Source organism: Dipteris shenzhenensis, chromosome 26, assembly GCF_047967505.1.
Source record: "Dipteris shenzhenensis isolate YYH24624 ecotype China chromosome 26, Dip_SZ_1.0, whole genome shotgun sequence".
NCBI lineage: Eukaryota > Viridiplantae > Streptophyta > Polypodiopsida > Gleicheniales > Dipteridaceae > Dipteris > Dipteris shenzhenensis.
The window spans coordinates 52,363,242-52,651,599 of NC_141621.1; the positions used below are offsets into that span (position 1 = coordinate 52,363,242).

General features: G+C 41.6%; 2 protein-coding genes and 1 pseudogene across 8 annotated transcripts; all 3 read left to right on the forward strand.

Annotated features, from left to right (window-relative positions):
• Positions 1-42,975: 42,975 nt before the first annotated feature.
• On the forward strand, positions 42,976-45,563 carry LOC147885261 (G-type lectin S-receptor-like serine/threonine-protein kinase SD2-5; annotated as a pseudogene).
• Positions 45,564-73,995: 28,432 nt separating this feature from the next.
• On the forward strand, positions 73,996-197,797 carry LOC147885262 (uncharacterized). Of its 5 annotated transcripts, none has more exons than XM_087397654.1 (13): positions 73,996-74,194; positions 78,498-78,571; positions 80,123-80,248; positions 100,287-100,412; positions 115,989-116,060; positions 116,739-116,803; positions 116,959-117,040; positions 117,249-117,296; positions 153,279-153,364; positions 169,088-169,160; positions 172,283-172,390; positions 184,226-184,318; positions 197,282-197,797. In XM_087397654.1, exons 1-13 carry the CDS (start codon positions 74,035-74,037, stop codon positions 197,480-197,482), a joined length of 1,314 nt encoding a protein of 437 aa, XP_087253780.1. In that variant the 5' UTR covers positions 73,996-74,034; the 3' UTR covers positions 197,483-197,797. The 5 variants fall into 5 exon arrangements, with proteins under 5 accessions (XP_087253780.1, XP_087253781.1, XP_087253783.1 ...); XM_087397657.1 differs by having other exon boundaries at positions 74,092-74,224; XM_087397658.1 differs by having other exon boundaries at positions 74,181-74,228.
• A 57,272-nt stretch (positions 197,798-255,069) lies between these two features.
• LOC147885263 (uncharacterized) lies at positions 255,070-261,028 on the forward strand. 3 transcript variants are annotated; one of them, XM_087397333.1, is made up of 5 exons: positions 255,070-255,451; positions 255,636-256,430; positions 256,846-257,040; positions 257,141-257,311; positions 260,355-261,028. In XM_087397333.1, exons 2-5 carry the CDS (start codon positions 255,654-255,656, stop codon positions 260,436-260,438), a joined length of 1,227 nt encoding a protein of 408 aa, XP_087253459.1. In that variant the 5' UTR covers positions 255,070-255,451; positions 255,636-255,653; the 3' UTR covers positions 260,439-261,028. The 3 variants fall into 3 exon arrangements, with proteins under 3 accessions (XP_087253459.1, XP_087253461.1, XP_087253462.1); XM_087397335.1 differs by having other exon boundaries at positions 255,070-255,433; XM_087397336.1 differs by having other exon boundaries at positions 255,070-255,236.
• Positions 261,029-288,358: the final 27,330 nt, after the last annotated feature.

A 288,358-nucleotide genomic window follows, 5' to 3' on the forward strand; every position in this document is an offset into this window, starting at 1 on the left:
GCAAGACTTGCGTATTTGTCTAGCAAGTTTCTTATAGGCCTCCACATCCGAGCCATCATATCTTTTTTCTCATTCTTCTTTGCCTTGTCTTTAATCAATGATGGAGCCTCATATGTGACATCTCCCTTCTCACATGCAAGACACACTTCTTATATCTGATGAAAAACTTCATCACTACGGAAAAGTATGCTTGTGTAGTCTTGATACCTATCCCTTACTATCTTAAAGCTTGTCATCACCTCTGTTCTTTCCTACTTTCCCCTTGGTACAATGGTACTCATGCATGTGTAGAAGTCAACAAGATTATCTGCTTCCACTTTAGTTACAGTTCTTTTAAGAGTGGTCATACGAGAATTAAAAGTTCTCCATATGGTCCTAGCTTTGAGCAACATCTCTGAAGTGGAGGTGATCTTTCGTAGTGTATGAATGTCATGATTAAGTCTTTCCGACTCAATCAAATATTTTTTCTCATTCTTAAACATACAAATGCATGTAGAATAGTAGTGGAATTGAGGCACACTCGTGAAGGTTTCATAAGTAAATTCTCCTTTGTTGTATGCCTCTCTAAAAAGCTCATTACAAGCATAGGCATAGTGTTGACCATCTATTGCCTCAAATGTGCAATGAGCTAATAAATTTATCTTGGCATCCTTTATATGTCGTTCTGGATCATTCACTGAAATCTATCCTTCCTGAAGTGAGGGAACTTGTTTTTCGAGGAACTTAGTGAATTGCATCTCAAAATCTATAAGCTGAAAGAAATGGATGGATTTGACTAGAATCTCCTTTGACTGGCCAAAATGAACTTGGACGAATTACCAAATCAGAAACAACAAGTTTTTTCCCATCAATCAAAGCCTAAAAAATCTTTTCAACATAGACTATATCTAAGGCCCTATTGTTGATGAAGATGCTTGCTTTGACCACCATTGAAGCATGTACAACTTGAGTCTTTTGGCCCCATATATATCCTGGATCCTCATTTGTCACTGCCTCATTCAAGTGAAGATTTAGGTTCTTCATGGATAACATTTTTGCTTTTGAATCGGACTCCATTTCAAGACCCTCTGCATCCTCTTCATGTTCTTCCTCTTCTCTTCTTTGCCCTTTCTTTGTAGATGAACGGCCTCTTTTTCGAGTCATAGAACTTGGAATTGTAGCTGGTGAAGTATTGCCTTTTGCATTTGATGTCGGGGTTTATTTTTTAGGGGCTCTATGTGAACTGCTTTAGATCGTCCTACTTCTTCTTCTATTGCCTCCACTTCAAGTATACTCAAGGGCCGCACTTGTTCTATTATTCCATCAACTTCATGAGTTACACCATCTAAGTGATTAATACCATGAATGAGAGATGCATGTGCATGTTCTATCTCACTTGATGCACATCGTGTCTCAGCCAATTCAATTCCTATCTCATATGTAGATCCCTTGTAAGCATCCATGTGTACAAGATCCTCATCCAATGCTACAATGTGTTCTATCTCATCCACTCTAGTTCCTCTCTCATTTGTATTACTCTAAACCAAGTCTACATGGCATGTCTCATCACTTCCTTTCTCATGTGTGGATTCTTGCACCTTAGGTCCCTTCAATGAAGTTGAACCTTGCTCAATGATACCCTGAAAGTATTCAAGGATTATCTTTGACTGCATTTTTCTTACTTCCTCAATGGGAAATTCCTCCCACACATGTTGGAGGATCTCCAATGCAGGAACCAATTCAAGAAATCTAGGTGCTTTTGGAGGCAGCATCACAAAGTGCATTGCATCTTTCTTTGAAAGATGAAACAATCTATTGCTCATTCTTGAATTTCTGTAAATCATTATTGTATTGGTATCTTTTTCAATTTTTATTCCTAGTAAGGTGCCCCCTTGAATCAAATTGCTCTTTGAGAAAGACACATCTGATGCCTGCTCATCTTTCTCCAACTCTCTCTTTGTCATCACTAGAATTAGATTTCCTTTGCTCAGTACCAAGAACCATGCTTTCTTTGTGGTGTCAACAATGGTCCAGTTTGTGAAGTCCTTTGGGGCATAAATTCTTTCATTGTATTTCGATGTCATACCATTGACAAATGCTGTAGCCTCAAGATCCATCCTATATTAAAGTATAACAAAAATTTTAGGTACATATAATACAATACTTTTGCATGAAAACCATAATTACTTTGATAAATCAAAAGTACAATGAGTCCCATTGATACACCTCAAGTTTTCATTCTCCCCAATGGTATAAGTGTCAATTTCATGCTTTGGGAATAGCCTAAAAGGATTTACAAGGCTTATATACATGCATAAATGTGAAAAAATAAGGATTTACAATGAACTCGTGGATAGTGTAAAATGAAATAAAGTACAATCGAATACAAATCTGAAGTTTGTCTGATACAAGTGCAATATGCTCTGTTAACTCCCATAGCTGGTATAAATATAATCTGCTCTATCCACTCCCACAACTGATACAACTATAATATGTCATGTCCAACCTTAATCATTGCTTAAATGGTAGGGTTGTTGTGAGTGTGAAACCACATGTGAACAAATTGAATGATTCCGATTAGGAACTAGTTGGGAAATTTTGAGCATGGCTTTGATTGGTTTTTTTGGAGTTCTCTCTAAGGATAAACTAATCTATGCTAATCAAGACTACACCAACCATTGAAGCGAATAAAAGCAAGAAATAATTTTTGTTCCATTGTTCTTTTTAATATGCTTAGGTTGCGGTTTAAAAGTAAGAAATAATTTCTTTTCCATTGTCCTTTTTAATATACTTAGGTTGCAAGTTTAAAAAAGATAATTACTATTGAGACAAACAATTTATTTAATGATACAATATTTTTATTTCCAAAAACTAATTTACTTACAACTCATAAGAATTTAATATTCACATTAATGAGAAGTTAAAATCTCAATAAATTTAAATTTGACTTTATGAAAAATATTAAAATTAAAAATTGAAATTGACTCAAAATCCTAAATTATAACCCCAAACCCTAAACCCTACTCTTGGCCTTCTAAACCCAAACCATACAAACCCCCAAACCCTAAACCCTAAACCCAAACTCTCAAACCCTAAACCCTAACCCCTAAACCCTAAACCCAAACCCTCAAACCCTTAAACTTAACCCCCAAACCCTAAACCCTAACCCCCAAACCCTAAATCCTAAATCCTAAACCCAAACCCTTAAATCCTAAACCCTAATCCCTAAACCCTAAACCAAAACCCCCAAAACCTTAAAGCCTAAACCCTAACCCCTAAACCCTAAACCCTAAATCTTAACCCCAAAACCTAATCCCTAACCCCTTAAACCCTGATCCCAAACCCTAACCCTAACCCCCTAAATCTTAAACCCTAAACCCTAAATCCTAATCCCTAACCCCTTAAACACTAACCCCAAACCCTAACCCTAACCCCTTAAACCCTAACCCCAAACCCTAAACCCCTAACCCCAAACCCTAAACCCTAACTCCTAAACCCTAAACCCTAAACCCCCAATCCCCAAACCTTAAACCCAAATCCCCAAACCCTTTTTTAATTCAAATTAATTTCACTTAAAACTAATAAGAATTTAAAATTCACATTAGTAATAAGTTTAAATTTTGACAAAGTAAATTCTTATTAGTTTGAATCACAATATTTAAAATATAAATAAATTAAATTTAACTTTATGAAAAAATATAAAAATTTAAACGTAGAATTGAGAAAATGAGACTTAATATAAAAATTTCCATATTTACATAGAACAAAATATTAATTCTCCCTAAAAGGAAATAAATTAAACTAATATATTAATGGAAGCTAAACTACTTTTAAAATTTTCAAAAAGGTGAAAAATTTAAAAATTATACTTTTTATATTCCAACACAAAATGGATTTTTTTTAACTATATTCCATAAGTTTTTTTAAAGAAATTAAACTAGTAAATTGAAAATGTAAGTGAAACCCATTTTAAATTTCAAAAAAGATGGAAATTTTGAAATTCAAGTTTCCACAAGTTTGTCTTTTCACACACTTTTCAAGTTTCCACACGTTTGTCTTTTCACACACTTTTCAAGTTTCCACACATTTGTCTTTTCAAACACCAAGGTTCATAGTTTTAAAAAAAGCACGAAATTTGAAATTCAAGTTTTCACATGTTTGTCTTTTCAGACACTTTTCAAGTTTTCACACGTTTGTCTTTTCAAACACCAAGGTTCATAGTTTTGTTTGTTTAAGTTTCGACTAAATCCCACACCAAGGTACATAGTTTTGTTTGCAAGTTTCCACACGTTTACATTCTTCTTCACTATCTCTCCTCTAATATTCCTCATTGATCGTAGGTCCCACATCCCTCCATCAAAACATCTCTCCTCTATCCCTCCTTGATCGTTGCGCACTCCTTTCTCCTCCTCATTGGTAAGATTTTCTATCTCTTTTATTCTTACTCTCTCTCTCTCTCTCATACTCTCTCTCACTCCCTCCCTCTCTAGATTTTCATCTCTCTCTCTCTCTCTCTCTCTCTCTCTCTCTCTCTCTCTCTCTCGCTCTCTCGCTCTCTCTCTCTCCTCTCCTCTTCATTTCCTCTCCCCTCTCCTCTCCATTTCCTCTCGTCTTCATTTACTCTCTCTCTTTCTCTCTCTCTCTCTCTCTCTCTCTCTCTCTCTCTCGCGTTGTCCGGCAACGGCACTCTCTCCCTACACCTCTCTCCCCCCCTCTCTCTCTCTCTCTCGTTGCAATAGCGGCACTCTCTCCCTACCTCTTTCTCTCTCCCTACCTCTCTCTCTCTCTGCTGCAACAACAACACTCTCTCTCTCTACACCTCTCTCTCCCCTCCCTCTCCTTTGCACTCTCTCTCTACACCTCTCTCTCCCCTCCCTCTCCTTTGCACACTCTCTCTCTCTCTCTCTCTCTCTCTCTCTCTCTCTCTCTCTCTCTCTCTCTCTCTCGCACGCACGTGCACTTCCGCGGCAATGGCACTTTTTCCCTTCCTCTCTCTCTCTCTCTCTCTCTCTCTCTCTCTCTCTCTCTCTCGCGGCAGCCACACTCTCTCCCTACACCTCTTTCTCTCCTCTACCTCTCCTTTGCGCTCTCTCTCTCCCTAGTCCTCTCTCTCTCTTGTGCACGCTGCTGCGTGCGCAAGTGGCACTCCCTCCCTACACCTCTCTCTCTCCCCCCTCCCTCTCCTTTGCTCTCTCTCTCTCTCTCTCTCTCTCTCTCTCTCTCTCTCTCTCGTCTCTCCCTTCACCTCTCTCTCTCTCTCTCTCTCTCTCTCTCTCCCTTCACCTCTCTCTCTCTCTCTCTCTCTCTCTCTCTCTCTCTCTCTCTCTCTCTCTCTCTCTCTCTCCCTTCACCTCTCTCTCTCTCTCTCTCTCTCTCTCTCTCTCTCTCTCTCTCTCTCTCTCTCTCCTTCACCTCTCTATCTCTCTCTCTCTCTCTCTATGCCGCAGGAGCGGCACTCTCTCCCTTCCTCTCTCTCTCTCTCTCTCGCACGCACGCTGCCGCTTCTCTCCCTTTACCTCTCTCTCTCTCGCTCTCTCACTGTCAGGCCTTTCCCTTCCCCTTCCCTCTTCCTCCCTCGCTCGCTCTCTCATAATCCGGAGGCTGCTTGAGTGACACTTGCAGACGGCTTGTGCTATGCATTACCCCACAAGGAGTAGCCGGGAGTGGAAGCTCCGTTGGCATATCTTCAACTACCCCATGACACATGAGTCACCGCTGAGACACACTACAAGTTACACCTAACTTTTTTCCAACACTTGAGAACCCATCCCTTGGGGATTATCAAGTTGCTAAATTAATTCGCCCTGCTCTCCCTCCACTTTCCACCAAAATCCCTACTTCTACCTTCTCAAATTCTCTACTTGCTTTGACCTCAAGCTTTTCCCATGTAACCTCTTCCTCTCCCTCAAGACCACATGTTCCTCCAATCTCCCTTGAGTTTTCAATGGAAGACACCATTAATGATTCCAGTAATGAGCTTCAAGAATTGGATAATCCAATTTGCACACCCATAAGGAAGTTGCAACAAGATACAGATAGGATTCCCATGCTCTTTATCCCACTCCCACCCTCCCACCTCCCACTCCCATTCCCACATTCCTACTATCAATTCCACTCCCACTTATCAATCCTAATGAAAACTATTACTTAAATGAACGATATTACTTAAATCAATCGTAGGGTTTAAGGTTTAGGACTTGGGGGTTTGGGTTTATGGTTTGAGGGTTTGGTTTATGGTTTAGGGTTTAGAGGTTAGGGTTTAGGGTTTAGGGTTTAGGAGTTAGGGTTTAGGGGTTAGGGGTTAGTTTTTATGTGTTAGGATTTAGGGTTTAGAGGGTCAAGATTAACGTTTACGGCTTAGGGATTAGGGGTTATGGTTTAGGAGCTAGGGTTTAGGGTTTAAAGGTCCAAGACTAGGGTTTAAGATTTAGGGATTAGGGATTAGGATTTAGGGGTTAGGGGTTAGGGTTTATGGGTTATGGTTCGGGAGTCAGGGTTTGGGGGTTTGGGTTTAGGGTTTAGGGGTTAGGATTTAGGGTTTAAGGTTTAGAGGGCCAAGATTAGGGGTTAGAGTTTAGGGGTTAGGGGTCAGGGGGCCAAGATTAGGGTTTAAGATTTAGGAGTTAGGGTTTAGGATTTAGGGTTAAGAGGTCTAGGATTAGGATTCAAGATTTAGGAATTAGGGGTTAGAGTTTAGGGGTTTAGGTTTAGGGTTTTAGGATTAGGGATTAGGGGTTAGGGTTTACAGATTAGGATTTAGGGGTTTAGGATTTAGGTTCAAGGATTAGGGTTTAGGGTTTAGGGTTTAGGGTTTAAGGGTTAGGATTTAGGAATTAGGGGTTAGGATATAGAATTTGGGGTTTTTAGGGCTAGGATTAGGATTTAGGGTTTAGGGATTAGGGGTTAGGGTTTAATATTTAGGGTTTAGGGATTGAGGATTAAGGGTTAAGGGGTTAGGATTTAGGGTTTATGGTTTAGAGGGCCAGAATTAGAGTTTAGGGATTAGGGGTTCTAGGTTAGGGTTTAGGATTTAGGGTTTAGGGATTAGGTGTTAAGTTTTAAGGGGTTAGGGTTTAGGATTTAGGGTTTATGGTTTATGGTTTTTAGGGCCAAATTTAGGGTTTAGGGTTTGGAAATTAGGGTTAAGGGTTTAGGGTTTAGGATTTAAAGAGCAAAGATTAGGGTTTAGGGTTTAAAGAGCAAGGATTAGGGTTTAGAGTGTTTGGGTTAAGGATTTAGGATTTAGGGTTTATTTTAAGGGGTAGGGTTTAGAGGATTTGGGTTTAGCAAATTGCTAATTGCTAAATCTTAAATCCTTTATTAAAAACACAAATTTCTAAATAAGACCTCCCATATTTTTTAAACAAGATCTAGATTTCTAAATAACTAATAAAGTAGATTATTGAGAAGAGACTAATGTTCATTATAATGGTTGTTACAGCTTGTTTACAAAGGAAACTCACAAAGGAGATGGCTAAAAATTTTATTCTAGGGATGGAGGTGATTTTATGTTGCAAAAGAGAAGTAGTTCCATTTGCTACAATCCATGAAAGTGATCCAAATTCTATTTGTCACTTTAGAAGACTTGGCGAAGATAAGGTGGCAGTTATTGTATCAAAGATTCTTAGTGCAAATGTTGAGCTAAAGCATAAGTGTGGGGATATGGAAATCCTTGGAGATGTTATGCCCTATAATACTTCCAACAAAGCATTTATTGCATGGGACAGAGATGAGACTTATCCAACACATGTCATCAAGAATAGAAAGTACATATCTTTGGATTTTAAAGTGGGAGATATTTTACAAATGTTATCATTTGCAAATAAGAACGTAGCAGAAGGTCAAGTCTTGGGATTTGAATAATGGAACACTGGACATTTGTGCAAATGAGAATTCAAAAAGTTAATGATGATAGTATGGATGATAACTCAATCTCATTGGATGGTCCCTACTATGAGGTAGGTAAGGATTTGAGATGGAGCATGCAATTTTTAAAGATTGGAAAGACTCGACATGTGGTTTTTAATGATAAACATAATGTATACTACAACATCAAAGAATTGAAAGAATATGCAAATGTACCAAGCTCTATTCCTTCAGAGACGGATGATTCCAATGCACTCAACTATAGCATTAACATCTTATCAGGAGTTGATGAGTTCATTGGTACCGAGAAAGAAAAATATTTCACTAGTGATACCTTATGAGAACTTGGACAAAGATGTCAAAAGTGATATCTTATCAAGTATGGTGGGCTTCATGGATACTGACAAAGTTCTTGGAGTCAAACCAAGTAACTATGGAATTATGGAAATCATGCACGATGATATAATGAGTGATGTTCTCTCAGGAGCAGAGGAGTTTCAAGACTATGGAGTTATGAAATCCATAGAAAGTGCATCAATGAGTGATGTTCTCTCAGGAATAGATGAGTTTGAAGATCATTTTGGACACTCTATCACCACTATGACAAGTGGTTCTACGATTGTAGTGATGAGATCAACAAAGGACTATTTACAAATGTATCAAAAGCCAGGATGAGATCAACAAAGGACTATTCAGTTTTTGACTGTCAGAGTGATAAGATCAAGGATGCAACATCCCATGAAAACAAAGTGACAAATAAATCTTACAAGGAGAACTGCACAAATCCAAATAAGGAGTATAGAAAGTCCCAAAATGAACATACAGATGCATGAAATGAGAGCGAGTCCAAGCAGATCCAGAAAAGCAACCAAAGAGAATAAGAGTAATAAATGAAGAAGTTATGCTAAAAGCAATGTGATCTACATGTTGTAAGCGTAGATGTATGCGATCCATTAACTTACATGACATCAAGGGCTATAGAGAACAGGTCTGGCAAAGGAAAGGGAGCTAAAGAAATGAATACCTATTCACGAGATTATCTTGCTTTCTTGTAAATGATAAGAGAAGGTGAAGTTCAAGACAACAGATAAGGCCTCTTTTAAATGGAAAAAGTATTTGCAATAATGCACATCACATTATAACAGGATTATCATATGGCACATATTGGAATTTGGCTAAAGCAAAGTATGGAGTAAATGTTAACATTCATGGAAACACAGGAGGCCCAAAACAAGAGCCTCAATGGTTGCGGCGATAACAACTTTGAAAGACTACATTCATGAAAATGCTTTACCGCGACCCCGTCTATCAAAAATGCATCTTCTGATAGGTTTGACAAAAAAAGAAGTATTTAACTCTATTGGAGAAACATAGAGCCAAAGAGGGCATGCACCGACATCTTTTCATACTTTGTATACTCTTTGGAAAAAAAGCTTTGGACATGTTAAAATCCCAAAGAGGAAAAAAATGTCAAAGTGCAATGACTGTGATGATCTAAAGCGAGCACTTGAGAGTGCAACATCTCCAGAACAAAAAAAAGATAATTTCATCATGGACTTGTTTGACATTCTAGAATAAAATATGCATTTTGGAAGGAGCAAGCTATTTCTCATCCAAATGAGTACATGTGCATTATTGTAGATGGTATGGATCAAAATACAACATTACCTTGATTTGTTAACACTCCACCTAAGCTACAAGGAAAATACTTTTTAAAGACACATCTATGTGGAGTGTTAGTGCATGGATTTAAGTTTTTGCAGACATATGGATTGATTCCTTGCATCTACATGATAGCAATCAAGTTTTAGCATCCGTTATGAAGGCAATTCATAATGTAAATGTAGAAAAAGGTCACCTACCATCAACTTTGAGAGTACAGGCAGACAATTGCGGACGAGAGAATAAGAATGTAATCTTCTTTGCATTTTGCTCAGTGCTAATCGCTCATAGAATCTTTAATGAGATTGAAGTTGGGTTTTTGTTGGTTGGGTACACACATGAGGATATCGATCAGGTATTTAGCACGGTTTCAAGAGAACTAAAACACAAGGTCATGGAGACGATGGATGACTTGATAAGAAAATGTGGGAGGCAAGTTGGTGGCCACAAGGAAGGAACAGTATGCTCAATGGTTGAAAGGATGTATGATTGGAAGAGCTTTATTCTACCTTTCATATAAAAAGGTGGTAATGCCCTAATAGGTCATAGCCTTCCACACTATTTTTGCATTTTCTTAAAGGATTAAAAACCAAAGATGCAATGGCAACACTATTCTCTTGATACAAAATAGAAACCTGAAGAACCTTGCTCTCTCTTAACTTTAATTCCGAGCAAAGAAATGCATCCAACGTGGGCTCCTATAAAAGAATTCAGCGAGAAATCCAAAGGTGAAATAGAAGGCTTAAAAGCTTTTATTACATACAAAGAGGAAATGCTCCGAAGATTTCCTGATTGGAAGCCCTCTTGGAAGGAACACACTACAGTTGTAATTAGGATGACCTACCAAAATTGATAAAGGACCTTACAAAAATGCGAGAAGATGATATTAAGGCAGAACGGCCTTTATTTTGGCCAAATGTTGGTAACGACTTACGCCCAACATGTGGTCTCTTTGAAAATGAGATTGAATCGTTGCTCCCACATCCATATGTGGACCCAAGAAGAGAGAGTTTATGCCACAAATAGACATAGACATTTTTTCTTGTAGTTAGACCATCGAATGATGAACATGAGAACGTGAAGTTTTGGGTTGCAAAAGTAGTGGACGTGAGCATGGATGACCGGGGAAGAGCTACAACATTTATAGTGGTATGGTATGAGCCAAGGGGTAGGAAGGAGAACTAGGATAACGATGCATTGTATAGTAGTTGTCTGAAAAAGGATGGGTCCCAAACCATGATGAAATTTCAAAATTTTCCACAAAGACAGTCATAGTATCTTGGAAATCAAGGACGAAGAAAACAAAGAAGCACATGGGGTATAATGTAGAAGACAAAATAAAATTACCACAGCCAATTATTTCACACATTACAAAGTTCATAAAGATGCTCGCTAAGGAGGAAGTAGAAGGAGATAGCGAAAATGAAGAATGCCCATGATAACACCATTCAAATATCGAGAAAGAGTCAAGGTGGTGGTGGTGGTCAAATGAGAGTGAATGAAGATGGCACCCAAGCGACAAGTGATGACAGAAAGGAAATTCAAACAAGCAAATGTTTGGATCGCTCATTTCTGTGATGACAGAAAAGGACATTCAAACAAGCAAATGTTTGGATCACCCATTTCTACTTAAGTCACAGGAATAATTAAATTATTGAAAAGGCCACGGCAAATCCTTTCATGTTTGGATCCCCCATTTGTACTTGACTCACTGTAAAGGCATAAATATTATTGAAAATGCCACAGTAGATCCTTTGTATAAAGACTCATCAAGAGCAATATTTCGTGTAAACTTATGATAATGTAAAATTGCAAGCATAGCTATTGCTATTTTTTAGAGTACAAAAGAGGCTTCCATCATGTCTCATGTCTATATAGAGCTTTTGATTTCTTGAATATTCAAAAGTGTTATAGTTTTCTGTATTGAAAGTAAAAAGAGTCTTGCAGGTCTCTTGTGTATACCTTTTTTAAATTTTGTGAATCTTCAATAGCGTGGTTTTTCATGGATTTAAACTAATAACTCAAGGGATTTTTTAATTTAAGAATACGATTCTTAAAAACAAGAAATACAGAATTAGGATTTAATAGTAGTTTTTGCATTATTAGTGCAACATTGTAGAGAGATATTTTGAAATGTATTATGTGGAAATGACAGTGCTAGAAAGTAAACTTTTGATTCTTGAATGACATTTTCATAATGTAAACTTTTCATTTGGGAAGGATTTTAAGGAATAGTCCAAAAGTAGACATATGAGTCCAAAATTAATGAAATAAGTGTTGTGTATGCAAGCTTTAGATTATTAAACTATTGAGTTGCTTTTGGATGCCCTGGCAATTGGTCATTAAGCACGCAGAGTTGGAGTATCTCTTGTTCTTGAGAATCCACTTCTGCTTTGGCATTTACACGTGTCTCCCTTGATGCTATGCATTCCTTCTCTAGTGCTTGAATTTAATGTTTACCTTCTTTGAGCCTGTTCTGTGACTCATTGTTTGTATCTATTGTGGCATGGAGCTGATCCTCTTTAAGTAGCAGGCTTGTGTTTAAGTGCACCATTTTGGTTTTTAGATCATTACAAGTGACTTGCATTTGGGAGAGGGATATCGACCTCTTCCTTTTTGTTCAAGGCATTAGATAGCTATAGGTGTTTTTCTTGGAGAAAAATCATGGCTTGTAAGGCATCCTTTCTACTTTCTGCTAGAGCATTTTGTGCAAGGAGCTGTTGCTGCATTTTCTCTACCATGCTTTCCTTGAGCTTATGAATTTCAGCCTCAGCACTTTGCAACTTGGTTTGGAATGATGGGAGTGTCTGGCTTTCCATTTCTGTTTCCTGCTCATCTAATGCCATAGTAGCAAATAAATGTGACCATTGTTGCAACTGTTGCCTGTGATGCTGTATTAGCATTATTTCCTTGCTTCTATTGGAAATACAATTGACTCCTATGCACCCATGTGAATTTTGATCTATTTCTTGAATAGCAGTCTATTGTATGGTGCCACTAGAGACATTTGGGGGTTGTGACTCTAGAGTAGTGGAATCGTCAACATTGGTGACTTGTGATTCTTGAAGAGGCATGCTATTTGGCTCACTTGTAAAGTCATTGTGTGGCATGGTCTCCTCTTGGTTTTCCACTCTCGCATCCTTCTGTTGTGGTAGCAATACTAAACTGAGTTGCAAGATTCTTTGCCAGAGTTCCACATTGTCATTCTTTGGAACCTATTCGGATTGCTATCCATTCATGTTATCCACATTGAGAGTAGGTCAAGGCTCTAATTCCCATTCCAGCGATAATATCAAATTTTCAAAATCTTCGCGTGTAGAGTTTTCCTCTTGTTGTATTGAGAACCCAATTATAATGGCCAATAGATGGGCAATGTAGGTTTTTCCATTATGTGTAGTGGATACATAATTGGTTAGCAACAAGGATATGTATTGAGCCCAGTCTTGTAGTTTTTCCCTACCAAGGAGTGTAAGAGTTTTACTGACATGTAATTTTCTCTCTCTTATATGATTGAAAATGTCAACCAGACACTTGGTTGCCTCTTTGCATATGGGATCCAGAATCTTATCATGGTGTATCCCCCCGCTTTGTGACTTTGTGTTAGGTGGGAATAAATCCTAAATCTTAGAGAATCTTGCATCCAAATGTTTCTTTGGATATTCTTGTGCCTCTGGGAATGAGAAAGCTTCCTGCATAGTGGATCTACTGAGGTAGAGCTGTGAGGGCTTTTCATTATATGTGACTGTGCCGTACTTGTCCTTCTCTAACTCTCTGCTTCTATATGATCTTATGAATTGACAAATGTATTCTATCATAGTAGGTGTTGGTAGAAGTATTGTAGCTTCTCAAAAAGATTTCCTAGATCCTTTGATTGCAAGAAGTTGTATGCATCGGCTGACATGGCAAACATTGACATGCATGGCCATACAAGATGTATTGTTTCATCTATTGCTAGGTCTTTGTTGGTTTGGGCATTAAGCTATTCTACATACCCCAAAAAACGTCATTGGTGGTTCACAATAAAAAATTATCTTTGACAGGCCTGCCTTGACCATGTCAGGCCTCCTTATTTTCCTCCCACGGCAAACTATCCCCTAGCTAGAACTATGCTAACGTTTTCCATTTGGTTCAACCATTTGGCCCAAACTTTAACTTCCTAACCAGCTCTCCCCCTATTCTCTCTCTTCCAAAATGTTTCAAACATTCATTCCCGCCACTTTCTAGCAGCTGGTTTCAAAGTATCTTCTTTCCACTCTTGCTTAGTCGTTCTCTCTCCTCTTTGCTCATGTTTTTCTTCCACATTCAAAAATCTCTCATAGAAACTTCTGTCCAAGCTCTGTTCATCCCTCTTCTCCTCCATTCATTCTCTACTTATTTCATTCTCTCTTAGAAGCCAAAGTTGTGACCTAACTCTGCTTGGAAGGAGTGAGAAAAACAGGTGTTCTCTCATTTTTTGTTCTTTCCTCAACTTTTTGGAGTATAGAGAGTCACCTCCTGAAGTTGCGACCTAAATCTACTTGCAAGGAGTGAGAAAAGCGGGTGTTCTATCATTTTTTGCTCTTTCTCTACCTTTTTAGAGTATATAGAGTCAACTCTAAAAGAAGGAACACATACTTTCCAGGTAATGAAGTGATTTCACCTTGAAAGTTTTATTTGTATTAAGTAGATACGTTTTTGTATCACACTTTGTCTATATGTTTGTTACAAGAGACAGGGAAGAGGGAGAGATTGAGGCAGATGATATATAAAACTACAACACAATTTTTGACATTTTTTCCTTCACTGGTATAGGAGGGATAGATAGAGGAAGGGAAAAAGAGAGAGAGAGAGAGAGAGAGAGATTATTTCAAACTACTATGTTGTTTTCTATTTGAGGGGATGAGTGAGGGGGAGAGAGACATAAAATAGTCATTTTTTTCTTCATTTGTATAGGAGGGATAGATATAGGAAGGGAAAGAGAGAGAGATAGAGAGAGAGAGAGAGAGAGAGATTATATTTGAAACTACTATGTTTTTTTATCTGTTTGAGGGGATGAGTGAGGGAGAGAGATAGAAAATAGTCATTTTTTTATTTGCTAGTATAGGAGGGGTAGATAGAGGAAGGGAAAAGAGACACAGAGATTATATTTTAAACTGCTATGTTTTCTTCTATTGAGGGGATGATTAAGGGAGAGAGATAGAGATTGTATTTTAAACTGCTAGGTTTTAGAAGTATTTGAGAAAGAAGGAAGAAAAAGAGATCCTAATCAAAGAGTTTTGGGAGGGAGAGAGAGAGTGATATGATATTGCTAATGTTTTCTTTGTTTATGGAGAAACAAAGCAGGAAGAGAGCACATCATAACTAAGTATTTCAAAAAATTTTGATGTTTGTTTGTGTGAGGGGTACCTTGGAAGATAGATTGAGAGAGAGAAGTATTCTATGTTTTTTGTAATAATATTTTGTTTGTTTTTGTGAGAGGTTTAGTTAAAGGAGAGAGGGAAGGAGGGAGGAGAGAGAGAGAGAGAGAGAGAGAGAGAGAGAGAGAGAGAGAGAGAGAGAGAGAGAGAGAGAAAGACTTGCAAAGAAAGAGAAAGAGAGGGATAGAGAAAGAGAGAATAGAAGACAAAAATTTGGACGGTCTTTGGAAGTAGAAAGAGCTAATTTTAATCATATGATACAGGGGCAAAAACCATGGAAAATGATAGATACAGAAGTAGCTTACAGTCTGTTGTATTGAAGAATGTTAAGGATGAGCATATGTTAAGGATGAGCATGGGGAATGGATTCCTCATCTGTACAGGAAATATTTTTGGATTAAATGCAACCACTAATCGTGGGTGCTACAAAGTGGGTCAAAAGGATGCAATGGACATCTCCAAACATTGGAGGGGAAGGATCTTAGATTTTGAAATTTCTCTTAGTAGCAACATAGTGACACAGGTATATATTCAGCATGTCTTTACCCATGCAAACATATATGTGCATTTGAATGCAAGACTTCCATATCGTAGGCCCAATAGTAAGTTTTTCAAAGTGTACTAGTACTTCATTTGCTTTTTAGAGTATTTGCATCTATTTAGGGATGTTGACACTATTGTCTTATGCGTTGTATTTGTTTTACAGAGTTATATCCATCTACTTACAAAGAGTGGGAGCCTGCAGTATGTGTAACTGGGGTGTTACATGTCTCCATGTTGAGAACGAGAGTCTTTAGTATGAAGGTCGCACACTATCAAAATTAAAAAAGGACGGGACCTTCTTCTATGGCTCAATGTTCATTGTGCCAGATGAAGAAGGATAGTATGGTAAATTAGAATCTCTTCCCTTGCCCTCTTTTGATAGTCTAGAATGGCTGCTTCCAAGCATGGAGATAAGTGAATCATATAGAAATAGAATGTTTAATGATGTGAGAAATGCTATGAAGCCAACTATTGGTGGAAGAAATGCTAGGTTGAGCGGTTTCTTCCATTTGCATGCTTTGTTGATTTCTTTGCAAGTTGTAGGCAAGTAAGGAAAACAAAGATTACTTACACTTGCAAGAGCTTAGAAATGGATTGGCTATCTGAGCTATTTGACAATGGATGGACAACAAGAACATGTCATGCCAAAGATTTAGTACAATGTCGATTGAACACTTCAGATGTGACATTTTGGTGAGCAAATCTTACAATTCTTGTTTGTATAAAAAATGATTGGGATACTATGTATTAATAGATCCCAAGTTTTGCAGGTATTTCATTGGAAGGCAAAATGTCTACATGACTTTCACATATAGAAGGTTTAGATGGAAGAACCTTCAATGGGAAGCAATGGATGATGATCTGCGCTATGGGACTCATAGTCCTATTGTCGAGGTATCAATTTATCAGCAAGGACATCCTGATCTAATGTTGCAATTGTAAGAGGAGTGGACCATGCAATTTATCAAGGAAGAATTGTAGTTGGCAATAGCAAGGCCACTCTAGAGATAGTAGAGATATGATGGTAGGCATTTCATATGATATCCAATTTCTTGGATCCTTAGTGCTTCAACAATGCACTTGGCAATGAGGCATTATTACATGTATGAATAGAAATCATATATAATACAAAGTGTTGTTTCATTTGTTGTTAAGATTTTTTAAATTAAGTCTACACCTCTAGATTGATGGCTTTCTATGGTCTATGAATTATAAAGCGATAAATATGTAGCAATTAGAGCATGCAAGAGAGAGAGAGAGAGAGAGAGAGAGAGAGAGAATATTTGAGAGTACAATAAGTAACACAAATAATGCACCTAGCCATGAGACAGAGTTAGATGTATGAATAGAGAGAGAGAAAGAGAGAGAGAGCAGTCAAGGACACAAAGGGAGGGAAAGAGACAAAGGGAGGGGGAGGGACACAAAGGGAGATAGAGAGGTGTTAAGATTGCATTTATTCATTTGCACCTCTAAGTTGAGAAAGAGAAAAATAGAAAGTTAATTAAGGTCTTTGAGAGACAATGAGATTGAAAAAAAACCAGATACAACTGATCCAAAGGGTGGATCCGCTAACAAAATACAAAAAGTGTATATGTAAAATCAATCCCCATGATAATGGAGATGGGGACAGAAAGAGGGAGATGGAGAGTGGGAGAGAGAGAGAGAGAGAGAGAGAGAGAGAGAGAGAGAGAGAGAGAGAGTTTTAAGATTGCATTTATTCATTTGCACCTCTAAGTTGAGAAAGAGAAAACTAAGAAAGTTAATTAAGGTCTTTGAGAGACAATGAGATTGGAAAAAAACCCAGATACAACTGATCCAAAGGGTGGAGCCACTAACAAAATACAAAAAGTGTATATGTAAAATCAATGTCCATGACATAGATAGCTAAGGGAAACATGGCAACAAGATGTGGCATCAGGTGTCAGAGAAAGACACACACAGAGAGAGAGAGAGAGAGCAAATAGGGACACAAAGGGAGGGAAAGAGATAGAGAGAAAAAGAGAGAGCAAGGGAGAGGAGGGGAGAGAGAGAGAGAGAGAGAGAGAGAGAGAGAGAGAGAGAGAGAGAGAGCAATGAGGGACACAAAGGAAGGGAAAGAAAGGAAGATATATTAACATCGTCAGAAGACCTTGTGGGTCTATGAGAGAGAGAGAGAGAGAGAGAGAGAGAGAGAGAGGGAGATAGCTAAGGGCAACGAGAGAGAGAGAGAGAGAGAGACAAAGAGAGACAGAGAGAAAGAGAGAGAGACTTTCCAAAGAAAAAACAATACATATAAAAATATTGTAATCAAGAGCATTTTTAAGGGCAATGCCCATTTATAAAGTACACTTCTAAGGTCATTTTCACATTTTCAGTTTCCCACTCTTGAGTAACCTTGCATTCCACAGCCTCCTCTTTCGTCTTCTCGAGCATCCTCCTACACTCATGGCTTCCCCTAGAGAGGCTTTTGACCAGTGGATTTCATCCACTGATTCCCATGCCTCTGCAAATCAGGTTTATCCTATCTTCTGCAAGGCATTCCATCTTGAGTCACACTTGAGAGCTCTCCTTCCTACTGATAATCCCTCTCTTCAATTTTTTGATAGACTTATCCATGGGCAATCTGTCACGATTGCTAACTCTCCTCACCAATGGGTTTCATTGGACATTTTGAGCTCTTTTGACCAGAGTGCTAACTTCAAGAAGACACTAGGTAGGGCCATGGATAATGTCCCTATCTCTCTCCATGAGTATGCTATTCCCATCAGGGATGATTCATCTTCCCCAATTCATTTGATCGAGAGAGATGCAGCCCTTACCGTTCTCCTTGCGACAAGCAAGTTTGATGAGGATGTTGGCGAGCAACCCAAGGGTCCTACATCCACAAGTGGTGGAGCAGGTCCATCAACAAGTGGTGGAGGAGATGACCTAAACCTAGACCTAGAGCCTGAGGAGCATACTATTAGCCTAGCTGAGGAGCAAGTTGAAAGTGAGGTCATCTTATCTTCATATCTGACTCATGCATATCCATCCTCTACCTATAATCTAGATGAGGCAGCAACCAAGCCACACCTTGCTTTGGTTGATCCAATCAGGATTGAGGGTGAGGTATACCTTATCCTATTGGAAGTGATGGAAGAAACCGGTCTCCGAGAGGATGAGGTGCTATGTCAGCTCTCGAATGACACTTTTGATGATGTCATTGACTTTGATGCTTGAGTCAATCTAGCACTCTATGAGATTGCACGCTTTGATGACTCAAGCCTCACCAGATCTAGAGGCAATCCAACTAACACAAAAGGTAATCGAGGATGCCGCACTAGAGTACGACATGTCTGATGAGCAATTCATGAATTTGCAGAGGGAATTGTTCGGGGAGAGAGATGAAGAAGCTGTCACCTCAAGCCAACATGAAGTTCAAGACCAAAAGGGAGTCTAGTTGGACATTGTAGCTGACGCACTCTACGATAAGGCAGAAAAGGTATGTAGCCTTGCCAACTTCATCATGTGATTCAAAATCATCAGTATAATTCTAAGTTCCATTTTAGGAACAAAAATCATTGCTTTTTCTCCAATTGGTAGGGAATAAAAAATAGGGTTTAGGGTTAAGAGTAGAAAACCCAACAAAATTTTATGATTTTAAACCCAAGACATCCTGCCACTGCCACTTGCCCCTAAATTTTTGGAAACAATTAGGGTTATGGTTTTGTAATTTAGGGGAAAAAAATAGTTCTAATCAAATTTGGGAGGCCATTAACACCCTAGCAACCATGTGCATCATTTTCAAGCCAAAAACCCCCTTGAAAACCCTAAATGAAACAGGGCTCTGGTCGCATGATGTCAAATTCAGGGTTTTCAGGGGGGGTTTATTATCGCCAGATGGAAAGATGAACATCATGAAGTTTAGGGTCCTCAGTCAAATGGTGAAGATGAGGCCCATCCGTCCTACTGTCGATCGTGTTGTTCTAATTAGGTGTAGTGTAGCTTTATTTTTGTTCTCGGACACATGATCCGGTCCACTACATAGTATTATAGCTATTGCAGGGCTAGTTGGCATTACAGATTCCCAGGCTATAGAGAATGAAATTGTGCAGTTCTCTCTACTTCAGCAAGCAAAAAAGGGATCTGAGCCAAGCAGGAAGAAGCATAGATGAGAGTAGCTTAGGCATTCAAGCTTTGATGATCTTTGTGATACTACTCAATGTAAATAAAGAATACCATTTTCAAATTATTTTCTCTTCCCGTTTACATAACATTGTTTCCTTTTCTATGTTAAGTAAAATTGAGTATTATTTCCTTTTGCATGTTCTATTAAGATTTGATGTTTATTATTTCATTTTGCTTTTGTATGCGTCATCAAAAAGTTTTTTGTAAGTAAATTGAGAGTGCATGTAAGTAAATTAATAGATTGCAAATACACTGAAAATAAATTTGAGATTATGATGGCTATAAATCAAGTCAACGCGATAAGAAATCTTCAAAGAAGGGAATCGCTTCCCACAAAGATCGCACCACCGAGGACAAAGTGGAAGCCATGGCCCTAAGAGTAAAAGATGAAATGATGCAAGCCATCGAGCAAAAGCTACGTGTCTCTTAGCCACCACAGTACCCATGGAGAGAAAATGTTTTATGCCCACACTGTATGGCCAACCATATAGCCAATGAATGCCCAATCTTGAGGAACAGACTAAACCCACCAGAAGTGGCTCAGTCCCCATGGTTATGGTGTCCCATTTGCAATGTTACAGGGCATAATGTAAATACTTGAATCTACAATATGAGGGTAGCACAACCCCGGCCCCAACAATACCAACAGTCGCCAATCCCATTGTATAGACAACTGGCACTGGCACCTAATGCACAAGTCCCACATCTCAACCCACTCCCGGTGAGAATAAAAGTGCATCAACTAATTAGGAATCTTGATCCTTTGCAATACCCATGGTCTCCCAATCTTGCTCCAATAGTTTCGGTGCAACAACTCCAACCTGAAGAGTTGGAACCTCACTATGAGTATGAAATAGAATACCCTATGTACTACATGGATGGTGCTAAAGGACTCATCCTGATGTATGCTAATCAAGTAAGACCCACCACATATCGAACACCCATCAAGTGTTTTGGTTGTGGAGAAAACCACCGCATAGTAGAATGCCCACACAAGGGTAACCCCATTACATTCCAACCTGTGTGCAGGGAATGCGGAGTTGGGCATGCTTGCATGGATTGCCCACTAAGAACAAAGCCTCAACCAACCACGGAAGTAAAACCTGATTTACCCCTGGGAATGATAAGTGTGGCAACAAAAAGTGTGGCATCACAGCCAGCCTGGATCATAACAAGACAACAGAAAGAAGCAGCACAGCAAAAACTCCTTTCTACTCAAAAAACAAAGAGACATTTGGCAAAACAAGCCATGCCAATCCCACAACACAATGAGACCATGCCTAGCACATCCATGGAAAGTGCCATCCAAGGAGCCAAGGAAGCATACCCCAATGCTGAAACTGAAAAGATGCATTACCAAGCCTTGAAGCAATGGGTACAACAAGAATAAGAGAAAATTGAGGTAGACAGGATGGCAGCAGCAGAGGTCAGAGCACCATCAGCACCCAACATTACAGTGATTGATCCCAACAACTTCCAACGGGTAATAGAGCAACATGCAAAACATCCCCAATTGGATGGCACCACACTAGCAAGCTTGATAAGCTACCTAGTCACAATGCCAATTGGGACCTTACTAAGAAATTGCCCTACAATGTGGGAAAGTTTCAAGGGATGGATTGAATCTTCTCAATACTTCCCCCCACCTGAAGAAGAGGAGAAGGAAATTTCAGTAAAATTTTGTGCTAGGGATGATATAAAAAATGTAACCATCCCGTTGGAGCATAAAGCCTTTGGCTAATACCCAGCAATAGTAGACGGTGGAGCCGGAGTAAACATTCTAGTAAGAGAGCTATATGAAAAATGAGGCCTACCTCCAATGCAGAAGGCCACATTCAACATCTGCCTAGCTGACCACACAAAAATGAAACCATTGGGTATCATTGACAATGTGTCAACAAAAATTGTTGGAGTAAGATTCACACTCCAATTTACTATCTTAGATCTTCTCAAGGGCACCACAACATACCAAATATTGTTGGGAAGACCGTGGCTTTGGGAAGCATCGGTACTCCATGATTGGGGCCGATAGGATCACTATCCAAAATAGAGAAACTATTGTCAAGATAAATCTGGGAATAGGGGAAATCAAACCCACTATTCCTAGAAATGTTGAAGACACTATAGCCACTAGTCATGCATCCCCTATACCTACCAATGCACTAAAGCCCATAGAGGGGGATACACAAAGTGACATCAATAATTGGATACAAACATTGGCTACAGTAAATAATTGTAAAACAACACATCTAATGTTGCTAGATGTGGATGCCCAAATGATACAACTAGAAGCACCAATCTAGGATGATGGATCAAAAGTAGTGGAAATGCCAGTCTTCATGATAGGCGTTGAATGGGATAGTGACCCTGAAGAGTCCATAATAGAAGGCTATGGTGCTGACATAGAGTGGGATATGGAAACAGAAGCTAATAATGCAACCTTGGAAGGCCAAGTATTTAACAATGACGGCAATCCTATAAGCACTCATGGCCATTGAATACCCCAAGATCGACCCTCTAGCACAATCCAATAGCAATCAGTCCAGGAAAAAAAAGGAGGGTGTACAGTGCCAAAACGCCAAGATAGAGCACTTCAACCAATTCAAAATAATGCAGAACAGAGTGGTTGAATTGTACTTAACTAAGCCCACAAAAGTACCTGAGTCCCCAAATTTTAAATGGGATCCTAAAGGGCTTGAAGGTGTTTGTATGGCCGAAGAACCACTCCTTGGGAGTGCGACTCCTATTGAAAATCCATCACTAGTCTCACAAAGCAAAAAGCTTAGAAAGTTCAAACCCAATGTGAGAATGAAGAGTGAAATGGTGAATAGTAACCAAAAAGAAGAACAAGGGAACACAGGTGAATTGGACCAAATATCTTCCAGTGGAGCTAGCAGCCAAGCAAGCACCTCAAAGTGCCATGAAAGACTAAGGGAAGTTCCCGATTACTTCAAAAACTACACTAGAGGAGAGGCAACAATAGCAATGCCTAGGCCAGTCAAGGAATCAGAGCTCAAAGATACAGAGAATATCGAGGATACCCCAATTTATGAAGGACCAGCCAAGACAAGGAAACTGAATCTTGCCTTGGATGGAGAAGAAGAAAAGCCTATATACATCAATGAATAGCTCACTCTAGAAGAAGAAGAAGAATTGAAAGCATTGCTAATGGAATATACAGATTGCATGGCTTGGTCCTACAAAGAAGTGAAAGGGATTTCCCCAAAAGTTGCAGTACATACCATACCAATAAGGGAAGGATCCAAACCAAAGGTATGTGGACCTTACTGGACAAATCCCAAGTATGGCACCCATGTCTGAAGAACTAGAAAAATTATTGGATGCTAGTTTCATTCATGAGACCAGCATACTGATTGGGTGTCACCAATTGTGATTGTTGCTAAGAAAAACAATAAGCTCAGAATATGTGTGAATCTCAAGAACGTCAATGCAGCAACAATCAGAGATCATCATCCCCTACCATTGACTAAAACAGTTTTCGAAAGAGTAGTGGGAGCTGAAGTGTATAGCTTCTTGGATGGGTTCAGCAGGTACAACCAAGTACAAATTGCACCTCAAGATTAGGCAAAGACAATGTTTGCCACAGAATGGGGCATTCTTGCATACAAAGTCATTTGATTCAGCTTATGCAATGCCCCATCTACTTTTCAAAGGGTAATGTACACCGCCTTCAAGGAATTTTCAACAAGTTCCTACAAGTCTTCCTCGATGACTTGTGCGTACACTCAAGAAAAAAGGATCACTTGAAATTCCTTGAAGCACTCCTTAAAAAATGCAAGGAGTATGGAATCTCTTTGAATCCTCTAAAATGCCAATTCTTGGTCACACATGGAGTATACTATTTTGGGACACAAAGTCTCTTGACATGGGATTGCAACTAACATGGACAAAATAAAGATCATTATGGAACTTCCCCCCCCACTAAATGCCAAGGGAATCCAAGTCTTCATGGGACATGCTGGATACTATAGAAAATTCATACTAAGGTATGCCATGATTGCAAGGCCCCTATATAAGCTCCTAATCAACTTCATCTGGATAGACGAATGCGAAGAAGCATTCGAAACCCTCAAGTGGAGATTCATCACAACCCCTGTTCTTATGGCACCAAATTGGGACTTAGAATTTCATGTACATACTGACGATTCATTCCAATTATGCAGTAGGGAGTGTGTTATGTCAACCCAGCAAACACAACAAAGACTACCCAGTATACTTTGCAAGCAGACATCTAAATGATGTGGAGGTAAATTACACCACAACATAAAGAGAAGCCTTCGCAATGATCTACAGTTGTGAAGAAATTTCAACACTATCTATTGGCTACTGACTTTATCTTCTACACAGATCATCAACCCCTATTATATCTTGTGTACCACAGGTCGGATCACTCAATGGCTTCTACTGCTAGAAGAATTCAATTTCAAAATCGTCTTGAGAAAAGGAGCTCAACACTTCATTGCTGATCACATGTCACGATTGAGGACAGGAGAAGAGCTGGAAGGAATAGTAGATGACCTACCAGATGCCGCATTGTTTCAAATAGATGTTGTGCCTGATTGGTGTGCAGACATCACTGGGTACTTAATGCCAAGAAGACCACCTCCTGAAATGAAAGCAGTGGATGCTAGGAAACTAATTCTAAAAGTTGCACCCTATCAACTCATTGTAGGACAACTATACAAGATGGGCAAGGACCAGGTTTTAAGGAGATGTGTGATGCCACATGAGATCATGCCAATCCTCAGTGAAGCACATGAAGGCATTGCAAGTGGACATTTTCAAGGGGAAGCAACAATAGGAAAAGTTCTTCTCGTAGGATACTGGTGGCCAACACTTTGGTCAGATGCCTATGAATATGTCAAAAGCTGTGATGTATGCCAACGAACTACTAAACCACAACACAAAGACTTCAATCCCCTAACAACAGTCATTGTACCAAAACCCTTTGAAAAATGGGAGATTTATTTTGTGGATCCCATCCATCCAGCAACAAAAGGAACACAGGTATGCTACATCATTGTGGCCACCACTGATTACTTTACCAAATGGACTGAAGCTAAAGCCGTCAGATAGGCAGATGCCAAAAGCACAACAAGGTTCTTGTATGAGAATGTGATCACCCAATTTGGATGTCCCATTGAAATTGTGTCAGATAGAGGCACACACTTTGTCAATGAGGTCATCCAATAAGTCTTGTCTGGCTTTATGGTGATCCATAGAAAGAGCACACCTTACTACTCCCGAGGGAATGGACAAGCCAAATCCCCCAACAAAATTTTATGTATTTTCCTCACCAAGGTAGTAGAACCGAAGCGTTCTGATTGGGTAGAGAAACTAAATGCAACCTTATGGGCATATCGAACCATACTCAAGGTCAAAGGAAATACACCTTTTCAATTGGTGTATAGCCTTGAAGCTATGGTCCCATTGGAATTTGTAATACCTAGTCCATGCATAGCAATACAAGAACGTATGGAAGATCATGCATTGCTGAAAGAAATACTCTACTAATTAGAGAAGCATACAGAGACTAGATTAGTTGCCTACCATGCCATACAATAGAAAAACGGACAAGGAAAGCATGGTTTGATAGAAACCTCAAAGACAAAGACATCGAGGAAGGTGACCTAGTTTTGTTGTACAATACCAATGTCCATAAGGGCAAGTTCAAATTTCTTGGTCAAGGACCTTATAGAGTCAAAAAAATGAATCCCATCAGAGCTGTGCTGCCAGAAACACTGGATGGAGTCCAGTTCACAACAACAATAAGCAGGAGCCGACTGAAGTGCTACTACATGCAAGCCATCCCCAACAATAATCAAGATTTGGGGACCCTAAGTCTACCATAGTTAGGACTAGATTGTATCATGAGCACTCACTAGCATATGTATGCCTTTGCACATATAGGTAGTTTTAATCAATTTCAACCTAGGGCTCAGAGGTGATGACTGAGTCCCTTAGCAAATTAAGCATATAGGAGGAATGCCTACCTCACTAGTCATGCATAGCACACCCACATGTTTCGAGCACCACAAATAAATTGCACAAACAAAAGCCCTAAGAGATACTTGTTTTGTCCACACACATGGCACCCTCATCACAAAAAGAGTAAAATGCATTAGCCACAAAAAAACCAGGCACTCTTAGCACATGGCACTATATTGGCAACTATTAAACTGAAACTTGATTCATGTGTGCAATGCCAAGGTGAAGACAGTCCCAAAAGATGGGAAAAAGTCCTACAACGCCATCGACAAAGCGACACCATGCCAAACAGCCCAAGCCTCAACCTCAATAGCCCTCCTCAAATCACCAACCTAAAGAAGGACATGATCTTGAATCACTGACCCAGAGGTCAGCACCAAAACAACCACGGCTATTGGTTTTGGATAGTGATACTGATGAGCAAATAAATGCAACACACCAAGAGGATATGCCACGGAACCAAAGGATCCTAGAGGCAGGAGAAATGGAGGTAGAGCAATTGACTATGTAGGATGTAGGTGCAGAACACCTTGATGACCAAACCAACAAAGAGCTAACAATAGATGGAACAATACAACTTGTATGGCCATGAGTCTCAACGTTTGCCATGTCTCCCAATGCTTACAACTTCTTGTAGTCAAAGGGACTAGGTAGTATTTTTGAGAAGCTAAAATCCTTCTTACCAACACCTGCTGTAACAAAATACATTTGTCAATTCATAACATCATATAAAAGCAGAGAGTTGGAGAAAGATAAGTATGGCACAGTAACATATAAAGAAAAGCCCTTACAGATCTACCTCAGTAGATCCTCTATATAGGAGGCTTTTTCATTTCCAGAGGCTCAAGAAGAATATCCAAAGAAACATTTGGATGCAAGATTCTCTAAAATTCAAGATTTATTCCCACCTAGCACAAAGTCACAAAGCGGGGGAATATGCCATGATATGATTCTGGATCCCATATGCAAAGAGGCAGCTAAGTTTTTGGCTGACATTTTCAATCATACAAGAGTGAGGAAAAACTATATGTCAGAAAAACTCTTACACTCCTTGGTAGAGCAAAACTACAAGACTGGGCTTAACACATATCCTTGCTACTAACCAATTATGTATCCACACATAATGGCAAAAGCTACGTTGCCCATCTATTGGCCACAATAATTGGGTTTGCAATAGAGCAAGAGGATGACTCTACACCCCTCTCAACACAAGATATAGAAGAGTTTGAAACATTGATATTATCGCCAAGATGGGAATTAGCCCCTCCACCTACTCTTAATGCAGATAGCATGGATGGGCAACAATAATCCAAACAGATTCCAGAGAATGACAATGTGGAGCTCTACAAAAGAATACTGCAACTCAATTCAGTCTTGCTCCTGTAACAGAGAAGGACTCAAGCGTAGAGGATACCATGACACATAATGACTTTTCAAGAGAGCCAAATAGCATGCCTCTCCAAGAATCACAAGTCACCAATGTTGACAACTCCATGACTCTAGAGTCACAACCCCTAGCTGTCTCTAGTGGCACCATACAATAGACTACTGTTCAAGAAATAGATCAAAATTCCACATGGGCACATGGGAGTCAACTGTAAGTCCAATACAAGCAAGGCCATAGCACATTCCAGATCATACAACATCACAACCAACAGTTACAACAATGGTCTCAATTATTTGCTACCATGGCATCAGATGAGTAGGAAAGAGAAATGGAAAAACAAATGCTCCCATCACTCCAATCCAAGTTGCAAAGTGCTAATACTGAAATTATGAAGCTCAAGGAAAGCATGGCAAAACAAATGCATCAACAACTCCTTGCACAAAATGCTCTAGCAAAAATTAGAAAGGATGCCCTACAAGCCACGGTTTCTCTCCAAGAAATACACCTATAGCTATCTGATGCCTTGGCCCTTGAACCAAAAGGAAAAGGTCAAGTTATCCCTCTCCCATATGCAAGCCACTTGTGATGATATCAAGAAGGAATTGGTGCACTTAAATGAAATATTACTACTTAAAGACGATCAGCTCCATGCCGCATTAAACACAAACAATGGGTTACAGAACAGCCTCAAAGATGGTAAACGTCAAATTCAAGAACTAGAGGAGGAATGCATGGCATCAAGTGAGATACTTGTGCACACCAAAGCAAAACTGAACGCTCAAGAGCAAGAGATACTCCAACTCCGTGTGCTTAATGATTAATTTCCAGGGCATCCAAAAGCAGCTCAACAATTCAATAGTCTAAAGCTTGCATACACCTCCACATTGGGTAAGCATAAAGACAAGTGCATGGAATGGCAAAATCAAAATGCAATAATTTCCAAGTTGGAAATTCAACTACTAGATCAAGCCGATGATGACGCGGAGGGGTCACTAGAAGATCTTCTACTACAAGGCATCACTACATTATACCAAGAGCTTGTTACAATCCTCCAGCAAGAGGATCACCTTGAAGGAAGAATACGCATACTCTAGAAACACTTGCAAATCAAAATGTTACATGTTTCTAGTCTTGATTGGACTAGACCAGTAAGCAGCAAGACTCTTCGAGATCTATGCCAACATATGGATGAAGACGAGAAGAATGTGTTCTGTCTCTTAGTGCATGCAAATCTCATATGGATAAAGGCCGATGCAATACTACTATATAAATTCTTGATGGGAATCCCCCCTCTTTGGGTAGTAGCCAGACTCCTACCTTTATTGCATTAATCACCAGCAACTTTCATGGGATATAACTCCTAAAAAAATCCAAAATTAAAGTTGTCAATGCCTACCAAAAGCGACAAGGCTCTGCCAGAGGAATATGTGGTCTACCTTCAATCTAATCTCCCCTATCTTGCCACTCTCTATTCTGATCTACTCACATCCCTCCCTAAGTCTTGTACTATCCTACATACCTTTCCAAAAATCCATGCTAATCCATATTCCTTGCCATGCCTCTTTGCCCATGCCTCTCAACACTATCTCCTAATCCAAGAATCTAACTCCTATCATCCAGTTACACCTAACTTTTTTCCAACACTTGACAATCCATCCCTTGAGGATTATCAAGTTGCTAAATCAATTTCCCCTGCTCTCCCTCCACTTTCCACCAGCATCCCTACTTCTACCTTCTCAAATTCACTACTTGCTTCGACCTCAATCTTTTCCCCTATAACTCTTTCTCTCCCCCAAGCCCACATGTTCAATCTCCCTTGAGTTTTCAATGGAAGACACGATTAATGATTCCATCAATGAGCTTCAAGAATTGGATAATCCAATTCACACACCCACAAGGGAGTTGCAGCAAGATACAGATAGGATTCCCATGCCTGGTAATCCCATTGGTGATTTTTGGAGGCAATACCCAAACATGCAGTCAAGAGGAGGATGGGACCTCTTCGAAATTTCAAAGAGTATTCACCAAGCACAAATCACTCCAGAGATCAGTATGAAATGGGAGCCACAACCTGCTTGGCATGGACCAAAGCTGCTCAATGAAAAGTACCGCCTTGAATACATATAGGATCCATCTTCCTTTCACACTCATCCCACATCTGATGCGGTTTCCCACCATCGCTACCGGTGGGATGCCAATCATCATGATCCAAATAATGCAAATACTCCTCGCAAATGGCCATTGATCAATAGAAACTCTAAAATCAAATGGACAAGCCAAGAAACACTCATCAGAGCCTTGGACAAACATCCATCAATTATGCAAGGCAGTTATGACAAAACACTCACGGAAAGTGCAAAATACAGTTCAGCCTTAGTAGTCATCCTGGAGGTGGCCCTCACCATTAATGACCATTTGCCCAACCTCAGCCTCAATCCAAATCAACAAATAGATGCTCAAACAACAAGTCGCCTCTTTCAGAGAGCCATATCTCTTCAAGGTCGTTATGTGTGTTTGTTTGAAGAAATGTTTGACACTGGCTTCTTAAAAACTGAGCAAGCAATCTACGGTGTTTGTGGATTAAAACGAAAAGATCGATGACAAGCTCGCTCCATCTATCACCACCACCATCTTTACCATACTCATTGGGTAAAGACAACCGCAGCACAACATCGTCCGCAGACTCAACCATAACCCGAGGATGGGTAATCAAATCGATCCGGGGGAGTTGTTAACCCTATGGCAATAAGGGCCAGAAGTGCAATCTAGGACAACAACTATGAAGAGTATTGTGTGTGTAGAGTAGCGGCAAAGCTCTGCTTGTAATATCTTGAGCTTGAAGGATGGTATGATAAATCTGAAAGCATGAGGATAGCCAAAATCCTCTCTAGAAAAGATCCAATCATACTTGCAAAATCAAGATCTAGAGAGAGAAAGTCCTCTCTTTTCCTCTTTTCCCCTCTCTTTTCTTTCTCTCTTTCATTTTCTCTTTTCCTCTCTTTTCCTCTCTTTTTCTCCTCTCATGAAGCTTCAACAGCCTAACATTGAGCAAACAAATGCAACCTTTTTGTGCCCCTCTCCAAATCATTCTTTGAATTCTTGAGAGTCTCTCTTTCCCCTAATGCATTTTGGAGGCTAAGATTCGAGACCTAAGAATTCAAAGAATGATCAGAGTCTGTAAATGCTTGCTAAATCCTAAGCTGCACCAATGCTTGGAACGTATCTTTTTCTCTCTCTTTCCAAACTTTATCCCTTATCTTTTCTCTCTTTTAAAAAACAAACGGCATAACGAATAACAAAGAGAGGGATACAACATAATCTCATCATATATCATAACAAATATCCAAGAGGGTTACAACAAATATCCAAGAGAGGGCTCCCACTCATACACCAGAAACTATAGCTTACATTCTCCAAATCGGAGTACTTATAAACTGTAAAGACATTCTTCATTGTTTCTTCAATGAAGTGCTACACTCCCCTTTGTCATCTCTCTTCTTTGTCTTATCCTCCACGTCTTTTTTCTTTTTCTCCTTAGCCCAAGGAGCTTTCTGGGGCATATGGCCTTCCTCCTCAATAAAATTCTCCAGGATCTCCCAATCGGTCTTATACATGTCCTCGTCAGGCAACTCCTACATCTCCTCAATAGAATCCTCCAATATCTTTCGATTGGTCTTATACATGTCCTTGTCGGGTAGCTCCTTGCCCTTGGCATGTGCATTTGGACACAGATGCGCACCAAGGAGTGATGGTACATCTACCTCCCCATCCTTTATATTGTAATATTGTCTGTACAGATCCTCCAAGTATGCTACCATAGCTTTTTCACTAGGGGCCATGGGGAGTAGCTGAGAGAGAGAACAAAGAGACGGGAGTGACTAGAAGTGAGCAACGAGAAGGAAGCGACGAGAGAGCAACTAGGAGTAGTAGAGAGGAAGGAGTGGTGTGAGAAGGGATATAGCAGGGGAGTGGTGTGAGACAAAGAAGAGAGGAGGGGAGACTTTAAAGATTGAGGGAGGATGAAGCGAAGAAGCCGGGAAAGGTAAAGAATCAAACATACAAAAGCTGAGGAGGATAAAGTGGATAGGGTGATAGGGGATGTGATTGGCGTAGAGTGTGGAATAAAGGAGAGTGCATGCAATAAAGTTTCCTAGAATTATCTTTTCGGAATATATTGTCTTGTGCAATATATATATTTTGTTGAATTGAAGTGAATGTGAATGTAGCTTGTTTGTACCATGAATTCTTTTGCATATCTTGAATGAGTGCCTTGATATGATTTGTAATATGTTTTATATGCCCCCCTCTTTTCTTTTTCTTCAAACAAATTAAAAATGGAACACCCTCCTCCATGATAGTCTTCCGAAAACCCCAACCTGATTCCCCATGTGGCTGTTATTCGGGACATCCAAACTCTGCTATTGTATGTAGCAAAAAAGATTGCGCATGATACAGATTGGGTGAAGTATTACGTCGAAGTGCGTGCACATGGGTGGGGTCTTGACCGATCGCGCATGGAGAAGGGAATTCAAAGGGATGCACAAAACAACCTACGAGATCTCCATAAGCTTAAGAGAGACCACTACGATAGGCAATATAGCAAGGATGATACTATAAAAGACATAATGGGTTGTATAGATGTCTTCTTGGACTGCGAGTACATAGTCCGAGAAGAGTATATTATATATTAGAAGAAGTGGAAGATGAGGTACCAAGTGACCCATCTAGAGGAGAGGAGGAAAGTACATCAGAAAGTAATGCAGAGGAGTGGACCTCCTCCTTTCTTTTGGAATTTTTGGAGAATGTCTCTTCTGGAGACAAGTTTTGTTTAACAAAACTATCTTTGTGAGATTTTTTGTATATGAAAATTCTTTTGGATATAAATTGTCTTAAGTAAATAATTGTCTTTTCATAATTGTCTTAAGTAAATAATTGTCGTTTCATAGTTTTAGTAAATTGAATTTGAGTTTCAAGTAATAAATTGTCTTTTAAGTAAATTGTAAGTATTGTCTTTTAAGCTAATTATCTTTTTGCGTCTTACCCGCTCTTGTGTTTGTTTTTGTTTTCGCATTTGTGTCTGTGTTTGTCCAATCCCCCCAAATTAGACATGTTAGCATGTCGCAACATCCAGAGAGTATGGAACCCATCATAGGAGGAGACATCATGATTTGTACTCTCCAGAGGACTTCGATTCCACTCAACCGACTCCTCAGTGGCCTACCCTTGCGACTACCCCTGGGTAGACTCCCCATGGGCTAGCACTATGATTACCCCTCGAGGAACTCCTTTGCTAGTAGCCCATGGCTTCGTCAGGAGTCATGATGAGTTTGTTGCATCCATGAGCGACACAGAGGCAGCGAGATTCTTCTCTCTATTGTCCCAAAGAACCTCAACTATTCCCTATCCTACACCCCTTAGGGGTAGATCAGGGCCATCAATGGCTTTTCCTACTCGACAGAGTCATCCCCTGTAGCCCCTTCGACCAAGGGGTTAACACCTGGGTGTACCCATCGTAGGTCCAGGAAGAGTAGTAAGGGTCAAGGCTACTGTGGTGACTCGAGGGATGTAGATGAGTCTACACACTCACATCCCTACAAGTCTCCACTTCGTCATGAGATGCAATACCAGTCACGTCCCTTGCCCTCTCCACTCACAGGCAATGGCACCCTAGAGCCCACTCCCTCTGCTGCTCCTCGCACCACCCCTCCCTCTAGCTTTGCTACTCCATCCACTGTGAATCCTTCAGACTTTGTTTTGTCCGAGGATCTTTTCTAAATAGTGAACAGCGTTGGGGAGGTTATACAGGACGAGGATGGGAAGGCGATCACCAAATACATGAGGAGGTTGGTGAGCACCCACTTCCTAAATGATATATTCAAACCCTAGAAACAACCAAGGATGCCTGCATAGAAGCCCTCAGGAGACATTTTCCAAATCCTCCAAAGTTTGAGTTTGAGAAAAATGCCATGCTTGCTTCCATGGGGCATCTCCTTGGGTCTTGTAGATACGAATTAAGGGATGTTGTAGTCAAAGAAAAGCACAAGCGAGGGTGGGCAGACTCGAAGAATTGGAAGATAGCGAAGAGTTTTATAGGGACAATCCAAATGCGTATGAGCCTCAGCAGGTGGGCAGTGAGGATACGCATGGAGACCATAGGTCCTTCGCACCTCCGAAGTGGTGGCAGACTTGGCAACGAGGCATGGGTGGTAAGTATATATTTATCTTCTACTAAATTTCTAATATGTTCAATCATTCAAATGTCTTGTCATTCATATCTAATTAATTGAATTTGGATCCACATGAATCTGTGATTGGAAGGCCTCCAGACAACGAGTACAGAAGGGCCTTTAGGATTGGAGCCAAGGCATGGTCTAAGGAGAAGGAGAGAGAAGGATTCCACATCGATTGGGAAAGGGTGGTGGCGCATCATATGAGTATACCCTATTCCTCTTCATTATCGTTTGACTATCACCATTGCCTTACAATCAATGCTCTTAGTTTTTCTAACTTGTTTCATTCTTAGGGAGGCACGTTCGACCCATCCGGAGATCCGGACAAAGAGATGGGATTTGAGGAAGAAGCGGCTCGAGACACAACAGAGGAGGGCGAGGGATCGGGCACACACAAAGAGGCCACATGTAGACTAGAGACCGAGGGTGAGGAGAGCAAGGAGGACAATGAGTAGGATAGGACAATATTTAGTGGTTCAATATTTTGGCACTTCTGCCATTTTGTAGTAGTTTGCACACCTCGACGGATTTGCCATTTTGGAGTTCGGCACTCTTGCCATTTTGTAGCGCATTAGCGCATTACTTCGGCAAATTTGCCATTTTGTAGCATATTGACATCACTTTGTAGACTTTCATTGCAAAATCATAATGTACACCTCTACATTTGTATCACATTTAATCGTGATTTTAATGGAAAAAAAACTATGTGGAGCAAGATGGGATTGAAACAAGCCCCATCTTGCCCACATAATTTTTTTAAAGCTTCTGTAGTAAAAACATCGATATATATTGATGCTGACACGTGACAGGTATAGTTTACTGATGGTGACACCGACACCCATACCAATGCTTTCTTTGCAATGTCCATACCGATAGTTTCTGACGATTTCCACTCGTTTGAAAAAAAAGTATTCGTAATTAGCATCAATATCAATGTAAGAAAGAGGACCGTGCCTTGTAGCATTATGCCTCCTATTCGGCGTACGAAACACAAAGCGAAAGCTTAAGTACCAAGGAATAGGTCCTTACAAAGTTATTGAGATTACACCACAGAGCATGGTCCGTATCAAGACCCTTGAGGGTGTTGAGATGGCCAATTACATTAACGGTAGTAAACTCAAACGGTACTACGGCCACTCATCGAAGAAACCCTACGGGCCATACACCATAAAAAAGAGCTTGAACATGAGTTAAACTCATGAAGCAAGAGGTTATATGCAAGGCAAATGCCCGCATAGTGAAAGCTTACAAGCGCAAAGGCCGAATCATGGCCAACCTCATCGAGCTAGAAGGCAAAGAGGACATCTTTCCCCATGCATGAGTGATGATGGGACTCCAGGTAAAGGGACAAACAATGTAGGCACCCGCACTAATAGACTTTAGAGACCTCCCTTACAATCGAAGCCCCAGGCAATTTGTATGGAGGATTTCTATAATCTGCCCCCTAGAAATAAGGAGTCTAAAGCTTTAACATGGAAATACCTCGTAAGGTAGAAACCTTAGCATAATTCCGAGTAGGGAGAGGCAGTGAGAGATGTTAATGGATTTTATTTTAGAGAGCGAGTAGGATGTAATAGTAAGAGGCCATTCTTGCGATGGTGAAATGGACGATGTGAGTTTTGCTTGACTACTTTCCATGCTTTTCGTCAGCTTTCTAGGGGCTCCCGTTAACGTCGGCAAAATCGAAGAGATAAAGCTTGATTTTTGGTTGCCCCAAGTTCTCGTTAGGCTCCAGCCAAACAAAACACTCGGCTGTCACCTCAAATGTAGGTGCTCTTGACAGGAAATTAGTAGGGAAAAAACGTTTTTCTCATTCTCAGGCGAGAGCGTGGGAATGTCCTCTAAGGGTGTTTACACGCCCACCAAATTGCGCTGACACAGTGGGCGGGCAGTGAGAATATTGCTTGGGCGCCACATCAACGCTGCTTTACACACGAGCCCTCGCACAGGGCAAGATTTTGTTTGCAGCCCGCCCAGCCCTCTTCTTGCTCGCCCTCCTCTGTCCTTGCAATTCGCCTTCCCTCTTTCTCAAGGAAACTAAAAGCGATCTCCTTGAATTCAACCTTATTAGATACAAAGGGGAATCCAAGACGTCTGAGTTCGCTTTCCCTCTTTCGGCCTTGAAGCTTGTCTTGCGTTATGGGCAATTGATTCTAACACAACTCTACATTCGCTATTCTAGGTTCATCCGTGTGCTCTCAATCAAAACATTCGTTGATGTCTTTTGTAACGCTATTTGAACGCTGGCCAAAAGAAGTGGACGCTGCTACGGAATCGTTGGTGATCAAGATTTGAAAGCCAGCCATCGCATAGTGTATTCGAAACCAAGTGAAGGTTGGTTTGCATATGTTCCACCTCCACTGTCGAAGACAAACAGCAACTCCCAAGACGTTGGGTGCAAACAGAACTTTAACGCTCGATCTTCAGTAGCGTCAAACTGGAGCTAGCGATGTTTGGAGGGGAATAGGTGGTCAAGCAGCAGAGCATTTGTGACATTTCGTTAATCATCCCTTATTGGAAAGCTTCACATACATGCCAACGCTTCTGGAACCACACTCAGAAGCAAAAAACTGTTTAGAAGCAATTTGCATTAGACAGTTTTGTTGCAAATATTTCCAGAAACCAAGAAACCAATTAGGTGTTCAAGAACCCAACGTACAACATTCAGAAACCAAGAGATTTTCAGGACCTTGCCGTGGTCCAACCAGGACAGCTTTAAAGAAACAGTGTGCACTTGTATAATACATGAAACGTGCTGCCCAAAGCTACAGAACATGCTTCCCATGTGTCTTAACCTGCAATTTCTACAGCAATTGTCAGGACAGCTTCAAAAAAACCACAATATAGCAGTATAATAGATAAAACGTGTTGCTAAAAGCCACATAACATGCTTCCCATGTGTCTTAACCTGTAATTTCTTCAACAATTGACAGGACAGCTTCATAAAAACCACAGTATAGCAGCTTGCCAAAGCTACATACATGTAGATAAACTGAGATGTATGCAAATCATACAATGCAAATCTAATCAGGACTCTGCCAAAAGTAGTACATCAACTGAGACATCGCTGTCACTGAAAATAAATGCTGCTATAGATGGACACTTTGCTTGTATAGAGTGCTTAGAAACTAAGCACATTGTCCATTTCACAAATTTCATACAAGCTGTCCCAATTTCAATGATGTAGTTGCTTGAAGACTGCTCATATCACCTGAGAAGAAAACACTTGGACCATTTCTACATACCACTACTCAGATACATCATCAGCTCTAACACTATCATCAACAAACAAAGCTCGAACATTCCTCTTCCTTTGCTGATCATATAACATTCGAGCCAAAGTATCCCTTTTAGCAGATCCTGCTCCACTATTCGTCTCTGTTTCAGACATCGCCCCAACTTGTGCCCGTTCTACCACTTCCCTTGTATTTAGTGGTAACATTGCTTGCAACTCCACCATGGTGTTCGCAGCAACGCTGGGGTCAGCATTTGTGTTCTCACATGCACTTCTGCGTAAATTTGATTGAAGCTCTTGGTGTGCCTCAATGACTCAATCCTGTTCAAATGCATCGCGGTGGACCACACACATGTTGTGCAAAACCATGCATGCTGCAACCATATTGGGCACATTGCTGAGATGCATGTCACACCGCTTCAAAAGAATACGAAAGAGAGCTTTCAACATACCAAAAGCCCTTTCAATAGGCATTCGTGAGCTAGATTGAATGAAATTCCAATGATACTGTACTCTTGTTAAGCCTTCCTTGCACCCTCTGTATGGAGATAACATCCATGTTCGTGGAGGATATGCACAGTCTCCCAAGAGGCAATACACTCCTAGATCTCCTGCTTCACATCTTTGACCCAGTGTACTTCTTTGAAAGAGTGTCCAGTCATGCATGGACCCTGCCCACCCAACATCATAGTCCCATACCAAGCAATTTGTTGCCACTACCATTTGAAGAAGAATGGAATAGAAACCTTTTCGATTAAAGTAATCAGCATGGAATACCCTTGGAGCTATCACCGGAATGTGCTGCCATCCACTGCTCCTATGACGAAGGGTATGCCACGCAGTTCCTCAAATGCATCGGCCATCTTTTTCATCTTATCCATGGATGGCCACTTGATATATGCATCATGCAACCCAGATGTACTTCTTTGAAAGAGTGTCCAGTACGTCATAGTCCCATACCAAGCAATTTGTTGCCACTACCATTTGAAGAAGAATGGAATAGAAACCTTTTCGATTAAAGTAATCAGCATGGAATACCCTTGGAGCTATCACCGGAATGTGCTGCCATCCACTGCTCCTATGACGAAGGGTATGCCACGCAGTTCCTCAAATGCATCGGCCATCTTTTTCATCTTATCCATGGATGGCCACTTGATATATGCATCATGCAACCCAGATGATTTCAAAGCACGACAGAACTCAATAGTGATAGACTGGGCCGATGCAGTGGAAATGCCATCAAGATCAGCAACTACTTGTAGATTGGCTCCTGAAGCCAACCTATGGAGTGCAATGCAAACACGCTTCTCCAAACTAATGGCTTTTCGGAGGCATGTGTCTCGTCTACTCGTGTGGACTCGGCTGTGCACAAATGAACTCAAATGTCTGCCTACTTACACATACCCTGGCTTTGAACATGCGGCTTGAGTAAGAGCTCATTAAAAACTGCTCAACAAAACCTTGTGGCCACGGAAATGCCCAGCATGCTCTATTATTGTGCCTTCTTCTAGCACGATGAAGTTTATGTGCAAGCGATGTCTGCACTATACACCTGCTGTTACAAGCATGCACATGCGCTGCCTCATGCAATTTGGAATGTGTGTCACATACCAGTTGGGACATCAGTGCAAAAAAAAGGTCGCAGAAATTTGCATGAAAGAAAGTATGATGACCTGGATTTCATCCATTGCCATCCAAGATAGCTCACAAGTTATATCTGCATTGATTGAGAAGAAAAAGCATCAATAACAAACTCAAGCTCCCAAAAAAAAACTCCCAAACAAAGTGATTTCAATACTAGAGATACAATTGAAACACTTGATTACAACCAAACAAATAAGATCGTAGTGACTACAAAAATGATTCATATGAAATAAAGGTAGCGAAATTGTAGCAATGGGCTTATGGAAAGCCATTACAAACATTCAAAGTACCATAAACCATACTACGATTGACAGCAAGTGATAATCTACCAAGTACCATAAACCACTGCACATAACAATAGATGATAAACTACTTCACAATGGATTGCTGAACATCCATAAATCCAACCATTGTAGATTGGCCATTGCAGACTCTCGTCGAGTTTCAGATTCCTTCATGAATTCCAACAATGCTTTGCCAGACTCTGCCATGTCTTTTACTGCATCCTCAACGACAGCATCTTTCTTTTGGCGAGAAGTAGAAGACATTGATGTTCCATTGCGCTCCTTGGATGGCATCTCAATTGTTGCCTGTGAAGTGCCATGTGTGTTTGGTGATGTCTCTTCTTTGTCCAGCTCTATTAGCTCCCCTGTTGCTGATGCATGGCGGTATAGAGAAACGATAGGGTTTGCAGTGGAGCGATCAAAAATAGACGATACTCAGACACAACTGAAGAACGGAACTCAGAAAACATAGTGCCTGTTGGTAATATGAAAAACTGAATACAAGAACCTCAAGCCGTCGTGTCTCAAGGACCGTGGTTGAGGTGAATCAAAAAGATGATTCCATGTAGAGAAACTGTAGAAAAGATAGCAGCAGAGGGAGCGAAACGCAGTCCTCCATGTAGCTCGATGATGATGAAGATGATGAAGGACTAGAGCTGCCCTAGGTGGTGAGGAGCAGATCTGGGGCAGCAGCTGGAAGTCCAGGGCTAGATCTAGAGAAGAGGAATAGAGGGACAGAGGATGGAGCAGGCAGAATTGGAGCTGAGGAGCAAATCTGGAGCAGGAGGGGCTGCAGCAAAGGATGGTAGAGGTGAAGAGCAGCTGCAGGTCCTGTCTCAGAGAATGAGGGGGAGAGGTAGTCTTTTATAGGCCTGACCCAGGTAGTCGGCCAGCTGGTCGGTGGGCTGGCCAGCTGGTCGGCCAGCTGGTCGGTGGGCTGGTCGGCCAGTTCTGGGTCGGCTAGACCAGCTGGTCGACCTGATTCTGGCCGACAACATGGCCCTGCTGGCTGCTGGTTTGTTTACCCCTAAATTGGGGATTGTAGTTGCTTAACACCCCCTCTCAATTGGCAATTTGGAGGAGCAGACATTGTATGCTTGGAGCTTCGTGTAGAGATGTCGACGGTGGCTATCCCTGCGAAATGCCCAAGAGATGCAATGCAAAAATGCAGAGAAGGTCACAAGAGGAGTGCCCTTGCAAGGGAATTGTTCACTTCCTCAAGTGCCTTAGTTACACGTATGATCAGCAGAAATAAGAACATTGTGAAGCTCGAGAGAATAAGCCACCCCCTCTCACCGCCGAAAGGTGGAGGGAAAAGCAAAGGTAAAGAACAAATATGTCGTAGCAGCACTGATAGTCCAGAGATGGTGGGATTCCGCCAAAGGAAGAGGTCATAGCTGAACAGTGAGCCAGTGTGTGCCCGATCTTGGACCTCGGGAGAGAAGAGTCTACCCCACCTCCATGCTGGACAAGATTTGAAACAACAGTCATCAAGACACATCTGAACAGAAAGGGTCCCGCCTAGGAAGAACTTGTAGATCCTGAAAGTCGATGCCGATGGTGGTAGAGGTGAAGGATCATGATCTCCTTGTTCGAAGGAATGGGGAAGGTCAAGCCTAAAACCGAAAAGGGAGGGAGGGATGGGAGTAGAAGATGGAGTTTAGAAAGGGAGGGATGGGAGTAGAAGATGGAGTTTAGAAAGGGAGGGAGGGATGGGAGTAGATGATGGAGTTCTCTCCTGTAGTGCGCAGCGGAATGAAGAGGAAACTGATATGTTCATAGGAGTGATGCTCCCCGTACCTATGGCCTCCATGAAGAAGCAGGATCTTTAGATCACCAGAGATCTGGGGTCTTTAGATCACCATGGCTCTGATACCATATAGAGAAACGATAGGGTTTGCAGTGGAGCGATCAAAAATAGACGATACTCAGACACAACTGAAGAACGGAACTCAAAAAACATAGTGCCTGTTGGTAATATGAAAAACTGAATACAAGAACCTCAAGCCGTCGTGTCTCAAGGACCGTGGCTGAGGTGAATCAGAAAGATGATTCCATGTAGAGAAACTATAGAAAAGATAGCAGCAGAGGGAGCGAAACGCAGTCCTCCGTGTAGCTCGATGATGATGAAGATGATGAAGGACTGGAACTGCCCTAGGTGGTGAGGAGCAGATCTGGAGCAGCAGCTGGAGGTCCAGGGCTAGATCTGGAGAAGAGGAATAGAGGGGCAGAGGATGGAGCAGGCAGAACTGGAGCAGAGGAGCAGATCTGGAGCAGGAGGGGCTGCAGCAAAGGATGGTAGAGGTGAAGAGCAGCTGCAGGTCCTGTCTCAGAGAATGAGGGGGAGAGGTAGTCTTTTATAGGCCTGACCCAGGCAGTCAGCCAGCTGGTCGGTGGGCTGGCCAGCTGGTCGGTGGGCTGGTCGGCCAGTTCTGGGTCGGCCAGACCAGCTGGTCGGCCCGATTCTGGCCGACAGCATGGCCCTGCTGGCTGCTGGTTTGTTTGCCCCTAAATTGGGGATTGTAGTTGCTTAACAGCTGTAGCACTTTACATGTGCTCTACTATGCATGTACTCATCAACACGTGATTTGGCGGTCATTCCCAAACAAAGTTTGGAATGTGTGTAGCTGTAGTAGATCCTAACGGATAACCTGGTTGATCTCGTCTGATAAGAGGGGAGAGAAAGGAGCATCCATAATGTACTGGAAAGGAAGTAGTCTGTCCATGTGGAGCCCTAGTTCTACAAACCATCTCTCTGTGCGTGCATACCAACACCTCTGATCTCCCCCTACTGCAAGTGCCATAGAAGAGGACAGTGCTAGCCATGGTATCCTGCTACACCCGGATGTGTAATGCCCATACTCCCTAACTCAGTACAGATATGTAATAACCTGAAATGCAGCATCTAGCTGTAATGGGGGTGACCCAAACTCTGCCCGAATGATCTCGTGAGGAACAGATGGCTTACCACAGATCATCTGTGATAACATGGGAAGTGAGCTACCTCAAAATAAAAGGATCAAGAGGAAAAGAAGAGCCACTAAATCAAATCCTAGCGAGGACATGGATGACACAAAGGAGAAGAAGCGTGATCTATGGAAGGAATCATGGGTAGTGAGCCTAGTGCATCTGCGTGGCTCCATGAATGATGAATTCATGAAACCACCAAAGCAAGGAGTTGACTTATGGACAAAGGTTGCCACACACATGGCTGGCATGTACCGCGATTTTGATAAAGATTCTAAGGGTTGCAGGAAGAAATGGCAAAGTGTACAAGGATTATTGAACTGACAAAGCACATAATGCTGGGTTGGGCCCGATTGATCTTACAATGAAGCTGGGCTTCTACAGAGATCACTTTCTACATATCTAAGGATCTCCCTTGGGCAGTTCCTGGTCTCTTCACACAGACTTCGTACCGAGGGTCGAGCAGAGCGGTTGCCAAGGGAGAGGTGCATATGCACACTATGTGACATGCAGGTTGAGACAGAGAAGCATTTCATCTTCAAGTATCCTGTTTACTATGAGATCCGAGGGCGTTTCTACTGCCTCTTCAAAGATAGATATGGGATGTTGACCCGTGTCCTCTCCTACCCAGACCAGCGATGCTTGGCTGGCTCCATTCATGAGATGCCCAAACACCGCGATAGGATACCCAAGCACGGAGACAGGAGCAGACTTCTCTCTCGACTGATACCTCTCAGAGCTCTATCACAGAGTTCTTTCGGCCAGATCACATAGACTCCCACGAGGCGAGACCTCAACATGACCTTGACCCGGAGCCTGTGACCCAACAACTCAAATAGAGGGTTGACTAACAGATCACACTTGGGGACATCCCCTCCTTGTTTACGATCGGAGCCTGACCGCCGAGGGTCACAGTGGCCTTGGTTAGACGTAGAGCTACGACCAAGAGACCTACTAGGACTGCACCCTTGAGGGGGTGACAGCGTTCTATTACTGACCTCATGCCTCCCCTTCCACAACCTCATCCATCCTGATGTCCTGTTGCTGACAATGATAATGATGATGGTTATGATGATGCCGATGATGATGCTGAGATTGATATATATAGTCAGGATATGACTATGTTGTACTTAGGACTTAGTACTGCCATTTTGCATTGTGCATTGGTGTGGATGCTCGTTTAGTAGCTCCACTACCACAGCTCATTGTATTAGGATTTTCACAGTCTCATAGACCCATCGGTCTTCCAAAGACTTTAATAAACTTTCTTTCTTTCTTTTCACCACCATCCAAGGATTCTTTGCTCCTCAATGTATCCAATTGCCTCCTTTTGGTGGTGGTCGTGGGAAGAGGCTCCTTCGGACCCACCACTGAAGGAGGGATGGAGACATTTGTAGGGGTAAAGACATGATTTCCAGGTGTGGTTGGAAATGGAAGGTAATGTTCGGATAGAGGGAAGGGTGCATAGAAGTGGGTATGGGAGGACGAACAGCAAATGGTGAACCAAGTGGGGTACAAGCAGGTGCTGTAGCTGGATATAATCTATTTGGTTTGGGCCTTGCTACTGGGGAGGGGCTTGCAGAGATATCAGGGTTCATTGGATAAGTAGAGGCAGCCCATGGCTGTTATGACGGTTGAGAATCCATCACATTGGCTTGTTGGGACTGAAGGAGATGGAATTCCTCAAAGCCTTGAGATGGTATGTAAGAGTCCATGAGTGCTAGGTTCCTGAGAATAGAGAACCAGCGAGAGCATTAGAGAAGAGCGTATGTTGAATCCCACCAAGAAGCTTGACAAAAGATTCTCGTCAGCAGGCGGGAGGAGGCCTGATTGGCGAGGCGCCTTGTGCCCATCCTTTGGGCAGGCATGAGTGCCTGGAAAAAGAAAGCTCCACTATGGACTCCAGTCAGCATCCAGGTAAGCATTTTCAAGTTTGGGCTTCCATCCAGTCTCTAAAGAATTCAAGGATGGGCGTCTTCACCCTCCATTCTCATTGGAAGTTTGGAAAACACACTTGGGCTTCCACCCTAGTATGTAAACACCCTAAGGATCGGGGAAAACTGATGCATACAGCTTTGCACACACGGATTCAAATTCTCACAAAGAAAAGGTCGCGATCGGACGGTAGAGATCTCCTTCCATCCGACCGCCGCCAATATCCACTCCCTGGTCAATCCTGATGCTTCCCTCTCCATGAACTCTTCAGGCACATTGTTGCTCATCGATGGCAATGGTACCACCGTGTGGAGCGCTAGAACGGGCGCGATTGGTATGGAACTGTCAGACAAAGGTAACCTGTGGCTCTACGACTCTTCCAATTCCTCCGTTAGGCAGAGCTTCCTGTATCCCACCGATACCCTTCTGCCTGACCAGCAATTCATCCCTGGTATGCATTTGAAGAGCAATAATTCGGTGTACTCTGCAACCATGAACGAAAGTGGAATGGTATTCTCACTACCCATGGACCCGCACCCAATTCCATACCGAGTTATCACATTCAACTCTTCATCCAGCAGGAATTATTCAGAAGCTTTTCTTCCGCCTTGTTCTCTTGTTCATGGCAGTACCGATGCAGTTCTTTCCTCTCAGCACAGCGAATTCCGAATGGTGGCTCCTTGTGTCGAACTCGGTATTCCAGCACTCACCACACCATGATATTAAATAACGATGGAAGCTTTCGTGCTTATGCAGAATATGATTTATTCGGACGGCATCGAGTATGACGCGTATCTGCAGCTCGATGCGGGTAGCTCTGCACAAGAGCCATGGATACAATGTGTGGATCCTGAAGCGTGTGGTAAATATAGCGTCTGCTCTCCCACTGCGAACAGACAAAACTGGTCTGCCCAGACGGCAATAGATTCCAATCTTCGGATTCTAAAGACGCAACGAATTACGGCTGCGAGCTGGCAATTCCACTGTCTCCTCAATGCAACAACTACGCATTCCAGAACCAGCACGTTATAGAGTTAGCAAACATTACCTTCGTTCCGATGCTTATCTATGCTTATCGGTGGATGAAACAGAAACGCTCAAACTCTTGAGGACTGCAAGCAACTCTGCAGATCAAACTGCTCTTGTGCTGCTACCTTCTACGATCATAATACCTCTCTGTGTTTCCCTCATAACTCTACGATCAAACTGCTTTTGTCAAGGTAGCAGGTTCCTCCTCGTCCCCACCCGGCGTAATTCCTGCTCCCCCTAGTTCTAACCGTGGGAATGTTCCAGCTTCCCCCAGTGGGAGAACTTTGAGCCTTGGGCGCTTGATTCCTTCCATTGTCCTTCCAACAGTCTTCATACTCTTATCTTTGTAGCTTGGTATATCTTGCTGACAAGGTCTCGTTATGATGATCAAGAATCAAACCTTGAAGATGAAGAGATCTTTACGATCACAACAAAATTACCGCACACGTTTTCTTACAGAGGGCTGGAACAGAGGCTTTCGTCGGAGGCTTGGTGCTGGAAGGTTCGGTTCCGTGTACGAGGGAGACTTAGCTGATGGCAGGAAAGTAGCCGTCAAGAAGCTAGAGATTTTAAGCCATGGTCGGAAACAGTTTCTGGGCGAAGTAGTTGCGATGGGCAGGATAGACCATCTCAACATCGTTCGTTTGCTTGGATTTTGTTCAGAACGCTCCCGGAGATTGCTCGTGTGCGAATCTAATGGTTCTTTGGAGAAGTGGCTCTTTGGTGAACCGGGCAGCAACTTCCTCGGCTGGGATCAACGTTGCAGTGTTGCTCTCGGTACAGCTCGTGGTCTTGCCTATGTCTGTGCATTCATCATATAAATAGGCAAGACCATGATCTGTACCGAGAGCAACACTGAAACGTTCGAGGGCCCACGCAAGGTTGATGGAAAGTGACGGGAGGACGAACGTCTCGCTGCCACCTCAGAAATCTTGTATTCCGTGCCCTGTTCTTGGACTTGATGGCGACGCGTGAGGTAGGGAAAAGTGATGGAGACAGCTCACGCACTTCTGTAAAATAAATGTGTTTGATCGGACGGCTGAAATGATCTGCCGTCCGACAACGGACCTTGACGTCGAGGCAAACGGATAGAGGGGCTTCACTTGTGGTAACGAACTGCCGGCTACATTGCTCAGAGTGGCTGTTGCATTCAACCGTGACAGCTTTGGATTAGAAATAGTAGGGGGCAGGAAGAACATTCGCTTGTCGCGGTTGGAAGCGGAGGACGATTGGCACTTTCCATCGTCTTAGCTTTTCCCAAAGATTTGTTTCGTCCCATTGTTTCGCCTTGAAGAAAGGGGACTAAGCTAACATCAGGAATATGAGAGAAATAAACGTGCACATAGCAATCCAAGATTTTAGACGTGAAAAAATAAAATTTCTTACTTGAGTAGGCCCCACGATGAGATTTAATGGGGCATTAGTATTAGTATTCTAGCGACAAGGTTAGATGTATAAATAGAGAGAGAGAGAAGTGAGGCACAAAGGGAGGGAAAGAGACACAGGAAGGGGGAGGGCAAGATGAAGATAGAGACTGGGAAAGAAAGAGGGAGATGGAGAGTGGGAGAGAGAGAGAGAGAGGGGTGGGGGGGGGCGGGAGGAGAAATAGTTAAGATTGCATTTATTCATTGGCACCTCTAAGTTGAGAAATAGAAAAATAAAAAAGGTAATGAAGGTCTTCAAGAGACTATGAGGCTGAAAAAAACCCAAATACAACTGATCCAAAGGGTAGAGCTGCTAACCAAATACAAAAAATGTATATGTAAAATCCCGTGTCCAATGTCCATGCCATAGATAGCTAAGGGAAACAAGGCAACAAGATGATCATCGGGTGAGAGAGAGAGAGAGAGAGAGAGAGCAAATAGGGACACAAGGGGAGGGAAAGAGAGAGAGAGAGAGAGAGAGAGAGAGAGGGAGAGAGCAATGAGGGACACAAAGGGAGGGAAAGAAAGAAAGATATATTAACATAATCTAAAGACCTTGCGGGTCTATAAGAGAGAGAGAGAGGGAGAGAGAGAGAGAGAGAGAGAGAGGGAGAGGGAGATAGCTAAGGGCAAAGAGAGATAGAGAGAGAGAGAGAGAGAGAGAGAGAGAAACACTTTACAAAGTAAAAACAATAAATATAAAAATATTTTTTAGGGCAATGCCCATTTTATAAAGTACACTTCTAAGGTCATTTTCACATTTTTAGTTTCTCACTCTTGAGTAACCTTGCATTCCACAGCCTTCTCTTTTGTATTCCCAAGCATCCTCCTGCACTCATGGCTTCCCCTAAAGAGGATTTTGACCAATGGATTTCATTCATTGATTCCCATGCCTCTGCAAATCAGGTTTATCCTATCTTCTACAAGGCATTCCATCTTGAGTCTCACTTGAGAGCTCTCCTTCCTGCTGATAATCCCTCTCTTTAGTTTTTTGATAGCCTTATCCCTGGGCAATCTGTCGCAATTGCTAAATCCCCTTACCAATGGGTTTTATTGAATATTTTGAGCTCTTTTGACTAGAGTGCCAACTTCAAGAAGACACTAATCCACAAGTGGTGGAGCAAGTCCATCAACAAGTGATGGGGGAGATGACATAAACCTAGACAAATGACCATCTATAGAGGGCTAGGTCAATAAGTACACATGGACAGTCACATGAGCCATGAAACCCCATGCTATCTACCTCTAAATTCATGAATTTCTGCAACAAATTGCTCTAGATAGCCATCAAAAATTAGGTCCATACATGGCTAGTCACATACCATGAGTGCAAACATTCACAATCTATGTTGCTAATGCACTATTTATCAAGTGTACAACAACCCATTATTGCCTACATCACAAAGTGTAGTTCCGTACATAGGTCAAAAGCTACTCAAATACCGTGTTAGCATGCCATGTGGTGCACTTGGGAGACCTCACCCACAAGTTATGCTATGCCTCCTCACACCCCAAAAATAGATAATTGGGATGAGACCAGGATATTCGCTCAAGGACCCATACTACACAACATTGTATATGGTATTAAATCCTCAGTAAGATGACTATTTAGTACTGCTAAAATAACTATAGAGATGGCTATTTAGAAGTGACACTAAGAAGCTATTTAGTACTACCAAAGATGAAATTGTTGGAACTACAATCTAATGTCTAGTAGACTAGGAATTTGCATGGCACCATTCTTGCCTGGATTCCTGCTTCAATGTTTCATTTGACTCCATCTATATCAATAGCATACTTGCAAGAAAGTTTATAGGAATCACGGTAATGATATAGGAGAAGATTGGGACACAATCTACCAAGATGGAGAGTCATAAGTAAATTCGCAAGCTATTGTGAATTAGTTTTGCCTGCATGAGAGCTGATTGATAATACTTGTCTTTAAATAAAGAAGCAGCAACTATTTAGCTCGTGTGTAGGGTCATTGGTCAAGTCATGTTCTTCCATGTAAACTGCAACAAGGCCCATAGACATGAGCGGGTTGTCTACTATTTGTCTTAGTCGAAAGTTGTCCCTTCAAAGCTTGAATACAAGTCAATTTTGAGTCCAAATCTTGATTACAAGTTGATTTTGAGTCGTATCCTTCCAGTTCTCTATGGTAAAAATTGCACCTGTGATATTTTATGTGAATGCCATATCTATGCTCCATTTCTCTAGAGAAAGCATGAACATAGAAAGGAGTAGAGCAGCAACAAACACTTAAGAAGAGGGAGTAACCATTGTGAGGCAATGAAGATGAAACTACACTTGAGAAGGTGCAGGGCTTGGCATTTTATGAGTAAGTTTTTGTGAGTTTTGCCAGTCTTTATTGAATTTTTTCTATAGCTCATGGCATGCCATTAAAGATCGTATGGTGTAGAACTCTTACAACAACCACCTTAATCTCTAGCTACAAGGATTGATTTGACTCAACCATAATCATTTTTTTTAATGGGAAAATTTAAGCAAAACTATGCATTTAGCAACACAACTTGTATTCTTACATGCAGAGGATCTAATACAAACAAACACGTCTTCCACAAAACTAGAAATTATAGATGTTCAAATATTTAACCTTTGGATGACCATCGTTACTCTACTCCTTTGGTACAAATTCCTTGGAACAAAACAAAATTAAAACTATGTTGCCAAAGGGGTATAAATTCCTTGAAAGAAACAAAAATTTTGATACATACACAATTTGACCTCTTTGACACCAGAAATGAGCTCAGAAGTCCCAAAAAACTTGAAAACAACTACAAACATGGGTACCTTTAGATGAAACCCCAAAATGCCATCTGGAAAAAAAGCTTTTGGCACCCTGTCTTTATAGCTCGCTGCCGAGCTATTGTTTCAGTTATTTATGCTTGGCTCAACCACAAGTGCAATGATGCTGCTTGCTTGCCTTTATAGCTTAACGGTGATCTATTGATCCAAGGTATTTATGATGAGAACTTGTCCTCTAATAGAACTAGCTCCATGGTTTCCATTGAGTGTTTCCTATGTTTATGAAATATATTGCCTGGTTTTATTATTATTTATACTTGCATGGTGATATGCAAGAATTATAACTAGCCACTAGCTATAAAATTCACACATAAAAATAATTGAAAAACTCACAAACTCGCAAAAAAAATTACTCTCAAAATGTCAAAATCCAAAAGGTGCCAAGTTGTGAACGTGCCAAGGAGTTGAGGGTAGCAAAATGAAACGTAAGGAAAGAGAAACCATTCACATTAGTATTTAGCTCTTAAGTAGAGAAACTTAGAACGTGCAAGGCCATGTAACATCCAAATAGGTAATCTTGAATCTAGCGGTGAAGATGGTAGGTTGGGGTACTTATACTTATTAGGGGTTATGGGTTGGTTGGATTAAGTGTTACTCTCATAAAGGAGGTAATTAGTAAGATATTTGAACTTATGGTAAGCAAGAAAATTAGGGGGATTCAATAAATCCCATAAATTACAAGATTATACAGTTATAAAAAATAGGAATAAATTGACCATATATGTGAGACAATGGACCATACAATCGATTCAGTCATAGAATAACTTAAAAATATTAACTAGAAATCATTTAGATATGGAGCATAAATACTTAAAGAACTCGAATTACGTTTAATTTCAAATGTATTATTACAACCAAAACCCCGGTGGAGTTACAAAAATAAGTATATCAGTGTTGAATCTGTGAGGTAGTTCAAACTCGAAGGTGAGGATCTACTTACCTACCACCGTCCAAATACACCATATGTTAGAATAATATAGCTTAATTTGGGAAGACAGGTTGTTATCACTTTACCTAGGAACAAAGACCTTTCTATAGATTCTAAAGAATTCAAAAAAAGAAACAATTCATAACGGGGGTAATCCACAACCAAAGGTGAACATTACAGAATGAATATGTTAAATCAAGAAGGGGGTAATCCACATCCCTAAATGGTAAATACGGATGAAACAAATTAGATGAATTACATATTAAAGATTAAAGATGAAAGATAGGGGGTAATCCACACCTATGAAAGGCATTTATAACTTGAGTCTTGATGTAAGTATTGGCCTAGTATTTTGGTCTTATGGTGACATTATATGTAAAATTTAAAAGAAAAAACCAAATTACCCAACTATCCAAATATATGTATATAATTGTACTAATACAATTCTAATGCTTTTTTCGAAAAAAGGAAAGGAAATTTAAAACAATTAGGGATAAAAGTTATATAAAATTCTACATAGCTTATAGGGGATAAGGGATAGAAGGAAGTAGTGAAATATAAGTATATAAACAAAAAAATGGGTTGCTAAGGGGTGGTTTAAGAAGAAAGGGGGTTAGAAATGAGTATATTAAAATATGGAGCTAGTTAAAACAAAGCCATGCAATTAATGTGTTACATTAGTGGCCAAAGTGGGAGGGAGAAAAAGGTAGGAGATAGATAAGTTAGCATGAACACATAAAAATTTTAAAAAGAATTTAAAAAAAGGGGAAATTTTTAATTATGAAAGAAATTAATATGAAAATCGAGAAAATCTAAGAAGGGAACAAAATTGTTTTGGAAAATTAAAATAAGAGAAATTTTTACAACAAATTATAAAAAATCTAAAGCTAAGCAACTAAATAGGAGTCATAAAGTAATTGGAAATGTATACTCCTATATATATTTGTTTGTTTGTTTACTTATTTATTTATTTATATAAACATTTCCTACTACTTTAGGCACTCTATTTCTTTTCCATTTTCTAATGCTAGCCTCGATTACATCATTTTTAGGCCTTATATATATAGTTATAATATATATATATATATATATAGTTATATATAGTTATATATGTATGTATGTATGTATGTATGTATGTATATGTATATCTTCTCTTAATGGGAGGAGTAAGGGACCTTGGAGCGGCAGCTGTAGTGGCGAGATCAAGAGGTAAAGGACGAGAGCCCCAAAAAAGCCAAGGGAGTGGGCGTATATGTATATATATATATATATATATAAGGCTTAAAAAATGATGTAATCGAGACTAGCATTAGAAAATGGAAAAGAAATAGAGCACCTAGAGTAGTAGGAAATGTTTATATAATATAAATATATATGTAAATATTTAACATATATATAAGGCTAACAAAATGAATTAATTGATAAGCATAAAAGAGTATAAACTAAATTTTAAAATATTAATCTTGCACATTACATACTATGGAAACAACTTGAAGCATATATTTATAATAGATTTATAATTGTATATTTATATATTTGTAAATAAAAGCATGCAGTGACTATGTTAGCCACATAAAGAAAAAGCACATGGAGCACCGACATGCAAAAAACTAGGAGAAAGACCAAAGAGCAAAGTGCAAGCTCACAAGAAGAAGGGAAAAGAGAGGTGAAAGGACGACAAGGTGGAAGCATAAACCAAGTGAAGTAGAGGCATCAGGTCATTTGAGTTTGCTTCAAGATCTCGAGCTATAGCATGATAGCACAGTGAGAACACCAAGAAGGAGTGCTACGGTAAGTATTTGCACTACCAAGTACTAGGAAAGCTCAACAACACAAGAGCACTCTGTAGTATTCCAAGTACTTGAAAGGCATCAAAAGTGGTAGCAAGTAGTAGATAAGGCAATATAATAGTGAACCCTATAGTAGTACTTGAAAGTGATCAAAATTTCCAAAAATTGATGTTACAATTAAAACTATGCAATAGTAATTTGTAGATAGCACTAGCACATAATCACTTTTTAGCACTCCAAGTACTTCAAAGAGATTCCCAAAATTAATATCACAATTAAAATTGTGCAATAGTAATTTGTAGATAGCACTAGCACATAATCACTTTTTAGCACTCCAAGTACTTCAAAGAGATAAAAAGTGATATACATACTATGTATTCATTTATTAACAGTACTATAAATAGTACAAAGTACTAACAATACTTGCTTGGTGCTAATCCCACTACTTGCTTTACTTATTCTATTGTGGAAGGTCTCAAGATACTACTCTCAACACAAATGTACTCTAGAAATGATTTCAAACAGACAAAAGTGATGATCAAGTGGTAACCAAAATATTCCTAATTAGTCTAAAAGGAAAATGCAAATAAACATCATACGCTAGTCAGTATTTTGGGTACTCATTGGCTTGAATGGGTGTTGCTTGTTAGAGGTTATCAAAACCCACTATCAAAACCCACTGTAAAAATCCAAGTCAATGGTACTTCATAATGACAACTGTGCTGATGGCAAGTAGTCTTCAACCAAAAAACCAATGATGCACAAAAGAGGTGTTATACATGAAAGCAAGGTGTAATAATAACATCCAACATAGGTAGGTGAAAGCCCACAACCCACAATATGCACACCTATGACAATGTAAAGAGAATAAATCCAACATAGGTAGGTGAAAGTCCAACCCATAGTATGCACACCTATGACAATGCAAAGAGAATAAATCCCAATGTAATCTTCCCAAGCATTTTAATATTAAAAAACGACAAAGACAACTAACACTTCTTATTGTTTCACTTTCAACTCAATCTCTTGTATTGTGGTTGGGCCAGTGTGGTGACGGTATGGATACTAGATTGCACTATGTCATCTCTAGAGTTAGATAGATTCTTAAGGCATCTCGATTTCAATTCTACCTCAGCTTCCAAGTCCATGCATAGGAGTGTGCATTCACCAAGGTGCTTCTATGCTACCACAATGGCATTACAAATGGCTTGAACATCTTCTTCCATGTCAACATTATGGTCGTTTAACAATTGGGGTTAGCCACCAGATAATAATCACCTTGAATAATTGTTGCATTGATCTTTTTAATCTTTCTCTCAAGATTACCTCTAGTTCCCTTGTGGTCATGTAGAATAAGCTCAACCTACTGCTCCCTAGCCGTAGCTTGTTGTAGCTTACTGGAGTGTGCCCAAGAATCTGTTCATGATGCTGGGTCACCCAACTAAGGACTATGGCCATCTCTTCTTCATTAAAAGCATGTGAGCCTCACAGATAGTTTGGAAACCTATGACTTCACATCTATTTGTGGCTAAGTTCACATCTATGGGAGAGTCACAAGATGGAAATTCAGGATGATATACATGTGCCCTCTTATTCTTGTTCCTTTAAAAATCCTCCCAATATACCATCTACTATGCTTGTATGCAGCAATATCATGGGAAAGAGTTTCTTTTACCTCATTGTTGATGATGGTGTCTTGCTTGTAGACGTCCCTACATACTTCTTTGAACTCTCTTTTCCACTCTTGTTTCAATGTCAAAAAGAGGTACCCTCTTTGATTGGTACTCTCTTCTAATCCCCATGTCTCACAATTAACCAACCTTGCATCTTGGACACTATCTCAAACTTTAACTTGAAGTAAGACACTAATTTCTTCTTGCCCTAGAACTCTTTGGAGGTGGGGATCTTGCATTGTTTAGGAGCTACCTAGCTACATCCACAGAACATAGAGGATCCACATTACTTATGAGACTAATAAAAAACCCACATTTCCTACAAATGTAGCCAGTGGCTCACAAATGCATACATGTTGTATACTTAAAAAAGAATTTAAAATCCAATGATAAAAATATTATCAACATATCTAAGGATCCCAGCATGTAGCATTCGGCCAATCATTCAAGAAAAGATGATAGATAAAAGTGCTTTGGTAAGTCCTAGATTTCAAACATGCACATCTGTTCTGCATGTGAATTTACTCATAGATTTGGAATGTGCTCATAATTTCAAAAGTGATTTGATATGAGAACCTACTCTTCCTTCTTGAATAAAGCAAGGAGTGGTTAATGCATGGTATATTGGTTAGACTTCCATTGCACGTCAAAATCCTTGTATCAATAGTATTCCTCTTGGGTAATAGTACACATCCCCTATCATGATTAGACCCGGATATATCATATCCTTTTCAAAGATAACTACATGATTTGGTGTTTCCATGACATGATACAAGATATCCTATCATCTTATACAATTCACCTCATGTCATCCATGAAATACGTGGGACACTAATAAGAAGGGCCATGCTATCCCTTCTCGCATCCCAAAAAGAGTTTGTTGGTATGAGAGGAGGGTCTTCATTCAAGGTACTATATTCAAGGACCCCTAATATACAACATTGTATATGGGGCTAAATGTCCCCCAAGTCCATGTGTAAGGTATTTCTTTTATAAGGCACCTCCAATTTCACCATATGATACCATGCCATGAGGGGAAAGGGCCAATGTGCCTATGATCCTTCCCATTGGCCAAACATAATCAAGCACACCAATTAGATGTGACCACCCAAATAGGGCTAGGCTCCCAATCGAATTCGACCACCCACATGGGGCCAAGCCACCAATTAAAAATAACCATCTATAGAGGGCTAGGTTAATAAGTACACATGGACAGTCACATGAGCCATGAAACCCCATGCTATCTACCTCTAAATTCATGAATTTTTGCAGCAAATTCCTCTAAATAGCCATCAAAAATCAGGTCCATACATGGCTAGTCAAATACCATGAGTCCAAACATTCACAATCTATGTTGCTAATGCACTATTTATCAAGTGTACAACCCATTATTGCCTACATCACAAAGTATAGGTCAAAAGCTACTCAAATACTGTGTTAGCATGCCATGTGGTGCACTTGGGAGACCTCACCCACAAGTTGTGCTATGCCTCCTCACACCCCAAAAATAGATAGTTGGGATGAGACAAGGATATTCATTCAAAAACCCATACTACACAACATTGTATATGGTAATAAATCCTCAGTAAGATGACTATTTAGTACTGCTAAAATAACTATAGAGATGGCTATTTAGAAGTGACACTAAGAAGCTATTTAGTACTACCAAAGATGAAATTGTTGGAACTACAATCTAATGTTTGGTAGACTAGGAATTTGCATGGCACCATTCTTGCCTGGATTCCTACTTCAATGTTTCATTTGGCTCTATCTATATCAATAGCATACTTGCAAGAAAGTTTATAGGAATCACGGCAATGATATAGGAGAAGATTGGGACACAATCTACTAAGATGGAGAGTCATAAGTAAATTCGCAGGCTATTGTGAATTAGTTTTGCCTGCATGAGAGCTGATTGATAATACTTGTCTTTAAATAAAGGAGCAGCAACTATTTAGCTCGTGTGTAGGGTCATTGGTCAAGTCATGTTCTTCCATGTAAACTGCAACAAGGCCCATAGACATGAGCAGGTTGTCTACTATTTGTCTTAGTCGAAAGTTGTCCCTTCAAAGCTTGAATACAAGTCACTTTTGAGTCCAAATCTTGAATACAAGTTGATTTTGAGTCATATCCTTCCAGTTCTCTATGGTAAAAATTGCACCTGTGATATTTTATGTGCATGCAATATCTATGCTCCATTTCTCTAGAGAAAGCACGAACATAGAAAGAAGTAGAGTAGCAACAAACACTTAAGAAGAGGGAGTAACCATTGTGAGGCAATGAAGATGAAACTACACCTGAGAAGGTGCGGGGCTTGGCATTTTATGAGTAAGTTTTTGTGAGTTTTGCCAGTCTTTATTGAATTTTTTCTATAGCTCATGGCATGCCATTAAAGATCGTATGGTGTAGAACTCTTACAACAACCACCTTGATCTCTAGCTACAAGGATTGATTTGACTCAACCATAATCATTTTTTTAAATGGGAAAATTTAAGCAAAACTATGCATTTAGCAACACAACTTGTATTCTTACATGCAGAGGATCTAATACAAACAAACACGCCTTCCACAAAACTAGAAATTATAAATGTTCAAATATTTAACCTTTAGATGACCATCGTTACTCTACTCCTTTGGTACAAATTCCTTGGGACAAAACAAAACTTAAACTATGTTGCCAAAGGGGTATAAATTCCTTGAAAGAAACAAAAATTTTGATACGTACACAATTTGACCTCTTTGACACCAGAAATGAGCTCAGAAGTCCCAAAAAACTTGAAAACAACTACAAACATGGGTACCTTTAGATGAAACCCCAAAATGCCATCTGGAAAAAAAGCTTTTGGCACCCTGTCTTTATAGCTCGCTGTCGAGCTATTGTTTCAGTTATTTATGCTTGGCTCAACCACAAGTGCAATGATGCTGCTTGCTTGCCTTTATAGCTTAACGGTGATCTATTGATCCAAGGTATTTATGATGAGAACTTGTCCTCTAATAGAACTAGCTCCATGGTTTCCATTGAGTGTTTCCTATGTTTATGAAATATATTGCCTGGTTTTATTATTATTTATACTTGCATGGTGATATGCAAGAATTATAACTAGCCACTAGCTATAAAATTCACACATAAAAATAATTGAAAAACTCACAAACTCGCAAAAAAAATTACTCTCAAAATGTCAAAATCCAAAAGGTGCCAAGTTGTGAACGTGCCAGGGAGTTGAGGGTAGCAAAATGAAACGTAAGGAAAGAGCAACCATTCACATTAGTATTTAGCTCTTAAGTAGAGAAAGTTAGAACGTGCAAGGCCATGTAACATCCAAATAGGTAATCTTGAATCTAGCGGTGAAGATGGTAGGTTAGGGTACTAATACTTGTTAGGGGTTATGGGTTGGTTGGATTAAGTGTTACTCTCATAAAGGGGTCATTTATGGGGGAGCTGGTAATTAGTAAGATATTTGAACTTATGGTAAGCAAGAAAATTAGGGGGATTCAATAAATCCCATAAATTACAAGATTATACAGTTATAAAAAATAGGAATAAATTGACCATATATGTGAGACAATGGACCATACAATCGATTCAGTCATAGAATAGCTTAAAAATATTAACTAGAAATCATTTAGATATGGAGCATAGATACTTGAAGAACTCGAATTAAGTTTAATTTCAAATGTATTATTACAACCAAAACCCTGGTGGAGTTACAAAAATAAGTATATCAGTGTTGAATCTAGGAGGTAGTTCAAGCTCGAAGGTGAGGGTCTACTTACCTACCACCATCCAAATACACCATATGTTAGAATAATATAGCTTAATTTGGGAAGACAGGTTGTTATCACTTTACCTAGGAACAAAGACCTTTCTATAGATTCTAAAGAATTCAAAAAAAGAAACAATTCATAAAGGGGGTAAACCACAACCAAAGGTGAACATTACAGAATGAATATGTTAAATCAAGAAGGGGGGTAATCCACATCCCTAAATGGTAAATACAGATGAAACAAATTAGATGAATTACATATTAAAGATTAAAGATGAAAGATAGGGGATAATCCACACTTATGAAAGGCATTTATAAATTGAGGCTTGATGTAGGTATTGGTCTAGTATTTTGGTCTTGTGGTGACATTATATGTAAAATTTAAAAGAAAAAACCAAATTACCCAACTATCTAAATATATGTATATAATTGTACTAATACAATTCTAATGCTTTTTTTGAAAAAAGGAAAGGAAATTTAAAACAATTAGGGATAAAAGTTATATAAAATTCTACATAGCTTATAGGGGGATAAGGGATAAGAAGGAAGTAGTGAAATATAAGTATATAAACAAAAAAATGTGTTGCTAAGGGGTGGTTTAAGAAGAAAGGGGGTTAGAAATGAGTATATTAAAATATGGAGCTAGTTAAAACAAAGCCATGCAATTAATGTGTTACATTAGTGGCCAAAGTAGGAGGGAGAAAAAGGTAGGAGATAATAAGTTAGCATGAACACATAGAAATTTTAAAAAGAATTTAAAAAAAGGGGAAATTTTTAATTATGAAATAAATTAATATGAAAATCGAGAAAATCTAAGAAGGGAACAAAATTTTTTTGGAAAATTAAAATAAGAGAAATTTTTACAACAAATTATAAAAAATCTAAAGCTAAGCAACTAAATAGGAGTCATAAAGTAATTGGAAATGTATACTCCTATATATATTTGTTTGTTTGTTTACTTATTTATTTATTTATATAAACATTTCCTACTACTTTAGGCGCTCTATTTCTTTTCCATTTTCTAATGCTAGCCTCGATTACATCATTTTTAGGCCTTATATATATAGTTATAATATATATATATATATAGTTATATATGTATGTATGTATATGTATATCTTCTCTTAATGGGAGGAGTAAGGGACCTTGGAGCAGTAGCTATAGTGGGGAGATCAAGAGGTAAAGGACAGGGCCCAAAAAAGCCGAGGGAGTGGGCGTATATGTATATATATATATAAGGCTTAAAAAATGATGTAATCAAGACTAGCATTAGAAAATGGAAAAGAAATAGAGCACCTAGAGTAGTAGGAAATGTTTACATAATATAAATATATATGTAAATATTTAACATATATATAAGGCTAACAAAATGAATTAATTGATAAGCATAAAAGAGTATAAACTAAATTTTAAAATATTAATCTTGCACTGTACATATATGGAAACAACTTGAAGCATATATTTATAATAGATTTATAATCGTATATTTATATATTTGTAAATAAAAGCATGCAGTGACTATATTAGCCACATAAAGAAAAAGCACATGGAGCACCGACATGCAAAAAACTAGGAGAAAGACCAAAGAACAAAGCACAAGCTCACAAGAAGAAGTGAAAAGAGAGGTGAAAGGGCAACAAGGTGGAAGGATAAACCAAGTGAAGTAGAGGCATCAGGTCATTTGAGTTTGCTTCAAGATCTCGAGTTAAAGCATGATAGCACAGTGAGAACACCAAGAAGGAGAGGAACAAATAAACCAAGGGAGGGAAGTAGACGCCATGCATCTGAGGGAGCTACTGCCAAAGGATGAGAATGAGAGGGCTTTCGGCTCAGTGAATAGCCAAACCACCGCAGGTCAAAAGTGGAGATCAGGAGAGAGGGAGTAGCTAGAGAGCAAACCACACATGACTCACTGTACACTAGATTTAGTTGAAAATGTAGAACATATATAAACCCCTTTATACTCTTAGAGATTACCCTAACCCTCTCGCAACCATGGCTGTTTTTTTTTATTTATTTTTTCAAAATAAGAAAACTAGTGTGATGTACAATATTGAACACATGATGTTGAGATGGTTTCTCAACACACGAGACATTGAAGTCGATGTATCCACGTAAGGACTCGGGGTCATTGCAGTGCATGTACAAGCCATAGAGGGGAAATCACCCTAGACACTTTAGTACAGAGTAAAGGCTAGGCACGGATAGTGAAGAGGGGTGCACGGGCACTAAGCAACCAATGAGGAGGGGTACACAGGCAACCCAATGGGGAGATGAACTTGAGGCAAAAGAGTTTGAGGTGGGAAGAACTAGTTGGAGGCAAGGCTTTTTTATAGGCAAGGGAGATAAGTAGTCGGGGAAGGGAGAGTCGGGAAGGTGGGAAGTTGAGAAGAGGATTAGGTAGGACAAAGGAATGATAAGGAAGGGAGGGAGTCAGAGAGGCCGTGCAACACAAAGCATGGGTGCACCAGAAGGCGAGGCTACATAAATTGCAATGTGGGGCACGAGGGGGGGTTGGCTGGTTTTAATAAATAATTAACAAAGGTTTAATAATGAATAATATATGCAAAAGTAAAATTTAAAACTTAAAATAGTGAGATTTAGGAGAAACAAACATAGGAAGAAATAGGAAAATAAGAGAGTAATTAGACATTAGGGGAAACAAAGAATACTTAGAAAGAAGTCTATAAATATGAATTACAAAATAGAAATTAGAAGTAGGTTAAAAATAAGAAGTAGGAAAAAATTAGAAATTAGGGGGGAAAGGAGCAATATTGAGAGAGTAGTCTATAATAGTGAATAATTAAGGAAGAAACCTAATAAGTTTAGGAGGACAAATTAGGACAACATGAGAGTAAGGAGAGAATAGAAAAAGAAAAAAAGTGGGAATAAAATTAAGAAAAAATAGAAAAAATAGAAAAAATAAGAGAAATGAGGAGAAAATAAGGAGGAATAAAAAGTTAATAGAAATTAAAAAGAAAAAATAAAGGAAATTTAAAAAAAGAAAAAGAAAAATAAAGATTTAAGAAAATTAAGAAGATATTAAGGAAAATAAGGAAAACATAAGGAAGTTTTAAGGAATAGATAAGGAAGTTAAGGAATAATTAAGGAAAATAAGGAAGATAAGAAAAATTAAGAGAAATAAGGAGAAGTTTACGGGAAGTAGGGAAAAGGGGGCAAAAGAGGAAGGGATAGTGTGTGTGTGTGTGAAAGAGTTTTGGTAATAAAGCCAATTTTCTTTTGCGAAAAAATTGAGCTTCAAGAAGTCCTAGCAAGAGTCACTTTTATTGAAGAGGAGAGTCTACCTGCCTACCACCATCCAACAAGCAAACATGATAAGAACAAGCTTAACTATAGTTGGGAAGACAGGTGTCATAAACACCCCTCCCTTGTTTATCAGGGACACAATAAAAATAGAAGCTTTGCCACATACTTAAATAGCTCCTTGTAAATTTTTAGTGTAAAACTATGGGCTTTTAGAGTGTGAAATAAATTGAAATAAACTATATTAAAAGTGGGGGATTTTAATAAGTAATAGAAAGTGGGAGTTGGTGAACCAAGGAAAGTAGAAGGTGGGAATATTAGAAGGAGAAAGAAATAAGGAAAAGGGTAAGGAGAAAAAGAAAAAGAAAAACCCTAAAAATGAATAAGGTAACAATAAGGAGAAATAAAAATAGAAGGGGGGATAAAATGTATAGAGAAGGGGAAGTAATGCATATAGAGAAGGGGGAGGTAATAAAGAGAAAAATTAGGAAAAAGGAAAAAAGAAAAAATGGGGGTGGGTTTTAGGGTTGTAAATTATTTATATTAGTTTGGTAGGTTAAGAAAAAGAACATGATAGAGGTAAAAATAATAGGGGGGAAATAACGTAAAGAGGGAGAATTTAGGGTTAAAGTATTTATATATGAAAAGAAATAGAAAAACTTTAAAAGGGACATATATTATGAAAAGATAGTAAAACAAGAAGAAAAAAAAGGGGGGGAAAGTTTATTAGAAAAAGTAATGAAAAAATGAAAAGGAAAAAAGTGAAAATAAACCTAAGTGGGAAATTAGATTGAAGCTAGAGCAATTAAATGTGAAAATTAAAAGGTATAGATAGAAAGGATAACAGAGCAGGGTAAAGAAATAAGAAGGAAGGGGAGGGGGGTTATAGAACTAAGAGGGGGTGGGGAAGAGGGAGGGGGAGGGGGTGTGGGGGCAAACCATGTAAGAAAGGAGTAAAAGAAAAAAAGGCCCCTGATAAGTATGAGTGGACTGGATGAGTGATAAGGGGGGTGGGAAATTATGAGTAAATTAGAGGAATGATAAGGGGAGGGGGGGGCTATTGCTATAATGAAGTTGGAAATAAAAGGAACCTATGAGTCCATGTCGTATGCTTGGATTGGTCAAGGCAACACAAGGTTCAAAGGAGAGATAGAGGTGCACGGGAGTCGAGATGTCTAGGCAAGTGGAATGAGTCCCTCATAGACTAAATTCTCTTCAATACTATCAGTGTCTTGCACTTCAGATTCTTGTATTGGTCTTGGCATTGCTATGGGGACACTACCACTATTGTAGTTCTTGACATACTCTAGTGCTTCAGGAAGATCATCCTTTGATGGCGTTGAACTAACAGTACATGGGCTATGGTCACTGGGTGTCATAGTATCATTAATCAATTTTTGAGGATCTTGTTGATTTTCTTTTTCTAGAGTCTCATTTTAAAGCTTTGTCCGCACATGTGGCTTAAACTTTTGAAACTTTTTATGTTGGGAACTATGGGGTAACTTTTCCATTGGCAAAGTATTTCCAAGTAATGGTTCATCTGTTGTGCATACTCCTTCAAGTCCATTGGGGGACCATTCAAGAGAAGGTGGCTCGAATTTTGGGAAAGCTAGCTTGGTAAGATACAAATCTACGATCCTGGTTTGGACTCATTTGAACTCATTGAACTGTTTGACCTTGGCTTTGTGACAATGTCCACCTTCGATCTTTTTGCGAGATCTTTTGCTATTGTTCAGCTTTGGAGTTTTGACTTTGGGAAGTTTGATAGCCATTAGAGCATGGAGAATGGCTTAATCATTGTCAAAGACATGGTCTTCTAATTGAACATTTTCAGTCTCTATTTCAAGGTCCCAAGGAAAATTCGAGTCATTAATATCACTGATAGCTTCTCCAGGATCACTATTCCATTCAAGGCCAACCATAAGAATGGCACTTCTAGATCTATTGTCTCTTCATGTATGAGTGGAGGTTTTACTTGCATGACCTTAGCATTAATTTATGGGAGGGTTGGATCTAGTGTATGGTGATTGTCAATGGTCACCATTGCTTGGATCCAACTATTGATATTGCTTTTTGTATCTCCAGCTAAAGCATGTTGTCATGGGAGGGCTGATTTGCTTGAGATCATGGTTATGGTGTAGGCACAATGGGTTTTATTGCTCCTATCCCCACATTGACTCTTACTGCCGGGTCGCGATTTTCTATGGTCAATCTATCAGTTCCCCAATCATGGAGGATTGATGATAAGATTTCTTGGGGAGATCCAAGATTGTGAACTGAAGAGTAAAGTGAATTCCTTCTACTTTTGTGGATACTCCATCCACTATACCCAAGGGATTTGCACGTAATCGTCTGCAAGCTGTATGTTGAAATGAGCCCCTTTTTTTAGCAAATTTGAAATGAGCCTTTTGCATTGGTGGGAGACCCCATTCTTTAAAGAGATCCTTGGGGATAGGACATTCATACTTGCTCCACCATCCACAATGGCTTGGATCTCATCATATGCCTTATGGATCAAAGGCATGGTAATGTTGTGTATGTCATCTCTTTTGCCCATTTGCACAGGGATATCTTTTATTTCTTCCATAGTGGGTATGTTGATTCAATCCATCCTTTGAAACTCTCCCAAATATTGGAATAATTCCATAAGAGAATTCCAATGGGAATGACATAGGGCAAGTTAGAATGCTAGAAAGTGCGGCACCTTCTAATTGGCATGGTGGAACATTATGTTGTGGATCTAATAGAGGCTCGATTACAGTGTCAATACTTGGTGGAGCCAAGTTAGGGATTGGATTTGGTGCTTTCTTGCTTATTCTTTTTCCACAAAGTGCTTGAAATCGAGCCTTCTCCACTTCTACATTAGGGTATGGATTTTCTTTTATTTTAGGAACTGGACCTAATGTTGATGTGCTTGGCGGAGGAATAGGCACTTGTGCTTTCTTTTGGAGAGTTCTTCTTGGTTGAATTAAAATAGTAGGCCGCTTGGTTGCCTCTTTTTGTTGGTGTGTAATTACATGCACATGTTATGATAAAATGCTTGTGGGCCCTAGACTTTGATGGTCTACCCCAATAATGCCGATTGGGACATCGGGCTTAGTCTCTTTTTATTATTATACCTTGGTTTTCATGGGACAATCCATACAAGCATCACCAATGCCACAATCTCTATAGAGTAGTTGGAAAGTAGTGGGGCTACCATGATGAGAGCATTATGCAATCCGGTGATTCTCTCCACAATCGTAGCACTTGATTGGTGCTCAATATGTGTTTGGCCAAACTTGATTCACATAGATATATATCAAACCTTCCTACAACCTTTCACATAGTACATTGGGTACTCAACCTCATAATCAAATTGTGAATCCACTTCCTTGGCTTGAAGTTATTATACTAGAACTACTGGAGGAGCTGTGGACACCATACATTTTCTTACCTTGGAGAAGTTAGAGATAGGCAGCTGAGACATGTGAAGCTTTTGTTCCATGGCATGCATCATTTCCTCTCTTAGCTTCATGGTCATGGCCTCTAAGAGATCTTCATTAGATGTCTCTGTAGTTGACTTAGCTTTGCCCTTTTTAGAGTGCTTATCTCATGCACTTACTCTTCCATCATCACTGCTGGTGTCAGAATCTGTCATTCCATCCTCTATGTCAATTGCTGCCATATGAGCAACACTAAATGTCTCATAACCACTAATATTTTTCATGTCCTTGTAGATCTTCTTTCTTAGGCCTACAATGAACTAAGCTATCAAGTACTTTTCATTAGGATGTGGGTCAAACTTTGCAATTAAGTGCTTCATTTTGCCCATGTAAGTGCATATGTTTTCACTATGACCTTGTTCGAGCTTGCTCATTTTGAATTCTTTTAGTTTGGAACCGCCTTGAATTCGGTTGAGAGTTCGTCCCATGTGGCTCATTCTTCCACCAAGAGATCAAGGTACCATTGGTAGGCTTTGTCAATTAAGGCCATGGCTAACCATCCTACCTTGGTTTCATCTTATTGAGCCACTCATCTCAACATGCAGCATCAAAATGTTGTAGGAATATTGCTGGATCACCTCGGCCATTGTATTTTGGAAGTTCTAGTTTGCCTAAGGGTTGCTTGCCTTGATTGTTATTGTGTCAGTCATAATTGTTGCAATGGAGAAAATAATTGTCCCCATCCACTTCTAGGTCAATGTCACCATCATCACAATGGCAATCTAGCATGTTTTGAAATGGAGAAGTTGAATGGATTGGATCAATTCCAAAGGTTGATTCTGTACATCCTCCTCAAGTCTAGATGTTAATGTATGTGTGTTAGGCAATTTAGAGATGTGTCAGTGTATTAGGGATCGCTGTGTTATAATTGTGCTTAGGATTGTGTCCCTTGAGTGCTTGAATGTGCCGGTGTAAACAGATCATCAATAGTAGGGTACGAGCAAAAGTTATGAGCGAATTGGTGCAAAAACTAGCCTACACGGCCTGGAAGCACTGTCGCTCTAGCTAAGCCAAAGCACTCCGCCCCCATGTGAGTCATGCTTGGGCTACATGGGTCATTGTGAAGAGGGGTCTTGTGAGATTGCTCCCAAATATGTGTAGGATTGTACTATCTCCATTGGCTCACCATGATAAATGAAGTTGAGTTGGCGAAGCATTGTGTATGAGGTGTCTAAGACCATAACCTTAGTCTTCCCGAGGTGGACTATCAGGCATGCTCAATGTCCTCATGCCTTTGTATGACTATTGATCTCCATCTCTAGTACTAATCTATAAATCTTGGCTAGTGTGTGGCCAATCACAAGGGTGTGGTAGTTTCCAGTGTCCATGGGGTCTCCTGCCTTGTGTATCGATACAATAGTGGTGGTGCTCCAAGTCGGTGGAAAGCCGTGGCATACAGCATGGTTGAACATCTATGCTAGAATCAAGGCTAAAACCTCCTGCCCATGTGCAAAATGCTCAATCCATAGGCCCTCATGGTCCTATGCTTTTTGGTTGTGTAGCCAACGCAGTGCAGCTTGTACATTCTGTGTGGTGTATAAGTGACAAGTAGTGAGCCTGGGCATAAAGGACATGTCCGGTGGTGTCTGCATTGGGACATCATATAAGGAGCATGCATAAGTGTGACACACTCCAAGATTAGTGATGGGAATGGGTGGCTTCCCTTCTAAAAGGACTAGTGGTTGGGTCCCCTCCTTGAATTGATCTGATGATCTCACCCATCCTATGTGTGAGGAAGGCTAGTCTCTTGTGGCGTGTTAGTCGTTAAAAGACCCACTGAGCCTCATATGGCATCGGCTGACCCAAGGCTCGGTCTTGTGTGAGGTGGGCCTGCACCTCTTTACACTCGTTGTCAAACCAAGGGTTTTGAGGCATCTTCCCATCTCGACTTTGTGTAGATAGGTCACAGGAAGGATTTGGTGGGGGCATCTTGTACTATTAAAGCAAGGATGTCTGTGGCATGGGCAAGGTCTATATCATCTCCTAGTAGGGTTGGAAGATCTTTAGCTAAGTGACTCACGTATATTGGGCTGAGGGCACAATCAAAGTGGATCTGGGTATAAGCAGGCATGGCAGGAGCTCTCTCTGTGACTGGCATGGTAACTTAGATACAGAAGGCCAAATATGATTGGTCAACTCCGAGTGGATGGGGTATTGTGAGGTCATGTATTCGTGAAGCAAAAGCTAATGGGCCTAGTAGGTAGTCCACTATGCTTTTCCCACTGTCATGTGGGAAACAAGTGAACCCTCCAGATGATGGTCATCTCTGAAGGCCATTGTAGATGATGAGATCATGGATTGCTCCCAACTCAAGTAAAAATTGCTCGTATGTTATCACATTATTCAAGGCATATGCAGAATGTCTTAGGATCTTGAGCTTTGCTACATCTAGCTTTGGGACCACGTGGGTATCTCTCTCATATGCAAAGTCTAGTAGGCCCACTTTTCTATCTCATGTCCTTACATTGAAGTCCCCTAGAAGGAGGGCGTCTCCCTGCCTGGAGAGCTCATGATGTCATCATATATTGTCTCAAACGTGCTGTACCACTCTATAGTGACCTCATGGGCATATGTTGAAGTGTTTGGAGGGAAGTAGCATATTGTAATGAAGATTGCTTGGGCATTTGGCAGCTGGAATCGTGTCCACATATGCCATGCATGCTCCTCTCATATGCGAATGATCTCACGTGTGTTTTAAAGAGGACAACCACTTCTCCAAAACCTCATACCCTACTGTCTCTCCTTAACTTCTCCTATGAGTTGACTTCACTCCCAGGTGTGACCTGTCACTATGGGCAAGCCTCTCTTTGGGCTCTTATGTGTTATGTCAACCATAATGGTGTAAAGCTGAAGCGGGAGACCAAGAGGGCTTGACAGTGTGATGGTGGACACGCAAATTAATGCCTAGGCAAAATATATATAGCATTAAGAGGGATGCCAAGAGAGGTTAAAAGGGTAAGGGCCTTGGAAATGACACTTGGCATTATAAGGAGTCCACATGGTATGCATTGGGTTCAAGGGAGACTCCTAGAGAGAGGCTCCACAAAGGAAAGAGTTAACGAAGGAACGGGACCGCTTAAGGGGGGCACTCTATGAAGTCATGGCTGGCTGGAGAACTAGAAAAGCCCTCGGTGGTGTAACATGTGTCTCAGTGTAGAAAATAATGTCTCTATCTGTATATATCTCTAAAAAGTTGCTTGGATAAGGCCAAAGAGTGCCATTATAGTTCCATACAACCATATTCAATCTACACTGTGTCTATGTCTCAGAGGGTTGACACCATCGTGCACTATCTATTCCTCCACCCTTTCTTTAATAATAACCTTACCATCTCGATATACATCCCATTTTCCTTCCTGCTTTGCAGCCAACACTCAGGTCATCCCCTCTCTTATGTGCTCTTGTTGTAAGAGCATGGGATCAACATCCAAGTATGTTCTCGTCCCCTTTAGAGCTACCCTCGTGCTCATGAAGGTAGATTGGTCCGCTAGTGTCCGGAACCTCACAATCATAGGTCTCAGTGCATCATCCTTTCTTATCCTCCAAGTTGCCTCGCAGGTGAGATTGACCCCCATCTTAGTGATCAAAGCTTTAGCATCTTCCATGGCTGTGTCCCCAACTAAGTGAGAGAGAGAGAGAGAGAGAGAGAGAGAGAGAGAGAGAGAGAGAGAGAGAGAGAGAAGGGGGGGTGAGGTCGAGGTTCATGAATGGGAAGGATAGTAGATTCTTAGAGCGTGGCCACATGCAAACCTCCGAGCATACAAAATCAAGGATAAATGGAGCTTTGGGTCCGTTGTGAGAGTGCTCTCAATGGAAGTAGAATGAAAGAGGGAGAGAGAGAGAGAAATATAGAGCCACATGAGTTTTGGTGGGTGCAAAACACCCTAATCTTCTTTTTCATTCATTTATATATGTGTTTGAGTATTGTACATAACTGAGGTAAAGGCACAGTGACCTTTAACCCCCACAACCTCCCACTCAAAGGACAATGTGCCTTTAAGGGAGAACAACCAGTGAGCATACTATCTAATGCCCATCGATACACAACAATACTCAAATTGTTGACTAGGTATACTCTTTGTCAGCATATCTGCAGGGTTATCATCTGTATGAACCTTGACAAGCTCTATGCGCTTGTCCTCAAGTACCTCCCTAATGAAATGGTACCTAACCTCAATGTGTTTGGTCTTTGCATGAAAGACCGGATTTCGTGCTGGCTGAATAGCACTCATGGAATCACTATGCAATGTCGGTACACCTGTATGAATCCCCAAATTTCCCACTAGCCAATCAAGCCATATAGCCTCCTTGCAACCCTCTGTGGCTGCAACATACTCAGCCTCTGTGGTAGACAAAGCAATGCACTTCTGTGCACGAGACATCCACGACACTACACCACCTGCAAAGGTGAACACATAACCAGAAGTGGATCTCCTACTATCCACATGCCCTGCATAGTTTGAATTTGTGTACCCAAGTACACGCATGTCTCCTCTACCAAAGCAGATGCACATCTCCTTGGTACCCTTCATGTACCTCATGATGCACTTAACTGCCTCCCAATGCCTATTTCCTAGATTAGCCATATACTGGCTAACAACTCCCATTGCAAATGCAATGTCTGGTCTAGTAGCTATCATAGCATACATAAGACTCCCAACCGATGATGCATAAGGAACCTTGGCCATCATGGCCCTCTTCTCATCTGATTTGGGACTAGCTGTATGACTCAGTTTCACATATGGAGGCAATGGAGTACTCACTTCCTTCCCGCCCTCCATATTGAAACGCTGCAATACTTTTGTAACATACTCCTTCTGTGAAAGCCAAAGGAGTTTCCTACTCCGATCACGCGTGATGCACATACCAAGAATATGACCTGCAAGTCCCAAATCCTTCATATCAAAGGACTCATACAACTTGGCCTTTAATGCATCTAGCTCATAAGTATTCTTGCTAGCTAATAGCATGTCATCCACATATAGTGTCAGGAGTATCGGGCTATTATCCTTAGCCCTTTTAGTGTAGAGGCAGTGATTAATTTCACTCCTTCTAAAACCCTGGGATTGAATGAAAGCATCAAACTTCTGATACCATTCTCTAGGTGCTTGGTTAAGACCATAGAGACTCTTCTTCCGCTTCCAAACTAAATGCTCTTTGCCCTTTTCTTCAAAGCCTTCCAGCTGCATCATGTAAATTTAATCATGCAGATAAGCTGTCTTGACATCTATTTGCATAAGCTCCATATTCTCCTCTGCCAATAGTCCAAGCATGCATCTAAGTGTGGTCATCTTCACAACTGTAGAGAATATCTCATCAAAGTCCACACCCTTCTCTTGCTTGAACCCTTTAGCGACCAAACGGGCCTTGTACTTAGGCACATCATCACATGTGACCTTCATCTATACTCCACCAGGTGCAAAGTTACTGATAGCAGTACGAAAAGTATCCCATGAGGATGGTAATCAGCATAAGAGAAATATTGCCCTCATTTCCACATCAAAATTCAGCTTTTGAGCTTGAAGCTGACTGAAAATGATATTAAATTCATTCAAGTGCAAAGCTATGGATATTGCCTCCTTCAAACAATCTCTTCATGAGATAGACTTTGTTTGAGGCAGTCTCTTTCTCATATGTGGCACACAACTTTTTCCATAAAGCTTCCGTAGTCTTTTCAGTGACTACTGTGAAATAAACTATCTCCCCAAGATGAAGTCTAATGGTAGACTTTGCCAATGCATCCAACTCATTCCATTCATCTGTGGACATAGCTGTAGGCTTAGCTGCAATCCCTTGCAAGGGTTTTATCTGCCTCTTTTGAATAAGCACATCCCTTATCTATTCTTTCCACAAAGAAAAGTTTGTCCCATCAAACTTTTTAATGCTGAAAACCTCCTTTTCAGACATAATAAAGCAAAATCCCAAATGCTAGTGCCTGCAAAAGAGAATCACACTAAATACCAGGTGCACCCAAATATGTATGCCACAATAGAGTGAAATATCACCAAAACTCAAAGCTCAAAGCATCAAAAGATACAGGTGACTCATGTGCATGTACTATGCATCCATATGAGCAAATCTGGCCCAAAAGAAAATGCCAACTGCAATGGCAATCCAAAATGCCAATAAGTGCCAAATGGCTCAAGCATAAACACCATCCATGGGCATATGCATCAACAGTATCTCATCCAAGAGAGCATAACACTATCAGTGCATCAACTGCAATGTGTCAAAGCTGTCCCTCAGCATAAAATAGCATCCATGTGCAAAGCGTCCATAAAAAATAGCATCCCATAAGGCAATCTGGGCCTATCAGCGCATCCAATAAGGATCGCAATGCATCCAAATGGCCTATAAATCATCCACTGCAACCCAATGCACACCACGAATGAGAGCACATGGCTCAGACTGCAACTAGAGTGATTTGCATAAGGTATGCTCAAGAAATCATGGTCCCACGACAATGACCGCTATTGAAAATAGAACCTGAGATGCCTCAAAACATGGACGCCATTGCATAATTGGACTTAGCAAGATAATTTGCAAATATCTTTCTTCTGTTGGAACTCCAAAATTCCAACCGATGAGTGAGAAATGGGAATCAACACTTATCCATTGCCATGTGGCATAAATCTAAGGTTTCAAAACGTTAGAATGAAAAATGCATAACAGAGAGACAAAATCAAATACATAGAGATCTATAACTCTGAAAATACTTCACCGAATCGTGCAAGAACTGACAGATAGGGGTTTTTAGGCATCCGGAATGCAATGGGACAAACGGTTTTGGAAATTGTGGTCCCAATCACTGGGTCCAACACACGGACTAAAAAACGTTTTTGGAAACTAAACTATTTGTAAACTCCATCGAAGTGCGAATGATGAGCAACATAGAAGTTCTAGGACCTCCTGAGTCCACCAGAACTGACAGATTGCTCCAAACTTGAGTTCCAACACCCGAGCAGAAAAACGTTGAAACTGACACAGTGAGTCAGAAATCCAATGAAATGATCCCAAATTCAAGAATGAAGGTGTTTCCAAGCTCCTGAAGTGAAATGGACACCAAAAGCAGGCAATGGTTGTCTCTACAAGTCAATACGGAGTCTCTGTCATCGAACGGAACAGGGAAGAGCTGTAAAAACGACTTTTTTTCTTTGAAAACACTTAACAGGCTCTCAAAACCACTTCGCAAAACCAAAGTGACTTTTCCAAAGGTTCCTTCAAGGCCTCTGTGCACTCGGATGTAAGTAAAGTCACCCACAAAGCTTCCCACAGAGCTTCTCCTTCCTCCCACAGAGCCACTGAGCTTCCAGGCATTCACGCACGCTCAGCTAGATCACCTGGGCTCTGATACCAATTGTGAGTGCTCTCAAAGGAAGTAGAACAGAAGAGGGAGAGAGAGAGAAACATAGAGCCACACAAGTTTTGGTGGGTGCAGAACACCCTAATCTTCTTTTTCATTCATTTATATATGTGTTTGAGTATTGTACATAACCGGGGTAAAGGCACAGTGACCTTTAACCCCCACATGTTGAAGAGAAGAACCATCTAACTAATTTTTGGCCACATGCATACCTTCAAACAAGATGCTACCGCCTACAAAATTTTGCCTAGAGCAATGGAATGAGTGTTAGGAGCTTTTGGAGGGTGGGTTTTGCCACCTTCATTGAACATTACATCCATTTCCATTAATGCATGTTGTCGCACCTCTGAGCCTCAAAGCTTCGTTTTGCATCCAACCGGCCATGCATGTGGCCACGGTCCTAATGTACAATACTTGCCTCCTCCCCCTCCCCCCCCTCCTTTCCCCCACCCCACCCCCCACCTCCCTCCCCTCTCCCCCCTCATTCTTCCTTTCAACTTGTATCTTCAATGCATGCTTTCCTTTTAGAAGACTCTCATTTATTGGAAAGCTAAGACATCACAATTCATTGAACTAAACAAGAGGCATAGGTGCCGAGAGCATTGCCCCAATTTTGAAAAGACTTGAAGATTAAAAAAGCTAGTTACAAAGAGGTTCTTTTGCAAAGAAGACTAGCCAGCCAAGTGGCTTAGTTAGAGAGCCTATAACTGCCTTTAAAAAAAAAAAAGGGTTCTTCCCATTTTCCAGGGGTGCCTAAAAAGGCATGTTTTTCTATGCTAGAGTGCTGCCCCTAAAGGGCTAGTGCTAATCGCTCCTAATCTATTAATTAATTAATATGAATTGTCTCCCCCTTAATGTCAATTAACCTAAGCAATTTAAAAGCTATTAGCTAATTAATCTAATTAACGCAAGCTATTCTAAACTAATTAATCTAATTCACTCTCCTCTCTGCCTCGCTATACCTTCCTCACTATCCCACAACTCCGCCTCTCCTTCTCTACCCTACCTCTCTATCCCCTCCACTCAACCGTCTCTCAGCCTTGTTCAGCCTCCCTCCGCCCTGCCTCACTTAGCACTCAGCTATCTCTCTCCATCAACTCTCTCTATGCCTCCCCCTCCTCAAGTCTGCATCTCCCTCCTCCTCATATACTTGCTGAGGGCAGCAAATATGAACCTTTAAAAAATTTTGAGAAACTTATCGACTTCTTTGCATTAATTTCGGGCATTCGCCCTTGCTTAAATTAATCGAACCTTCTCGATTTTTGAGCATTCGTCCACAAATAAATAATTAATACCTTGTTTTCAGGGGCCCTTATTCACCTCTCCTATCGAATTCAATTAAATTTGTTTTGGTGCTTGGAGGCTTAATTAAGCTATGTTTATCTATGGCTTGATTTATTTATACTTTAATTAACCTATGTTTTTCTATGGCTTAATTTATTCATGCAATAATTAACCTATGTCTCTCCAAAGCTTAATTTATTTTATCCATGGACTATGTCCAAGAGGGGCTTCCCCAAACGTTCAAGGACCCAAAACCAATATTTGAACCCAAAACCTTCTTTTCCTCAAGTGTGAGCCCTACCACTAGGCTCCCAAAATTATTTCGGGCCTCGGTGCCATGGGCTGAGGTGGCGCTATTACATGGACCAAGGTGTAGGTAAAGGTATAAGGCATTGGAATGCCCTGTCAGCCTATGATAAGATCATTTCGTGGTTTCCTCTTAAAATCTCTGGATCTGATATAATTGCTGGGTTGGTTTTAGCTTGGAAGCAGTGCATGGGCATTTTAAATTGGAAGGGAAGGTTGGGGTTATGTGGTGATGGAAGCCTTTTAGAGCATATATGGTGGGGGTGTGCGGTTTCTATTAATGGAGAGCCTTTAGCTCGATTGTATATTAATAGAACTAGGTCGTTGCATCGAAAAGGAGTTTGTTGTTTGCTGGGTACGGATTTGGGATGTAAAACATGCTTTTTGGAAACCGTTGGGATAGGTTATTGTAGAGTTTGGTTTGTTTGATTTGGATGCTCACTTTTTATCTAGGTTGGTGGCTTTAGTGCCTCAGTCATGGCCATCCAACTGGATTCCTTCGTCATATTGGAGAATCACTTGTTGGAAGGTGCTAGGCACTAATCTTGGCAAATTTTCAGCGAGGGTGGTATATAGAGAATTGCTGAAGAAGATGGTGGTTGGGCATGACTTGAATGGGACGTAGAAGTTGCGCAGGGGTGTGATGCCTGGTGGAAGAAAAGGTTTAGGGAGATTTGGGAAAATTGGCTCCTAGGTGAAATGGGGTTCTTGGTTGGAAAATAGCTCATGCTTGGCTGTTAGTGCACATCGACATGGATGACAATTAGTTCGTTATGCTCGTTTTGTGGTACGGCTGTGGAAACTGTTAAGCATATGTTTTGGGGATATCTACTAGTTAGGGAGGTATGGAGGAGAGTGGAACTAGCAATCAAGGATGCAAGGGCTTTCACCTTGAGCTCAAAGTGGAAGTTGGCTGTATTGGGGCTCATGCCTTCTACACTGACAAGCTGCTGGGGCAGGGGTCTATTTGGTGGTCTGGCTTACACATAATAAGCTGGTTTTTAGAGGCTCTATTTGGTTCAGGGTCAGGGCGGAGACTATTAGGAGGGAACTCCATCAGATTATGGTTGATACTGGCATGTTGCTATTGAAGGACTCCCTTCTGGGATCGAGTCTCTTGTCTCTCACTAAGTTTTTGTAAAGTTTGTTTGTTTGCGAGAGAGCATAGGCTACGAGCAGTCCGCCCTTATAGTTAGCCCTTCGTGTTTGTTGTACTTGGTCTTCTTTTTGGGGGCCTGACCGGCCTTAGTAACATGAGATGATGCTTTATTATTTTAAATAAATAAATAAATAAATATTATATCCCTTTTTCCTTATAATAGTCATCCCCCTCCCCCCCTCCCGAATCTCACACGTCCTTCCCTCTTTAATGCCCCTCCCCCTCCTTTTATTTAATTCAAGCTCTCTCCCTCTCCAATGAGACTAATTATTGCCCCCTTCCCCCCTGAATGCTGAATATTTTGCCATCATATAGGTCCCTCCCCCCAACTAATCAATTAATATGATTTTTTCAATGTTAGGGGTACCTATTATAAGTCACCACGAGTTTCCATTAGGATGGAATTCGATTTGGCACAAGTTATACACGACAATCTCATAGCGTACCCCTGTAGCTATGGCCGTTCCTACCGTGGAGTTTGTGTACGACATTGCTTGCCCCTACGCCTATCTCGCTTCTTTACAGATTGAAGATGCAGTCCTTCGGTGTGGCGCAAATCTAATCTGGACACCAGTGCTGCTGGGTGGACTTTATGACTTATCGAATGCTCCGCAAGGTTGCTTGCCATGTGCATCTCATTTCTCATGTATGTGAGCAACTTGTCCCGAGACCAGCGGGTCTCGCCAGCTCCTAAGGCTCCTGAGTAGAACTACTTTATGCAGCGTTTGTTCGTTATGTAGCAATTACAATTGAGAAACACAGCCAGATTTCTTCCCTTAGGCAGGATGCAGTGTTTGTGTGAACCTACATCACTTAGATTGAGTGATGCGTTCTACATATCTAGAAGGATTGCATTGTCATTTATGGTGACCTTTAACTCAGATGAAGGGAGAGAACAACCCAAAAATGCACAGCATCTTCTCATAAAAAACTGTATCCTTGAAGAAACCCATCCACAAAGGTTTCAAGCCATGATCAACGATTTCTCCAAATGGCAAAATGGCAGCTCACAGACTTTCGGAAATGGACTATTGCATGGAGTATTGTAGTACTAGCCGAACTTGTATATGTATCATGATCTCATTTTAGATACCAATCACGGGATCTACTTGACTCTGCAGAGGATATGAAAGAGTGCTTGGCTGCACATGGTGAACTCGGCGGGCAGCTCTGAAGGTTTATCCAGAGCAAGTCACTCAAGGTGCACAAGACGGTGGAAATTTACCTCAGTGACACAGTGCTTATCAATTGCTGCTCAAGCTGAAAGCTAGGGCTGGGTTTTTGAAGCCACAAAAGTTGTTGGCAAGCCAAAGCGAAGGTTCATCGACCCTGCCACAGAGTTTTTGTCATCCTTCAGGATTGGAGTATCACAAAGCTTGTGAGTACCTTACAAGTTGTGTGCGCTTCCCCCAATGGCATCTTTTGCTTGACTGTTCTCGTTTGTACGATCCCATTCTCCCATGGCAGGAGCTCTTCGTCAAAACCCCTCTTCCTCACTCGTGCTTTCTTACGAGCCTCTCGCAGCTCAGTAAGAGGGAGCTTCGAATTGGCCAAGTCGGAGCCAGCTGTCGGTACAACCTCCTTCCTCCTTCCCTTCTTCTCCTCTAGATTTTACGTACAATTTAGAATGTGTGACATTACTTTTTCAGTGAGTATGCGTATCCAAGAATTAAGGATCATGCCATCTTACCACAAATTTAGTAGTTCGAGTAGGGTGAATCACGTCGTGTGGATTCTCAAAACCACAAGTTGCCTTCAATGAATTTATCATCATTTTATCTCTTGTATTAACGCTCTGATCATGAATCCACATGGTTTTGAGAATCCACATGACGCTATGATTCAGCTTGCTTGGACTATTAAATTTGTGGTAAGATGGCTTGATCCTGAAACCTTGGATACGCATACTCACTTGAAAAAGTAATGTCACACATTCTAAATCGTACAATAAACAAGCATAGCAAATAGACGTGAGCGTTTTGAGCCATAAAATCCAGAGCAGAAGAAGAGAAGGAGGTTGTATGCCTGCGGTTGGCTTCCCATTTGATCAATTCGAAGCTCCCTCTTACTGAGCTGCAAGCAGTCAGGAGGTGTGGTAGGAGGCTTGTAAGAAAAGCACGATTGAAGCTGACCAGATGACAACCATGTCGACAAGCGGTCGACAAGCGGACAAGGTGACAACTATGTCACCATGTCGACCAGGTGACAACTATGTCAACTAGAGATAACCATGGTCACTTGTGTACCACGGTGAGATCTCTCATGAGTCCACCTAAGTTATCATGTCAGAGCTATCTCAATGGTGGTGCAGAGGGGCAGCCAGCCAGGAGCTGCACATGGAGAAGATAAGTGCACACTGACAGGAGGGCTAAGCGGCGCACAATGCAATGGTGGTGCAGAGGGGCAGCCAGCCACGAGCTGCACATGGAGAAGATAAGTGCACATGGAGAAGATAAGGGCTAAGCATAAAGAGGTGCGCATTGGGTAATTATATCACCAGTGGGAGGAGGTTGGCGAGTCAGGAAGTGGTTGAAGCCATGAAGTGTCCGAGAGGTGGAACGGCTAAGAGAGATAGAGCCACCACCAATGGGGAGAAGGGGATAAGATTCTCAGCTAGAGAAGGTGACTCTCCACGGGCAGCGGGGATGAAGGTGTGGGAGAAGGAGGGAAAGGGGGCATTCGATGATTGTAAGGGGAACATGAGAGTGACAAGGAGGTGGAAGTCAGGAGCTCTTTGAGTGTAACATTGTGGTGTTCTACTGGTGTACTTCTCTTCCACTCTGAATACTATGCTTCCCTCCAACTCTGTTCGCAACTCTAGCTCTCCTTCACCCCGTGTATTTCCCTCTTCATCCCCTTTCACTTAGTATAATGGTCCCTGCGTCATTTTGCTTGAGTTCTCTTGCCTTCATGTTGAAGGATGGCTCTTGTAACTTTGTTTTGCTAGGCTTGCATCACTCTTGTAATTGCTCGCAGCTTCGATGACACCATTGTCCTTATGCGTTCCGTCGTTGACAACATTGTCTAGCATGCACCATCGGTGACACTAGTGGCACTTCCCTACTTGCTCCTCACACCAGTGGCCCTAGGCCTCCGGTTTTACTTCCGAAAGTGGTAGGAAACCCTCCCCCTTAGGCATTTGGACTAAGGTACTAATGGTTAGTCCCATACACAAACGTGGCTATAAAAATGATAGAATATAAGCCTAAGTGGTCCTTGGATTCATTTTTGGGAGGGTGAATCCATAAGTGGCTAGGCGGCTAGGTGGGTGAGAGTCCCAACGTGTGGCTTGGCCCACGACAATGACACTTGGACTTCCCTTGACTCAATAGTTGTAGCAGAGCTATAATGTCTCCTACCTGTGGATGTAAATGTGTGATGGGTGCCTAGTTTAGACTGGCACATAGTGCATATACAGTGTACACATGGTATTTTGGGAGTGGGAGCATACAGTGCAATTGTAGCACAGCATGACAACGGGCAAAGGTTTCACGAGATGTGCCGGTTTATAGTGGCCTGACATGCAATTGTGAGGGGCTATTGCAGATGTGGTAGTTGTGGAAGCATATTCAAGATGGTGGCTCAGGCCATGCAATTGTGAGGGGCTATTGCAGATGTGGTAGTTGTGGAAGCATATTCAAGATGGTGGCTCATTCTTGTAAGATATGGGATCTATAGGTGACAGTTGTTAGCTAGCCTGAAAGGCGGTGTGCGACTATGGGACCGTCACTATCTTGGCAGCAGGTAGCCCTACTTGTGGGCAAGTAGCTCCTGGCTGCAAAGTGGTTGATGGGCCAGTGCATGAATCTTGGAAAGTGTGTGGTCAGCCATACTGGGCCCATGGCCTGATTGGCCTGTCTACATAGATGGTGGTTTTGGCATATGGTGGGGATTGATAAGGCATAGGCCTCTACCCTATTGGGTGGCCTACAACATATGCTATGGTGCAATAAAAACGTGGAAGCAATGGCCTTATGAAGTGTGCATTGAACATGTGCTTCTGGCAGGATTTCTACTATAATCAAATTAGAATATACTCATGAATCCTTTTAGAGGACTGCAAACTCTTATCAAGGGACTAGAAGTCCCTTCATGAGGCTTGAAATCCCTTTAGGGGCCTTGAGGGTCAATTATTAGTCCATATACGAATATGAGCTATATGGATGAATGGGAAAATAAGCCGAAATGGTGTTATGGACTCACCAATCTCCCTAGATCCATTTTTGGGAGTGTGACTCGAGGAGTGGCTAGCAAGTGCATGTGTCTTCACCACAATGGTCACACGTGGTCCTCCTTGGCCTCAACACTTGAGCATTTTCCTTTGGTCTCTTCTCTTTGTGCTTTAACTATTCTCCAAAGTTTTCTGGTTTTAATAATATTCTCAAGTTAGAATTTCTAGATCCCATAATTGTTCTATCCATTTTTGTGTTCTTTGGTAAGATTTTTCATTGGTGTGAGTCATTTCATGTAATGAGGGGTCACATAGACTAGGAATGCATGTTGTGTGTGCTTAATTGCAAGTCATCCTCTGCTTATTATTTGTACTAACCCATTATCTATTACCATACTATGCAACATTCTATGTGCCCCAATGCATCTGTGTAAATCTAAGAATAGAGAAATCCTCAAACTAGCTGCAAAACACCGCTAAGTCAAGCTGCTATGATCCTGAAACGTGGCAGCTATTAGTGCCCTCTTGGGATCAGGATGTATTCCTTCAGATATTTACTTTGCAATGCCTTAATTGCAAGTCATCCTCTGCTTGTTATTTGTACTAACCCATTATCTATTACCATACTATGCAACATTCCCTATGACAAGGAACATGCACTTGCTAATTATGATATATTTTACATATCTGTCACAAATTTTTTAGGAATGCAAGCTAATATTGACTCTGCATGTCGTTGGTCTTGTAGGAAAAGATGGCTCTTCCAAGGACACAATGTCTGCAGTAAAGCAGAAGATAATAGGAGATGATCTGCAGATGCAGGCAAGTCTCAGTCTGTCAATGCAATTTTCTCTTGTCTATTTGGTTTTCCTATCATGCGTTGGCTATTTAACTCTTAGCATTTTGTCAGGACGATTCTCTATAACTTGTTAGATACAAGCTTCTGTAGCATAGCGGCTTCACATAATAGGAGAATGGAATTGGCAGTGTGGAATACTCTGCTATGCTGAGAGTCTGTTTACTAGGATAAAAGGCATTCATAGGGAGAGTGCTATGCATATCGTTGGGGGAATGACTACAGATCTAAGAACCTAAAACCTTTCTCAAGTCCCATCAAGGATCATATCTGCAAGTCCATCTCGTAATGGGGAATGGTCATCTGCAGAGTCAAATCTTTAGGGTGGTATAGGGGGGAGGACCTTAGCATGACCAAATGTTATACTTTGGACAAGTATATGGTGACATGAAGCCCGATGGAGGTGACATTTAATAATTGAAAAATGGAACAACAGAAAGCTAACATGGTTTGGGTGTGTTGAAGAGTTAAATGCATGAATCGTTTTCTGGACAAACCAGCTATATTTGGATTCTATGGCATGGAGTGAGGATGCTGTGACATGTGCTTTATGCAAAGCATGGCAAGGTTCTTGAAATTGGCTCTGGAGTCAATCTTATCGTTGCATATGGGACGGACTTAAAGCTGTGCACCCAGATATCACTGAAAAATGCTTAATAATTTTTGAAGTATTCATTGAGCAAATGGAATGGAGCATGCAATTTCTTAGTATCTCTTTTTTGAATTTATCGCTATGAATCATATAAGGCCATAGTATCTTCTTGAAAGAGGTTCATGTAATGACATTTTTTCATGCTCAATATTCCCATACAACGAAGGATGGTGTGTTTCCAAGCTCGCAGAGCTACCATACCAATGTACAACAATATCATGGTTGGTTTGGTTAACATTCTCTGAGGTCAATGCTCACCAGCTACTTTTGGTCGTTCCAATACAAGTGTTCTCCTACCACAAAATAAAATTTGAGACACAGGTAATTTTTCTATCAATTTGAAATTCGATGCATCTACCGCCTTTCCCATTGGCCAATGCAAAGGTAGGGTTGCATTGTGAATTGATTTGCTATAGCGTTTCAGGGGGAAAACAAGCTTGTAGGGCCATTCATTTTGATGAAGGAATCCAGGAACTTTTGAATCAATATCAGGCTCCAACTGCACACGAAAATCTCTGGATTGCTCCTCATTTAATATTCCATAAATGCGTTTCAGGTGTGCTGGGTCTTTTTATACACAACATTCTATGACCACCCCATTCTTTCCCAGGTGGTTTTATGGCCTTAAGTTGCAGATACTGTCGAGGTGTTGAAGGGAATGCCAGGCAAACTTTATATGAGAGTTAGAAGTGGGGTGTGCAAGAATTGACTTACACATGCTTGTTTGCTATAGGAAAGCCATATTTTTTATTTTTTGGGTCGTATTATAGCCCTACCAATTTATTAACGCACATACATTACTTTTTTGGAACTGGGTTCCAAATCATTTTTCCATTTTTACAAGTCTTAAGTTGTTTCCATTCAGGTGAAGCATCTTGGAGCTCCATTTTTCTTCCACAAGAGACATCCTCTCAGGACAGTGGCTGCACTTAGGCTTATTATATGTGCTCCAGAGGCATTTCGCGCTTCCATCACCCACCATCTTTTTGAGGTATTGCCTTTTTAAATTCAATTCTCGCCTTTCCTTTTCTGATTTGTAAAGCGAGATTCTTCTTTTCCTCCCGGAATCTGAATTTTGTTTATAGATTTTGGAAGGATTCTGAAGATGCTTGAAAAGAATCAAAACAAACACACAATCCAAGCAGAAATTTGTGAACTTCTTGATACTGTATGATTTTGTATCTATAGCTTTACATATGTGCAGAATTTTTGTTTGCTCTAAGGGATTTAGTCTGTTTTTTGAGTTGATAATGCAGGCCCTAGGAACAGATACTACAAACATAATTGCTTTGAAATTGTCTATGAACTTTAAAATATTGATATAAAACCAACATCGCATTTTTCACAATAGTTGACTAGAAAAGTTGATATGTATGTCTTTTTGCCTATCAGCATGCATTGATAATTTGGTGCCTGGGTGGTGGTATGTGCATAGGACTTTAATGCATCTTTTCACACAATAAGATATGCACATATATACAACACCTGCATGATGTGAGTATGGTGTGCATAAGTGTTGGTGCAAGTGCATATAACATGCAAGCATGTACTTCTTTTATTGTTTGGCATAGCTTGCATGTACATATATCTTGTGCTTCTTCCAGCATAAACTAACTACTTACACACAACGTGTTATGCGCCCAATGTTTGGTTTCAATGGTGTGCCTTATATGTTGTCTGCATCATGGCTTATACTTTTCCTCAAGTTCAAACCTTTTGATCTGTTATTTGTTTCGGTTCGCTATTGGGCAGTTTGGACTCTATGGAAGGATAGAAATCATAGAGTCTTTGGCGATCCTACTTTTTCACTTTTTCCTTTCTTTAGGCACTCTCTACAGCAATCTTTCTATGATTGCTTGCAAACTAAGTACATAGATCATGATGTGTATCTGTCTTATGAGTGACTATCGTGAGATTGAAATTGCACTATGCTGTGTTTTTAGAGGATGAGTTTGGGAATGTTCCTGGATTCATCTAGGTATATGCTTCTGCCGTATTAGCGAACATGCAAATTTCACCTTGTGAAGTTTTCGTCCAAGTTGCGGCGTGCTAATATTGAGATAATTCTTTCTATCTTAAATGGTGCCCTATCAGCTAGATTTAGATTTAGATGCTCGTTTGGGAGAGACTAAAATGACTTCACAAGCAGTTGTAGCTTGAATGAAGAGATTTGGACTACTTTTTGATTAGCCTTCTCCTTTAGTGCTAGCCTTCGTCATGGCTGAGTTTGCCCTTCACCTCCGGAGTGTTGACAAAAACTCAGTACGAAGACTTTGTATAAATGGATGCTCAAGTATGTGTGGGTGTGTGGATTTGTATGTGTGAGAGCATACTTTTATACTATGGTCTACACCCACTGTTGGGCGCTGACGACGTCAGTGGGGATGCCATAGTAGCTAGTCCTTGCTATGCGTGATGGAGTTTATGGTTTTCAATCTTATGAGTGACTATCGTGAGATTGAAACTGCACTATGTTGTGTTTTTAGAGGATGAGTTTGGGAATGTTCCTGGATTCATCTAGGTATATGCTTTTGCCGTATTAGCGAACATGCAAATTTCACCTTGTGAAGTTTTTGTCCAAGTTGCGGCGTGCTAGTATTGCGATAATTCTTTCTATCTTAAATGGTGCGTTGCCTTACAACTAGATTTAGATTTAGATGCTCGGTTGGGAGAGACTAAAATGAAATCGTTTAGACTTCACAAGCAGTTGTAGCTTGAATGAAGAGATTTGGACTACTTTTTGATTAGCCTTCTCCTCTAGTGCTAGCCTTCGTCATGGCTGAGTTTTCCCTTCACCTCCGGAGTGCCGATAGAAACTCAGTACGAAGACTTTGTATAAATGGATGCTCAAGTATGTGTGGGTGTGTGGATTTGTATGTGTGAGAGAGCATACTTTTATACTATGGTCTGCACCCACTATTGGGCGCTAATGATGTCAGTGGGGATGTCATAGTAGCTAGTCCCTGCTATGCGTGATGGAGTTTATGGTTTTCAATCTTATGAGTGACTATCGTTAGATTGAAACTGCATTATGTTGTGTTTTTAGAGGATGAGTTTGGGAATGTTCCTATATGTGTATTTGTCTTATATTGAGATCTTCTCGTGATGTATTTTTCCACATCCCGTTTTGGGATAGTGATTCTGTAATATAAAGCCACAAATGTTTCACCAAAAAAAAAAAGAAGTGTGTGTGCGCGGACCTGTGCACAATGTGTGAGAGTGTTGGTTTTTAGAATAATACTCTGGTGGTTATTCTTATGTTGAAAACTGCATCGTTGATATAACTTCTACATGAGCATTTGGGCATAATTTTTGAAGTTGTCTGGGGATATCACAAAGAAGTCCAAGTTTCATGGTGCTATCAGATGGATTTGAGCAATGGAACTAGAAGATAATGCATGAGATACATGTAAGTGCATAAAGCTTTTCGGAAAGAGCAAAAATCTAGTTTTTGTGAGAAATTTCACAAGAGCATAAGGGCGAATTATATTGAGTTAATCGATGAGGAGGTGAATTTAGAAATGAATAAAAGTTGTGGCAAATTTGGGATTTGCTATGGGTTTATTGGCCTTGTTGGAGGACAGGGGGTGATGTTGGAGTTAAAAAAGATCTGACATACCACTCTAGATTGGATTTAAAACAGCGGGACGTGTATGTAGCATATCACTATGGCTCAGGCCACCAAGTCCTTTTGATGGAAATAATTAAATGACCATCCAATGTTGTTTTGTGGACAGTGGGACACAAGCCTAAGGTGAAACCATCACCCTCAATGAGCTTTACTGTGGGATTTGAGTAGCAGGTAGCAACCCGTGAAAAAGATTATTGGAGATCCAATTGTCACCACCAAGTGTTGGTATGTATACCCCAAAATTTCTTGATACTACAGCCATTTCTAATGTCTTATCCTGTGACATGTACCTTCTAGCTATAGAAACACATGGGCAACTAGGGGCTGCCTTGCATTTGAATCCATGGACACTCGTAGGGCATTGCAATAGAATACCCTCTCAAAGTGTCTCAGTCATTGAGATCATTGCTGAGTGGATATTGAAGAGTTTAGGTGAAAGAGGCTAGGAAAGTTGGATCTCTTGGCCTATGACACTCTTCCCATCCACCAAGTAGGAAGGGGAGATTATCCTTATGGAAAAGACATGCGACCCCTTTGTCAGCCACGGTATACTACCCCACATGACTACCTATCTAATATGTATCCTTGCAACAATTTTGAGCAACAATGCCAAATCCTCTGTGTCATGGGGTGACTCGAAAGGTAGTGGGCAATTGTCTCCAAGTCCTGTGCTGCACGATTCTTGGCCGGAGGTTTAACACCAATTGAAACTAGCATTTGGTGAGCACCTCAAGCAGCATCTTATTATCTCACGAGTGAATGGGGCTTCTCTTTTGGCTAGCCTTCCAGCGAGGGCTTCTCTTGAGAGCTCTTTCTCTTTACCTCTCCACAAGTCTTGCTTTGCTTGTCCTCTTTCAACGAGCCAACTCCTTTTTCTTGAGCTCTTTGGAATCCTTCCATCAAGCCCAATGCTTGCAATGTGGACTTTTTTTGTAGTGCCATGTGACCTTCAAGGGACCTTAGTACAATTATGCCCTCTCTATGCCTTCCCAATGCACAAATCTATTGCTTATGCCTAGGATTACCCATCAACACAACCCTCTAAGACAAGCAATGTTAAGACTTGATCGTTTCCTGCCTTTATGATAGCCTATATAATCTGGGAATTAAACCATTACAAGCAATGTCAAGACCTCATGGTTTCCCACCTTTGCGATAGCAATTGCCCATTACATTGCCCTTTCTCTTTGACATGACATTGAGATCCTGGGAACCACAATTGACATTACATTCCCCTTCCTCTTGAGGAATGTTTGTCCTTGAAAGCACAATTGGGAAACCTCTTTTAAAGATAGCTTACCTTTTCCCAAGTTGAACTCTCATATGGTCTATCTTTCCACTAAACCTGATATTTTTGATAAATTATATTTCTTGTTCCCTTTTCTTGTATGTCTGAATTTTTTCGTGATACATGTGGTAAAGATGGTGACTCAATAAGTTCAACAAGGTTTCTTCACCTACCAAGTTGTAACATGCAACATTATTCTGATTGTGTAATTCACAGCAAGACCTTTTTTAGACCTTTAGCGAGGAATTAGCGTTGTACACCATAGAGAGAGAAAGGAGATGAGGGTAGAGAGAGAGTAGAGTCGACAACTTGTTGGGTTCCTGTACCCACTGAGGTCCCCCTCCCCCGATCAGGGGAGAATTTGCTTTATACTTGAAGAATTGAGAAATACAAAGAACACTCTTCAAGAGAGCACAGAAAACGCGCTTCTAAAGAGCTCACTGTGCACACGTATAGCAGACCCAAAGACCTGAGAGGCAATGCCGACCAATACCGAGACCTTGATGCTGTCCACACTGACGATGTAGGACGCTTCTGCAAGGCAAGGCAGGGTTACTGTGTGATTGAGAGAGTGAAAGCTAGGAGTGATAGATGCTATAAGAGAGTTGAGAGATGACTGAAATAAAGAGCTGAGAATGAGCTGTGTAAAACTGTAAAAGATAACTGAAAAGAGCTGCTGAAACAGACCCCAAACCTTACTGCGTTCGCTGTCCCGATTCCCCGTCTGATGCGCTGCATGAACACCTTCCCAGAGGGCTGAACTGATGCAAAAGGATGAGGTTGGTCAGAGGGCCACTGGGGATGAGTGTCAGGCTGTTCAGAGAGGGCTGAGGAGAAGCTGTAGGAGGCTGAAGTGCTGGGAGAAGTGAATGAGGAAAGAGGGCTTGGAGGCCCCCTGTTTATAGGGCTTTTGGGGCTGGTTGGCTTGTCCCTTGGCCGCATAAAGGCAGCCCTAGGCTCCATAAATGGCAGCCTTGGGAGGGGTGCAGGGTAGCCTATAAAAGCAGCCCTTCCTTTGCCATTCTCTTCACTTGTTCCAGCCTTGAGGGGGCTTCTGTCCTAGGCTGGATCTAAACCTATCCCTAAACCTAAGACGGAAACACTACCCTACGGTTCTCCAGTGAGTACTATTGAACAAGGACTGATCTTCCGACTTGACCTAAAGCTGAGAGACTGACTTACGTAGCTTGTGCCTGACTGTTGCTAGACAAGGGCTCACAAAGGAGTCACAGCATACGACAAAATCTCCTATTAGGGAGCTATTACGCACTTGTCGATGTAGCCAATGTGTCACTTTGCAACCAAGTGCAGGGGTGCATGTGACATTCCCTCCTTCTTAACTTGGCAGTAGGTTCATTGCTTCCAAGTAGTCCGCCAATATCTGGGGAAACTCGTGGAAAAAATCTTCGTCCAACCACAGTGCTTCATGGGTACCTCCATCACGGAATTTGGTGTAAAACTCCCGGATCCTGCGTCCTGACCCATGCTTGAATTTATGAAGAAGGATCTGTTCTGGCTGCAAAACTTTGGCTTCATCAAGAACTTTAGGTTGTTTCTCGTTGGAAATTTATGAAAGAGGAGGTCCAAAATATGGCTTCAACCAAGCTACATGAAACACATTGTGCATAGTCCAATTGTCTGGAAGGTGTAACTTCATTGAGACACCATTGATCTTTTGAATAATAGGGAATGGTCCGAAGCTCTTGAAGGACAGCTTAGGGCATTGCTTGCCCACCTGCTTCAATCTTTGCTTGATAATGCGTAAATACACCCATTGCCCCTCTTTATACTGGACATCTCGCTTAGATTTGTCAGCCTGGCGTGTATACGATGCTTGAGCTTTGGCGATGCGGCTTTTCACGGACTTCGTAAACTCTGCCATTGATTCGGTGGTTTTGTTGGCGCCGTCCAAACACCGCTTCATAAGGTATGCGACTAATACTCGAAGAATAGGTATCATTCAGAATGGCCTGCACAAGTGGAAGAAACTGCTCCCACTTTCCTCGAACATTATGACAATATGCTTTCAAAATATCAAACGCCATACCATTATACTTTTTCGTCTCGCCGTTCGATTGCGGATGGAAAGCGTTTTGACATCTGCAGCTTAGTACCAAAATTATCAAACAAGGCTCGCCAAAAGTTAGACGTAAACTTAGAGTCCCTATCGGATGTGATGGTCTTTGGCAACCCTCCAATGGGATACCAATACTTGATAAACAAACGAGCTACATCTTCAGCGTTGGCTTTTTGTTTGCAAGGAATAAACATACAATATTTACTAAAGCGACAAACAATAGAAAGACATTGAGTATTATGCACACTTGCGGGATGTTGGAAGTGGCCCCACGAACTCCATACCTATGTCCTGAAAGGACCGTTGGGGATTGGAAATGGCATAAGCCAGGCTGTTGCTTTCTTGTGGGAAGCCTTGACCTTTTGGCATATCTGACAACTCTGAACATAGCCATATACATCCTTCCACATCTTTGGCCAATAGAAATAGCGCTCTAACTTCTCCAAAGTCCTGTTGATACCTCTGTGACCACTAGTAAGGGCATCATGGACATCATGAAGAAGCAGCTGCCGTATGTCTATTGAGTACACATACTCTTTTCTTATAGAAAAGCCAACCCTCCTCTAATGAGTAATGGCTTGGAGCAAGCGTTGTGGCTAACTGGAACTGCGTGCCAAACTCTGCTGACTCCGCGTACTGTGCCTTCATGCTATCAAGATCCTTTCCTTTGATTTTGAGGACAGTGGTCTGCTCAATGGTCTGGATGGAACCTTTTCGACTGAGAGCGTGGGCAACAGGGTTGTTTGTGCTGGGAACGTACTTGATCATTTCCCAAACTGTTGGAATATCTAGCTCCACCGTTTTTGCCAATCACTCCATTGCGCACTAGGCATTGTCTAAAGCCACTTAAGAGGGCTTGGTGATCTGTCTTAACCGTGAAAGTCCGTCCGTATAGGAAAGGCTTCCAATGTTTTAATGCCTAGATGACACTGAGGAGCTCTCTATTATAAACTGAATAGTTCTTTAAGCTTTTTGCTGTAATATGCCATGGGCCTATCGTCTTGCTGTAAAATTGCCGCGATGGCGACATTGGTAGCGTCCGTGATTACTAGAGATGGATCATCCCAAGAGGCGATCTTCATAACTGGTGCTGTCGTGGCCAATCGTTGCAAGTCATGGAAGGCCTGCAAAGCTTTTCCAGAGACTTGAACTTTTTGTCTGCGTGTCTTTACCCCCTTGAGTAAATCTGTAAGAGGGGATGCGTGTGTCGAGAAACCATCCATGTGTGAGTTGTATGCTTGACACAAAACCACAAAGGATTGGATCTCCTGAGCTGTCGTGGGGACAGCCCAACTTGTGATAGCTTGAATCTTCTTTGGGTCGAATAGAATCCCTTGAGCACTAATGATGTAGCCCAAATACTGAATTTTCAGCAAGCCAAATTCACTGTTCTTTACGTGGAGGTATAGCTGGTTATCACGTAATAACTGTAGGGCACATTGCACATCTTTAATATGCTACTCGACTGTAGCAGAAAAGATAAGGATATCATCGAGAAAGATGATCAAGGACTTCCCAATATACTCTGCAAATACCCGTGACATCATCTTGTTGAATGTTGGTGGTGCATTCTTCAGACCAAAGGGCATGACGATGAACTCGTAATGAGCTCACTTTGTTCGGAAAGCTGTTTTTGGGATGTCAGCTTCAAAAATCCGTACTTGATGGTAGCCACTCTTGAGGTCAATCTTTGAGAAAAATTTTGCACCATTGAGTCGTTCCAAGATGTGCTTGATGCAGGGCATAGGAAACTTGTTGCTTACTATAAGCTTGTTAAGTGCTCTGTAGTCGACACATAGTCGTGCCGACTTATCCTTCTTTGCCACAAATAGAATGGGTGCAGCAAAAGGCGAAGAAGAAGGTCTAATAAACCTTGCGCACTATAATTGAGACAATTGCTGTTCTAACTCCCCCTCCATAGACTTGGAAAGTCGATGCGGAAACTTACTTGGAGGTGTCGAGTCTGGAAGTAGATAAATACGATGGTCTTCTGGTTAGTTGGGAGGAAGCTGGGGTGGCAAATCATCCCGGAGCATGATGTCTTGGAACTCTTGAAGTAGATCCACCATTGTTTGCCCCATCGGAGAAGCGGCTTAAACTGCAATGATTTGGCATTGGACGTAGACAAGTGCAACACATGGCACCCTTGCAGGCGGTGGGACTTGCTTGAATATGCGAGATTAACGAAATCCTTGGTATGCTCCGATCGCCGCGTATCAGAGCGGTCTCAGGTAAACCTTTCACAATAGTGAAGGTGCCCTGCCGCCAATCAGGTGCCCTTCCAGGTGCCCTGCTCACGAAACCACTGAATCCCGAGCATCATGTTGCACCCCATTAAAGGAGTTAAAATAAAATCCCGTGTAAACATGGCCTTCTGAACTGAAAAAGTGAAATGGATGGCCTTATGTGTGATGTGTGTGCGCAACCTGTCCATTGCAAGTTCGTGAGGCACCAAGGTGCACCCCATTGTCTTGGCAAGCTCAAGGGAGATGGCATCTTTTGAATTGTCCATATCGAATAGGACAATAAATTGATGCTCGTTAGCTGTGCCGTATGCTCAAATGAGCGCCTTCTTTTAATCTGAGAAATCGCCCTCCTGCTTATCTTGAAAGACCACCGTGGGAACATCGTTCAAAGCAGGGAAGACGACATTCGTAGCTGAGGATGGAGGCGGAACTAGAAGCACCAATACATTAGCGACGGACGAAGTAGGTGCTTTCGCAGCCTTCTCGACAAGCCACTTCAGACAATCCTTCTTGCCATGCTCAACGATGTGGTGGCAATGAATGCAACGATGTTCTTGGTGGTACTGCTTCTGCTCATCGGGCTGTAGATAGCCTTCCGTAATGCCGGCTTTAGCCTTCTCATCGGGAGTCATCTTGGGCTTGGACTCCTTTTGACCATAAGCCTGGCCATCTTTCTTTTGGAACTGGTTGTCCTTCTTCTGATCCTTACCTGCTGTGTTGTTTGACTGCTGCGGGGCTTTGGAATCTTTCTGGACCTGCTTGGGCTTTTCCCCGTTCAACATCATCTCTTGATTTTGTGCGAGAGTCAGTGCCCGCTTGTAATCCGGCGGGTTGAAGTTCTGAATGGTATGACAGATGTTGGTGTCGAATCCTCGAATGAATTGCTTCATCTTGGCTCTTTGCCACGTCCAACTGTTGTGCCAGCGTGATGACCTTGTTACTGTATGTCAACACAGGCAAACCATTCTGGGAGAGATGAGAAAACTCATCCTCCAGATTAAGCATATGTTGGGGTGGGAGAAAATGGGCTTTGAGATCGGCCACAAATGTTGCCCAAACGAAATTCGTATTAAACGCTGTTGGGTCAGTATGCTTACTAGCCTAATGTTGCGACCAGGTCACAGCCTCATCTGTAAGATGCGGGGCTGCGAGGTGGACTTTGTCTTGCTCACCTTGAATACGTGCTAATGAAAAATGAGCTACAAACTGATGAATAAATTGCAAATTTGCTGAATGGTCACACTTACCATCATACTTAACAAAATTTGGAGTGGACCGAGTGAGTGGCGTGACCTTTGTCAATGACGAAGCTGTGGCGGTGACGGCTGCTGCGCTGAAACTTGCCTGCATAGCGACTAACATCTGTTTGTGTCGGAGAAGCATCGCCTCTCGATCTACCTTTTGTTGCCTCTCTGCCTGGGCGAGCTGTGCGCCTCCTTATTTTTGCGTTCCTCATGCATCAACAAGAGTAGTTTTTCGAAATCTGTGGTTCCTCTTTCTTCCAGCAGCTTTTCTGCTTCTTTTTCCTCCAGACGTTGTTTTGTCTGGTCCAATTGTCTTCCGCTTTCTTCTAGTTGGGATGAATGTTCTTCGAGTTGCTGTAGGAGGATCCGATTCTGCTCTAGAAGGTCTGAATCCTTTTCCTGACCTTCCATGGTGCTTGATTGTGTGTCCTTTCCAGATCTCAACACAACCATACACTCAAGTAAGCAAGCTGGATACAGACCGAAGCTCTAGTACCAATGTATGGTGCAATGTTAATCTGATCGTGTAATTCACAACAAGACCTTCTTTAAACCTTTAGTGAGGAATTAGTGTTGTACACCATAGAGAGAGAAAGGAGATGAGGGTAGAGAGAGAGTAGAGTCAACAATCAATTGGGCCCCTGTACCCACTGAGTGCCCCCTCCCCCAATCAGGGGAGAATTTGCTTTATACTTGGAGAACTGAGAAATACAAATAACACTCTTCAAGAGAGCACGGAAAGGGTGCTTTTGAAGAGCTCACTGTGCACACATATAGCAGACCCAAAGACCTGAGAGGCAACGCCGACCAATACCGAGACCTTGATGCTGTCCACACTGATGATGTAGGATGCTTCTGCAAGGCAAGGAGGCTTGTGCTGCCCACCGGAATGCAGGGTGATTGCGTGATTGAGAGAGTGAAAGCCAGGAGTGATAGGTACTATAAGAGAGCTGAGAGATGAAATAAAGAACTGAGAATGAGCTATGTGAAACTGTGAAATAAAGAGCTGAGAATGAGCTGTGTGAAACCGTAAAAGATAACTGAAAGAGCTGCTGAAACAGACCCCCCATCTGATGCGCTGCGTGAACACCTTCTCAGAGGGCTGAACGGATGCCAAAGGCTGAGGCCGGTTAGAGGGCCATTGAAAGTGAATGTCAAGCTGTTTAGAGGGAATGGAGGCCCCCTATTTATAGGAATTTTGAGGCTGGTTGGCTGGTCCCTTGGCCGCATAAAGGCAGCTCTAGGCCCCATAAATGGCAGCGTAGGGAGGGGTGCAGGGTAGCCTATAAAAGCAGCCCTTCCCTTGCCATTCTCTTCACTTGTTCCAGCCCTGAGGAGGACCAGAAGGGCACCTATCCTAGGCTGGACCTAAACCTATCCCTAAACCTAAGACAAAAACACTACCCTACGGCTCTCCAGTGGGTACTAGTGAACAAGTCTTCCGACTTGACCTAAGGCTGAGAAACTGACTTACGTAGCTTGTGCCTGACTATCCTTGGACAAGGGCTCACAGCATACGACAAAATCTCCTATTAGGGAACTATTACGCACTTGTCGATGTAGCCAGTGTGTCACTTTGCACCCAAGTGCAGGGGTGCATGTGACACAGGTTATCCTCATTGCCTATTTTCTTATAAGCCTACTCACATGAAAATTGGATGTACTCTACATCATTTTAGGGGAGCCAATTTGTAAGCACGTACTTCACTTCACAAGTGTGTGTGTGTGCGAGTGCATGCATGTGTATAAACTTGACCTCGATGCTTTGTGTGTGTGTGCGCACGCGTGCGCATGTGTTACCTTCACAAAGCTCCAAAAATGAGTAACTACGTACGAATTGGCACAATGGGCTTGCCACATGGCACCATCTCTAGCGTACCCCATAAGTCTTGCCCAACATACTCCTAACCACCTCACCTATTTTTGAATTCTAGAGAAGCTTTTGAGAAATCCTCGAGAAAACGTGCAATGCATAGAGGTTTGTTGCTATTTCCAGGTCGGTTGCTTCCAAGAACTAGGTACAATCATGTTGTGCTGCAGCAACGCGCGGGTTCCCTACTGGGGTGTGTGTATGCCTCTCTCTCTCTATATATATATATATACACACACACACACACACACACATATACATATATTTGTGATTGTGTGTGTGTGTGTGTGCATGTGTGATGATTCTTTTTCTTCCTGCAAAACTCAGTCAGGCATATTATACCTGCATTACATCTTTTTGGTTCTGCTGCTGGTCTGAAAGTTAATTTCAGCAAATCAAAGCTCTTGCCCCTTCGTGAGTGTGATTGGCATAGAATCTTGTGGCCTAGAGTAGTGCTCTCATCCATTCAGCTGGTGCGTCATTTGGGCTATCCTATAGGATGACATATTTCTCTGTACAGGAAAGACTCTGGGTGTTGCAGAAGCTGTTCTGCAAGTTAGATTATTTGTGGCATATTTATTTGCTACAAGAGAGACTATGGGTGTTGCAAAAGCTGTTCCGCAAGTTAGATTATTGGAAGTTATCTGTTACGCTCTAGCCGAGGTAGCATGACCTCGGAAGAATCAGTCGACATTTCCCTTAAAGGATCTATATTTGTAATATATTTGTTTGCGCTTCATGTAAATGATCGGGAGGGAATTAATGTCAAGGTCCTAGGTGAGGGTTGATAGCACCAGACTAGGTGGATCTAAGGCTAAGGGTCTAATGCAAGAAATGTGCCTAGGGGCAAAGGAAATTAAAGCATCCCAAGAGAGGGGTGAAATGTTGCATTAGTAAGGCCCTATAATGATGACATGTGGCATCTAGATCCATCTAGGGAGATGGGGCTTGTTGAAGCTAGTGAGAGGTGAGAATGAGCTTTCACGTATGTTTTGAATTTGAATTCTCTGTTAGCTCTCACGCTTCAGCAAGATTGGCTGGGTGGAGCAAATTTGGTGCTTCTCCCGTGATTTGTCTGTAGTGAGAAGTAGTGTGTGACAATTGGTATCAGAGCTCCAGGAAGAGATCAAGGGATGGACGAATTTTGATCTAATGAGATGAGAAGTCCAGCGTGATCTAACGGAACGGGAAGGTAGTTGACAAAATGAAAATGGAGTTGGGTGAAAGACTTGCGAGACAGGTAGTGATTGGACAGTGACGAACGTGTCTTTGATCGTTGGTAGCGGACAGCAAGCGTGGAGCGCAGATGTGACGACGAACGACGTGTTCGATTGGTGATTAGGGTCCCGCAAGGATGGTCGACGAATTACGGATGATGTAGTGCAGGACTTTGTTACTCGTGACCTCCACGCGACGGACTGATTTGACGGATTACATGGATAGAACTATTCGTGGGTTTGCTTGGTGCGAGCTGTGTGCAGAGGCGACGTACGGGATCTGGGAGCCGATGAACATTGACGACAGGGTGACGATCGCAATATGTTTCGTCACATCTCCCGCTCTCTGGCTACGTGACTGGCTAGCCCGTATAGAATTCGACCTGGTTCCCAATGGACTCACAGTCATAGCCTTCTAAGGCCACGCAAACAGTTTGTAGGCTGCAATTTAGCAAGAACCAAGTCAATCTGTCGGCGACGGGTAATGTTCCAACCTAAAGGATATTTAAGATGACGTATCAATTGAGTTGGCGGAACAATTTCCCCCAGCCATACCAACCTTTGCCAATCGTGGGTATGCAAAGGCAACAAACAGGATTTCTGAAAATTAATATGTAGGCCAGCAGCCAGTCCATACAAAGAAAGAGCTTGCATTAGTGAAGAAAGATCACTTGGAGTGTTTTTTGGTATGAAGAAAGAATCATCTGCATAAGCCTGAGCAACCAATGAGCAACTTGCAGGAATTTCCAGCCATTTAATATATTTGTCGCCACCAAATGATCAATATATTGAAGCATTGGATGCGTGGCTATAGCATACAAAATAGCACTGAGAGGGAAACCTTGCCGAACTGAACATTTAAGTGTCCAGGATTCTAATAAATCTCCAGAGAGAATGCATGCAGCATTGCTATCTTGATAAAGCCAAAAGATAACATGCTGTAATTTGTGACCAAATCCCAAAGCCTGCATGGTCTGAGCTATAAAGTCCCATTGAATGGTGTCAAATTCCTTTGCAATATCTACCTGCAGAATAAGCACATCCTGCTCTGTATACTTGGCATACTCAATTCCAACATAAGCATTTGCAATGTTATTAGTAATATGGCTTCATGGAATAAAGCCATACTATGCTGGGTGCAGGCCATCATGTAAATATTCCTTTATCCGATCAACCACCATTTTGGAGTTTGTTTGAGTATGCTTGTGCTTTCTAAGTTAGAAATTTTATTTTGCCTCTTTGTAGGAAACGATACATAAGTGTAAAGGACCATTTAGCTTTTTATGTTTTAAATAAGAGTGAGAGTGAGAGAGAGAGAGAGAGAGAGAGAGAGAGAGAGAGAGAGAGAGAGAGCGCGATATTCCAGTTTTTTGGAAGATTTTGTTTCTTGACTTGCTTGTTTTTTTTTGCTTAGTCACCTGCTTCCTTTCTTCTTTATTTCTTGTTTTCTTTCTCTTTTGTTTATTTGACGTATTTTAGTAAGCACTGGGTTTGCCCAAGAGACTCCGCGGGTCTTTAGAAACCCAGTATAGCTACTTATGCTTGGGCACTGATGACGACATAAGTGTTGCTTTGCTTGCTAAGTATGCCTTCCTTCTGTTTTTCATAAAAGTTTATGTTTACCTCTTTTTTCTTCTCTTTCATATTCTCTTTTATTTTCTATGTAGATTTTTGATCTTTAGAACAGCAAAAAATCTAAATTCGTATGATTGGACTTATTCTAGTCTTACAAAGGTATCTTTTTCTATCACCTTAGCGGACATGCAAATTCTTTGAATTTTCATCCAAGTGGTGATCAGCTGTTCAACTACATCGTTTTATCTGATGTGGGTGCAGAAGCCCCAACAGCTATTATTCTCATTTATTCTTATTATTATTTGAATCCTTATCTTTTTGTTTAATAATTTAATTTTATTTTTATTTTTAATTCTCTCTCTCTCTCTCTCTCTTAATTTAAAATAATTTAAAAAAATTTATCTCTTTAAAAAGTGTGCTTTTGCATTTTGTTTTAGTTGCTCTTCTTGGTTTATTTCATTCTATGACCGCTTTATTTTCTATTTTATTTTATTTATTTATTTATTTTATTTTTTAAATTATTGGTAACTTTCCTTTTCTCTTTCTCTTTCTTTGGTGCTTCTAGGTTGATTAAGCTCTTACAGTGGCCTTGGGGCCTTGACTAACCCTAACTGTAATCGCTAGTTTGGGGGTATATTGGCTTAGCGATACATGCTATGATGAATTTGCCTTTTGGAAACCAACAGGGCATCTCCTGGGATGTCATCTGGCTCCTGTGACATTGCCTTGTAGTAGTAAGGGAGGAGTTACCTTGGGACGAGTAATGACTGTGCAAGCAAGCCCCCCCCTAAATACTAGTCTTGCTCCTGCTAGAATTAGGGGATATATTAAGGGAGAAACTGCCTTGGGATGGACAGGGAGAGTGCAAGCAAGTTCCCCAATGTTGGATGGTTTGACCTCACCGAACAACAATGGAAATACTAGTGATGGTCTTGTCTCTTTGGTAGGTGATTTAGTTGGGTCTAGCTCGGTAAATCAAAACAAAAAAGCTAGAAGAAACATATATAGAGAAAGGTTTAACTTTTTAGCTAGGTCAAACATGAATAATCTTCATGATTTTGGGGAAGGTAACATTAATTGGTCTAACTTTAAGGCTTTATTAGTTAGCACTCATTATACTAATAATAACATAAGAATTCTTAATAAACTAAGACGTCTTAGAAACAAGCATCTCAAGACTTCTGTTTCTAGTAGTCCTATTCATGCCACGCAAGTAATTTATGTTGTCTATAACATACAAAGTAGTAATATGCTTTATGTAGGACAAACCTATAGGACAGCTTTTATTTGTTTTCAATAACATGTTAGGGAAGCTAGAAAAGTTTATAGGAAGAATTCCTTAATTGAGAATTCAAAACCCTTATATGTGGCAATGGCAAAGTCTGGTTTCGAATCTTTTTGTTGCTTTCCCATTGAGCATATAGAGGGCCATTTTAATAATGCCAAGGATTTTTGCAAGGCTGCTCGTCCTCGTGAATTGTTTTGGATGAGAACTTTACACACTTTCTTCCCAAGAGGTTTTAATTTGGAAGGAAAATCAACTCTTCGTAAAAAAAAAGAGCCTTTAAAAAGAACCCTTTGATGTGGAGAACTCATATCAGCCCTTTAACATTACTCATTACCAACATAGTCATACACCTAACATTGTATGGAAACCTAAAGTTATGTTACGAGGTTGTCCTAGCTCTCCTGCAATCTCACATGTTTGTGAGTTGCCTCCCTCACTTCCTCTTCCTCCACTTCCTCCTCCTTTAGTTCCTTTAACTTTCTTTGTTCCAAGAGTTTTTGCTTCTCGAGACTATAAAAGAAGACTACTCTACCTAGATAGATTAATGTCTCTGGGTCTTTTTTCAATAAAAGTTTTTGAAAAATATAATGTCAAAGTTCTTTTTAAACTTCAATACACCTTGCAAGACTTCTCTTTTGAGGATTTGAATCTAAATAAGCTCCATTATATACAACTTAAAACTTCGTTGAATCGCTTCTTAAAAGTAAAAGCTTTCTTTCAAAGCAAAGAAGTCTATCTAAATAAGGAACTCTTGATTCGTATTTTTACTTCTCCCTCACTTGACAAGATAGGCTTAAACTCAAATTTGAAGTCTCTTGACGTAATGGATTCTCTCCCTTATTTTGTGAGAAGAATTTGGAAGCATCCAGTAGTAGCTTGGAAGTATGTAAAAACTTTAGGACAAACGGCTTTCAACTATGGAGAAATAGGTAAAAGGCTTTTAGAGCATTCAAAATCTTCTATCCTTAGAGAACCTTGTTGTTGTCAAAGTAAGAGATTCCAAAGCTTTATTGATGCTGATTTAGGACATGTAGTCACAGCTGATACCTCAATTTTGCTTTCTAGTAACTTAAGAGACCTTTTCATGAAAGGCACGAAATTTCAATTGTACTCTTTTGAAGAGTCTTGCCTTTTTAAAAGCTATTGATAAGGGAATTTCAAAGTTTGTTTTGCAATTAGAAGAATGTTTAGGAGTTCAAAATATCTTATCAAAATGGAAAGGGAAGATTTTGAAGAAAGTTGCTTTGAAACTAGAAGAAGTCCCTTCGGTTAATTGGTCAAAGCAAAGTAACCATCTTTCTAAAGAAGATGAAACTCTTCTTCGAAAATTCCATAGGAATTTTGTCATTTCTTATATGAACAAATGTTTCAATAACTTTGTTTGTATTTGCAAAAAGTTTTACTTAGAATGCCTTTTGAGAGAAGTGAACTCGCTTGCCAAAACTTACGCCCGTGCCTTAGTTTCTCAAAAGGATTTGAGCTCAAAACATCAGAGTTTTTGCTAGTCTTTTGGGTTTGTTTGCAATTCTAGTATACTTTTTCTTTGTGCCGCTTGGAAGTTTCACAAAACTCCCAAAAAGCCAAGATTTATTGCAGCTGCTTGTGAGAGTACTTTGACGGATGTTTCTAAATGGCTAAGCTTCTGCTTCAAGGCCATGTTGCCTAGTGTCCATGAACTTTGGAGGGACTTATTAAAAGAGGCAGATGTCCCCTCGCACTCAAGCTGGATTTTAAATGACTCTGTAGGAGTGATCCCTGGTGTAAAATTTTTTAATTCCTCTCGAAGCATTCAGGAAAAAGAGTCTCCTATTCTCGTTCAAACCTATGATTTTACGATGCTTTACACAAAGATTGAGCTAGAAGACGTGAAGTTTAGAATAAAAAAGCTAGTGGCTGAAGTTTTCAATATGAGATTTGACAAAGATAGATGCAAAGTGCTAAAAGTTGAGAAAACAGCCTTATTCTTTGACTTCTTGTGGCTAAAAAATAAAGATCATGACATAGGTTCTAAAAATAAAAGATACACAAAGGTAGTAAGTGTGGAAGATGTTTGCTCTTGGATAGATTCTCTTTTAGATAATCTTTACATCACAATAGGTGATTCTTTGTTTCAACAAATTATAGGATTCCCCATGGGCACTAATTGTGCTGTCTTTTTAGCAAAATTTTATCTTTTCACTTATGAATTTGAGTTTATGCAACGTCTTATTTCTATCAATACCTGCCCTATCATTTTACATAAGATTAGCCAAGTTAGGCGTTTTATAGATGATTTATTTGTACCAGATGTTCCTAACTTTCAAGACTTTATGTACAAAGACGCTAGTGCTTTTGGAGAAGGAATCTATCCTCGTGACTCTTGTGAACTGAACTGCACTTCAAGAGGGGAATCTTGTGTTTTCTTAGATCTTAGAATCTACCATAGGATTAGAGGTTGATATATATGATTAACATGAACAACCTAAATATAGTGGTTTACACATTATAAAAATGCCTCACATTGACTCAAACATTTCTGATTTGGCAAAATATGGAGTCATTTCTTCCCAATTCCATAGATTTTTCCACCTTTGTACAACTAAGGAGTCTTTTATCACTCAATGTGGTAATTTGATCACTTTACTATTACACAACAGGTATAATCCAAGGAAAATAATGAAAAAAGTACGCACAATCTTAGATATGAAGTCTTTTATCTATGGTGTATCGGCCTTAGGTATGTTTAGAATGATTGAACATAAGCTGAAAATAAAAAGCGGGGAGCTGAATAGCCCTTTTTTGTTAAAGTTTCAAAAGAGAGTTTGTTTGAGTATGCTTGTGCTTTCTAAGTTAGAAATGTATTTTTGCCTCTTTGTAGGAAACGATACATAAGTGTAAAGGACCATTTAGCTTTTTATGTTTTAAATAAGAGAGAGAGAGAGAGAGAGAGAGAGAGAGAGAGAGAGAGAGAGAGAGAGAGAGCGATATTCCAGTTTTTTGGAAGATTTTGTTTCTTGACTTGCTTGTTTATTTTTGCTTAGTCACTTGCTTCCTTTCTTCTTTATTTCTTGTTTTCTTTCTCTTTTGTTTATTTGACGCATTTTAGTAAGCACTGGGTTTGCCCAAGAGACTCTGCGGATCTTTAGAAACCCAGTATAGCTTCTTATGCTTGGGCACTGATGACGACATAAGTGTTGCTTTGCTTGCTAAGTATGTCTTCCTTTTGTTTTTCATAAAAGTTTTTGTTTACTTCTTTTTTCTTCTCTTTCATATTCTCTTTTATTTTCTCTTTTATTTTCTGTGTAGATTTTTGATCTTTAGAACAACAAAAAATCTAAGTTTGTATGATTGGACTTATTCTAGTCTTACAAAGGTATATGATCTTGTATATTACCGGCATCAAAGTAATGGGTTCCAATAATCTAAAGACTCACAAATGGGCTTCTTGGGAAGAAGTTTAACCAACCCTTTCTTCCAAGCAGCCGGCATACATTGATTTTGCCAAGGAGTATTAATCATTTGCAGCAAAGGCATTTTCAGCAAATCCCAAAATGCCAAGAAAAATTCCACCATGAGACCATCCCAACCAGGATTTAACAGCATCATTTAGCTCTTGTTCACACGCATAGTCACACCTACACACACACTTATTCTCATGCTTATTCATATGACCCCTAGCCTCTAGGTACTTCACCCCAAGTTCTTCAATTTACCTAACGATCAATTTTTTAAGCAAGGGGCAGATGCTTTGCTCATGCCTTCCTTTTGGGAAACAAGCTTGCTTGCTTGCATCCTTGCGTTTGTCTGTAGTCTTGTACCTGGTGACATGAGGATACTTTGAAGCTCTCATATGTTCCCTAGCTTCCATAGCTTATGCACGTTTTAAAGCATCCATCACTTTTGCCTTTCATAGCTTCAGTTGCATAGCAATTCCCATGCTTTTCTTAGCTTTTGATGCATCCATAGCTTCTATCATGTCCTTACCCTTCTTAGAGTTGTCATCTCATCATTTTTGTCATGTTTGTAGCCTCTATACATTAGGCTACCTTATAGCTTTTGCATTGTCCATAGCCTCCATACTCTTGAATATAGCATCACCTAATCACAAATTTGCTCTATGTTTGACTTGCATTATTATGTACCTCCCCCTCCCTTTCTTATCCCCCAAAAAAGAATTCCTCGTCTCCTCTTGGAAATCCACTTACCTTGGCTTACGCACAAGGCTTGTTGATTTTCTTCATATTCACACAACACCTATATTATTTAGTCGATCATTGTACCCTTCAGTGTGATTATAAAAGAAAGATGAAAAGTAAAGGAAATTTGTTCAACTTTTTAAAAGTTAAAAATGTACAATGGTTTGGCAAAATTCTTATCTTAGTTGGAGAACTCTTAATTTGTGTAGTTTAGCAACCTAATGAGAATGAAACTGTAAAGCCTTGGGTATCAACCCATGTATATGTTTAATGGCTATGCCAGACAAGGAGCTCTAGTTTTTCAAATCTCTTTGAAAAAACATGGGGCATGAAGTATTATCAAAATATTAGGTATCTTGCTAACAATACATATAAGATGCATCTTATAACTTATGAATTAGTTATTGCTCCTTTGCAGGCTTACTGGGTTCATAACTTAGATATTTCAAGTACAGAAGTACTTGAAGTGATCGCACGTCGTCATGGGGTTCCTCTAGAATTCATCAATAATGAAAGCATCAAAACTCAGCTTCGTGACAATACCGTAAGATGATTTGTTGAAATATTTATCAATGTAAATTGTAGTGGTACCTTCACATCTTTGACTTGTCTATTGTCTTTTTGAAACTTTGCCAAATTTTTAAAATGGGTTTCCAGTTTGGAATGGCTAAGAGAGTTTGCTAGTTTGTTTTACAATCAAAATTTTTCAAATATTGGTTTTAATTCTTTTAGACATGCAAACTCAGATTTGTGCTTGCCCTATGCTCTTTTGAAAGCATGTGTCAACAAGATCTGTTGTTTTTGTTGATGTAGAATAATCGCCTATATCATTAATTTGAACTGGGTAGCTCTATTAATCTGTTAAAAAAAAAAATCAATATACAGCTGTCTTTTCCATAGTGCTAATCTCTATGCTCTACAATAACTTGGCATGGATCTATTAGTTTGTCCATGTAGATGGATTTGTAATAAGATTAAATAACTCCATTCCTAGGACCTAGTAATGTTGATTGAGGATCCAATAGTTTAATTTAAAGAAGGAAGCGTAGCTCACAAGAGAAATAACTATGTTAGTATCATGACTTTGTAAGTTGTAATATTTTGATGTAGCTATTGGATGATTGTGTTGTCTTCCTTTAATGTTTGAAGTAGAAAAGGTTTCCCCCCCTCGGTAATGAACTTGGTTTATTAGCAAGGGCTAACGACGTGTCCCTGGCTAACCCAAGTAGTCACTGTCAAATTGTGAAACGCGAGACCTTGGCCCTCATAGAGGGTTCTCATGTCTATCCCAGTCAAATGCCTCCCCCCAACCTTGATATTCATTGGCATTTTTAAGAGGAAAATGGCTTGTAGCTACCCATGATTCATTGTTTTCTTTTTGAAGCAAGATGAATTACATTCAATAGGCCTACCAAGGTGAATTTTGTTGTGCTCAAGTGAATGTTGTGTTGATCTTACTTATAGTGGAGTGTACACTAGTGAGTGATCTTACCAATATATGAAGTTTGTTCCGTATTTGCTTTTTCCTTGGAAAGTGTTTTTCCAAATATGACCTACAGTGGAGCCATGGATCATTGTGTGTGTGTTAATGATTTGTTCCATATTGTGATTGATCATTAATTGAGGGAGTTTTGTCATGCTTGGGGGTAGTCAATGTTGAAGTGCATGAAGAGGGACGTTTGTACTTGCTTTAGGTGATCTATATACATTAAGTATTGTTATGACTCGTAATGTAAAGAAGTGGAATATTGTGAGCATGGACTAACACATTTGTTGAAGTAGTAGCTCTTGCTTTTGAGTTGGAGGTCAGGTTTATAGTACATTGTAATGCCTCAGCGATAATGCCATATACTGGATTTAGCATGCCAGGGCCCCAATTATGTTCTCTATTGCGTCCCTTATAGCCGTTGCTCTATAGCTCATCATCACTGCAATGAGCATGTAGATGCCCGCATTCATGCCACTTGCTTTCAATCACAAGGCTTATTTGTTGGAAGTCCAATGCTAGGACTAGGGACGTGCAAGTAGAGATTCTAGATTTCCAAAAGGATGCCATAACACTCCTAACCACACAAGTAGAGTTCAATAAGAATATACATGCATCTTAGCGTGCTAGCACGAGTAATTCAACACGCCGTTACACAAGCTGACGCCATAGGATCCATCAAGCCTTGAATCCATAAACTTGACTTACACTCGTGTCGCGCACCGATCATCATCTAGGGACCTTACCTCGCCTAGAGGGGAGACACTATGTGTCACCATTCCCTTTTAGCATACTTGTACAGTTGGTCAACTACACCCTGCCTCATGACCTACAAGCCACCCGTGCTCATTGCATACCGAAACACATGGTTAGGTCAAGTCATAAATCTTATGGCTACTCTTGAGCATTCCAATTCTGAAATCCATCCCCGGGACCCATTTATCAAAAGCCTCCAACTGTCTACCATCCAAATAGTAGCTTGGCACGCCTACACATGCGAGGGCTGAACCCTCCCCTGTAGGCTATGGCAAGCAATGGAAGCTAAAAAATGGAGGCGAGAAGACAGAAAATGAGATGCTGTAACAAATTGCTGCAAAACTGAGTGGAGGCTCAAGAGAGAGCCAACATAACAAAACCCTAGGGTTAAGTGCCCTAACTGGACTAAGTGTCGTAACTGTCCTAAGTGGTACATGTACTAATTGTACTAACTGACTTAAGTGACTGTAACTAGGCCTACAAAGCACATACCAACAAATGAGTGGCACCTATGGATAGCCCATAGAATGGCCTACAACCCCCCCTCCATGGTATGGGCTGAAGTATCCTGGACATGGCTCAGGATACTTGAATATCTAATGTCATGGTTGCACATGTTCATCCTGTAGGGATATCGCAACCTATAAGTGTACATAGTACAACAGATCGAGTCACAAAAGGTACTAAGTTTAAAGCTTGCCGAAAAGCTTCAAACTTAGGTCGAGGTAGAGCCTTCGTAAAAAGATCTACCAAGTTGTCTTCAGTGGGAACATAAGACAACTGAATATCACATGTTGATAATCTCTCTCTGGCATAGTGATAGTGAACCTCAATATGCTTTGTGCGAGCATGGAAAACTGGATTCTGTGAAACAGCCAAAGCACCATGACTATTAGTGAAGATGATGGTAGGAGTAGTCTGACATGCATAAAGATCTGCAAGTAACTTCTGGAGCCATACACACTTCTCTGTAGCTGCAAAAGCTGCTCTGTACTCAGCTTCACAGCTAGAAGTAGCAACTGTACTCTCCTTCTTGCTGAACCAAGAAATGCATGAAGTACTAAGCATGAAATAGTTGCCACTATGTGACATACGGGTGTCCGAACAGCCAGCCCAATCACTATCAGCGAATCCATGCATAACAAGTGAAGAATCAGCCTCATAAAGAAGGCCCAAATGCTGAGTGCCTTTGAGGTACCTGAAGACACGCTTCACGGCATGCCAATGGTGCGTAGAGGGGTTGTGCATATATTTGCTCAATTGTGAGATAGCATACTGAAGATCGGGTCTCGTATGGCATAAGTAAATCAAACAACCAACTACCTGCTGATAGAGAGTGACATCACATGCACTGCTGCCATCCTCAGAAGAGAAGTGAAAACTAGGCTCTAATGGTGTGGATACTGGCTTGCATTCCTGAAACTGAAAATGCTGCAAAAGTTGTCCAATATACTTGGATTGTGACATCATTTGACAGCTTTATCATCCAACTTGGTGCGTGCCTGAGAAGGCATGGGCATATTCCAAGCATCCAAAAGTCCTCATGTGAGAAATCCTGGGCTTATGATTTATCCAAGCCTGATAAGGTGTGATGGTCTTCAGTGCCTTTGTGGGACATCTGTGCAAAATGTAATTAGCACACGTAACGGCATCCAACCACAACTTGTTAGGCTAGTGCTTACCTTTCAACATACACCTAGCCCTCTCCATCACTGATCGATTCTTCCGCTCAGCCATGGGATTTTGTTCAGGAGTGTAAGGCATCGTGCACTAATGATGAATGCCACGTGAGGCCAAAAAAACAGCAAAGTTCTTTGACATATATTCACCCCCCGGTTTGCATTAAGGTGAGCAATGTGCAGCCCACTCAAGGCAATAAAATGCCTGAAGCATGTAGAAATTTCATATTTGGATTTCAATGCAAAATTCCAAGTATACTTGGTGAAGTCATCAATGAATGTGACAAAATAATAGAATCCCCCAAGAGTTGCAACCCGCATGGGTCCACAAACATCACTATGAACCAAATAAAGCTTGCGTGTGGCACCAACTCTCCCAGCCTTGGGAAATGCAGAACGGTGCATCTTACCAAGCAAACAAGGTTCACAAACATGCTTTGAGGGCATATGCATTTTGGGAAGATCAACAATTATACCATCCTTATGTAACTTCACCAAAGCCCCAAAGTTGAGTTGGTCCAAACCTCTCATGCCACAAATGGGTATCTACCATGGTAGAGGAATCAAGAGCAAAGGCATCTGCATCTGCAAGTCCAGCATCATCCAAGCATCTGTCATAGGCATCAAGTCCATACAGTCCTCTAGTCAATGCCCGAGTCAAGACCATGATAAAGGCATGTGTAGCATTATACACTGCACACTGAACACCATAAAAAAGAACCTGATAGCCACAAGTAGCTATGGCTGAAATAGAGATAAGGTTCTTGCGAATGCTTGGAACATAAATCACATTCTCTAGAGTGACAAGACCATCAGAAACATAAATAAGAGAAACTTGTCCAACGCCTTTCACTATATGTGATGCATTATTGGCACATGTGATGCTCTCCCCCTTAGATGTATGCTCAAGTGAGCTGAATAACTTCCTGTAGGAAGTGATGTGCTTGGTAGCACCACTATCAAAGAACCAGGCATCAGATACATCAGAAACTGTCATGCAGGCATCATGAACATTATGAACATCAGGATTATACTAACATGTAACCAAGAAAGCCCAATGCTGGTCTTGTGTAGAATTTGCTGACTCATTTCGATCTTTTGGAGTAGCAGAACCAGATACTACAAGACCAGACTCTTTCTTCTTCTTTTCAGATGCAATTCTCTTCTTGCATTCAAATATATCATGCCTAGGTTTCCTGCAATAGTTGCATCTCTTCTTCTTCTTCTTGTTAACCTTCGAAGAAGAGGCACCATGGGAATTACCGGCATGTGAATGAGGGGGTTTACCAGCTGAAACCTTGCCTTTGTTTTTATGCTGGGCAGCAAAGGCTTGATCACTAGCCATAGAAGCATTGCGATTTGCGTGGCTTTGTTCCTCCTGAAGTAGAAGAGCAACTAGTGCTTCACGAGACTGCTAGAAACAGCTTTGAGTCGTTGCAAAGAGCCCTAAACAGTCTGGTATGAGGCGTACTGCAGTAAATGCTTCTGTATAGCAGTCCGTACTGATGTACCGACCACACGTGCAAGTTTTGGAGCAATCAATGCAGCCGCACAGAACCGTACACATCTTAAATGCAGGGCTGTATATTGGGTAAAATGCATAATTTTCCCTTTCCCAAGGATGGTGCAGCCCGGGCTACATGGAAATTACACATCGTCCATAGCCTGAACCATCGAAAAACATTGGGACTTGTACGTTAGGGGAAGGCCACCGCACAGTGGAACACATGCACACTCCGTCTCTTGGAGGTCCTCTTTATTATGTTACTTTCATAGATGACTCCACATGTTTTATTTGGATCTTTGCTCTTAAGTAAAAGCCCAAAGTTTGCAATGTCATTAAATACGTTGTGGCCTTGGCTGAAAATCAATCTGAATGCCGGTTGTAGACCCTCCTTTTAGATTGAGGGCGGGAATATCTATCCAACGCATTGCAACAATTTTTTGCTGAGAAGGGCATTACACATCAGTCTAATGTGAGCTATACTCATCAATAGAATGGGAAGGGCAAAAGGAAAAATCGGTCACGTTCAGAGATGGGCAGATGCATGCTAAAAGCAAAAGGGTTGCCACACAAATTTTGAATGGAAGTCATCGTTTGCTCAAATCATATTCTAAATAGGTGTCCCAGGAGGGCTCTTAAGGTCATGACACCTTATCAAGCATGGTTTGGTCGTAAGCCCAATGTGGGCTATTTCCATACATTTGGTTCTTAGCATATGCACATGTGCCTCAAGAGTTGCGTGGCAAACTTGATGACCTTGCATAAAAGTCCATATTTATTCGCTCCAGCAATGGAAGCAAAGGGATAGACTTTATAGTTCCGTGACCAGGAAACTTGATGACAAGGCCAACAGTCCCTAGGGAGACGGTGTAGTTGAGGCCTAGAGTGAAAGATATGACAGACCCGTCAGTGTGTCAATGCACATATCAGAGGCTTGGGGATCTTCCCTCCAAGTTCACCATACTAGGGCACAACCCATGGGTGTGACAGTGGCAGTTGTCCAATAGAGAGACAAGGCTAGAAGACCACACCGGACCACGCATATACTGACTGATGTTAGCGCTCTATCACGTGTTTCATGTTGCCGCCAACAGCACCAACCACTGCTCCCCACAATATGACTATTTATAGGGTTGTAAGGAGGAGGCTTCGGTCTTTGTTCTCTTGGGTTACAAATTACAAGTAAGGCTATCCCTTGATATCAACACTTGGCTCTCATACCATGTTAGAAAATATAGGGTAATTGCTTTCTATAGGCCACCTCCCTTGCAACATACAAGATCTACCCTGAGATAACAACACACTAGAAGAAAGATACAGCTCAACTGCTCATGCTTACTGAACAGTAAAGAGAGCAGCATAGATCAAAAAGAGAACTCAGACGTATAGCCACAACGGAATAAATATAAACTAGGTACAAAAAACTACCAATAGATGTACTACCAAACCTGGGTCCTATTGCTGCACCCTCTAAAGTGGGACAGCTTGTCTTCTATCACGTGACTTTGTCTAGCCTTTTGTAGCTATTCAAAGGTAGAGCACTCCTGCAAAATTCTACTCCCAAGCTCACTACTGACAGAGCGCCTCCTATGCACCCTCTTATTTTCTCCTACAAGCTGTAGGTATGCACCTAGGGGTGTGAAAATCCACTCAAAATTTAACCACAGTTTTCAAGTGCTCTTTATGTTCCTCCTCATTCCTACTAAAAATAAGAATGTTATAAAAAAGAAAACTTGTCATCGAAGAAAACTCTTGTGAATTGCTTGTATCTTGGCTGGATCCATTCGGATACCATCTTTGGAGATAATATGACCTAGATATTGGTCATCAAAGAAAACTCTTGTGAAATCTCGGTAGTTGTTCCATCATCCTATTGAAGGTGTCTGGGGCATTTGTAAGGCTAGGTGGCATTGCTAGATACTCATAAAGTTTGAAAGTTGTTGAAATGCGATTTTACGAAGATCTTCAGGTGTTGCTTAAACTTGCTAATAGCCACTTTTAAGGTCTATGCGGTTGAAAACCATAGATCCTCCAAGTCATCTAATCGAGGAATAGGAAAACGATTTTTGACAATTTATTTATGCAAGGTTCAGTAGTACTACACACATCCTGAAAAATCCATCTTTCTAAAGGACTAGCAAGACAGGAGTGCAAAAGGGAAAACTACTAGGTAGGACTAGGCCTTTCTCCAAAAGTTCTTGAACTTGCTTGAAGATCTCATCTTGTTTGGTTTGACTAACTCGATATGGAGGTTTATTGGGTGGAGAACATCTAGGGACTAGGTAAATTTTATGGTCTTCATGCCTTTTTGGTGAAAGATGACTAGGTAACTCTTGTCAAAAAAAAATCGTTAAGAAAGTTTAGCCTTATTTGACCAAGTGGATTGTGGAAATCTTCTCTAGAACTTCCTTTTCACCAACATAAATAAGAACAGGACATATTCTTTTTGTAACAACTACTAAATATTGTGAATGGCTTACCATAGGAATAGTATTTCCTGAAACTCCAGCTACAATGCTTATATCTCGACCCTGGTATTGAATGGTCAGGATGTTCTTTGCGTAAGCAATTGACTTGCTTATCTTATGCCAAAGCATTGCGAGTATAACATCAGCACCTTGACTTAGGACAATCATAAAAGATAGGCGATCAAAATATCCCTGAATGTGAACCCTGAGTTTATCAATGAGAGGATACACCTTTTCTTTATGACACTTGAAAGCACCAAGTGCCTTTTGAGCTTCACCAGTCTTCAGTAGCTATGTCCAAACTATTGGAAATGGAAGCGAAAGAACACGAGAGAATGGAGCTGAAGTATGAAATCCCAGAAACAAGAACTACAAAGCTAGGATAGTAATAGAGACAAAACTTTAGAATGAACCCTACTTGGGGTCATAAGTTGTGTGGTGGCTAACTCACCCACAAACTCAACCTCTAATTGAGGTTAGGGGTCAAAAACCTTAATGAAGGGAAAAGTATTCTTAACCCCTTATTCATAGCATCGGCCAATGCCTTAGGAAATATAAATATTTCTAGCACCCCCTGTAGTGATAATGTCACAATGTACAAGGTTAACATCAATCACCAAATGGCTATAAGTTTAAAGCTTTGTGAGAAGCCTCAATCTTTGGATGAGGTAATGCTTTGGTGAAGAATTTGCTACATTCTGTTGTGCACGGCAGAAGACCAAGTTGATGTCCCGTGCAGCCACTCCCTGACATGATGATAATGAATTTCAAATAGTCCACCAACTCCCAAGTGTGGTGTTTCTTGATGGAGTCAATCTCCAATTGCATTGCTTGCATCGAATGCACATTGTCTCATGCATCATCAAAACAGTTAGGCTCATCTGCCTCAAGTATGCTACTGACCCAAGCAAACTCACGGGCATCCTCAGTGTCTCTAGTGCCATGTACGGCTAGGAAGTGGTGTAGAAAGCTTGTTGTCCTCAAGAGTGTGTAGCAGCCAACAGGGTACTGATATTGCTTCTTGCGCTTGTGTACCTTCACGTGCAACGGCATCATCAATTTCTTATTGAGAAACAAGCTTAGCCATAGACTGAAGTGAGGCATATTTTCCACTGGCATAGCAGGTGCAATATCAAAGGAAATGGTCATCAGCCCGTCAGAGGGTTTAGAAGGACCCTGATTTCTGCCAAAACCAGCAAAGGGCAGATTTGCATTTTCACTAAATATAACAACCCGACTAGCGATAACCTTCTTGGTCACGGAATTATAGAGTCTATACCCTTTGCTTTCACAGTTGTAGCCAACACCATGGTATCGTCTATGTGCTTTGAGTAGCTAGCTAGGTCTCTATGTCCACTCTGGGTGGAGTCTGGTTGAACATCATGCTCCTAGTAGCTGGTCTCTATGTCCTATCATCTATGTGCTCTGAGTAGCTGGTCTCTATGAATGAACGTTGCCAAATATTTATGATTTGGATGAACCAAGAGGCTAGAGAGAGGTCTAAATCCACATCGGGAAGGATAGCGGTGACGATTTTGGATCTCATTGTACACAAGGCATGTGAAAACAAAATGCTCCTTTGACTCAATCTCGTGTAGATCACATAGGGTGCGTGTGCACCCTAGGTTTGCCCTTAGCCTATCTAGTCTGAATGCGTAGTCACTGTGAGGAAACACAAAATTGCCCGATCAAAATGCTTAAAGAAAGAAAGAAAGAAACATGTATTAATGTCCGCGGGAGGACTCACAGGCCTATGGGACAAAATGCACAAAAACGTAGACTTGTACAAGCCTCAGTGGGCTGTAGCAAAGGGCGCGCTAGGGTCTCTTGTTGAGTACTAATCTATGCTACCAAAATCATAATCAATCAAGTTCAAGTTGAATCAAGTCAAGTCAATCTCGGAGCTGGGACTCAGAAACCAAAGCCTGGCACAGTGATGGCTCTTTGGTGAGCTGTGAAAATATCTCGTATCTGCGTCTGTCGAGCTGTCTTGTGCTATGAAAGTGACCCCTCATCTGTATCGGTCCTGTTTGAGGAAAGCTGTGATAGGTCGGACCTCAACAGAGTATGCTTTGGGCACTCTCTGTCTCGTGCCTGGTCTCTACGTCCCTCTCTCAGTGGCACTGTGTCGGCTCTCTCTGGTGATCCAAGCTGCCCTCATATCAGGTAGCTCCTCCTCCTCTACTCCACTATGTCCTGGAGCTGACTCATATGTATAGAAGTCTGTGACGCGTCGCTGGGCCCGGGTCAACCTCTATGTCATGTGGTCTAGCTGCCCCCTATTGATCTCACAATAGTGTCTCCCTGTGCTGGTGCATCTCCATCAGATAGAGCCCAATGCAGACATGGTCATGGAAATGGATGAGTCATGATAGTGGACCGAAGCCACTTCCCTCCAAGTAGAGACAGTGGTAGCGTTCTCGGATCTCATTGAAGGTTAGGCAATTTGCTCCTCTGTCTCAACTGCCCCCAACGCGCACAGCATGCAAATCCTTTGCTCTCTGGGTATACCTGTAGCTCTTCCCGCCTCGATCCTCAACTGATGGGACGAAACCCGCATCTGTCCAATGTCAATCCTTAGTGCATGTGAGGCTCCTCTGTCCTCGAGGCACTAAGGTCTGATGATGAATCCCTTTTCTGATACTCTCAGGAAGTGGTCGTGGTAGAACTGAATCTTGGTGGGGAGCTCCTGGTCCCCTCCCCAAGTCCGAGATGTATGGCATTGGAGAAGATCTAATTGTATGATACAATTGATCTCATCACATTAGATCGACTCAGGAGGCGCATCCATGCTGTACTGAAAGGGAGGAAGTTTTTCGGTGCTTGGCAAGCCAGGTGGATATATGTGCATATCATGTGCTCTTACTGATGAACATAGAAGACTTAAGCACATAGAATAGCATCATAATTACACAAAAATGAGAATGTAGTTATAGCTAAGGCCTCAAGTAAAAACAAGATAAGGCATATCTTGCAACTTTAAATCTTTTTGTTGACGCATATCATGTAGCCAAAGAAGATCTTGCAACTTATGAGATCCTATACATAATGTGTATTTCCCCCTCTTACATTCTGGGTCATCCTTCACCTTTGGGAATAACACCTCTGGAGATAATAGGCCAAAGGAAAGAAGAAGGAAATATGCATAAAGTAATTTCCACTCTGGACCAAAGAGTGGTCGATCGAAAGATGAACCAAGAACATAACAATGATGGTCATCTAATTGTACAATGACAGTCTAGAACTAGACATGGCTTCTATGCTATCTTAGAGGCAAGTGAGCATGGCTTAGAGGCTAGTGAGCAGCTATAGGTTCTCATGCTATCATAGATGATTTGCAGTAAGCCATCCGTTTCTCACCAGATCATTCAGGCTGAGTTTGGGTCATCCCCATTACAGCTAGATGCTACATTTCAGGTCATCACGTATTTGTACCGAGTCAGGGAGTATGGGGATTACACTTCTGGATGCAGCAGGCTACCATGGCTAGCATTGTCCCCCTCTATGGCAGTTTTAGCAGGAGGTGACCAGAGATGCTGGTATGCATGCACATAGAGATGGTTTGAGCGAGTGGGGCTCCACATGGATAGACTCCCTCCCTTTCAGTACAATATGGACACTTCGTTTTCTCCCCTCCTATCACACGAGGTCAACTAGGTAATCCATGAGGATCTGTTATAGCTACACACATTCTGGACCTGGCTGGGACTGAGCTAACTTCTAGTGAAGCTTAGCTTTTACAGAGATCACTGCTTACATATCACAGAGAAGGGTTTCATTGACCCACCATGATACACGCATATCCAATTACCCCACTCACTGAGGATCTCTATTGGGTAGTTCCAGGTCTCTTCACATAGACTTCGTATCGAGAACGGCAGAGCAGAGCGTTGACCTAGGGAGAGGCACATATGCATATTATGTGACATGCAAGAGGTTGAGACGGATGAGCACTTCATCTTCATGTGTCCTGTTTACTATGAGATCCGATGGCGTTTCTACTGCCTCTTTAGAGATAGCTATGGGGTTTTGTCCCGATTCCTCTCCTATCCAGACCAAAGATGCTTGGCAAGCTTCATTTATGAGGTAGTCATGCACCGCAAGAGGATACTTTGATCCATGAGAGAGGAGCAGACTTCTTCCTTGGCAGATCCCTCTCAGAGCTCTATCACGGAGTTCTTCCTGCTAGATCACATGGACCCCCACGAGACAAGGCCTCGACATGATCGTGACCCATAGCCAGTGACTCGACATCTCAGACAAAGGGTTGGCGCGCAGATAACACTTGGGGATATCCCCTCCTTGTTTAGAGTCGGAGCCCGGCCAGCGCAAAGCTATGACTAGGAGACGTCACAGGGCTGCACCCGTGAGTGGCCGACAACACTCTATCGCCAATCTCATGCCTCCATTGCCTCATCCACCCTGATGTCCTGATGATGATGATGAGATTGATATGTAGTTGACTATTGACATGACTATGTTGTACTTAGTACTTAGTACTACCATTTTGCATTTTTTGCATTCTGCATTGGTGTGAATGCTCATTTAGTAGCTTCACCCTCATAGCTCGTTTGTACTAGGATTTTCACAGTCTCATAGACCCATCAGTCTTCCGAAGACTTTAATAAAATTTCTTTCTTTCTTTCTTTCTATTGCAAAGCAAGGTCATTCTGTAAATTTTGTGGGTGACAGATGCACTTTGAGGGATATATATGTAATTGTGTGTATGTGTGTACATATGTACATACATATTTGTGTATGTTTGTCCATTGGGATTTTATTTCTCAGACTATGCATAAATTGGGATTTGGCCCTCGGCTGGTCCATATTATTTACTGGTTCTATTCTCATGCCACTGCACAGTGTTTGCTTGGTGGTGGGTTGTCAAGAACCTGGACTATGACCCGCTCAGTGAGACAGGGTTGCCCTCTTAGTTCGCTACTGTATGCCATTGCTACTCATCTGTTATTGTTGCATATGGACCATCTTGCAGATACAGGGCAGCTTCATGGCTTGCAAATTCCAGGGGCACAGTCATTTCTTGCACAGGCATATGCTGATGATTCATATTTCATGCCCAGGAATTCTCAAAGTGACCTCTCTCATTTGATGCATACTCTGAATGATTTTGGCACAGCTGCGAGACTGCATATTAACTTTCATAAATCAAATCTTCTAGCATTGAAAGAAGCTGATTGGCATGCACTTCTTTGGCTAGGCCACATTATTTCTTCCCATACTATTGTGAGGCATTTAGGGTATCCCATTGGCTGGAATATTACCCCTCAACAACAGCTCAAATGGGTGCTTCAAAAGATTAACAAGAAGCTGGAATACTGGCATTTGTCCACTTGGCCTCTATATGTTTGACTTCGAATAGTACAGTCCATCATTATGGCATATGTGCAATTTTATTTGCCTCTTCTTCCCTGGTCATTTAAGCATTTGGCTTCCTATATGTCCCAGGCAATGGAGATATTTTGGAAAAGCAAATCTCACAAAAAAGCTTTGCGACTTCTTCCCATGCAGTCTGTTTGTTCACCTAAGACTCATGGGGGACTGAATATTCTCAATCTTCAGTTTCATATGTTGGCAAGAAAGAGCACTATGATTGCTGAATTTTTTCAGCAAAAACAGCCATGGGCTATTATGTTAGCAGCTATGTGTGGAAACATGACGTCCCATGCATATGGGCATTGGATTACAGATCACTGGGAAGCAGTCATGACCACATTTTAGGGGAAAATTTCTGGTAGTCCTGTTTCTACTGCTTTTATTCATGATTGGAAGAGAATTCTCTCTTATGCTAAATGGTCAGGTGCTTCTTTCCATCACGGTAATTCTCTTCGCTTGAAAAGCATCCATTGGAGCAAGGTTTTTGAATCGCCTCTTGCTTTACAGGCACCTATTAAAGCATATAATCTTATGAAATTGGGCATAAGATTTGTCGGAGATGTTGTGGACCAACATGGTTATGTGCTTTCATTTCCACAAGCTTGCAGGACATTCCCCTTGGGTCTGCATCATAGGCCCATTTAGAGAATACTTACAACTATGTTGCAGCCATTTGTTCCTGTTTCTCCACTGTTTGTACAGGACAGATTACTGGACTGGAATCTGACTTTCTTATCTCGTGCTACCTGTTCACTTTCAATGCATAATCTGGCCTCCTCGATGGTCTACAGATTTCTTCTTCCACCGCCATGGATTGATAAGCATGCCAACACTCTTTGGAATTTGGATAGGCCTTTATCTTGGTGGCAATCACAACTCAAGAAAATTTGGAAAGCTAAATTTCCATTGAAACAGAGGCTTTTCTTTTGGAGATGTATAGTGGGAGCTTTTTCCATTGGGGCGAAATTGGCAGCACGTCATATTGCTTCCTCTTCCTGCCCCCGTTGCTCTCATCACCGTGAGACAGTTATCCATTTGTTATGGTCTTGCCCGCACTCTCGGATATTGATCACTCATGTCTCTCATTTGCTGCGGCTTCGGTTTCCCTCTATCAGATTCAGAAAACTCTTCTGGATGTTTGGATGCTTCTCATCTCTGATGTCTCCCTTCCTCCTTTTCTTTCACTGGGCTCGTTTCTGGGTACTATGGACTATTTGGACACAGAGATTGCATTCTAGGATGGAACAACAATTTCCTTAGGCATATGCTTTCTTCAGAATGTCCCTCAAGCAATCTTTTTATGATAGTTGTGCTGCGAGGGACTTGGATGCTACTAGTCTTGAAGTGTTTTCTGACTGTTTTTGAGTTCTTCCATTAGGCTCCTTTTTGGAGTCTAATGTCATGTACATTCATTTCTTGTTAATTGCACAAACTGATGGTAGTATAAAGAAGGTCAACCAATTGGTTGAAGATATGCTTCAGGCATATGTTTCTAAGAGACAGTCTTCATGGGAGGATTATCTACCTATGATAGAATTTGCTTATAACAGTGCAAAGCATTCAAGTACAGGTTACAGTCCTTTTATGCTTATGTACGGGTTTCAACCTAAGTCACCGGTTATGGTTGGGTTAAAGGGAATCCAAAATGATGCGGCAAAGACCTTCTTGCTAGACATGCAGGAAATGTTGCAGTTTGCCAAGGAGTCTATTAGAAGTGCCCAAGATCGGGACAGATTTTATGCTAATAGACATCGTTCACCTAGAGAGTTCTTGAAGGAACGATGGTATATTTGAGAATTCCCAAGGAATCCAAGAGCCTAAGTACTAGTTTGGTTCCGAAGTTATCCCCCAGATACTGTGGTCCATTCAAGGTTATTAAAAGAATTGGACCAGTTGCATATCGACTAGAATTGCCTCCTGATGTTAAAGTACATCCAGTCTTTCATGTCAGCAGACTGAAAGAAGTATTGGGTGCGGATGATCAACTTGTTTCTCCTCAAGAAATAATAGAAGTTACCGATTTGACTTTTATTCCACACGAACCTAAGTGTATTCTTAAATTTCGTGAAAGACAGATTCGTAATAGAACTATCACGAAATACAAGATCAAGTGGAAGGATCGTGTTGAGGAGGATGCAACATGGGAGACATTACAGAACCTCGGAAAGCTTTCAAAAAGCTTCCAAAGGATAAACAATTGCAGATGGTAAGTCATCTCAGAGGGAGTGCAGTCTTACCAGTGGATTGGGTTGACACAGATCATATGCCTATTACTTGTTCCACTTGGATGGGTGCGTTTACCAGGACTGGCATTCCACTACAGGTTATCGCTTTCCACAGTGCAGATGGAGATGCCATTGTTTTTTATGTTCTTGAGGGAGGCAGGCTGTTTGGATCCATAGAGGATTTTCTGCTCCTTTTTCCTTTCCAGCCAGTCAGGATTGTAGGTTTCATGGAGCATGGCTCAGATTCAGCCTGGTACTTGGATCTTGGCCGTCTTCTCATTTCTCTGTGTTTATGGAGTGCCCACTCTCTTTCTAAGATTGTTAGTGACACTAGAGGTCCTTATATATATTGTGCATGCTATATACAAAATCCAATGTGTGTATGTAAGCCTTTAGTAGAAGTCAAGCTACTTAAAATCTTGATTTGCTAGTGAGACATGACAGCACAGTTTGAAATGTATATATCTGTTGTGTTCCTGGTTTTTTTAATACCGAAATTAATCTTGAAAGCAAATTTGATTTGGTACTAACAAAAGACTTAAGTTGCAATCAAATGAAACAAAAAACAAGATGTACTGGCATACTTTCACATGTGAAAATGTCTGCAGGTGCGAATAGCTAATATTGGGGCCTTTGGAGTTCCATGCTTCATTGTAAGGGGTCGGTTTTATTGGGGTCAGGTATGTCTCTTTTGTCTCTGAAAAAGGGAGTTGACCATGAGCAATGATTCATTTTTATTTCCACTGTTTCCCTGAAGTATTCCATTTAGTAGGTGAGCCAGAAAGCTGCAAGTTGTATCCAATCCTATGGTTATAATCATCAGCTGCTCTTGAAAACTTTAAAAATGAGTAAAGATGCAAGGAAATTTAAAAATTAGATATAGTTGTTCACCTTTAAAAGGGAAAATTAGTTATAAATACAGTAATTAAACTTGAAATATAGATGGTGATAGCCATAATACAAACAAATATGTATTTTCTCAATGTTGCAGCTTCAAAGTTTGTGCACTTCAATCGGCATTTTTATGTAGTTAGTAGCTTATCAATGTGCAATTAATTATCAAATTTTCTGTTCTGACCATATTGCCGGGCTCAATGAAGTATGTTATGATCTGAAAAGTGCCATCCATATGTAGAAGTCTCACTCCACACTCAAATTTTGTAGAATGAAGTTGTTTTTTACAAAAAACAAAAAAGAAAGTCTACAAAAGGAGGGGGGACTCATACCAACTAATACCATGGCGTTCTCGTCAGATTCAAATAAATATTAGCTGCACATCTTAGAGGTGATGCGGTTGAGGTGTGTAGGAATTCTACTGGCTGAATTCTTCTACAATGTGTCTATTCCTACCAATTCAGGATCGCCTTTTTTTGGTGGAGAAAGCACTTGGCAGGATTGCAGCCTGCCCCAGACGGATTTTAAGGTAGAGTAATTCTTTTGTTTTAAGTTTTTCCATTTCACGAGATTGGGATGGCATCGAATCTTGATCAAACATCAAGTTGAGCATTTTGATAGTTATGTTGAGGCAATGGGTCTGAGGCTGAACAGTTCAATATGCGGAATATTGTCCTCATGCAGGCCCGCATGTGGAGAGAAACCTTACACACTTGTATTCTACCATGACTTCAGCAGTCCCTGGTCATTCTTGGCGTCCCTTCAGGTAATTTGTGATATTTAGGGGAAGTGCAAGATGCACATAGCTTACAATTAAAAGAGAAAGAAAAACGTTGCCTTGTAGAAACTTTTTAAAACCTATATGCTCATCTGTTTATCTTGTTGAAATGTGAGAAATTATCATATACGTTTTTTTACGTGAATGGGGTTTTGAAGCATATAGTTACAGCTATTTTAAATTTGCTTAATGACAGGTAGTAGATGTTGCACAAAAAACGGGAGCAAGACTCGTGTACAAGCCGGTATTATAATAGGAGAATTCTTTGTCTTATCTGACATTCAGTAGCTGATGAGAACATAGGCGTAGCGTTTGGTTACTCGGATTTTTTCAAAGAAATATAAATAATTTTTTATCATTTTGTTTGAAGTTGCTCACAAACTCCCTTCTTTCCTTTGTTCTTTGACTTGTTTTATGAAATTTTTTAATTTAAAACATTGGATATATTCCAGTCTTATGAAAGTATATATTACTTCTCCATGCTCTTTTGCAAGTAGAAGCTTTTGGAAGACTAAAAAAAGAAATTATTTGTTCGTTTATTGAGTATATGTGAAAGTAATGCAATGTCAAGGTTAAGGATGTGTATGAGCCTTTGTTCCCCCCTCTCCCCCCCCCCCCCCCCCCCCAAAAGAAAAGAAAAGACTTCTATTAAGTATGAAAGAAACTCCGAGAGCAAATCTCAAGGGAAAGGTACATCATGCGAGGCGTACATACACCCTAATAGGGAAAAATCAAACTCCTATAAGAGAGCTAGAGAAAATCCAAGTTTGAGGCTGAAAATGCCATTTTGTGCACCTGGATCTTCAAATATGTCACACTAATATGCTCACCAGAATCTCCTATGATGTGTCCACAAAGGCATGTGGGGGTCTATATGGAGAGCCATCTAGAGAGCATGACTCCACATAATGTTGTCAAATCGAAAGAGCCCAAGAAGAGTCATGTCTCTCATAAAACTCACGAGGCCTCAAAAGAGAGTGCCACGCTACGTGCCCCAGGTCATGAGGGAAGGAGAATGCATAAAGGTGCTCAATAATCTAGCAATCCTCTTCCAAATGATCCCCCCCTGTTTGCAGTCCCATAAGCAATGCTGGATAGGCTCCTCAGTAGAGAGGCAGAAACGAACGTAGGGTCAAAGCCTGGACATCCACTGGTTCAATGCAATCTCTCCATGAATAGAAAGCCAAAGAGGAGTGAATTTTCTATTCTAGAGGATTTCTAGAGTCTCTTCCAAAAGGATTTATGCAAATTAGCAAAAATATGAAAATTCTCCCAATGAGGAGCTCTGGTAGGCTTCCAGTCTCTTAGGCTGAGCTGAAAACTCTTGGTATTAATAACCATGTATCGAAAGAGAGGGAGGCTCTTCTCTCAGTGCCTTGCATCAATCCATTCCCGCTCACCAGGGTCCCACTATAATACGCACAAGGCACTAGGATTGTAGATGGTCTTGCGGGTGTGTATTTCAAGCATCGACAAAAAATGTGCTAAGAGTAGAAATAGTATCATTGACATCGTGAAGGTGATTGTACAATACTTGTAAAGTATATCCACAGAGTGTCGTTGTATAATGAAGGATGAGTCTAAGTCATGTCCCTCGAAAAACACTTGAGAGACAGTAAGAGATAACCATGCCACTGATCCCCAGGTCATGAAGAAGGGTATTTTATGAAATATGATAAGAATCCTGGCAACACCCTTCCAGATCGTCCTTGCCTGTCTGCACTCCCAAAGGCAATGTTGACTCAACTGCTGCGTGGCATTGAGGACAAGTATTGTTAGCCCCGAACCTGGATCTCCACAAGTTCACTGCAATCCCTCCATGAATAGAAAGCCAAAAGAAAGAGTGATCTTTTTATTTTTGAGGGATTTCTAGAGCCTCCTCCAAAAGGTTTTTTGCATCTCTGCAGAAATATGAAAATTATCCTAATGAGGAGCTCTGGAGGGCCTCCAACCTCTATTGCTAAGCTGAAATCTCCTGGCATTTTTGACTGCGTAATGAAAGAAGGAGATGATCTTCTGCTGGTGTCCTTCATCAATCCATTCCCACTTCCCCAAGTCCCACTGCAAGAACTTGATGGGAGAACCACCATATAACCAGAGTCTCCAAGACTCAAGTGCCAGGAGAACAGGGTCAGGAGCAAGATACCACTGTGAGTGTGTGCCCCATTCCATGTGACTTGCAATTCTAACAGACTGGAAGGCAACCTCTAAAAGAATATCATCTGAAGATCTGAGAAGTCTGCCTCCCGATTGAACATCAAAGACAAGGATCTCCTCATGTGCATTCCGTAAGGCAATGACCTGTAAGGGAACACCCGTGCCCGTAAAATCTCCCAATTAAGTGGACTCTGTGATTGGCAAATCATCTGTATGTATCCACTGTGTTGGTATGGTTGCCTCTATCTGCTGCATCTTGATTGCACTCCCTCTGAGGTGGCCAATTGATAAGAGTCTCTGATCCTCTAGAAGCTATCTAAAAGCCTTCCAGGCACCTACTGTGGAAGCAACTCCCCTCTCCCATCTAGACCACTGCATATAATGTGACACTCCTAGTGATCTGCCATGCTCATCCAATATGGATTCATTCCACATAACTGGTTGCATGTCTATTTCTTCGCGAGAGGAGGGTGTAACTCTCCGAAGAGTGTCTCCGAAGCTGCCCTAAGCTCTAGAATGGTTGCCATGAGAGGGGAAGAGGGAGATCTAAGATGGGTTGAAGTAAAAATCCATCTCGCGCTGTCCATCCAATCTCCCCCGTGAGAAGGTGCACAAGATTGAATTTCAGAGCAAGGCCATACACTGCAAATTCGGATTAATAATATTGAGACCTCCTGCCCTTGTGGGGAGAATGAGGGTCTCCCAAGCCACCTTGGCTACAACGTTTGAGGTGCCATCAAACCCACTCCAAAGAAAGTTCCTGACAGGTCTCATGAGCTGAGATATACAACCTCTAGTTTTGCACCAACAAGAGAAAACAAACCAAGCAGTAGCCAATAATACTTGGTTCACAACTACCACTCTGGAAGTTTGGCAGAACTCCAAAAAATAAGTTTCCTCCTGATGGTCTCCAACAAGGGAGTAAATTGCTGTGCTGGAGAGATGCACACCCCAACCCTAGTCTGGAGTGTCCTCATCACTAATCGTAAAGCCATTGGATTTGTTCCAATTAATATGGGTCCCTGTTGCAATGCAAAACAAATCCAAGTCTGTTCTGAAAGAGGTTAGTGTCTACGGTGTGGCATTCAAAACAACAGCTGTATCATCTGCCAACTCACTATCCAAAAGCTCATCCTCCTGCCTCAACGGAAGACTCAGCCCTATTATATCAGCTTGAGCTCTAAGGTATTAGCTCATAGCTTCGGCCACAAATAAAAAGAGAAGGGGGGCTAAAGGGCATCCCTGACAGACCGATCTGGTAATCTGAAATCTGTGTCCCTGACTCCACCAATGAGAACCTGGCTATGGGCTGATCTGTAGAGAGTTGACACCCCTCTCCATGCATATGTGAATCCAAAGCGAGCGAGGGTACCCTCTAGAAAACCCGAGTCTCCTCTGTCATAAGCTTTCTCAAAGTCCGAGAGTAGAATGGCAAGCCTATGGCCATTATGCATGGCCCATTCAGAAGCCTCCCAAACGAGAAAATATTATCGAAGATGCTCTTGCCATGCACAAATCCCGTCTGCGCATCATGTATAATCTTTGGAAGAAAGGGATGCAGACGTAGGCTGATTGCTTTTGCTAGGATTTTGTACAAAGTGCCCAACAAAGTGATCGGTCTCCACTGAGACACTAAATTCCTGCAACCCCCTTTTGGGATAAGATGAATGAGGCCCTTAGTAAGTCTGGCATCTCACTCGAGTCCCAAACGCCCTGCAGGGCTGATGTAATGTGATCCCCAATCTGATCCCAAAATGAAATAAAGAAAGAGGGTGTAAGCCCATCTGAACTAGGGCACTTGCCCTTGTGAAGGACAGAGAGAGCAGTCAAGTGAGACTATCATATCTCTAGTCACCAACATAGGTAAGTGCTGCCAAATATAACAACTTAAGCATCATCTTTGGCCAGAGTGCCAAGATCTGCTATAAGAAGGGAGGCACAGAAATCTGTGGCAACCTGCAAGACGGTATTTGGATGTGTATGTAAAACTCCATCTGAGTCAGCAAGCTGTGAAACACTCTCCCTACTATGTCTGGGGCCAAGAGTAGAGAGAAACTGCTTGTTGACTGTACCTCCCGTCTGAGTTCAAAATGACTCCCTGGCATGAAAGGCATGCTCTTCTCTCTGATCTAACAATGATTGCTGCTGAGCCCTTGCTGTAGCAAGGCACTCGTGAACTGAAGCATCTGTAGGCCTCTTTTGCTCTTTCCTTTGAAGAGGAGCCAACTGCTGGCGGATACCTATCTCTTGCCTGAGGATCTGACCTCTCATGAACCGAGCAACTGAGTGATAAAAGTCGCTAATATCTGAGAGGAGCCAACTGCTGGCGGATACACTATTGAGCTCCGTCTGACTGAAAAGCTACTTAGGATAGAGAAGAGGGTGAAGGCAGAGGAGAGTCGGAGAGAGAGGCTAGAAGAGGAAGAAGGCAGAGGGAGAGGCTAAAAGAGGCTAGGAAGGGGGGGAGGGATAGGCTGAAAAGGAGAGGGCTTTAGGGGGGGGGGGGGGGGGGAATTTACTACCTTTATTCAAGTCCTTTAGATTCTCTTCATTCTTTGCAAAGTGCTAAATTTTTGGAGGAAACAAAGTTTACATGCACCCTGCTCTTTGATTACACTTCGTAAAAATATATTTGACGTGTTTGTGTTTGTGTTTGTTCATCCAACACCTCACCTCCTTAGCTAGGGTTTGCTATATGTTTTGCTCACTATTCATTTTGCAGCTTGGTTTGTTGCATTTGGTGCATCCATTGTAGCCAGTGTTGGCATTCATTTGCAACAATTTCACTTTGTGTGTGCATCTGTTCCTACCTATGTGTTGAAGGCATTGCAGTCTAGCAGGCTTTATTGCTATAGTTAATATGTTTCATGTAGTGGTTGAATTTTGGCTTATTCACTCTACCATTTATCCATCAATTTTCGCTTTGAGTACGCTTCTCCTAAGTCTATAGTTTTTTCTATTTCTTTGTGCTTTTTGTATCTTGAGGTTGGTTTTTCATGCCTATTTGGTGATTGATGTTTTGACCTTTCCTGAATTTATGCAGGCACATCAAAAACCTAAGAAGTGTGTTTATCTCTATGTGTGCATGTGTGTGTGTGTGTGTGTGTGTGTGTATGTGTGTGTGTGTACTTGCAAGGAAGGCGACTATGCTCCATACCTTTTTCCGTCAACAACAGCCATGGACTTGTATGACAGCATCCATGTGTGTCAACATGAGGACATCTACACTGAACTACTGATCATTGGGAGGTTGTCATTGGAAGATTTGTAAAAAGATACCTGGAAACAAGTCCTTTCTATATTGCTCTGATACTTGACTGGAAACAAGTACTTTCTAAGGTCAAATGGGCTCCCGATAACGGCTTGGGGACAAACTCAATGAGGAAAGAAAGTATTCATTGGAGTGCCATCTTTGACGTTCCACTTGCTTTACAGGAACCTGTTCGGGCATATAATCTCATGAAATTGGGAATTAGATACATAAATGATGTGGTAGATGATCAGGGCTATGTCTTATCTTTTCCTCAGGCCACTGCTTCTTATGCATTGGGAATGCATCATAGGTCGATATGGAAGAAAATTGCTGATTTGTTACATCCTCTTCTACCTGTTCCTCCTGTGGCTGGCACAGATAGGCTTATGGATTGGCAATTGCAACCCTCTGCTACATGCTCTCATCCTACTCCTCTGCCTGTGGCATATCAGGAAGCCCCTCTCATGGTGGCGGAAGAATCTCCGGATATCATGGAAGTGTAAAATGCCTTTGAAACAAAGACTTTTTCTTTGGAGATGCATGACCGGCACATTGTCAGTGGGAATCACACTTGCCAAACGTCACATTGCACCATCCACATGTTTACGATGTCAGGCTCCTTCAGAGACTGTCCCTCATTTGCTTTGGCACTGCCTGTGTTCTAGGAACCTCCTTGGGAGAATTTCAGATCATCTTCGGCTCCGTTTCGCGAGTCATAGATTTGGGAAACATTTTTGGTTATTTGGCAAATTTATGAGGTCTTTGTCTCACTATTCACTATTTCTCTCATGGGTGAGATATTGGGCTCTTTGGACAATCTGGAGTGAGCATAATTTGGCGTACTTGGGTCGCCAGATTCACAAGTCATATGAATCTTTCCGAGCCTCATTGCGGCAATCCTTATATGATGCCTGCCATGAGGGTGATATACATGCTTCTTGCATAGAGCTTTTCTTTTTATGTTTGTGATCTTTGGGATACTCTCCATTTTGGAGACTTCCCATCTTGTAAATTTATGAGAATATAAATACAATGCATTGGATTTTACTAAAAAAAAAGTGTGTGTGTTTCTCACAAAACATGTGTGTGTGTGTGAGAGAGAGAGAGAGAGAGACCTTGCTCCAGCCCTCCCATCAGCTCCCTAGCCTTTCCAGACCAGCCCTTTTGCTTCAGCTACCTGCTGCGCCTCATCAGTGTCAAAAATGCGGTGTTTTGGAGCATTTATTAACAGTACAGCCCGCCACAGTTCCGTACAGTTCTGTACAGGTGTACGGACCTGTACGGCCCAGTCCGCCTTCTCCAGGCTGCTGCTGCTGGCTTTTTTCTTGCTCCTGGGTCGCTGATTCTACCGGGTTTACTTACGGCCTGCGTCTATCAGCTGGGTTTTGCTCACGGACTGCATTTACATGCTGGTTTCTGAAGACACTCTGATCCCCTTTCTCTGCTCTTGGGTTTTTGGGTCCTGTGTACTCTTTCCATCGCTAGATTTTCCCCTCTTTTTCTGAAATATAGCTCATCTGGGAACTTTTACTGGTTTTTTTCTCTTTTTCTTCTACAGAACTTGTCTTCTACCTCTCTCTTTTCCCTTATTCTCCTTGCAAATACACTATTTTTTTCTTCTCTATGGGCAGTTTTTTGTTTGGGACTGTTTTTTCTCTATTATCACTTTACAGGTACCCCCTTTTTGGGTTCCATCCTCTTCCGAAGACATGGCTGAATACTCTTATGAAAAAAATTTTCAAAAGGATCGATCAGTTCAATGTAAAAAACAAAAGCAGGCTGAAGGTCAGCATGACCCAATGCATGATTCTGTTGAAGCACAACTGGTTTATGATGTCATGCATGAAGGATTTGCAAACACAAGGAAAGAGTGGAAAGACTCCGTTCCCTTGGTTGGTCCATGGTTGAAGTGGATGAAATTGTGGATCCAGTTAGAGAATATGCCAAAAATGCAGTTATTTTATTTTTCCCAGGTCGGATGCCACCTACTGTAGAGGTAGGTAACTGGTTGATCGCACACTGGTTGGCTCGTTTGTTCGGAAGGTACACTATGTAGCCAGAGGTTTTTTTGAGGTCATTATGGTAGATGAGATTCACAGGCAAATGCTTTTGGAACATTGGCCACTCTTTTTTGGGTAGCAAATGGTGCACGTTTTGCCATGGTCTTCCATAAGGGATTTTCAAGCTTTGATCCGACACCGCTGTCCGGTCTGGGTTGAAGTTGTAGACTTCCCGCAATGTATGGCTTCACTCTTGCCTAAAATTGCAGCAACTTTAGGCAAAGTGGTTTGCCCACCACGGCCTAATGGCAACTTAAATCGATTTTGTATTCTCTGGGATACTGATAATCCAACACCAGAGTTTTATTCAGTCACGGTGAACAATGTTGACATGGGAAGTGCTTTTTATAAATTGAAATGGGGATTATTTACAGGAGCTTGCTTTGAATGTAAAAAATTTGGGCACATGGCTTCGGAGTGTCCAATGAGTTATTTACAGGGGCTTGCTTTGAATGTAAAAAATTTGGGCACATGGCTTCGCAGTGTCCAATGAGTCAGCATAAAATGCCTCCTGCCACTTTGCCTGTTTAGATGCCCACCAAGGATGCTCCTGCCTCTATTGGGAATAAAAATAAAGGTAATAGATAGTTTTTTGTGAATCAGGATAAAGGAAAAGCTCGAGTGGTTTCAAATGGGACTGCTTCTTCCCCTTTGCTTCCTGCCATTCAACTCTCAGCAAAAGGACAGAAACCTCCAATTGATGGATGGCAAGGTCCAAGAAAAGTTATTTCTGTTCGACGACCTCCACCCCCTCGCACTTGGAATGGTGCATCTTCCAGTGGAAACTCTCCCGAGGTCAATTCAGGAATTGGGATCACATGGGCTGCAGTGACAGCTAGTAGAACCCTCTTCCCTGAAGAAGAGGTTGCGGCTTTGCTGTCCACTCCTCAAGCTGATGTTTCTTCTCAGGGAAGAGGCCCTGACCCTGAGGTAGAAATGCAGGGTTGACATCCTGAAGATTACTGCTGTACATAGATCTTATTCTCCTATAAATATGTGTAAATATGACTGCTCATATCAAATGCTTTACACTTAATGTTCAGGGGATGTGTGACAGTAGGAAATGGAAATCTGTGTGGTTGTATATCAATAGATTTCAGCCTGACATAGTGGCATTACAAGAGCACAATCAACATGCTTATGCAGGAAAGACAGGTCATTATTGTGGCTATGATATCTTTTATGCTGGGAAGCACTCTTTCTCAGGTATAGTCTTTCTGATCAAGCATGAGCTTCAGCCAGTTATTGCTTTAAATGACAATCAAGGCAGATGGATTATTCTTCAATGCATCATTCAAGGCGAGGTGTTTGAATTTGCTTCTGTCTATGCACCTCAATCTTCTCGGGATAGAACTACAATGTGGGATGCCATGCAACGATATCCATGGAGATATCATGCCTTTATATGTGGGGATTTCAATAATGCTCCGCAACAGGGTGACAATACATCAGGAAATACTCATATGTTAATCCTTGAAAGGCATGCATGGTCTCAATTACTGATGCATCTTGATTTGGGTGATCTTTGGAAGGAATTGCAGCCTTTGTCACTAGAATACACTTTCCAACATAATGCCCTTTCTTCTTATCAGGCACGTCTGGATCGCTGGTATAGTGTAGCTGCGCAACAAAATGATGATTTTACCTGCAAAATGTGGATTGACTATGCCTTTGTGCATTCAGATCATGCACCTTTATGGTTGAGGTTATCTTTTTATGATATGCTAGATGATAGATTGCCTCAAAGGCGACATCTGATTGTAAACAATAGCTATTTGCAGCATGTTGTTTTCAAGACCATGGTCACTGAAGCATCTCACTCTCTGTCTTCTCAGAGCCACTCTGATATTGATACTGCATGGGATTCTTTTGTTTCCAAAATGCAAGTTGTAATTAGAGGTTATGGCAAGTCTTACATGAAGACTCTGAGGGAAACTGTTGCTTAGGCCAAATAGACTTGTCAAGACCTCACTGAACTCAGTCATCTTCGTACATTGTCCTTGCATGAGCAAACAATACTATGCCAAGCTAGACATTGTCTTCAAATCAATGATCACAGGGAATTGGCTAAATGGGAGACTAGAGCAAGACAAAGAGCTTTTACAGATAACGGCTGCTCTTCCAAACAATTTTTTAAAAGCTTGCATCAGAAGAGATTAAAAACAAACATTTGCAGGGTGCTTCTGCCTGATGGTTCATGGACTACATCACGGTCACAGCTTGCTTCTGTTTGTATACATCATTTCTCTCAGCAATTTGGTTCTGCAGATCCTCCCTCGTAGCAGGTTTTGTCTGCAAGAAATTTAGTTTTACAGCATGTTTCTCCTATTATTTCCACTACTCAAGCTTTGGAATTGGAGGAACCCTTTACTGAGAGGAAATTGTCAGATGCAATCAAATCTTGTGGTAGATAGAAATCTCCAGGATGGGATGGTATTGCAGTTGAGTTTTTTCTAGAATATTGGCCTCTTTTGAAGCATACATTGCTGCATATGGTGAATTTTGCTTGGCAAAATCAGAAAATGCCAGACACATGGAAGAGAGGTCTTGTTAAACTGCTTCCAAAAGAGCAAATTTGTGAATCTTTGGCTGATTGGAGACCTATCACCCGTATGCCAGTCATTTACAAAGTTACTACCAAAATGATTGTTGATCGGCTAAAAGGCTATTTACATGATGGGTTGCATCCTGCGCAATATGGTTTTGTTCCTCGTAAGCATATCACAGATAACATTGCTAATGCTTATGTTGGAATCGAATATGCCAAATATATGTAGCATGATGTTTTGCTATTGCAAGTTGATATTGCCAAAGCTTTTGATACTGTTAAGTGGGACTTTATTTCATCAACTCTGCAGGCATTGGGTTTTGGCAAAAAAATGCAGCAAGTTATCAATTGGCTATATCAAGATAGTAAAGCTGCCTGCATACTATCAGGGGATATTTCTTCAACCTGGACTCTTGGTTGTTCTGTTCGGTAAGGATGTCCCCTCAGTGCTTTACTTTTTGCCATAGCCACTCATCCAATGCTTCAATACATGGACCACCTTTTGGACACTGGCATGTTACACGGATTGGAAATTCCTGGCAGCCGTAGCATGATCGCTCAAGCATATGCCGATGATTCTTTCTTCACCCCGAAAAATACTCAGAGCGATCTCTCCATGATTATGCAGGCTCTTTTTACATATGGTTTGGTTGCTGGTCTTCGTGTCAATTTTCAGAAATCAAAATTATTGCCGTTGCATGCTAAAAACTGGCATAGTCTTTTGTGGCCTGGGGAAATTGTTCCAACTTCTCAATTGATTCGACATCTTGGCTATCCTCTAGGTTGGGGGCTCACTCGTTCTCAACAAATTGATTGGATGCTCACAAAGTTGAGGGCAAAACTTGAATATTGAAAGCTTGCAACTTGGCCATTACATGTTCGTTTGCGAATAACGCAATCCATTTTGATAGCATACATACAATTCTATCTGCCTCTCATCATGTTCACTAAGACAGATCTGGTTTTTTTTATGTCTGCTATCATGGAGATTTTCTGGTATTCAAAAAATGGCAAGAAAAGTCTCAGACTACTCTCTATGCATCGTCTCTGCTCTCCAAAAATGCATGGGGGTTTGAACATACTCAATATTCAAATGCATATACTTGCTCACAGGGGAAAAATGATGTTGCAGTTTATGCAAGAGGATCAGCCTTGGGCTTTCATGATCCGCTCTCTTTTGTTGCATATTCATACTTCTGCTTTTGGGCATTGGCAGCCTACACAGTGGGATTTCTTATTTGGCTCTATTCAAGGCAAGATCAGAGGTTGCCCTTTTGTCACTCGTTTGCTTCTTGATTGGAAGCATATTTTATCCCACTTAGAATGGAATGGCAGGGATTCTTTGTCGGAAAATTCCTCGAAGGCTGAGAATATTTATTGGTCCAAAGTATTCCACCCTTCTTCGGCTATACAAGAACCCATGCGTTCTTATTTTCTATCTTTCAAAGGCATTTCTTCTGTGGCACTCTTTTATCTTTTTCTGTGGCACTTCAGGATGGCACTCTTTTATCTTTTTCTATGGCTGCTAGCAAATATGGTTTGGGAGCTCATTATCGTTCTTTATGGCATCAAATTTCAGAAATGCTTCAACCATTCTCACATATCACAGTACCTTCTCTGTATAAAGTGTTATTACTTCCGCCTTGGATTTCTGACAGAGTAAATTCTGTTTGGCATATGGATCGCCGACTAAAGTGGTGGCGAAAGCGGCTGCGTCTCCTTTGGCATTATAAAGTCTCTCTTCAACAACAGCTTTTCCTTTTGCGAGTCCTACTTGGCATTTTTCCATCTGGCCAGTTACTCGCGCATAGACATATTGCTCCGACTGGTTGCCACAGATGTCTACACTCTGTTGAATCTGTGCTTCACATCTTCTGGCACTGTCCACACACTACTGATTTCCTCGCTCTCATCCGACAGGGGCTTCGAGTGCGATTTTCTACTGTCACATTTGGCAGGTTCTTCTGGTTGTTTGGTTTTCATCTAGCTAGATAGGGTTTTGATTTATTTTTTGTTTGGGTGCGCTACTGGGCACTATGGACTCTATGGATGGACCGCAATCATAGAGTTATTGGTGATCCTACTTTTCCATCTTTTGTTTTTTTCAAACGATCTCTGCAGCAATCGTATGATTGCTTTCAGACTCATTTGATTGTTCATGATGTATATACATCTTACATTGAGATTTTCAGTTGAGTAGTAGTTACTCCACTTTTGAAGTAACTATGAATGTAATTATTTTACAGAAATAAAATATTTCTTCTCACAAAAAAAAAACAAAGTGTGTTTCTCACCCAAAAAAAAAGTGTGTGTGTGTGTGTGTGTGTGTGTTTCTCTCTATTTGGCTTTTTTAGGCGTTCTCTGCAGCAATCTTTCTTTGATTGCCTGTAGACCCGCTGCATAGATCATGAGGTCTTTTTGGCATATACTGAAATTTTCAGTTGATGTAATTGTAGCACCTTGTTTTGAGGTTGCTACTCATATAATGTAATCAATCAAAGATTTCACCCAAAAAAAAAAAAATGTGTGTGTGTGTATCTTTCTTATATTGAGATTTTTTGTTGATGTATTGTCTAGCTTTCCCTTTTTGGGAAGCTCTCCTGTAATATAAAGCAACCGAATTTTCACTAAAAAAAAGTGTGTGTGTGTTTGCCTCTGATAATGTTCAGCAAGGCTGAACTTTCTTCTTTTATGCCTACTGTCTTAGAATCTTTCTGGTGGTCAACGCATGGCAAGAAGAGTTTGAGATTACTCTCACTAAGGCATCTCTGTTCGCCAAAAATGCACGGGGGATTGAATATTCAGAACATTCATGTGCATAGCATTGCTCAGAAAGGGAACATGATGCTACAGTGGGCTGCTATGATACACCGTTTGCTGTTACAGCTCACCACTCCTGCTTTTGGATATTGGCAGCCTACACAATGGGATTTTATTATGGGTTGTGTTGATGGCAAAATCAAAGGTTGCCCCTTTGTATCTAGCATGTTACTGGACTGGAAGCATGTCCTCTCTCATTTGGAATGGCATGGTTGAGATTCCTTGCAAGGAAACTCTCTCCGAGCTGAGAGTATAGATTGGTCAAAGGCTTTTGCCCCTCCATTGGCTGTGAAGGAGCCTAGGTGCTCATATTTTCTCAGTTTAAAGGGGATGCACTTAGTTGCAGATGTCATTCGGGATGATTCATTTCCCCTTTCTTTTCCTTAGGCTGCTGCAAAATTTGGCCTTGGTATGCATTACAGACCTATTTGGCAAACGATCACTGGCATGCTTCAACCTTTTCAGCCCATTCCACCTTTGGAACTTCAAGACCGTCTTCGAGACTGGACTTTTTCCTCTCTAGGGTCATCTTCACGCCCTTTACGGCTGTCACATATTACTGTCTCTTCGTTATACAAAGTGCTTTTTCGACTACCATGGGTTTGTCAAAAGTTGAATCAGACTTGGCGAATGAATCGAACAACAAAGTGGTGGCGGAAGAGATTGAGTTAGATTTGGAATTCTAAAATTCCACTTCGACAATAGGACTTCTTGTAGCGAGTCTTATTGGGAGTTTTCCATCTGGACAACTTTTGGCACGCAAGAATCTCTCAAAAGTTGAATTAGACTTGGCGAATGAATCGAACAACAAAGTGGTGGCGGAAGAGATTGAGTTAGATTTGGAATTCTAAAATTCCACTTCCACAATAGGACTTCTTGTAGCGAGTCTTATTGGGAGTTTTTCCATCTGGACAACTTTTTGCGCGCAGGAATATTGCTCCGACTGTTTGTCGCAGATGTTTAGCTCCACGGGAGTCTGTGCCTCATCTTCTTTGGCATTGGTCCCACACTCATAATTTTTTGGGATTCCTGGGGCAGTGCTTACAAGATCGATTTCCAAGTACTACCTTTGGAAAGTCTTTGTGAATCTTTGGCATACACCCAGCCACACAGGATTTTGATTTGTTTTTTGTTTGGGTTCGCTACTGGGCACTTTGGACTCGCCTAAATCTCAAGACACTCTTCGAACCAATATGGAAGGATAGAAATCATAGTCTTTGGTGATCCTACTTTTTCCCTTTTTCCTTATTTTAGGCACTCTCTTCAGCAGTCCTTCTATGATTTCTTGTAGACTAAAGACGTCGATCATGATGTATATCTATATTATGTTGAGGTTTTCTCTTGATGTATTTTTCATCATCCTGTTCTGGGATGATGATTTTGTAATATAAAGCAAATCAAATTTTCACCCCCCAAAAGAAAATGTGCGTGTGTGTGTGTGTGTGTGAGAGAGAGAGAGAGAGAGAGAGAGAGAGAGAGAGAGAGAGAGAGATAAACGTCTAATAAAAAAAGGTTAAACACCAAACATCAGCTATAGATTAAGAGTCTCTTGGGACTGCATATAACACACTCCAAAAGTTATTATAGATTAGCTACATTCTACTAAATAAGATAATTGGCATGTATTACATCAGTTTAAGACTTAGAGTCCTTGGGTTTGAATTTAAAGTCTTTGATAAGTGCTTTTCCATCTCTGTAGACAGCCCATTTTCTTTCTTTGTGAGCGTCCTTCACTTTGTTCAATTTTGTGGACTTCATCTTGAGCTGAATTGGGATGAGCTCCTCTGATATCCATACTTTGGTACCTCTCAGCTTATTTGTCTACATAAAAATCTTGGTTCTTGCCTTCCTGTCATTGAGCACCACTTTAGCTTATATCCGGATAGGAGCCACAATGGTAATGTCCTTTAAATCCCGTTCAGTTTGAGGGGTTGCTGCTATGATACTACCAATTTTTTCTGCCAGGCTCCTTTCATGCCAATCTTCAAGTAGTCCTCCAATGTGTAGATATCGAGCATTTGCCAATCAAAGAGGAAATCTCAGCAACAATGGACAATAAAATCAATAAAAGTCAAGTATATGGAGAAAAGAAAGAAAGAAAGAAAGTTTATTAAAGTCTTTGCAAGACCGATGGGTCTATGAGACTGTGAAAAACCTGATACAATGAGCTGTGGTAGTGGAGCTACTAAACAAGCATTCACACCAATGCAGAATGCAAAAATTGCAAAATGGCAGTACTAGGTCCTAAGTACAACATAGTACAACATAGTCATGTCGATAGTTGACTATATATCAATCTCAGCATCATCATCAACATCATCATCATCAGCAGCAGGACATCAGGATGGATGAGGCAGTGGAGGTATGAGGTCAGCAATAGAGCGCTGTCGGCCCCTCAAGGGTGTAGTCCTAGTACTTCTCTTGGTCATAGCTCTGCGTCTAACCAGGTACAAGAGCAGGCAAAAAGGGCACCTGATTGGTAACCATATCTTGAACTTTGGCTACCAATTGTGGTGCAGGTGCTGCTTTCCTGTGTATCTGTAGTACTTCTTGTATGATTTATTGCTTGTCATTGTTCTCTAACTGTGGTGTAGAAGTATATGTGCTCCTATGGGTCTGAGCTAATCTCCGCTTGTAATGAATGCGTATGGATTGGGTGTTGCTCTGCGACGTCGAAGTAGGAAGGTTTACAGATAGGGGTTGTGGCAAAAGTCTTCACCTTTGGAAACTCCATGGTGGCCTATGAATAACTTGGGTGTCCTTTTGCTGTATCTAACACCCCAGATTGAGCCAGGGACTCAGTTCAGTCTGGGGTTAGGGTTTGCTCTATTGCGATCCCCCCCCCTTCCCTGGGGCCTAGTTTGCATAGGCTAAGGCTGATTGTGCCCCTCCTCTCCCCGACCTAGGAGACTTGCTGGTTCAAGTGACTCGAACTGTTGGCAGTTGGTGGCTGACAAGTTGGTGGCGCTTTGTTGACCTAGGAGACTTGTTGGTGCTGGTGACTCGAATTGTTGGCAGTTGGTGGTTGATGATTTGGCGGCGCTCCTCGCTAACCTTTGCTGGTGCCGGAGATATGAAGGACGAAAGGGATGGAGAGGGAGGGACGAGGCCCATGGAGAGAGAAAGAGTGTGGTGTGTGGGTCTATGAGACTGAAAAGAAACTAGATACAATGAAACTTAAGGATGGGGGCACTAAAAATGGGCTCTCTTACCCAAGGGTGATACCTGTAACTTGAAATAAAAGTAGTCATCACGGTATTGCTGCGAGGGAAACCCACAAAGGGGGAGCAAACACCAAGGGGAATCCCCCGGTCGTTGATACCTGTAACTTGAAATAAAAGTAGTACATCACGGTATTGCTGCGAGGGAAACCCACAAAGGGGGAGCAAACACCAAGGGGAATCCCCCGGTCGTCTGTCATTCAGCCACCCGCCTTGAGTGATTGGACTTGTGTATGCTGTCCATGGGGACAAACACGATTTGGACGATTGAGAAGAGACAAGAGGAGCTCGTCTAGAAGTGGCTCAAGATCTGGTGAGGTTTGGCGTTGAGAGAGGGACTTAGTGATATAATACTGCTATCGCTCAACCTATCTGGTTCATCCCTCCTCCTTCGTAGTCTCCGTGATGTGGCCTGTTGTCTGACAGGTGCTATCGTCACTCCTATGGTTTGTCTCCCCACATTGAAGAGAGAGGATATGTCTATGGCTCTCATGTGAGTATCCACTTAGGGTCGGATTTGGAGAGTCATGTCCTTTGGCTCTCTCTTGGGTCTGATCCATGCTGTCCTTTGCTCGGATCAATGGAGAAAAAATCCATGATTGTGTTATGACAGGGCTCGATTGGTCCCTCATGTGGTCTCCTATGTGCTCGTAAGAGGTTTCTGGGCCTCAAGAAGGAAAGTAGCCACCCTTCGTTGAGCTAGATGTGTTAGAGCTCTCAGAGTGGGCTGAAAGCGGTGCTGAAAATATACCGGTGTCATCCATGGATCTCATAGTATGCATGGCATCTGAAAGCCTAGTGACCCTCTATCTCGGTCTCTTGCATATCACATAAAGGGCAGATCCGTATCTCGTGTGGGATGCCCTCTGCTGGTCCTGTCTCAGCTTGTAGCATGTGTGAAGATACTCAAAACTGACCCATCGAGACCCTCAATGCATGTGGGAGATGAATTTGGGCGTAGCTCGATGGCTCGATGAACCCCTTCTATGAGAGACACAAGCAATGATCCCCGTAGAAGCTGAGTTTCACCAAAAGATCAGTAGGTTCTAACCAAGTCGTGAACGTGTAGAGCTACAAGAGATCCTCTTTGATGACTTGGTTCATCTCCTGACAGGAAGCGGAATGGATGGAGCCTCGAGGCTGTATTGAAACGATTGCAATCTGCTCATCTGTAGCCCCAAGCATGCAAACCTTTTGTGTGTCCGAGCATACCGGCTCCTTTGATCCCCTTGTGCCTCCAATGCCATAGATGAAGTTAGGGCTAGCCATGGTAGTCTGTGCCGTCCAGCTGGACTAGCATGGTACCAAGGTCCTTGACCCTATGTAGATAAGTGACTGCTCGGAAGACTTCATCAAGTTATAGAGCAAAGTCTACAAGTACGATCTGATGTGGGACAGATGGCTTACTACTAGAAGTAGAACCTGAAGTCCCTCCATGCGGGATCAATTTGTCTCCAATAAGTTTGTCTCCCGAAAGGAATTACAATACATCCCTGTTGAGCGGACGAATGAGTAAAAAAGAATAGACTTGGTTTTGGGATCTTGAAAATGTGAGTGGAAGCAGTGGTGCTCAAGTCTGGCAAGTGCTGCATGCCCCCTGCTCAAAAGGGCCTGCATAGCTAGTCACATTGTGAAAATCGGACGTGAAAAGAGTACACCCATGTATGTGTAGGATGCAACAATCTCTATCGGAGATCTGTCAAAGGTAAACTATGCTCTATGCAGCCACTCGAGATGTGTTGAAGATCATAACCTTGGTTTTAGCCAAGTTGACCTTCAAATCATGTGTATCGCAGAAAGACTAGAGCGCACTAGAGATCCTCGTCTGAGGAGGAGAGTAGGACCACATCATCTGCATATAATAGAATTGGAATCAAGGAGCCAGCTAACGAAGAACTTGCACCTCCTAGAGTCGTGATGAAGGACTCGAGATCATTGATGTACATGCCAAACAAGGTCGATGCTAATGGACAATCAACATGTGTATGAGGCCAGACTTGACGACACTTTGTTGGTTATGATATTTTTCATGCCGGAGATGTGAGTAGAAGGGAGAGAGCAAAGTATGTGAGTAGGAGAGTGAGAGAGTGAGAGCTGAAAACGATAGTTGCAATAGAAGAGTGTTTTACAACTGACGAGAGCGATAGGTTTTGTCTAAGTGACAAAACTTATCTTTCACTAACCGTAGTTAGTGAATAGTTGCAATAGAAGAGTGTTTTACAACTAAAGAGAGTGATAGGTTTTGTCTAAGTGACAAAACCTTATCCTTCACTAACCGTAGTTCCTCTGGAGTTTTATGGTACGCAATATTGTGATTTCCCGTAATTTGTGGGACTATGTAAATGGGGATGAGTTCTGGCCAGCAAATGTGGCACCTAATACCCCTCCCCAACAAGGAGGAGGCAGAGGTCATGCACAGGGTACAGCTGCAGCACAAGTTATTGGTGTAGTTATACCTACCACTCTAGAGCAAAAGAGATGGGATTAACGTGATGCTTTAGCTTTGTTGTGTATTTCTCTTTCAGTGAAAAGATTCATCATCCCACATATCCGGTCGTGTAAGACCTCAAATGTAGCATGGGATATTTTGGAGAGCATGTATGCAGCTCGGAATGATGCCAGGGTGTCTTTTTTGAAAAGAGAATTGTCTCATACACATATGGAAGAGGGTGACTCCATGTCAGTGCACCTCACAAAGCTACATGATTTAGAAGAGCAATTGCTGAATATTGATGAGATCATTCTTGATTCAGAGATGATTACCACTACTCTGAATTCTCTTCATGAGTCTTATCTCAGCTTTCATACCTCGCTGAATTTGTCGTTGAGGGGGGGTGCAAATATCAAACACTTCCTCTTCTAGATTCTACTGTAGATCACGGGAGCAGCACCACGAATCTCCACCCAGCCAAATCTCGCTGAAGCTAATGAGCAGACACAGATCTACATTCAAAATTCTGAGTGAATCATCTTCTTCTCTTCTCTCACTAGCCTCAGCAAGCCCCAATTCCCTAGATAGATCTAGATGCCACATGTCATCCATATAGGGCCTTCCTAATGCAACATTTCACCCCTCTCTTGGGATGCATTAAATTCCTTGCCCCAAGGCACAATTTTTGCACTAGGCCCTTGGCCTTAGATCTACCTAGTCTGGTGCTATCAGCCCTCACCTAGGACCTTGACATTAAATCCCTCCCGATCATTTATATGAAGCGCAAACACATATATTACAGAGATAGATCCTTTAAGGGAAATGTCGACTGATTCTTCCGAGGTCATGCTACCTCGGCTAGAGCATAACAATCCTTCCCTCTTCAGACATCAGCGTCCTCGATGATAAAGTCTGGGAATACTCTCCGCAATTGATATACAGATTCCCAGGTAGCTTCGGATAGAGGTTGACCATGCCATGCAACCAACACCGTGGGTATCTTCCGATTTCGTATTTGCATTGTTCCTCGGTCCAAGATTCTTGTTGGTTTGCGCCTTGCAATATCCTCTATCTCCTGAAACAAAACCACACCTTCGATTAGTGAGTCACCTGTATGTAAAAATTTCTTTAAGCGCGAAACATGAAAAACCGGGTGCACCTTACACCCCTGTGGCAATTCCAATTTATAGGCTACACTGCCTATTCTCTTTAGAATTAACCACGGCCCACAGTATCGAGGTGATAACTTAGCACACTCTCCTGAAGTCAACGACTTCGAGTGCGAAGGAACTCTGAGAAAAACTTTTTCTCCTTCCTTAAAGACTCTTATAGACCGATTTTCATCCGCATACACCTTGGCTCTATCCATAGCCTGGCGGATATTAGCTCTCGCAAGTGCTAGCATCTCCCGCATCTGAACTACAAAGTTCGCGGCACTAGGCACTTTCTGAGGTATTTCAACTATAGTTGGATTTACTGGTCTATAACCATAGTTCAGTTCAAACGGACTGAACCCGGTAGAGGAATGTTTTCTATCATTGTAGGCAAACTCCAACAATGGCAACCACTTGTCCCACGTATGTTGCCTCAATGACACATATGCCCTCAGCATATTCTCTAAAGTCTGGTTGACTCTCTCCGTCTGACCATCCGTCTCAGGATGATCCCCACTACTCATTCCCAACTCAGTCCTCAGTGTCTCAAATACCGCTGTCCAAAAATGACCGGTAAATCTGACATCTCGGTCTAACAGTATGGATCTAGGCAATCCATGCAGACGAAATATATGTCTAATGAACAAATCCGCCACTTGCGGGGCACTAACAGACTCTCTAGTCGGAATGAAGTGAGCCATCTTGGTTAGACGATCAACCACCACAAGGATAGAATCATACCCTCCTTGCGTTGCAGGCAGCCCTACAATAAAGTCCATGGAAATGCTCTCCCACTTACTTAGTGGTATTTCCAAGGGCTGTAAAAGTCCGGGTGACTTCACTCGCTCGGCCTTACTTACCTGACACGAGAAACACCGTGTCACATATTCATGAATATGCTTTTTCATCTTTGGCCAAAAGAAATCTCGCTTCACGAGATCATATGTCTTCTCGACTCCTGGATGTCTTGCACATGGGCTATCATGGCATTGTCGAATGACTCTCTGCCTGAGATCATTCTGACTAGGTACTACAACCTTGCCATTTCTAACTAGCATACCATCCCTTATGGTATATCTTGCATAAGTTTGGCCTTTTCTGGATGCCAGGTCATCCTTTTCACTTTCCTCGGGTTTTAACACATGAGCCTTAGGCCATAAGCTCTGGACAAACTCGTCCACCTTTTGAGTTTCCCTGATCTCGGTCATTAGAGCATTCTCTAATACCGTGAAACTCAAGTTGTGCATAATGCGAGACAACGCATCAGCAACCTTATTGTCTTTTCCCCTTCGGTACCGAATCGTTAAATTAAACTCCTACATGAGCTCTGCCCACCTAGCTTGGCGGCCTCTCAAGTCAGGCTGTTTATAAAAATGTTTCAGAGTATCATGATCCACATCCACATAAAACTCTGAACCATACAGATAATGCCTCCATGTTTTCAAAGCATGGATAACAGCATACAACTCCAATTCATGAGTTGGCCAATTCCTTTGAGAGGGAGAAAGCTTCTTGCTTTCAAAGGCTACTGGCCTTCCCTCTTGAAGGAGGACTGCTCCTACCGCAATGCCACTTGCATCGGTTTCTAGGAACAACGGTTTCTGGGGATCAACTATTTTTAACACCGGTCGTGAGACCACAGCTTGTTTTATGGTGTTAAAACTTTCTTGTTGATTCCGTCCCCAAATAAAAGATACTTTATCGGAGGTCAGATCAGTCAATGGCGATACTATTCCGGAATATCCTTTGCTATGCCTTCTATAAAACTGGACAAATCCCAAGAATGATCGCAACGCGGTCAGACTCTGCGGGATTGGCCAAGTCAGTATCGCAGCCACTTTCTTCGGATCCATTTCTACCCCCTCTGGAGTAATTATGAATCCTAAATATTCAAGCCTAACCATACACAGTATAGTTTTCTTTTTATTTACATAAAGACTGGCTTTCCTCAAAGTACTGAACACTACTCTTAAGTGTTCACGATGCTCAGTAATACTTTTACTGAATATGAGGATATCGTCAATAAAATGTACTACGAACTTTCCGATATACAGACGTAGTAGATCGTTCATAAGCATGACGAATGTCGCTGGAGCATTGGTAAGTCCGAAGGGCATTACCAAAAACTCATAATGACCCGGTTTTATGCACATCCTCGGCTCTAATCCGGATCTGATGGTAGCCGCACTTAAGATCAATCTTACTGAAAATCACGGCTCCATGTAATGCATCTAGCAAATCATCAATCCGAGCCATCGGATACCTGTGCTTAACAGTGATATTATTCAATGCTCTGTAATCTATACAGAGGCGAAACGTATCATCCTTTTTCTTCTTTAATATCACTGGCGAAGCAAAAGGTGAGAAACTTGGTTGAATCTGCCCCAACTTGAGGTATTCTTCCAGTTGTCTACGCACCTCCGCCTCTTCAGTAAAACTCATTCTATAGGGAGGTCTATTTACAGGTTCTGCCCCCGGGATCAGTTCAATCTTATGTTGAACTTTCCGCTCTGGAGGTAATCCATAAGGTAGTTCATCCCTAAAACATTCAGAGAACTCCTCTATTATAAGATTAGCCAGCTTAGCCATCTCACCACTTTGCGCAACATTAGTGCTAGCCGAAGAATCATCAACCGGCTCTACCGATGCTGTGCATAGGAATAAAAACTCTACTTGAGCTTTTCGGATTTCCATCATGGAAACCAACGGTCCCTGAGGTATATCTTTCTCACCTCGCAAGACATAAAGCACATCATTCATCTTGAATTGATATACGTGCTTTTTCCAATCAATGGCTGGATTCTTCCTAGAATGCCACGCCATACCCAAGGCTATATCCGCATGAGCAAGCTTGGTCATTTCAAAATCAAGCTTCTCAGCATAGTCCTGAATACGAAGCTCCAACTGGGTAACCCTTTGGTCCCATACTTCAGTTGAACTTCCATCTGCCATCCTGACTGTATACGCATAGTTAGATGGACTTGTCTTTAATTTCAGCCTCTTCACAAGCTTGGAGTTAATCACATTGTGAGTTGACGCCGAGTCAAACAACACAATGACATCATGATTGGCCACTTGCCCTTTCATTTTAATTAACTCCGTATCATTAAAGGCTGTATACCCCGTTGCTGCGGGCTTAGATAGGATGTTATCAGGTGCACTCGTCACTAACTTAGCAACAGACACACATAACAAACAAGGTACTAACCTCTGAGAAGATCTCGCTAGCTGAATCTGCATCTCTTCCGCTCTGGGACTTCCCTGCATCTCCACGTCGCACTCTGAGATCACCATCTCAGCCATCCAACGATCTTTGTTACGTGGACAATCCTTCCATTGATGAGGCTGAAGGCAACTAAAACATAAGCCTTCTCTCCTCGCTTTTCCCCTTTGTTCTGGGTTCAAGGGAGACTTAGACCAAGCCCGGGCTGCCATTGGGGTTACCTTCCTTTTCACTCCAATGGTGGTACTTGGTTTAGGAGTTTCAGCCGGTCACGCCTGCTTGGCTTGACCACTCGGCTGCGAACCACTCCCTCTACTAGCCCACTTCTTCTTAAACCCAGATTTCTTCGGATACCCATACTGGGTTCCGACCTGTGCAAACCCACTTGGCTTGCTGCCCTTGGCATCCTCGTAGTTCAGGGCTATAGCTATTGCATCATCTAGCGTGTTCGCGTACTTAGCCCAAACTTCCATTTTTATTCGATCATTCAATCCAAATATGAAATCTTTCACTTGGATTGATTGAGGCAGGGGTTCGTCAACCTTCATTACACTCTCTCGAAACTTATCAGTGTACTGTGCCACTGATAAATTTCTCTGACGAAGGTTCCTATATTGATCCCAAGCTCGGGATGCTTCGTCAGGAGGTAAGAAGTGTTTCCTAAACTCTCTTTTAAACCCCTCCCAGGTAGTGGATGCTATGCCATCTTTTTGTTGTTTAATCCACCACCGATCTGCTACCTCACTAAACATGTGGGTGGCCTCGCGGATCTTTTTGATGTCATTTTTGATTTCACAAATGGCGAACGCCTCATCCCATTTGTGTAACCAGGTCTCAATGACATCGGAGCTACGGTCGTTCATCCGACCAGAATACTTTTCCGGTCTGTAATTGGCAATATTTGGCGCTTTAGCCTTCCTAGGCTCGACCGTATGAACACTAGACTCCAGTTCCATTGGAGCCTTTCCCTTCTCTTCTCGAGAAGGTCTGGCAGACATACTCTGTATCGCTCTCCTAAGTTCGGATTGCCCTGCATTGGCCTGTAATTGCTGCGCTAACAACTGTTGCAAGGCATCCTCCAGCAATGCAATCCTACCAGATAAAGTGTGAGCTACTGGGCGCGATCCCTGCTGGGTCGGCCGGACTCCTGATTCACAAGGGTCCCTCCTGGAAGCCCCTTCTTCTGCCTCCATTCCGTTCTATGGGTGGTTTGTTTTGCTTTGATTTGGGTTTTAAAAATAAAAAATAAAAAATAAAAATAACACCACTTGCGAACTGTATTTACAAGCTGATACAATTCAGTGTACTAACAGTCTGACACAATTCCCTATACTAGGGAATTCCTGCAATCCCACATTCACACTGATCAAGCATTTAATACAGGCATATATCACAGATGGCGCTTTTCCCTATACTAGGGAAATTTCTGCAATCTGACTCCGACTGAAGCACACAGGCATATGCACAGGCATAATCTGTCCCTGCTACAACATTGCGCGTCAGCGCATTATGGGAGCCCCAGGTCACCCCGCAAGCCTTTTTACGTTGACAGTCGGGAACACCATCGATCAGGCGTCGCCAGCAGCTCCGTCACCGCCTCGTTTCGTCACGTCGTCTTGTCACGTTTCTACCTCGTTTTGTCACGTCGTAGCCTCACCCGGTCAATCCGTCGATTCGCTCTCAGCTCGTTCGACGATCCAACTCCATATCGTTCACGTGAAGGTTTTCTTATCCCCTATCTAGCTTGCGTAGACCATCGTTGAACGACTAGCCACCAAGCCCATGAACACGACCTTCCTTCGTCACTTGTCCCTTGCTCTCTCCACAAGGCTCTGATACCAATTATCAAACACTTCCTCTTCTAGATTCTACTGCAGATCACGGGAGCAGCACCACGAATCTCCACCCAGCCAAATCTCGCTGAAGCTAATGAGCAGACAGAGATCTACATTCAAAATTCTGCATGAATCTTCTTCTTCTCTTCTCTCACTAGCCTCAGCAAGCCCCAATTCCCTGCCACATGTCATCCATATAGGGCCTTCCTAATGCAACATTTCACCCCTCTCTTGGGATGCATTAAATTCCTTGCCCCAAGGCACAATCTTTGCACTAGGCCCTTGGCCTTGGATCTACCTAGTCTGGTGCTATCAGCCCTCACCTAGGACCTTGACATTAAATCCCTCCCGATCATTTACATGAAGCGCAAACACATATATTACAGAGATAGATCCTTTAAGGGAAATGTCGACTGATTCTTCCGAGGTCATGCTACCTCGGCTAGAGCGTAACAGCAAATCCTCTCAATTTTCACGAGTTGATAGGACTTCTGTTGCAGGAAGAGTAGACCAGGAAAAACATGGCTTCACGAGCAGGTGAACATGCCACGCTTTCAAAATTCAAGCCTGAAGTACAGGGACAGGCAAAGACATCAGCAAATCAGCCTTCGAGTGGTTCAGGACAGCCTTCTCAAAAGGCTAAGGGTGATGCAGGTAAACCTAAGAAGAAGGGAATATGTCATTACTACAAAAAGCCAGGTCACTACATTGGAGAATGCAAGAAAAGGCTTGCAAAAGAAAAGAAAAACAGCTCCGGTATGGCTGTTTCAGATTCAGCTCCTCATGCATCTGACAATGAGCAAGCTATAGCCAACTTTGTGGAGCACGACTATGCCTTCTTGTCTCGCATTTCAGACTCTCAGTTGGCTGCTCTGGATAGTACAGCCACTTGTAATGATGACTCTTATGCTTTTCTGACATGCAGTTATGATTCTTCCAAGGATGCATCAGCTTAGAGTGTCAATGAGACACAAAATACATGGTATTTTGATAGCGGTGCTTCCAAGCATATCACTTCCAGGAAGTGTATTTTCACATCTCTGCATCCACCACCCGTTGGTAAAAAGGTCACATGTGCCAACAACTCCTCTATTTAGTTCGTGGTACAGGAGAAGTTGAACTTACAGCCATTCTGATGTCTTGTATGTGCCTGGTATCACAAAAAATCCACTTTCAGTGTCCACTCTTAACAGAGCTGGATTTCAGGTCATTTTTGAAGATGACAAGTGTGCAGTCCATGACAGAGAGAGTGACTATGCCTTGAGATCATGTGGCACTTTGTTACGTGGTCTTTTTCAGCTTGACATGTATGAGAAAAGACCAGCACATGCTCTTGCAGTTTCCACTCCTACTGCTGCTACGCAGAATGCGGAGTTATGGCATGCCAGATATGGACACATGCATTATGGCAGCTTGATGACACTTCAAAAACATGCTATGGTTGATGCATTGCCTCCTCTTGAAACACCTCCTCCACATGCTTGTGAAGGGTGCATTCTTGGTAAAATGCACAGATTTCCTTTTAAGAAGGATGGATCAGTAAAAGCTGTTCGAAAATTACAGCTTATTCATAGTGATGTCTGTGGTCCCATGAGGACTCCATCATTGGGTGGTCATCTTTACTTTATCACTTTTATAGATGACTACTCCAACTACACTTGGGTTTATGGACTAAAACGCAAATCATAAGTGTTTATGGTTTTCAAACACTTTGCAGCCATGGTTGAGAATGAATCAGGACTCAAGATACATACATTATGCACAGATAGAGGAGAAGAGTATTTGTCTGCAGATTTTAATGAATTTTTGAAAGACAAGGGCATTGCACATCAGCTTACAGTGAGGCTAACCCCTCAACAAAATGGCAAAGCTGAGAGGAAAAATCGTACTCTTATGGAGATGGATAGATGCATGCTAAAAAGCAAAAAATTGCCTCACAAATTTTGGCTTGAAGGTCTCATGTGTGGCCAGACTGTGTGGCCAGACCATGCTCTGATACGAGATTCCAGGCATTGCAAAATCACCCCGAGTATAAAATTGCAGCAACTACAATCATTGGTAGGCTGATTGCAGTCAAGTCTGGCAGCCGTGGGTCAAATCATAGCAAATTCGGGGCCTCCTTAAACAGTTCACAGAAAAACTAGGCCTTTTGGAACAATTCGCAGCTAGGTCTAGACTCCTGGTACAAATCGCAGTAGATGGAATTCAAATCGCAACAAATAAAATAGAAAATGATAGTTTATGGCAGACCATCAAAACCAGACTCTAGGAATTGCAAAGCCACCCCTTCATATAAAATCGCAGTTCGCAGAAATACTAGGCCTTTTGGAACAATTCGCAGCTAGGTCTAGCCTCCTGGTACAAATCACAGCAGCTCTGGAATACTGGTGTGGGATGGAATTTAAATCTCAACAGATAAAATAGAAAATTATAGTGTATGGCAGCCCGAATTGAATCGCTGAGCTTGGGTTCTCCTGCTGTAGATTTTGACATCAGCAGACTCTCGTGCGGACTACAAATTTGCTGATCCTTTGAAGTCGCTACTGTCCTAGCTCAAACGGAGGATTCTTTGGATGGTTGCCACCAAGGAAAGTGGCCACACCGCGCTCTGATACCACTGAAATCGGACCCATTTTTTTTGCGAACTGTTTAAGGAGGCCCCGAATTTGCTGCGATTCGACTCAAGGCAGCCAAACTTGACTTCGATCAGCCTATTAGGGCTTCTAGTTGCTACGATTGTGTACTAGGTGTGGTTTTGTAGTATTTGGAGTCTTTTGGAACAACACGCAGCTAGGTCTAGCCTCCTGGTACAAATCGCAGCAAATCTGGAACAATGGTGTGGGCTGTAATGCAAATCACAACAACAGGTTCTCTCTCTCTCTCTCTCTCTCTCTCTCTCTCTCATGGTTGGCCATACACTGGCCAAGATTTATGGATCTGTACGAGAGAGCGAGATCAGCAGTCACACAGAGGCATGGTGGCAGTGGGCACTAGGGCAGGCAGGATTCAGGAGCAACACTCTACTCTAGATCACATCTCATTGAGGAGGCGAGGTCCAGACCTCAGAAAGTCTACACATGTTTCGTAGACTTTTGGAAGGCCTTCGACTCTGTCCCACGATCCCACATGATCAAGGGACCATAGGAAATGCAGGTTCCACAGATGTTGGTCTAGGGTGTGATGAGCCTATATGAGTCAATCAGAGGCAGAGTTTATGCTCCAGGTGGTCTATCGGATTGGGTAGAGAGCACAATTGGGGTGAAGCACGTCTGACCCCTCTCACTGACTCTCTTCGGACTTTACATCGATGAGATCACATCTTTCATAGATCATCTAGGGGGTGAAGGGTCATTCTTGGGCAACCTCATGATAGAGATACTGCTATATGCTAGTGACATAGTCCTTATATCATCTTCAGCGGAAGGACTGCAGAGACGTCTGGAGGCCCTAGAGGTATTTTGCAGAGAGAGAGACCTGACAATCAACCTTGGGAAGACCAAGGTTATGGTCTTCAACATCTCACGCGCAGTGCTCCGCCGACTTAGCTTCACCTATCGAGTTGAGCTAGTGGAGATAGTGTAGTCCTACACTTATTTGGGAGCAATCTTCACAGGACCCATTTCACGATGACCCATGCAACCCAAATAGGACTCACACGGGAGGCATAGTACTTTGGCTTGGCTAGAGCGAGAGTGCTTCCAGGCACAGTTCCAGGATCCACCGACGAAGGGCTGGCGTTTTGAAAGGCTAGTGTGACCGACTGTCATGTATGCAACACCCTTCTGGGGATGTGATCTCCCAAGGATAGACTGGAAGAAATTTGAGCGGTTACAGGTAATTATGCGGTCCAAGCTGATTCGGTGTAAGCCCTCAGTCCCACATGAGATAGTGTAGGTAGAGTTCGCCATGACACCTCTCCAGGTTGATGCTATCTTTCAGACAGTGACTTTCATCCACAAAGTTTGGGACTTATCTCACTAGAGGCTTCCGAGGCTGGCCCTGGAGTTAGAGGGCGGGGTTGAGACATGGTATGCACACATATCCACATGGCTTGTCAGGCACAGTATCCAGATGGATAGACTGCCCCCCTTTCAGTACAACGTGGACGTGCCTCCTGAGTCGATCCCTCGAGACAAGATCAACCGTATCATATTGTTAGATCTCCTCCAACTCTATACATCTTGGACTTTGGGTGGGACCAAGACCTCCCCACCAAGATCCATTTCTACTTGAGAGTATCATCCGAGCACGGAGACATGAGCATACTTCTCCCTCGACTGGTACCTCTCAGAGCTCTATCATGGAGTCCTTTTAGTGAGATCACATAGACCCCCATGAGGCGAGACCTCGACATGACCGTGACCCGGAGCCTGTGACCCGACAGCTCAGATAGAGGGTTGACTCATAGATCATACTTGGGGACATCCCCTCCTTGTTTAGGGTCGGAGCCCGACGGGGGTCACAGTGGTCCTTGGTAGACGTAGAGCTACGACCAGGAGATGTACCAGGACTGCGCCCTTGGGGGGGTGGCAGCGCTCTATTGTTGACCTCATGCCTCCACTTCCACAGCCTCATCCATCTTGATGTCTTGCTACTGCTGTTGCTGATGATGATGGTTATGATCGCGGTGTCTGAGCACCTCATGAATGAAACCAGCCAAACATCGCTGGTCTAGGTAGGAGAGGAAACGGGACAAAACCCCATAACTATCTTTGAAGAGGTAGTAGAAACGCCCTCGGATCTCATAGAAGAGGCAGGATTATCAGGTCCATATGTGATAAGTACAGTGGATTTGAACGAACCACTACAGACCAGAGCCGACCAACCCTAAAACCATCAGCCAAAGGGGCCTCCTTAGAATTGAATCCTATTTGCGTCCAACTTTTGCTAGCCATAGGTTTTGGATTAAATGGTTTCTTAGGCTGTTGCCAATTAGAAGACGATGCTTTCTACCTAGCTGCTATTTTATCCACCATCGATTTAGAAGGGATAGAAGGCACGTTAGCTTTACCCTTGTCATTAACCTTAGGAAGGGGTTACACCATAGCTGCTATTTTATCACCGATTTAGAAGGCATAGAAGACACTTTAGCTTTACCCTTGTTATAAACGTTAGGAGGGGCTTACAGTTTAGCGACTATTTTATCCACCGGTTTAGAAGGCATAGAAGACACTTTAGCTTTACCCTTGTCATTAACCTTAGGAGGGATTGCAGCCCTAGAACCGCAAGTTCGTTGCATGGATAGCCGGGCATGGCAAAGGGGATTCATTAGGATCTGTAGTTGTAGGGAGAGGCTTCGATAGAAGTTGAGGGCACTTAGATTGCATGTGATCAAACTTACCACACTCAAAGAAAGTACTTGCAAAATTACCCCATTTCAACTTAAAAAGACATGAGGAGAAGGTATACCCTGCATCTGCACTTGTAAAGCCACATGTGGGGGGGTGGGCCTATTAATGTCCCACAATACTCTAAATCGATTAGCATTCCCAGGATAGTGCCCCGTCGGTCTTCCGAAGACTCTAATAAAATTTCTTTCTTTCTTTCTTTCTAGAGCTCAGTAGATCAATCTTTTGATTGGTAGGCGTAAGGTTGGTTTCTTAAATCTTTATGCCCCCAATTTAAGAGGGAACCGTGTCCTTCTATGGGAGGTGCTGCTTTCTTGGTCATGCATTGTAGTGTCTTGGATCATTGGGGGTGATTTCAACATGGTTGAAATGCCCATATGCAAAAGAGGAGGTAGGGAAGGTGGTTTACATTTCCTAGAGAGAGCAGCCTGGGATGCCTTCCTTTTTCGGTACAGTGGCAAAGATGCATGGCATGATGATGCTTTTCACACTCAGCCACAGTCACTCCTGTTTTCTTGGTCGAGCAGGAGGTTGCAGATGCCTATCCACGCATAGATTGACAGATTTTATGTGGATGATTGGGCTCTGGACAGAGGTGGGATAGTATGCATTACACCTGGGGTGTCCACTTCGGATCACTTTCTAGTTGTTCTGTTTGTTTTAGATCCTCATGTGAGGAGTCGCTCTGTCAGTATCAGGATTCCAGATGCATTCCACGCAGAGATGGGCCTCACATAGGCAGTGTTGCAGACTTGGGTATCTCACATGTACAATGGGCTGCTTTTTCCGTCAGATATAGCTATATCCCTATCAGATATTAGTGACTTTTATCAGCTGCTCGTATCAGGAGAGGTGAGATCCTCAGGCCAGAGATAGGTCTCCAACAGCAGTTGGTTGCTCTTCAAAGGGAAGAGCAGAAGAGGCCTACAGATGCTTGGGTTCAGGAGTGCCTTGCTGTAGCAAGGCTTCATCAACAGTCATTGTTAGATTAGAGAACAAAGCATGCCTTTCATGCAAAGAGTCATTTTAGACTCAGACAGGAGGTAGGGTCAACAAGAAGTTCTTCTCTACTCTTAGCCCCGGACATAGTAAGGAGAGCGTTTTATAGCTGGTTGACTCAGACGGAGTTTTACAGACACATCCAGATGCCGTCTTGCAGGTGGCCATAGATTTCTATGCCTCCCTTCTTACAACAGATCCCGACACACAGGCCAGAGATGATGCTCGAGTTGTTATTTGGCAATACTTACCTATGTTGGTGACTGGAGATATGATAGTCTCACTTGATGCACCATTCACGAGCATCTCTCTGCCCTTCACAAGGGCAAGTGCCCTGGTTCAGATGGGCTTACACCCTCTTTCTTTATTTCATTTTGGGATCAGATTGGGGATCACACTACCTCAGCCCGGCACGGCATTTGGGACTCTGGTGAGATGCCAGACTCACTTACAAAGGGCCTCATTCATCTTATCCCAAAAGGGGGATGCATGAAGTTAGTGTCTCAGTGGAGACCGATCACTGTGTTGGCTACTCTGTATAAAATCTTAGCAAAAGCAATCAGCCTGCGTCTGCATCCCTTTCTTCTAGATCTTATACATCATACACAAACGTGATTTGTGCATGGCAGGAGCATCTTCGATAACATCTTTTTGGGAGGCTTCTGATTGCCATGCATAATGGCCATAGGCTTGCCATTCTACTTCTCGACTTTGAGAAAGCTTATGACAGAGTAGACTGGGGTTTCTAGAGGGTACCCTTGCTCGCTTTGGATTCATAGATGCATTGATTAGAGAGGTGTCAGTTCTCTTCATATCAACGCATAGCCAGGCTCTCATTGGTGTAGTCAAGGGAGACATGTTTCAGATTACCAGATCAGTTCATCAGGGATGCCCTTTAGCTCCCTTTCTCATTTAATTTGTGGACAAAGCTATGAGCTATTACCTTAGAGCTCAAGCTGATATTATAGGGCTCAGTCTTCTGTTGAGGCAGGAGGATGAGCTATTGGATAGTGAGTTGGCAGAGGATACGGCTGTTTTTTTGGATGCTACACCATAGACACTCATCCCGTTCAAGACAGACTCGGATTTGTTTTGCACTGTAGCAGGGGTCGTATTAATTGAACAAATCCAATGGATTTTGGATTAGTGATGAGGACACTCTAGATTGGGGAATTGACATCGGATTCACCCGGATTCAGAGGGGTGTTTCCATCAGGTACCTAGGATGCTAGGTTGGGGTGGGCATCTCTCCAGCACAACAGTTTGCTCCTGTGTTGGCGAGCATTAGGAGGAAACTCATTTTTTGGAGTTCTGCCAGACTTGACCTTCCATCCAGAGTAGTGGTTGTGAACTAGGTATTATTGGCTACTACGTGGTTGGTTTGCTCATACGGTTGCATATCTAGAAGTTATATATCTCAGCTCATGAGACCTATCAGGAACTTTCTTTGAAGTGGGTTAGATGGCACCTCAGATGTGTTAGCTAGGGTGGCTTGGGAGACATTCATTCTCCCCACAAGCGAAGGAGGTCTCAATATTATTGATCTGAACTTGTAGTGTATGGCCTTGCTTTGTAAGTTTGTAGTGAGAGGCTTGATGCCTAGGTGAGCCTTGGAAATATTTTCAGCTCGAGATGGATTTTTACTTCAGCCCATCTTAGATCTCCCTCTTCCCCTCTCATGGCTGCCATTTTGAAAGCTTGGGGCAGCTTCTGAGGAATTCTTCAGAGAGCTTCACCTTGCTCTCGCGAAGAAATAGTCAGACAGCTAGTCATGTGGAAGGACTCTATTTTGGATGAGCATGGCAGATTACTAGGAGTGTCACATTATATGTAGTGGTCTAGATGGGAGAGGGGACCTGCGTTCATAGTAGGTTCGTGGAAGGCTTTCAGGAAGCTTCCTGATGATCAGAGACTCTTATCAGTTGGCCACCTCAGAGGGAGTATAGTCAGGATGCAGCAAATAGATGCAGCCATACCAATAGAGTGGATAGATACAAATGACATGCCTATCACAGAGTCCATTTGGTTGGGAGCTTTTACGAGGACGGGTATTCCTTTACAGGTTATTGCCTTGCGGGATGTACTTGAGGAGACCCTTGTGTTTGATGTTTAGTTGGGAGGTAGACTTCTTAGATCTTCAGATGATATCCTTTTGGAGGTTGCTTTCCAGCCTGTTAGGATTGTAGGTTACATGGAGTGGGGCAAGGACTCTCAGTGGTATCTTGATACTGACCCTGCTCTCCTGGCATTTGGGTCTTGTAGACTATGGTTATATGGTGGCTCCCCCATTAGGTGCTTGTAGTGGGACCCAGGGGAGTGGGAGTGGATTGATGAAGGGCACCGAGAGAAGAGCATCCCTTTCTTTCGTTACACAGTTAGAAATGCCAAGAGATTTCAGCTTAGTAGTAGAGGTTGGAGGCCCTCGAGAGCTCCTCATTGGAATAGTTTTCGGATTTTTGCAGAGATGCAAAAAAACTTTTGGAGGAGGCTCTGGAAATTCCTGTGGAATAGAAAGATCACCCTCTTCTTTTGGCTTTCTATGCATGGAGGGATTGTAGTGAACCTAAGGAGATCCAGGTTTGGCGTTGACCCTACTTGTCCTCGATGCCACGCAGTAGTTGAATCAGTTCAGCATTGCCTCTGGGAGTGCAGACAGGCGAGGACGATTTGGAAGGGTGTTGCTAGGATTTTTAGCATATTTCATAGAGCACCCTTCTTCATGACTTGGGGATCAGTGCCATGCTTATCTCTTACTGGCCCTCTGGTGTTTTTCGAGGGACATGACTCAGATTCAACCTTCATTATATGACGACACTCTGTGGAGTCTGTTCTCTCCAGGATGTTCCCTTCACTCCTTTCAGAGTTGCTCATGCCTTGGTAGACACGTCATGGGAGATTCTGGCTAGCTTACAGCTTGGCATATTTGAAGGGACTGATACTATACACACATTGGTGGCCATCTAGGAGAGCATGCAGGGATCCTCCAGAGCAGCTACTGCTGAGAGAGGTACTCTTTTCAGAGTTTGGAAAGGATCTCCTTTCTTCTGTGAGTCTCCTTCACGGTTGAGGTGGCACTTTCAGCCTCCACCTTGGATTGTTGTTAGCTCGTTTGAGCTGGTTTTTTTTCTCATGCATGGCATGATGTACTCCCGCATTTGAGCTTGCTCTTGCGGTTTTCATTGATACTTAATGAAGGAATCTTTTTGGAAAAAAAAACTTTAAAAAATCCAAGTGAAACCAAAATTAAAAAACCCTAAAAGACAGTTTCTGGTGACAAAATCTGCAAGAAACCCCTAAAAAACAGTTTTGGGACTGTAGGGCAGCTCCAAAAATGTGCAGATCAGTTGTGTTTCTTCTAGGGCTATTCTTGCTGGCAATGGGCCAAGAAAAGGCAGTGGGACTGCATCCTGAATGCATAGCTACCAGGGAACAGCGTTTCGTCTTCCTGGAACGTGGGAACGTAGTTTCAGGAAGCAAGCTGGAACCGGAACGTTCCCAAAAAAGGAAGAAAAGAAGGCTGTTTGAAAGTTTTAAATGGGTATTTTAGAGCTTATATAGAAAGTTTAAATCTGTAAAATGTTAGTTTCTTTCTTTTTCTAACATGGTTTTATGTCATATGATGACGTCTCGTGTATGACGTGGCATTTTGGTTCCCATTCCTCCTTCCCGAAACGTTCCCATTCCGACACCCTGAATTTCCGGAACGTTCCCGTTCCCTAGTAACTATGGCTGAAGGTCCAAAGCAGGCTGAAATGTAGGTCAGGTTTAAAAACAAGCTGGAACTGAAAAAACGAGCTGAAGAACAGGTCAAACTGTTAGCTGGGAGCTGAAGGTGAGAACAAGGGAAGGCAAGTAGGAGCAAGAGAACCTGCTTTGATACCACTGTTGGGCACGGGAAACAATGAATGCAAGATGGAGTGCAAGGCAACAAACAAGAAGCTGAAGGAATTGAGTGTACTTGCAAATGGATAATGAAGAAAGTACAAGGGTGGCCTATATATGCCCACAAAATCAACTCGTTGACTAAGGACTAAAAGGTCCTAAGTGATCTAGGTATACTAGGATTAAATGTCTAACTAGCCTACAAGGCCATACCAGGGCTAAGTGCTAACACTTACGTCCATATTTTCAGGAGTAAACAAGCAATGCAAGTTACCTCTATGGTCGTAACCGCATAAGGAATGTGCATCTCCGTTTCCACCTCATGTATGTAACAGAGGGTGCATTTAATTTCATATCTATGTAATGTCGAGTGCATGCCCTGCCTCTATCTGAAACATATGGGATAAGGTCATGAGCAGATCCATGGCAATCCATACCGCACAAGGGGCGTGAATCTGTAGGTACCGCAATTCCTAAACGAACTCATCCCTGCTTAGGTGCATAAAATGCTCTTTGTAGAAAGCCATTTTGGTGGCACATAGCTGTGGTGGTGAAAGATTGCGAGCTTTCGCTTGGTTAGGCTGGCCATATTTGATGTTGGGAACGGTATGAGGGAGTATTGCCTATTGTGAGCCACATTCAGGCAATCAACCTGCCCAATGGGCTAATATATTGACTTACCTTTGATTGAGTTCAATGTTCATGTGCATATAGATTAACGTCCTCGGATCTGATCTGTATGTAAAACTTAGTATTGTTAGCTTTGGAGGCTTTGACTTCTCATCATTTTAATGCAAGATAATATGTGAACCCACACCATGCCGTCATAATTGCTGCATTCAATTTCATCACTGAATAGTTCACATTCAAGGCTAAGTAATTAAGAATGAGAAAATTTTAGTGTGATGGAACATCTTGCAGTGTGCTGTGCCTATGGTCAAATATGATTTAAGGTGAGTGCACTATTCAAGCAGATACCTCATCCCGTATGTGTGTGTACAGCTTGGAGGCCATGATTTTTTAATGAGGGCGAGTGGCTGGTGACCCTAGAAAGATCAAGAAAAGAGTAGGGTTCCCCTCTGATCCATGAATCCAACACATCTTAATGAGAACACTGTGCACAAAAACCGTGCAACAACCTTATTCCACTCTCTAGAGTTAGAAGTAAAGCTGGCCAGTAGGTGTACTTGGATTGTGTCTCGTCTGTTTTGTATTCGTAAAGGAATGAATTTTCTTGAAGGAAAATTTGAAATGAACTGTTTTGGTCATATTTGCTTCATTTTTATGTTTCACAGTTCTTACTTGGTGCACTTTTCAAGGCAATTGGAACTCCTGCTGTACCTCTTATGACTCTAACAGCCTCAAGGGCTTCATACTTCAGGTTATTTTCTTCTATAGTCTGGTTTTTGGTGGATCTTTTCTGCATGACCCTTAAGTTAAATATAGGCTTGGCGTTTAAAGTGCTCAATTGAGAGAAGTAACTGCCCTCCTTTTCCTAATGTGTGCGGTTTTTAATCAATATGCCGTTTTGAGGCGTCTATATGACTGCAATCAGAAGGGTGAGAAGATCACTGCCCACGATATAATCACTGATCAATTTTATGTACGAGACCATTTAAAGAAAAGCATTAAAGTCTCAAAGCACAACTAAAACAGTCCAAGCCACCAATTGCAAGGAGATCCTTTCGTGCATGAAGCTTGGTTTTTAAAATGCTGTCAAGACATGCTGGCTGTCAAGGCTCCAAATGTTTAAAGTATGAAACTGTGGCAAATGTTTGATTTAGATATCATTATTCCACCCCTTCCTCCCTTCCCTTTTTCTCCTCTTTTGGGCTCACTTGGTGGGATTTCTCTTTCCAATTTGTTTGACCTTGTATCATGATTGTTGGTTCCCTAGAGCTCGAGTTATAGTCTGAATTTTCTGCTATAAACATTTATTTTCCAATGCCAAAGTTAATGGTTTCCAAATTTAGCCTTACTATTTTTGACATGATTAAAATTATGAATGCTGAAAGCATTTGTTGAAAGTTATCACATCATTCAGGATTAATTTGGCATCATGATAAATGTTGAAACAGACTACAAGCATAGGTAGCGAAACTTCTTTAGGGAATTCTGTGGATTGAGGGGTGGAACCCAACCTTTTTGCCCAAGAAAAAGAAATTAAAAAAAAGGTTTTCTTTTGGTTTTGTTTCATTTTGTTCTTTTTGTTTTTTCTTTTTTGTGGTGGGGGGACTAGGAGCAGGGGTGGGGGGGTATTGTGATGGTAGAAAGGGCCAATTCAACAATCCAATTTGTTTATTTTAAGAGAGAGAAAGTTCTATTAATAGACTCCTTGGTGAGACGGACACCAAGGAAAATACAACTCCCGAATGAAGGATACAATAAAAACACAAGGATATCCCCCTCGCTGGCTGCTCTATGGAGGATTAGCTCGTACAAAGGCCGAACAGAAAACCACTCTGGTGGTCTATAATGCCATATTCTTCTACAATCTATGAAATGGAGGGAGGGTTCTGGCTCCCATATATTGATAAAAGCCTCCCTGCACCTAGCGCGATCCAAATCTCCCAGGAGTCCATCCCATCTACCTGTGACAGTTTGAAAGATGTCTAGCCAAGTGCTGGCCACTGTCTTCGAGGCTGATGTGGTCTGCTGCTCTCTGGCCTGCCTACACTTAGCTGTCTATATGTACCAGGCAATGATGCTCACTATCAGCTCCAATCTATGGTATTGTCAAGGTATCTTTATGAAGTCCGGAGTATGGATGAAGGTCAACTCCTGCCCTACCAATCTGAAGGATGAACTCCCTTGAATGTCCTCATAACCACAAGCAGGTTCTCAGTCTTTAATCCAGGCCACTGCTCCCCAGGTCACCACCATATCATCTTGAATCCCAATGAATACTATCCTCAAAGGTTTCCTCCAAACCTCCTGTTCGAGTGGATGATCCCAAATGCAATGCCTCTTGTTCTGGCAGGCAATCTTAAATGCAGTGCCTCTGAGACTCATCTGTGAAGCCACATCATGATCATGCAATTGGAAAACAACTAAACCCAAGCCAAGTGCCTACTTTAAGGGCTCTGTGTGCAATAACCAAAGGAAGTGGGAGATCTTCCTTGACCTGTAGCTGTCCCAAAGCCTACGATAAAATTTCTTTAGAGAGTCCTTGTCTGTGCCAATGATCTGCTGCGGCTTGCATGCCATCCATCCTTCCCATCTGGATCCTCCTGCCCAATCTCACTGAATAGCTGAAAACAAGAATATTGGAGGCATCCTGACTCTCTTGGGTCCCATTGAAGCCTCTTCAAGGGTCTCTTCTCCCATACCCAAAACCTCTAGGCTGCCTTCTTTGCTGTGCATGGGTTTGGATCAATGTATCACCTCCATTGATATTGAGCTACTATCTTGACTCTGAGGCATAAATTCTCCATAGTTCTCCATCCCTAACCTGTTGTCTTTACATCCTGCTGTTGTCTTGCATTGCAAATGTGAATCAAGGCTGATCTGAGGTGCCCACCACCAAAAGCAAGATCTCATCATTCGTAAATACTCAGACCATGAATGAGCTTGTGCAATGTGTGGCTCCTGAGCTGCCCTCCATTCCTCAGAGACTATACTTTAAATCTTCTCTTGTAATCTGGGACCCTCGTAGTCTGTGAACTCTTTTTTGTCACAGGCTCTCTCCCGCAGTCCATGTTACTCCCGAAAGGGGGGAACAGGTGGACATTCGCCAGTGGAGAACTCCATCGAAAGAAAACCACTTTCCAATTGTGCTAGCCATTGTCTGACCAAAACCTCCCAAGAAAGGTTGGGCCTCAGAGACTATACTTTAAATCTTCTCTTGTAATCTGGGACCCTCTTAGTCTGTGAACTCTTTTTTGACACAGGCTCTCTCCCGCAGTCCATGTTACTCCCGAAAGGGGGGAACAGGTGGACATTCGCCAGTGGAGAACTCCATCGAAAGAAAACCACTTTCCAATTGTGCTAGCCATTGTCTGACCAAAACCTCCCAAGAAAGGTTGGGTCTCTACCCAATGGTGTGCCTGTTCATCGACGTATTAAGGTCATTGTAAAGGAGGGGCTGAGCCTCCACTCCTCAAATGATGTGGGATGTCTTTGATAAAGTGTCTCGTGCAATGCATCCAAAGCCCTGAGAATAGCTATTACAAATTTCACCTTTGGGTCCTACCCAAGTAAGTAGCCCTCTAAAAATCCACTTATTTTGTTTGATGCCTGGATCTCATGAAGTATGTGAAGGAGTAGCTCCTTCCACGGCTCACTTCCCTCGAAGCATGCCTCTGACAATGAACTTCACGATATGGCATTCTGGGTCCACGATATCCCTAGCTCTCATGGCACTTTATGAGCGAGTTTCAGGCAGAGTCCGGACAAGATTTGGATGGACAGACGAGATCATGAGCACTATCGGGATCAAACAAGGGTGTCCATTATCACCTACCTTGTTTGGCCTCTACATTGACGAGCTCGAGACAGTGATGCAGACACGGGGGGGTAGGTTGCTCTCTCGCGGGAACGCTGATCCTGATACTGCTTTACGCAGATAACGTGGCTCTCTTTTCTTCCTCAGCAGAGGGGCTCCAGAGACACCTTGACGCACTACAGTCCTTTTGTGAGTCTCATGATTTGAAGGTCAACTTGGGTAAAACCAAGGTTACGATCTTCTGTACATCTCGAACTGTCATGCGCCAGAAGGAGTTCGCATTTGATGGGTCCCCTGTTGAGGTAGTTTCATCATACACTTATCTTGGGGTCGTCTTTTTCGGACCCATCTTCACTATGAGACCCGCGATGAATGCACGTGTGAGCAGAGGATATGCTTTATTGGCTAGACTAGAGAGGCAGTGCTTTCGCTCTCCAATCCATACTGCCTCTGCAAGAGCCATATACCACTTGTGGATCTAATCACCTCAATGCCCAAGAAGTAACGCAGCTCTCCCAAATCCTTCGTCTTAAACTTCTGCTTCAATAGCATTTTCACATGAAGGATATCTTCATCAGTATCACTTGTGATGATCAAATCATCAACATAAATGGGACAAGATACTGTCCTATCTTGTCAGACCATGCTTTGGGTGCTTGCTTCAAGCCATACAAGGCTTTCTTCAACTTGCAAATAAACTTAGGATGAACATCATGAACATAACATGGTGGTTGCTCCATATAGACCTCTTCTTGCAAATCACCATGCAAGAAAGCATTCTTTACATCCATCTGATGTAAAGACCATCCCTTGATGATGACGATGATGCTGAGATTGATATATAGTCGAATATCGACATGGCTATGTTGTACGATGTTGTACTTAGGACTTAGTACTGCCATTTTGCATTTTTTGCATTTTGCATTGGTGTGGATGCTTGTTTAGTAGCTCCACTACCATAGCTCATTGTATCAGGTTTTTCTGTTGAATGATGATGTCCCAAGCTACTTTCACCCTAGCTAGGCAACCATCCCCTCTCGACCAGATGACATTCTTGATGAGTCACTTCACCTGGCCAATGCAAGATCTATACGTTATGTACCACATAGTGTATATCATTGACGAAAATCTAGTACGATTTGTGCCAGTTGATAATAGATCCCAAAGCGAGGCGAAAAACCTCCATGGATGAAACAAGTGCCTTGAAGTGTCTATCCCTTCTAAGTATGGCTCCTTAAAGCACCCTGGGGCTCCCTCCTGTGAGTTTGAGCCTCTGTCTCTTGTTGAACTAGCTGCCCAACCATATTTGCACCTATGCCATAGTGGCCTGCTGCATGGGGGGGCTACTCCATCTGAACACTCATGAATTGAGCCAGGTGACCTCTCCTCTTTGCCTCTGTTCTCCTAGCCCTCTCTCTCTCTGACCTTCTATTTTGCCAACCACCACCTTGATCAAGGGGGGCTTGTGCTATTGTTGGACCCTCTACTGCTGTCCTCCGTGTTGCTACAAGCAAAGCACTCATGTGGAAGACCAAGATACTCTACCCGTGTAGGACTCTCTCCACCATGGATGTTAGGAAACGAGGTAGATCATCTGGAAGGAACAAAGGGCTGATCCACTTTAATTGCATCTGTAAAAGGTTTGTCCCTCTCGACCACATGATCGAAGTGTTGCCCTATCTCAAGGATGTGTGGTAAATACTACCGAACTGAATACAACAACATCCTTTCCCAATGGAAAAAACCTTTGGTAGAGCCTGCAAAGCTGCTCTCGAAGATCATTCTTAAAAGACCGAGAGCTGTTCAATCGCCATCCAAGTGACATGCCAATGAAGAAGCCTCCATGGTAGATATGTGTCTCCAATGGATTGAAGGATTGCTAGGAAAATAAGAATAATGAGAACCGAATGGATCGGGTGGGGTTGAGCGACCAGAGTCCTCAGGCTGATTTAGACCTAGGATGGTCTAGCTCTCTCCCAGAGCAATGTGCACAGGGTGGTAGAGGGTCAAGCTTTCAACCTTAGCACCAAGCGTAATGCTCCAAAGAATTGTGATGCCCAATAGGTGAAAAATCCATCACTTCCAACATGTCATCCATTACAACATCGTAGCACAATGCTTCAAAAAATCGTGATGCCTAGTAGGTCAAAGATCCATCACTTCCAGCATATCTATCACAGCAACTTTGTAGCCTATGCTCCTAAAAACAGTGATACCCATAGTCAACATAAGTCATCTAGGAATGATCCCAAATCTTCCTCAAATAAGACCCGATTAAAAATGTCTAAATTGTAACTGGCTAAGTTTGGTTGGTGCACAAATAAGCATAATATAAAGGGACTTTTCAATGCTAAACAATGATAGAAACAAAGAGATATCTTGCTAACGATCTCAAAGCTATGGTGGCTATAGGAGCTATTATTGATATCATCATTTGGAGCGAAGACAGTCTTGCACCCACTAGTAATGAAGCCCGCAAAACAAGACATGCTTTATAGTTTCATTATGTGTTCTTGCAAGAGTCACTCTGTGGCAAATCTAGAACATAAAGTGGGAGATATGTCTATGAAAAGCCGTTGCTTGTGTCTACCCAAAGGCAACGATTCAAGGTGCAAAAGTTTTAGAATACCAATCAGATCCTATGCATGGAGAATGGATGCTGAGGCAAATGGAACTAGATGAGTATGATTTCACCTTCTTTCAGTATGAGATTGCATGGCTTCTATCCCCATGGATTAGAAAATGTCTTCATGAATTTTAATATTGAGTCTATACTAGGTCACAACATGTGTAACCACAATGTATAGGATTATTGACCAATTGTAGAGTTTAGATCGAGAATATGAATTCAGTTCAATGGAAATTGGTCCTCCGTATTTTGTTGCAATAATTACCTTTTTGCATTGTACATGTGATACGTTGCCTAGATTTTGAGCTTGAGCTTAGGTTAGAGTTTAGGCTGTCCTTCGTAACATACTATTTCCTTCTCTTTCAAACTACATGCTATTTCTCAAGTTAGAGTTTAGGCTGTCCTTCGTAACATACTATTTCCTTCTCTTTCAAACTACATGCTATTTCTCAAGCTTTCTCTGAGGTGTTGCGTTCCTTCTATGAATTTACATCACATGTGCATCTCGGCACTCGTTGCGAAATTTATAGGTGATTTGATTGTTGAACAGTTCATTGAGGGGTTGGAATAGACAATGCTTTTGTGTTTTTCACAAGTTTGCACAACTTATGCATGCGTGCACAAATTTGAAAGGACAAAATTGGATGTACTAATTGCTAGAAGGCATAGAGAGAGGATCTAATGAAATTCTATTGTAATAGGTAGAACATGAGCAATATATAGCAAATTTGTGTTTTGGTTGTACTTAATAGAAGTTCACTTTCTCTTTGAAAAATTGAATGCACGTTGAGATGAATGAGAGAATGCTATTGTAATAGGTAGGACATGAGCAATACATAACAGTTGTGCTTTGGATGCACTTAATAGAAGTTCACTTTCTTTAAAAAATAGAAGAAGAAGATTGTTGAATGCATGTCCACACAGCCTCTCACAAATGCCAAGACAACTAATGAATGGGGAATAAAGGATGTAAAAGGTGTCCATTCTTGATGTGAATATCAAATTTCCTTATTAATCGTATAATGTGTGCGAAGACACTTAGTAGAAGCTCGGAAGATATTGCAAGATAACTTCAACGCAGATAATACATGCAGAGTTTTGCCACTTAAAGGACAGCTTCACATTTTGAGGATGATAGGGAGATTTTTCCTCTGACCATCTAGCAAGCACAAAGAAATCACTAGTAGATGGAAGGCATTGGTTAGGATTTTAGAACACACATGATAAGAATTGTATGTGGATCACTTTGAACTCTTTGGCACTTCCATGCATATGGTTCATCTCCAAGTTCAATATGGCAACTCATATCAAGATGCCTATAATGCTCAAGATGCTTGGTTTGCTTTATCAAGAGTAGCAATTGGAGGATCATTTGGAAGGGAATTGCACGGATCTTCAGTATGTTTTCTCCATTCCCTTTCTTTATGACTTGGGGCTCAGTAGCCTAGCTGTCTCTTTTGGGGCCTTAGGTATTTTATGAGGCATGACTCTTCTTTGAATCTCTCGATACGATGGCATTTAGTTGAGTCGTGCTCTCCGGATGATGTTCCCTTCTCACAATTCAAGCCCGGGCATGCATCTGTGGGATTCTTCCTGGGGGATGCTGGCGAGTATTTCAGCATGGCATATTTGGAGAGCCATATGTACAGAGGCCTTGGATGGATCTGTGATCCACCCTTATGACACTTTGGCCATTATTTGGACAGATACTATGATGGCCACTTGGACGAGCATGCAGGGAACCTCACGAGAAACTTCTACCAGGAGGGCTACATTTGGGTTAATGTCCCACCTGTGAGCCTCCAAATGGAGAGAGCTCAGGGGGTTGACTCCTTAGCATGCATGTGGGTAGATGATAGGGGGAAGGGGTGAGGCTGCCATGTAGCCAGCAACATGGCTAGGTTTATTTTGGGCAGCCCAAAAGAGTGCCTACGTGGGCTGGCTATGGGGCTGGAAAGAAGCCAGCCATGGGCCCAAGCAAAGGGCACAAAGTCTGCAATAGTGCGCAACAGCAAGGAAAAGGCTGCAAGAGAAAGAGATGACCAGATCAACAGCAAGTACAGGTTGGGGCAGAGGCAGTCAGACACTAGGTCTAGGCCCAGCAAAGGGGCCTGCAGAAGGGCTATTTCTAGGCACAAACAGCAGCAATAGACTGGTCAGCAAAGACCTGTCTGTGGTCAGCCTGCTACCAGGGGGATGCACCTTGTCAGGTCAGCTGATCTGGTCAGGGGCCAGTAGGCCTACTTTGGAGGGCATACTGCCCTATATAAAGGGCCCCAGCTAGCAGGCCATAGACACTTCAGATAGCCTTGGAACAGGCTGCATCCAGAGCATAGCCTTGGAACAGGCTGCATCCAGAGCAGCAGAAGAGCCCCAAGAAGTCAGCATCATCAGTGCTCAGCCTGCAGATCATCGCATGATTGAAGAGCAGTGGGAGCACCACATACACAGAGTGTTTTTGCAGGGCAGAAATCCAGACGTCTGCAGCATACCTAATGCATACCTACTCACTATAGGAGAGCATAAGGCAGAGTACCGATATCATGCTCGGATGGCTTTTTGGGCCAGAATGGGGGGAAAGATGCAATAGGCACTTCCTCTCCATCAGGTGACAAAGAGATAGCACGGATGGTGTCAAGGAGCTTCAAGACCCACATGGAGTCCTTCAAATAGATCAATTGGTAGTTAGACAGATTTTACTCTTGTCTCAACTCGGTTGAGGGCTCTACACCAGTTAGATGCATGTTGGCAATTTTGGTTTGGTAATCTTTGTAGGGTGTGGTGACCTACTGGAAGGGTGTTTGCCACATGGCAAACGTCCATGTAGAAAATGTGTCTGTTGCCTTTTGGAGCGTTGCCTCCCCCCAGTCTCATTTCGCTAGGGCGCTTTGAGGTTCTCCCTGAGAGTTGGGAACAGGCGGTGTCCATCTGTGCCCTTTCATTTGTTTGTGGAGCTGCTCATGGCTGGCAGCAAGCTTTTGGTTTGTCAGTTGTGCTGGAGCATCTATGTGACAAGTTGGCGTAGCTGGCAGCAGCTTGATGATTGGTTCCACAAGGCGGTTCTCAGACTTTTATATATGGCTACGTTCCTACTTGTCTTCTCTACGCCTGTGTGGCCTTTCTTGCCACATGATCATAGATAGCTACTTGTGTGGTAGCAGGATTCATCAGTTCGTGTGTCATTCTGTTGAGCAGTCATCTTTATCATCTTATGGGATTCTTTGTAGCTGAGCATAATTTTCAATAAGCTTCTCTTGTATTGTCGCAACAAACCTGGTTGGGTTGAGCGACCTAGTTGCGTGATTTTCCTTCTATAGTATTTTGGTTTGGAGATATAGTCTTGGGTCTCTGCAATCTTTCAATGTTGCATGTGAGAGTTAGTCTTAAATTTGGAGAGAGGCTTGAGACGCGATTATCTAACAGTGCAGAGCTCAGCAAGAGTTTGGGAGGACTGCCACAGCAACCAAGCTGTCACATGGGCACCAAACAGTTCTCATTCTAGAGTTTGCTTTAGGGAAGCCACGTGGTGGTGACCTACCATGTGTGATCCTCATTTTCAATACAAATATCAAATAGTCAAATATAGAATCCATGGCTCTCATACGTGTAGGTAGCCTACCTTCTATTTTGATATATTTCATCCATTAGCCTAATACAATCGACACTATAAATCTTGTTTTATGATTATGGATGGACTTACTATCTATTCAAATACAAGAGGCATACCACTATTCATATTTTTTGTATAAGGATTTGACTCCGCCATTCTTTAGTCTTGGAGGTCCTCAGCTCCTCCACAATGGTATCAGGCAGTTTTTTAGGACACGAGCTCTGTTGAGGATCTAGTTTTGGCACCGATCCCTTGGCTCCTTCCGCTTGGGACTCCTCTAGCCATTGTTTGATGAGACTCATAGATGGATGGGGCCTTGTTTGAGTGGCAGAGGATCAGAGTAGTGGGCTGTTTGGGCAAGGCATGGACCATTGACCCAGCACCAATCACTTTGGAGGAGTAGGATGGTGGATCATCTGGCGCCTTTGGCTGTGAGAGTGCCATCCCCTTCAAAGGTACAATGGGACCCGGGTGAGTTGTTTTGGTCGGCTAGAGTAGGGCACTTGGAGAGAGTGGAGGAGGTGCCCTTTTTCTCTTACACGATACACATCGGCGCCGCCTTCATTTGGAGGTTGTCGCCTGGACTCCTTTGAGAGAGAGAGACTGGATCAAGAAACAAGTGCCCTTGGAGGACATATCTAGATTTTGGTCACACTTATGGGCTAGCCCTTGGTTATGGAAGATTGATTTTCTACCTTTGGATGGTTGCCCACAAGGGTCTCCCCATTGGCTCTTAGCTAAAGAAGATGTGTGTGGATGGGCGTTGTCATTGCTGCATTGATGGAGATTTAGAGATGATCCCATACTATCTTTGGAGCTGCTCCACAACATAGAGGATTTTGCAGGGCCCCCTTCGGGTAGTGCTCAGACGCTGAGGTTGCAGAGGGATTTTACTTGGGGCATGGTAGCCTGGGTGACCGGGGAGGCCGAGCCTTCTCCATCAACATTGTCACCCCATCTTCTAAAATTTATGTGCAGAGCATCCTCCGGATCGAGGCACAGGATGCGTCTCCCCCTTCGTGGAAGCTTCGTGTTTCTTCCTAGAGGACAGTGTTTGAGAGATGTTGTCCAGCATCACGGCTTGGCACATTTGGGTTGCTCGCCGCAGCTTGGTGAAAGGAGGTCACCAAGTCCTTTTGGCAGCCACTCTCGTTGCCATATGGCAAGATAGCATATGAATTTTATAAAAAGATAAAAGAGAGTTCAAGAGGATAGGAATATATTATCATGGATTCTACATGATATCATACATACTCAAAGGAGTATGTGAAATGGATGTTTGGAAGATTTTTATACATCCAGAGACACATCAGTGACCTCCTTTAGGATTGAATGTAGAGATATATACAATGATATGGTGATGTAGGATAGACTAGGACTTAGTCTATTTTAGAGTTTTTGTGTGCTCTAGTACTTGGACTATATATACCAAGTACTTGTACTTCATTTGGTTGAACATTTTAGTTGGAGTTCACTTGTGTTCAATTCTTGTTCTCTTGTGTTCACAACTCTTCTCCATTCTTATTCCTACATGTGGTATGGGAGCTAGTCCTTCCAGCCCTGTCACTTGTTTCCCCATTCTCCCGCATGCTCCTATTGCACTTCTGTCGCGGAGAAGAAGTTAGTTCTTGCTAGTCGACTTCTCTTTTGACTGTCCTGAGCTCCCACGAGCTTCGCGTGATCTCGAGCGTCAATTTTGTTGCAAGGTTTTGCAACAGGAAGAACTCCTCAGTTGGACGACTTCGCATTTTTTAAATAAAAGAGTGATATATTCCATTCAAAACGAATCATACAACAGGTGGGGGAGAAAGTACTCTATCCCTAGCCTCAACAATGTGGCAAAAAAGCCATGGTGGTGGTCTAAAATGCCATGACATCCCAAAAGGGGTCAAATGAAAAAATAATGAGCAGTCCCATGTCCTCATGAAGGATATGAGTCTCCCACGAGCTGCCAAAGAGGTGCATGTACACCGCTCCCACTGACTCCTGAGAGTGAAGATAATCTCGGCCCAAATGGAAGCGAGAGTGTTAGCCTCCGTGCACAAATGGCCCCCAAGGACAAAAGAACATCGCGAACACCATATCCCCCATAAGGTAATGCTGGAAATCACCTCCCAGGCTGACCCTGCAGCTGAAGTAGGCAGGGAATCCTGAGCTGGTACAGTACCAAAAGAAAATCCTGCGGCTCCATGATGCTGGCCTCTGTGGGACCTCGTCTCTGGCGACGCTGCATGAAGAAACCGTGGTCTCCTGGCTCTGACTCAAAGAGAGTAAAGGCTCCAGATCCTCTCCCCCAAAGGGCAGCGCCCCATGTCATCAGAAAGGACTCGGATGTACGAGGAGGGGGGAACTTTGAAGTGAGTCTGACCCTCGTAACACCTGTACCAGCAAGTGACTGAGCATAGGAAAGTCTAGCACCTGATGGGATGATTGTACCTGCCACACTAGCCATATGCTCCACAGCTCTGTGACAAGAGCTGACCTCATCAGGAAGTCTAGGGAAAAGCATCCAAAAAGAGACTTGTCGCGGTCCCGGGGAAGTAGTACTAAAGTGCTTCCGCCAAGGCCACAAATGGATGACTCTGCTCTGAAACTGAATCGGTGAGCCCATAATTACTCTTTGAGCCTGCTCTGCAGACTGAAGGCCAAAAGAAAAGCACCCTCTTCCAAGCAATCGGAAAACTGTAACTGAGACACCCAATGAGGCCATGCTGGTGTACACCCAATCACGTAACTGTTGGCCTCTACCGGGTAGAAAGCCAATGATATGCGTCAAACGAAAACCCTCCTCTGCTACCTCAATCATCTGCACAATGTTGGGAGGAAAAGAAACTGTGACTTCAATCTCCTGAGGTTCGGCGACGGGAGTGGCATTAGTGCCCTCCATTGTCTCAGCTTGCGTTGTCCTGAGGGGAGGAGCTACCTCTGCTGAAATTACCCACCAAGAACTCGCAACCAACCACTAGTCAATCCCCAAAAACTTGGTTAATGAATGCCCCAAACTTCAGCCTGCGTGGGATGAAAACAGGCCGCTCAATGCTGAAGCAAAAAGCTCCGCCAATGTCCTGGAATCCGCCCAGGCACTCAGCTTGAAGACCCCGGAACACGAGCAGCAACAGCCCCGGAGAGGGCCCTGAAGCAGCCCAGCCTGAAGCGCAATGAAGGGAGGGGCGGACAGCAGCTGCAGGAATTGGCGGCGACTGGCGGCCTGGATGGTGGCCTGAAGGGGGGCGACCTGAAGGGGGCGCGGCCAGACGGGCTGAAGGGGGGCGACTTGAAGGGCAAGGGGGGCACGGCCAAGGGAGCAGGGCGCGGCCAGACGGGCTGGGTGATGGCGGCGCGGCCAGACAGGCTGAAGGGGGCGATCTGAAGGGCAAGGGAGCAGGGCGCGGCCAGCCAGGCTGGGTGATGGCGACGGGGTGGTGGCGGGCAGCTGCAGACGGGAGCTCCTCCAAGATTGTAAGCGGACTTCGCATTTTTTAAAGACAATTTTGGATACCGGAAGTTCTGTAGCTGCATCGGGCAACCCAGAGGAGTTTTGTAGTTGTACTGGAGTTTTACCCCCCTTTCAGAGCTGTTTGTGCTCTCGAAATTTCATTCTGAGCAACAGATCCGAATATACCAGCAATATCATTTATGTTTTGCTGATTTTTATAGATTTCTGTACTTGTGCCTGCAAACAACCCCGGACAGCTGCCTTGCCATCCGTACACAGCCTTGCCATCTGTATTGCCGTCAACACACCCGTACACCTTGATTTTGCAGCTCGGAATCAGCTCATGCCAACCGTACACCTCGACATTGCTGCGCATTGCCTCTCCAACTCGCCATTCGCATCTCCATCTCTGGATTCAGCCTAGTGGCTCGACTTTTTCTCCTGATCCAGCTGGAGATTAGCTTCAGCTCATTTTCAGCCTCTCCCAGTTGGTTCTTACAAATAGCATCGCGCAGGTGTCTTGTAGGTTGCATTGCACGGGTGTCAGTGCATTTGGGACCGTTTTTGGCTACACATTGAGTGCAAGTCATTCCTCAGGTGTTGTGCATTTTTGAAGCCAAGTGTTTGTTGTAAGTTGATGCACTTTTGGATGCCTATTGAGCAAGAGTTTGCTATTGCATTGTGAGACATTGTTTGGCTGAGATACATGCTGATTTTTGGGGCAGAAGTATATTGCATTTGAGCCAGTGTTTGGCTGTGGTTGAGGACAATTTTTTGAGGTAGAAATATAGTGCTTGATTGCATTGTATATCCTGGAAGCGATTGAGGTTTGAGCAGAAATTTCGAGGTAGATTTACTGCTATTTTAGAGCAGCCATTGTCAGTGAATGCCATTGCAGTGATTGCATAGAAGTCTGTGGTCTTTTAGTTGTCCTTTTGCTGTCTTTTCCTTTGGAGGTACACTTGCATTTATTCTTGAGCTTGCAATCATGTCTCTCGATGAGAATTTTGGCACCATGACTGAGGCAGATAAGTTGGATGGAGCCAACTATGCTTTGTGGGTGTTTACACTCAAGAATATCTTGGTTGGAAAGGGCTTATGGGACACTGTGAATGGGGATAAGACTAGACTTTGTGCACCTAGCTCTAGTGCATCTTCCACTACCACTCAGGGTTCTATTGCCGCTACTCATGTCGCTCCCATAGAAGAACAGAGGAGGTTTGATCGAAGGGATGCTCAAGCTGTGTTTTTGATTACATTGTGTGTGAAGACACACATTAAGTCCGCTATCAAGTCTTGTAAAACTTCAAAGGCAGCTTGGGATAGAGTGAAAAGTATGTGGAATGTGAAGTAGACTCTCCCCCATTGTTAGAATTAAGTGTGCCAATTCTAGAATTGGTTTGGTTCTCAGCCAATGCTTTGAACTCCTTAAACCAATTAAACACTTCATATTTTCTTTTCAGGCTTCTTAGCCAGTTCATGCATTATGCCACAGTCACGCATTACAATGCAACGAAGAGGGTTCTCAGATATGTACATGGTACAATTACCTATGGGCTGCATTATGCTTCAGATGGTGACATTTCTCTGAGTGGCTTCACCGACTCAAATTGGTTAGGGGACATCGATGATCGTAGGTCCACTTCCTGCTTCTCATTGGACTTAGCGTGCATCTCATGGCTCAGTAAGAAGCAAGACCGTGTGTCTCTCTCCTCCATTGAAGCCGAATACAACCATGGAATGTATGTGGTCAAGGAAGCTTTTGCATGACTTGCATCATGCTTAAGATGGTGATGCAACTCCGATGTTTTGTGACAGCCAGAGTTTCATTGCTATTGGAAACAATCCTATATTTTATGCACGCATGAAACACAAGAAAATTACCATCATTATGTGCGGGATTGTATCACAGATGGCTTAATTGATATTGTTCCACTAAGGATAATGTGACAGATGTCTTCACTAAAAGCCTGTCAGTGTCTCTCTTCATATGACATCGACATGGCTTGGAGATACGAGACATTCAAACGATATCAAGGGGGGTTGTAAAATGACTGTTTTTTTTTGTACTCCAATAGGTTGCTATATCCACATGTGGATGAATTTGTGCAACCATAGTACTTTAGGTAGTGCAGATGCCTCTCAGATCATTCCAAAGCATTTCAGCCATAGGGGGATTTGTAGAGATATATACAATGATATGGTGATGTAATATAGACTAGGACCTAGTCTAGTTTAGAGTTTTTGTGTGCCCTGGTAGTTGGCCTATATATACCTGGTACTTGTACGTCATTTGGTTGAACATTTCAAGTTGGAGTTCACTTCTTGTTCTCTTGTGTTCATAACTCTTCTCCATTCTTGTTCCTACATTGAAGTATCCTCATTTGATTCACAGAGGTAGTATTGCATGAGAAATCCTTATACCCCTCATTATTTTTCTTTCTTCATAAACCTCAAGATCAAGGCTCTGCATTGTTCACTCTCCATGCAATTGTATTTTACTTTTTCTGTTCATTGGTGGGTACATTTTTACTTTCCCTCATGTTGTGGATTTAGAGACATATATTTTCTCACGTCCTAGTTTTTAATATAATGAGATGTGATAGTGTCCCCTTTTTTGAAACTCAGTACGAAGACTTTGTATAAATGGATGCTCAAGTATGTATGGGTGTGTGGATTTGTATGTGTGAGAGCATACTTTTATACTATGGTCTACACCTACTGTTGGGCGCTGATGACGTCAGTGGGGATGTCATAGTAGCTAGTCCCTACTATGCGTGATGGAGTTTATGGTTTTCAATCTTATGAGTGACTATCGTGAGATTGAAACTGCACTATGTTGTGTTTTTAGAGGATGAGTTTGGGAATGTTCCTGGATTCATCTAGGTATATTTGAAATTGACATGTGTGCTCATTTATTAAGCTAGTTTCAGCTGAAAAGATTGGTTTGTTTTGTGTTGATTGTTTTTTTTGTGGCATGCACAGGCAAGACTTGGAAGATTGGTCAAACCACCTTGCTGCAAATCTCAAGTTTCCATCAGTCTTTCCTATTCGATCTGTATGTTACTGATCTCATCACTTGAATGGTCAATGTGAATTGGGGCTGACTTTATTACTCTTACATGGCTTTCCAAAATTGTTGTGCATTGTATGATATGTACGAGTAACTTTTGTAATTAATGAGGTAATCAAGTATCAATAATTTCTTAATTGTACTATGGGCTCTTGCTATAATTCTGATGTCCCCATCATGCTTCCCCCACGACTTCTCTTTTTGCTGGTTGTGAATTGTTTCTCCTCCTCCTTTTAAAGTAATGTAGTTGTTTCTTTTTCCTATTCTTTTCTTGCCCATATCCTTGGCCATGCATCTTTTTGTGCCGACCACAGTTTGCGCTTCTTTAATTTTGTCTTCCCCTTTGTTTTTGTCTCATCCCTTTCACCGACCATATTTTGTGCTTTGCTTGTTTCTGATACCTATCTCTTTCTTTTTCCACTTGGTGCCTGCCCTTTTGCTACTCTTTTCCCTTCGTTCCCTTTTCTTCTATTTCCATTTTGATGTACTTTCTCCCTTGGCTTCTTCTAGAACTGTTCTTTTTTTCAATCTTATCCTATATGGCCTATTGCAAATTTCCACTTCTCTTTCTTTCTTGTTGCTTTTTTTTTTGGCAAAGAAAAACTTCTAGAAGTATGGAAGAAACTCTTGAGCAAAGCTCAAGAGAAAATTTACTATCATGGAAGGCATGAAAAAACAAACACCCAAATAGAGCTAGAAAGAATCCAAGGTTGAGGCTGAAAGTACCACCTCAACCCTGTGGAGGACTCAAAGAAGAATAGGGAGTCCCTCCACTCCCTAATGAAAACAACCCTCCTTGTAGAGGCTGCCCGAGAAGACCCCTATGTGCTCCCCAAAATGGTGACCAATGCATGTATCGTGTCTGTTGAAATACTAGCCAATGTGTGCACATAGTGGACCTAGGAACCCTCCAAGGCCTCTATGCATCTAGATCTCCAAATATGCCACGCTGAAACGCTCACCAGAATCTCCTATGAAATGTTCACAGAGGCATGTGCAGGTCTGTCAAGAGAGGCTTGAACATCATTCAGAGAGATGACTCAACCAAATGTCACCGGACCGAAAATACCTATGAAGAGTCATGTCTCTCATAAAACACCTGAGGCCCCCCGAGAGAGAAAGCCAAGCTACCAAGCCCTTGGTTGTGAAGAAGGGCAAAGGCATACAAGTGCTCAATAATCCAGCAATCTCCTTTCAAATGATCCTTGCGTTAAGCAATGTTAAATAGACTCGTCATAGTGAAAAATGCAATGAATAGAGTCCGCCTCGAGCACGAACCTCCATTGTTTTCAATGCAATCCCTCCATGGATAGAAAGCCAAAAGAATAGAGTGATCTTTCTATTCCTGAGGGATATCTAGAATCTCTCCCAAAAGGACTTCTTTGAGTCCGCAGAGATCTGAAAATTTTCCCAACGAGGAGCTCTAGTGGGTTTCCGGCCTTTAAGACTAAGCTGAAAGTTCTTCGCATCAGTCACCATGTAACGAAAGAAGGGGAGACTTTTCTCTTGGTGCCTTGCATCAATCCATTTCCACTCCCCAAGGTCCCACTACGTAGTACAAATACTTAATGGAGACACCTCCATAGAGCCAAATCCTCTATGAACTTAAGGAAATGTGATCTAGCTTAGGGTCTAATTACCATCTTGAAGCCAAAAACATTGCTCATGTTGGGAATTGGTGGAAGAGGATAGATGCATGATGACTCAAGACATGAGAACACAAGATGAAGCCAAATAGTGTTCTATTCATTGTGAGAGAGGTAACTCTCTTTCATAGAGTGTGTGGGAGGTTGTCCTAAATTAAGGGCACCTCTCCTACATCAAAGGAGATCACTCCTATATCATAGGAACTCCTATGTCATAGGCACCTCCTTAAGAGGGGGCCTTGCATTACATCATCACCTGTGTCATGGTCGAGACACCTCATAGCACTAAGCATGCTTCACTACACACATATACACACACACATGTGACGGTTACTAGATGCACACATGCGCAACCTATGCCTGTGCATTGATTTACCATCAGTTCATTGACGTTGAAGCTGCTGGCCGCCCATTCCTCAACCTATTCGACTGTTTCTAAGCAGCCACTATTTTGTGTATTCCATGAGCTTGTGGTCTACTTTCTTTTAGAAGTCGACCAGCTGATTGCGCTCTACATATTCTGGCCAAACTATTGCAACTCTAGCCTGCTTCTCTCGCTTTGATACCTCTTATTCAAGGAGTTGGCATCGAGTAGGATTTCTAGTAGCTTGTTTTCTCCTTCAACCGTCAGTTGGACCTTCTCTTGGCCTGCCAATCACATGCATACATCTCATTCTCTTGCGTTAAGGATACAGACACTAGGCAATCTTTTCTCCCATGAGAAGCTCTATGTATGTTATGATTTTTTGATTGCATGTGTTCTAATTAAGATTGCTACATTGAGAGATGTGTTGCATGTAGCTTTCTTTCCAATTGCATTTAGGCTTCATGCATGTAGCTACTATTAGATATCTCTATCTTTGTCTCTATTTTGGCTCTTTTTTTCCCAAAGAAGGCATTAAACAAAAGAATACTGCCTATTCTAACCCGCTGGTTGAATGGATCTTACGGAGTTTTTTCCTCACTCCTCCTTCACTTCACCTTCTAGAGAACTTCAATCTGCAGCTGTGTTGCTATCGCGCAACTTCTACATCCCACCTCAATGTTTTGAACTGTGTTATGGTACTTACAACATAGGTGTGTGTTGCTACAATTTAGAAATATTCTGTGATATGCACATACAATGGAGAGGGTAGTCCTTGTTCAAACCTAGTCCTTTGTTTTGTATATTTTTCATTTTCTAAGCCCTATCTATGTGATTGCCATGTGAGTCATTGTAATGCTGATGCTGATGCGAATACAATCTCAATTTATTTTAGTTTGGTAAATTTTTTGAATGGAATTATGCTACTACATGAATGCACTTGGCACATGTTACCATAATCAATGTATATCTGAAATCTACAATACTATGTACGAATTTATACTTTTTAACAACTTCAAATAAAATTATCATGGCTTTTTCTGTACTTGATATGCATTGTTGATCAACATTTGATTGAAGGTGTATTTTGTTTGTAGGTTCTAGCTTTACGAGTTGCAACTTGTGACTCAAGTGTAACTAATGCAATTTATCATGCTGCATGGGTTGATGACAAAGATATTTCTGACAGAGATGTTTGTTATAAGGTAATTTCACATCATGGTTGCTATGAATACATCCTGGAAAATTTTGATTCAATGCTGCTGTACTTGTGTTCAATCAAAATTGGGGGTTCAGCTTTCGAGGCTTCCTTCTAGAGCTCCCTCTAGCTTGCACCATTTTCCTCGTGCTTCCGGTCTGTGCTTCCCCCTGTCGTGTTCGGCTTCTCTCCATTGGCCTAGCCTTCTTAGCCATCAGCAGCTGCTCATGAGACCTGGCCTTCCATCCACCTTCCACAATTGGTCATTCCTCTCCCCACCTCCATTTTGCTTCATTCTGTACCCTTTGGGCATTGTCACAGGCCCTTAGGCTTTCCTCCTCCTGGGGGTTCACTTCCACTGGGCAATGACTTGGATTGTGGCAGCCCTTCGCTGGGTAGCTCATGGACTCTCTTTGGACATCCCACCCTCTCTCACCCCTCTTGAGCTGGCCTTCTGCCATTTTAGACCTCATCTCTTTCTCTGAATGCGGCACTGCCCCATCCAGCCCTTCACTGGGTAGGTCATGGGCTCTGTTTGGACAGCCCACCCTCCCTCACCACTCTAGAGCTTGGATTGTGGCAGCCCTTCGCTAGGTAGCTCATGGACTATCTTTGGACAGCCTTCCCTCTCTCACCCCTCTAGAGCTGGCCTTCTTCCATTTCAGACCTGAGCTCTTTCTCCAAATGCGGCATTGCCCCATCCAGCCACCCTTTCCTTCTCGCAAGCCTCCTCTCTCACTTTCTTGGGCGTCCCTTTCTGCCAGGACCTTCCCTCACACCCCCTGCCATCCCTTCCCTTCTTGCAGTCCTCTATTCCCTTCTTCTGGTCTTTCAGCTGCCCCCCTTAAGCTTGCTTCTCTCCTTCCCTTCCCTCATTTTCCTTTCTTTGTGAGGAAGCAAGAAGCATTTGAATGGATTCGTGATTTGGTGGGTGACTCCTTGGAATCTAGCCAAAGGATCTTCCATGCTAGCATGCTTCAACAATCAGACCTCACTTTGCCTGAGGACAAGGAGCCGGCTGAGCAACCACAAAGTCTCGGTTTTCATTTCATGGTTAATCCCAATGGATTTCTCAAACAATGGGTTATCCAACCGCACAATGTTCTTGTTGTCATCACTAAAGTGATGCAATTGACCACCAAATCCATGGCGATTAGCCATATTGATGGCTAACCAATCACATGCATGCCACAATTCCCACGTCCAATACAAGTGGAATTAACTAATCTAGGTGTTGGCGTTATCCAAGGGCAATCCAAGTAGTTGTAAACTATCAAAGAAATACACAGAATATCAAACTTTCCAAGCGGAAAATGTGTTTTAAATATAAAAAGTTAAAACTTTTACTTGGGAAATCAGTAAAATAATGAACATGGAATTATGAAATAATGCAACGTTGTGGCAAATCATTGGACAAAAAATAATGTATATCTCAACATTGATAAATACAACCAATATATCACCAAGAACTCAGTGTGTGGTTAGTTGGGTGATTCTTATCAACTTTCTTTTGGGATTCTAATGTAGCCCACTCGATGGGGTAGAGCACTCAAAACATTGATCAGCGTTCAGCCAGCGGGTGAACTGATCCTTTGTATCTTCATCACTACTGCTAATGGGATGGCTTTGCACTTGGTGTGCTATGGAGTCTCTCAATTCCTCTTATAGACGGTTTATTTCCCGACCCTTGGGTCATGATAACCTCATCCTCGATCTCAATTAGGAAGTAAGCAAGAGATGGCGTAGTGTGATATTGTGTGCTTCCCCGTGGAGGGTAACTCCCTTTGGGTGCCATCTTGTCTGAAACGACCCTTGAAGCTCTCCTCTTTTTTTACATTAGGATATAAATTAGTCCATTCTTTTGATCATCCCACCCAACATGGGGTTCCGTTGCATTGAATACGGTCAAATTTCAGCTTCCCTTTGCTTATGCACTAAGTCCTCAAAGTTTACCTCTGATTAAGAGTAATGATCCAGCTTTAACACCTCACTTCCTAAGCCCACTAGAAAACTATTTTGTATCTGTTGGAAAGTTACTTCATCAAACGAAGCAACTATTTGAAGAGGTATTTTGTTCAAAATAGCCCCTCGATTGTTTGTGCATCACTTCTAATAACTTTGACCAATGGTGTGTAGGAATGGTAAAAAACACGGGCGATGAAATCCAAGTTCATTGACTCACCCTTGGAGGGATTTGGATTTACAATTATTCACGGTCAAGAAAAGTGGTAGTTTTACCTTACGTCCTAGGTTAAGGCCCCTGGTTGGAGTAATCCAATGTGTGCATCATGAGATTCTACTTCTGGTATTTCTGTGAAGGGTATCACATTCTAGTGAGCCTTCATCTCTATTTTATTTTATGGCATTAGAGCACACCTTGTGAGAAGTCTTCTAGCATGCAACACACACACAATATGATTGTGGGTACTGGAACCCCTAGAGGGATCCCCCGTAGGCCTTAGACTAGGAGGAGATCTTGTGCATTCAGGCAGAGGAGAATTCGGAGCCATATTTCATATCTGAGGTAAATGCCTTTACGTGTTGCAAAGGAGGCATATGTGAAATTAGCAAGAAGCAAGGCAAAGCTTCAATGAAGCTAGGGTTTAAAGCACTTGGGTAGTTTGCAAGCAGCACACAAAGTGCTTTAAGAGAGCATCAACGACACCAACAATGACAGAGATGAGAAGCTTTACGACATCCAACACTAGATGATGTTTTGGTAAACCCCCATATAGGCTTAGTCCGAAAGACAATAAATTGAATATCTTAGGAAGGGCCATATTAAACCCCAAGTAGCTCGCCTTGGTCTACACCAATTTTACTCGTAAAGAAAAAGGATGATACTATGCGCTTATGCATAGATTACCGAGCATTAATTAAATCAACATAAAAGATAAGTTTCCTATGCCTCGCATTGATGAGCTCTTTGATCAATTGCAAGGAGAAAAATATTTTATTAAAATTGATTTAAGGTAAGGATATCACTAAGTACGAATTAGGGATTTCGTACTAGGCATGGCCATTATCAATTTAAAGTAATGCCATTTGGATTAACAAATGCTCCAGAAACTTTCATGACACTGAATAGTGTCTTAAGGCCACATGTAGGGAAATTTGTTGTAGTATTTTTAAATGATATCCTTATATATAGTAAAATCAGAAAAAAGTATTTGGAACATTTGCGAAAAGTGTTCCAGCTACTTAGAGATAATTCACTCTTTGCTAAAGAATCCAAATATGAATTCTTTGTAAAAGAAGTGAAATACTTGGGACATATAATATCCCAAGAAGGGGTTCGTATGGACCCTGAAAAGGTAAGGGCCATATTGGAATGGCCACATCCTACAGACATAGAAGAATTACATATATTCTTAAATATGTCCAGATTCTATAGGAGATTCATCCAAGATTACGCTAAGATTGTTGTTCCGATAAGGAACCAGCTTAAGGGGAAGGGAAGCACCTTCATATGGGATGAACCTCAAAGGAGAAGTTTTGAAAAATTAAAAAAGTAGCTATAGTAGCAGCTCCTGTCTTAGAGGTAGTGGATCCCAATGAACCATTCGTGGTTGAGATGCCAATGATTTTGCTGTTGGCGAGGTACTTTTACAAAAGGGTCAACGATTGGCTTTTGAAAGCAAGAAGTTAGACCGTGCCAACAGGATTACTTGGCGTATGAGAAGGAATTGTATGCTATAGTGTATGCTTTGAAGAAGTGGAGGCACTATTTGTATGGTGTCAAATTCGAGATCATCTTTGATCAAGAGAGCATTAAGTGGAATTGCAATCCGCGAGAGCTTAAAGGTAGAAAAGCTAGATGGGCTGAATTAATGCAAGAATTTGATATACAATTGACATATCGGAAGGGGAAGTTCAATGTGGTAGCAGACTCTCTTAGCCGAATGCTAATTGTTAATGAATTGAGTTTTACTCAATTTCAGAATGAATTCCTAGAGTTCTTAAAAGGGAAATTTGAGTTTGATCCTCACTTATCTGAAATATGGAAAGCAATTAGAAATAGGGATCCAACTAATCAAGAGGCTTCACTGAGGAGTCACATGGAAATGGTGACACACCAGAGGTTGGTGATAAAGGACTCAAGTGGAAAAAATATAGTATTGAGGATGGCCACCTGCTCTACAAGGGTAGAGTATGTGTCCCAGATAATAATGACATTAGGCACCAAATTCTTTTTGGATGTTATGATAGTTCGAGCGTTGGACACGTGGAAATTCAGAAGACATGCGCTTCTGAAAAGTCAATTCTTTTGGCCTGGAATAGGTAAGGTTTCCTTTGATTTAGGAGTCCCTATGATGTAGGGAATGATTTCCTTTGATGTAGGAGAGGTGCCTATGATCTAGGCCACCCTCTCTCCCATTCTATAAAAGAGAGGACTTCCTCTCAACTCAATGGAACATTTTGCCATTTGGTTCCCACACTCTTCTCCATGATGTTCATCTTCTTTCCCACTCCCCAACATGTGGTATCGGAGTCTCCTTGAGTCCCTAGACCATTCTAGCTTCAATATGCCACTTCATCACCTTCTTCTTCATTTCTGCCTCCTTTTCCATCATATTTTACTTAGCTCTATTCTCCGCCATTACGTGACCATTCCCAGATCCCTCTGAGCTGAAGTATCCTCCACTTGGGGCGCACCTCTGGCTCAAAACGTTTCTCGATATTTGGCTTCTGTCGCCTGTACCGACAATTTCTCTGCTCGCCAATTTGTCACATAATTCTGTCCATTGCCTCAACTATGCTCTAATTCCTCTGAGTCACGGGTGGGCGATACTATAAGCTATCTTGTGTCCAAGTTTGAGGACCAAAGCTTGTTGCTAGAGCGAGGAGAATTTACATAAGGACCAGTCGAGGAAGGTGCATTTCTCCTAGCGCATAATTCTGCCTAAGCTCTATGCTAGACTTACTTGGGTATTCTGCTTTACTTTTGCATAGAAAGACCTTTCAATCTCTTCTCTAGTTGTGTGAATTCAAGCCTCCAAGTTGAGCTAGTAGTCTGCAAGGCATTTTGACAGTTTTTTTATGTTTGATGTGTGAAGCAAGTAATAATCTGTTTTGAGGATTCTAAAGTGACAATACACTTCCAAAGTTAGTCACTTCTCTTAGTTAATGTTGGTAGTTTGGTTCAAATACTCTCTTTTAGTAAATTTTCATTGTGACTATCTTCCTGGATTTGAAGATGATACAAATGCACTATGATTGTTGATGCGCATTTGAGTTGTAACCATGACTAGCACTTGTGGTTCTTCTAATGAGAACTATGTGAAGAAGTCCAAGTCAACAAGAAGGGAAAAGATCAAGGTAAAGAAAACTCCTTGTAAGAGACTTTGGGAAAAGCCTATTGGATATTTTTATGCCAAGAAATTGGGATTTTTTGAGTACATAGCAAATAACTTGCATTTGTATGGTGAGGGAGACGTATTTGTTTAGAAATATTGATCATTTGTAAGAGAGTAGACATCGCCTGATTATAAAGGTAAGACTCTCTCAATGGCCACCTATAAGATAGATAAGTTCAATGGCCAAGGTTTTCACACTTGGTAAATGCAAATCAAATTTGTGCTTGTGAAAAAGAATTTGTGGGACTTGGTCAAGCTAGGAAACCAATCATCTCAAGGAGAATCCACCACAACCAAAGCTAAAGGGAAGGCAAGTGACTCTTCTTCAACTACACTTGGATATGCTAAAAGACTAGAGAAGGCTTATGCACTCATTGCTTTAGGATTGGGAGATAATTTTGTGCATGACATTTCTGATTTGGAATTCCCTTTTGAAGCCTGACATAAGTTAGATGTGTTATTTGGTGCTAGTTCTCATACTTCTAAGTTGAATTTGAAGATTAAGTTCTTTGAACTTAAGATGGTGGAGACACTATTGCAGATCATGTTAATACTTTGAGGAGTCTTACGACACAATTGGCCTCAAATAACTCTAGAGTTAGTGAAGATGATGCTATGGTTGTGCTCTGGAAGAGTATGCCTCAAGACTACAATTATGTTGTGACTACCTCAAAGAATCTTTCCCAACCCACACTAGAGGACATCATCAGTGCTCTACAAGAGAAAGAGAGAGAGAATATTTTAAGAAAGGGTGAAGAGCACACACAAGCACTTGTAGTGAAGTTTAGATCAAAGAGCAAGTACATTGCATGTAAGCATTGTGGAAAGACCAATCATCTTGAAAAAGATCAATCCTTGATCTTATTGTGGCAAGAACAATCATTCAGAGAAGTTTTGCAATGAGAAGAAGAAAAGCATGACAAATCTAGTTGAAGAGAGAACTCCATCAACAAATGAAGTCACAAACCTTGTGGTAGAAGAAAATAAAGACTTTATCTTTTGAGTTTTTTAAATCATCACTTAGTCAATTTTTAGGTTCTCTGCCTGAAGTAGTACTCCAAAAAGAATTGTAGATGTTTTGTGTTTTGTGTTTTGTCTTTTGTTAATCACCTCTAGTCACCATATGATGTAGGCCATGTGATATGTGTTTGCCTCCATGGTACCTCTTGCAGACATGAGAAACTAGGTCCACACAAAGGCCTAAGATTGTACATGCAAGAGAGATAACCATTTGGGGAGGACTATCCCATTTTTGTAAATCTTGACCCTTGGGCACCTTTGCTAGCATGAGATCCTAGCCATAGATTTATCCTTGACCACCATGAGATGGCTTGTGAAACTATGTGCTTAGATGTATCCTTGACATAGCAATAGACAAACCCTTGAGGGGGGGTATGTTGGGAATTGTGTGATCAAGGGTTTGTCCTAATGTGTGTGTGTCATAGTCTCTGACATAAGTGATGATGTAATACAAAGGTCTCCACATGGGGAGGTGCCTTTGATTTATGAGTCCCTATGATGTAGGGAATGATTTCCTTTGATGTAGGAGAGGTTCCTATGATCTAGGTCACCCCCTCTCCCATTCTATAAAAGAGAGAACTTCCTCTCAACTCAATGGAACATTTTGCCATTTGGTTCCCACACTTTTTTCCATGATGTTCATCTTCTTTCCGACTCCCTAGCATAAGGATGAACGCCTTAAGGTAGGAGGTCTCCTACACCCATTGGAGATTCCATCTGGCAAATGGAAGAGCACCTCCTTGGATTTTATTGTGGGATTACCTAGGACATAGAGGGGGCACAACTAGAGTAGGTAATTGTTGATCGGTTGACCAAGATGGCTCATTTTATTCCTGTCAATGAAGATGTTAAAACTTCAGAATTAGCTAGGCTATTTGTGGAGCATATTTATAGATTGTATAGGCTACCAGCTGGTATTGTTAGAAACCGGGATAGCAAATTTAAAAGCCATTTTTGGAGGGCTATATGACATTGGAAACTTCTTTGAATATGAGCACCGCGGATCATCCACAGAGTGATGGTCAAACTGAAAGGGTCAATTAGATCATTGAAGATATGCTCTGAGTATATGTAAGTAAACTGCAAACTAATTGGGAATAATATTTGCCCATATTGGAATTTGTATATAACAGTGCCAAACATTTGGCTACAGGTTTTAGTCCATTCATGGTGATGTATGGATTTCAACCAAGAGCCCCAATGGCAGTGGGACTCGAAAAAGAGAAGGTTCAAGCAGCCAAAGACTTTCTTGAAGATATGAATCAAATGCCTAAGTTAGCTAAATATAGCATAAGAAGAGCTCAGGATAGAGCGCGAAGTTATGCAAACCCCCACCGTAGAAGGTTGGAGTTTGAAGTAAATGAGAAAGTCTACCTCAAGGTACCTGAATCTTCAGAATCTCTAAAGATAGGTAAATGTCCGAAGTTGTCTCCTAGCTATTGTGGACCATTCACAATACTTGAGAGAATTGGAGAACTTGCTTACAAATTAGCCTTACCTAGGGGATGTAGGGTACATTCAGTTTTTCATGTTAGCTAAAAAGAAAACTAGGAGATGATAATCTCATTGGAAATGAAGTCCTAGTTGAAGTCATTGAACCTGCATCTTTACCACATGAATTAGAAAGAATTTTAGATAGACGAGAAAAAAGAACACGACATATAATATAGCAAGAATGTCTGGTTAAGTGGAAAGATAGATTTAAAGAGAGTTCAACGTGGGAAAGGGTAAGCAATCTCTAGAGCAATCTCTAGAGGAGGTTTCCCAATTTTTTTTTCGAGGACGTTAACCATTCTTAAGGGGAAGGGAATGTAACATCAGCCATAATCCTAGAACCGTGTGGTGTGATTATGGTCAGGCGGGAAACCAGAGGGCTCAACGATGCTTGCAGACTATGAGTCCTAGAGGGTTTGGGTCTAGGGTTACGCCTAGGCCTAGACGTTAATGAAAAGGTGCAAATGGGCTCTATGAGAGGGCTAGAGTGGTAAAGTCCCTTATGGGACACCTGGCACCAAGGCATGAGGCCACTTGGCAAGTATTGGGTTCAGGGGGATTTCTAGAGAGAGCCTCATCAAGCAAGAAGGCGAGGAAGACTCCAGAAGCCATGGCTTGGTGGTGAACGGAGAAGAGAGCCCTATTGTTGAAAAACTGTTACAATCATGTATTGTTTCAGTCATGTCCAAGTCATGCACTGCTCCAATCATGTCCAAGTCATGTACTGCTCCAGCCATGTCCAAGTCCTGTACCGGTTGCTCCAAAGTGACCAAGATGTGAACATGGTGCGACCAGGGGTGACCAAGGTCTAACCATCTTGGCAAGCTGCTCAGGTGATCATGATGTGACCATGATGGGTGTGACCCAGGTGTGAACAAGGTGTGACCTTAGTGTGACTCTTGGTGGGAGTTTGTGACCGAGGTCCAAGGTACAACACTACTTGACCTTTACATATCTGTTTTTACATTGTCCAAACAATTTGGGTGGCCTATGTGCAGTTTTATTTGCCTTTGATGATGTTCGCTAAGCAAGATATCGCTTCTTTCATGTCCACTATTATGGAGCTTTTTTGGTAATCTCATCATGGACGTAAAGCTCTCAGATTACTTTCTATGGATCATCTGTGCTCACCAAAGATGCAGGCTGATTGAATATTCCGAATATTCAGATGCATATTCTAGCACATAAGAGAAATTGATGTCCTAGTCACTAATCCAAAAGCTCTTGGATTTATTCCAATCAATATGTGCACTTGTTGTTGAATAAAATGAATCAAGGCTGCCTTGCAAGAAGTGAGGTTCTGAGGAGTGGCATCCAAAAAACAGCAGTATCATCAGCCAAGTCACCATCCAAGAGCTCTCATCCTATCTTAGGGGAATTCTTTGTCGATAACATCTTCCCAAGATCTCAAAAATCAGCTCATTGCTTCAACCACAAATAAAAATAGGATAGGGGCAAGAGGACATCCCTGGCAAACTGATCAAGAAATCTGAAACCTCTCTCTCCGATTTCTACTCCAATAAGCATCTGATTGTGGGCTGATCTATACAAGGAGGAAACCGCTCTAATCCAAGCATTTGAGAATCCAAAGCGTACAAGAGTACCCTCTGACCCCAATCTATTGTGTTGTAAGATTTCTCAAAATCAAATCCAAGATTAGAATAGCAAACATGTGGCCACTTTGCATAGCCCAATGTGAAGCCTCCCAAAATAAGAATACATTATCAAAGATGCTTTTGCCATGAACAAAGCCCATCTACATACCATCGGATGAGGTCTAGAAAGATGGGCTGCAAACTCAAACTAATAGCTTTGGCCAAAATTCTATAGAAAGTGCCCAAAAGAGTAATTGGCCTCCATTGAGAGACTTGTAGGGTTGAGGTAATAGGGTCCCCAAGGAACGGGGGTATCAACCCATCTGAGCCCTAGCACTTGCCCTTAGGGAGGGCAAGAAGTGCAGTCCTAAATTTCTGGTTGGTGGAAGGTGCATCAAGTGAGATTCTCAGCTCTGCATTCACCAATGATGGGAATACACCGCCACACTCAAGCTCTAGCATCATCTCCGACAGGTGTGTCAAGATCTGCTGAAACGAGGGATGCATAGAAATCTGTAGCTATGCGTAGGACGGCATCCGGAATCATATTGTAGCACCCTGTCTGAGTCAATAAGCTGAGAAACAATTTCTCTACCATGCCTCATGCCATGAGTAGAGAAGAAATGATTATCGACTCTTCCCCCCATATGTACAAAATGACTTATGAGCATTCATGCAAGGTGACCAGTCATGGATGTACATGATGTGTCACTTGATTTCGCATTTATCCACAGATGCTTTTTGTTACTAGCAGTCCACTCAATGAGATTTTCTGCTAGGGCATATCTATGGGAGGGTTAAGGGTTGTCCTTTTGTCAATTGTATGCTTTTTGACTGGAAGCACATACTTTCTCATCTTATATGGAAAGGCATGATGCTTTACATGAAAGTCTTTGTGTGCAAAGTGCTTCCATTGGTCGGAAGTGTTTATAAATCCCTTAGCCATGTAGCAGCTCTATCTTTCATATTTTATTTGGTCCAAAGGATTATCCCTTGTGGGTGATATGCTTGATGATGCGGGTATGGTGTTATCTTTTCTTGAGGCAGTCAGGCAGTTTGGATTGGGACAGCATTATAGATCCCTCTGGCACGTCATGGGGTGGCACTATACACCACATCCTAGGTCATATTTTGTACCTTTAAGACTCCTTTTTCAAGTCTAGGCAAGCTCAAAAATTTGTACATATAATGACGTATGGCATAAAGGTCATCTATTTCCTTGGCCAATTATGGGAATGCAGACTAATTCAATGGCCAAGAGGTGAACTGTGAGGACCCCCATAGTCAGTTGGACAAGTGGCCCCTTGTGGACTTTTTCGTTGTATTTAGAGAAGTTGTTTGCTTGGGAATTCACCTTGTGGTAGACTTGTGAACTTTGATACGTGAGGTTTTGAACGTAGAGAACATATGTGCCTAGAGGACTTGCCGGCAAATGTGGTGATTAGAAAGACAATGAAACATAATTATTATACACCGTAGATGTGGAAGTGTCTCCCCATGGTTCCTCTTGTAATTGCCAGACTATGGGTGGTGATGGGCTCATGTGTTTTGCAATCGGTATAGCACATTGACAGCGTCTACCTCAAATTGGTGGGGAACCATGTCTTGGGTAATCGTATTCTTGCTCTAAGGGCAATATACTAGAATGTAGTGGCATAACCATATATGAATGTAATGCTCTACCTTGAAGGGAGGGATTGTTGGAAAGCATAACTTCTATCCCGTAGGTATAAATAAGTTCTACAATGAGTGCTGAGGTATAAATTAGTACTACAATGAGGACTGAAGCCTTCATAACATGTAGCACGTTAGATATCCCACACATGATGGGGATAAATGAGATGGTTGCCATGTAATAGCTTGTGACATATAGATCCTCTATCCCCATTCCAATATTTTGCAGAATGTGGACATGTTTATTGGCCAGGAGGCAGAAGTGGGACCATACACTTGGTTGGACATGTAGCCCCTTGTAGACCATTCAGGTTCAGCAGGAATAAACCTACATACGCTATCCAAATGATTGTAATCATTGTATACCCCTAGAAAGGTAGATGCTATGGGGGATTCGATATCCCATGCAAATGCTGATGCAAAGCATCGTTAAACTAGAGTTCAAGGATAGATTGAGGACAATTATAAAGAGTATCATATGCACACCATGGTGTCCATGGTTATTCCAAATATTTCTATGTTGATGTCAAAAGCCTTAGAAGCCTTATGTGTATTAAAATGGAAATCAACATCCTTATTTCATTCATCAATTATGAAAATGATACCTCCTAGAGTAATGTTAAAAGTGAATGGCATTCCTAACCACATAGGGTTATTTGTTCGGAATAGTAAGGTTTGTCTTTCTTTGATCATTGCATATAGGTGCTTGAAGGGGCAGGATTTGATGCTGAGAGGTTGTTGGAGGAAGCTAACAAGGTAGAGGCAAAACAATGTCTTAGGGAGCTCACAGCTGAGGTGAGCACAAACATTTTAAAAGGTTCTATGCTCAATATATTTATAGATGCTACCTTGATATGCCTGGACTTCACTTTAAGATCAAGCTTATATTCATGCTTCATTGAAGTAATTGTGTTCTTGTGAAGTTTTATATACAATAATTCATAGTGATTGGGCATCAATATGTCTTTATAGTTTGTTGTACTATTTTTTTTTCAAGGAAAAGGCTTCTATTGAGTATGAAAGTAACACCAAGACCAAAGCTCATGGTAGAAATACATCATGCCAGGCATGAGAAACCAAACACCATTAGAGGGAAAATAACGTGCTCATTTACGAGAGCTAGAAAAAATCCAAGTTTGAGGCTGAAAGTGCCACCTCAACCCTACAAAGGACTCTTAGAAAAACGAAGAGCAAGTGCACTTTTAAGAAAAACAATCTTGTTGGCAGAAGTTGGTCGGGAAGACCGTTGCATGCTCACCCAAATGGCCATCAAGTGTGTACAATATCTGTCCATATACTGCCAATGTGTGTGAAGGGTGGATCTGGGAGCCATCCAAAGCCATTGTGCATCTCGCTCTCAATGCTACAATGCTCTGCCATAATCTCCCAAGAAGTATCCACCAAGGCATGTGCAGGTCTGTAAGGAGAGGTGAGAACATCATCCAGAGAGCATGACTCAACTAGATGTCGTCGAACTGAAAGAGCCCAAGAAGATTCATGCCTCACATAAAAGACCTGAGGCCCTGTAAAAGAGAGCCAAGCCACTGAGCCCTAGGTCATGAAGAAGGGGGGGGAAGTGCTTAATAGACTAGCAATCCACCTCAAGGTTGTCCTCGCCTATCTACAGTCCCATACACAATTTTGAATAGACTCCTCAACAGAGAGGCAAGGAGGTGGTTCAATTCAATCTATTCGTGAATAGAAAGCCAAAACAAAAGATGGATTTTTCTATTCCTGAGGGATTTCTAGAGTCTCTTCCAAAAGGATCTTTGCAGGTCAGCAAAAATTTTAAAGTTGCCCCAACAATGAGGAGCTCTAGTGGGTTTCCAGCCTCTAAGGCTGAGCTGAAATTTCCTGCCATTATTGAATGTGTAGCCAAAGAAGGGGAGCCTCTTCTCTCAGTACCTTCCACCAATCCATCCCACTACCCATGGTCTCAGAATTCAGTTAGCAGTCCTAGAGAGAAAGAGCAAAAACTGCTGATAGATGCCCATGAAGAGTCCAGAGAGGCTTGCACAGCTCTAAATTGTGAGGCAGGAACATCATCTAGAGAGCATAACTCAACTAAGTGGCGTCGAATCAATAAAGCCCAAGAAGATTTGAAACTAGCCTCTAGCAATCTAAAGGGCAATGCACTATTACTAACAGAGCATCCACATCAATTACAGCCACAATACAACGTTTCCAGCCACTTCCTTTAGACAATAACCATGAGAAAACAACTTCAAACACACCAGAAGGGAGGCTAGAGTGCCTTGGCTCAAACGCAATACACGAGAGACACCAATTGGCCCCAAATGCTTTGGCACCCCTTTCGGTATTTATTTAATTCGTCTAGCAATGGAAAATGCTTTGACAACTAGGGCTCACCCCTTGCACTCTGCTTCATTGGAAATTCCACTGTCCAAGCCAATTCTTGGCTTCAAAATGCATCCAATTCAGTACACACTAGAACCAACTGCCAAGGCAAGACTAAGGCATTACCCACTGTCTGTGTTCAACTGAGGCTGTCAATGCCTTCCACAAGGCATCCAGCTTGCTCTAGAGGGTTTGGCAATCCCACAATCCAATTTCCACCCTCTCATGGCACATTGCAACAGCACAGATTTCAAATTGCACACATGACCTTAAAACAGGAAGAAATCCACAACATTGTCCCTCTAGCTCCAATCTAGGCACACCCTTTGTATCTGGGTGACTATCCACAACCCGAATGGCCAAGGGAGAACTTCAAACAACAAAAGAGCAAGGACAAACTTCAAAAATGACAACATATAGACCAAATGAGGGTTTAGAACGAATGTAGCCATTGTCCTTGGAAGAGGGACGAGCTCCACCATCGCATCTATCCCTTGTCTAGGGCCCGAGCAGTGCACAGTTGACCCTCAGTCACGATCGAATGAAGAAGAGTACACCTCCAGAGGGCAGCATATCCACAGAGCAAGGGCTAGCAGGAAAAATGGACAACTAGGAGAGAGAGAGAGAATGGGTTTGGAATGAGTGAGAGCAGGAGGATTCAGCGTGGAGAAGATCACGGGTTGTAGAAGGAATTTCGTACATTAGCAACCTGTCTCGGGGTGCATGCAAAGGAGTCGTACAATCAACGTATTGCTACTTGAATTGTGTGCCAAGTGAGCCGTACAATCAGCCAAGGGGTCTTGGGAAACGTGCATACCAGCTTGACAAAACTACCTAAGAATACGCGCAACAGTCCGTACAGCAAACAAATGCATAGAAATGCGTGAAGTACTACTCTGTACATCAAATAATACATGACCTATGGCCAATTAATGTGCAATGAAATTTCCGTACAACCTCGGATTGCGTGAAGGTGCTCACGGGGTGCAAGGAAGAAAAATCTGTACGTGATCACGTAACATGCTCCAAAGTCCAAGGCTAGAGAGAATTCCAAGTTAGAGAGAAAAGGTCAAGACATGCCATGGGCCCAACTTTGACTCCTCTAAACCTTGCCTTGGCCCTAGCATTTGGGCCTAGTGGGTGCACCTAGGGATTAGACCCTACTCCTTACATCAAACCTTAGGGGTTTACAGTGTCCACGGTTTTATTTGCACAACAAAAATCACGTCCCCGTGACATAGTCCCCTCTTGAGACAATAAACTATTTGGTTTGCTGCTGAAAATTACAGCAAATAAACAACAATGATAAAAGCATGAATAGCTCATACCAGACTGGGTATCATTTGCAATATACAACTGACAATGATAATATGGTCTAGAAGAGTGCACGAGTCCATCCATGTATCAATGCATCACTTGTGTGGGGTGACTAGCACACTCATTATAGAGGTCTCATGGTAGAAATACTGTCAGCAATCAATACCTTGGGTGAGATCGGCGGTGTCACCAAGTGACCTCTAGATATGTGAGCTGTTTGTCCTGAGAAAGTGGAGGTGCTACCCCCTTTTGAGCATTCGGCAATGCTCATGACCGTTGCTCTGCTGAGCCTAAACGAGCCTCAACTGCAGTCGGCTCGAGATGAAATGCATCCAGGTAGAGCTGCAATACCGTAGGTGAATCTGCTTGTTCACCTTCCTCCATCCACTTCGCATCTAGTGCTGAATAATTTCTGAATTTCACTAGATAACGATGGGAAACTCTACCTCTGATCTTTCTTTCCTTATGTGCCAAAATCTGTTATGGAATAAAAATGGATTAAGGCATTCCATGATACTTGAAAATATTATGCAAGAATATATTCGCCATCTGATCCGCTGAAATCTTCTTCGTGACTAGAATGAAGTGGGCTTGCTTGTTGAATCTGCATATGATTGTCCAGATCCCATCATGTGGCAATCCAAGTACCTTTTACCTGTCATATTTCACTTTCCTACAATTGATGCATGCTTTCACATATGCCTCAACATCTTTTCTCAAAGCTGGCCAATAAAAGAAATGCTCCACTGCTTTTACTATGGCATCAAGGCCTTTGTGTCTTGCATATGGTGGGGCATGCTCCACTTTTTTTACTGTGGCATCAATGCCTGTGTGTCCTGCATATAGTGGGGCATGACTCTCTGTTAAAACTTTCGGCCTAAGGTGCTTTGTGAAACAAAGTCTTCCAAGCATCATTAGAAAACCATCCTTAAGGTGGAAGTATCAGGGCTCTCCTCTCCTCTCCTCTCCTCTCCTCTCCTCTCCATCGCTTTCTCCCCACTCCTGGATGGGCTGAACTCCATCGCCCAGCCCAGGGGGTTAGACCTTAGCTTGGAGTTACTTTACCCCAAGATGCCTTTGACATTCTTTTAAATTTCATCATACACCGTGTCATCTCCATGAGAGTCCAGCTCTTTCTCTTTGCAATCAGATTATGCTGAGGCATGTATGGCACTGTTTTGTGATGCTTTATCCCATGCTCTTTCAAGTATCCCTCAAAAGCATATGAAGTATACTCTCCCCCATTGTCAGAATTCAGATTTGCTGTTCATGAGAAAGAGCCAAGTGAACCTAGAATATCATCAATGAATGTTACAAAATACCGATACTCTCTATGGGTTGTGACATTCATTGGTCCACAAACATTACTATGCACAATCTGCAAGATCCTTCGTGCTCTTATTGAACGTGGACCATCCTTTTGGAACGGTAGGCGATGCAACTTTCCAAGAGTTCAAGCTTCACACACCTCTTGAGCGAGCTGTTGTAATTTTGGCAATCCTTCAACCATGTTATGTTTATGCAAATATGCCAAAGCTCTGTGATGTGCATGACCAAACCTGGCATGCCATACATCACCTGGAGTAGAAGAAGAGACAACCATAGCATGCTGATTATAGGGCTGAGCATCAAGCTTGTAAAGACCCATGCTGGCCTCATAAGAACCGATAGCCACAATCTCATACCCTTTCTTTGGATCCTTGATTTTGCATTGATCATCTTGGAATTCCACAAGCATGTGCTGATCATGAGCCATGGATGAAATGGAAACAAGATTTTTCCTGAAGTCAGGAACATACCAGACATCACGGATATACTTTTTCTTTCGTGAATCCAAAAGGATGGGAACATCTCTCACTCATGTGATGTCCTGAGTGGCATCATTGGCATAAGTAACCTGTCTGCCATGAACAGGTTTGATTTCTTCAAACCACTCTTTCCTGTGAGACATGTGCTTCGATGCACCACTATCTAGATACCAAGTATATATGGCAGCAAATGAAGAATCCCCATATGAAGCAAGAGAAGCATCGTGTGCAAGTAAATCCCCCCTGGCACCAAAGCTGTCCTGAAATGCAGCAAACACATAATCCTTTCCCTCTTGTGCAAAGTTTGCATGAGATGGTGAAGCATTGGCATTTTCAGCTGGTGCCACACAATTACTACTTGTGCCTTGCCTCTTTTTCTCATTGGCAATTCTATTCTGGCACTCTGCAATGTAATGACCAGGTTTCTTGCAATAATTGCATTTGCCTTTCTTCACCTTTGCACCTTTATCTGCATTCCCTGCATTTGTGTTTGCATTCCCCTCCTTCTTGGGCTGATAAGCATGGCTGGTCTTTTTCTGAAATTTACCCTATCCATGAGTGGCAAGTGCTTGCTCACGTGAACGGGCTGAATTGGAAGTATGCATTTCTTCCTGTAAGAGCAAGCCAACTAACTCCTCAAAACTGAGTGGGGCAGCCCTGAGCATAATAATCAAGGAAGTAACAAACGTATCATATGAGGGTGCTAGACTGTTGAGGGTGATAGAGACTGATTTCTTGTCTTCTATATCCTCATCAGTAGCTACGAGCTCATCCCGAATGTCAGTAATCTTTGCAATATGAGCTGAAATAGTTTGACCTTCTTGCATGGACAAGTTATTGATCTTCTTATTCAAAGTGATGCTTCTTGCTTCATTCACATTCCACATACTTTTTACTCTATCTTAAGCTGCCTTTGAAGTCTTGCAAGGCTTGATAGTGGAATTACTGTGTGTCTTCACTGACAATGCAATCAAAGACAACGCTTGGGCATCCCTGCGATCAAACCTCTTCTAATCCTCCGTGAGAGCGGTAGTAGAAGATTGAGTGGTAGTGCTAGGCATGGAAGATATACTCGTGCTAGATCCAACAGGTCTAGCGTCATCACCATTCACAATGTCCCATAAGCCTTTTCCAACCAAGATATTTTTTAGTGTAAATGACCACAAAGCATAGTTGGGTCCATCCAACTTATCTACTTTAGTCATGCTACCAAAATTCTCATTGAGAGACATGATTGCAGGCTCAAGAATGAAGGCAAGTGTACCTACAAAGGGAAAGGCAGCAAATGGGCAATTGAAAGACCACATACTGCTATGCAATCACTGCAATGGCATTCACTAACAGCAGTTGCTTTGAAATAGCAATAAATCTGCCCCAAAAATTCTGCCCAAACCTCAATCCCTTCCGGGATATAAAATGCAATCAAGCACAAATAACAAATAACCTTGCAGGTATCTTGGATCGGGCGTTGAAAGGCAGGAGTCTCCTAAATGACAGGTAACCCTGCTAACAACCCGGATAATAAATCAGAGCATTGATTGGGGGGTTGTCACACCAGCTCAAAAGCAGGAGGTAGTCTCTTCACGATTGCCGGACTGATTTGAGGCAATGTAGGACATGCATGTTTCGGCTTCATCACTTTGCCCTTAAATGTATAAAGGTCTACATAACAATTGCGTGAGCGAACAACCTTCGCAAATAAATCCCTCATTGTGCATTTTAGGTTTGTGAAAAGAATATCATTCCACCATCATGTGAGGATGAAACCAAAAGCCGGTTCTTTTTTTAGCCCTAACAAATATTTGACATTTTTCGATACTTCACCATGTTTCATGTGAAGCCAACGCTAGAATTTTGCCCTCCACCTTAGGGGTCCCGGTCATTGGGATTCTTTTTGATAGGGCCTCCCCCTCAGCAGGTGTGGGGATCCTTTCACCTGTTGAGTTTCCTGCCCTAAGCAGGAGTGTTTCGGCCGAGGGGAAGCTTGTCTCCTCTACTAGGTTAAGTAAGCCTTTCCACCCAGCATCCTCTTGTCGATGAGGATAGTCAGCTGGAACATACAGGGCCTAGGCGGAGTTCCACACCGTCGCCGTAGGCAGCTGATCCGGAATCAGCTTCATCCAGGTGTCACTGGAGGTGCTATTGATATCCTTTTTATCCAGGAACATAAGCTGGATGCCAGAGATTACTCTAAGTCTGGCAAACTTCTTTCAGGACATACCTTCTGGTCGCCTGCTATGGGCACAAGGGGAGGTACTTGCATATCGGTCTCTCCTTCTATTCTACCCTTTGTTGCTGGTCATGGTATTATCTCCCCCTCTAGAGCTCAATGGATCATTATTTTGATTGGAGGACATAAGATTGGTCTCCTCAATCTGTATGCCCCCAACAACAGAGGGGTTCGAGTCTCCTTTTGGAAGGAGTTACTATCTTGGGCCCCCATTGCAGATTCTTGGATCATTGGTGGCGATTTCAACATGGTTGAATTGCCATCTGACAAAAAGGGAGGCAGACAGGGTGGAATTCATTCTTTGGAGAGGGCAGCCTGGGATGCCTTTCTCTTTCAGTACAATGGCAGGGACACTTGGTTTGATGATGCCTTTCATGTTATGCCACAGTCACTCCTGTACTCTTGGTCAAACAGGAGAGTACACATGCCCATCCATGCACGTATTGACAGATTTTATGTAGACGATTGGGCACTTGACACAGGCGGATCTGTATGCATTTCTACTGGGGTTACCACCTCAGATCATTTTTCAATGGTGTTGCAGATTCTTGAGCCTCATCGGAGAGGACGCTCTGCCAGTGTCAGGATTCCGGATGCTTTTTATGCAGAGGAGAGCCTCACGGAGGATATTTTACAGATTTGGGTTTCTCACTTACAAGGTGGGGTTGTCCGCCCATCTCAGGTAGCTGCAGCCTTATCTGGAATTAGTGACTATTATCATACAATCGTTGATTCCAAGAGACGTGAGAATGGTGTACGCAAGTAGTTAGCGTCCCTTCAGAGGGAAGAGCAGAAGAGGCCTACATATGCTTGGATTCAGGAGCGCCTTGTTGCAACAAGGGCTCATATACAGATATTGTTGGATCAGAGAGCAGAGTATGCCTTTCATGCAAGGAAATCCTTTTGGATTCAGATGGGTGGCAGGGTCAACAAACACTTTTTCTCTACTCATGGGCCCAGACATAGTAGAGATAGTGTCTCGCAGCTTGTTGACTCAGACGGGGTGTTACAGTCAGATCCTGTTGCCGTCATGCGTGTAGCTTCGGATTTTTTCGCATCCCTTTTTACTGTAGATCCGGGCACACAGGCCATAGATGATGCCAGAGAGGTTATTTGGCAGTGTATCCCTGTATTGGTGAAGGATGAGATGTATGTTTCTCTTGATGCACCTTTCACCAATGCAGAATTCAAGACTGCATTACTTGCCCTTCACAAGGGCAAGTGCCCAGGTTCAGATGGACTTACCCCTTCCTTCTTTATTACTTTTTGGGAGCAGATTGGTGATCACATTACATCAGCCCTGCAGGGCGTGTGGGACTTTGGTGAGATGCCTGACTCACTTACAGATGGTCTCATTCATCTCATACCTGTTGGTTAACTGAAAAGAAAGCACGGAGTGAACACAAACTCAGAAAACTTGCTTATAGAATGAAGAAGAGTGAGGTCCTTATGTAGGCACCTCTTACATGCTCACTGACATCACTGATGACTTCAGAGCTCCACGATCATCTCCTCAATATGCTCCTAGATTCTCTCAATCATCCTATGTGGCTTATCACCACCTAACTGTGCTTATGGGCACCTAACTGTGCCTCTAGCACTCACAGATAGAAACCAAGGTGTGCCTGAGGCATACACCTTGATATATCCCAACAAACCCCCCCTCAAGGGAATGCTTCAGGCTATGTCAAGGATACAGCTAGCACAAGGTGTCTCATGCCATCTCATGGTGGTCATGGATCTATCAATGGCTAGGATCTCAAGCTAGCAAGGGTTCCCATGGGTGTAAGGTAAACAAAAGGGATACAAAAAGACCTTCCAATGGTTATCTCCCCTGCATGTACATGCACACAATGTCTGCAGGAGGTACCATGGAGCAAAAAAGCATACAGAGTACCAAATGGGTTTCCACCACAGTCCACCTCAGATCTCCTCCTTCCCCTCTTATGGTTGCTATCCTGAAAGCATGGGCGAGCTTCAGGAGTACTCTTCGTAGGATCCCCCCGTCCACCCATGAAGAGATTGAAAGACAGCCTATCATGTGGAACGACAGTATTTTGGATGAGTATGGCAGACCACTTGGAGCTTCTCTTTACATGCAGTGGCCTAGATGGGAGAGGGGCCCTGCATCTACTGTGGGAGCATGGAAAGCCTTCAGGAGGCTTCTTGCAAACCGGCAGGCCCAGGTGGTTCATAATCTCAGAGGGAGTGCAGGGAGAGTTCAACAGATTGATGCAGCCTTGCCCTTGGATTGGGTGGACACAGATGACATGCCTATTACTTGTTCCACATGGATGGGGGCATTTTTTAGATCGGGCATTCCTTTGCAAGTGATTGCTTTACGTAACACACATGAGGATGCCCTAGTCTTTGATGTTTCTTCGGGGGGCAGGCTGTCCAAGTCCACAGACGATATATTGTTGGAGGTACCGTTTCAGCCAGTCAAGATAGCGGGCTTCATGGAGCATGGCTCTCTTTCACAGTGGTACTTGGATCCTGACCCGCTACTCATTGCCCTAGGCTCATGGAGGCTGTGGCTCTATGGAGGTGTCCCAATTAAGTTTTTGTAGTGGGACCCTGGGGAATGGGAGTGGATAGATGAAGGGCACCGAGAGAAGGGCATCCCCTTCTTTCATTACACAGTCAATAATGCGAGGAAATTCCAGCTCAGTTGTAGAGGTTGGAGGCCCACCAGAGCTCCCCATTGGGAGAATTATTAGATTTCTGCAGATTTGTAGAAAATTTTTTGACTGAGGCTTTGGAAATCCCACCGGATTAGAAAAATCACTCTCTTCTTTTGGCTTTCTATTCATGGTGGGATAGCAGTGAATCATTGGAGATCCAGGTTTGGGGCTGACCCTACTTGCCCTCATTGCCTTTCTGCTTCGGAGACAGTACAACACTGCCTTTGGGATTGCAGACAGGCGAGAATCGTATGGAAGGGGATTGCAAGACTTTTCAGCACTTTTGTTCGCCTCCCCTTCTATATGACCTGGGGATCAGTGGCTTGGCTCACTCTTTCAGGGCCCTAGGTATTCTTCGAGAGACATGACTCGTCTTGGGCTCTACACATCTGACGACACCTTGTGGAGTCGTGCTCTTTAGAGGATGTTCCGGCCACTTCTTTAGGGTTGCTCACTCCTCGGTTGACTCTCCATGGGAGGTTTTAGCTAGCATTGCAGCATGGCACATTTGGAGAGCCAGATGCATTGAGGCTATGGAGGGTTCTTAAGTTCATCCTTCTCAGATCTTGGTCAGTACTTGGACAGATATGGTACACACTCTGATGGCCATATGGGCGACCATGCAGGGATCCTCTCGAGCAGCCTCCTCCAGGACAGTTACTTTTCTCAGGGATTGGAGAGATCTCCCTTCCTTGCTGAGACTTCTACAGGGTTGAGTTGGCATTTTCAGCCTCATCCTTGGTTTCTTTCTACCTCATTCTTCTAAGGTGTTTTTTATTACATGCTTAGCATGTTGCATAGAGCTTGCTCTAGCGAGTTTCTTTCTTAAGTCTCTTTTTTGCAAAAAAGAATTTTTCCATAATCTTTGGTTTTCAACTTGTAGGTATTTGTAACTTGCTTGCTAGCGTCTAGTCTATTAATCATAAATGGGTGATTGTAGGCCACTCTTATCTGCTAAAATGAGACATAGTTTATCCTTATCACAAAGCATCAAGGGCATCCCCATGATAGTCAAAAACCTGCATTTAAAGTGGCTTCTCATGAGTGGATTGTTTTTCACCCTCGAGCATCAAATGGTTGTTCCATACATGCATCCACACATCACATGGTTGTGCATTAAGTGGCTACATAAAACACTCATCTCAAAATGCATGTGCTACAACTTGTGGCCGCCGTCATTGAATATCCCCTTCAGGGCTGGCTACCCATCCGAAGGCATATCATGCTCAATGATCTCTGCTGGAAAAATGTGTTTTGACTTTGCTTGTTGTTCAATGGCTGATTTGCATTATTGGACGTGTCATGGACTGCATTACCTTGTTGTGTTTGACCTTGTTCTACCTTTTTCTTCTTGCATTCATTCTCATAATGTCCCGTTTTCTTGCAATAATTGCATCTGTCCTTTTTGTAAGACTTAATTCCACTACTTGAACCTTGTACATCATGGTTGGCATATGTATTGCCACCACCCCCTCTTCCCACACAAGAGGTATGGGAATTGATGCATTCTCCATCCATATGTTGCATGAGTTGCTCTTTGTGGTGCAACAAACCAAGAATTTCCTGATATGAAGGCATCTTGACATGGGCTGCGATGTTGAAGTTAGAGACAGTTTTTGTATGATGATGCCAAAGAATTCAAAGTATCCCTCCATCTTCTCACCGATAGCTAACAATTTCTCGAGGATCTTCTCAAGCTTGGTGAGATCAGTGGAGAGTGATTCTCCCTCTCGTCCTCAAAAAATGGACCATTCCCTTGAGCTGACAATACTCTTTCTGCATTATTAACCTCAAAGCTATCCTTCTGAGGTCTCTAGTGATGAGGAAGAATCTAGACAATGCTTGTCCATCTTTTCCAATCCATTCTTTTATTTTCTTGGCATCTGTGAGTCACTTCGTGGATGTGCCTTCAACAATCTTCCACAAGCTCTTCCTATGAATAAAAATATTCATTGTGAGCTTCCATATAGGATAGGTCCAAGTGCTGCTCGACTTTTCTTCCACATTAGGCATGTTATCTAAGCTTCTTAGCCTTAAAAATATTCTCAAGGCTTGAATTTTCAAATGACATAGCTAGTTCCATCTAGTATTTGACTATGTAATCAAACTAGAAACCCTAAAACAAACTGGTAATCAGCCTTGAATCCCTAAAACGAATTGATAATCAGCTCAAAAACCCTAAAAACAAATCATTTCTGGTAGAAACGCAGCGTGGATCCTAAATTTGCAGCAGATAATCACCAAGATAGATATCGAATTTCACAAATAACAGAGAAAAATAGCATCTGATAGCTTCATCTGATGGGAAACGAGAGAGGAAGAGAAAGAAAAGAGAACACACACACTAGGGCCTAGAAATAAGGGCTGGACCCTTTGAAGGTCTTTATTGCAATAGAATAAACTTTGTGCAATTGGCTCATAAAAGAGCATTAGGTTGAGTACAACTCTTGAATGAATCTAGGATCACTGAGGCTCTTCGTTTATGGACTTGGCCTAGCAAAAAGCTAGACCTACTTTTCTAAAGGTACTTGAACAAAAGCTGAGCTTTCTTGCTTTTAGCCAACCTTGGGGCATCTTTTTTATCTTTTAGGATCAGTGGGGCCCTCCTTAATGGTGCCATCTTCCTGGTGCTTTTGGCCTCGTGGGACTTGCTTTTTGGCACTTGCTCCATCATCTGTGAGCCTTTTTGTACTCTTCCAAGTCCTACACAAACACCAGCACTTTAACCCATTAAATGTTATCATTGTACGCTCCTCGCTTCACCATCCCTAGCGATTTTCAGCTTCAAGGCATCGCAGCAAGCTTCCCGCAGGTGCTTTGCAATGTTGCTGGTGTCGCTTGGATCATATTTTGTGCTTTTGTTCTAGTGCCGTCGCCTTTCGGTCGACCGTTAAAAGATTGCAAACTTTTCGCATCTTGCCTCGGGTGGAAGCCGTTTCTCAAGAAGGACTAGCCGATATTGAAGCGCTAGGCAATGGAAGCTCGAACTTTAATTTCTTTCTTTCTTCACAAGTGAGAGGAAGGAGATAGCATATTATACTATTCCCTTTGGGAAATATCGTCTTTATGGATGGCTTTCAATTGCTCTTCATATGCCCTTTGTGTGAGTTTGGATTTGAGGTATCTGCTTTAATAACAACAATTACAAGGAAAGCATTGGATTCTCCTTAACAAGGTGAAGTAAAGCTTACTAAATATCAGTGTATAAATGGGAAAGAAATTGAATTAAGTTTTTGGATCTACAAGCTTTATTAATAGGTGCTTGTGGAGCACCAACATTTCAGGTGCTTGGTGAAGTAAAGCTTACTAAATATCAGTGTATAAATGGGAAAGAAATTGAATTAAGTTTTTGGATCTACAGGCTTTATTAATAGGTGCTTGTGGAGCACCAACATTTCAGGTGCTTGATCCAGATGGGAAAAAAGTATCACTAATATGGGGCCAAGATAGGCTAAATATGGTTGCAGATATGCTTTGTGGCTGGAACCCTAATTTAGATGATCCTCATGACCGAATGATGTGTAACAACAATGAGATAATCTCCACGTTTTCAAGGTTATGACTTCCTTTCAAAAGTAGAATATGTTCCTTTAAAATATTGAATTTGGGTATGCGGTCTGTCCCGTTATTCATCTGGGGTTTTATTTCGTACTTCCTATTGTTCATCTAGAAGCTGATTGAAAGGCTTTTGCCCTTGCAAATATAAATGAAACTTGGACATGATCCAACTTTACGGACACACAATTTTTGTTACAAGACAATGCTATTACAAGAATGCTCCTCGATGTTGCAAGTTGGTCTAAGTACAACCACCCTCAAGAGAATAGTCTAGAAGGTCTTGTCAATGGTTTTCAACATGTATCAAGTATAAGTTATTACCCTGCAAGATACATAAACAAGTTTGACTAATACTTCTTCGAACAAAGTCGTAATGCTCAAATTACTTGTTATTATCATTTGTATAAAATCCTAGAGTTATTTGCTCAACAACACCCTAGATAAGGACCACCAAATTCTTGAATATTTGGTTTGTACCTACAAACAAAATCGAAATTGAGGGAAAACAAAAGCAGCGAATCAAAATGGAAAACTTAAAAGAGTTCACATATCTTAATAAAGAGGAAAGAATTTCTTACTGCTCACCAATGTCACTCTTTCAAGAGAAATAAACTCACTCTTCCAATGATTTCACAACAGTCACAACTTGATCGAAACAATGGAAAAAGCATTCTCTACAGTTTGCTATTGTGTATTCCTTGAATTCATGAATAACACGATTGATATGATTACACTTTTTTTTTGGGGTGAAAACTTTGAATCCTTTATATTACAAAGAAGTTATCCCAAAATTGGGAAGGTGAAAAAGTACATTAAGAGAAAATCTTCGTGTAGGATAGATATACATCATAGACTCTGTAGTGAGTTTGTAGACAATCAAAGAGTGATTGCTGCAAAGAATGACGAAAGAAAATAAAAGGAGAAAACAGAGGATCACCAAAGACTCTATGGTTTCTATCTTTCCAGAGTCCAGAGTGGCAAGTAGCGAACGAAGGTAAAGAACAACTCAAAATTCAGCCAGTGAGGATATATCGCAAAAAGCCAAAAAAGCTTCTCAAATGAAGCATGAGGAAATCCCAATCGCAATCTCTACCAAAGGATGCCCAAGAAGTCACGTGTCTCGAGGTAGTGTCAAAAAATATGAGATAGACTCCCTTGGAGCCAAACATCGACGATAAATAGTCGGAGCAATACGTCTGCATGATAAAAGTTGTCTAGATGGAAGAACCCCCAATAGGACGCGCCATAAAAAGACTTGTTGACAGAGGGACCTTATCTTTGAGATGATTATACACACTTTTTTTTAAAAAAAAGTGAAAACTTTGAGTGCTTTATATTACAAGAGAGCTATCCAAAAAATTTTGGTAAGTTGAAATAGTATATCAAGCGCACGCACGCACACACGTGCACACACATACACTTCTTTGAGGGAAATCCATACAGCTCTATATTACAAAGAACGATCCTTAGAAAGGGAACATGTAATTACAACATTAGAAAATCTCATTATAAGACAAGTATGCAGGATAATTTGATGAGCACACAAGCAATGATAGAGCCAGTCCCATAGTGACATTCAAGAGAGAAAAATTGGAGTAGGTGGGGTTACTAGACACTATGATTTATGTCTTTTTATAGAGTCCAAAGTCCTCAAGAAAGAACCCCTTCCTTTATGGGTGGATCCCAAATAGCAAAAAATGCTTGCCAAAGCAATCAATACGAAACAGATCCCTGATATGATGCTGTAAAAAGTGGAACAAGTCACGAGTCTCAAGACATGCCAAAAGAGATGAGGCAAAGATTCTCTTAGAGTCAGGCATCTATGTAGGAGCAATGTGTCTACGTGCCAAGAGTTGGCCAAATGGAATAACTACAAGCCTCCCCCACCACAAGAAAACATGTCGATGAAGAGGAAGTTTGCAGCTCCAACGCTATCACAATCTTTTCTACCACCACGTTACATTACAATTCATAGACCAAATCTAATATGCTTGATATGAAATCCAAGGTGGAGGAATCAAAACCTTATATACCGTAGCAACTTTCATTTCAACCAATAATGAGGGACGACGAACCTTGGTGGTAGTGAAGGGCCCAATTCATGAGCTCAAGTTTTGAGGGGTAAGAAAGATCGAAGTATCTAGAAAGATATTGCCAAAGAGGTCGATAATGCAGTCCCAAACCATAATCCTTGATTACTGAAGGAAAAGATAGCAAAGTATCATCAGCATGAAGCACATCTCCCACAACCTGAATTCCTTTAAAACTAATAAAATATGAGCGTCTAGGCTCCTGCAAGGCTAGTGGGTGGATGAGCAAACGTTTACCTTTGACCAATGCAAACTCTCAGCACATAAGAAATTTCCATCAAGAGAGTCATGACCATACCATTTATGTTTCCTTCTAGTCTAAAAACATTCGAGAGACAAAGGGGCATTCTTTAACACTGCCATCAATATAGTCGAAAGGAAAATCCCAGTGAGTGGGCTACCCATGTTCAAAAGCATGAGTGGTCAAAGTAAAAGCTAGTCATGCACCATAGCAATTGAAGAACCATTTTCCCCTTATGTGTTAAATTGTGTGTATGAATATTCAAGATTTTTAGACTGCCATGCATCTTTGGCGAACGGAGGTGCTTCATCAAGAGTAACCTAATGCTCTTATGGCCATGCTTGGGAGACCTTCTTATGGCCATGCTTGGGCCACCAGAAGATCTCCATAAGAGTGCACATGAAGCATGCAATATCCTTCTTACCAAACATCATCAAAGGCAAATATGATTGTATGTAGGCAACCAAAAGTGATTTGGTTATACAAAGTTGGACATGTAGCGACGGTCAAGTCACTAGCTTCCAATATTCCAACTTCCTCGTAAGTTTTGTGAGCTCCCAATCCATTTGTTGGCGACGAGAGACCATCCATCCCAAAGGATAACCTAAAGGGCGAACAAGCTGACTAGGCAAAAAACTTTCCCAGGTCACAAAAGATGATGCCCTCTTTAGCATGCAATGGTAGAATCTTAGATTTTTGGAAGTTCACTTGCAAGACAACAACTATCCCATACAATCATAAAGCATGCATGTGTTGCCAAATATCCTTCTCAATATTCTTAGGAGTGAAGAAGGAATCATCAACATAAGCTTGTGCAATCGTGGGCGCGTTCCATGAATCTCCAAACCACGCAAAGTATATGTGGTCATAAGATGATCCATGTATCAAAGCATGGGATGAGTGACTATTGTATACAATAATACACTAAGAGGGACTCCTTGACGTATCGAACGATGGAGAGACCATTGATAAAAAAAATCCTTGGACAAAATCATGCAGTGTTACTGCTACATCATAGTTAAGAAATAGCATGATGCAGTTTTCACCAAAACCCAAACCATGCATAGTTTGCAAGATGAAGTTCCATTGAAGTATCAAAGGCTTTAGCAATGTCTACTTGTAGCAAAAGTATATCTTGTTGAGTGTACTTTCCCAACATAAGCATTGGCAACCTTGTCCATCGTATGTCGGTGAGAATGAAACCCATATTGGGAAAGATGTAGACCATCATGCAAAAAACCTTTGATTCAATTAACCACTATTATAGCAACCATCTTATAAATGATAGGCATAAGAGCAATAGGTCTCCAATCAGAGTGCTTCTTTGAGAGCAACTTGACCAACCCTTTTTTCCAAGCATCTGGCATTTGCTGATTTTGCCAAACATAATTGATCATAAGCAATAAAACAAGCTTAATGGCATCCCAATATGCAAGAAAGAACTCTACACTAAGACCATTCCATCGTGGAGACTTGCATTTGCCATATGATTTTATTGCATTAGTCTACTCCCTTTCTATGAAAGGTGCCTCTAGCTACATAACTTGTGTAAGAGAAATAATAGAGTAGACATGCTGTAAAAACTCCTATTGTTTCCACAATACCTCCTGTGAATGGGAATCAAGATGCTTAAACTGTTGAGCAAAGTGAGTAACACAAGCCTAAGCAAGTTGTGCTCGTGAGGAAGTCCAGCAACTATTAAGCATTAAAACTTGACAAATGTTTTCAGATTTCCTCTTATAATCTAGACTTTTGAAAAACTCTTTAGAGGAATAATCTTTATCAAGGAAAGCCCTGTCTTGCTTTAGAAGAACAACCTTTATCAAGGAAATCCCTTTGTCTTGCTCTAGTTTCCCATTTGGCAATTTTTCTATGGTCGTCGTATTGGAAGAAATGTTTAAAGATGCACTCTCAACTGGAGTTGAACCTCACATGTGACTCACCTCTTTCAAATTTTGACAAATCATTTTGACCTCAGCAACTCCTTCCCTCAAGTTATGCATGTAATTCTTCCCATACAAATCACAGTGTGCATTCAAGTGGTAAAGGCATTCCATGCATAATCAATTAGGCAGCATTGGTCCCAAAAAGGTGCAATGGCATCATGCACCATTTCCTGATATGCATCATGCTCCAAGTAACTATTGTTTACTATAAGGAGTCTCTTGTGTAGCGACTTGTGCTGTTGTAACTCATGAAAGGACAACCTTAACCATAGCGGAACATGATTCGAGTGTGGGAAATCATAATCCATCCACAATTGGCAAGTGAGAGCATCATATTGCTGCACATTAACCATACAACAATGATCCAACCGAACTCCATAAGAGGACTGCACATTTGTTGGAAAGTATAGCTTGGAAGCATAAGCTTTGATTCCTTCTGAAGCTCAGCAAGGCTGTACATCACATAAACCTTGCACATTGAAAGTCAAACATTTTCATTTGTGCTAACATATTTACAGCTTTGCACATGTTGTACCACAAAAAAAAGCAAAGCCAATAAGTACTACATGTCAAACTCACGATCCAAGGTCCGATCCTGATGTGGAACCACATCCGAATGCCTGGATAATAAAAGGGCAACTTCATCTTTCAAAAAAAGAGTATGACTAGTAACTACATCTTGAGTAATACCCATTCTTGAATTTTTTGTAGGGGTATGTCCAATTGGAGGATGCACTAGTCCATGTCCAAGGTGGAAGGGCTCCCCTAGTTGAGAATATTTTCCTCAGAGTTTGCCAAGCATCATTGGAATTTTCTTCCCCCTGAGTTTTAGGTTGAGTTGCAAAAGGCATTGAGGCAATACCATTAAGACCCTAGCCCTTCCTTTATCTTGTACTGCAATAGCTATTTTATTGCTTTTATTTTTTGGCCTAGAATTTCCAAGGCATCCTTGTTTTGTATTGGGGTAGGCATCGCATCGAAAGGCATTTTATGTAAAACAAAAGGGAATTTTCAGGCCATGTACCCAAATTTTATGCATTCAAAGCAAGATCCAACAAAGAGACCCCACATTCCCATAGTCTCTCTCTCTCTCTCTCTCTCTCACACACACACACACACACACACACACACACACACACACACACACACACACACACACACGTCTCCTAAAAGATCTAGCCTAATAAAAGGGTCATAGACCCAAGAGGGAGGCCCCTTAGGATGAAAGAACATAGCATCCCCGGAAATTGACGAAAGAACCAACAATTAACCGTTGGTGAATACCACTTAGAAAAATTGAATTTCTGCCCCTAGGAGGACTATAGAAAGGGAAGAAAGGAACCCCCAATAAGAATTTGACTCATGTAATAGTGGTGGTACACCCTAAGAACACGACAAATTGCAGATCAAAAAACTGGTGGATAGCACAAAATTAATCGAATTAACCCCAAGGGGGATTATAGGAAAAGAGGCCTAATTGGAGTATTATGGAGGCTCTAGAAGTGCAAGGTACGTGGTAATGACCACAGTTCCCCCCCTTGGGAACCGCCCACAACGCGCTGAAACGAAAGGGGATCCAAGGGACTTTGAGCTTCACACCCAAAGCCCTCCCAAGGAAGTCTCGCGGCCCAAGCACGCGACCTGAACTTTGAAGGCTTGTCAGGAAAGGTAGCAACGGCTGACAGCTCCAAGTAACGTGCTGAACGACTGGAGGGAGACCTGGGGGACTGCACCGCGAGCAGATTAAAGGAGATGGACAGCACACAGGTGAGCCGAGTCTCTCGCCTTCATAATAGAGCATCATCTCCTACCCACCCTCGATGAGAGCTGCACCCACCCTCGATGAGAGCCCGCAGCTGCTCAAGGATATCGAGAGGGAGGCTCAGCTCATTGAACACAGGGAGAACGCGATATCGACTCATAGTTTAGCTGCCTCTGCATGCATGAGCCAAACATACGATGTTAAAATGGAACTCGGCCCTGGAGTAGCAACTTCTACACAGAGAAAAAGTGGACGAGGCACGCGCCCCCCCAAAGACGAGAAAATGTCTCTTGGGAAACACCCGAGGACCTTGAGGGGGAGCTTCACCCGATTGGGAGCATTACCTTAGAGTCCCGCCCACGCTCAGCTCGAAAATGAGCCTACTACGAAAGCTTTGAAGGATGTATAGTTTATTTTATTTTATCGTTCGGATGACGTGTATGACCATGGACCTCCGAGTCCCGCTTCAATTGGAAATACCATGCGGTGACTCTGAGTCTGCTCACTGAGACTCAGCCCCTCGAAAACCTCCACTACCTGTCAGATAGCATACAAGAAATGCTACGGCTGTATGCATGAAAGCATCGAGGACTGGCTAGGGTGCCGCGAGATGCTGGATAAGGACTTAATCCCAATCTCTTACTGCCCGACGATTAGCAACGATAGAAACTTATGCATGTTAAGATCGCAATTGTTCCTTCATACGTCTCCTGTCGGACGAGTCCATGTTCTTTTATATATTTTCTCCATCACAAACGAAACGTTCATGACAAGGCCTAGTGCACAAACAAAGTGATACCAGCGATGCATGACGGTAGAATGAAGCAGGAGGTTCGTAATACTTGCCTAGCACTCTCGGAACACGTCAGAGTTCAAGCGAATGGAGAACCATGACGCTACACCTGCGCGCATGGAAGTGAAATAATCCGAAAAACTTTACGTAAGGTTCCTTCCCCATTTCATAGAAATCTTCGTTTGCTATGCCTTTTGAAGGACCAGGTAGAGCATAGGCCGCCTACCAGAAGTGAGATAAATCAATATCCTCCTTGAGCATGGGATACATCTCCTTCCCCATTTCATAGAAATCTTCGTTTTCTATGCCTTTTGAAGGACCAGGTAGAGCATAGGCCGCCTACCTAACGCCTTTCCATTAGAAGTGAGATAAATCGATATCCTCCTTGAGCATGGGATACATCTTGGTGGGAGTACGGGTCGCATGCCTTTACAACATATATCCACTACTCCTTGCCCTTGGGATGATGTCCTATTGGATTATACACTTGTGGGGAGTTTTGTATTGATCCTTGCTACAGCTAACGAGTCTCTTCAAGATTACACACTCCTGATACCCTTTAATGATACGCTTACCATATGGTAATGTAGGATATTATGATGGTAACACTTTTGTAATGAGATGATGATCTTATATGCATTCCCATCCTTGCTTTTTACACCCTTTGGTCTGTAATGAAGAAAGGTTTGATTAAGAGTACTAATACTAAGTACTGATGCTCATACCTAGAACCATCCTAAACAGTCGGATTAACTTTGATGGTGCCGGACATTCTTTGAAGGGAATGATACCTCGATATGGAGGGAAAGCGGCTCGATATGGAGGGAAGGCGGCTTGCTGAAAGCTCAATGAATAATAATGATGCAGGCTTTCTACAAGTCTATAACACATGGGGGATCTATTATAGCGGGGGATTGGGGTATAAGTGTTTTCCTTGGAAAAGAAAAATATTATAGAAATGGCTAGCCTATGACATTAATGGAATGTTCCCCTGACAGTCTTAAAGAAAATCCTAATGATTAACATTGCTGAAAGCTTCATAGTGTTTTTTCTCCCACATACATTCTTTGACATAATGAAAATCTACACAGAATTAGAAAGTTAGAAAAATAAACTTTATTATAAAAGACTAGGTTTGCTACATAGTATCAATGGGAATGATGACTACACTCTCTGAAGATGATAGGAATTCATACGAAATATGAATGTGAATTTTGGAGAGAAAGGTCTTAAAAGCCCCTTATAAACACTAATCCCCTTGATGCCCCTGAATACTGTTATCAAAGCTTCCTTTTTAATCATAAAGTAATGGGTTTGACAAGGATAACAAGCGTAGCTTTAAATTGATGAACTGATACTAATGATGTCTTTGCAATGGAAATGTATATGAGCACCAACCTTGGATGTAGGATACATCACCCTTATGCACCTATGGCAGGATGGAAAGCAATAAAACCATGGGAATGGGGATGCATTGGATGTGAGGCTTTTTACATAGGAATCAAGAGTGTGTAATAGGGAAGTAGATTACATTGTCTTAGTGGGTAACACACACACACACACACACACACACACTTGAATGTTAAGCTTACAACCAACCCACATCATTATTAAATGGAGTTTAGAGAATCCATCTTATCATTGTCTTGTGGCATGATTGAGCTAAAGATGTTTAAGGGTTTTTTGGAGCTAATGTTCATCTTATCATTGTCTTCTAATCATAAGAGCTTAAGGGCTTTTTGGAGCTAATTTTCCTCTCAAACACAAGACAGGCACAGAAGGGAGAGGTGTTGCTTGCACTTGCGAAGATAAATAGGTATCATTCACTTGATTGTGAGTGTTGTACTTTGGAGTTTTTTGTCTTTATATTGCAATCTTACCCATTGCATCTCTATTTGTAGGCTTGCTCGTCTACATGTCCCTCACACAATAGTGCATGGTATCTTCATATTGCAATCTTACCCATTGCATCTCTATTTGTAGGCTTGCTCGTCTACATGTCCCTCACACAATAGTGCATGATGCAGAAGATTAGCACTGCAAATAGAGACACACTTATGTGTCGTTCTGCCAACAAGGACAAATAGAGCACTGCTTGTGAAGGAGAATTGGGTCCACCAAAGCTTGGTACAACTTGCCAATGGCTATTCTTGCACCATTTGTTTTCAGGGTAAGTGAATTAGAGATGTTCATTCCTTGCATTGCCATCCTTTGCCACATGTTATCTCAAACACTTGCGAGTGATTCATGTGTAGGAGTACCATCGTAAGTTTAAAGAGGAGATGGACAAAGTGGACAACCAATCCCTCACACTAGAGGAGTGCGAGAAGATAAAAGATAAAGCACTAGAGAAGGTAGAAGACAAGGTGAAGGCTAAAGGGTATAAGAGTCAGTCCATTGCCAATCCAGCCAATGGGGAGGGAGTATCTAGTGTCTTGTTGTCCATAAATGGGGATGTTAAAGGAAAGATCATGTGACAGAGGACAAGCTCAGTATGTTGGGCTCCTATTTTGAAATGTGTTCTACGTAGCCATGCAATGGAACCCACCCTCATATTTATAAATATTTCTACGTAGTCATGCAATGGAACTCATTCTCATATTTATATATGTTTCTATGTTGCCATGCAATGGAACTCACCCTCATATGTATAAATGTTTCTATGTTGCAACCATTACAACATAGGTGAATGACAAGAAAAGGGAGATGCTACTTGTGCTAGCTAGCAATGTAGCATTGTAGATGGAGCTTGGCATGCCAAGAGACAATAAGGAATGGAGAAGATACATAGCCAGAGAGACTTATTGGTCTCAGATGATGGAGCTGGCATGTGAGTTGATTGAGCATGTGGATTTAGATGTTGATGCACTCATCAAATAGATTCTAGGAGATGCAATGAAATATTTTAGAGCATGCCACTAGCTGCACTTCTAGGACACATATTTGGACATAGCACCAGACATAAGGAGCTCAACACCTAGTGACAAGAAACCACAGATTCTTATGTCTGTGTGTCACTTGGTGTAGAGGTAATGTTAGAAGCAGGTTTTGTCTCCATACACTCGTTACATAGAGGTAAGCGCTGGTTTATAACTTGTGTGAATCGATTATAGGTGGTTCCACTTACTTGGTTATGAGGATAAGCTCAAGGAGCTACCACAGGAGTGCAATGATGGGGTAGTAAAGGAAGGGCCCATGTCCATGTCTCTCGACTCATGGTGGAAGCGCCTTGGTGGCTTGACAGATTGGAAGGTGCAAAGATGCCCGTGGTGGTTAGAGGACCCGGTGAACAAGGTCCCTCGCACCAAACAAAAGTTGTCCGAAGGTATGTTTGTCTTGTTTCAACTCAAGTAATGCATGTGTGTGCCATTCGTATATCAAGCCATGCAATGGAACTCACCCTTGTCTTTGTGTATGCCCAAACTTTGTGGCTTGGATGCATTTGCAGGGAAAGAAGACAAAGGATATTGGTTCAACCACAAAAAGTGAGAGACACACAAAGGCAAGGCATGATGAGGGCACTTTGAAGGTGGCAAGGACATTGGAGTTTGAAGGTGGTCCTAGTGGTAAAGAAAGGACAAGTGGGGCAGATGACATAGCCTTACAAGAGAGGGGAGATGACACTAACAATATGGAGATGGTAGAGGGTGAGTGAGCATAAAAGAACATTATCTTCTCTTGCTAGCAAGGTTGTTAGGTCAATGTAGTATGTTTCTTGATAGTGTGTTTTTCAACTTGTTGGGGCAAGGTATCCATCAAGTTAAGCTTAGATATAGAACTGGCTTTTTTGACCTTGTTTGAATTTGAGTATTGATGCCATGGTCTTTTTTTGCAAGGCTGTTGTAAAACTTAGAAATGTTTTTAAATTAGTGATGCCTCCATCCCTCACAATAGGTGGTTCCCCTAGGAAGGCAGCGGCAAGCATGATGTGGGTAGACTTTCCCACATCAACCCTAGTTGAGCATCTCACTGGAAAGGAAGCTCCCAACTAGAAGATACAACAAATCAATCTTGTGGATGCTATACCAACCTTGGAATTCTAGGTGATGGTAGATGGGGGGTGGTAATCAATGGTTGATTACCACATGCTTGTTGGACCATATGTATTATGTGCAGCTAGGGGCAATGGACAATGGATTCACACTATATCACACCATGATGGTGTACATAGAGTGTGGATATATGCGAGACGACCCTAAGGAGAAGGTCAAGAAAATAATTTAAGCAAAAATGCAATTAGAAAGAATGCATAATAATACTGACCATGTTGTGTGTTGCCAGTGATAGATCAACTGGCTTATTTTAGCCATGTTCAAGTGCCAACTTGGAAGAAAAATGCCCATGTAGTTATTCGGAGATTAGAAAATAATAAACTTGGGTAGGAGATTTGCATGGATGATTCGAACTGGGTAAGGGAGTCTCCATTCATATCCTTCAAAGTCACAAGGGATGGGTGCAAGCTTCTATGGGGTGGTACAAAGTGACAACCTGACTTGTAACATGTTTTGGTGCCTCTTATTTCTTGCAACCAAAGACGTTAATGGTTAGTTGACAAATATTTGTTTAATGTAGGTTTCTCTTGCACATCTTCACAAAGGAGGTGGATGTGGTCCTTGACACATCTGCATGCATGGGCAACATGGCCCGTGCATGTGCAGAGCTGGGGAGACACTATGTCTCTTAAAGAAAATGATGTCATGTTGTTTATTTTCTTGAAACCGTTGGAGCGTCCTCACCCAAATGCCAAAAAGAGGGATTGAGACTATGAAGGGAGCTTTGTTTTTTTAAATCTTGTAATTAGTGGAGCTTATGACCGCTTACTTTTATTGTTGTGGTGCAATGTATGTCGAGCTTATGACCCATTGCATTTATTATTGTGGAGACTATAACCACTTATTTATCATTGTGGAGCTTACGAGACTGATTATTGCAGATCTTATGATGATCGATTATTTTATTATTTAGTGGAGCTTATGACTGCATACATTTGTTGTTATGGAGCAATATGTGTGGGTCATAAATTCTATTTTTATTAATTGTATCATTCCTTCATACTTAGAAAAGAAGATGTTTAAGAAGTGTAATGAAGAACATTATGCTTATTCAAGGGATCTTAATATATTAATTTTTTGTTTTGGAATGAAATTTGGGGGCCGTAAAATATGTTTCTTTTATTAATGTAGCATTCCATTTTATATAATTGAAAGGTCTTCATATGGAGCCAACGATGTGTTGCTTTGCTAGAGTCCTTGTTCTTCTATTCCTCACCAACTGATTGATAAAAGGCACATTCTTACACAAAATAGGTCATGAAGAACATTAGTGAGTACCTTATCTCATACTAGAGTAGGCCCAACTGCCTAATACCACTCGCCTAAACTACTAAAAGCTCTCGAAAAACTGTGATCGCTCACCTAAACATTTTCACCCTCCTAGATAAGAGTGGATGAATTAAAGAATTTATGTCACAAAGGTGCAATCCAGATGAGTTGCTATTTATGCAAACCCACCTATAGTATTTCTAGCTAATCATTAAGACCTCATTAAGAAGTTTCAATTAAGTCTAGAATGAGCCATTAGGTGATTCCAAAGAAGTAAGGAGTCTTGCAACAACTAATGTTTTTTTCCAATCCTAAGACTCTTCATATCTTGCAAAAAGGTCCCACATAAATGTAGAAATTTGTCACAAAATACTTTGTTGCACATCCATGAAGGATCCCAAAAATCAATATCTGAGTGACTCAAGGGGAGGATAGGTCAAACCTTAAATCTATAAAAGTTTTAGCATGTGAGATGAATTTTTGATGGACATTTTACTCATAACTAAAATATTCATTATCTCATATTCATATAAATCAAAGGCATCTCTCCAAACCATCATAAGCTTGAAAAAATCTACATACTTTATTTTATCATGTACTCAAACTCTTTGGATGGTGAATATACTAGTAATTTTGGAGAAGGAGGCTTTATCCAATATCCCAAAGCTTATAAATTTCAAACGGTTTTACTCTGAGATTCAAAAGAGATGAAGAGTCACTCATTATGTGGGTAAGGTAGATACTAGAGTGCTTGTCACTAAAGTGAGACATGCTAAGAACCCCACCATACATATAGTGGTCACTAAATCTATACTACAAAATTATAGTGGTAAGGCAGAACCCATTAGGTACTTCCAATACTTGACACAATTTTCTGAGGTGAATGGATTGAATGATGATGATTCTAGAATCAATGCCTTCTTTTTTATGAGGGATAGGCAAATATATCACATCCCTAGAAAGGAACGTGTACCTCAGGTCCACTTTACCTATTGGCCTTAAGGATAATTGCCTAACAATATGAATTCAATTAAGCATGCAACAAACAAGAAAGTGCAACATTGTGCCTCCACATCAATACCCTTCTAAGGGTATGCTTTAAGACTTCTCTAGATGGGAGCTTGATACTCATTTCTTTAAAGGATTGAATGAGCAGATCAAAAATATTTTTGCATGTTGGCAAGAGTTACATAGAGCTTTTTATTTATTCATAGTGTTCATAAGAATTGAGGATGATTAGAACATTTCTTGTTTTGACTCAAGAGACTTTGACAATAAATCATTAAAAAAGCAAGAGCAAAAGTACCACCTTGGTTTTTAATTTAAAAAATCCCAAGATTGGAGAAAGAAAGACAAGATCTAATTGTGGAAGAGACAATAGACAATGTGAGGAAATTTTCAAGCTTTAGGTTACAAGGCCAAAAACAATCTCAAAATCCTTAAATCTACAAATGAAGAGAGTTCATATGGTGTCCATTTTATGCAGGTATCTACATAGGAACTGAATATCCATTGATCTAGCTAAGTCACATTCATAGTTCTTATATAATATGTGTTAGATATGGATACACAATCTTAGAAACAAAATGTATGGAATTAAGTTTCATATGCTCAACCTACATAGTCATTGCAGCCACCTAAATTAACAAACAATCAACCCCAAACTATGGGAAGATAATGTAAAGAGTGACACTAAACGTTCCTCATCCACCTCAACCTCACACATGATTTTCTAGTAGAGTTACTTTAATACCTCACATCATGGATCCTAAGGGTGACTACGTGAGTTGGGAGTACCAAATTCGAATGGAGGAGCTAGTGTCCTATTATAAAGTTGGAAAATGTTCCTTTTTATGGTATTTCCTACCTCATAGTGTTTGAAAGATAAAGTTGGAAAATGTTCCTTTTTATGGTGGTTTTCCTACCTCATAGTGTTTGAAAAAGGCCCTAGGAATACTTAAGCTATTTAAAATATGGAGAACAACATAAATCCATCAATTGTCTCCATATGGCCCCTTGATCCTCCTTGATCTCTGCCATGGGAGTGCCCCCCCCTCCCTAACCATTTAAACATTATGGAATGCCATCATACCACACCCATTGTTCTTGGACATGAAAAGATCATTAGCGAACCAAAAAATTAGATAGGAGTAGAGGACAAAGGGTTGGGGAACTCCTTCATGTCTCTTTCAAAATGTGCATCACTTGGGTGCTCAAAATGATCCACCAGTTTAGGAAATTTTGGATGCTCCACCTAAGTGCTCAGTCCCTTACCGCCATCGATTCTCAACTAAATGACATTATTTGCACCTTTTTTAGCTTGAGGTATCCCGTGTGGTCATCTTTGCCAACACCCTCCTTATACAGCATGGTGATTTGCTGACAACTATGATGATGAGGGACTTGCTAAACATATGATCAAGTTCAATCCATTTTCTTTGATGTTTATGTTGTCATGGAAGCTCCTAGAGATGACAATATTTTTTCTTTGATATTTATGTTGTCATGGAAGCTCCTAGAGATGCCAATATTTTTTCTTTTGTCCAACCAATGGAGGAAGACCAATATCAAATTTCAAGAGATGAATGACTCCCCTATTGGTGATACTTATAGCACTACAATGCAAAAAAAACAATGCAAAAAAAACCCATGTTCCAAGTGCAATTCATGGCAGCTAGTGTAGAGTACAGCCTATTGTTAGTCTTACTTCTATGTATACCCCAAACTATGTGGTGTTTTACTTCATTATGATCAAACAAGTGAGCCCTTAGTGATTCCTTGGGCAAAGAACACCCTACGGGCTATGGAGAGAGAGTGTTGAAAAATAGATTATCATAGAATCGATATCACTGGGACTATGTGTACCTAAGTGGAGTGGGTTGTGTAAGGTTATAGTTGTGTTCTATGCTAGTGAGACATGTGATCAAAAGCTCCACTGACTATAACAATTCAGAAAAACAAAGCTCCCTTCATTGTATCAATCCCTCTTGTTGGCATTTGGGTGAGGGTGCTCCAAGGACTTCAAGCAAACAAACAACATGTGGTGTTTTACTTCATTGTGATCAAACAAGTGAGCCCTTAGTGATTCCTTGGGCAAAGAACACCCTACGGGCTATGGAGAGAGAGTGTTGAAAAATAGATTATCATAGAATCGATATCACTGGGACTATGTGTACCTAAGTGGAGTGGGTTGTGTAAGGTTATAGTTGTGTTCTATGCTAGTGAGACATGTGATCAAAAGCTCCATTGACTATAACAATTCAGAAAAACAAAGCTCCCTTCATTGTATCAATCCCTCTTGTTGGCATTTGGGTGAGGGTGCTCCAAGGACTTCAAGCAAACAAACAACATGTGGTGTTTTACTTCATTGTGATCAAACAAGTGAGCCCTTAGTGATTCCTTGGGCAAAGAACACCCTACGGGCTATGGAGAGAGAGTGTTGAAAAATAGATTATCATAGAATCGATATCACTGGGACTATGTGTACCTAAGTGGAGTGGGTTGTGTAAGGTTATAGTTGTGTTCTATGCTAGTGAGACATGTGATCAAAAGCTCCACTGACTATAACAATTCAGAAAAACAAAGCTCCCTTCATTGTATCAATCCCTCTTGTTGGCATTTGGGTGAGGGTGCTCCAAGGACTTCAAGCAAACAAACAACATGAGATCATCTCTTTCAAGAGAGACACATAGTCTGCCTAGATCTACACATGCACGAGCCATGTTGCCTGTGCCTACAAATGCATCGATGACCACATCCCATTCCCTCATGAAGGTGTGCAAGAGAAACCTGCAAGGAAGAAATATTTGTTAACAAAAGATTAATGTCTTTGGTTGCAACAAACACAAGGCACCAAAACCGATTACAATCACCTGCTCAAGTCCAATTGTCACTCTGCACCACTCGATAGTCTTGTGCCCATCCCTTGTGACTTTAAAGCTGTTGAATGGAGACTCCCTCACCCAGTTGCACTCAACCATGCAAATCCCCTCCCCAAGTTTGATCTATGTTAATCTCCTATTGTAGTACTTGCTTCCTTGGTGCTCGAACATGGCTAAAACAAGCCAGTTGATCTGTCACCAACAACACATGGCATGGTAAATAGTATTGTGCATTCTTTCAAATAGCTTTCATGTTTAAATGGTTTTCTTAACCTTCTCTTTAGGGTCATCCATCACATATCCACATTCTATGAACACCATCATGGTGCAATATAGTGTGAATCCATTGTCCATTGCCCCCTATGTTGCACATAATACCTATGGTATGGCAAGCATGTCGTGATCAGCCACCCCCTGTCTCCCACCACTTAGAATGCCAAGGCCAAAATAGCATCCACAAGAATGACATTTAGGATGTTCTAGTCTAGAACTTCTTTTCTAGTGACATGCTCAACCAGGGTTGACGTGGGAAAGTCTGCCCACATCATGCTCGCCGTTGCCTTGCTAGGTGAACCACCTATGGTGAGGTATGGAGGCATGACTAATTTTTAAAAACTTCTAAATTTTACAAAAGCCCTACATAATTAGACCATAGCATCAATACTCAAATTCAAAGAAGGTGTGAAAAAGCAATTCCATGTCTAGGCTCAACTAAATGGATACCTATGCCACTTTCCCTCATCCAAGAGCATGTACACCTCTATCAAGTCAACTTTAATGACTTGATGGTACACCTCCATCTGCAACTCTATAGTAGGGTGAAAACCACAGTGTCAAGAAACACCCTACATTGATTAACCAACCTCACTCGCAAGAAAAGATAATGTTCTTTCATGCTCACTTATGTTGTCCCGGATCCATATTGTCATCATCATCTCCCCTCTCCTACACGTTTTTGTTATCTCCCCCACCTGTCCTTCCTTTACCACTAGGGCCACCTTCAAACTCTAGAGTCCTTGCCGCCTTTGAAGTGCCCTCGTCATGTCTTTCCTTAGTGCATTTCTCCCTCTTTGTGGTGGAATCAATATCCTTTGTCTTCTTTTTTTGCAAATCCATCCAAGCAACAAACTTTGGGCACGTACAAAGATGAGGTTGAGTTCCATTGCATGGCTTCCTCTACGAATGGCACATACATGCATTAATTAAGTTGAAACAAGACAAGCATACCTTCGCACAACTTTTGTTCGGTGCGATGGACCTTGTTCCTCGGGTACTCTAGCCACCATGGGCATCTCTGCATCTCCTAATCTATCAAGCCACCAAGGCACTACTAAAACGAGTCAGAAAACATGGACAAGGTCCCTTCCTTCACCAATCAATCATTGCACTAGGTCCTTGAGCTTACCCTCATCAATAAGTAAGCAAAACCACCTACAAGCAATTCATACAAGCTAGAAACCAGCACTTTCCTCCATGTGACATGTGGAGGAAACTCGCATGTAAAGTTACTTGTACACTAGGTGATGCATTGACATAGGCATATGTGGTTTCTTGTTACCAGGTGTTGAGCTCTTCATGTTTGGTGCTATTTCCAAGAACGTGTCCTAGAAGTGTACCTGGTGGCATGCTCTAAAATACTTAATTACATCTCCTAGAATCTATACGATGAGTGCATCAATGTCTGGATTGACATGCTCTATCGACTCACATGCTAGCTCCACCATTTGGGCCCAATAAGTCTCTCTAGCAATTTATCAGCTCCATTTCTTGTTGTCTTTTAGCCTGCCAAGCTCTGCCTGCAATGATAAATCAACAAACAACACACATAACACCTTTTTACTACCACTAGAAAAATAATTATTCACATTGCATCATAGAAACATTTATAAATACAAGTGTGAGTTCCATTCCATGGCTGCATAGAACACATATGAGAATAGGAGGCTCCAATATAGTATACTTCTTTGGAATTATCTTCGTTGAGCCCAACATGCTGAGCTTGTCCTTAGTGATGATATTTCCTTTCATGTCCCAATTTATGGTGAACAACACACTAAAGAAACCCTCCCCATTAGCAAGATTAGTGATGGACTACATCTTATATCCTTCTCCTTGACCTTATCCTCTGCACTCTGCAGTGCTTTATCTTTCATCTTCTCATAGTCCTCTAGTACAATGGATTGTGTGTCCACTTTATCCATCTCCTCTTTGAACTTATGCTGGTACTCCTCCCACACATGAGCCACTTGAAAGTGTTTGAGATAACATGTGGCAAAGGATTGCAATGCAAGGAGTGAGTAACTCTAAAGCACTTACCCCGAAAACAAATTGTGCAAGAACATCCATTGGCAAGTTGTACCAAGCCTTGATATGCCCACTCCTCTCCCTCACAAGCATGGCCTCCACCAGTCTTTTGTCCTCGTGGGTGAAATAGCGCATGAGTGTGTCTCTATTTGTAGTGCTGAACTTCTACATCATGAAGATGTCATGCGCTCTTGTGTGAGGGACATGTAGATGAGCAGGCCTGATCACAGAGATGCAATGGGTGAGATGATTTTTTGGACACAAAACACTCCAAAGCACAACACTAGCAATAAGTGGTATGATACCCATTTATTGCAGCAAGTGCAAGCAACACCTCTCCCTATTGTGTGCACTCAAATTGCAAGAACTTGTAGTGCACTCTAATGTGCTGCTGTGGGCAGTTTGAATATACTATAAGGCAACTATAATTTGTAAGTGCCCAATGGTGGGAAGGATGAACACAAGGCAGAATGAAAATATCAAATAGACAAAAAGCAAGATAAGGTACCTATGTTGATCTGCCCTAGCCAAGCTTTTAGTCTGTAATTGCCATCCCAAACCAAGAATGTTTTACCCTTTAGGTACACCCAATCTAGTTTTGAATCAAGGTCATTCTCAAATTCTTAGTTTACAAAGTCCCACAATGGCCCCCTATTGTGGTGCAGGTCCTCATCGGTCTGGCTCACTTAGATGCCCAAGTGATACAAGAAAGTCACCCCTACTGTCTATGTATCCATGAGAATCAAACCTATCCTCAAGAGCTCCTAAGTTGTTGCCCATTGTCCTGATGGCCTTGCTTGTGACAAGCCTACCCAAGGGTATCAATGGGAGCTCTGAATTTGCTCTCACGGGGTAATGATGTCCATCACTTGCTCAAACAAGTCCACCTTGATCTGTTTTCCATAATGGGTACCCAGCTCTCTTGGATAACAAATCTCCCCATTTTCCTTCTCTTGCATGTCATACGTGCCACCACAACTCTCTACTATTGCTGGTCCCTTTCCCTTATTCCGAACATCTCCACCAGTACTCTCTAGTTCCATTCCTTTATTTTGAACAGAGATTTGCACATAAATGTTAGAGACCAAAGAGGTATCGTGGACATCCTCTTGCACTCCACCAATGAAGAAATCTGTGAAGCAGGCACTTCTTTTGAAGTGACCTCTGGATGGTTGATTCCTATGTCCTGATGTGAGGTGTCTTTTGATCTGCACTGTGATCGCAAAGGGTACCGAGAACCTTGAACACTCCTCGATGCCATCTATAATAGAAAATGAAATCAGGATTTCTGACAATAATAAAATAAAGGAGTGGAATGTTAGTGATCTACGGCCTCATCTCATACATAATATATAATATATGTCTTATTTTTATATGTTTATTTTTGTACATATGCTTTAAATATGTTTCATTTTGTACATTATTTTGTACATCTTGTATATAGATAGATTAATTTATAAATTTGATCGTGTTTAATTTATAGTTCTATTTGTGGATAAATTTTATCTATTTATACATTCTTAGATAGTTATTTTATTTCCTATAGATTTATTTATATTTGTACATGCTATATTTATTTATATAGTTATATTTATTTGTATTTGTCCTAGCTATATATACATATATATATATGTGTGTGTGTGTGTGTGTATTCATTTTTAAATTTATACATATTTAATTTATAGTTCTATTTATAGTTTAATTTATACCTATTTATACATCTTATATAGCTTATCTAGTAATATTTTATGCTAGTTATATTTATTTATATGTATATAAGCTATATTTTATATATACTTTATATATTTATTTGTCTATTTAGTTTACTATATATATATATATATAGTTATTTAGTTAGTGAGTTAGTTAGTTTTATACAATTAATTAGATGTTGGTTAGCTATATGTTAGTTAGTTATACACTGTTAGTAATATATATATATATATATATATATATAGTTAGTTAGTAAGTTAGATGTTAGTTTAGTTAGTTAGTTAAGTGTTAAATAGAGCAAAAACATTTATATGCTTACTGCCAATTAAGGGATTTCTTCGGGCGAAAGCCCTAGATTGGTGGTAGGAATATAAAAAAACTTGCTCAGTTTATTGCAAAATGTTAGTTAGTTAGGTGTTAGTTCTCTATAAGTTAGGTAAATAACTTAACTCTCTCTCTCTCTCTCTCTCTATATATATATATATAGTTAGTTAGTTAGTTAGTTAGTTTGCTAGTTAGTTAGGTGTTAGTTCTCTCTAAGTTAGCTAGGTATTTGGTAGGGGAAAAAATGCCTAGCGTGATCTAGAAGAGCAAAATTTTTTAATGCCAACTGCCAACTTGGGGTTTTCATCGAGCAAAAACCCCAAATTGGCGGTTGGCATATATTTTTTTTGCTCTTCTCAACCCAGAAATGGCCACAAAGAATAGCACAAAGGGACATCAAACTTGGAAAGAAGAAAAATTTTTAATGGCCAAAGCCACTTTAGGGTTTTCGCCAGGTGAAAGCCCCAAAGTGACTGTGGCCATTTAAAAAAAATTATTCTTTCCCTGGAACGACGAGGAGACACTACCTTTGAAACCCACCTCAGTCCCAAGATGCCTGCAGCACAAAGGCCCTCAACCCCCTTAAGTGCCAGTTTTGGGTCAAACATGGTGTCATTTTGGGCCACATAGTGTCTTGAATCTATGGACCACAATAAAGTCAAACTCATTTTGGAGTTACCGCCCCCCACCAATGCTAAGGGAGTCCAATGATTTATTGGCCATACAAGCTATTACTGGAGATTTATTTTGTTATACGCCAATGTAGCCCACTCGTTATACAAACTACTAGTATTCTTTGAGTGGACCGAAGAATGCCAAACTTTGAAACCCTCAAGCTAGCTCTAGCCACCACCCCAGTACTGAGGTCTCTCGATTGGAATTTAATATTCCATGTCCACATTGATGCCTCTAACTTTGCCATTAGATGTGTGTTAGCTTAGCCCGGGGAGCATAATTTGGATTACCCGATATACTTTGCAAGCTATCAACTAAATGAGGCTGAAGTTAACTACACCACCACCGAGAGAGAGGGTCTCGCCATGGTCTATGCAGTCAAGAAATTTAGGCACTACTTGTTAGCTAACGAGTTTGTCTTCTTTTGTGTGGATCATCAAGTACTATTGTACTTGGTCAACAAACCCTGCATGACAGGATCCATCACTAAGGTGGATGCTGATCCTACTAGAATTTAACTTTACAGTTGTGATGCGCAAGTGCAAAACCCATGTTCTAGCCGACCACCTATCAAGGATCCCTAATGGTGAAGCTCCAACAAGAGTAGCAGATGATCTCCCTGACGCTTCCCTCTTCTTCCTCGATGTCATTCCACAATGGGCCGCCAAAATCAGCCACTACTTGGCCAATGGACTACCCCTAAGCCAAGACCATAAGAAGGATAGAGCTCGTAAACTCATTAAGGATGCAGCACCATATCAGTTGATAGTAGGCTAACTCTACCACATGGGTAAGGATGGCATACTGTGAATAATTTCTTCCATGGAGGTATAATTTTAAGGTGCATATGCGAACATGAATACATCGAGGTGCTTGAAGAAGCCCACTCAGGTAGGAGGCCATTTCGCCCCTGAGGTTACAGCACGTAAAGTGCTGCAAGCTAGTCTCTAGTGGCCAATGCTCTTTGGAGATGTGGCTGAATTCGTCAAATGATGTGACCCCTACCAGTGCATCCAAATCCCACATAGGGCAGAGATGATGCCCCTGACTAGAATCTTGGCTGACCAACTCTTTGAGAAGTGGGGCATCGATTTCATTGGTCCCATAAGCCCAATTGCTAAGGGGAGTGGGGCTCGCTACATCATCCTAGCCACCGACTACACCAAGTGGGTAGAAGGAAGGGCCACGATAAAGGCTGATGCAAGATCCACTACCAAGTTCTTATATGAACAAGTCATCATGCAGTTTGGATGCCCATTGGAGTTAGTCAATTGTGGGGGTTAAAGGTCACTGTGCCTTAACCCCAGTTATGTACAATACTCAAACACATATATAAATGAATGAAAAAGAAGATTAGGGTGGTTCTGCACCCACCAAAACTTGTGTGGCTCTCTGTCTCTCTCTCTCGCTCTCTCTCTCTCTTCCGTTCTTGCTTCCGTTGAGAGCACTCTCAACTGGTATCAGAGCCCAGGTGATCTAGCTGAGCGTGCGTGAATGCTTGGAAGCTCAGCAGCTCTGTGGGAGGAAGGAGAAGCTCTGTGGGAAGCTTTGTGGGTGACTTTACTTACATCTGAGTGTGCAGAGACCTTGGAGGAACCTTTGGAAAAGTCACTATGGCTTTGCGAAGTGATTTTGAGAGCCTGTTAAGAGCTTTCAAAGAAAAAGTCGTTTTTTGAGCTTTTCCCTGTTCCGTTCGATGACAGAGACTCCATATTGACTTGTAGAGGCAACTATTGCTTGCTTTTGGTGTCCACATTACTTCAGGAGCTTGGAAACACCTTCATTCTTGAATCTGGGATCATTTCAGTGGATTTCTGACTCACTGTATCAGTTCCTGCGTTTTTTGCCCGGGTGTTGGAACTCAAGTTTGGAGCAACCATTTGCAGATCTGTCAGTTCCGGTGGACTCAAGAGGTCCTAAAACTTCTATGTTGCTCATCATTCGCACTCCGGTGGAGTTTACAGATAGCTCTGTTTCCAAAAACGTTTTTCAGTCCGTGTGTTGGACCCAGTGATTGAGACCACGGTTTCTAAAACCGTCTGTCCCATTGCGTTCCGGACGCCCAAAAACCCCTACCTATCAGTTCTTGCACGATTTGGTGGAGGATTTTCAGAGTTATAGATCTCTGTGTATTCGATTTCGTCTCTCTGTTATGCATTTTTCATTCTAAGGTTTTGAAACCTTAGATTTATGCCACATGGCAGTGGATAAGTGTTGACTCCCATTTCTCACTCATCAGTTGGGATTTTGGAGTTCTAGCAGAAGAGAGATACTTGCAGATTTTCTTGCTGATTCCGATTATGCAATGGCGCCCATGTTTTGAAGCATCTCAGGTTCTATTTTCAGTAGCGCTCATTACCGTGGGACTATGATTTCTTGAGCATACCTTATGCAGATCACTCTGGTTGCAGTTTGAGCAGTGTAGTTTGAGTAGTGTGCGCTCATTCGTGGTATGCATTGGGTTGCAATGGATGATTTATAGGCCATTTGGATGCATTGCGGTCCTTGTTGGATGCGCTGATAGGCCCAAATTGCCTTGTGGGATGCTATTTTTTATGGACGCTTTGCACATGGATGCTATTTTATGCTGAGGGACAGCTTTGACACATTGCAGGTGATGCACTGATAGTGCTATGCTCTCTTGGATGAGACATTATTGATGCATATGCCAGTGGACGGTGTTTATGCTTGAGTCATTTGGCACTTATTGGCATTTTCTTTTGGGCCAGATTTGCTCATATGGATGCATAGTATATGCACATGAGTCAGATGCATCTTTTGATGCTTTGAGCTTTGAGTCTTTTGTGATATTTCAGTCTATTGTGGCTTACACATGTGGGTGCACCTGGTATTTGGTGTGATTCTCTCTTGCAGGCACTAGCATTTGGGATTTTGCTTTATTTGCATCATGGCATCCTCTTCCATGTCTGAAAAGGAGTTTTTCAGCATTAAAAAGTTTTATGGGACAAACTTTTCTTTGTGGAAAGAACAAATAAGGGATGTGCTTATTCAAAAGAAGCAGATTAAACCCTTGGCAGGTATTGAAGCTAAGCCTGCGGATATGTCTGAGGATGATTGGAATGAGTTGGATGCATTAGCAAAGTCTACTATTAGACTTCATCTTGCAGAGTCAGTTTATTTCACAGTAGTAAATGAGCAAACTACGAAAGATTTGTGGAAGAAACTGTGTGCCACTTATGAAAAGGAAACTGCCTCTAATAAAGTTTACCTCATGAAGAGGTTGTTTGAGCTGCAGATGAAGGAAGGGGTCTCCATTGCTTCTCACTTGAATGAATTCAATATTATTTTCAGCCAGCTTCAGGCTCAAAAAATGAATTTTGATGCGGAGACTAAGGCAATATTTCTCTTATGTTCATTGCCATCCTCATGGGATACCTTCCGTACAGCTGTCAGTAACTCTGCACCTGGTGGAGTACTGAAATTTGATGATGTTGTGGGTAGCTTGTTGGCCGAGGAGATTAGACGGAAGTCTATGGATGGCAACAAGCAGGATGCAGCCTTAAATGTGCAAAGGGGCAGATCACAGTTCAGGGGGAAGTCCCAAGAAAGAGGGAAGTCTCGTAGCAAATCCAGGGCACGGAACATTGAGTGTTACCATTGTGGCAAGAAGGGCCATATGAAAAAGGATTGCTACAAGCTGAAAAGAGAGCAAAAGGATAAGAAAAAGAATGCAAATTGGGGTGCAAATCAAAAGGAAGAGAGTCCAAGGGAGGACAAAGGAAAAGTGAAGATCGAGGAGATCAATGCAGTCACACATGATAGTGACAATGATGTTCTCTTCATGTCTACTTTATCTGCAGAGTTGCTTACCACTTCAGATGATGCATATTCCCAGGATTGGATTTTGGATTCTGGTGCTTCATTCCATGTTACTCCCCACAAGGAATGGTTCTCCACTTATGATAGTGGAAAGACAGGTTGTGTGCATCTTGGAAATGACTATGCATGTGACATAGTGGGAGCAGGTGACATAAAGTTTTCTTTTGCAAATGGGTCTGCATTTGTTTTGAAACATGTGAGACATGTGCCTAAGCTGACCAAGAGTCTTATTTCAGTGGGTCAGCTAGATGATGCTGGTTTTCACACCACTTTTGGCTTTCAGAGTTGGAAAATTCAAAAGGGCTCTATGCTTTTGGCTAGGGGTGCCAAGTGTGGGACTTTGTATCCCTTACATGTATCAGGGGTATTTGATCATGTTGTTGCAATAACCGAGCAGCTAAGCACTTCTTTGTGGCATTGCAGGTTGGGGCACATGAGCCAGAATGGAATGAAACTCTTATGCCGTTTGGGTTATGTACCGCATTTGAGTTTCTCTGATTTTGAATTTTGTGAGCACTGTCTCTATGGGAAGCAGACTAAATCAGCCCATAAAAGAAGGGGAAAGAAAGAGTTTGAAATGCTTGATTTGGTGCATTCAGACGTATGTGGTCCCATGCCTACACGGTCATTAGGCGGGGCTGAATACTATGTGACATTCATTGATGATGCAACTAGGAAAGTGTGAGCTTATGCTATAGCTCGGAAGAGTGATGTGTTCCAGGTATTTCAGAAATGGCTGGCCTTGGTTGAGAATCAGTCAAGTAGAACGCTTAAATGCCTACGGACTGACAATGGTGGAGAGTATCTCTCTCATGACTTTCAGCATTTCTGTGATACTCGTGGGATTAAGAGGGAGCTTACATCCCCTCGTACTCCAGAGCAAAATCCAGTTGCAGAAAAGATGAATCGTACCATTCAATAAAGGTTGCAATGCATGCTTTCCAATGCAAGTCTTTCTGGTGGTTTTTGGGCTGAGGCAATGAAGACTGCAGTGCATGTGATCAATAGATCACCTAGTAAGAGTTTGGATGGTGGTATTCCTGAAGAGGCATGGAGTGGAAAGAAGCCCTCTTACTCTCATTTGCGTATATTTGGGTGTGAGGCATATGCACATGTGCCAAATGAGCTTCGAAAGAAGCTAGATCCTAAGTCTAGGAAATGCATCTTTCTAGGTTATGGTGAAAGTGGAGAGATGGGCTATCGTCTCTGGGATCCAGAAGCAAAGAAGATCATACGCAGCCATGATGTGGTCTTCAATGAGAAGAAGATGCATAAGGCACCCATGAGGGATGTGGAAATGAGGAGAATCACTTTCCAGGATGTGAATCCACCTGCATATGTTGATAGATAGCAAGCTGTCCATGCACCAAATGTGCAAGAAATGGTACAACCAAGTACTCCCACAGGTATACAATCAAGGGTAGATGATGGATCATCTATTGGTGGAAATGATGAGCCAAATGTGGCTGATATGCAAGTGGGACAGCAAGCTGAAATGCCATTGAGAAGATCATCTAGAGTGTCTAGACCGCCTGATAGGTTTGTTCCAGGGGTAGACTATGTGATGCTTACTGATTGCGGGGAGCCTTCTTGCTACAAAGAGGCTATGATGCGTGAGGACCAATGCAAGTGGGAGTATGCTATGCAATCAGAGATGAGTTCACTTATGAAGAATAAGACTTGGGACTTGGTTTCTTTGCCACATGGAAAGAAAGCATTGCCATGTAAATGGGTCTACAAAATGAAGGTCACAGGTGATGATGTGCCTAGGTACAAGGCCCGATTGGTTGCTAAAGAGTTCAAGCAAGAGAAGGGTGTGGACTTTGATGAGATATTCTCTCCGGTTGTGAAGATGACCACACTTAGATGCATGCTTGGATTAGTGGCATCAGAGGATATGGAGCTTATGCAGATGGATGTCAAGACAGCTTTCTTGCATGGGGATTTGCATGAGGAAATTTACATGGTTCAGCCGGAAGGCTTTGAAGAAAAGGGCAAAGAGCATTTAGTTTGCAAGCTGAAAAAGAGTCTCTATGGTCTTAAGCAAGCACCTAGAGAATGGTATCAGAAGTTTGATGCTTTCATTCGGTCCCAGGGTTTTAGAAGGAGTGAAATTGATCACTGCCTCTACACTAAAAGGGCTAAGGATAGTAGCCTGATAATCCTGACACTATATGTGGATGATATGCTATTGGCTAGCAAGAATACTTATGAGCTAGATGCATTAAAGGCCAAGTTGCATGAGGCCTTTGATATGAAGGATTTGGGACTTGCAGGTCATATTCTTGGTATGCGCATCACGCGTGATCGGAGTAGGAAACTCCTTTGGCTTTCACAAAAAGAGTATGTTACAAAAGTATTGCAGCGTTTCAATATGGAGGGGGGGAAGGCAGTGAGTACTCCATTGCCTCCATATGTGAAACTGAGTCATACAGATAGTCCCAAATCAGATGAGGAGAGGGCCATGATGGCCAAGGTTCCTTATGCATCAGCAGTTGGGAGTCTTATGTATGCTATGATAGCTACTAGACCAGACATTGCATTTGCAGTGGGAGTTGTTAGCCGGTATATGGCTAATCAAGGAAAGAGGCATTGGGAGGCAGTTAAGTGCATCATGAGGTACATGAAGGGTACCAAGGAGATGTGCATTTGCTTTGGTAAAGGAGACATGCGTGTACTTGGGTACACAGATTCAGACTATGCAGGGCATGTGGATAGTAGGAGATCCACTTCTGGTTAAGTTAAGTGCATCATGAGGTACATGAAGGGTACCAAGGAGATGTGCATTTGCTTTGGTAAAGGAGACATGCGTGAACTTGGGTACACAGATTCAGACTATGCAGGGCATGTGGATAGTAGGAGATCCACTTCTGGTTATGTGTTCACCTTTGCAGGTGGTGCAGTGTCGTGGATGTCTCGTGCACAGAAGTGTGTTGCTTTGTCTACCACAGAGGCTGAGTATGTTGCAGCCACAGAGGGTTGCAAGGAGGCTATATGGCTTGATCGGCTAGTGGGAGATTTGGGGATTCATACAGGTGTACCGACATTGCATAGTGATTCCATGAGTGCTATTCAGCTAGCACGGAATCCGGTCTTTCATGCAAAGACCAAACACATTGAGGTCAGGTACCATTTCATCAGGGAGGTACTTGAGGACAAGCGCATAGAGCTTGTCAAGGTTCATACAGATGATAACCCTGCAGATATGCTGACGAAGAGTCTACCTAGTCAGCGGTTTGAGTATTGTCGTGTATTGATGGGCATTGGATAGTATGCTCACTAGTTATTCTCCCTTAAAGGCACATTGTCCTTTAAGTGGGAGGTTGTGGGGGTTAAAGGTCACTGTGCCTTAACCCCAGTTATGTACAATACTCAAACACATATATAAATGAATGAAAAAGAAGATTAGGGTGGTTCTGCACCCACCAAAACTTGTGTGGCTCTCTGTCTCTCTCTCTCGCTCTCTCTCCCTCTTCCGTTCTTGCTTCCGTTGAGAGCACTCTCATCAATGACCCAGGAACCAGTTCCTCAATGAAACCATAGCAATCCTGACAAGCGAGTTTATGATAATTCGTAGAAAGTCGTCATATTACCCTAGAGCAAATGGTTTGGCCAAAAGCTCCAACAAAACTTGTTGTAAGATTATCACATGTATGGTAGAAGCTAGTCATACTGACTAGGCGCATAAGCTCATAGCAGCGTTATGGGCCTATAGGACCTCCTACAAGGTGGAAACACATTGTACCCCCTTCAAGTTAGCCTTTGGGGTAGAGGCAGTAATGCCAATGGAGTATTTAGTGCCTAGTCTCTGTCTTGTCGTAAGGAAAAGACTCACGGAAAATGCACTAGCCAAAAGGCTAGTCAACCTCAAAAAGCTAGAGGAAACAAGGTTATGAGCAGCCTATGCTCTCCAAGTAGAAAATGCTCGACATAAAAAATGGTTCGATCGCAACCTCAAGAACAAGGATCTGGTAGAAGGAGATTTGGCATTGTTGTACAGTGTCCGCAACACCAAACATAAACTTATGTACCGAGGTATGGGTCCTTATCACATAGTTGAGATCACCCCTAAAGGGGCGTGCCGAATAGCCACCCTTGATGGGATGGAAATGGATGGCTACCTAAATGGAAGCAAATTGAAAAGATATCACGGACCACTCACTATCCCTACCCTTTAAGCCGTGCATAGAGAAAAAGAGTTCAAGGTAGAGGTGGCCAGGATGAAGCGCCACGCCATCGAGGAAGCTAGAATCCGTAATGCTAAGATCCAAAAGCATAGACAAATGACCCTTTTTAAGGCAACGAGTGAACAAATTCAACTAACAGATGAGCTAACAATAGAGCCAGCCAGGTTGCTTATACAGCTATAGGTACCACACATGTGCATCAAAGCACTCATGGACCCAGGAGCGAGCCACAATTTCATCTCCTGAGAGGTATGGGAGAAGCTGTAGGTAACCCTAACCCTCACTTTTGCCTCAATAAGAGCTATAAACGGCCAACTTCTGCAAACCTTGGGTTATGTAAATCTAACTCTAATGGTTGTTCACCAAGCTCTGGATATACGCTTTTATGTTCTCCCTATAGAAGCCACCGAAGAATATATTATTCTAGGAAGAACTTGGTGCTATGCTGTCAACTGCCAAGTCAATTGGCGTGCCCGAACTGCTTCACTTACCAATGGTGGTCAAATAGCGGTAGTCCCACTGTGCAGATCGAGCCTCCCCTCTTTGGCCCCGACCTCGCTGATTCATGACAATGAAACGATGCAGCAAAGATGATCGGACGACCTAGCTTCCACCAGCACACCGCCCTAGGGCCCAACTCAAAAGGAGCACAGAGCTCGCCGCAGTGGTAAACCAATGCCATTGCATGCTCAACCCATGCCACCATCCTCCGCTCAAGAAATTCGGGAGCTGCAAGTACAAGATGATATCCTCACTGCCCAATGTCACTTCAATCGCAACTGACGCTTGAAGAATGGTAATGCAGCACCTGCAGTTCCAACCACCTCAAGATCGCTTCCCCCATGCATAGGCACTACTTAGAGGAAGTCACGTCCAATGCTCACGCCTCATCCATCGCCACGCATCACCAACAACTCGAGCGGCCAAGGCAACAAGGTCGCCTGGATCCAGAAGAAGGCATTGCAAACCCCGAAAGCGATGAAGGAAGCACCACAAGAACCTGTGTCCTCGGAGGATACAACACCACAAGGACCTACCAACAATCTAGACACAACAGGCCAGCCTCAAGGTATCGAATACGCAATGGTGCCACGAGCGGTCTGCATCACCACCAGCAGTCGAGAGACCCCATAGGAACCGAATTCCACCCCACAAGGAGTTACACAAGAACCTCGCCTTGGGTCCAGACACTCGACATCAGGGCCCACCATACCAACAAAGTCTGACACAAAGGTGCCTTTGGCTTCCAAGGTAAAGAACAAGCTGGACACATACTCTACATGGCTCCTTACTCGCTATGCTGCAGTACGGTGTCCACCTCCACCGCAAGAATCACATCTAGGTCTAGGTGAGTCAGTATAGTAGGCATCTCACCTGATGCACACCAATAGCACACTAGTCTCTGTCGAACACACTGTACATGCACACACGATCAGCACTAGGTGACTAGGGTCTACTCTTGCATTTTCTACAAGTGCTCATGTTCTCGCATGCTGACCTCATTGTCACGCCCACATTTCCCCCAACCCACTCCCCCTTCCTTCTCTTTTTTCTTATTTTTACACTGTCACTACCCCATCGAGTGTCACTAAAGCGTTCACCACCTCTAACCATTGCTGAAGTGTCCACCACTGATCATCGTTGAAGCATTCACCACCGATCATTGCCGAATTATTCGTCACCAACCGTTGCAATCACAATCCCCGTTGGGTCATCACCATCCAACACAGCACTACCCCGTCGCCATTCGAGTACTGCACCGACTGTGGCCTAGCAGACTTCACACTAATCCTCACCATCCAATTCAACACAGACTGTTGCCATACTAGTATCCCGTCGTTCGGGGGGATATAAATCTATAAAAGCAGGCCTACCTCGCTTGGTCATTGTCATAACTGTTGCAGCCAAACTCTTTCAAAATTTATCCAAAATTTTGACAATTTCCTGCCTGCTTCTTCTCCATCCCCACCAGCAAATTGATGTCCTCTTGTTCTTCCTCATCCACCGATGCCCTCGTCACGCAACTTTCACTTCTGTTTGCCATGGAGTCTGAACACATTTTTGAATTTGAGACTCGCCTGGATCTCCACCCTCGCCCTATTCTAGAGGCCACTAGCCCCTCAGATTCTCAAAGCACTCCTTCGGCCACAATTCGAATGCTAAACAAAATACCCTCAAAGGACTTACAACATGAAGAAACCTCCACTAGACAGGCGACTCAAGAAGAGCTAGCCACAGTAGGCACAACCCCCACAAAAACATGAAAGTGCACCTTGGCACCAACCATTGGCGAATACAAGATCGTGTGTTCACAAGTGCACTCACCATTGGGAGAAGCATGGCTCCAAGAGCTAAATGCTTGCATGATCGACTCGCGCTTCACCTTCGAGGGTCGAGACTACACCCTCCACTACCACACCATAGCAACATATGCCACTCTCCAAGACCCGACAGTCGTGGCAGAATTCCTCAAGATATATGATAGCAACACCAACATTGGTGTCTTGAGAGATGCAACAAGCAACCCCACCATGACCAGATCAATCAGAACACCGTACGGGCAGTATTCAACTTGCCAGTGGTGGCAAAAAGCTATTCCAAGCAAAAGAAGAGCCTCGACTCCCTAAAGATCGTCTCTCCCTATGACTGCCACAACTGCAGAGGCCGCATCCAATTCAACACCATCTACAACCTTGAGGTAGAGTGCCTAGCAAGAGCCCTGCAATGGCTCACTCAATTGAAGCACACGGATCATCATCAATCCATGGTGCCCAATATCTTGCTACAAATGGTGAACATGCAACAGACAAACTGGGCTGGCTACTACCATAGCTAGATGAGAGATGAACTTAGGACCCACGAGGATGTCATTGGCAATCCAATGATGTACGTGCCGGTCCTCTATTACCTCAAAAGTTAGCATACACCCATTGGCTTTGGACTCACTGAGAAATCTGCCATCGGTCCTCTATAGACTAAGTACTGGGGGGTGTCCCCGACAGCGGCACAGGGGGGCGTTGGGGGGGTTTTCGAGCAGGGGGCATCCGAGGCGGGGGGGATATACAGGGGAGGGAGGGGAGAGGGGAGCGTGAGAGGGGTGGCGGGTGGGGGGGGATATGCAAGGAGGGGAGGGGAGAGGGGAGGGTGAGAGGGGGGGCTGGCGGGGGGGGATACAAGGTTTCAGGAGTGCTGGGGTCATGATAGTTGTTGGTATCAGAGCCAACCTATTAGTATTCCACCTTATAGGATGAGCTAGCTTGAGGAGGATGAGTTAGCTTCATAGCTACAAGATTATCTGAATATGGGCTATATTCACCCAAGTAAATCACCCTGGGGTGCACCTGTCCTCTTAAGAAAGAAGAAAGATGGTTCGTGGAGAATGTGTGTAGATTATAAACGATTGAATAAAGTGACGAGTGAATTTGAATGACACACCTCAAATATATTTTATGGCGGTTGTGCATAATACTTGGTGAAAAATGGGATTTCTGGGCAACTTCGACCATCCAGATTATATTTGATGGGCACAATACTTTGTACACAGATAAACATAGGTTGTATTGCAATACACACGTGAAAAGTATCATGCCCATAAGGTGTTTGCATGTTTGAATAACACACCTAGAGCATGTTTTTTGGTGGTTGTGCATGACACTTAGTGAAAAATAGGGTTTGTGGCGAGTTTGACCATCCAAAGCATATCCGATGATGATACTTTGCACAGGAGTCAACAAAGTTAAATTGAAATGAGTGCAAGGTATAATGCCCATTGAGTATGTGCGCATTTAAATAACACACCTCAAATACTATTTTTTGGTGGTTATGCATAATACTTGTGATGAAAATCTACGTTTGTGCCAACTTTCACCATCCAAAGCATATCCAATCGAAAGATTTTGATTTAACAAGTAATGTGAGACAAAAGATTTTGATTAGATCACTAATGTGAGATTGAAAGATTGCGATTAGATAACTAATGTGAGACTGAAAGATTTTGATTAGCAAACTAATGTGAGACGAAAGATTTTGATTAGACAACTAATGTGAGATGAAAGATTTCAAGTAGACAACTAACATGAGACTGAAGAATGAGAAGGTCGAGCTCAATGAACCCAAAGATTTTGATTACCAAACTAACATGAGATTGAAGATTGAGAAGGTTGGGCTCAATGAACTCTCTCCCTATTTAAGTGCAATATAGACACAACTAAGAGCCCATTAGGAAATCTAGCCCCAAAACTCTGTACACCGATCCAACTAGAGCGAATATATGGCATACCCAAATAACTTTGGAATGTTGTTGTTCTATTTGAAAATGATGTTGGATGGCATCCTCCTCACATAAATAGACCCGGAGAAGAAGGAGAAAAGTAGCTGCAAGGAGGACATGCTTTGGTGGTGGGTGTATTACTTGGAGTTGGTAGAGATGGTGAATATAAATTTCCTTTGCTATTGTTTTTCCTGCTCCTTTAAGGTACTTCTCAAGATCATGATGTACATTTCTTTTGGTAGGACATGATAGAGGTGCAAAGATGTATAGAGCACAAAGAACAGGATGAAGAGGACCCTAGTGAAAGGAGGAGTTACTATGGGCATATAAGTTGATAGAGTCAAGCAAGCAGTGTGTAATCCGAGTGCGTGAAGAGGTCTGCCATTGTGCACTAGACTCAACTCAAGAGTTGGGAGATGCTTTCCATAGAGAGGCTGATAAGATAGTTGCGAGTCTGGAATTTCCTTGAAAAAGCAAAATGTCATTGTGTTTTGAAATAATAAAAATCTTGCAGACATTTCTTCGACTTGTGGATTTTCTCATGGTTCTCGTAATACCTGATTTTGTATCGACTTGCTTCCATGTTAGTACTTAAATGTACCCCCCTGTAGATATTTCATTACCGCCTCCACTAGATCCCGCCCAACCCACCCAACAAGCTACCCAACCTCCTCTCCCTCGGACAACACTACCTGAGTACTCATCCAATGCCTCCAACACCACCACTACATAGCACAGACCCTCCTCGTCCATCACCTCCAACACTCTGATCGACCTCCTTGATGAGGCATTCAACACGCTACTCAAAGTAGCACATTTTGTACAAAGCATCGACGCCATGACTTCTACAAGCCCCACAGAGACAGAGCCAATGCTGCTTGCTGATGACGAAGCTCTGCCATCCCCACCAAGGTCTCCTCCTAAAGATGTTCATTGGCATCCAGACTTGCATTCCTTCCACGAGTTGCCAGATAGTGTGCTCATGAACCATTGGAAGCGCCAGCTCGAGGGCTCCAGCCTCCATCTCTATGAGATTCTAGAGGTGCTTCCTCTCACACAGTTCATAACGCAGCCATTCGATGACTGGCGACAAGCGCATCCCAAGCTCATAAGAGGAGGATACAACCTTGCCCCCAACACCCCTATCCCTGTGACTGATGCAGATGCCAGTCTATAGCCCAATTGGCGGCTCCCATTTTTGAAGCTGGAGAAATTTTGGTGCTACTACCACAGCGCACCCATCGATGGTCGAGTCCACCCACTCTACATGCCCATGGAATGACGTTGGACTTGGGCTGCCTTTCGAGCTCTCCAGCAACAGGACCCCAATGTGTTGTACAATTTTCCTAAGTACAACTTCCCAAAGGAAATGACACAGGAAGGTTTTTGCTTTTGCCTCCAGTCATTCAACGACACCTACGGCTTCGTCCTCAATCCAGCAATCGTCGTTGCCATCCACTTCAATCGCCTCATCCTCTTACTCCTCCACGATCTTCTCGCCCATAGCTGCCCCATCGATGACCGCATTCACAATCTGACCAACCAGATTGTCTTCAAACCTGACATTGGTCCAACTCAGTTCCAGGACCTTCGCCTCTACCTATGCATCCACAACCTCCATGGGCATCACCTTCGCACTTATGAGGATATTTTTGGAAGTACCACTTGTACCATGCTCACCTCACATCTAGGCAGCTGGACCGCTACACCATCCTACAATCAGTCCTCTCCACCACCCTCCTCCAATGCGGCTGACCCGAGGATGGATCAACAATAGGAAAGGGGGCATGTTAACGTCCACAGAGTACAATCGCCAAAATCAGGGTAATCAATGAGTAAGGGTGACCAAGCCGAATGATCCACTTCAACAGGACAAGCTCAAGGGAGTTTGATACCCAAATACACCAAGGTCAATGATTACAAGCAATGTGCACATGGAAGGAGTATAGCTCAAACTCAGCCATAGCCTGCTTGGTGTAGACCAAAGCTACTCAATGAAAAGTACCTCCCTCAATACCTACAGGCACAATCTTCCTTTCTCACGCATCCCACATTTGATGCGGTACCCATTGCTACTAGTGGGATGCCAATCATCATGATCAAGATAATGCAAATGCTCCTCGCAATTGGCCATTGATCAATAGAAACTCTAAAATCAAATGGACAAGACAAGAAACACTCATAAGAGCCTTGAACAAACATGCATCAATTATGCAAAGCAGTTATGACAAAACACTCAAGGAAAGTGCAAGATACAGTGAAGCCTTAGCAATCATCCTGGAGGTGTCCCTCACCATTGATGACCATTTTCCCACAAGGGAGTTGTGTGTTTGTTTGAAGAAATGGTTGATACTAGCTTCTTAAAAATTGAGTAAGCAATCTACGGTGTTCATGGATTACAAGGAAAATATCGACAACAAGCTCACTCCATCTATCACTGCGGCCATCTTTATCCTCGATTTCATCCCAAACTCAAAGAATTTGAGAAAGTAGTAAGCAGCAACAAATGGTCCTTCTACCCTCAACGTTGCTTTTATCAATGACTAGCTCCAACTTTTGCTATTATCTCAAAAACATCCTTACATTGCTGATGCTTCCTTTGATGCTATTCTTTGATAGCTTCCAAATATCAATGCTTCTAATGAGCAAGGTAATGAGTTCTACCATAGATGATTTCCCAACATTGTTAGCATAATGATGAATTGGAATACCTTAAACAACATTTATTCATTTGTGGGGTGGATAAATCAGCCCAGACTCCAACATTTATATGCAAAAGGCTCATTCGTATGGTAGCTATTGAAAGACTACAGAGCATAGAGTTTAAATCCATTAATATGAATGAGGAACAAACCATTAAAACCATCACACAAGTGATCGATAAGGTGAATGTGATTAAGCTATAAAATTTCACATTACCATATCTAATGGCCACTTTCAAAATCCATAAGGGTACATTTAGATAAATTACGAGTGCACATTCATGCATATTCTCTAAGTTAACCATGGTTATTAATAGTGAATTAATTCACATGATACTTGAACTCAAAAATATTGCCCATGGAATGCACCGCATTGCTTGAACCTTTTGTCGAAAAAAAGGTCAATTACTTTTGGTTGATTAATAATTCATATGACTTTCTAGTCAAGCTACAATCACATATTTATTCAATGCACACTTTTGACATTACAACATGTTATGAAGCTATACCCCATGATGGAAAGGATAGTTTAATGGAATCTCTCCAAATTCATGTTCAACTTCTCATGTCAAAAAAGTTCTTAGGTTTTGTTTGGGATAAAGAGGACTTGACCTTATCCAAACTTAAAATACCAACCATTTCCTTTGATCTTTTCTTGGAAGTTAACAAATGTGTACTTATGAATTGTTTCATAAATGTTGGAAACCATATGGTTAAACCAAATATCATAACCTTGGCTACATATACTCCCAATTTGATTGCGAAGGCAGTCTTATGTTGATATTGGGGGGCGATTGAGACTTGGTTGTAACCCAAAAATCCATCTAGGAAGCTATACGCTTCCTTTCTAGCTACCCTTTCTAGAACATGTTTCATGAATGGCAAGGGGTAGTGGTCATGTCTCGTGGCCATGTTAACCTTCTTCAAATCCACGCATACTCTAACTTTTCCCTTCTTCTTCAGGACTATCACAATGGGGGATACCTAGTCTATATGCTCGATCTCGTAGATAAATCCTGCATCTATGAGCTTCTGGATTTCTTCCCTTACTATGAGTGCATATTTAGGATTCATAGGATAGGGGCATTGCCATACTAGCCAGGCATCATCCATCATGGGGATTGTATGTTGCACTACTACGACCAGTACTCCTTTCATGTTCGTGTACTTCCAGGCCATGCAATCCTTAAATTCTCATAGGATATCTATTAAGGCATTCTCCTCACTAGTGTGAAGAGAGTGGGAGAGAAGGAATGAGTCTCACTTGCAACTTTCTCACATACACAATGGGGGAATATACACAAAGGTGGAGCCTAAAAACAGTTTTCCTCTTCTTAGTTGTGAAAGCCAAAAGAACTCTAAGTACAAAAGAATAGGTGAACCCTATATGTAAGTCTCAAACCAAACTAAGCTAACTAAGGTGGCATACTAACCGAGCCACTAACTAGAGTACATAAAGATAGCTGCCATCTAGTTATTATTCATGGGCGGTGTACCAACCGCATCTGCAGCTTATGCAACCAAGCTACCTCACATGCAGCCATTGCTGCACCACTATACTTAGTCTTTGTGCTCGACAAGGCAACTGTAGGCTGTTTCTTGCTGCTCCAAGTGATTGCAGCACTCCCAAAAGAGAACATATATCCACTTGTAGATCGTCTATCAGAAATACTACCAGCCCAATCAGCATTAGTGTATCCATGCAGCTGTATCTGAACCCCAGTCTCATAAAATAGTCCATACTGCAATGTGGACTTCACATACCTTAGTATGCATCTAGCCACATCCAAATGTGATTTCCTTGGAGCCTACATAAACTGACTTACCAACCCAACAGCATAGCTCAAATCTCGCTTGGTAATAGTCACATAAATCAAACTTCCTACTATGCGTCTGTACATAGTAGGGTCTTCCAGAAGCTCACCTGCATCTACGCTCAACTTCACATTCTACTCCAAAGGAACTGAAATAGGCTTACAGCCTATCATCCCATATTTGGACAGCATGTCCAATCCATAATGCCTCTGCAAGAGCCATATCCCACTTGTGGATCTAATCACCTCAATGCCCGAGAAGTAATGTAGCTCTCCCAAATCCTTCATCTCAAACTTCTGCTTCAATAGCATTTTCACATGAAGGATATCTTCATCACTATCACCTATGATGATCAAATCATCAACATAAATGACAAGTAGCATAATGCCTTTCTTTATTTTTCTCACATAAATTGAGAAATCTGCCTTGGAAATCTGAAAACCAATAGTGACAAGATACTATCCTATCTTGTCAGACCATGCTTTAGGTGCTTTCTTCAAGCCATACAAGGCTTTCTTCAACCTGCAAATAAACTCAGGATGAACAACATGAACATAACCTAGTGGCTACTCCATATAGACCTCTTCTTGCAAATCACCATGCAAGAAAGCATTCTTTACATCCATCTGATGTAAAGACCATCCCTTTGATGCATTCATAGCAATGACTGCTCTTACGGTTGCCATCCTTGCAACTGGACTGAATGTTTCTTCATAATCAATGCCATATGTCTGTGCATACCCCTTGACAACTAATCTTGCCTTGTATCTGTTCACAGAACCATCTGCATTGTGCTTTACCTTATAAACCCACTTGTAGCCAATTGCATTCTTGTCTTTAGGCAAAGGCACCAATTCCAATGTAGCATTTGCTTCCAAGGCATCCATTTCTTCATCCATGGCTTTCTCCCATTTTTCTTTTCCCATGGCTTACTCAAAACAAGTGGGTTCTGGTTCATGTATCACTTTGACCATATAGGCATAGTGAATGGCTGTAAATCCATCATATTTCAGCCTATCCACAGGATACCTAGCTCTGGTAGACCTGTGCAAAATAGGCTCACTACCAGGTGCTCTTAAAACATCCCTTGTCTTCCTTACTCCTAGTGTAACAATAGAAGGAATACCCAACTCATCATCAAGGCTCTGTTCTGAGCCACTGGATTCACCATCCACATAAGAGTGACCTGCATTCACATCAACCATGGGCTGATCTACTTTCTCTTTTCCTTTTCGTGATACTTGCATACCACTATTTGCATTGCATTGAGGAGATCCTCTTGATCTCAATCTGTCTGTCCATGGTGAAGTATGTGAACCACTACCTACAACACTAGGTCCTCTTCAAACATCTTCTGCATCAAATCTGGAGCTTCTGACTGCTCCAAGCTGAGGTGTCCTTCTTTCTCCACTCTTTCTGGGATCTTGAGAGATTTCACTCCTCGATGCCCGCGGCCCCATCAGGTGGGTTCACCAAAATGCATGGGGACGAGCATTTTTTGAGCGAAATCTTTCGAGCGTCCAAGCGAAGGAAAAAAAAAGCTTCCAACTATGCATAAATATGGCAAAAATCGATCAGAAGAAAACATAGTTTCACTTAGAAATATGCAAAGTATTATAGCAATGCCTATTTTATACAAAAATCTTTAGGTGAATCTGTAGGAATGGTGAGAGCATAATGGGATGGCTTTTGAAGAAACCCACATGTAGAGTAGACTTCTCTATGAAAATTCCCTTATGATCCTTCTTACAACTTTTACTTAATAGGGGGTGACATTGAAAACCCTCTCTCAACCTATCTTCATGAAAGAGTTTCTTCAAAGAAAACTCATTGAAGCAAGCCATCCAGGTAGTTTCGCCAGCGAAACCCCTTTGAAGCAAGTCTCCCAAGGTAGTACCTTGGACAGCACTTTTAAAAGTGACATAACTTTCATATCCAATGTCCAAATATAGTCATTCAACCACTCAAATTGATTGGAACACCCCATTTGAGCACATCTATGGAGTTATATTTTGGAAAATCTTTCATATATAGTATTAAATATTACATGTATTTTATGAGAGTGATATATAAGCCTAAGTTAATACTTATTTATAGTAATTTAAACTTCTTTAGAAACATGTCCATAAATATGCTATAAAAACACTAAAAAGATATTGCCATATGATATAAATGTGTTAATAAGTAATTATATATGCATAGTATTATTACATTGAGAGTGATTATGAGGAATGTTTCTTAAAGGAATCAACACTTTTTTAAGGTAATAACAGGGGTACAAAGGGATGTCTCTAAATAAGAAAATTATGTTGTGTAAAAATGAATGAGTGACTAGTCTGTATATTTTTATGATAAAGGGATCTAGTTCTAGTGAAAATAAAAGTGTAAAAACCATGTTTCCTAAAGAAAAACATTTTTAAAAATCTCTTGAAAAACACGCTCGGATAAACCTACTCATAGGTTTTTGCTCGTAAAATTGACGCATCCCAAAATGCACATAGCCTCATCAATCAACACCGTTTGAGCAGCTAGCAGAGGTGGTGTTACTGTGGGCCTGATAGTTTGTAGGAATGGCCTTAGGCCTTGCCCAGCTGGTGGTGTCCATGTAGTTGCTAGTGTCGGCATCGGGACAAAAGTACCCATGCTTGCACTCATTGGCGCAACCAGTATAGACAAGAAGGAACGGACTCCTGGGGGTGGGGGGTCCTGGGGCATGGTAGCATTGGTCCCATGCTATGGGCAGTAGGGTGGAATTTGCAGTGCCCCAAAGTTGACGAAGGCTGGTGGGGCAGGGGTGGTTAGAGGGTCATAAGGCATTCCACCTTGGAAGTTCCTAGCATCCCCTTGACTTGGGTCTTGTCTACGGAGTTCCCTCATCCATGGATCCTCATCATCCATGTTCTCCCATTGGGGTGGCTGGCATAAGAGTACGAACCTGGATTGACAGAAGTAGTTTTTGTCCCGGTTTGTGGCTCGGGAATTGCATGTTGATGCCCTTCCCTTCCTACGGACATATCGGCGAAGGGGTTCTCCATGTCTACCGACTTTGTTCTTCCTAAGCGGTCGAACATATTAGAGAACGTACCTCTAAATTTAGATGCAACCAAAGGTGCAGGAGAGTTGGGAGAGGCTATACTCATGAAGGGGGCTTCCGATGCCCTTGGACATGTGGGGTCTTGCATCACTCCTTCAAGACTCTCTGTGTCATCTGAACTAGATTGAGTTTCTAGGCAGGGTCCTACATACGAGTGGAGGCTAGGAATTGAATTGTCAGACCCCCAACTAGGATGGAGGGTGGGGGCTGAGCGTAGCTCGAAGTGCTTTCCTCTAGCACTGGACCCTTTGGCAAAATCCTTCTGGACCTCAGGTGCATGTGGGGTGCCTCTGGCTTGGGACACCTAAGCTGAATTGAGGTTCTAGAATTTTCTGTTAATTCCTTATCTACCGTAGAGGTATGGCATGGGTCGACGAGGTAACACTAAAGCATCGGTCGGTGGGCTACGGGTAGAACAACAGGCAGTGCAGTATGATTTTGGTGGCAGGCGACGATGTAACCTTTCAGCAACAATTGGCAAAATAAGGAAATAGCACTGGTTGGTGTGATGGATGCATGGCGATGATCGGTGGGAAAATAGTTGCCACGTGGTTGGCACGACCAGAAGGATAGAATATCCCCATGGACATAGGGATATGGTATGACACTGATCGACGGGAAAATGGCTCGACGAGATAGTATAGCGATGACAGTGTAGTACGTGGACAACACCAGACAGCGAGATTTCATAGCGATGAGCGGTGCGATGTAGTAACACAATGGCAAGGGGGAACGATTATGACTATGGTCAAAGGGGTAGTTTCACCATGCTGGTGGCAGGATAGTAAAATAGCAACGGTCAATGAGGAGCCACTATAGCACCGATCAATGACCTGTCAGATCGGTGCAGAAGTAACTCAGACAAGCATTAACTTTGGGTGACAGTGAGAACCATGGTCAAGGGCTAGGTCGGCGAGGAAATGTTACAGCATCGAGTCCACTACGTTTGACCGATGGGATTCAGCTAATGTGCCAATCGGTGGGGAATCTGGTCGGTGTGGTACGCTACAGCACCAACTCAGTGAGATAGTCAGACATAGTTATGCCGACTGAGATTGGGTGACTCCTGAGGATTTTGCAATTTTTGTTCATGATTTTTTTGTGATGGGGGAGTGCTACACTACTTAATCTACCTACTCAATGAAAAAAAACTTGAAAACAAACATGAAGTCAAAATGCAAAAACTCAGAAAAGGGAAGTTCTAGAACATGAAATACTTCAAAACTTGACAAAAGTCCTTAGTTTTGTTGTTTTTGAGGTGATTAGACTACACACACCTTAGCAATCAACCCTACTACGTTCCTATCAACTTGGAACACCAAAAAACAACCAAAACAAGCTTCCCAAGCTCCTAAATGGCATTCCTACATGGAAGAATAGATTTCCGTCCTCTCTCTCTCTCTCTCTCACTCTCTCTTCACCTCTCTTCTCTCCTACAACTCCACTAACAAGCTCCAAGTTAAGCTTGAAAACTTTTGCAATGGTAATATAAAGAAGGGAGACAAGTGCATATGCAAAAGCATACCTTTTCTCCCCAGTAGCGGTGAAAAAAATGTAGTGGGTCTCAGCAGTGACTCACGTGTCGTGGGGTAGTTGAAGATATGCCAACGGAGCTTCCACTCCCGGCTACTCCTAGTGGGAGCAATGCATAGCACGAGCCATCCACAAGTGTCACTCAAGCGACCTCCGGATTGTTGCAATGTGGTTTCACGCGAGAAAGAGGGAAGGGGAAGAGGGGAGGGGAGAGGAAGAAGGAGGGAGAAGGGAGGAGGAGGAAAGGACTAAAGGGGGATAGAGTGACAACCACAAGGGAACTACAATGGAAACAAGAGAACACCCAAAACTCTCTCTTGGAAGAGAAGACGGAGCTTGTATTCAAACTTGTGCAAACAACAATGAAGACTAAAGTCAAACTTTTGGTCTTTTATACAAGTCACCTTTTGAAGGAAGGGCCAACCCTTTTCCTTTTTAACACTCTCCCTCACTTTACAACCATGGGCTCTTGGGCTCATAGGGTGCCAAGGCATATTGCTATTCTTACCGACTCTCCCTACTAGCCGAAATAGTGCTTGTGTTAACCATATTAAAGCGCTTGGGACAAACCAAGTGTTAGGAGGTGGTCCTAACCGGTTCCCAAATAGCACTTGTGTTAGCCTCACCACTCCTAGGATTGGGTGATTTGGGGCTCAAACTCCCTGAGCGCCCTCACACCTTCACCTGTTTGGTGTCATGCATGATGCATGAGACTCAAACCTAGAGTGGTGAGACTCAGCTTTGTCAGGACACTCAATGGTAACCCTATCCCGGGATGATAATTGGGGAACAAACTTCCTGAGTTTGAGCTGTACTCCTTTCGTGGCTATTTCCATTGGCATCCCTATTTCCTATGGATGTGGAGCTAAAAGTGCAAGGCGCATGCACTCTTCATGGCTCAGAAGTGTGCATCTCCTTATTCCAACACCTCCTTGTTTTGGGCGGGGGCAGCTCGAACATACAACCTGTGCACGTTGCCTGGGATCTTTGGACTTTTGGGCAGGCTTAGGGTATTTGGGGATCAAACTCCCTGAGTTTGAGCTATACTCCTTCCGTGTGCACATTGCTTGTAATCATTCACCTTGGTGTATTTGGGTATCAAACTCCCTTGAGCTTGTCCTATTGAGGTAGATCATTTGATTTGGTCACCTTTACTCATTGATTACCTTGCATTTGGCGGTTGTACTTTGTGGATGTTAACATAATTGGATGCTAGGAGTTAGATTCTTGGATTTTGTTGAGAGGCATGGCAAGGAATATGGATTAGCGTGGATTTCTGGAAAAGTATGGAGGATAGTAGTGGAGTTAGGGAGGGATGTGAGTAGATTAGAATAGAGTGTGGCAAGATAGGGGAGATTAGATTGAAGGTAAACCACATATTCCTCTGGCAGATCCTTATCGCTTCTAGTATGACAGCTTTAACTTTGGATTTTTTGGGGAGTTATATAACTTGGAAGTTGCTGGTGATTGTTGCAGTAAGGGTAGGAGTCTAGCTACTACCCAAAGAGGGGGGCTTCCCATCAAACATTCATATAGTAGTATTGCATCAGCCTTTAACCGTATGAGATTTGCATGCATTGAGAGATAGAACACATTCTTCTCGTCTTCATCCATATGCTAGCATAGATCTTGGAGAGTCTTTGTGCTTACTAGTATAGTCCAATCAAGACCAGATACTGCATGTAACATTTTGATTTGCAAGTGTTTCCAGAGTATATGCATTCTTCCTTGAAGGTGATCATCTTGCTAGAGACCTGCAAGAAGCTCTTGGTATAATATAGTAATGCCTTGTAGCAAAAGATCTTGTGATGACTCCTTCGCATCGTCACATCAGCTTGACCTAGTAGTTGAATTTCCAACTTGGAAATTATTGCCTTTTGATTTTGCCACTCCATGCACTTGTCTTTATACTTACCCAATGTGGAGATGTATGCAAGCCTTAGACTATTGAACTATTGATCTGCTTTTGGATGCTCTGGAAATTGATCATTAAGCACGCAAACTTGGAGTATCTCTTGCCCTTGAGTGTCCAATTCTACTTTGGTGTGCACAAGTATCTCTCTTGATGCCATGCATTCCTTCTTTAGTGCTTGAATTTGACATTTACCTTCTTTGAGGCTTTTTTGCAACTCATTTTTTGTGTCTAATGTGGCATGGAGCTGATCCTCTTTGAGTAGTAATATTTCATTTAAGTGCACCATTTCCTTCTTGATATCATCACAAGTGGCTTGCATATGGGAAAGGGATAACTCCACCTTTTCCTTTTGGTTCAAGGCATTAGATAGCTGTAGGTGTTTTTCTTTGAGAGAAACCGTGGCTTGTAGGGCATCCTTTCTACTTCTCTCTACTTGGACATTTACATCCGTTTGTATTGAAGCCTATTATCAGCTTGTAGTTCTCATCGATCACATATTCTTGCGCCTTTGCAATGCTCTTTAAATTCTCTTCCTTCTTTGAAGTTCCCCAATATTGACCACATCCTGGGGCACCAACTCAATATGTAATATGTTACTACCCTCATCCAAAATCTAGGGTATAGGAGGAGAAGGTCCATATATAATATGTGTGCATTTGTTTTAAAAAAATCAAACATGCAAGGGAGAAATATGAAAATTTCATGTTCTCCCTCCCACAAAATATAAGTTATATACCTTGAAATATATGTAAGATTTTAAGATTTGTACATATTTTTCATAATATGTGAGGCCCAAGAGAGGGGGGGGGTTCTTTTGGATGAGGGAAGGTAAAACAAAAAATACACTAAAATATGAAAACCCATCTCCTTTCAAATTAATGTAACTTTTTCATGTGTTACCTGAATTTCAAGGTATAAAGACATATTTGAAGCTCTTTTAGTGTAGAACACAACCATGTTAATTTCAATAATTTCTACTCATGACATATTGTTAAATTCATCTCATATTCGAGATTTTAATAGGTTTTCTTACTAAAAGGAGTTGGCGCCCTAGGCCCACATGTCAATCGAAATTAGTGTTAAGAGCAAGTAATCACAAAATTTCCATCCTTTGTTATTAACCAATGCTAAATTTTTTCCCATCTGTCGCTTAGGGATATAAGGGTTTGCATATGGAATTTGGCTTGGCTTAAATGGTGAGCTATCGAGAGGTGGTAGAGTATGGTGTCTTTGTGTAATAATCTCTCTTTCTTTGAGTGAGACCATCCATAGCTATTAGGTTATGAGTGCCCACCGAGCAAGAAGATGTGTCTCCAATAATCTCTCTTTCCTTGAATAAGTAGAAGACATGTCCTTTACTCCAGGGAGTTCAAAAATCCTTTTCATTAACTTGGGAGTTGCAACATAAAATGTTCTTGTTGTTTCTCATCTTGGATTATCAACTCTTCAAGGTGATTTTGAATCTAGACTACCTTTATTAGTGAAGCTTTTTTATATATGCAATTCAAGTGCCATAATTTGCACCAATCGTATACTACTAGCTGAGCCAGTAGCATCAGAGGAGATTCGGAGTCATTTTTGAAACTCTAGGTCTGATATGATGACTGAGAACACCTAGGCATTTGGGGAAGGTCATAGTAAAGGTGTCTCATACCCAAAGACAATAAATCCACATGCCAACCATAACATTGCATCCATGTGCATTTGTTTTAGTTTCATGGTTTGTTTATGATTTTTTCAAAAAAATCATTTGTCTTATTGACCAATACAGGATAACTCTATGAAGTCTGTAAGCTTTGTGTGTGTTTACAAGACATATGCAATCCAATTTTCTACATTGTGAACTTTAATTTAACTTATTGATTCAATACAAATCAAATTCTAAGCAATACTTTGTATAATAATACAATTCTTCAAATTGTCATGTAGTATTTCAATCGAATGGTAAATTTATTTATCTAATAGTGTCTTTATAGAAATTTTTGAAAATCTAGATATCAATTGAAATAATGCTGTTGATATAAATACCCTAGTATACTCGTCGAACATTGTGAATTTTTTCATATTAATTGAAGGAGAGATACTAACCTACACCTATTAAACATAACATTGTTAGAACAATACATGTTACACTGAAAAGGAAGGTTTAGAATGCATCTCCCCTATTGTTATCCATGCCACAACTAAGTACAACAATACTCACAATTAACGATGTTTTCTCTAGTGTTCATCTGTTAGGTTTTTTGCCTTGACATTGCAATGTAATATTACTAAGTAAAGGACGTTCTCTAAGTCTCTGAATGCACCTTATCTAGTGCCATTTTGTTGTTTTCATTGAAGATGAAGTTTTTGTTGTGTGTAATGTCATCACTAGATATCATGTATTTTCCAATATGATCACACATATTTTGTTTAGTAAGAGTTTAAATGCCCAATGCATTAGTAGCACATGTTTTATCATGGCTTAGGTATGTAACCTTTCATGTTTTGGCCAATCATAGAAAGCTTGTTACACTTTAAAAGATCAGAGAAAAAATCCCCCCACCCACACATTTGTATATGCATGTATGTACATAAAAAGATATAATTTTAATCTTTCTACAAAAAGACCTAACAATAGGTATCATGGAAAAAACATAAATAAATCAAGAAATAGCTATGTATAAATATGATAAACATTTTATATTAACAATAATCCCAAAACAAGAGGCACTATTAATATAGCAATAATTTAATATTAACAATATTCCCAAAAAAGAATTTTACCTCTCAAAACACACACATGCATGCACGCACGCACACACACACACACACACATAAAATTACACTTAAATAAATAAATATAATTGACTATACTTAGCTTTGTTTATTATTTATCAAGCCATTATTTCATACACTTGAATATGAGAAAAATTCTAGATTAATACGTCTAATCCAAAAATAAATATTTGCATATAAAGATCTATAAATAGATATATAAATAAATGTGTGTGTGTGTATATATATATATCTATATATATTTATATTGATATTGATATTTATAAATATATATACATTTATTTATTTATATAATTACACATAGTCATATCTATATATATAACTTATATATCCATACTTCTAGATATACAAATTTATGAATACATCAGTCTATGTCTATAAAGTTAGTTCACCAAAACATAAACAGCCAACAACCTTTAATGAATTAGAAATACCATGCTTTTAAGGCTAGTAAGAAGAACTTTTCCAAGTTTCTTTATTGGTGACAAATATCAAAGCATTCAGACTACGATAAAATCTCTCTCTCTCTCTCTCTCTCTCTCTCTCTATATATATATATATATATGTTGATGGAGAGGAGGTCTTATCGAAGAGAAATTAAGAAAGGAAGGACATCGAAAATGGTGGGTGCTCACTCACCCAGATCAAGGTAAGCTCTTATTATGTATGTATGGTACAAAGGGGTATATACTGGGCCATTGGCCTTTACCCCAACAACCTCCTACTTAAAGGCCGATGTGCCTTTAAGGGAGAAGATGGGCATCCTAATGTCATCCGACACCCATCAACACTCTGCAATGTGCAAACCGCTCTAAGGAAAGACTCTTTGTAAAAAGATCTGCAGGGTTCTCATTTGTGTGAACCTTGACAAGCTGGATGCGCTTGTCCTCAATCACCTCTTTGATGAAGTGATACTTCACATCAATATGCTTTGTCTTCGCATGAAGACAGGATTCCGTGCCAACTGGATGGCACTCTGACTATCACATTGCAAAACTGGAACCTCTCCTGCAATGCTCAAGTCTCCCACTAGACGAGTAAGCCATATAGCTTCCTTGCATGCCTCAATGGTTGCAACATACTTTGCCTCAGTGGTAGACAAAGCTGTACATGGCTGCAAATGAGAGACCCATGAAATTGCACCTCAAGTGAATGAGAAAACATATCCTGTAGTAGACCTCCTGGTGTCTACATTCCCTACAAAATCAGCATCTGCATATCCAATAATAGATGTGTCCTTCCTCCCAAAGAAAATGCACATGTTCTTTGTACCATTCAAGTATCTCATGATACCTTTCACTGCCTCCCAATGCTTCTTGCCAGGATTTGCTATATACCTGACAACATCTCCCATTGCAAAAGCAATAGCTGGACGTGTAGCAACCATGGCATGCATCAAGCTTCCTACTGTGGATGCATAAGGTATCTTTGCCATTTCAGCCCGTGACTTAGGGCTGTCCACTTGGCTGAGTTTCACATATGGAGGCAACGGAGTACTTATGGACTTCCCCCTCTCCATATTGAAATGCTCAAGTACCTTGCCAATGTACTCTTTCTATGACAAATGAAGGAGTTTCTTATTTTTATCCCGAACAATCCTCATGCCAAGTATGTGACTGGCATCACCCAAACCCTTCATGTCAAAGGTCTCATGCAACCTTTTCTTCAAGGCATTCACATCCAAAGTAGATTTCCCAGCAATAAGCATGTCATCAACATATAAAATCAAAATAAGAAGGCTGCCATCTGATGCCTTCTTCATGTAGAGGCAATGATCTATCTCACTTCATGTGTACCCTTGGGTTCGCATAAATGCATCAAACTTATGGTACCACTCCCTAGGAGCCTGCTTCAGCCCATAAAGACTTTTCTGAAGCTTGCATACCATCCGTTCTTTGCCATACACAACAAACCCCTCTAGCTGCTGCATATAGATGTCCTCATGAAGATCTCCATGTAGAAAAGTTGTTTTTACATCCATTTGGACAAGCTCCATGTCCTCTCTGACAACCAATGCAAGCACTGTATGAAGGGTAGTCATCTTCACCACTAGGGGAAAGATCTCATCAAAGTCAATACCCTTCTCCTGCTTAAAAACCTTGGCTACCAACCTTGCCTTGTACTTAGGTAGCAATGCATCTTATGGATACATCTTCAGCTTGTAAACCCATTTGCATGGCAATGCATGCTTTCCTTGGGGCAAATAAACCAAACCCCAAGTAGCATTCTTCATCAAAGAATCCATCTCTGACTGCATAGCCTTCTCCCACTTATGCTTGTCATCCCTAGACATAGCATCCTCAAAGCATGAAGGCTCACCACAATCTGTCAACATGACATAATCTAGAGACGGAGCATATCTTTATGGAGGTCATGAGACTCTAGTGGAATGTCTCAACACTTGCTCACCATGAGCATCTTGCTGTCCCAACTGATTTCCCTGCATAACTTGAGGTTGTCCACCTAGATGTGGCTCTCCCACCTCATGATCTATGGGTTGTCCATGCCCTACATCATGTGGAACAGGCTATGCATGCCTCTCATATGGTGGTTGCCCATCCTCCTAAAACACCACTCTGCATATCTCAACAGTCTTCTTTGGCTTCTTGTGCATCTGGTCCTCATTACAGATAATATCATGGCTGTGTACTATCTTCTTGGCCTCTGGATCCCACAATCGGTATCCCATCTCGCTTGAATTACCATATCCAAGACTTCCTTGACTTTGGATCAAGCTTGCTGCATTTTTCCTTAGGGATATGAACATAAGCTTCACAGCCAAGTACACAAAGATGCCCATAAGATGGTGGCTTGCCTGACCAAACCTCTTTTGGCACTTTCCCATCTAGTGCCTTGCTAGGCGATCTATTGATAAGATGTACTGTTGTCTTGATAGACTCAACCCAAAAGCCATGAGGTAGACCAGCATTAGAAAGCATGCTTATATTCCTTTCTTGAATAGTTCTATTCATCTTCTCAGCAACCCCATTCTAAGAAGGATTCTCAGGAGTAGTCAACTAACGCTTGATGCCACGTAGCTCACAAAAATTCTTAAATGCATGAGAGGTATACTCTCCTCCATTATCAGTGCGCAAGCATTTGAGCTTCTTGCCCAACTGATTTTCAGCAAATGCTAAGAACTTTTGAAATGCATCAAAGACATCACTCCTCTTCCAAAGAGGATAGACCCACACTTTCCATGTTGTAGCATCAATGAAAGTAGCAAAGTAAGAAGCACCACCCAATGAGACAATAGGCATAGGTCCACACACATCATTTTGAACCAACTCCAATGGTTCAAGCCTCTTCTTCCATTTGTAGCAATCCTTTTTGAAATCGCCTTTCTTCCCATAATAGAAGCATTGCAAATCCTTTTTGGCATGGGATTTTTCTCTAGATTTGCTTCCACACTTGCTTGTATTTTTGTCCTAGTATTTCCCCCTGGAATATGACCTCCCTCTCATATTGAGAGCACTTGAACTTTTAGTTCCAGCATTGTTCTTTCTATTTACCTTCTTAGTGAGAAGGCTACTCTCAACATCACTGCTTGTCAGGCCTCCTGCACGGGCTGAATTGCTTATACAGTCCTAAAAGTGTCCCAACTTTCAGGAAGGGTGACCAATAAGAACATTGCCTTAACTAAGTCACCAAAGGCAATTTTCTGAGCTAAAAGTTGACTGAAAATTGTGTTAAACTCATTTAAATGGCTAGACATTGAAGTCCCTTCTTCCATGCGAAGATCTATGAGTTTCTTTAGCCAATACACTTGACAAGCGGCACTCTGCTTCTCATAAAGATCATGCAACTTTGTCCACACACCATAGGCACCACCAACAATATCTTTCACATTGAAATACACTGATTTTGAAAGTGTGATCATGATCGTGGAGCGTGCAAGCTCATCCAATTCCTTCCACTCTTCATTAGCTTCCCACTCCTCTAGCTTTATGCCTTTGCATTTTATAGCTTTACTTGCTTCTTCTGCACCAGAACATTGTAGATTTGCTCCTTCCAATAGGAGAAGTTTGTGCCATGCAACTTCTCAATGTTAAACAATGCATTCTCTAATGTTGAAGCCATCACAATGGATGACTGAACAACTAGGATGCACTACACCAATGTACCAAACTCAAGCCCAAAAAATATTAACTGCAATGACAACAGCCACAGTGTCGTCACAAATACATGTTCTGCTGTAAGTGACCTTAGGGCATCCCAAAACTAGCCAATAGCTTTGTACGGTAGCTCCGATGCAAAAAGTGTAAATAAAAGAAATGTAGGTTGTACGAAACTCTACAACTTCTCAGTTTACAATAGGTCCAAAATCCATACATATTTCCTTATATCTGCTATTGGAAACCACCACCTACAAACTTTCACTGCTGTAGTAGCAGTTTGCAATAGTTTTGGCCTGTTTTGAACTGCCAATATCTTCCCAACCGTAACTCGATTGCCTTTGCTATAAACACCAAAGTTGTAGACAACCAATAGATCTACAAACTTCTAGTTTACTGTAGGTCCAAATTCATTATGGATTTTTTGATATTCACTGCTAAAAGTAGTCCCTTGCCCACTTTTTCTAGCTACTGCCATAAACTGTCAAAACTGTAAATCATGGGCATACCAGGCATCATAACTTTTTCTCTAAATCTCGAATTGAAACACTTTCAAAAACAAGATTGTAGATTGTCCAAAAAACTAAAACTTCTTAGTGCAACTCAGAAGACAATTCCTCATGGATTCTCTGATATTCACTTCTGAAAACAGCAACGTGCTCACTTTTTACTACTATCATTGTTGTCAAAAAAATTCCCTTAGTGGGAAGAGTATTGCACTAAAAAATAATCCCTTCCTGGGATACAAGACGACTTTAGAAAAAACACTACCCACTTATGCTCACTTTCTCAGCCAAACAAAGGCTCAAAATGCATCAATTGTAAGCAATCACCTTCAACCAACCTTTGGTGCTAGAAGCAGGTAATGAAAAGCATAACGAAGAGTATAGGATTACCAATGGAATTGAAGCAAGGAGAAATAAGACCACGGTGTGACGAAGATGCAACAGGTCGTCCAGAGGGGTATGCAAGCTCCTCCCGAATGGAAAGACTATCAGTTCATCAAGGATCATGAAGAGAACTTTCAAGGCCCGAGAAGGACTCCTAAAAAGAGAAACAGAGAGAAGGCCAAACAAAAGAATGGAGAACAGATGACAGAGTGACCGATCTATTGTATGACCTCTGAGATGAAGGTGACTTGAGCAAAGGAGTAGCAATAAGAAACAAAACACAAGCACACACACAAACTCTGATCCCCAGCAAAAGGATAGATCCACAAGCATAGAGAAAGTATGGGCCCTTGAGATGAGCACATCTGAAAGAAACATGCACGTCGATCTGCCCCCCTCAAAATGTTCACGCTCCTTGATGGAATACCAGTAAGAAAAAAAGGAGCACGCTAATCCAAACTGAAATAGAGATGCATACCAGTAAGAACAGAAGGGCATTTTGCAAAGCAGTTCTTGCAGGTTCTCTCCGCTTCTACGACTACAGTTCACTCCTCCTTCAATACATTTCCCCACCCCTACCTCCTTGTCCTTCTAAGCCTCCTAAAAAAGCATGGTATTGGGTAAATAAACAACGAAAACCACTTGAAACTAGGATTTTTTCATGTATGGTGATTGAAAATCCATTTCAACCTTTATCTACAAGTAATACAGAAGTGTCTTTTTTCAAGATGGTAAAGAATCTCAGGTAGAGCTTCCTTCTATTCAATCAAAGTCCGATCTTCACCTCCTTTAGATATAATCATGGAGACTCCACTACAAGAAGTTGTTATCAAAAGTGCACTAGCTTATGATATTGTACCTGAGCTGGGTGTTGGGATCATCTTTAAATTTTCAAGATGGTAAAGAATCTCAAGTAGAGCTTCCTTCTATTCAATCGAAGTCCGATCTTTACCTCCTTTAGATATAGTCATGGAGACTCCACTACAAGAAGTTGTTATCAAAAGTGCACTAACTGATGATATTGTACCTGAGCCGAGTGTTGGGATCAGATGTTGGATTCTAGGTTAAGTATACTACTACTACAACTGAGTCAGATGTTGGAATCAGGGTTGATGAGTCTACAACTACTACACCCTAGTTAGAAGGTAATCATTGCCTCTCTGTCCAAGATGCAACTTTTGATACATCCTTTAATATGGAGCTTTTTCACCCACTTATGAAGATGGCTTTTAATTCGTTGCTACAAAAATTCAGGATACCAACTGTCATTTGCAAGAATAATAGGGGGCTTAAATGCCTTCATTTTGATACCAGTGAAGAAGTTCCTTTAGAAGCTTTTTTGGAAACCTAGCGACTGACTATGGATGATTTAATCCTAGTATCTCAATCAGGTTCTACTTGATTATTGCATTTTGAGTTTCCCGACTCTCTTTGCGGGATCTTTTATTTGTATCCCCAACATTTGTACTTCATGATGGGTTTTCACCTCTATTGAGGTTTCCCATACAGTAATCTAAAGTATTACCAAAAAGATGTGTGCATCCACATATGTGTGTGTGATTTGGCATCTATCCATTGAGGCTAGACTTTCATATTTTCTTTGCATGGGTTCGATATTGGGGCCTCTGGGCTCTATGGAAGGATAGAAATCATAGTGTCTTAGGAGACTCTAGTTTTTCTCAGTTTTTCTATTTTTGGATGTCACTAAGACAATCTTTTTATGATTGTATAGATAGATTCCTCTATTTGCTTGTCTTATGTTCAAATCTTTTGATGTTTTGTAATGGCAAGTTCTCTCTTTGAGAACTGCTTCTTATAATATATAAAAACTATAGATATCCCATGGTATGATAAGGCTTCAATCTACATAACTATTTAACAAAAATAGATATTGAGGAACTTATGCTTGCTTTGAGAGTATTAAGATTTTTACTTGTATGAAACTTGTGTGGGTGTTGATTGCTAGAACCTACTTTAAAATGATTCAATAGGTGTAATCGAGTAACAAAACAAATTGGTAAAGAGTTCATATCCCATAAGAAAATCCAAAATAGGACCTATCTAAGCAAGATAACTTTGAAAGTGGGATAGATTAGATTAACTACCATAAATCAAGTTGATCAAAAACATGAAATTTATGTAACAACCAAGCTGTCAACACAATCATAGTAACAAGTAACAAAAATAAACATAGAAAACCTGTAGGATTGCATGTCACAATGTTTATATCACTGTGGGGGATATTTCTCATGAGATGAACTCATCAAAGTCTCCTTTTAGATGGACACCATGCTTAAACTTATGAAAATGGCTAGCATTCCTCACAATATTTCCACGTAGAAGCTTGAACATAAACTTCATAATCAGAACACACCTACATCTTCTTTGTGCTATGCAAAGGGGATCCAAGTGGTATAGAGATGAGGTCAAAAGCCAAGGCCAACTTCTTCCCTATCTTCCTCCTCCTTATTTTGTCTTGAGCATATAGCCTTCTTCTTTCATTCACCTACTTAACATGCGAAAATCAACTTGTAGTTCTTGTATGTCTCATGTCCTTGTATTAGGGCTTCAAGGTTTGCACTAATAGCAAGAGCACAAATGGCTTGGCTCATTAACATGCAAAAGAAAATCCAGGGCCTCCTTGTCATTGCATTCTAAGCACTACATCTTCACAATATTTTGTTAAACACAGTCCTTGCAGTGTTTGCACTCTCGCACTTGTTATGTTAAGTGTAACCCCATAGCGACATCGAAACCGCATGCAATCTAGAATGGTTTCAAGGATCATTTGAATGCTTCCTAAGTCTTCCTAACTATGTATCTAGTTCATTTAGTTGGATTGCCTTTGGTTGCATCTAGTGATATAATCTCGAGCCACCTGAACATTTAGCATTCTAAGATCCGCATTTAGCTTGTCTTTGTCTTCCTTATTGTGCATATCACCAAGTGTTGATAATCTCCAGGTTTCTTAAAAGGAAAGCCTTGGGTGCTTCTTTAGTAGTATGATTGCTTCCTTCCAAAATTGTATATAGTCACACCTCCAACAAATAGAGTTGTGATTGCAAAGAACTTTTAGGTTGGATTGGGATGTAAGATGGCAAGTGGATTCAACTTGTCATAGGCTACCTTATGAAAGCATTGTATATATGAATTTCTGTTGTGGGGTTCTCATCTTTAAAGATTGTGCTACTTTTTATTTCTAGTAGGTTCCCCTACTTGAAAAGAATTCAAGGGGATACGTAAAGATGAGAGTGATCAATGAGGAAGTCTCCCATCCTATTGTGTTTCACTCGAAGGACCTAGGGGTGGGGTTAGGAGAGGATAAGTGGGGCATGTGCCATTTTCATGCCTTTTTGATTGTCTTGCACCATGGTATCCTAAACCCATCCTACATCACTTCATAGTAGTGATGACAAATAGATTCTTATTAAAAATTGATGGTAGTCCCATCCATGTGCTACAATTTAGAAAACGTTGAGAATGATTAAGACACAAAAGACTTTTGCACACGGTACATATGCGTACATAATATCTTTAAATTTGCAAGTGGACACCATAGCACCACAATATTGGACAAATAGCATTAGCATTAGTCTTTGGGCACGGCGACGGTGAAAACTTGATTAACCTAAGTGTCCGGCGATTGATTAATTTGTGTAAGCATAGGGTTATGGAAAAAAATATGTGTTTGTTTCTAGAAGCTTCGTGAGGTGTCCTTTTCGAGAAACTTCCTACCACCTTGAGCACCTATATAGGAGGGAAGGGGGAGAGCAGGAAGGGGGGGCTGAGAGGAGAGAGGGGGGAAGGGAGAAGGAGAGGGGTTTGGAGAGCAAAGCAGTGAGAGGGGGAGTGAGAAGAGTAGAGCAGAGAGGAGTAGGGAGAGCAAAGCAAGAGAGGAGCGAGAGGGGATGTGTGAGCGATGGAAGGGGGGAAAGAGTGGGAGATTGTATATCTATGCCTCATGGGTAGTCCTCCCCTCAGGGTTATTGCTGGTTTACTGAGGGAGAGGAGATGGAGCGGGGTTGAGGGATCTGAGTGAGAGAGGCGAGGCCTATTTTGGTCATGTCACTTTGTATCTCTAATTTAGAGATCCATCATTCATTGGATGGGTAAGGCACAGATAACTCTATTGGCTAGATGAAAGATAGCTCTTTTGGGTAATAGAGTTAGCTTATATGACTATTCAGCTACAATTGTGCAATTTAATTAGGGTTGTGGTGATATATTTAGAGGTGTAGAAATCAATTGATGTTCTAGTGATGTAAATCATCAATACTTGTATTTATGAGGGGATATGTTGATTGAAATTTGAAGAAAATTATTGAATCTTCTAAAATTCTAAATGCAAAGTATCTACATTTCAAGATTTCTTTTTAAGGCTTTGCAAGTGATGTAACGAGATAGCCAATCTTGCACTAACATCTCTCTTTTTTTAAATAAAAGTTTTCCTTGCTTTTTTGCAAATAAAATTGAGGAACTCCAATTAATTATAATTAAAGACAGCGTGCCACTTTCTTTATTTTCAGCTCCACTTACAACTCTGTTTTCTACTTAGCTTTTCATTTAGCTTTATTGAATTTAGATCTTGAAAGTTTATGTGTAATGGTTTGCTTGTATGGTCCCTTTTTTAAATAGCAATTGTATGCTCCTTATGCCAAAGAATCATCCATGGTCATGCAAATGAATGCCCTGTCGCCCTCTTGATTAACATTCAGAATGGTTTTTCCAACGTTTGACTTTTTTCACACATAAGCACCTCCATGGCTACAGCATAGAGACATGGAATGCAAATACACACTGAAATTTTGTGCGTAAAATGAACTTCAATTCAATTTGCAATTGATTCGATGTGCAAACGATGTCTGGTTTGGTAATTAGGAATTTTTGAATCCAGGAGTCGAATAAAGGGAATATAGCAAGCATATCGGATGAGTTTCACAACTCTTAAATGTTGTGGCAAATGTAGGAAGAAGACGATTGCAATGTAATCCTTGCTGTGGAGAGTAGAGGTAGTGTAACGTTCATATTGGAGGTATCCAAATGGGGCTCTCCTTCTGCGGCAGGAGTTTCAAGTTTGGTTTCTCAAATTCGCAACAGAAGAGCAAGAGATGAATGGATGGAGGACCAATTCATTTAATAGAGTCTGGTCAAGGAAAGCGAAGAGGGAGGAGACTGCGAAAATACGGAAGCTCCATAAAAGTGTAATTTAAGGGGAGGCTGGGTTACGGCACTGGGGCGCGAGCTGTATGTATGTACGTAAGTACGAAGTATGTGTATGAATGTGTGCCCACGTGTGTAGAGAGAGGTACGTCTGTCTCTCTCTCTCTCTCTCGACATGGCCATGGCCACCACTACTACTACTGCCCATCGCCATCGCCATCTTCTTCTCCGGGTGAGCACTGATCACCCTTCTCTCCCTCCCCCTCTTTTCCCCTCACGAGACACGATCCCCTCCCCCCCACATGCTCTCCGACTCCACTCCCTCCTTACCCCCCCACTCCGGCTCCACATCGATTGGATCCTCCCGAAAGATAGCCGCCAGCTTTGCATCCATCTTCCACTCCCGTTGGTAGCTCCCCCCCCTCCCTTTCGTACCCTTTCCAGCAGCAGCGCGAATTCCGGTTCTGCCTTCTTCCTGTCGTGTACCACGCAGTCCTCTTCACCCAGTCACTCCCCTCCGTTGTAATTTGTGCTCTTGTTCATCGTTCACGCTCTGCTCCAACCTTCCAGCTCCTCCTACGCTTTCAGAATTTCCTCTACCCCGATGTAAATGGCGAGTCGCGTGTATGCTAATTTGCACCTGTTCGATGGATCGGTTGCTGCAGATGTTGATTGAGCAGATTGTATGCTCTGGTTTCATCCAGGGCAACTCTGTCCTGTAACATGCTTCTGATTTCGATCGCACAATTTGTACGTTAATTATATCTCAACCTTATGTATAATGGAATTTCTTGTTGTGGGCTCTTAGGTTGCAGTGCAACCCCCTATGCGAGGCTTAGATTCGTTTGATGACAAATCTCACTGCGATAAGCTGCTAGAATCAATGCGGGCTTTGCGCCCGCTGCTGAGTGCAGGCTCAAGCAACGATATTTTCCACGGCTTGCAAATGGTTACTGGAAGCAACAGTGCTTACTCCACCCCTATGAATTCTTCCCCCACCACGATGTCAACAGAAGATTTGGAGATCCTCAACAGTCCAACAATGATGAATACTCTCGATCAGGACATGCTTCTTTCCAGCCTCGGCACGTCTTCAGCGATGGGAATCAATTGTGACGAGTTGTCTCCTCTCTTAGACCACTCGGAAAAGTGGAGCTTGCCTTCCGAGCCTAATTTCTCGACTTGGAAGCTTCATGAGTTCCCCTCAGCTGAAAATGCGACCTTCCTTCATCAAGACAAAGCCGATGGCTCTTCAGACAAAAATCAAGCCGTCCATTCTGAACCTGGCAAAGTCCGGGCAAACTGGAGTCAAGGAAAGAGCAAGCAGGACATTGACGGCAGAGTGAATATTGGAAGTTCCAAAGTGGTGCCCTCTTCTCCCAGCCGGAAGGGGGGGCTTAGAGGGTCGGTTCCTGCAAATGATCATCTGAAGCAATTTGATTCTTCCGACAACAGTGATGCCGGGGAAGATGATGAGGATGACAAGCTCAGTCCCCATGGGAAAGCTCCTATGTCCAAAAACCTCGTGTCTGAGAGAAGACGCAGAAAGAAGCTCAATGAGAGACTGTACTCTCTGAGGGCGATTGTACCGAAAATAAGCAAGGTAATACTTTCCCGAATGTTTGTCTAAGGTCTTGTGCTTGACCGTAGGATGTGAACGAGGTCATGACAGAGAGAGAGAGAGAGAGAGAGAGAGAGAGAGAGAGAGAGCAATAAAGCTACTCTAATCTTAGTAACTAAGAGATTAAAAAACAGGATTTAAAGATTTCAAAAACAAAAACCACTTCCAAGTTCCTCCTATAGCATTTTTTTCTCTAGCAAAGCACTGATAACACTTGTGTTCCTCTGCTTTAGGTTAAGAGCCTTTTTGTCCATGATCTTTTGAGTGCCTTGCTCCTGAAAAAATATTTTAAAGATATTTTAGCGCACCTCATGCTTTGTCTCTGTTTGAACAGTAGCACAATGCTTGTCTAAATTCATTAAAAGTAGGTCCAGTTTTGACGTACATTGATTTGCAGATGGACAAAGCCTCAATTGTTGGTGATGCGATTAGCTATGTACGAGATCTGCAAAAACAAGTGGAGGATATGCAAGCTGATATTGTTAATCTTCAATCGACCAAAGATGCTTCCCCGGATGGATTGCTTGACTCTATGAAAAATGGCATGAGGAATGTACCCAGCAGACAAATACCAGAGCACAAAATCTTGGAGGTAACCTAGTAAGCATCTTTTTTCAAGCATGAGGGAGCTTTTACCTGCCTCAAGATTATTTTAATGGTTTTTGTAAGGGTTGATTATGTCTTCGTTTTAGCTTGAGGTTTCGAAAATGGAGGAGCAGACTTATCACCTCCGTATACATTGCAAGAAGGGACCTGGGGTTTTGGTACAGCTGACACGGGCATTGGAAGCTCTGGACTTTGAGATTGTCAATGCTAACCTCACATCAGTCAGCGACCATATCCTAAACACGATTGTGGTGAAGGTAGATTTTTTCACTTCCACTTTTAAAAAGTGTTAACCATCTTCATTTCTGGCATTGCTTGGAATATTTGGATGCATTACATTCAGAAGAGGACATGAAAAGTATAGAGGTTTCTCAATGGTGTGGCTGTTATTCTCAGAGATAGTATTTTCTATCAATTTTCTCATTTTTGTGAGTGGGCATGGATAGTTCAGACAAAAATTCTCTCTTGACTTGACTGCAATTTTGAATATGTGCTCTTGAATGAGTGGTATCTACCAAGCGTTCAAAGTTTCTTCAAATGTAGAAGCCTCTATGAGTTGGGCACATTTCTCAAGCCCATAATACAGCAACGAGAGCATGTGTACAAAGGTCTGATTAGCTATTTTGTCAGTTTCATCTCTTCAGTTGTCTAGGTGCACAATAGTACGCTCCTCAATTTTTTAGGTTTGATGCTAACTGCACTAGCCAGCCTTTTGTGATTCCTTTTGGCTCATTTGGTTCAGTCTGAAGAAGAGAGTTAGCTTAGCTTTACTGTTCATTATGATAGACTAGCTGGAGGATGCTTTTATGCAGATTGCTATAGGAACTGCCAGATCGCTAAACTAATGTAGTTTAGGCTCTCGTATGATTGAAACTGCACTATGTTGTGTTTTTTAAGAATGAGTTTACCCTTCACCTCCGGAGTGCGGACAGAAACTCAATACGAAGACTTTGTATAAATGGATGCTCAAGTATGTGTCGGTGTGTGGATTTGTATGTGTGAGAGCATACTTTTATACTATGGTCTACACCCACTGTTGGGAGTTGCTGACGTCAGTGGGGATGTCATAGTAGCTAGTCCCTGCTATGCATGATGGAGTTTATGGTTCTCAATCTTATGAGTGCCTCTCGTGAGATTGAAACTGCTCTATGTTGTGTTTTTAGAGGATGAGTTTGGGAATGTTCATGGAGTCATCTAGGTATATGCTTCTGCCGTATTAGCGGACATGCAAATTTGACCTTGTGAAGTTTTCGTCCAAGTTGCGGCCTACTGGGATTGTGATAATTGTTTCTATCTTAAATGGTGCGTTGCCCTATCAACTAGATTTAGATTTAGATGCTCGTTTGGGAGAGACTAAGATGAAATGGTTTAGACTTCACAAGCAATTGTAGCTTGAATGAAGAGATTTGGACTACTTTTTGATTAGCCTTCTCCTTTAGTGCTAGCCTTCGTCATGGCTGAGTTTGCCCTTCACCTCCGGAGTGCCGACAGAAGCTCAGTACGAAGAGTTTGTATAAATGGATGCTCAAGTATGTGTGGGTGTGTGGATTTGTATGTGTGAGAGCATACTTTTATACTAAGGTCTACACCCACTGTTGGGCGCTGATGACGTCAGTGGGGATGTCATAGTAGCTGGTCCCTACTATGCATGATGGAGTTTATCATTTTCAATCTTACGAGTGTCTCGTGAGATTGAAACTGCACTATGTTGTGTTTTTAGAGGATGAGTTTGGGAATGTTCCTGGATTCATCTAGGTATATGCTTCTGCCGTATTAGTGGACATGCAAATTTCATCTTGTGAAGTTTTCGTCTAAGTTGCAACCTGTTGGTATTGCGATAATTCTTTCTATCTTAAATGGTGTGTTGCCCTATCAGCTAGATTTAGATTTAGATGCTCGTTTGGGAGAGACTAAAATGAAAGCGTTTAGACTTCACAAGCAGTTGTAGCTTGAATGAAGAGATTTGGACTACTTTTTGATTAGCCTTCTCCTTTAGTGCTAGCCTTCGTCATGGCTGAGTATGTGCTTCGTCATGGCTGAGTTTGCCCTTCACCTCTGGAGTGCCGACAGAAACTCAGTACGAAGACTTTGTATAAATGGATGCTCAAGTATATGTGGGTGTGTGGATTTGTATGTGTGAGAGCATACTTTTATACCATGGTCTACACCCACTGTTGGGTGCTGGGCGCTGATGACATCAGTGGGGATGTCATAGTAGCTAGTCCCTGCTATGCGCGATGGAGTTTATGGTTTTCAATCTTATGAGTGACTGTCGTGAGATTGAAACTGCACTATGTTGTGTTTTTAGAGGATGAGTTTGGGAATGTTCCTGGATTCATGTAGGTATATATAGGCTCTATATGCATTATCAGAGGATACTACTGCTGGTTATGAGAGAGAGAGAGAGAGAGAGAGGCATTAATGTCTGCAGGAGGCCGAAAAATGGCCTGCGCGACCAAGAACCTGGAATACATCATGAGATCACCATCCCCTCAAAGAGGAGCCTCTAAGGTCAAACAAAGTCCTATCGTTAGTGCTCACGTGTTTTGGTAGAATCCAATGTGCATGTATCAGTTTAAGACCGAGTGTCTTTAGATAAAACGTCTTTAACTTAGATATGTTTGATGATTGCTCTTCCATCGGGCTAAACAGCCCCTGACTTCTTTGACTTTCTGCATCTCCATCAGTTGAGCTTGAGTAATTGGGGGGAGGGGGGGAACTGGATCGTTGCATGTCTATAGGTATGCGAAGAAAACCATGGACAGCTGAGGGCAGCTCTGAAATTGATTGAAGTTTTACAGCAAAATGGCCTTCCCAAGTTTAAATGACACAAGTTTCTTTCTTTCTTTCTTTCATTTACGAGAGAGAGAGAGAGAGAGAGAGAGAGAGAGAGAGAGAGCTTGTTCTTTTGGTCGTTTTTTGTTTGTTTATTTTTGCTTACTCACCTTGTTCCTTTCTTCTTTATTTCTTTATCTTTCTCTTTTTTTTAATTGACGTATTTTAGTAAGCACTGGGTTTGGCCAAGAGACTCTGTGGGTCTTTAGAAACCCAGTATAGCTGTGTATGCTTGGGCACTGATGACGACATAAGCATTGCTTTGCTTGCTAAGTATGTCTACCTTTTGTTTTTCAAAAAAATTTTGTTACCTCATTTTTCTTCTCATTTATTTTCTCTTGTATATTTTTTGTAGAATTTTGGACTTTAGAACAGCAAAAATCTTAAGTTGTATGGTTAGATATATTCTAGTCTTACAAAAGTATATAGAAGTTGACTTCTAATCTTTTCTGATGCATTTAGCAGGTGAAAAATGGTGATGTACTTAAAACAGAGGAGCTCAGAAAAATGACTCTAGATGTTGTTCCTAAGTTTGGCTTGCACCTTTGATACTCCTGCTATAGGTCCGCTGCTCTTGGATGACAATGGTCTGATGTGGACGAATATCAAACAGCAAAGTGGCTTTGGGCTCGTGTATTATAGAGAAGGAGAGTGGTAGAGTCGCCGATCTTTATGTCAGCCAGTTGCACCTTCATGCTCCTTCATGCTGTCAATCCACTGTTGGTTCATTTATCATGCTCGTATACTGGACAAGGACTTACCATATGGGTTGATAACAAAAACATCAACAAAGAGAAATCTGAGTTTTCAGGTAATTTGACTTGAGAGAAAAGGTGGACAGTTTTGTATTTCCAAAAATCATCGTCTTCTGAGCAAGGTTTCCTAGGCTTAATGCGAGTTTTTCCAAGGTGGATCCTCCTACCTGAAATTCCTGGCAAGTTTGGGTTCTATAGTGGCCAACCACACACCCCTGCAACAGCTTGGAAAGCTATATGGAATTATGGCTTGAGTTGCACAAATATGACAAGCAGACTTTGTATAAGAGCTGGTTTCATTGCTCGAAGTATTGTTTTGTAGTCACTTTAATGACAGGCATGAAATGTTTGAAGAAAATGGATTCCAACTTTACATCATGGAGTTAACAGTAAGCCGTTCTCAAAGTAGCACTCTATTTTTCAATTCAATACATTCTCACAGCAGCACCGTGTCCAAGAATAGGGCTAGAATCCTCTGCTAACCCTTGCAGCGGAAACTGATGGGCAAAAGACCTCACTACTACTATACTGTGATCTACTATACTCATGAGTGCACAAAGGATGAATGAGTAAATTAGATCTTGAATTCACAGCAATATGTTACATATAAAGCTGCACGTGTGGACAGGCAAGTAACAAAGAGATGCTTCTGGCCCCCTCTGCTAACCCCTGCAGGGGAAACTGGTGGGTAAAGGATCTCACTACTGTCTTTGTTCTCTACTAAAGGGCACAAAGGATGAATGGATGAGGAAACACTCAGATCTGTAATACATAGCAACTTATTACAGCCAAGAGATCATGGTCCATGTGGTATATAGAGATGCTTTTGTAGGCAACCAAGTGCTGCATTCTATCTACAGCCAAGAAGCTAGGTCTATGTCTGCTGCAGCCTCTTGCTCTGGCGTACCTATCGGGGGCTTCTGTGGGATGTAAGCGTCAATGACCTCCTAACTAAGGCGGGAGGAGGGAGTCTGTCCCTGACTGAAGAGATCTGTCTGCCTCGGCCTGACCGACCGATCCAAACTGGCCACTTAAATCCTAACTCACCATTTAGGACCGACCGATCCAAACTGGCCACCTAAATCCTAACTCACCATTTAGGACCTGCCATAACAGCAGCCCTAGTATGCTTATAAAGGCCCAGTACCTGGCCTAGATCTGATTAGTGTGGCAGCTCAAAGTGGGCATATGAATGGCAGTCCACCCTGGAAAGAAAGTATTTAAGAACAACCTTCTCTTGGATGATATAGAAACCCTAAGAAGGATGTAGCCCAGGGTCAAGCCTTGATGGCTCATAGGTAGGGCATTGATCCATTGACCTCACATTGTGTCTCAATGATTGAATGAGAGCCCTATGACCATGTGTCATATTAGGTGATCCATTTGGTTTTGGACGCGTTCTTGTGAGCGTTGACACGTGTAACTGGAGTTTCTAGTGTGAGGAAAAAATTACAAGGGATCTGCCTCTAGAGTCATTATAAGAAAATTTAATGTCATTCCATGACAAGAAACCATTTTTTCTTACGACATCTAGTCTTGCCCCCAGAAATCCCAATAAAACAAAATCCATATATATGTGGTTGCGCTAGGCATGTAAGAAATTCTCAAGTTCAACAAGTAACCTAAGGGCTCCTTTGATGGTCTTGCTCTAGCAGATATATTCACCTACTGCTTCCATAGATATATTCACCTACTTCTTGTGGAAGTAGTTTGGGTGACAATAAGTTCCTAAAAGGAAGCCATATATATATATATATAAAAGTCTTGTAGGAAACATTACAGTTGGAATGAAACTTTACATATGACTTTAGGTAGGTTAGCACTAGTTGATAGTGTTTTTACAAGACAAGAACTATTCTTTTGTGCGGGACTAGAATTCATCTACCTCTGAGGTAAAATTTCATTTGCTAATCTCTTTTTCCATGCTTAATCTATATAGTACTTAAACATCATAGGAAAACTATTATGCAAGTAGATGACATCATACATCATATAATACATTTGAAACTATTATGCTTGTAGATGACATCTTCACTTTATACCATTTCAAACAGAGAGTTATGAGAAGGGAAAAATGTGGTGAAGCCTTGTTTGTGCATAACACTCAAATTAGGGTCATTAACACCATGTAAGGAGTTTTACTCACACCATCAAGATCAAATGATTCCATATATGCAATGATGTGGTGGAATTGATTATTTTTACTATTTGGCTATTTAGTCCTCTTTTACACCCACAAACAAGATGAATATTTGAAACTAGTCTTGATCTTGAATTGGGCATCATGTTGGCATGAAATATGCTTAAGGAAAATGTGGAACACTTCTTGATCTTTACCATAACAAATTTTATTTAGATCCACATTGGGTACATTAACTTACCTTGACATATTTATTATCATATTCCAAAACCACACTTTCATCCATAATATTGAGTACTACTTAGCTATTTGTAAATGATTGTTATTAGGATTATGCATGAACAACAAGGTAAGCAAGTAGCTTTGTGCTATGAACACAAGGGATTCACCTACAAATACGTATGCCATGTGTATTCAAATGGAGGTGTTTTTAATCTAGATTTTGTTTTCTTGTAGCAAGTGCACATATCAACTAGAATTTACTCCAATGGTTTCTAGATTGGTGAAAAGGACATCCCAAATTGGGGGGCTAATTTTGGTTTCACTTGAATTTAGAGGGTTGTCTTTGCCAAATATTTGGTCTACATGTCTCTCCTTGATAGCAATGTGCTCCTACCTTGGTCGAGAATACTGGGACAAAATAGCAAATGAAGATGGAATTCCTATGGAGTTTTAGTCTGTCTTTTGGAACTTGGTCAAACTAAAATGATTGAGTTATATAAGAATCCCTATCTATAGGCTCTTTGTTCCCTAGAATTAAGATTGGAATGATTAATCTCATCCTCAAAGGGGGACCCAAAGATGAACTAAAAAGCTAGAGACCTCTATCTATTCTTGATATCGAGATGATTAAAAAGATTTCATATAAGGGAGGCACATTTTATAGGCAATAATCACTCACAGGAGGGGTTAGATTATACTAAAGAGAGTGGACAAGAAATTTATTTCATTAAAATTGATGGTGACAAGGCTTATGACGAGACATGATGGGTCATGCATTTATTATCTAATCTCTACAAGACATGGGCTTTGGGGAGGAATCTCAACTATTTTTTTATGCATTGTTAAGGACTGCCCAAGCTAAGAATGCAATCAATATTGGCCCTAATTTCACTAGCCTTTGAACTTAGAAAATCTACTAATATCTTCTTTTCTTTTGAAGACCATGTAGAGTAGATAATGTACATCAAATGGTAAATTAACCATTTATTATTAAACTAGAGGCTTCCCATGCAATGAGCTCAATATTTTCTTCTACCATGTGGAAGTTCACTTTTTCAATCCGCTTGCAAAAACATCTAGGATCCAATATCAGAAACTTAAAATTTACAGCTATTAATGGACGGCCCCCTTGTGAACCTTTCGTTTTCACTTTTCGATTTTGCTTTCCTTCATTAAGAACCTCCTTGTTGTAAAGTTGAAATCTGAATTTTCAAATGCACAGTAGAGCTTCCTACTTGCTTGCTTCAAAAAACCTCATAATCTCAAGGGGTGCACTATTTAGAAACCCTAGATATAACATGTGTTTGAGGGGTAAACCCCCTCATCTATAAATTTATCATGGAATAAAAAACCCCTTTTTCTATACAAACTTATTAAAAGCCCCCTTATCTATAATTTTTAATGGATCTTAAGTAAGATTAAAAAGGTCATGGTTTTGAATCCTAAATTTGTGCACATTGATTTGAATTTTGTACAACTTAGATTTTGTAGTCCCTTCCACATAGAAGACCCCTCCATTTCATTCATTGTATGAGTATGTTTACTTTGTCGAGGATGGGAATGTTGGTTTGCTTGGCTATTGCAATCAATTGGTACATGCTCAGACAATGGCTATGTAAACAATTGAATTACAAAGAACCCAAAGCAAAACAAATCACAATATTGGGGAATAGTTCAATTGTCACACTGCAATAGTCCATGGAACATCTTCGGCTAGAGAAGAAGGACCTCCATCTGGATTTTGAGATAGATTGTAAGATTGCAATATGCAATATTGAACTTATAGTCATGCAACTACATTGTGAAACACATTTCAAGATTCAATCTTGAACTTATAGTCATGCAAATGAGGTTCCGAAAGATCTATACGTTCCCATGCTCAAGCATCTTTGGAGAAGGAATGGAAGAAGATGATAGAAGTTCAAGGAAACACCACTCGGGTTCAAGGATAGGAAAAGAGATCTCCACCCTATGGATGCACTATAAAAAGGTAGTGGGACTTAACAGAGGAGAATTTGGGCTTCTAGGTCAGTGTAAAGTCTCCCATACAACACTCTACTATGCTCAACCATGATCTTACTTTGATTCTTGTAATAAAATTTTTTTCTCTTCTTTAGGAACTTTATGGAGGATGCGGTGGGAGTAATGGACATCAATGATATAGATACATCATACTTTTTGAAAGCTTTATTGAATTCTTCTCATATGTTTGCAATGCTGAAGGACCCAAGCCACAAAATCCTGCATATGCAAGTTGTTGAGGAGGTGATCAAAGACTTCAATGGAATTGTGGATGCAAAAAAGATCTGAATCTTACATTTCTATTCTCAAGTCTTCTATTGTAGCAAAGGGTTTAAAGTGTAGAGTGCCACTACCCACACATTGGAGAGTAAAGCTTGCCCAATAGGAAATATACAATCTTGCTAGGCTTGGAGAACACCATTTTGTAACTGGCAAAAAGAATTGTTGTAGTCAAAGCGACAGGGTATTTTTACAATCAAGATGGAGGAAGCTCAACTGCTTGAAAGGCACAAGTTGGAGAGGGTAAGCATTTATATAATGAATAAGGCCTTGTACTTTGTTCAAGGGGATGAGGAACTTGTGCACAGTGTTTTGGTCTAGTCTGAAAAAAACATGTGGTGGGTTGTTGTATTGTTGGAGAGTGGTGGGAGAGAAGAGATGCATCATGGCAAGAGATGAGGGGGTGAAGACAAAATTGTGTTCTATTGATTTGAGAGGGAAGATCTCTTTTATAGAATGAGAGAGAGGGTCGAATAAATCATAGGCACCTCTTCTACATCAAAGGAGAGAACTCCTATATCATAGGGACTCCTACATCATAGGCACCTCCCGAGCACCTCCCCAAGTGGGGGCCTTGCTTACCCCATCACTTGTGTCATCGTTTATAGCACTGAGTGTACTTTTCTACACACACACACACATAATCATATGACTGCTACTAGAGCAAGTTCTTGATCACACAATGTATCCCAACATGTATTTGAGACTCCAAATGAGTGCCATGAAAGTGGCAGTGCGCCAATAGCAATGCCAAGACCACTAAGAGAATCTGAAGTTCAAGAAACCGATAGCTTTGGAGATACTCCAATCTATAAGGGATTGGCAAAAACATGCACAATAAACCTCGCCCTTAAAGGGGAGGAAGAAAAGCTAGTTTTCATTGGGAAACAGCTTCGACAGGAAGATGAAACCAGACTCAAAGCACTCCTAATGGAATATCGTGTTTGCCTAGCATGGTCATACAAAGAGATGAAAGGAATCTCACTAGATGTGGTAGTACACACACGATACCTATAAGGGAAGGTGCTCACCCTAAGGTATGTGGACCTTATCGCACAAATCCTAAGTATGCCACCATGGTTTATGAGACGAGCTAGAAAAACTCCTAGATGCCGAATTCATCTGTGAGATTGAGCACACTGATTGTGTTTCACCCATTGTCATTGTACCTAAGCACAAGAAGAAGCTCAAATATGCATAATATCGCCAATCCTCATCACCATCTATCATTCTCTAACATCAAGCAGAACTATTCACTAGCTTAGCCAAGGAAGAATATGCAAGAGAATTGGATAGACAGACTACAACAGAAATCAAATAGTAATTCTAGGCAATCGTTATCGAGGTCAAGGCACTTCGGGCGCAGATAGATGAGAAGGAGGTAGAAGAAGTGTGCATGAACCAAGCTCTCGAAGCTCAAGAGAAGATAGTGAGGGATGTGACCTCCAACCTCTACCAAAGTCAAACACAGCTGATAGCAGCAGTACAAGCAATGGCAATCCTACAGACCTACTATAACTCCTCGACATCCATACATGCTCAGTAGACAGAGGTAGTGGCACAAGGTCTCGACTCACTCTAATTCACAAAGAAGAAGAGCTTGAGGGTTGCAAAGACAAGCTTGAGTATTGGAAATTTTTTTGTGAGTGCACTACCATCCTCAAATAGCTACTTTGAGAGAAAAAGTGTGGCCAAATCTTGATGAATCAATAAATTTTATTCGACAGGTTCAACTCAAGAAATTGTATTATAAAAATTAGGAGTCCCCTTTATAAGATCTAACTAGCCTCAGGGGGTGCACAACTTACAAACCCTATGTATCATGTGCGTTCAAGGGGTATTAAAAAAACCCCTCAACTAAAATTTTCCCCTTATTGGCTTTGATGATTCTTCTTTAAGAAATTTCATAGGTTCTTCCATGCAAGCATATCCTATTATACATTAGAACCAGTATTCCTGCACATAGTCTTTGCATCACCCAAATGGTTGCCCATTGACATCTAGTCTCCTTTAGATGCTTCATAAAGGGTGCATATATCATTCTCTTAGCCTAAAAAATATTGGAAGTCCTAAAGAACTCCATTAACTCCTTGTTTTAGCGATTCATTGGCCTTCTTTTTTATAGAATGAATTTCAAACAAGCACCTAAAATAAATTGTAACTAATGCAAACATAGATGGCTATTAAATCTACCAAGTGGCCAATTTGGTATACATGCACTTGTAACAAATGAAGAAAATTGCAAACACGTGAGAAATGAAGAACATAGGGTCTTAGCATGGGAAGGTGATATGCTTTTTGTGTTTTTCATAACATGGGAAAAAGCACATAAGGAGAAATGGAATTTCAACAATTTTTAAATAAAAAATTTGGATAATCATGCTGCATGAAGTGATCACTCTCACACAGTTTAAAAGCCAGTCGTTACACTTAATGATACCACATCGTCTTCGCATGTGTTGCTTCTTTCTTTTTCGAGTTTCTCTCCATAAGAACAGTATCCATTTGCAGTTTGGTTCCTCGTTTTTCCTGTTCCGAAAGGGCAAAATACAATCAAAGGAGACTTGATAGACAGTTGGAGGGAGGGTGGAAGGTGAGTAATGTTCTCTACTTCCTGTGAAGATTTTATTTTTAAATGCACACCCTGTGGCACAATAAGAGCGAAGCTACAAATTGCTTCTCAGTCATCAAACATGCCAAAGGCAATGAATTCCAGAAAGGCGCTCTCTCTTTTCGATTACTAGCCACCTTTGCAGCCTACTTTCTGTAGAATAGTAGACAAGTTCAGCTGTCACAATGGATTGAGTTTTGAGGGCTTGGACCCTCAAACCATTCGATTAGGTACAAACTTTGATGTCAGTGAGGAGGTGTGGCGCCACATTTTTAAATGCCCATAGCCAGCACCTTCGAAGGTGAGTGCAGCAAAGTGAAGCCATTGCTTTTGCAGGAATTCATGCAGTTGCACTAGCATGTCTATCAAGATGCCTCGAAAAACAAGGAGGTCGGGCAGTCTTTTGCAAAGGCATTCGCATTGCATCGAAATGATCATAGCCTTGTGTTAGTCGATTGGGCCGACTTTGCTGAGCAAGCTGTGCAACTCCTAGAGAAGCATGGTGATTTGGGGGCAAAGATTGCTTGGTGGGAGGAAAAGGAAAGACGCCTAAGGAGGGGTCTAGCATGGGGGGACTGTGAGACAAGGTCGACAACATCCAACCCTGCACCTTCATCACTGAATCGAATCTCCAACATGGCCACCACTGGTAGGCCTGGATTCCCGCATGCTGGCATTGGTAGGGAAGAGCTGGCTGACCTGATTTGCAATGTTGAAGTGGCTCGGGCAAAAATGGAAAGTAAGAGGGAATTGCTCCATGAGGCACAGGCCTCTTTTGAGCTATCATCTTCGAAACTCCATAGGGCTAAGGGGCTGTCCTCCAAGGCCTCCAACATATCGGAGATCCAAGAAGGCCTACTTGAACTAAAGCACTCAGAAAGTGCTGCCTGCAATGAGTTACTGTCAAAAGTAGAAACGTTGTACTCCCAAACATATGTAGAAGGTATCCGGAAGATAGTTGCAGATAAAAAGGTATTTCTCTTGTGCTTATTTTTCTCTTCAATGTGTTTTTCTAAGCTTTTCTTTGCTTGCATGTGCTTTCATGTATTGCTGTGTTGTGCTTTGAGTCTTGTACGACCTCTAATGAAATATGTTTAGGTGGTCCTTGAGGGGTCCCCTTTAGGGGTAAGGGCCACTTAAACTTGTTTGTCAATATGTCCCTTGCCCCTAAAGGGGAGCCCTCAAGGGACATATTGATGAAGGTGTGCTTTTATGTGCTTTGAGGTGTGCTTTTATGTGCTCTTTTGTGCTTTTATGTGCTTTTATGTGCTTGCATGTGTGCTTTTTTGTGCTTTTATGTGTGCTTTTATGTGCTTTTTGGTGCTTTTATGTACTTTTAGGTGTGCTTTTATGTGCTTGCATGTGTTTTTTTGTGCTTTAGGCAATTTCGTGTACTTTATTGTGCCTTTTTTGTGATTTTTTGTGCTAGTGTGCTTTTATGTGCTTTGAGGTGTGCTTTTATGTGCTTTCATGTGTTTTTTTGTGTGCTTTTTTTGTGCTTTTATGTGCTTGCATATGTTTTTTTGGATAATTTAAGGGTCATAGGTGTGCTTTTTTGTGCTTATTTGTGCTTTGAGGTGTGCTTTGATGTGCTTTAATGTACTTTTAGGTGTGCTTATATGTGCTTGCATGCGTTTTTTTTGCTTTGTATGTGCTTTATGCAGTTTCGTGTGCTTTATTGTGCTTTTTGGTGCTTTTATGTGCTTTTAGATTTGCTTTTATGTGCTTGCATGTGTTTTTTTGTGCTTTTATGTCCTCCGAGGTGTGCTTTTATGTGCTTTTATGTACTTTTAGGTGTGCTTTTTATGTGTTTGCATGTGTTTTTTTGTGCTTTATATGTGCTTTATTGTGCTTTTATGTGTGCTTTTTTGTGCTTTTATGCTTTGAGGTGTGCTTTTATGTGCTTTCAGGTATGCTTTTATGTGCCTGCATGTGTTTTTTTGTGCTTTTATCTACTTTGAGGTGTGCTTTTTTGTGCTTTTATGTACTTTCACTTGCGCTTTTATGTGCTTGCATGTGTTTTTTTGTGCATTGTATGTGCTTTATTGTGCTTTTATGTGTGCTTTTTTTGTGCTTTTGTGTGCTTTTATGTGCTTTGAGGTGTGCTTTTATGTGCTTTCATGTGTTTTTTTGTGTGTTTTTTTGTGCTTTTGTGTGCTTGCATGCGCTTTTATGTGCTTGCATGTGGTTTTATGTGCTTACATGTGTTTTTTTGTGCTTGCATGTGTTTTTATGGATAATTTAAGGGTCATAGGTGTGCTTTTATGTGCTTGCATGTGTTTTCTTGTGCTTTTTTGTGCTTTTATGTGCTTTTTTGTTGCTTTTATGTACTTTCACGTGTGCTTTTATGTGCTTGCATGTGTTTTTTTGTGCCTTGTATGTGCTTTATGCAGTTTCATGTGCTTTATAATGCTTTTATGTATGCTTTTGTGTGCTTTTATGTGCTTTGAGGTGTGCTTTTTGGTGCTTCTATGTGCTTTCACGTTTGCTTTTATGTGTGTTTTTTGTGGTTTTATGTGCTTCGACGTGTGCTTTTATGTGCTTTTATGTACTTTCAGGTGTGCTTTTATATGCTTGCATGTGTTCTTTGTATGTGCTTTATTGCGCTTTTATGTGTGCTTTTTTGTGTTTTTTTGTGCTTTTGTGTGCTTTGAGGTGTGCTTTTATGTGCTTTCATGTGTTTTTTTTTGTGTTGTTTTTGTGCTTTCATGTGCTTTTTTGTGTGCTTTTTTTGTGCTTTTATGTGCTTGTGCTTTTGCTTCCATGTGATTATGCTTGTTCTTCCATGTGCTTGTGCTTCCATGTGCTTGTGCTTCCATATGCTTGTGCTTCCATGTGCTTGTTCTTCCATGTGCTTGTGCTTCCATGTGCTTGTGCTTCGATATGCTTATGCTTCCATGTGCTTTTGTTTCCATGTGCTTTTTAATGTGGTTTATGGTGCTTTCATGTGAATTTATGTGCAGAGTCTTGTCGATTCGTAGTAGGAGAGATACGAACAGGTGCTACAACAGTATAACTACTGTGTGTAGCCTAAGGAGTGGGCAGAACACTCCTTGCATCTTACAATTTCTCTACATCCTATCACACCAATTGTTGTAGTGTTTGAGAGAGTATTCATTGGACCATCACAACATGTTCTACATGTGGTTTCGATTTTGATTCTTCGTGCTTGGATGTGTTCTCACTGCCCTGCAAACATGTCTACCACTTTCTATGCTTTGTGCACATATGTTTGGTGAAAGGGATGTGTCTAGAGAACAACTGTATGCAAACGGTTCCTCCAAAGGTGAAGAAGATGCTCAAATTACCTGCTCTTGAAAAAGGTAACACGTATATTTATCCATTGTGGGCAATTATTTACATTTACTTCTTATCATTTCTCCTTACCAATGCTTGGTTTAGTTGCTAATGTCCATTGTTTGTTCCAGAATGATTTTCTAGTGTGACTGTGCAAAATATTGCAAATAACACCACTGAAGCTGAGCGAAATCCCGATGATCTGCATGAAAACCCAGTTTCAAAAAATACAAGAGGAACATTAGAGGAGATGCATAGTGGTTTTGTTGAAGACTGTGCAAAGGGTTAGCATCTGGAAGTGAATGTCAGTTTTTATAACAGTTGCATGGGAAGAGGGGGAGTAGTGTTGGTTCTAGGAAGGAAAGCCCTCTAAGCACACTAGAGACCACGCCATCTAAGCATGCCGAGGACCAGCAGAGACCACCAGAGGCCACACCATCAAAGCGGCATGCCGAAGTTGAGGGTGCACATGTGTCTCCGAAGAAGACACCACGGAGGTCTCCTAGGAGGAAAGCACAGATTGAGGAGGAAGCTCTCAAAGAGGACAATGAAGATAAAGAGGTAGAGGATGAAGTATCTCTGTCCTCTTTCTTGCATTCAAGGAAAAAAAAGGCCTCCAAAGATTTGCCTTTTTCTTTTCCAAAGCGGAAAATAAAAGGCATGTAAGAGTGTGTGTGTTGGCATTTGCCTATTTTGTAGCACGACCCTTCCATTTCATATTGAAATTATGAATTTCCATCTCTCCTCCAACTCCTTGTTCAATTGGCTGTATGCGAAAGCTATGTTTGCTGTATGCTTTTGCTATGTTGAGTATAAATTTTAGTTTCATGTTCAGTGAATGCTTTCGGTATGTGCATAGTAGCACCTTTTATTAAATGTAGTAGCACGAGTGCCAAGGAGAAAAGCCAATGATGATGCAAAGGCTAGCGGCAATTTGGAGACTCCCGATGATGCACAGTCAGATATTGCACAACCCAATGATGCACAGCCAGATATTGCACAGCCTGATGATGCACAGCCCGATATTGCATAGCCCGATGATGCATAGCCAGATATTGCACAGCCCGTCCGATGATGCACAACTAGATATTGCATAGCCCGATGTTGCATAGCTTGATGATATACCACAACCTGATGTTTCACAGCTTGATATACCATAGCCTAATGTTTCAGAACCTGATGTCGCACTGCCTGATGATGTTGGGCACCAGGATACATAGCCTGATCAAGCAAATCCCCAGGCAAATATAGAGGAGGAAGCTGATGTGCAAATATATTATGGCAAGGATCCCAAGTGCAACGTTCAAAATCCTGCATTGATTGTCGATCTAAACAGTGTGCTCATGTTTATAGTAAATGCATGGAGAGGGGAGACCTTACCTGAATACTCCCCATGCTTTGCAAGGGTTCCTGAAGCTAGAGGTATCACACACTATGCCAAGAAAGATGCAAACGCATTTCTGGTGTTGGCTCTCGAGTTTTTTGATCCATACATATGGAGTTGTGCATCAAGCATAAATTTTTTTAGGAGAGTAGATTGTTTTGGGGATATCGGAGAGAAGCTTTCAAGCTTACTATCCCAAGACCTGTGTCACAAGGAAACATTCCCATTTGCAAATTGGAAACCGATTTTCTTCAAGCAACTATCTACATTTTGGGAGGTGTTTAACCAGTACACGAAGAAGAACACTTTGCTGCTTGATGATAGCCTCTACAAATGCAAAGGGAACAAGCTTGGCACTTACTTAATTTTGCCCAAGTTCGAAGATCAGGTGGAGTCTGACCTAGGCTCATTTCTGGTTTGTGACCTCGGTGTGTGGCTTTATGAGTGGCTACACTCACCTGATAGGTTGGCATTGGCAAGGAAGCAGTCTTACATATGGGGGAATTCAACCCCATAATTTGAATATGTGAAGCAGAAGATGTGCCGCGGTGGGAAGATAGAGAAGCCCGCATGTGGGTGGATTGATATTGACTAAGAGCCTACAATTTTGTTCTTGTACTTCCCAATTTACTAGGCGTTGTAAATGTTTCTATTAATACAAAATTATGTACCTTTTCTCCATTTTCCTCGTAAAGTTTAAATTCAATATTTATTTCAGTACAGTGACATTCTGTCATAATAAAAGTAACATTATGAATTTATTCCAATGATCTTTCAATTCTGTCACAATCTATTAAGAGAAGCCCACAAGCATTTGAGAAAAACATATGACAGAAACTACTAGTGTCACAATCCGGGGTTGTCATTGCTATACATATGGAAATTGTTGTTGTTACCCATCCAGGCATATAAGGCTCTGAAGATTATCCCTTGCTTCCTAATTATCTGCTTGAAATAAGTCTTCATGAATTATTTCATCTTAAGTCATTATAATAGACTATTCTTACATGTCCTTTGAATAGATCATGTATCTTTGTATGTTTTCAGCTCACAAATGAGCAATGAAAGATCAAGCTGTCCTTTAAAGTACCACAAGGAGCTATTCTGCATAAGCATAAGAACATATGAAAGATGTAGAATTCTTCATTCATGCATCTGTGCGGACAAGCCATACATGTACAGAATGGTACAAAAAATAGGATTTCGCTTCCATAAAAGTTCATAGCATTAGGTCTCATTACAAATATCCAGTACATGTTGTTGTCATTGTTCCTAGCATCCATCAAAAACTTAATGGACTTCATCAGATGAGAAAGAATGATTGCAGAGGTGCCTTCAACCAGAAGCTGATAATGATGTTCATCACGTTTTTTATAGTACAAACCAATGACATATGCAAATCCTCACTTGCACTCTCCTCCCCATTTGTCCTTCACCATACGTGTGGCAACTTTCCTTCTCTTTGTGCATTTTAGAATGTAAAAGTCTCAGCCCTTCATCATTATCAAGCTCCATAGGAACAACAAAGCTGTCACCTTCACACAACAAATGATTGAGGAAGTCTTCGTGGCCCTCAAAAAGGGGTTCTTCTATTTTGACTTCAACATCGGGTGCATCATCCTCTATAGGTTTCAACAGTTTATGATTGCATTTCATCACATAGTCCATATTGACACACCTCTGGCATGCATTGTGCATGCAAGCCTGACAATAGCAACTTAATTTTTTGATCTTTATTTGGGTTGGATCATTCTTGTTGTAGCCACATACATTGTGCATTGATCGAGATCCAAGCAATCATGCACAACTGTACTATTTGGACCTGTCTACATCGCTAATTTTTATCTCCCAATAGAATCTTCGTATTATGTTTTCTTCTTATTGAAGGTACTACTTGATGCTGTACTTAGTGTATTCCTCAGAAAAGCCACAACATCAGAGGCTTTCTATAACACAAATCTATCTTCTTTGAGCTGCTCTTGGGTGAATGCTCTCTTTATAATTGCACCTGCTCCATCATGCTCTCCTTTTCCATGTCCGGAGGTGAAAAAATTCCATGTCATCTTCGAGTTTGTGAGGGCATAGAACCTTCCAACAAAGAAAAAAGGCCTTGCAGCCTTGAATTGGGGCTGCACACCCATCTGACCACACCCAATGTCTTTTAAATTGCAATCCTTGCTCTTTCAACCAATTCCAATGACTCATAAAACAATGTTGCACAAAGAGTGTATCATGATCTTTGTCATCAGGAATGTAGAAGTGCATCTCCTTTATCATAGAATTATCATCACGTTTGTGGTAGTAGGTGATATGTACCAAGATAGTGCATTGTTTGAATGAGTAATTCTCAGCAAAATCAATGAACGATACTATCACATATTTTGGAAAATTTGAGAGACATTCCTTGAATTGGGCAGCCTGCCATTTAAAGATAAAATCATGGGTGATGAATCTTTTTGTGTGCTGCCCTACCATAGTCCACAAAGTACCAACATCGACTTGTTTATGAGAAAAAATCTTTCTCTTTTGATGTTTTCTTGCCTTGGTTTTGCCCACAACAATATCCTCAAAAATCTGCACATTGTCAATCCCCAAGCTTGCAACTTCAAGTGGGTACCTAAGACCTTGTCTAACGGCCTTACATTGCGCACAACGTGCCATGAGACATTCCAACTGATAGAATGTTGCATTTACTAGTTTACTACAAAGACATGACTCCCAAAATACCGTGATTCCACTAAAGACATGATCTGAAGCTGCACATATACCCTTCTCTATATCACACAAGTAGATCTTGCAAGAACAAGCACATGTTGTTCCATGTATAACAAATAAAGGGGACCGAACACGATTGATGGCCTCTTTGAAGTATATCATTTGCATGTGTTGAATACAACAACAAGTATTCTTGTCCTTCAGCTTTCGCACAAAATATGGTTTGTACTTCTCGAAACTACATTGCCCTATAATCACATCAGGATGCATTGATTTGAACCTCAAGAAGAACTCTGTCTGCAAATAAAAGCAGATGTTCACTTCTTCAAACAACATAGAAAGCTTATAAAAGCACAGAGAAAAATATAGAAGCATCAAAAAGCAAATAAAAGCATAGCATAAAATCACTGCTAAGAAAATTTGAGAAGTACAAAATCACAAGGCACATATTACAAAAAACTCCTGCAAGCTACATTGTTGGGATGCTCATCTAACTACCTTGCAAATAACTACTCGCATACAATGTATTCAATGTCATTGAAGTTCATTAGACTTCAATGACATACCATTTCCCTGAGCTCGACGACATAAAAGCACAAAGATGCACAAAAAAGCACACTACTCTAAAGCACAAAAAAGCACATGAAAACGCAAAAAAGCACAACCAAGTATAGTAAAGCACACAAAATCACAACAATAAAATATATTCAAGTACTGGAAAAGCACCAAGCACAATACAAAAGCACAAAAAAGAATGACATAAATGCACATTCAAGAACTAGAAAAGCACAAAGCATATAAAAGCACACCACAAAAGCACATAAAAGAATATAAAAGCACACAAAGGCACAACCAAGAATAGAAAAGCACAAAGCACATGAAAGCACAAAAAAGAACCACCAAGAATATAAAACCACAAAAAATCACATGAAAGCACAAAAAAGCATATAAAAGCACACCACAAAAGCACATGAAAGCACAAAAAAGCACAACCAAGAATATAAAAGCACACAAAAGCACACCACAAAAGCACATGAAAGCACAAAAAAGCACAACCAAAATATAAAAGCAAATAAAAGCACACCACAAAAGCACATGAAAGCATAAAAAAGCATATAAAAGCACACAAAGAATATAAAAGCACACAAAAGCGCATGAAAGCACTAAAAAGCACATAGAAGCACACCACAAAAGCACATGAAAACACAAAAAAGCACAACCAAGAATATAAAAGCACACCACAAAAGCACATGAAAGCACAAAAAAGCATTTAAAAGCACATAAAGGCACACCACAAAAGCACATGAAAGTACAAAAAAGCACAACAAAAAATATAAAAGCACACAAAAGCACACCAAAAAAGCACAAAAAAGCTTATAAAAGCACACAAAGAATATAAAAGCACATAAAATCACATGAAAGTACAAAAAAGCATATAAAAGCACATGACAAAAGCACATGAAAGCACAAAAAAGCACAACCAAGAATATAAAAGCACACAAAAGCACACCACAAAAGCACATGAAAGCACAAAAAAGCACAACCAATAATAGAAAAGCACACAAAATCACATGAAAGCACAAAAAAGCACAACCAAAAATAAAAAAGCACACAAAAGCACATGAAAGCACAAAAAAGCATATAAAAGCACATAAAAGCACACCACAAAAGCACATGAAAGCACAAAAAAGCATAACCAAGAATATAAAAGCACACAAAAGCACATGGAAGCATAAAAAGCCACAACCAAGAATATAAAAGCACACAAAAGCACACCACAAAAGCACATGAAAGCACAAAAGGCACAACCAATAATAGAAAAGCACACAAAAGCACATGAAAGCACAAAAAAGCACAACCAAGAATAAAAAAGCACACAAAAGTGTTGGAATACTGAAAGGAAAGAGTAGAGTGGACACAAAATCAGAATACTTGCTTATAGAATGAAGAAGAGTGAGGTCCTTAAGTAGGCACCTCATACAAGGTCACTGACATCACTGATGACCTCAAAGCTCCACAATCATCTCCTCAATCTGCTCCTAGATTCACTCAATCATCCTATGTGGATTTTCCACCACCTAACTGTGCTTGTGGGCACCTAACTGTGCCTCTAGCACTCACACATAGAAACATAAGGTGTGCCTGAGGCATACACCTTGAGATATCCCAACAAACCCCCCCTCAAGGAAATGCCTCAGGCTATGTCAAGGATACATCTAGTCTCATAGTTTCTCATGCCATCTCATGGTGGTCAAGGATTAATCTATGGCTAGGTTCTCATGCTAGCAAGGGTTCCCTTGGGTGTAAGGTAAACAGAAAGGGATACAAACAGACCTTCCAATGGTTATCTCCCCTGCATGTACATGCACACAATGTCTGCAGGAGATACCATGGAACAAAACATACACATGGCCTACATCATAAGGTGACCAGAGGTGTTTACAAAACACAATAGTTTATTTTCATTCATTTTGGAGGACTATCCAGGCTGAGTACCTTGACATAAAAAGAGAGATCTGGAGCATACATAGAGATGTGTTTAAAATGCATAATCTTCATGGGATGCCTCATCTTGTGGAGGCAAAATATCCATGTCAAGGCAAGGTCTTACCACATGGGCAGTGTCTAGTGCCTTATAAGATGGTACTATGATAGAACAAGTGGATCTGAAAGTCATATCCTTCAAGAGAACAATTATCTTGTCATCTCCATAGTTGTGTAGAGAAGCATATCTTAGGTATCTGACCTTCATCTTTTTCTTGTACTTGGAGTCAAATAAAAGTGCCATGAGAGGGTAGATCTCTGTAGTTGCTTCCTTTTTGGCAACCATTGTTTTGGCAATCTTCAACAAGGAAGTCAGGTTGGCATTTTCATCCTTTGTAGCATAACAAGACATTGCTTTATGTTTTGGCTTTTCACATATTTTGCATAAACAAGCCATGAGAGGCTCTAACCCAGGTATTGGGTAGTGTCTTCTCTCTTACAGGGCTTAGAATAACAACTGAAATGCTTCAAAATATAAGCATTTAATGTAGCAAAGTCTTGTGACCAAATTTCAAACAATGATGCTTTCACTTACATGCTTCATAGAAGTGGCTAAAATGAATACTTTCCAGTCAAAACCAGGTCTAGCAAGTCAAAACAAAACTGAATCCACACTTGTACTGAAGTTATTGAAAGCTTCAAAAAAACCAGAAATGCTAGAGTAGCATTTTATGTAGCATCATCTTCAAAAACTTGTCCAAAACTGTCAAAACTGAAAAGCTGAACTTGGAGGGCTTGTAGCTCACTCTTCAAAGCAAAGAAAAGAGGGCTTTCTAAAGCAAAAGAAAGCTCATATACCAGAGAAGGTCCAGCACAGAGGTTGGACGAAATGGTGCGCACTTTTGCCCGGGAGAGTTGCTAAAGGCTGAAACTGAGTTTTGACGATTTCTCCCTCATTACTGAACCAAATGACCTGAAAAATGGCTCAAAATCTTCATGTTGAGGTCGCCCATCTACTCCTAAGAGGGCTCAGGCAATGGCAGAGCAGGCAGGGAGTATTGAGCAACAGAAGAAATTCGCTCTTTGGAGAATGGCAGCCACCACAGACGTTTTTTTTTCAATTGCTTGCAGGTGGAAGTTCGCCCATACTAGAGGAGTTTCCAGCTCAGAGGGTTTGGGCAATGGCCGTTTGTAGATGGAGAACCAAGCTCTCAAAGATTTTGGGAAGAAAGAGGAAAATGGAGAAGAAGAAGATGAAGAAGAAGATGATGATGTGGCAGAAATGGGCTCAAGGGGGATCAAAGGGCTCTGATACCATGTTGGAATACTGAAAGGAAAGAGTAGAGTGGACACAAAATCAGAATACTTGCTTATAGAATGAAGAAGAGTGAGATCCTTAAGTAGGCACCTCATACAAGGTCACTGACATCACTGATGACCTCAAAGCTCCACAATCATCTCCTCAATCTGCTCCTAGATTCACTCAATCATCCTATGTGGCTTTTCCACCACCTAACTGTGCTTGTGGGCACCTAACTGTGCCTCTAGCACTCACACATAGAAACATAAGGTGTGCCTGAGGCATACACCTTGAGATATCCCAACAAAAAGCACATGAAAGCACAAAAAAGCATATAAAAGCACATAAAAGCACACCTCAAAAGCACATGAAAGCACAAAAAAGCATAACCAAGAATATAAAAGCACACGAAAGCACACCACAAAAGCACATGAAAGCATAAAAAGCCACAACCAAGAATACAAAAGCATACAAAAGCACACCACGAAGCACATGAAAGCACTTGAAACCACAAAAAAGCACACAAATAATATAAAAGCACACAAAAGTACATGAAAGCACAAAAAAATGATATAAACGCATACCACAAAAGCACATGAAGGCACATGAAAGCACAAAAAAGTGCAACCAAGAATATAAAAGCACACAACAGCACACCACAAAAGCACATGAAAGCATAAAAGGCCACAACCAAGAATATAAAAGCACACAAAAGCACACCACAAAAGCACATGAAAGCACAAAAAAGCACAACCAATAATAGAAAAGCACACAAAAGCACACCACAAAAGCACATGAAAGCACAAAAAAGCACAACCAAGAATAAAAAAGCACACAAAAGCACATGAAAGCACAAAAAAGCATATAAAAGCACATAAAAGCACACCACAAAAGCACATAAAAGCATAAAAAAGCATAACCAAGAATATAAAAGCACACAAAAGCACACCACAAAAGCACATGAAAGCATAAAAAGCCACAACCATGTTGAGAGTTCGCGCTCAACATCATGTGATCATGTGTGCATAGCACCATCACGTGATCATATGTGCATAGCACTAACCGTATAGAGTGCTATAAAGGAAAGGGTTAGATCCCCTAACCCTAACCCTAAATGGGTTTGTATATATTCTATTTTTTTAACTAAATCTAGGGTACAGTTAGTCATTTGTGGTGTGCTCTCTAGCTGTGCCCTCTCTCCTCATCTCCACTCTTCTCCTCTCCCCATATTTTGTCATGGTATCAGAGCTCCCTTGCCTTCCGATGAGGCATTGTGATCCAAGAATATAAAGCACACAAAAAAGCATATAAAAGCACACAAAAAAGCATATAAAAGCACATGAAAGCACAAAAAAGCTTATAAAAGCACACAAAGAATATAAAAGCACACAAAAGCACATGAAAGCACTAAAAAGCATATAAAAGCACATAGAAGCACACCACAAAAGCACATGAAAACACAAAAAAGCACAACTAAGAATATAAAAGCACACCACAAATGCACATGAAAGCACAAAAAAGCATTTAAAGGCATAGAAAAGCACACCACAAAAGCACATGAAAGTACAAAAAAGCACAACCAAAAATATAAAAGCACATAAAAGCACACCAAAAAAGCACATGAAAGCACAAAAAAGCTTATAAAAGCACACAAAGAATATAAAAGCACACAAAATCACATGAAAGCACAAAAAAGCATATAAAAGCACACCACAGAAGCACATGAAAGCACAAAAAAGCACAACCAAGAATATAAAAGCACACAAAAGCACACCACAAAAGCACATGAAAGCACAAAAAAGCACAACCAATAATAGAAAAGCAAAAGCACACCACAAAAGCATATGAAAGCACAAAAAAGCATATAAAAGCACATAAAAGCACACCACAAAAGCACATGAAAGCACGAAAAAGCATAACCAAGAATATAAAAGCACACAAAAGCACACCACAAAAGCACATGAAAGCATAAAAAGCCACAACCAAGAATATAAAAGCACACAAAAGCACACCACAAAAGCACATGAAAGCACAAAAAAGCACAACCAATAATAGAAAAGCAGACAAAAGCACACCACAAAAGCACATGAAAGCACAAAAAAGCATATAAAAGCACATAAAAGCACACCACAAAAGCACATGAAAGCACAAAAAAGCATAACCAAGAATATAAAAGCACACAAAAGCACACCACAAAAGCACATGAAAGCATAAAAGGCCACAACCAAGAATATAAAAGCACACAAAAGCACACCACAAAAGCACATGAAAGCACAAAAAAGCACAACCAATAATAGAAAAGCACACAAAAGCACACCACAAAAGCACATGAAAGCACAAAAAAGCACAACCAAGAATAAAAAAGCACACAAAAGCACATGAAAGCACAAAAAAGCATATAAAAGCACATAAAAGCACACCACAAAAGCACATAAAAGCACAAAAAAGCATAACCAAGAATATAAAAGCACACAAAAGCACACCACAAAAGCACATGAAAGCATAAAAAGCCACAACCATGTTGAGAGTTCGCGCTCAACATCATGTGATCATGTGTGCATAGCACCATCACGTGATCATATGTGCATAGCACTAACCGTATAGAGTGCTATAAAGGAAAGGGTTAGATCCCCTAACCCTAACCCTAAATGGGTTTGTATATATTCTATTTTTTTAACTAAATCTAGGGTACAGTTAGTCATTTGTGGTGTGCTCTCTAGCTATGCCCTCTCTCCTCATCTCCACTCTTCTCCTCTCCCCTCTTCATATTTTGTCGTGGTATCAGAGCTCCCTTGCCTTCCGATGAGGCATTGTGATCCAAGAGAGTGCGAGAGAGATTGTGAGATTTAGAGTTCTCTTGAGTGTTCTCCGTGAGAGTCCAGTTCTGGTAAGAGACTACCTTTCATTTCTTTGATAGAAATTTCCGTCATACAATTCCATCCATTGGAAGAAGATTTCCATTCATCTCCTTCAACAGTTCTTTGAGAATTTCTATTCATTGGAGAGAGAAAGAGGGAGCGAGATTTCAGTTGTGAGAGATTCTATGAGGTTCATTTCATGAGATTTTGAGAGTATTCGTGAGAGCTTCTACAACAGCCGGCCGACTCGCAGTGCTGCATAGCACGAAGGCTCCAAGACTCCATAGTTTATGACCTCCAAGGATCCAACCAAATGCAGCTTTAGCCCTCAGCTCCAACTGTGCCGACTGTAGCTCCAGCGCCCGTGTACCAAGGCACATCCACAGTCCTACCATGAGCTGCATCTCCAACGAACTCTACTTCAACTTCTCCAAGCATCTAAACAGCAAACAACGTCAACTCCATAGCTTCCGCTTTGGACTTCTTTAGTGGATGGCTTGTCCCAGTAGCAGCGACACAGCCAGCTGCCAATGACTTCTTCAACAACATAGCATTCCACGATCTAGCTCCTTTGATCGCCTGTGACCCAACGGATTATGCCACACCGACTTGCTTTGCCAAGCTCTTGCTATCGTGCGCCTCTACACGACTCCTATAGTACGACGGCCCTCCAACTCTCCTAGCCATCAGAATACCATGGCCCAGCAACTACGATCTTCATCGCGCCAACCCAAACTCCTAGACGGAAACTGAGCTCCAATGAGCTCATAACTTCTAACCCGTGTCCTCTCGTGAAACAATCTCCAAGCAACGTCCTTCAGTGACCTCCATGATGAGCATGCTGAGCCTCTTCTTACAGCTAGCACATGGGTAGCCAACGATCATGCTATCTGCTCCTTCTACAAACCGTGCGCAGATGCCTTCAGTAGCTCCATGCAAAGTCTTCAATGCCAAACAACAGAATCTCATTGCTTCTGTCGAAATCTCCAAAGATTTCGATCTCCACAAAGGAGACATGTGGAGGATAGGCTCGTCAAAGCTCACCACACAAGGGTTGGCTCAGAAATGCCACGTGGTAGATAAGCCATAACCATAGTTGAGAAACTAACCACGATTGGCTAGTTAAGGTTGGTCCATAGTTGGCCACGTGTGAGTCAATCCCATCACCCAGCTTGAGTGAACTTAACCCAGGTATCTTAACCCTGGTTAGCCTTGGTTAGGAGTGGATAGGGTTGGTTACATAACCTTAGGTCAGGTTAACCCTCAACTAAGGTATGGTTTAAGGTGTGGCACGTGGCACCCTATCAACCACCTCAACAAGTGCCATGTCATCACTTGTAGCCACATCATCAGTGCCACATCATTAGTGCCATGTCATCTGTTGACATCATCATTTGTGCCACCTCAATTGTCCAATCAGCACTGATCTCTGCAGGCACACATAGTGCTCCACAGTCACTTCATGTGATCACTCCTGCCACCTCAGCACAGGGCTTCACAGGCACACCTCTTGCTAGGCACAGTGCCACATCCCACAGTGACACATCATCATTGAGCACATTTGCACTCCTTTTGCCCCTCCACCTAGATCAAGTCAAATCTCTTGATCCAAGAAGAATTTGAGGGTGCTCCAAAAAGGAAAGTTTCTCGTTTTTTCATGCTCTACACGTCATCACATCACATGCACATTTTGGTGCAAGTTACACTCACATTTGAGCCTCACCGACAAAACCACTTCCTTCACGCACATTTGCCTCTACATCGATGCATCTGACCCAGCACTTAAAAAGAACAAAAGGAAAGGAATTATTTGCTGTTCTTTCATCGATCTACGTTTGGTATAGATCTAGATTAGAGTAGACTAGATCACCATAGAGGGGACGCTTTGAATTTCCCCAAGTTGCCAATCTAAGCCATGCTCAAAATTCCCGACTAGTACCTACTCGAAGTCAGTCCATACACTCACATACGAATTCACATCATTACATTACCTGAAACCTTACGTTCATCAGCTCAGTGAGCAGATTCAGAGTTCAAATGCATTGCAGATTGTTTCAATGGGCAGATAGCACTTGATTTCACACACACATGCCACCATTGTAAAGCCTATTCGGCTGTCTCACGGCATTGTGCACATCATTTCAGCCTTGTAAAGCCTCTTGGCTATTCCCGGCATCATTGCCACAAGCCTTGTAATATAGATCAGATTTTATATATTGCAATTTTATCTTCACCAACAGTTCAAAGATTTCACTTAGCATAGTCAGTGTATTTGTAGTTGATTCATACTGAGATTTTCACAACACTTTTGAGTACATTTCTTGCACCGTGTCGACTAGCAACCTCAATCTGGAGGCATCTGCTAAGTTAGACAACTCCAATTACGGTACATGGAAATACCGAATGGAGACCATTCTTGTACTTCATGACAAATGGGAGTATGTCGATGGGCCTACACCTAGACCATTGTCCGATCCCGCCACAAGTAGCTCTACTCCATCTGTTGTCACAGCACCAGCAACGGGATCTACAATGGCATCTATATCTACACAAACAGTTTTCGCACTAGTAGCAGATCTTGCCATTACCCGAGAGCTCAAGTAGAATGGGATAAGAAAGACAAGTACGCCTATCATCTGATCAAGCAGAATGTGCAAGATGTCATGCTAGGATAGCTCAACATAGTCAAGACATCAAAAAAAGCATAGGATATGTTTGCAGCCCTCTATGAGTCCAAGAGCACATCCAGGATTCTCACATTGAGAAACCAGATCAACTAAAGTTTCTGCAATAGCAGTGAAACTGGTCATGCTTATCTACTTTGCATAAAAGACTACAACAATCAACTTGCAGCAACAGGAGAGACTATGGACCCCGTAGAAATGGTTTAAGTTATTCTAAATGGACTAGGAGAGGGATACGAGAATCTAGTCTAGAGTATTGCCATCCAACAGCAAATTCCGACACTGGAAGAACTTCAGTCAATCCTACTTGGTGAAGAACTCAGGACTCAGGCCATTCAAGCACGTAAAGGTCATTCTAATGATCAGGCATTCATAGCTTGAGATAGAAGTAGAGGCAAAGGCAAAGATAGAGGTAGATCATATTAGAAAAGTGATCATTATCAGCAACAAAATCAAAGTCAACATCAACATCAGCATCAGCATCAGCATCATCCTTAGCAACATTAGAATCAGAAAAGAGGAAATCATTCCAATCGAGGAAGATTCCAAGGATGAGGGAATGCATCCACCAATGTGTCAAACATTCAGTGAAACTACTGTCACAAGTTTGGACACTATGAAAGAGATTGCCGCAAAAAGCAATACGACCAAGGCGGTCAATCCAGCAGTAATCGAGGGAATTCTCGAGTAGAGGAAATCATCGTGGTGGACATTCTAGTCACAGTCATTTTGCAAATGAACATGACAATATGTTTCTTGCAAGCGAGAAAATGCATCAGACTGATACAGTGTACCTAGACAACTGATTTCAATCCCAAAGATGGTTACAGCTATCAAGTCGACCAAGTGGAACAAGATCCTTAGTACATCAACAACGGTGCATCATCTCACATGACAAATCATTAGGAATGGTTCACAGAGATGAAACCATTAGAAGGTTAGAAAAATGTCATCTACACAGCAGATAATACACCGAATCCAATTCAAGGGACAGGCGTTATCCCTATGAACAATTTCAATGGTACAAAAGGATTAGTGAAAGATGTGCTCTATATTCCGAAGCTTAGCAAGAACCTCTTGTCAGTAGGTCAAATGACGGAACAAAATTATCGAGTCATCTTCGACGGTGATGAATGCACTATCAGAGATAAATCCAAAAGATGTCAGCTAGTAGCAAAAGGTGTCAAGGAAGGATGCTTATACAAAATGCTAGCTATAGTACCAAATAAGCATGCCATGTCAGCTCAACTACAACAGGTGCCACTATCTACAAAATGGGAGGAATCAGAATATGGCAATTGGGATTTCGAAGCTACAGTTTCTTGGAAAAGTTTGTGAAGCATGCTGCTTCAGTAAAAAAAAGCGAACCAACTTTGTCAGAAGTACCTCTCGTGCACGAGGTATTCTTGATTTGATACATATAGATGTATGGGGTTATGCCCAGACCCACAGCATCAATGGTTCACTTTACTACTTGACTTTCATCGACAACTACAACAGATATTGTTGGGTCTACTTTCTGAAAGAGAAATCTGAAGTGTTTTCCAGATTTCAAGAATTCAAAGCCATGGTAGAAAACCAAACAAATAGAAAGATCAAGGTCATGAGATCAGATGGAGGAGGTGAATACATGTCTTCAGCATTCATGAACTTTTGCAAAAATCATGGCATTCGAAGACAATTCACATGTGCAGATACTCCTCAGTAGAATGCAAGAGCTAAAAGGAAGAATGGGACTTTAGCATACAGTGCTAGAGCAATGCTTAGTGAAAAGCATCTTTTGAATCAGTATTGGGTAGAAGCAAAAGCTACAACAAACTACTTGCTTAATCGGCTTCCTACCGAACCGATACAGGGTATGACTCCTTATGAAGCATTCACTAGACACAAGCCACACATTGGGCATCTCTGCATATTTGGTTGCATAGCATATGCTCACATACATGATGATCATTACAGGAAATTGGATGCAAAGTCACGCAAATGCATCATGGTTGGCTACAGTGAAGAAAGCAAAACATACAAATTGTATGATCCCATCAACCGCAAAGTAATTATCTCCAGAGATGTAATCTTTGATGAGGAATTAGAATGGAAAACCTCACCTACACAGGAAATAGAAGCATCGACTTCACAGTCATCTATAGAACAGGTTGATGAAGAAGAGCAAGAATTGCCATCAACACCCTAAGTAGAGCCACAGCAGCTCAGACGGGAAAGCAGACCTCCAGCCTGATTGACATATTCTCAGAAAGGCAAAGTAATTCAGGTGGAAACCACCAACTATGCTCTTATGACTACCATCATGGCTATAGAAGAGCCAGTGTACTTCGAAGGCACTATAGACAAGCCAAAATGGCAAACTGCTATGAATGAAGAAATGGATGCTTTGTATAAGAATAATACTTGGGAATTATGCGACCTTCCACCAAGAAAGAAGGCCATAGCAAACAAATGGGTATACAAAGTGAAGTACAATCCAGATGGTAGTATTCAGAGATACAAAGCTGGACTAGTTGCAAAAGGATTCGCACAACAATATTGTCAGGACTATGATGAGACTTATGCTCCAGTAGCAAAGATGGATTCCATATGGTTCTTGATATCACTAGCGACACTCAATAGATGGAATGTGTATCAACTCGATGTCAAGAACGCATTTCTCAATGGTTACCTAGATGAGGAAGTCTACATGCGACAACCAGCAGGTTATGTTGAACCAGGAAAGGAGAATAAGGTTTTCCATCTCAAGAAAAATCTCTACGGCTTAAAACAAGCACCCAAAAGTTGGTACAGCAGAATCAACAAGCATTTTGTTGATCTAGGATACATGAAGTACAATGCAGATCATACTCTCTACTACAAAGTTCAAGGGGAAGACATTACTATTGCACTTTTGTACGTAGATGATCTGATTGTGATAGGAAGCAAGGATAGCTTCATCTGAAAACTGAAACAAGACTTATCTGTAGAGTTCAACATGAAAGATCTTGGACTTATGCACTATTGTCATGGAATTGAGTTCTGGAGAGATTCAGATAGCACATTCATGAGTCAACTCAAGTATGTTGACAGTCTCCTGAAGAAGTTTCATATGGCAGATTGCAAGATTGCAACCACTCCCATGGAACAAAGTTTGAAACTTACTAAAGATTCACAAAAGCCTACAATCAATTATAGATACTACAGGTAGCTCATCGGATCCCTTATATATCTGACTATCACACGGACAGATATTTGTTATGCAGTAAGCTCACTAGCATTGTTTATGGCAAATCCAAAATAGTCTCACTGGAATGCAACCAAAAGAGTCTTGAGATACATAAGAGATACAAGATAGTTTGGGATAGAATACAGAGGAAGTCATCCACGGTTGCATGGATACAGTGATAGTGACTATGCCGGAGATCATGAGACCAGGAGATCGACATAGGGATATGCATTTTTCCTTGGTGAAGGTGCTATATCATGGTTGTCAAACAAACCGCCAACTGTTTCTTTGTCTTCGACTGAAGCAGAATATAGAGCACTCACTACAACTGCATGTGAGGCTATATGGCTCAGAAGACTCTTGTATTAAACAGATTACTTTGATGAGTCAAACCAACAACAATATACTGTGATAATCAATCGGCTTAAGCATTGGCCAAAAATCTAGTATATCACTCTAGGACAAAGCACATTTATGTCAGAGAGAACTTCATTAGAGAAAGAGTGT

Bases quoted from the DNA above. Each gene is read 5' to 3' on its own strand.
- LOC147885262 (XM_087397654.1), top strand. From the start codon at position 74,035: ATGGCCGTTCCTACCGTGGAGTTTGTGTACGACATTGCTTGCCCCTAC. The intron at 117,041-117,248 runs GTAATTTGTGAT...GCTTAATGACAG, and splicing joins CATTCTTGGCGTCCCTTCAG to GTAGTAGATGTTGCACAAAA. The intron at 184,319-197,281 runs GTGAGCACAAAC...TTGGATCTACAG, and splicing joins TTAGGGAGCTCACAGCTGAG to GCTTTATTAATAGGTGCTTG.
- LOC147885263 (XM_087397333.1), top strand. From the start codon at position 255,654: ATGCGAGGCTTAGATTCGTTTGATGACAAATCTCACTGCGATAAGCTG. The intron at 257,041-257,140 runs GTAACCTAGTAA...TCTTCGTTTTAG, and splicing joins CAGAGCACAAAATCTTGGAG to CTTGAGGTTTCGAAAATGGA. The intron at 257,312-260,354 runs GTAGATTTTTTC...TGCATTTAGCAG, and splicing joins TAAACACGATTGTGGTGAAG to GTGAAAAATGGTGATGTACT.